Below are 288358 nucleotides of genomic sequence, written 5' to 3' on the forward strand. Positions count from 1 at the left end.
GTAATATTGGGCCGTAGCCAATATTTGAGCAGTGGTAGAAACAGCCCACGAACTCTCAGAATTCTTCAACTTGTTGCTAAGGTCGGGCAACAAGTTCGATACAAACTTATCGACGAACAGCCGCTGACCACCCTCGGAACCCATGTCCTGACCACTATGATCAACAAACGCTTCCTCAAATCTCGTAAAGAAATCAGAAACGCTTTCATCCCTCTTTTGCTTGCACGCTGATAATTTGTCCCAATTGACGCGCATTGCTGGCATAAGCGTTTTCATGAGAGTAATTATCCTCTGAGGCAAAGCCACAATAAGCTGTTCAGGCTTAGCCCCACCGACCTGCTGGGCGTCCGCCGCCGTAAGGGCAGCCCAGTCACCGCCTAACTCGGCTACGTGATTCTCGTGACGAATTTTCGCCCAAATCGGCTGAGGCACCACATTGCCAAACAACATGTCGATATCAGCAAGGTTCATAACGGTAGCATCCACCAATTGGGACAGCTCCTTATAATAACCTGCAGGATTTTTACGAGGATCAGGCAAGGATTGCTTCACTTGTAAAACTTCCGATCGTTTCCAAGGGAGGTGTATCCACACTCTCTGGAAACGGCCTGGGACAGCAGGGTTAGCATTAGGATCACCTGGCATCCACACTGGGGGAACTTCCCGCATAGGATATTGACCAGGTTGTGCCATCCATTCTGCAGTCTCTTCCTTAAACAACGCACGAGGTTGCACTGTACATCGAAAAGATAACAAGCGTTCTAGAGCTTCTCTAACTTTGTCACCTACAATTACACCCGTGGTGAACCGATGCTGGAGCTCAGAAACCTCAGACGGTACATTATCAGCCACATCATCATCCCACTCCTCCTTCAACGATTTACACAATTCCTCAAACACGAATCGTTGCGTAGGCACATTAAACTGAGAAAACGTTTCAAACACTATACGTGAGGTGTACTTAACAGGATTACGAATCCATCTACGTGCCATTTTCACCAACGATTCACGTTTCCTACCATCAGGAAGCTGGCTGCGCCTTTGAGCAACATCTGAAAGAGTCGAGCCGAGTATTGGCCCAAAAAGTGGAGAATAAAGAGTCGCAACAGCAGTCAGGAGACGACTACGAACAGAAGGAGAAGAGGAAGAAGATGCAGGCGCAGCAACAGTAGGGGTGGAAACAGTAGAAGTAGACGTGGCAGCAGGAGTAGCGGGAACGACAGGCTGAGGAGGGACTTGGAAAGGCGCAGTAGGGAGAGGAACCGGGACAAGAGGATGTACGATCTGTGGCACAAGGGGATTTGGGAGAGCGGGAGGAATGGCGGGCTGCCCAGCAGCCGCCAAAACAGCAGGTTGAGGAAGGGGTGGATGCACGGGACCCATAACATCGGGAGCATAGGGAGGTGGTGATTTCAACAGATAAGACAAGAGCGAATCCTCCATCGCTTCTTCTCCCGTCTTATCGATATTAGAAGGTAGCACCGGATAACATTTATCCACCGCCATATGACGAAGCCGAGCACTAACTTCCTGCTCCTTCTCATCTTTGTCTAACTGATACTGTTCTGCATTTCGCATCACCGTAATAACACCTTCTCTTTTATTTTTCTTACTCTGTTTGATTTCTCTCTGCTTGGCCTCTTTCCGCCATAACCGGAAGGAATCAAACATGGCCGGCCTAGCTTTCCTTTTAAACAATTTAGCTTCCAAATTATCTAAAACGGCAGTTTCGGAACTACCATGAGATGGCCAACTAAGGACGCCATCATTTTTAGTGTAGCGGACCCAATATTCATTATATACGATAGGACCCACGCCATGCCGACTATAGAGCTCGTAAATTGGAGTTCCAACCGGAGGTATCGGACATGGATCCTCCAGCCGGGAATCCATGCTGCAACATTTGAAAAACCCAAACAAAGTACTACGGCCAGGCATCGTGCACACTAGCCGAGTATACAAACTTCAAGGGCTATCGGATTACGATGTCCTCGCAAAAATGCAAGACCCTCGGTTTTTGGCAATTGCAATCGTCAAATAAAACCCAACAACTAAGAACCACGAATGCTATGGAACCATGCAAACAACAAAGCAACACTGGGAGCGACCCACAAATACTTAACTGAGAGAACAATGGCGTCACCAGGAAGGCCCGTTGATCGTCTCGCCGTAAAAAGGACTACGCCAGGCGCCAAAACAGGTCGACAGTCAGGGCATCGGTCCGTCGCAGCCGTCAGGAGGCGGGGATCTTCGCGGGAAAAGACGTCGGGCCACTTATTTCGACAACTGGATCGATGAAGCGGGGTGCTGAAGGACTGGGTTTTATTAAGGCCCAGCGGTGCCAGGGGACAACACCTGAAACCTTCGTGGGTTACCTGTTCTGGCGCACAAAACACAGAGACACGGGACACTTCCAGCGACGTCAGAGATCAGCGTTTATTTACTGCAGGGATACAGAGGTCACAAGAAGTACACAGCGTGTAGGTTCTCGGAGACTGCTTCAAATTCGTAGAAGTGGGTCGCTCCTTTTATACACATTTTTGCCATAGCACAGTATGGCGAACAAAGGTTCAACTCAGTTCCCACAATAAACTTCAAAAGGGTCGCGTTCATGTTACAGGAGGCCGGAACATAATTACAATCAGCCTTGCCGGTTCCCAACTGTAAAAACATATTCCCTCCGCAATAAACACATTTCCTCTCAACCATAAACACATTAAGGAAGGACGGAAAACAGAATGCGAGGAAAGGATGAGGATGCACAACAGGTTAGAAAAGAGTGTTAGGGCAATAAAGGAAACTCGATAGAGGGATCAAAGACCTCGCGTCTAATGTATGCGTGACTGAAACAATAGACCGGAGCGGCAAGATGAGCCTCGAGCGGGGCCATCTGCCTTACTCGTGTCAGTCCCCTCGTCATAAAGTCACCTCAAAGAAACACGTGTTCTTCGTACTATCTTGGAAGTCCCAGGGTCACGAAGCGAACAAAAGCCCGTTCGCTGGCTACTTGAGGGCAAGAAACAAAATGGACGCCGTATCTAAAATGGAACCCGAGGGTTCGAATGAACGAACACAAAAATGAGACGAACCATACATGGCTGCATAGCGAAACTCCGCACACCCACTGTACTCGTCATTTGCGGTTCATAGATACCACACTCGTCCATATTCGTCACCACTCATAAAGTGCCGTCCCGTCTCACACGGAACCTCAGACGCTCCTTTTGCCCTCATGTAGGCAAGCACTAGTCTAGATCGGAATCTATATCGATATTCATCAGATCGTTCAGATGCTGCTGGAACATCATTCTATCCATCAATGTCTCCTTGGTAACAGATGGCCGCCTTATACACGTTGCAGCACATAGGCCACATAAGGCAGGACCACACTGTACACAAAGACAACACGTGAACAGAAACGCTACAACAGCCCCTACAATCATCAGAATACTCCAACCCCAAGTTGACATTAGGCCCCAAAACCATCCTAGAAGCGTCCAATTACCTTCGTCCACGTGTATGGACTCGGAAATCTTATGCAACTTCGAGATGGCTTGATATACAGTTGGAGCATTATCAGGGATGAAAATGCAACAACTCGAATGGATAATTTTACACACACCCCCTCGATCTGCAAGAACAACGTCTAGAACCATACGGTTCTGTAACGTCATGAGTCTATCCGCCTGTAGTTCCGCCGTTAGATTACCAAGGGCAGTTGCAGTAATATTAGCAGTCGACTCTACCACACGGGTCAACTGTCTTAGGTTCCTACTATTAACCATAGGTCCCCAAAACGGCAGGAAACCCTTAAAGAAGTCTCCTGCTTCTTGACCAGCAGTATCCTCTTTGCTAATTACACCTCTCACAACTCTAGTTTTGTGGTAATCCGAAGCAACTGTAAAAGTCGGAGGTAAGAGATTCGCAATATAACAGGTACCCGAGAAATCACGGGGTAACCATGTATATGCGCGCTCATAACACACAAAATAGGTGCCCTTGGCAGTTAGAAAAACAGGGGAGGAGAGCATCGGTAGGACGTACGTTTCAGTGCAAGCACTGTTCCCAAGTTGTGCTCTCGGATTTCGACCCAAACCTTGCAAGCAGAAATTACCAAGGTGCGGTACTATCCATATCGGGGACGAGCTCTTCAACTGTCTATCTCCCACTGACGTACCATACTCAGCCTCACTCAGATCCTTATAAGCCTGCACTTCTTCGTCTGGAATGAGTGATGCATCGAAAACATCTCTGTCCAGATCTGCTATGGCTATCGCCAGAGGCTTGTGGTACGGACCAGGACCGGATTTGACAGATCTTGGCTCTCGACTGGGGTAGGAGTCTAGTGCGCTGCGAAACATTGTTTGAAATGCTCGAGCTGAACCCTGGGAGCTGTATGGAAGGACCAAGTACGGAATACCCCTATCCATGGTGTGTGGCATTAACCCACATACCCAACAATTTGTAGTATTCACCACTAACTGATGCTGATGTAGGAGTTGAACAAAGGAATTATTCCTGAATTCCGCACGTCTAACCTGTTCGTGTTGAGGCAAAGGATGAAAAGAATGTGGGGAGACAGTAGTGAGGGAACTTAGGTTAGGAGAAAAGGTAGGTGTAACAGAGGGCATGAATTTCGATACCCCAAAATACACTCCACCCACCAATAACATCGATACAGTTAGGAATAACAGAAACACCTGAAACAGAAAACATTTCGTTCGCACGACCCTCCATAACTCTGATCTCTGTGCCAATACCCTTTCTTCTTCCATCAGCTTCGAGAATGCCATCCTCTACAAACCGTCCGTGACGTACTTGACGCACTTCGTTCCGAGTAGCGATTATCAATCCCCAGGAGTTCCCAGGAATCGACAAAAGTAACCAACCTAGCGTCGGAAACCTGCTAAACAGAAAGAAGTACCCGCACGGCCCTACGGTAACCCGGATGGAGAGGTTCAAATTTGTTACAAGTCTCTTAGCAGTGGAAAACACAGAAAACTCAAAAAGAAAGGATGTAATTGTTCATAACATTCGTAACGTCGAAAACCACTATACTATCAATTTTTATTAGTCCTTGAAGTCCTTGAACGAAGAAAGTATCGACTTCTTCCAGGTTGAGTTTGCTCTACGAACAATTGTTCAGATGGCGCAGCAGTGTTCAATGAGGCAGATGACGACTCGGACCTTGGGTTCTCTGCTACTGATGACTCCACTTGTGGATCTGGCAATGACGAATCCTCCACAAGTTGAGTGTCGCTGAATGGCACAAAACGCAAAGGAGTCTCAGTCTCTTCTGCCGGAATCCCAGTTCTCACCCAACCATCGGTTGGTAAGGGGATCGGTACCTTCTTTGTGTGACTGGCATGGACCCAATGCTTCCGGCCCTCCAGTCGAACCGCTGTCCTCGTCGTCAATAAGACTAGATGGGGTCCAACAAATCTTGGCTCCAAATTACGCTTCCGACCGAAGTTGCATGTGACCACCCAGTCACCTGGCCGGAGCTGATGTCCAGGACCCTCTGTCTGCGCCGGTAGAGCTTCAAAGACCTGTTGATGAATTAATCGTAGTTTAGTGGTCAAATCGTACAAATAATCGATCAACATTGGATATTCAAGACTATCAAAAGCCCTAGGTCTCGGGACTCCCCAAATATTCGCAGGGCGACCGAACACAATCTCATATGGGCTGAGCCCTACTCGAGAGTGTACCGTCGCTCTGGTCGATAGGAGAGCCAGAGGCAAGGCATCCGGCCATGACAGACCAGTCGAAGCCTGAATCTTAGCGAGTTTCAGCTTCAGGGTACCATTGTACCCTTCGACCAAACCCGCTGCCTGAGGATGGTTGGCGCTGTGGAATTTCTGCTTTATTCCAAGGCCTTTACACACACTCTGCATTACACTTCCCACAAACTCACTTCCATTATCCGACCACACAATCCGCGGCATTCCATACCTAGGAAAGTATTCCTTCAGTAGGATTTTCGCTGTGGACAGGGCAGTATTATCCTTAAGAGGATAGGCCTCGATCCATCTGGAGAACGCGCAAACCACAACCAAAACATACTTCAGGTTATTGCATCTCTCCATATGGATGAAGTCTAGCTGGATAACCTCAAAGGGACAGGCAGGAGGAGCGAAATGACCAGGTGGAGTGGGGGTGCCTTTTCCGGGATTGTGCATCAAACACACCATACAATTCTTAACCACTCTTTCAGCACATTTAGCAATACCATCATTCCTCCACACAGGAGACAAGAACTTGCATATTCCTTTCGCACTGATATGTGACAACCCATGAGCCATCGTCACAACAGCTAACACGTATGCATCTGGAAGCATCCATCTCTGACATTCCGTCAGGTCAACCCAACATCCATGCATATCCAATTTCCCTGTACTTTCTTTCCACTTGGTCTTTTCAGCTTCAGTAGCTCCATTCTGAATTTCTTTCACACTCTCGACAGTATTTTCACACATACCAGTCTCTTCCGGCCATCTCACTGAACTCGTAACATACATTCGAGTCGCAAGATTCTTAGCCGTTTCTTTAGCAATCTCATCCGCAAATGCATTACCACGGCCAACATCATCCGTCACTTTCCGGTGCGCACTACATTTCACAATCGCCACTTGTTTAGGCAATGTAAGTGCATCCAAAAGATCATTCACTAGTTGTCCATGTTGGATCTTCGTACCATGCGATGTCATAAATCCTCTTTCTCTCCACAATCTTCCGAAGTTGTGCGCAACACCAAATGCATACTGGCTATCGGTAAATACATTCACACGCTTTCCTTTCGACAAAACACACGCTCTCGTTAATGCAATTAATTCTGCCGCTTGTGCTGAATTCTGGTTCAATCTCGCAGTTTCCACAACCGTGCTCAATGTCACCACAGCATACGCGGTCGTCACATCGCCATTCGGCAATTTGAAGCACGAGCCATCCACATACAAGGTACCATCGGGATCTGACAAGGGAGTGTTTTTCAGGTCCACACGACCTTTTGTTTCTTCCTCAGTTCGTAAATAACAATCATGGGGCAACACATTATCTGATTCCATATTGATCGGCAACAATGTCGCCGGATTCAGTACATTACAGCGCTTAATCTGTATATGACTTGCCAAAAGGGTAAGCTCATACCCAGACAACCGTGCACTCATTAGATGTTGAGTCTTTGTCCGATTCAAGAGTGTATCAACTGCATGCGGAACCATTACTATGAGCATATTGTCCATGACCAAACCTGCGGACTGCCTAATAGACGCCGCAGCTGCCGCCGTCGCCCTCAGGCAACTCGGCAATGCTCTAGCTACCGGATCTAAGGTCGAGGAAAAATATGCACACGGACGCTGCTTATCACCAAATTGTTGCGTTAGAACACTCAACGCACAACCGTCCCTCTCATGGACGTATAATGTGAAAGGCTTACTGTAATCAGGGGTGCCTAACACAGGAGCCGAACACAGAGCGTCACGTAGTTCAGAAAAACTTTTCTGACATTCCTCCGTCCAAGGCAAAGGAGTCGAAACGTCCTTGCACGTGAGAGCTACCAATGGTTTCGCTAACAGTGAAAAGTTCGGGATCCACTGTCTGCAGTACGATGTGATACCTAAAAAGGCACGCACATCTCTCTGAGTTGTCGGCACAGTCATTCGAGCAATTGCTGCAATTCTTTCAGGGGTCAACCTTCTTCCCGCCTTTGACAATAAGTGACCGAGGTAGGTTACTTCTTGACAACAATATTGTAGTTTGGAAGGTGACACTTTATGATGTAAGTCGCAAAGGTGCTGTAACAAAGACACTGTAGTAGATTGACAAAGCTGTTCAGTATCAGCAGCAATTAACAGATCATCAACGTACTGAATCAAGGCTGCACCAGCCGGTAACACGAATGCATCAAGCTGACTTTTAAGAGCTTGGCTATAGATTGATGGACTCTCACAGTAGCCCTGTGGAGCGCGCTTGAATCTGAAGCTACGCCCACCTAATGAGAAACCGAACAAGTCTCTGCTTTCCACAGCGATCGGAATACTGAAGAACGCATTCTTCAGATCAATGACCGAGAACCATGACGCGGTAGCTGGAATTAGAGTCAGTAAAGCCGTAATGTCTGGCACCACAGGAAACTGTGGAACAACAACTTTGTTTACCTCTCGCAAATCGATAACTAAACGATACACGGGAGGCTTGGAGGGATCCGTTCGTTTCAGAATAGGCAACACGGGACTATTGCACACATTACCTCGTGTCTCCTCAATAACATCTTTGCCGATCAAGTCGTAAATGATCGCTAACAGTGCCCTTTCACCATCAAGGGAGATACGGTACTGAGGTATACGTGGCAAACGCGCACCCACTTTTAGTTGGACAACATAAGGTGGTATATCCAACAGGCCCACATCGTTGGGACCTGTTGCCCACAAGGAATCTGGAAGAGATCTCAATTCCGGGGGAAGTTTGTCGATCGATAAATACATAGGGGAAATCACGCTCTTACCCAACGTAAGCTCCACACCCGTAGGGGAACAGTACAAAGTCGCATGTAACCTTTTCAACAGATCTAAGCCCAAAAGATTCTCACCACAACCAGTAGTCAAAATCAAAGGAGCTTCCAGCTCATGAGACCCAATTGTAAGGGGCAAAGGGCTAGAGACCGGATTGCTAACGGGGGCGCCAGAAAATCCAACGGAAACAAGCCAGACAAAGGCGCGCCAGGGAGTTTCGAATGCATGATGGAACTTTTCGCTGCACCAGTGTCCAACAGAAAAGGCTCAACAACGCCCAAAGTGGCTACTGCAACATAAGGCCCTCTCTGATCAACCGGAACTGATACTTCTCCCTTCCTTTGTCTACGGCTGTCCTAGTAGACACCATCCGCATCAACATCACACTCAACATAATGATCATCCACATGATACTGTGCAGACCGACCAGACGATGGTTCGCGTCGATCAAAACAATTTTGCGAATCCGAAGACGTCGCAAAGCGTTCGGTCTGATTCTGGGTAACTCCGCGACCTCTACCACGAGAAGTCTGTTGAGGACCATTACGTCCTCCCCGAGCCGACACACCATTGGCCCTCTCACGGAGAACCGGACAGTCGAACTTCAAATGGCCTTCCCCACGACAATATGCGCACTGATTATATCCAAGCACGAAGCGAGGCGCAGGCGAAGCATTGCGCGACTGTGGTCTAGAAAATTGTGGTTGCGATCTATTTGGCTGCTGCGTATCACTAAAATTTGAACGTGGAGGATAAGCTTGCTGCAACAAGACCTTGGTTTTGAGATCCTTCGTTTTCTTTTCTGCACGCTCACTTTCCTCTTTTTCTCTATTCTCATAATATTGGGCCGTAGCCAATATTTGGGCAGTGGTAGAAACAGCCCACGCACTCTCAGAATTTTTCAGTTTGTTGCTCAAGTCGGGCAACAAATTCGATACAAATTTATCAACGAACAACCGCTGACCACCCTCAGAACCCATGTCCTGACCACTATGATCAAGGAATGCTTCTTCAAACCTAGTAAAGAAGTCAGACACACTTTCATCCTTCTTTTGCCTACATGCTGATAGTTTGTCCCAATTGACGCGCATCGCTGGCATGAGCGTTTTCATGAGGGTAATTATCCTCTGGGGCAAGGCCGCAATGATCTGTTCAGGTTTAGCCCCACCGACCTGCCGGGCATCTGCCGCTGTAAGGGCAGCCCAGTCGCCGCCTAACTCGGCTGCATGATTCTCATGACGGATTTTCGTCCAAACCGGCTGAGGCACCACATTACCGAACAGCATGTCAATATCGGCTAGGTTCATAACTGTAGCATCCACCAATTGGGACAGCTCCTTATAATAACCCGCAGGGTTCTTACGAGGATCGGGTAGAGATTGCTTCACTTGCAAAACTTCCGATCGCTTCCAAGGGAGGTGTATCCACACTCTCTGGAAATGCGGTGGGACAGGAGGGTTAGCACCAGCATTACCTGGCATCCACACTGGGGGAACTTCTCGCATTGGATATTGACCAGGTTGTGCCATCCATTCCGTGGTCGCGTCCTTAAACAGTGCACGTGGTTGCACTGTACATCGAAAGGATAGCAAGCGCTCCAAAGCCTCTCGAACTTTATCACCCACAATGACACCCGCGGAAAACCGAAGCTGTAGCTCGGAAACCTCAGGTGGTATATCGTCAGTCATATCATCATCCCACTCCTCTTTCAATGACTTACACAATTCTTCGAACACAAATCGTTGCGTGGGCACATTAAACTGAGAAAATGTTTCGAACACTACACGTGGGGTGTATCTAACAGGGTTGCGAATCCATCTGCGCGCCGTCTTTACCAACGACTCACGTTCCCTATCATCAGGAAGCTGACTGCGTCTTTGAGCAACATCCGAAAGAGTCGAGCCAAGTATCGGCCCAAAGAACGGAGAATAAAGAGAAGCAACAGCAGTCAGGAGACGACTACGAACAGAAGGAGAAGAGGAAGAAGACGAAGGTGTAGCAGCCATAGGGGCAGAAACAGTAGAGGTAGATGCAGCAGCAGGAGTAGCGGGAGCAACAGACTGAGGAGGGACTTGGAAAGGCGCAACAGGGAGAGCAGCCGGAACAAAGGGATGTACGATCTGTGGCCCAAGGGGATTCGGGAGTACAGGAGGAACGGCGGGCTGACCAGCAGCCGCCAAAACAGCAGGTTGAGGAAGAGGGGGATTAACAAGACCCATAACATCAGGAGCATAAGGAGGTGGCGATTTCATCAGATAAGACAAAAGCGAATCTTCCACCGATTCTTCTCCTGTCTTAACGATCGCAGAAGGTAGCGTCGGATAACATTTGTCCACCGCCAAATGGTGAAGCCGAGCACTAACCTCTTGCTCCTTCTCATTTTTATCTAACTGATACTGTTCTGCATTACGCATCACCGTAATGACGCCTTCTCGTTTATTTTTCTTGTTCTGTTTGATTTCTTTCTGCTTGGCCTCTTTCCGCCATAACCGGAAGGAATCAAACATGGCCGGCCTAGCTTTCTTCTTAAATAATTTCGCTTCCAAGTTATCTAAAGTGGCAGTCTCAAAACTACCATGAGGTGGCCAACTAAGGACACCATCCTTTTTAGTATAACGAACCCAATATTCATTATATATAATAGGACCCACGCCATGGCGACTATAGAGCTCATAAAGCGGAGTTCCAACCGGAGGTATCGGGCAAGAATCCTCCAGCCGGGAATCCATGCTGCAACATTTGAGAAACCCAAACAAAGTACTACGGCCAGGCATCGTGCACACTAGCCAAGTATACAAACTTCAAGGGCTATCGAATTACGATGTCCTCGCAAAAATGCAAGACCCTCGGTTTTTGGCAATTGCAATCGTCAAATAAAACCCAACAACTAAGAACCAACAACTAAGAACCACAAATGCAATGGAACCATGCAAACAACGAAGCAACACTGGGAGCAACCCACAAATACTTAACTGAGAGAACAATGGCGTCACCAGGAAGGCCCGTCAATCGTCTCGCCGTACAAAGGACTACGCCAGGCGCCAAACAGGTCGACAGTCAGGGCATCGGTCCGTCGCAGCCGTCAGGAGGCGGGGGTCTTCGCGGAAAGGACGTCGGGCCACTTATTTCGACAACTGGATCGATGAAGCGGGGTGCACCTTCCCTCGGAGATTTCACACGAAGTTCCTCACGATCGTCGGGCTTTGGACCGGTACCGTTGATGTCGCCCAACGTTGGGCGCCAACTGAAGGACTGGGTTTTATTAAGGCCCAGCGGTGCCAGGGGACAACACCTGAAACCTTCGTGGGTTACCTGTTCTGGCGCACAAAACACAGAGACACGGGACACTTCCAGCGACGTCAGAGATCAGCGTTTATTTACTGCAGGGATACAGAGGTCACAAGAAGTACACAGCGTGTAGGTTCTCGGAGACTGCTTCAAATTCGTAGAAGTGGGTCGCTCCTTTTATACACATTTTTGCCATAGCACAGTATGGCGAACAAAGGTTCAACTCAGTTCCCACAATAAACTTCAAAAGGGTCGCGTTCATGTTTCAGGAGGCCGGAACATAATTACAATCAGCCTTGCCGGTTCCCAACTGTAAAAACATATTCCCTCCGCAATAAACACATTTCCTCTCAACCATAAACACATTAAGGAAGGACGGAAAACAGAATGCGAGGAAAGGATGAGGATGCACAACAGGTTAGAAAAGAGTGTTAGGGCAATAAAGGAAACTCGATAGAGGGATCAAAGACCTCGCGTCTAATGTATGCGTGACTGAAACAATAGACCGGAGCGGCAAGATGAGCCTCGAGCGGGGCCATCTGCCTTACTCGTGTCAGTCCCCTCGTCATAAAGTCACCTCAAAGAAACACGTGTCCTTCGTACTATCTTGGAAGTCCCAGGGTCACGAAGCGAACAAAAGCCCGTTCGCTGGCTACTTGAGGGCAAGAAACAAAATGGACGCCGTATCTAAAATGGAACCCGAGGGTTCGAATGAACGAACACAAAAATGAGACGAACCATACATGGCTGCATAGCGAAACTCCGCACACCCACTGTACTCGTCATTTGCGGTTCATAGATACCACACTCGTCCATATTCGTCACCACTCATAAAGTGCCGTCCCGTCTCACACGGAACCTCAGTGCACCTTCCCTCGGAGATTTCACACGAAGTTCCTCACGATCGTCGGGCTTTGGACCGGTACCGTTGATGTCGCCCCACGTTGGGCGCCAACTGAAGGACTGGGTTATTCCTAAGACCCAGCGGTGCCAGGGAACAACACCTGAAACCTTCGTGGGTTACCTGTTCTGGCGTACTAAACACAGAGACACGGGACACTTCCAGCGACGTCAGAGATCAGCGTTTATTTACTGCAGGGATACAGAGGTCACAAGAAGTACACAACGTGTAGGTTCTCGGAGACTGCTTCAAATTTGTAGAAGTGGATCGGTCCTTTTATACAAGTTTTTGCCATAGCACAGTATGGTGAACAAAGGTTACAACTCAGTTCCCACAATAAACTTCAAAAGGGTCGCGTTCATGTTTCAGGAGGCCGGAACACAATTACAACAGTCTTGCCGGTTCCCAACTGTAAAAACATATCTCCTCTGCAATAAACACATTTCATCCTAACCGTAAACACATTAAGAGGAAGGACGAAAAACAGATGCAAGGAAAGAACAAGGACGCACAACAGGTTTAGGAAAGAACATTAGGAGCAATAAAGGAAACTTGATAGAGGGGTCAAAGACCTCGTGTCTAATGTATGCATGGCTGAAACAATAGACCGGCGCGGCAAGATGAGCCTCGAGCGGGGCCATCTGCCTTAGTCGTGTCATTTCCCTCATCGTAAAAGTCACCTCAAAGAAACACGTGTCCCTCGTGTAAGCTTGGGAGTCCCTGGGTCATGAGGCGGACAAAGTCCGTTTGCTGGCTACCTGAGGGCAAGAAACAAAATGGATGCTGTATCTAAAATGGAACCCGAGGGTTCGGATGAACAAACCCAAAAATAAGACGAACCATACGTGGTTGCATAGCGAAACTGCGTACACCCACTATACTCGTCATTTGCGGTTTGTAGATACCAAACTCATCCATATTCGTCACCACTCGAAAGTGCCGTCCCGTCTCACACGGAACCTCAACCCTCCCCTTTCTTAGTAACCTCGCACATCACCAACATGCGCTGGTAGTCAATGTAGCTCAGGATGTTACAACCACACACTTTACACCCTGTCCACCGTTACAAAGTTGAATTACTGACACCTTGGTGTCTTGGCTGATACTGTTAACATTTTTCTCCTATGTGCATGCATGATTGGAGTTGTGTCTGACTGAATAGTGTTATACTGGTCTGACACGTGTAAACATCCTTCTTTCAGAGCGGTGCCTCTCTCCTGAGCTGTTGCCAGGCTGAGGTGAGGCCTCTTATCCGTAACCAACGGGTAAGACAAATTTTGAACCTTTTTTCATCTGCCCCTTGATGGCAGGCCATTGATGAGGACATATGACTCACACTTCTTTGTTCCCTCACTACTCTGTTGACTGATATGTATTGAGACACATGCATTTGATTTCTCTTGTCGTTTTTTTTTTTTTACAGGTAAAACCAGTAAATCGTGTTCACCAAAAGTGGGACTACTGGTTTTGTATCTATTCTTATTACCTTTCACTTGTATTACCTTCCACTTCTCAACTTTTCACATAGTCTAAAGCAGTAGCACATCGTTTGAAGGTCCTAAAGAAGGCCGTGACACCTCTATGGGTCGATTGGGCCGAAACATGTAGACCTGGTTCATCTGTCACATGCAGTAACTATCATTTCCATACTGCAGGTGCACTGTTTTTAATCCTGACACTATGAATGAGCCAATAAAGTTTTTTTCGCTCCTAGTAGGTAGTTTTAGCATCACTTATCTCACATTTTGAGCTTCTTTTTTCTGCACTGTGCCCGCTACCCAACCAGATTAAAGCTACACATCTCTAGGATTAAGTATATCCTTCGTAGAGTAGGAATCCAAAAACATCCCTGAGCTCCACCCTCACAGTGAGGGGGTTGTAGCCCTTGGCGGAGTTAGGAGTCTCTGCCAAGAGGAGAATCCCAGATGATGAAGCATGCCACCTTGGTGGGTGATGGGATTTCGTCCCAATTAAAGGACTCCCCCCACTAGCGACAAGATATCTCTGCTGTTGTCTCTTCTGGTGCTATTCTAGCACCCTAGACGTGAGGATTCTTTGTGTTTTGCATTAAAGGTTGGGGAATCTATCCTCGCTGGTCTTTAAACTTCCCTTGGACCCCCTCTCCCCTTCTTTGTTTCTGAATTACTATTTAGCCTGCTTTAGGATGAACTATCAAACAGGCTAGTGTAGTGTCTTGTGATGTGTCTTTCTTGATCAGTCTAAGTACCACTGACGATACTGTAGCTCAATTCTGCATAACCTCCTAGCATATATGATAGATAATAGGAAATGATCTGATCAATTTCTTTGGGGTCTCTTTAAAGTTATACAGAAAAGTACACATAAATGAGTAAATGAATGGGGCATTTATAAAGTGCTACTGCTACCCAAAACATTTGTTCAATGTTCTAGACCAAGGCTTGTGAACAGCGATACAGAAGCTAATACAACTTAAAATGTTTTTTTCAGAAGTTTAAGAAGGGATGCTTCTGTACCGGCTCGGTGGAGGTCCAGAGGCAGAGATCCATTGTTTAGTGGCCAGGTACGCAAAAAAGCACCCAGTCTAACTTGTTTGAAGCATGGAGTCAACAGTAGCCTGGCACTAGAGTAACTTGGGTGGCTCGTAGGGAGATATGCGTGGATCAGATTTTAGCGATATTTAGGGACCTGCTTTGAGAAGGTATGGAAAGTCAGAACTAAGGCCTTAAACGTGATCTCTTTGTGTGTGGGGAGCAAGTGCCAATCTCTCAGATGTGAGGAGACGGATTGATGTCCAAACATATCCAAAACAAGTCTTTCTGCAACGCTGTGAACTATCTGCAGCCTTTGGATTAGATATTTAAGGAGCCATTAATAAATGGAATGCCCGTAGTCAAGTCTTGCTATGATTGGGGCATGGATCACTGTTCTGCAACTGCAAGGTGGAAGAATATCCAGTATTAATCTTAAAGTTTTCAATTGAGTCAAGTGGCAGATACAGAAACAATCAGAGGTTTAAAAGAGAGATCCTGATTAAATTTGATTCCAAGGTCTCTAAGCATCTTAGGTGAGATAGTTGTTTTACCCAAATCTGTTGAACACAAGGATAACCAGATTGAATTGGGTTTGCCGACTATCAAGGTCTTTGTTTTCTCAGAGTTTTGCTTGAAATAGGAGTTAGACAGGCCTTAAATTGCTAGAGAGAAACTAATGTTCCTGTCAGTGGAAAGGATCAGATAAGTATCATCAGCACTGATATGATTTTGAGGCCATAGGACTTACTGGTAGTAGTAAATCAAACTATATAGAAGCCTTTTTAATCATCATGTGAAATCCTGCTATGTCATCAGGAGGTGAATCTAGAGACATTGGTGCTGGACATTCAGGTGATGGAGCCACATATTCCATCCCTTAAGGGTTTCCAGGCAAAGAGTGTCTTGTGTAATGCTTGTCGCTGTGTCACGCTCATCATCATCGGAGGTAAAACGTACATGGGTTGGTGTAAGAGACAAAGCAGACCGACGTGGCATTTTATTTGTAGATACAACCTATGCAACTGGTTCTGCAAGTTGAGGACCAACAAATGCCCCCTGTTGAGTTTGACTTGGTGTACCTTGTGCTTGGTCTTTATCTGGAAAGCATTTACAGTAGTCCGCCATGGTTAAACTTAAATCACGTAGCATGGCTATTGGGATTTGAATTGGTTCTGAATTAGTGTACGGACAGTCTTCATAGTACGTTTCATACTCCAGATGCAACTGCAACTGGCACGAAGATGGCTGTGATTCTTCACCAAAGGATTCATTAAGACATTGGTTGATATAGTTCATTATGTGTCCCTTCATGAGGTTCTGTGAAAGGCCTCTCCTGTTTGTTGTAATATTCTTGACATTTAATTCTCCATTGACCAGCGCTTTGTGCATAGGCAAATGGCCTTTATCTCTAAACCACCAGTGTCCAGCAACATGGAAGATAAAGGTGGATGTTCTGATATTTTGATTGTGGTATGTCTTCTAATAGAACTCCCGTATCTGAGATAAAAGACTGGCGCTGAAAAAAGCTCCTCAACCAGACTGATTCAGTCATCTACGGATGTTTCACCAACAGAGGTGCCAGACGAGTGTCTTGACAGCGGTGATGTCAATGGAGCTCTCGACTAAGGTGTCAACTACGAATATCCCATCTACTATGGTGTGGTTGGTGGCTTCTTTCCGGCAACTGCCATCAATGAGGACTTCTTAGTTTCCTCCTTTACAGGTGTTGTCAACACCAGTGCTGTGGACAAAGACACTGATGACGGTCAATGATGGTAGAAGTTTCTTGCTCAAACTAACTTTCCCCTGGGCTGTATTCTTCAATGAAGGTAAGATGATGGTGGAAATAGTATGCTTTGATCCTCCGTAGATGGAGCTTTTCAGGAACCATGGCTTCCTCTAAGGGAGGTCTCTAGTTGAAGTTTAGGCTTTTTATGAATCTGAGGAACCTCAGGAGATTAGCTGCACTGCTTGGATCACTTCCCAACTTGTTATAATGTAGAAAGAACCTCTACTTTTAAGACCGTGTCAGAGACAGTTTTTTCTTTAGAGTGAAACCGCTTATGGGCATTTATTGTGCCTTTGAGAAGAACTTGATTCTTTATCTAAGGCAATTTCCTCTCTTGATTTTTGAAGCCACAATAAAATACATTATAGTTTTTGTAGAAAACTCTTCATGTTTTTCTGCCTTTTAGTTTGTGAGATGGATGGCGGCATACATGCCTTATGAGGATAATCTGTATTTAGCTTCTTTATGCCACATGATCCACAGAGTCTAAAAAGTTTATTTTTGACATCTATCATGCTGAAGTATTTAAATGATTGTAAACCTTCTTCAATAATTATATAAGACAACTAACCAGTATCACAAAACAGAAGAAAAAAAGACTCCTTTCACACACGAGTAGGAGAAATCTGAAGGATGATGGTCTCTGAGGGTGTGGTCTTCAGACTGATTGTCTCTGACTGGTTGAGGTTTTTAAAAAACATATCATGACGTGACTAAGCGACTAAAGAGAAGTTAGTCAAGCATTAGTGCTGTGTTTAAAATGAAACTACTATTGTAATGTTAAAATGGACCTTCCAGCTCAATGATGGGGATGATTTAAGCATGCGAATCTAAGAAAGATCCAATACTAGAGAACAAACAATGTACTAGAAAAGCAGATTAGCTCAGTGTTGAGGATCCCTGCTCCTCATAAAATTTAACGAAACCTGTCATTCTACTGCTTTATGGGATTATGCTGAAGTTAAAGTACTGCCTTAAACTAAAAGTGACAAAACGGAATTTGAGTCTGCAATCTGAATCCACCTCTTGATTACGTTCCTTTTAAAACAAGAATACTACAGTTTATAAATTGATGTACATTTAATTTGAACTAAAAAAGGCAGCAGTATCTATAGGTAGCATGGAAAATGCTACTTACCAGTATGCATCTGTTCTTGGTATGTAGAGCTGCAGACTCGTACACTGTGCATTAGATCGCCATCTGGTGTTGGGCTCGGATGCTTGCAACTTGTTGTTGTCTTGGAAGAAGTCTTTTGTAGTCACAAGATAGGTGACTCCTCCCTTGGACGATAGTGCGCATGGGCATCGACTCCATCCTTAGATTGTTTTTCGCCATGATGGGAAATGATGGAGTCAGTAAGAAATAGAAAAGATGTCCATGTGAATGTATCTAATTAAGATAATACTGGAATGGATTCAGGTCCCGGGGAGGCGAGTGGGCGTGTACGAATCTGCAGCTCTACATGCCAAGAACAGATGCATACTGGTAAGTAGCATTTTCCGGTCAAGGTATATGAGCTGCAGATCGTACACTGTGCATAGACTGTACAGCAGTGTCTATCCTAGCGGTGGTCACCTGTATCCGTTGCAGTGGTTTGAAAAAGTGTTTTAAGAACAGCTTGGCCTACAGAAGCTTGTTGTTTAGCCTGCACGTCAACACAGTAGTGTTTGGTGAAGGTGTGCGGGGTAGACCATGTTGCTGCTTTACATATGCAAAAACAACAGTTGATGGGCAGAATGCAGAACAATGTCATACATTCACCCCAGTACAGAGATCGGGGCCTAAATCTATCGTTTTTTTGCCATTCTAGTTTGAACCCAGCCATATGCAAATCAGTCTTGACCCTGTGCCTCATGGGAACAGTCCAGCCCGAACTGCCAAGCCAGGTCCTCCCTGGACTGGAAACAAGCATCCTAGGACCGGTTTCGGGGTTTCACCCCTCTTAAGCCGGGATAGCTTGATTCCAGTGGCATGGAGAGTACGGGACCCACGTCTGGGCATACCCTTCCCACTTGGGGTGACAAGAACGATGATGGATTGAACCCAGATCAGTTGACTGGGGGCGAGTGCTTGCAATGTTCAACACTCCGTCCCTCATCCCCTTTGGTTTTGCTTTGTTTGCCCTAAGTTGGCAGGGTATGCCCAGACGTGGGTCCCTTGCTCACTTTGCCACTGGATTCAAGCTAGCCTAGCTGATGACAGCTGATTAGCCAGAAACCGGTCCCACGATGCTTGTTTCCGGTCCAGGGAAGACATGGCTTGGCAGTTCGGGCTGGACTGTTCCAATGAGGCACAGGGTCAGACTGATTTGCATATGGCCATGTCTGAACTGGGGTGGCGGAGTGAGCTAAAGAATGATGATGGATTAAACCCAGATCAGTTGACTGGGGGTGAGGTGAGTGCTTGCAATGTTCAACACTCCGTCCATCATCCCCCTTTGGTTTTGCTGCTTTACATATGTCATCCAAGGGGATGCTCCCTAAGAATGCCATGGAAGCCCCTAGTTTGAGTGTTGAATGCGCTCTAGGGGGAATTGTTAATGTGCGTTTAGCTTTTGGTAGCCTATTTGAATAAATTTTACTATCCACCTGGCGATCCCAGCTTTGGAGATGGGGTTACCCTTATGAGGTGGAGAGAAGGCTACAAACAGTTGTTTTGTTTTTCGAAAGGGCTTAGTCCTGTCGATATAATATAGTAGTGCTCTTTTAACGTCTAATGTGTGAAGGGCTCTCTCTGCTACTGAGTCTGGGTTTGGGGAAAACACAGGTAACTCAACTGATTGGTTTAGATGAAAAGCAGAGATGACTTTGGGAAGGAATGTTGGATTTTGTTCTGAGAACCACCTTGTTACGATGTATTTGTAAGAATGGTTCTTGTATGGTTAAAGCCTGGATCTCACTCTCCTGAGAGAGGTAATTGCGACAAGGAAAGCTACTTTCCATGTGAGGAATTGAAGTTCACATTTATGTAGACGTTCAAATGGGGGACCCATGAGCCTGGTAATAACAATGTTTAAATTCCACACCGGAGAGGGCCCTCCATAAACGCTTTAATTGTAGGCACTCGAAATAGTGACAAGTGTTGTCTATTTTGTAAATAAGCTGCAAGTGCTGCGAGATGTAACCTTATGGATGAATATGCTAATTACATCTTTGCAAGTGGAACAAGTAACAAATGATGTCCTGGATGGAAGCATCCAGCAGATAAATATGATTGTTGTTGCAGTAGATGACAAATATTTTCCATTCTGCTGCATAGCAAGCTCTAGTAGTTGGACGTCTGGCTTATTTAATAATACTCATACAGTCCGGTGGAAGGTTAAGATAACCGAACTGTAGGACTTCAGGAGCCAGATTGCTAGATTCAGCTGACCTGGGTCGGGGTGTCTTATCTCTCCATGGATCTGCGTTAGCAATGTTGGGGAGAGGTGTAGTTTTTGGTGTGGAACTACTGAGAGTTCCAACAGGGTCGTGAACCAAGGTTGACGTGCTCATGTGGGAGCCACCAGGATCATTTTGAGAGGCTGTTGTTTGAGCTTGTGTACTACTAGGGGAATCAGTGAGAGTGGCGGAAAAGCGTACGCAAATCTGCCTGACCAATTCATATCGCATTGCCCTTGGATAACGGGTGTGGAAACCTGGCGGCGAAGGTTGGGCATTTTGCGTTTGCATGTGTGGCGAACAGATCTATTTCTGGTTGATCCCACAACTGAAAAAATGGTTGAAGAACTTGGGGATGAAGTTCCCATTCGTGTACTTGCTGTATCTGTCGACTAAGCAGATCCGCAATCTGATTGTCAACTCCTGGAAGGTATTCTGCAAGCAGGTATATGTTTTGTGGAATGGCCCATCTCCAAATGCTTTGTGCGAGCTGGGATAGCAGCAAAGAATGTGTGCCCCCCTGTTTTTGTATGTAATACATGGCTGTCATGTTGTCCTTCCGGACTAGGACAGTCTTGTGTTGTAGTTGGAATGATTTGAGTGCTAGGAATATTGCTAGTAATTCAAGGTGATTGATATGGAGCACTTTTTGTTGAGTGGTCCATTTGCCTTGAATTGTATGTTTTAGGAGATGGGCTCCCCAACCGGTGAGTGATGTGTCTGCTGTTAGGACTATCTGTGGAACTGACTCGAGGAAAGCCCGCCCTGGCTGGAGTGGGATATGCCAGAGCTCTGGAGGTGTCTATTGTGGCCCCTAGATACTGATGTATGTGGGAGGGCTGGAGATGTGACATGGTGTAGTTTATTGTGAATCCCAAGTTGTGTAGCAGTTGGAGGGTTTGGTAAGTGTGATGAGCACACTGTTTTTGTGACTTGGCCTTTATTAGCCAGTCGTCGAGGTATGGGAAGACATGAATTTGTTGTCTTCTGAGGTGTGCTGCTACTACCGCCAGACATTTTGTGAACACTCTGGGCGCGGTGGTAACCCCGAATGGAAGGACTGTGAATTGGTAGTGTTGTCCGTCCACCATGAATCTTAGATATTTTATGTGAGCGGGGTGAATGGGAATATGAAAGTAGGCGTCCTTGAGATCTAGTGTGACAAGGAAGTCGCCTCGTTGAAGTAGTGGAAGAACCTGTTGAAGAGTGATCATGTGGAAATTATCTGAGTGTATGTAAAGATTGAGCGGTCTGAGGTCGAGTATTGGCCTGAGGGTGCCGTCCTTTTTGGGGATTAGGAAATACAGCGAGTAAACCCCTGTTCCTTGATGCTGTAAGGGAACTGGTTCTATCACTTGCTTTTGAAGCAGTGAGAGAACCTCCTGTTTTAAGAGCGTGAGATATTCTGTGGACATTGGACGCTGTTTGGGTGGTATGGTGGGTGGGGTTGCTGTAAGTTCCAGGCAATAACCATACTGGATAATTTGTCTCACCCACTTGTCTGTTGTAATGGAGATCCAGACAGGCAGGAACTGTGAAAGTCTCCCCCTGACCGGAGTGGAATGGTGTAGGGGGAGTGGAGGGAAGTCACTGTTTAGTAGCGGGGGAGGTCCGGGTGTTATTGTTACCTCTGCCTCTTCCTTTGTTATTTCCCCTGTATCCTCCTCTAAAATATCCTCTATTGGGGGATGTTTGTGTTGTATTTTTGTAAGAAGTGGAGGTAGTGCCTGTTCCCATGTTTTTGGATCCTCTATAAAAGGAGCGACGAAAGGAACCATGTGTGGATGGAGACTGTAACGCTCCCATGGACTTAGCAGTCTCCGTGTCCTTTTTCATTTTTTCCAGGGTGGTGTCTACAGCCGGTCCAAAGAGTTGTTCTTGATTGAACGGCTGGTTGAAGATGGTGGTTTGTACCTCTTGTTTAAAGCCAGAAATCCGTAGCCAGGCATGTCGTCTGAGCAGCACACTAGTGTTAATGGACCTAGAGGCTGTGTCGGCTGCACCAAGGAAACACTTGGTTGAGGCATTGGTTATTAATTTGCCTTCCTGAATCAAGTCATTTGCCTGAGTCTTGTACTGATCAGGCAAGTGTTGTAACAGGGTTTCTAGTCTGTCATAGTGAGCCCTATCATACCTCGCAAGTAATGCTTGGGTATTAGCTATGCGCCAGTGATTGGCTGAGTGGGCGGCAACTCTCTTGCCAGAGGCATCTAGCAGCTTAGATTCCTTGTCCGGAGGTGGTGCGTCACCGGAGGAGTTTTCTAGCGTTAGACACTACTAGTGAGTCTAGGGGTAGCTACTCTCTGATGTAGGCGGGATCGTCAGGGGCAGGTTTGTATTTCTGATCAATCCTGGGATTGAGAATTCTAGTTCTTACTGGGTCCTTGAATATGTCTGGGGCGTGTTAATGACCCCTTTGAGCATTGGCAGTATTTGTACAGATTTTTGCAACTGTTCAAAAGTGTCTAGGAGGAAATCCTCCTCTGCAGGGTCGGAATACATGTGAACGCCATGGTAAATAGCAGCTCTGTTAACAAGCTGCCAAAATCCAATATTGTCATCTGGGGGAGATGGTTTTGTTGGATATGGCTCCCCCCTCCCGCTACTTCATCATCATCATCCTGTGGTGGTGGTGTATTTGGAAGTGGTGTAGGCTGTGGAGGTGAGAGAGGTATAGGAGGAAGAACAGGAGTAGGAAGAACAGGAGAAGAGGGTCTTATAGGTGAAGGGGCACAGTCTTTTTTCTTCAGAGGCAGTGCAGGAGTGTCTGTTGTGTCCAGCTTCCTCTTCTTTTGTGGCACCGTGGCCACATGTTCTGTTTTGGGGTTGATATGCATTTTTTCTGTTTTGGATCGACGGGATCCGGTCGAAAAAGTTCTTCCTCTTCGACAACCGCTTTCGGTGCCGACTTTTTCAGGTCCGAGCGGGGTTGAGTTTTGTGCTCCGAGGCCTTAGGAGTTGTTTTAGAGTCCTTTGGTTTGGCTATGGAGAATGAAATCTTCTTCGGTTCCGAAGGCTTTGGTTTTGGATCCGAAGGTTTTCTTTCGGCGTCGAGGTGGTCGGAGCAGATTTCTTTTCGGGAGTGGGGTGGTCACTTGGTTTCGGTGCCGAAGGCGCTTTCGGGACGGGGATATGCGTTTTTTATCGGTCCCGAGCTACCGGAAGGCTTTTCCTTTATCTTCGGAGCCAAGCCCGAAGGTGGGGCTTTTGAAGTCTGTTTTTGGTCACGACTGGGGCCAGCAGGCAAAGTCTTGACCAGGGCCCTCTTTTTCTGGGGTGGAGTGGGGGGTAGGGGCAGTTGTACTCACTCGTTGACCAGGAGTGATGTGGTCGTCTGAGTCTTCTGCTTCAGACACGATTTCGAGGTCTTCGGAATCTTCTTCTGGGACATCTGGGCCTTCATCGAAGATGTACGCTGCTGCCAGAGCTGCTTTCTGCGCCATGATGTGTCGTCGGGCCCGACAATCACGGATGGTCTTTTTCAATCGAAAAGAGGCGCAGGCCTGGCAATTGTTCTCGTCGTGTTCTGGCGAGAAGCACAGGTTACAGACCTTGTGATGGTCACTGTGTGGGAATTTTGCTCCACACTGGGGGCATTTTTTAAATAAAGCCCTTTCCATGAGCTGTAGGCCCGACGGCGTGGATGTGCCCAATGGCCCGCGTCGAAGATCACGCGACCGATAACAATACCGGAGAGATTGCACGTTGAAATTTTTAAAAACAAAGTTTCGAACCGGAGTGTAAAAGTTACATCCGAACCCAATGGCGGAAAAAAACAATCTGAGGATGGAGTCGATGCCCATGCGCACTATCGTCCAAGGGAGGAGTCCTGTATATCGTGACTACAAAAGACTTCTTCTAAGACAGCAACAAGGTGCAAGCATCCGAGCCCAACACCAGATGGCGATCTAATGCACAGTGTACGATCTGCGGCTCATATGCCTCGAACATTTATTTCTGAAAGACTGATTTCCTCTTTGGGATATTTTTTTCACACAACCCTGTGCACTGACAGAGGAGTTCCTAATTTATGAACATTAAAGATGCCATAATCTAGAATGAGACATTCACCCACTACGTACCCAATGCCCCACATATACCTGCATGTATCATGCATTTTATCAGCACCAAATTAAATCTGTAGGGACAGATTTCACAGGAAGTGCACATTTTGTTTCAAATCAAAAGAAACACAAAGAATGTTTTTGCTCTCCTTATATTTATATCAGTCTTAATATAGATTATTTTACAGGTTCATGTTTTCTTCCATGTTGTGTTCAATTCAACTTTGTACATCCGCACACAAGAAAAAGTTCTACAACAATCTTCTGTAGTGTTCCTACGAGTTTATATATATATATATATATATGTATTTATTTATAGGAGCTTCTTAGAGTGTAAAAAAGTCAGTGAAGAAATACCTACATAACAAAAGAAAACATTTTCTTCCCCGATATCGACTTTTTACCTTGCTTTTTCTATTTGGGACACAGCTGCCTTGAAGCTATGGTTCCACTCTCCTGAGTACACTGCTTGTGCTTTCACTTATCAGATATCCTCTCGGATACTACCAAAGAGAACAAGATTTAGAACTACTAAAACTGTGGATTAATTCACTCTTCTTAAAAATTAAGAAAATAATCATGCGCAGACCTAAACTGTCGTTATGTAGAAATGACTTAAATAGTGAATCCGACTTCATTAACCATGCCAAGTGTTGAGTTAAAGTGAAATGTTACAGGACCAGCTCATTTTTTCCACCTAAAGATACAGCACACCCTGGGAAATAGCTATCTATACTAGCAACTTAGAACTGGTTTCTGAGGTACCAACAAATGACCTCAGGAGAGTTACTGATACACAAAAAAAGAGTAAATGTTATCTCATTTACCTGTGTAGCTGCGCACCGCATAGACAAGTAGAGCAGGACTGTTAATGAAAACATATCCTGTTAATTATTTGGGAAGATATATCATAACAAAGATTACTGCAAAGGCAGGAAAACTGAACTATGTGGAAGAAATTATTCTTCTGTAAAAAAAAAATCAAGTGCATCCTGCACATGTAAACAATTAAAGGCATTTGCCTTAGGGCTAACAAACTTTTTCAAAAAATTTAAACATTTATGGAAATAAATCACCTGTATGGCAATGGCTAAAGGTTAATCTCAAAAGAAAACAGCAAGGTACTGTTACCTATGAACAAGTTTTTTGAAAAATAACTTGAACAGGCTCTACACCCATTTCTTTACACTGAAGATGCTCCACTGGAGACATCACCCAAACATACTTCAAAAGATGTTTTTTCCAGGTGGCTGTAAAAGTAATTTCTCCAAATATTCTAGAATCGTTCTGTAGCCAAGAAAGAACTGCAACCATGCATTATTTCTTCAAAGTCCAAAAACATGTCAGCACCAATAAGACATTTTATGTACATCTATAGGACCCAATTATTATAAAGCGACACCATGAATACATAAGACTTTCCAGCAATCAATGCAGGTGCACAGTAGCCTATGCACATTTTACGTGAATCCAGTGTTTGGGAAATTTTTAAGATTAATTACATTGAAAAGGACCTCTAACTAATCATAGAGCAAGGGCAGCATGGGTGTTGGAAGCACACGCTTTTCTACAGTTGCTCACTAAATTTACCCAACTATCCACAGTTTCATCATCTGTGGTAAATGTAAAGTTTGGGAGAAATTCCCAAACCTATGACTAATACTGCCAGTTGTGATGCAGTTTTTAAGACAGTGTCCATATGGCCAGTTGACCATGACCACCACACCAATTTCACAAAAAACCCATCAACAATAGTCTGAATAAAATCAATTTTAGTGCACATGGACAGAAAGTTTTAAGTCGTAATCGCTTAGTAAAATACTGTCAACTTGCACATTCCTAAAATTGCTGGGATCAACAAAAAATGCCAATTTTATTGCAGAGGAGGAACAGAAAGTGGGATTCTGCACATAGAAACAAAAAAAAAACGAATTCTGTATATTTGTAGATTATTCTCTTTGCTTCACAGTTTCCAGAAAAAAAACAAGGTTGGTTTCCTTGCAAAAGATACTGGAGAGCATGCCCTCACCTAATAAAGATTAACCTATATGGCCTTGTTGTCAGAACTGAAATGACAAACGGTAAATTCATTCCATTCAAAGGACAGTGAGTGTTCACATTTAACTGAAAAAAGCAGAACATACTCAATTTGATTTCAGAAGACCAAGTAACATGCTGCAGATTTCATTTTGAATATTACATATGTAGAAATTTGCTACTGCAACTACAACTTGGCAGTGAGAGCATTTGCTAAGTATGGGGAAGAAACAGTGATGAGACAGAAATAAATGCTACAAGTGAAGAAACAAGAGCTATGAAAAAGAAAGCTCAAAGTTCTGTCCGGGAGTCTAAGGAAATGGGTGTAAACAAGAAACACTAGGACTGTCTTTGGTAGCAAGACCCAAAAACACAGATAAAGTAGATTGTGCACGTTTGCTGCATTGTGAAAGGCCTCATTCTGACTAAGTGGTTCCAGAAGTCTTGTTATTTGTATTGCTATAAATATTTGAAAAGTCACAATGACAGGAAAGAGACAGCCATTATAAGTTGTATGTGCGAAATACTTTAGCTCTCTCTAAAAAAAAAACTATGACCACCAGTGATCACAAGACCGAGACTAGAGTAAAAATGTCAACAAGAATATTCTTCTCCGTTACGGAAGTAGTTTTATTAATGGCATGTAATTTGTCAGCCATATATGGGAGACGAACAAATGAGTGCCTGCTCTTGCATCATCCAAGTGGGGAAGGAAATAACTTAGGTCATAAGACCTTTATTAAAGAAAATGTCAAGGGAAAAACTTTCCCTTAAAAATAAACCAGTAGTTTACTTGTTTTCATAGTTAACAATTCCTTTGGCTAACAGCTCAACCAAAAACCAACTTCATATCTAAACTCTAATGTACTGGGCCTAAGAACGAGTATGTCCATTACATTCAGAACTCCTTTTTGGCTATACTTTCGTGCCAGGCAAACCTTTTCACAAACCAAAATCTCTCCAGTTCTTTTATGCAGAAAACTATAAAGGGACCAACCAGGATTTGGTAACCACTGGTCATTCACAAAGCATGGCTTCATGCCAGAACCCTTTCATAACCAGTATGTTCTGTTTGCTCTTGCTGTATCAGACTTTTCTCTCATCTACCAGCGAGCACAGAACAACTAAATATTGGGGCATAGACTGAGCAGCTCACACCAAGTACCATCTTTCTCAGAAGACATGGCTCACAATCATCCTTTCGAGAAGGTATGAAGGTTATCTCACCAGCAAAAGCAGTACAAATCAACTTCAGGAAAGCAACTACATTTGAGAGTTTCACCTGCCGTTTCTGCAAAGGAGGACAATCTAGGAGGAAACAATTTTATTTTTACTATATTCTTCAGGCATCCCCACTCTATTCCAATTGCACATTAGCCTGATGGCACAGAAAGACTGTGTTGTTTGGACTTTGGATTGTTAGACATATTACATACATGCAGGTTTAACACACACCCTCTGCTTTTGCAGACAGAAAGAAAGACTACATTTTCTTCAACCATGTAACCCACTGGGTTTACAGTACAAATTCAGAGCATCATACAGTCTAAAGGTGGCCACAGTCATTCTTCTGAAATGTTTCTATTGCATTCAGAGTCTACAGCATCATTTCACAGTTTTACTTCCAAACTTTCTTTGTCTCAGCTTTTGAACAGGGTCTTTAGAATGGACACGCTGGTGGTTTACAAGATGCTGCTTCTGGCTGAAACCTTTCCCACATTCACTGCAGCTGAAAGGTTTCTCACCAGTGTGCCTTCTCTGATGCCTTGTCAGATTCGTCTTCTGATTGAAGGTTTTACCACAATCATTGCACTTATATGGTCTCTCTCCTGTGTGTTTTCTCTGGTGGATAAGGAGAGAGGAACGCCAATTGAACTTCTTCCCACATTCATTGCAAATCAGCTCCCTTTCTTCACGAGGGACTTTCTGACGAGGGTTACGCTTTCTTTCTAGCCCAAAGACTGCCTCACTTTCAGGACAGTCACTCTCTCCAAAGTGAGTTCTTCTATGAGCAAGGAAGGGCTGCTTGTGACTAAAATATTCACCACATTCAGAGCAGTAATATCTCCGCTTTCCTATAAAACAGTTTGGGGTGGTGTGGATGTTTGACCTCTCCTTTAACCTCTCCACCCATTCTGTCCAAGAAATTGGTTTTCCACCTTCCTGATTTTTAGGAGGTATTTTATCATAAACATTTGCCCCATTTTCATTTAGTCGATGTATAGAGTGTAGTCTCTGGTGCTTCAAGAGATTGGGCTTCTGGCTGAAGCTTCGCCCACATAAACTACAGGAATATGGCCTCTCTCCAGTGTGTGTCCTGTGGTGTATAATTAGGTTTTGTTTGCAAGTAAAACTTTTCCCACAGAGTGTGCAGGGGAATGGTTTTTCACCAGTATGAATTCTTTGGTGAGTAATGAGTGTTTGCTTCTGAGAAAAGCTTTTCCCACACTGCTCACATGGGAAGGACCGATCCTGTGAGTGAGTTTCCTGATGTGTTAAAAGATTAGTCTTCCGACGAAAGCACTTCCCACACTCGTCACATTTGTACGGTTTCTCTTCAACATGAATTTTTTGGTGGGAAACCAAGTGTTGTTTTTGGATGAAACTTTTATCACATTCCGTACAGTTGAATGGCCTCTCCCCCGTATGATACCGACGATGTCTCAAAAGATTGGGCTTTTGGTTAAATGTTTTTCCACAATCAGGGCATGAAAATGGCCTCTCACCGGTATGGGTTCTCCGATGGCCTATCAAAGCTTGCTTTTGAGAAAAGTGTTTTCCACATTCATGGCACTGATAGGGTTTTTCACCAGTGTGGACCCTCTGGTGGTTGGTTAACGTTGACCACCAATGAAAGCTTTTGCCACAAATGTTACAGATGAACTCTCGCTGACCTGGAAATGCTTTCATTTTTCTCCGGAAGAAACCTTTCTTCTCACTTTTTATGTGTTTTCCAAGCAACATACTAAGGGTTTGCTCTGAGCCCACATCTTCCCCGCCTTCAATTTTCAAATACAATGCTTCTGCAGCATGATTTCTTTGGTGTTTTACGAGACTTGCCTTTTGCTTGAAGCTTTTTCCACACTCAGTACAAGGGAAAGGTCTTTCTCCTGTGTGAGTTCTTAGATGTGTCCTCAAATGTGGCTGCTGGATAAAGCTCTTCCCACATACTGTGCAAGTGAAAGGCCTCTCACCTGTATGGATCCTCTGATGAGTTATAAGAGTTTGTTTGTGGTGGAAAACTTTGTGGCATTCAGAACATGGGTAGTCCTGTTTAACCAGAGGGGCTCTTGGTCTCCTGCTAACTCGTTTCTGCTGGCATTTAATCCAGGCAAATGGTTTTACATCTTCCCCTTCAGCCACCTCTTCCTTCACACATGTACCACATACACACACTTTTTCCCCCGTATGGATCCTTTGATGCTTTTTCAGGCTTGCGTTTTGACTGAAACTTTTCCCACATTCGTTACAAGTATAAGGCTTCTCTCCAGTGTGCCTTTTTCGATGTGTGATGAGATTTGGCCTCCATCTGAAACATTTCCCGCACTCGAGGCAGGCATAGGGCTTCTCTCCTGTGTGAATTCTCTGGTGAGAAATTAGAGTTTGCTTCTGGGTAAAGTTCTTTCCACAATCAGTACACCCAAACCGTCTTCCCCCAGTAATAGGCTCCTTAAACACAATGAAGTTACCTACAATCTCACTGCGCCTGCAGGGCTTTTCACCAGTATGAATTTTTTGATGGGACACAAGATGCTGCTTCTGAATGAAGGATTTCCTGCATTCAGTACAGTGATAAGGTCTCTCTCCGGTGTGGTTTTTCCTATGCCTCAAAAGGTTAGGCTTCTGATTAAAGCTTTTTCCACAATCAGGACACCTATAAGGTCTCTCCCCAGTGTGAATTCTCTGATGACTTGTTAAAGCAGACCACCAACGAAAACTTTTCCCACAGACATTGCATATGAACTGCCTCTCACCTGAGCGGGACCGTGGATTTCTTCGGACAGAAGAAAAGAGATAGGATCGCTCCCTAGTATGATTTATCTGGTGCTTTACAAGGTTGGACTTCTGTGTGAAACTTTTACCACATTCAGTACATGAAAAAGGCCTCTCGCCAGTGTGAACTCTTCTGTGTGTCTGCAGATGCTGCTTCTGAATAAACTTTTTCCCACACTCCATGCACTGAAACGGCCTCTCACCTGTGTGAATCCGCAGATGGTTTATAAGAATCTGTTTGTTGCTGAACACCTTCACACACTCAGTACAATTGTAAGTTTTCTTCTCCTTTGGAGCACAGAGTCCATGCTCACCCCGAATTCGCTTGACTTTTTCTTTACCTTCTGCGGTGTGTGTCCTTTGGTGGGTTCTAAGATTTGCCTTCTGGCTGAATCTTTTACCACACTCTGTGCATCCATAAGGTTTCTCACCAGTGTGAGTTCGGGTGTGCGTGATGAGGTTCTGCTTACAACTAAAGCGTTTCTCACACACTGTACATACGTACGGTTTCTCTCCTGTGTGAAGCCTCTGGTGGGTGATGAGATTGGGCTGCTGCCGAAAACATTTTCCACATTCCTTACATTTATATGGTTTCTCTCCTGTGTGGATTCTCTGATGTGTTTGGAGAGAGTGCTTCTGGCGGAAGTGTTTCCCACAGACAGTGCAAACAAACTGACCGGGCAAGTCCCGCTGATGTTGTTGCAGGATTGCATTTGTGATTTCACGAAAACTGCTATCCAATTCAGTCAATTCTTCAAACTGGAATCTCAAGTTTCCTTCTAGGGGATCAGTGGCAGTCTTATGGTTATTTCCATGTATGTTCTGGTTTGCTGCTGGATAACAATTTTGTGGAAGTTCCTGTAATGATTTTAGCAGGTCTTCCTGCTGAAGACCGGAATCTTCATCTTGTTCCGCCCTCACATAATTTTGTGACACTTGACCTGCGAAATTTAAAAAAAAGAAATACAACCATTATTTTTACTTGAGTAATGTACAAAGAAAACTTCACATTGTGTACACTACTTTAAACTATAATGCAGATTAAAACAAATGAACAAGTGGGTATGTGAGTGGGCAAACAAAAGCATAATATCCAAGTGTGTGTAGTATGTTTCAGACATTTGAAGGTAATCAAGGAGTCAGGCAGCAATTATCAGAGTCCTTCCCAACATACAGTTAAATGCATCCATCAATAAATCATTTCTCCCACCAGATTGCTGAAGGATTAATGAAGGTGTATATCCTAGGAGGGCATATTGGCTCTGAAAGAACTTTATTCTGGACTAAGCCGCGGCCTGTTCTGGTTGAAAGGCCATATATTGCAGAATTCAAGAACTGAGAAAGTGACTCTAACCTGCAGGGGCAGGTCGTTTCAGGCTTTAGGAGCGAGGTAGAAGTTATGACCGCTTGTTCTGCATATTCTGGGAGGATGTGTGTAATAGGAGTCTGGATGAGCAGAGGTATGCAGGGCCCATGTTATGTAAGGCTTTGAATGTGTGCATGAGGTGTTTGAATATTGCTTGGCTGTGGATGGGAAGCCAGCAGAGCTCCCTGAGGTGAGGGGTAATGTGTGTACTGGAAGGGTGAGTTATGTATGGTCTGATCAGTTGAATGTTTATTCTAGCTTATTGAGCAATTCCATAGTCCAGTTTGCTAGTCACGAGAGCCTGAATAACGGATCGGCAGGAGCTGGTAGTCTTCAGCATCTTTAGTGTGATGAAGCAGGTGGCAGCAACTTCATTGACTTGGCCAGTCGTGGTGAGTTGGTTGTTGATGACTATCCCAAGGTGCATAGGTGCTGAAAAAAACAACTTTTGTTTTGTCCATGTTTAACCTGTGCCAGTTGCTTTTCATTCATTCAGCAAGTTCGATCATGAAGGCAAAGAAATTGGTCTGGGTGTTCAGCATCTTTTCTGAGACGAAGAGTATAAACTGGACGTTGTCAGTGCATAAGACGTTAATTTTGTGGTGCGGATAATGTTAGTGATCTGGGTTATGTAGATGTTAAAAAGAGTAGGGGGTGATTGATGACCCTTGACAAACTAAGTGCAGCCTGCCGGGAAGGAGCATATCCATGGAAGTGCGGGTCCTTGAATGCCGGCTTTGTATAGTTGTCATATTAGAAAGGGGTGGGGGATGGTGTTGAATGTGGGGTCCAGAAGGATGAGGGCTGCCGTCTCTTCTGTGCCCACTTTCATAAGGATGTTGGCTGCTGTGGCGATGAGGACTGATTGCGTGCGGTGACTGTGCCTGAATATGGACTTAGTACTGTCGAGGAGATGGTTTTTGTCGATATTGGTGGCTAGACATTAGATGCTCATCTTCTCCAGGACTTTCGCCTGGTACGGTAGCAAGGAGATTGGTCGGTGTAGTTAGCTAAAATTGTTTGGTCTGCTGAGGGTTTCTTGAGGAAGGGTGGAGGAAGACTGATGTGCTTCCAAGCATCACGGTATACGTTTTTGGTGCTAGAGGTGTTTGGATCTGGGCGAGTGGTGTGATGATGAGGTCCAGTCATTTGATGAAGATATAGTGAGGACTGGGATCCGTGGGAGCTCTGGAATGGATGGACGGCATGGTAGTTGTTGTTTCTTCTGGGGTAATGATGAGTCAGGTGGTCAGAGTGGTCCTTTGGGAGTTTGGTGAGATGAGCAGTAAAGATTAGGGATGGGGGGAGGACTGAAGGCTGGGCCACTTGGGGGTGGAGTGGGTTGAAGTGGTCATATATGCTGGCGATTTTGGTGCTAAAGAAAAAGCACAGCTTGGTGCAGATGTCCTTGGTGGGGGTAATGCTGGTGGCACTAGCTGCTAAGGAGTTGAAATCAGTCACAAAGGCAAAAATGTATTTTGCACTATGAATGCTGCCTTCCATGCAGTCTGTAGGTATGGAGCGTTTGGTGGCCCAGATCTGCTGGTGGTGGCACCCGTGGGCGGAATTGTCGATGCTCTTGTTCGTGTCACTCTGACTTACTAGGCTTGAGTTGCCTGCAGTGGAGTTTGTCCGTCTTCAGCTCTTCCGTATATATATGGGTAACAGTACACAAGCGGATGTAAATTGTGTGGTTGATGCAGGAAAACCTCTAAAAAGTGCTAATGCCACTACTAAAGTTACCATTCATAGGATGCATAATGACCGGAACTTGGAGGACTGTAGCACTGACAATGAGAAGTATGTGAGAGTGGGAGGCATAGCATTTGGAACTGTGTCTGCTTCTACCACTGTGACAGGAAAAGTTATGAATTCTTGCATCCCTTCCTGGGGAGAAAATGCCACATGAAATAACATGCCAGGAACCCACCTTTTTCATGAAGAGAAGAGAAATGGAGAGAGCAAGGAGGACCTAATCTTGGAAGAAGGAATCACGTCTGCATACGACTTGGATATCACATTTACATCCCAAGGCAGAAATGCAACAAACAATAAGGACCGATATGGTTCCAAGGCCTTCTAAAACCCCTGACAAGGGAAAAACTTAAGACTAAAACGGGGTAAAGCAACATGCTGGTAACTGGGATCTTCAAGAGCACTCCAGATAGACGATGGACCCGAGAAAATTAGTCCTATTATGTCCCAGACTAGAAACACACTCCAAAAATCTTGAGAGGCGGGCAGAACAGCTATAGAGATAGATAAATTTAGACTTTGCTGGTTGTGTTCACTCACTGTACAAGGTAGAACCTGTAATAAAGACTGCTGGACACATTGGCCTGAAAAAAAGAGAACTGGATGAAGATAGATAGCAAGTGGCTTGAGAAATGAAAAGGTTTAAGTATAGATCAGCCATCTTCGCTGATGATGAATGAGTGACTAATTCAAGCATGACTGATTCCTTATGGAAGTGGGAGCTAGAGGCCATGAGGCCTCTACACAAATCTTTAATGAACCAGAAAAACAGGTAAATAATTGGGTACAGTTTAACACTAATGTCCCAGGGCTTTCAATACTGCAGGTATTTAAAAAGGATAACTATGTACTTTCTTTATTCTTCAGACTCTCCATCAGCAGTCAGGCTTACTCTAGGACATGGCAGTAGGTTTGGAGTTCCAATACAGAGCAATCATGCATAATAAAATTAACATATTAGTGCATTTAATTTTTACACAGAAGCATTCTTCGGTTACATATAGGAAAGGAGTGGCAGCTAAGATTAGATAACACAGAAAAACATATGGTTCTAAAATGTTCTGGTGCTGCAATAAGAAAAGCTCAACTTTTTAACCACAAGTGCGATTGAAAAAGTTACTTACATCGGTAACGGTATTTATGGTGGGTAAATAATCCTCCTGCAGATTCATCACATTATAAATGCACCTTCAAGGGTTCAGACTAGCCCGAAAAACTTTTCCCCAGCAATTACTCTTTGGCGCAGCTAGTTAGTAACACGCGTCTCCAGCGCGACTTCACCTTTGGCTGCGACATCACTAGCGTATATTAGATGCAAACTAGAGCATTTGCGTCAGTTCCTGATATTGTTTTCCCTGCGCTTGAAAGAGGCGTGCGGAAAGGATATGGTGACCAGATGTCCTAGATTTTCCTTGAAGGTACAGCTTTGGAGTTGTATCCCAGCTTATGAACTCTTACTCCTAATACAATACATGTCCTGGATTTTGGTTAGCAGCTCAGGTGAGCATGTTCAGCAATGTAAAGAGGATATGCGCACTGGTCCTTTTCACTGCTGGAGAAGCTGCAATGCCACAATAGGGTTTGTGGCAGGAAGGGAAATCCTTTAAAATGTGATATCTTGTGTCAGGATTTCTATTCTCTTTTTACAATGCACCAGCAACATCATCATGGATTCACTTCTACAGAGCCTGCCACCAACTTAACCCTGCGGGCTTGAAGATGCAGCATGACCGACCTAGCTATAAGTGAAGGGGTTCTCACGCCCACCAACTTGCTAAGGAACGTTAAGTGGAATTTGAATTTGTATGCTCAGTTGTGACACACCCCATCTGCCGTCCAGTTGTCAGGAGCCTTCATTTGTGCCCCAGATAGTGGGGGTATTACTGTATTTTAAGAAGTGTGCATCCCTTCCCCATATGACCTAAACAAGGTTCACCCAAATATTCTTTCATTGTGGAGTGTGGCTCCCAGCCCTATTGGTATCAGCAGGCCAGGGCCCAGTCACTGTTCTGGAGCTGCTTCTGCCAGCCAGGATTCACCGTTAGTCATCAGAGACTAGCTCTCCTAGCCTGCAAGGATCAGCACTTTAATGGCAGCATTTGCTTTTCAAGTCTGGAGACGCCTCACATTTCAGCAATTTGGGCAAATACTTAAAGAGCTACCACGTGTTCTCTTTGCTGTTTGTTTGATTGCAACCTTTCTCATAAAAATCTACGGACCGTTTGTTTACACTTTGATATACTCGAGGGCTAAGATCTAGCTTGTGAAAAGAAATTTGGATAACTGACGCAGAGGATGAATCATACTCTGAAATAAAGTATCCAGACACACTAATTCACTGAAATATCATAGCAAACCATCTTAACAACAAGTGTGTGTACTTCTTTCATGTATTGCAATTAATGAAGAAATAATGTTGGATACAAATGCCTGGCAAATGTTTTTCCACTTAGGCCCCTGAGCTGTTGTGTAAAAAGGTTCTTTATTTTCAACAAGACCCACTAGAAAAACATCAATTGATGACCCGAGTTCATTTGTGCATCAGTAGGGCAAACAGCGGACATAGCTAAGTAGCAATGAAATATCATTTGACAATATTGAATCAAAACATCTCTAAATAACCTGGGACATGATACAATTCCTTCAAAAATGATCGTTCTGCTTGGAGAATGGTTATGCTGTAGGAGCTCATTTAGCATGCTCACTTTCTACATACTTCGTACCGGGGGCTGTCCATGTTTCAACTTTCTGATGTATTACGAGATTGCATAATTTGAGAAAGGGCTCCTAGTACTATGAGGGTAACGGTTCCATTGTTTCTTGTAACTTGTTACAAAGTGAAAAGCAGTTAACCTCCCTACAATTACAGGGAATTTTTCATCTTCAAATGCACAAAGATTCAGTGTTGTGTAAACCATAGAATTTACCTAAGACCGCCCCATAACATTGCTCTTCTTTAAGACCAATCAAAACCCAATTAGTTTGGTGGTCCAGGAAGCCAGTCCAAATTCAGGCCATGTGGTTTTCTAGAGGAAGAAATTGTTCAGTATAGTATTTTCGAAATAATCTGAATTTCATGATGTGGAGTCCCACAAATATCAGAAAGCAGACTAAATGCCTAGAAATCCTGGTCAGCCATGGAACATGAATACATGATAACATACTTTTGCCTCTGTGATGCAGGTATAGCTTGTTGTGCCTTCTCCGATTTGATCTGCTATCTTTTTGTTCTTTGACTCTTTGTTTCATGTCTCATGTCTATTAGCCATGGCCTGCAGTTCAACCGCATGCCAATATAGTAACAGTGCTAAACGTGTTCTAGAATAGACCACTCTTAAGTGCATTCTTTGCATTTTCTTTACAGCATGCACTGTAGAAGCTTTACTTCTGCACAGGTTATTCTCCTCCAGTGTAGCACTTTACTTAAAATATGGAAAGACTAATGCAACCCACACACATGCATCCATTAGGTAAATAGTTCTTGTTGTTGCTCCAGCTTTAGTCCCACATTAAACTGTCCTATATTCGATCAACCAAGCAGGTTGTCTCACCCGTGAGGCACCTATGAAATTGAAGAAAGGAGCCTCAGAAATTCCTCTAGTCCTAACTGCATTTTTAGGCTACTTCTCTGCAGAACTGCTCGTCTCCTATCCGTTTTATCTACACTGGGTTGACACTTTTCTCAGAACGAACTGCCAGCCATTTGTTTACATTTTGTTATGCTGGAATGGTCAAGATGTAGCTGGTGAAAAAGAATTTATGTAAAAACATTAGTATTTGTAAGAAATTGGTTTATTAGTTGTGTTTGGGGGGAGAACCTATCTCAAGTAATAACCACAATCCTAGTCAGGGCGAACCACTAAAATCCCTAAATTAACCCCCTGGTAGCTATGGGATATCACAGGCAGGCTTAAAGTCTTTATATGCAGTATCTAAACAGCAAAAAGTCAAAACACAATACAAGAAAATGCCCAAACCAATTTAGAACAAGCATTTGCAATGCAATAGGTCTCGCATTTGAGAGTTTGAGCTATTGGTATTGTAAATGACAATGCCTTTTATTTATGTGTTGTTTTTAAAACAGATAAATTAAAGGCATTGTCATTTACAATAAAACACACAAGATGATGGACGGAATGTTGCACATTGGCAAAACATTCACACCCAGTCACAGATCTGGGTTTAATCCATCGTTATTTTGCTCACCACGCCACCCCAGTTCAGACATGGCCATATGCAAATCAGTCTTGACCCTGTGCCTCATGGGAACAGTCCAGCCCGAACTACCAAGCCATGTCTTCCCTGGACCGGAATCAGGCATCCTAGGACCGGTTTGGCAGAGTGGGCTAAAGAACGGTGATGGATCAAACCCAGATCTGTTGACTGGGTGTGAGTGTTTGAATGGTTCTGATGCTCCGTCCATCACCACCCCCTTTTGTACCGCTTTGTTCGCCATAAGTTGGCAGGGTATGCTCAGACGTGAGTCCCTTGCTCACTTTGCCACTGGATTCAAGCAAGCCTGGCTGAAGACGGCTAAAATGCAAGAAACCAGTCCTAGGAAGCTTGTTTCCGGTCCAGGGAAGGCATGGCTTGGCAGTTCGGGCTGGACTGTTCCCATGAGGCACAGGGTCAGACTGATTTGCATATGGCCATGTCTGAACTGGGGTGGCAGAGTGGGCTAAAGAACGGTGATGGATCAAACCCAGATCTGTTGACTGGGTGTGAGTGTTTGAATGGTTCTGATGCTCCGTCCATCACCACCCCCTTTTTGTACCGCTTTGCTCGCCATAAGTTGGCAGGGTATGCTCAGACGTGAGTCCCTTGCTCACTTTGCCACTGGATTCAAGAAAGTCTGGCTGAAGACAGCTGAAATACCAGAAACCGGTCCTAGGAAGCTTGTTTCTGGTCCAGGGAAGGCATGGCTTGGCAGTTCGGGCTGGACTGTTCCCATGAGGCACGGGGTCAGACTGATTTGCATATGGCCATGTCTGAACTGGGGTGGCAGAGAGGGCTAAAGAACGGTGATGGATCAAACCCAGATCTGTTGACTGGGTGTGAGTGTTTGAATGGTTCTGATGCTCCTTCCATCACCACCCCCTTTTGTACCGCTTTCATCGCCATAAGTTGGCAGGGTATGCTCAGACGTGAGTCCCTTGCTCACTTTGCCACTGGATTCAAGCAAGCCTGGCTGAAGACGGCTGAAATGCCAGAAACCGGTCCTAGGAAGCTTGTTTACGGTCCAGGGAAGGCATGGCTTGGCAGTTCGGGCTGGACTGTTCCCATGAGGCACAGGGTCAGACTGATTTGCATATGGCCATGTCTGAACTGGGGTGGCAGAGTGGGCTAAAGAACGGTGATGGATCAAACCCAGATCTGTTGACTGGATGTGAGTGTTTCAATGGTTCTGATGCTCCGTCCATCACCACCCCCTTTTGTACCGCTTGGTTCGCCATAAGTTGGCAGGGTATGCTCAGACGTGAGTCCCTTGCTCACTTTGCCACTGGATTCAAGCAAGCCTGGCTGAAGACGGCTGAAATGCAAGAAACCGGTCCTAGGAAGCTTGTTTCCGGTCCAGGGAAGGCATGGCTTGGCAGTTCGGGCTGGACTGTTCCCATGAGGCACGGGGTCAGACTGATTTGCATATGGCCATGTCTGAACTGGGGTGGCAGAGAGGGCTAAAGAACGGTGATGGATCAAACCCAGATCTGTTGACTGGGTGGGAGTGTTTGAATGGTTCTGATGCTCCGTCCATCACCACCCCCCTTTGTACCGCTTTGTGCGCCATAAGTTGGCAGGGTATGCTCAGACGTGAGTCCCTTGCTCACTTTGCCACTGGATTCAAGCAAGCCTGGCTGAAGACGGCTGAAATGCCAGAAACCGATCCTAGGAAGCTTGTTTCCGGTCCAGGAAAGGCATGGCTTGGCAGTTCGGGCTGGACTGTTCCCATGAGGCACAGGGTCAGACTGATTTGCATATGGCCATGTCTGAACTGAGGTGGCAGAGTGGGCTAAAGAACGGTGTTGGATCAAACCCAGATCTGTTGACTGGGTGTGAGTGTTTGAATGGTTCTGATGCTCCGTCCATCACCACCCCCCTTTTGTACTGCTTTGTTCGCCATAAGTTGGCAGGGTATGCTCAGACGTGAGTCCCTTGCTCACTTTGCCACTGGATTCAAGCAAGCCTGGCTGAAGACCGCTGAAATGCCAGAAACCGGTCCTAGGAAGCTTGTTTCCGGTCCAGGGAAGGCATGGTTTGACAGTACGGGCAGGACTGTTCCCATGAGGACAGTCAGACTGATTTGCATATGGCCATGTCTGAACTGGGGAGGCAGAGTGGGTTAAAGAACGGTGATGGATCAAACCCAGATCTGTTGACTGGGTGTGAGTGTTTGAATGGTTCTGATGCTCCGTCCATCACCACCCCCTTTTGTAACACTTTGTGTGCCATAAGTTGGCAGGGTATGCTCAGACGTGAGTCCCTTGCTCACTTTGCCACTGGATTCAAGCAAGCCTGGCTGAAGACGGTTGAAAGGCCAGAAACCGGTCCTAGGAAGCTTGTTTCCGGTCCAGGGAAGGCATGGCTTGGCAGTTCGGGCAGGACTGTTCCCATGAGGCACAGGGTCAGATTGATTTGCATATGGCCATGTCTGAACTGGGGTGGCAGAGTGGGCTAAAGAACGGTGATGGATCAAACCCAGATCTGTTGACTGGGTGTGAGTGTTTGAATGGTTCTGATGCTCCGTCCATCACCACCCCATTTTGAACCGCATTCTCATTTACAATGCCAACAGTTTAAACTCTCTGAAATGTGAGACCTATTACATTGCAAATGTGTGCTGTAAGTTTTTTTAAAAAGCGTTAGGAGAGAGCGTGTCCTGCCTGCAACAGCAGGCAGGACAAAGCTATTTGAGAAAATAGTGCTCAGAGGCTATAATTAAAGCCTACGAGCAACAACACACCTAACAGGGGGTGTCGCCACAGGAGGCTACAAAATGAGATAAAGCGATACTAAGGAGGGACTACTAAGCCTTTTGACCAATGAACAGCCACAGTTTACAGAGGACAATGACACAGGCCAATGAAAAATGTGGGCAGAGTGTGGGCAGAGCGTCAAGTCCCTACCTCAATAAAGCATGCCTCGCAGAGCAGCGCAATGGCTGCCCAGGCTTGACCTAAAAATAGACTAAAATGTAATAAATAAAATGGCACCAAAAGAAAAGAAATCCATCAAGGGAAAGGATTATGTTACTCACCCTGTAAGCATCTATTCTTGGCATGTAGTGCTGTAGATTCACATGCTTTGCATACTTTTGCCATTTGAATGTGTGCTTGATTCTAAGTATGTTACCCAGATGGATAGCTGGCTAAAAGAATATCTAAAAGGTAAATAGAGGATCTGCTTCCCCCAGAATAGTTTGGGATGCTATGAAGGCTGGCATAAGGGGGGAGACCATCAACTTTTCATTAAAACGAAATAAACTAGAGAAAGAAGAAATGGAGGGCAAGCAGAGATCAGTTGCTGCTATTGAAGAGGAATTAATCAAAGCAATTGAGGCCAAACAAGAGGTCGCTGGAATATTACAAAGGGTGGCAATAGCAAAGGCAGCTGTGGGTGAGCTGCTCGCAGTCAAAGCGGCCGGAAAATATTTGGCGTGGAAACAGGACCAATACGAGTTTAGCGAACAGATAGGGCGTATTTTAGCTATTAGGACACGACAGGCGGCCACTAAAGGAGAAATTTTACAGGTTAACTCTGTGGCAGGGATAACAGCGACAACACCAAGGGGGATATGCTCTATTTTCCAAGAGTTTTATCAGAATCTATATAATCCTGAAAGTGGCGCTGCAGGTGGTGAAATAGAGAATTACTTAGAAAGTGCGCAAGTAGAGAAATTGACAATGGAGGATAGAGCGGAGTTGGAAGTCAATTTTTCGCTAGAAGAGGTACGGGCAGCAATCAAAGATCTACCTGCTGGGAAAGCTGTGGGTCCTGATCTTATACCGCTTGAATTTTATAAAAAATTCCTCCCTAGTATAGAAGAGGATCTCTATCAATTAATGGTAGCTACGCAAAGAGGGGAGACACCTCCCGAGTCTTGGGGGGAAGCAACTATGGTGGTATTCCTAAAAAAGAATAAAATTTCAACCGATCCCGGGTCATACAGACCTAAAGGTTTGATGAACAGTGACACTAAGGTTTACTCTAAGATATTAGCTAATCGCCTTAGTGCAGTTATAGGCAAGATCATCTCTCCCCGACAGCATAGGTTTATCCCAGGCAGAGGTACAGCGGACCATATTAGAAGAGTGTGTGCATTGTTTGACGGGACGGCAACCTCACGAGACCCTATGGCTTTAATTTTGTTAGATGCTGAAAAAGCGTTTGATAGGGTCTCGTGGGGCTTCCTCTGGGCGGCTTTAGGGAAGGCAAACATAGGAGATGTCTGCATTGGGGCTCTGAGAGCTCTATATAAGAACCCCATGATAAGATTAAGGATTATGAGAGAGCAGAGCGGGATAATAAAGATTGGACGGGGTACCAGGCAAGGGGGCCCCTGCTCCCCGCTACTCTTTGCCTTTTATATAGACGCTTTCATAAGAAAGATAGAGCTAAATGAAAACATTCTGCCCGTCGTTTTGAATGGATTTGAAACAAAAATTTTAGGGTATGCCGACGACCTAGCCATAACATCTACGGATCCAGCAGTAGCGCTGTTAGAAATAGAAAGGGAAGCAATGGCCTACGGGGCGCTCTCGGGGTATAAATTAAACCAGAGCAAAACTCAAATAGTAATCAATAAAAAGGTAACGATGGTGGATCAAAGAATTACAGACTCAGCTACCTACCTAGGGATAATAATAACTTCAGATCCCTCAAAGGTAGTGGAAATGAATTTGGGTCCGGTAATAAAAAAGGCTAAAGGGGACTTAGATAGATTAAATAATCTACACTTAACAACAATAGGCAGATGTAACTTAATAAAAATGTTATTTTTGCCTAAAGTACTATATCTGTTTCGCACTATTCCATTAAAATTTAATAATAACTGGTTTAGTGAAATAGAAGGACTCACAAATCGCTTCATATGGGCTAAAGACAAAACGCGTCGAGCATTGAAATTTCTGTCGTTACCGAGAGAGCGAGGGGGCCTTGCGGCACCTGATTATAGGGTTTATTATTGGGCGATTGTCCTGCAATATATCAGAGGGTTAGTGGGTGGAAGTATGGAGGATCGGTGGAGAGTAGGAGAGAGCGTTCCTGATATATATGAGCTATTGATCAAGGACTCTAATAAGTGGCTTCTTTCGTTTAATGAAGGTAGCTATTATAAAAAAGTCAAGTTCAAGACTCTAGGTGCGGCAATGGCAGTATGGTCAACTGTCAAGAAGAAAATGAAAATGGGGAGGATGAATTATTACACCCCGTTATTTAATAACCAGCTGTTGCCAGAGGTATTTCATGATCAAGTTATGAAGAGGTGGGATATGATGGGGGTAAAAATGATAGGTGACCTTATGGGTATAACAGGTCTCATAACATTTGATCAAGCACAGCAGTTATATAGCTTAGATCGCAGGGATTTTTTTAAATACCTTCAAATAAGATCAGTTTTGTTAAAAAAACAGGGAGGGGATACTAACTATAAGAGAGTAGAAATCATGGAAATCCTAAGAGATAAGAAGGGCTGTTCAATATCCCAGGTATACGGGGAATTGACCAGGCATAAGGAGGACGATTGTGCAAAGGCTATAGAAAAATGGAACATTAAATTGAATTTATCTGGGAATGAGGTTGAAAAAGCGCTCAAGCTATTAAATTCAGTGCTAAGAGTAGCCACTCTACAAGTCCAGCAATATAAGACCATATTCGAGCTCTATTACACGCCACATAGAATTGCTCAATGGGGTGGAACAACGGGAGTGGTTTGCCCCAGATGCCAGGCAACACAGGCGGATACTATACATATGTTTGCTGCATGCCCCGCCTTGGATTTATTTAAGAATTCAATAGAGCAATTTTTGGATAGAGCACTAGGGATTAAAATTACTATAACTAATGAAGTTATGGTTCTGGGGGTAACTAGGGATGGTGTGGAAATACCCCAATATGAGTTTATATATATAGCGATGACTATAAGTCGCCTTTGTGTCGCAACAATGTGGAAAGACCCTAATCCGCCAACATTTCAACAATGGTTATCACGATTATTAGCTGTATATGTATTAGAAAAAGCCTTGTACGATAAAAAAGGATGGAAGACAAAGCAAATGGTGAAACGGATATGGGCCCCTATTGCTTATTGGAAAGATAGACTTGAAAATGATTAAAATAATGACATTTTCTTTTTTGATTGGGGGCAATTGGCTAGCTTCTCACCAATTCATGGTCTAATTGTGTCTTTTTTTTGGTAATTTTTTTTTCTTTTTTGATGAAACTGTATAATGAAATGTATTATTAAATGTAACTCTTGATGATGATGAATAAAAAAATTAAAAAAAAAAATTTAAAAAAAAAAAATTATGTGTGCAAGTTGTTTTTCTTCAAAGAAGTATTTTGAGTCACAAGGTAGAGTGACTCCTTCTCTTGGTGATATGCGCATGGGTATTGACTCCATTGTTAGATTGTTTTCCCACAGGGGGGAGAATGGAGTGTAAAGTAATTGTAAGTAAAGAGATGTCCATGAATATGAAAAGGTAATGGAACTGCAACGGCCACAAATGTCCAAGAAAGAGGGTAAGTGCATGTGAATCTATGGCACTACATGCAAGAACAGATGCTTAGAGGCTAAGTAACATAATCCGTTCAAGGCATGTGTGGCTGGAGATGCACATGCTTTGCACAGACTAAATAGCAATGCCCTCCAAAGTGGTGGCAAACCTGTGGGTGTTGCAGTTGTTTGAAAGAGTGTGCATAGCACTGCCTGACCTACATTAGCTTGTTGGTGTAGCTGCTTTGCATATTTCAGCTATTGGGATATTGCCCAGGAAAGCCAAAGAAGCCCTATCTTGCGAGTAGTGTGCTTTAAGGGGTTATGTAAAGTCCTTTTGGCTTTAACATTACATGTCTCAATGCATTCGACTTTCTACCTGGCAATGCCTGATTTGTATATGGGCTTTCCTTTATGAAGGGGTGAAAAGCAACAAAGAGTTGTTTGGTTTTTAAAAGTCTTTTAGTTCTGACAATGTAATACATAAGGGCTTTAACAAGAATTATATGGAGAGGCCTTTCCGCAACTGTGTCCGGTTGAGGAATGAACACAGGTAACTCAACTGATTGATTAAGATGGAAATGAGAGACCACCTTTGGAAGGAAATTTGGGTGGGTGCGAAGTACCACCCTATCTCTGTGGAGGTGAAAGAATGGCTCTTCTAATGTTAGTGCCTCAAGCTCACTTACACGTCTGAGTGAAGTAATGGCAAAAAAAGCAACTTTCCAAGATAGAAATTGAAGGGAGCATTTATGTAGTGGTTCAAATGGTGGACCCATACGTCTTGTGAGAACAATGTCAGGGTTCCAGGTAGGTGTGGGTGGAATCACTCTTTTAAAACCTTTCATAAAAGCCGTGATGGATGGTACTTTGAAAAAAGACAGATGCTATCTATTTTGGAGATAGGCGGCCACTGCAGCCAAATGTAAGCATATGGATGTGAATGCAAGGCCAAAGTGCTGTAGATGCAGCAGGTAACAAACAATATTTTGTATCGTAGCATTAAGTGGATTGATATTCTTATTATGAAAGTAACAGCCAAATATTTTCCATTTAGCTGCATAATATGCTTTAGTAGTAGGAACGCGAGCTTCTTTGAGAATGGTCATACATTCAGGTCAGAGATTGAGATAACCTAATTCCATGACCTCAGGAGCCAAATTGCTAGAATGAGTTCCTTGGGATTTAGATGGGTGCCTGATTTATCCATGGTTCTGATTGAAAAGATCCGGGTTGAAAATAAACTTCTCGTGGGGGACTACTGATAGTTCGAGTGGTGTTGTAGATCAGGGCTGTTGTCCCATTTAGGAGCCACTAGTATGAATGCGAGATGTTTTTCTGAGCGTCCAAACCAGAAACGGAAGAATAGGGAGAGGCAGAAAAGCATAGGCACATTTCCGCGACTAGTTCATCCATAGAACATTGCTCTTGGAGAGTGGGTGTGGAAACCTGGAGGCGAAGTTTAGCATTCTGCGTTGTCCGCAGTTGCGAACACATTTATTTTTGGAAACCCCCACTTGTGGAAGTAAGGGAGGAGGACTCGTGGATGGCGTTCCCACTTGTGGACTTGTTGCTGCATTTACTGGTGAGGTAGGCAAAGTCGTTGGGTGTTCCTCTAAGTGGTGAGGTCGGCAAAGTAATTTGTTGTTCCATTAATAGATTGATATTGTGATCTACAGTACAACGCAAAATGGTCTGACATAGACATGATAACTGTAGTGAATGGGCCCCCCAGTTCTGTAAATAGTACATTGTTGTCATACTGTCCGTCCAAACTAAGACAACCTTGTCAATCCGGTGAGGTGTGAATGCTTTCAACAGCAGGTGAACAATTTGAAGCTGAGTTGGAGACCCTGGACTGGGAGATTCTGCAAGTGAGCACCCCAGCCTGTAAGTGATGCGTTAGTTGACAGGATGATGGGGAACAAGGTCCAAGAAAGGCCGCCCTTTAACCAGTTGTTTGTGTTCCACCACTGCAGGGAGCAATGAGTGCGGCTGTCTATCAACACTAGATATTCTAACTGACCCTGTGACTGAGACCACTGTTGTGCTAGACATTCCTGTAGCGGACACATGTGCAGTCATGCATGTGGCACTATGGCAATGCATGAGGCCATCATACCCAGTAGGTGCATGACTGTTCTGTCAACTGTTGATTGGTTTGGAAATGAGGTAGTAGCGTTTGGAAATTTTTGATTCTTGCTGTATTGGATGGGCTAATTCAATTTGTGTTTTTAGTATAGCCCCCCAAATACAGTTGAACCTATAAAGGTTGAAGATTAGATTTCTGGATATTGATGGTGAAGCCTAGTTGACGGAGCAGGTCTATGGTTTTGTAGGTTGAGTCTGGGCAGCGCATGCGCTGCTCTGTGAGGCATGCTGTATTCAGGTTGGAACTTGAAGCCCGGCCCACTCTCTGCCCATATTTTGGCTTGTGCAATTGTCCTTTGTAAACTGTAGCTTTTCATTTGTCAATAGGATTAGTAGTCCCTCCTTAGTACCGCCTTGTCTGATCTTGTAACCTCCCATAAGGACTGGCCCTCTTACATGTGTTCTTACTCGGTAGGCTTTAATTACAGCCTCCGAGCACTATTTCCTTAAGATGTTTTTTCACCTGCCTGCTGTTACAGGCAAGACATGCTCTCTCCTAACCCTTTATTTTTACTTTTTTCATAATACGGCACGCCACAGTGACGGACATGCCTTTTGTTTATTTGTGGCACCAAACGCAGCTGCATGTTTTTTTGTTTTTACTATTTATTCACTTTTGTTGTTGTTTGCAAGCACCCCATGCTGCACCTTCACATTAATAGATGCCGTGCCTCTTTCTTTAGACAAGCAGTGTCTAAAGAAAGGGGCGCGGCCGCCATTAAATTGAAGCCGCGGCATGGGACGCTTTTACACAAAAAAATGAATTTTTTTGTCAACTTGACAAACAAATGCATTTTTGTAAAAGCGCCCCACACCGTACTTTCACTTCAATGGCGGCCATGCCCCTTTGGTTAGATGTGTCTCGTCTAAACAAGGGGGCGCAGCCTCTATTAACGTGAAGGCGCAGCATGAGGCAGTTGCAAACAACAACAAATATTTGCAATGTAATAGGTCTCGCATTTGCAAGTATTTGAGCTATTTTCATTTACAATGCCAATATCTCAAACTCTTGTAAATGCGAGACCTATTACATTGCAAATGCTCGCTGAGTATGTTGCTGGCACAGAGGAAGAGTGCTGACTTTGATAAGCCAGTCGTCGAGATACGGGAAACATTAATATTTTTTCTGCGTAAATGTGCTACCACCACTGATAGGTATTTGGTGAATACTCGAAGTGCAGTAGTCACCCCGAACGGGAGGGCTTTGAATTGGTAATGTTTGCCTGCTATTACAAATCTGAGGTATTTGCGATGTGCTGGATGCATGGGAATGTGAAAGTAGGCGTCCTTTAAGTCTAGGGCTGACAGAAAGTCGCCTTGCGGGAGATGTGGGTTCACATCTTGGAGAGTGACCATATGGAAATGAGGATGTTATGATTTAAGGGCCGTAGATCTAAGATTAGCTGTAAAGATCTGTCCTTTTTGGGGAGTAGGAAGTACAGGGCGTATACGCCTGATCACTCACGCTGTAGAGGGACGGGTTCTATAGCTCCTTTGAGCAAGAGCTTGAACTTCCTGTTTGAGTAGTTTTTGGTTTTCCAGAGAGAGTCTGAGTGCGAGGTGGTATGTTTGAAGGTGTGGTAATGAGCTCCAGACAATAAATGGAGGAAAGTGCCCCTATTTGCATGGTTACCCTCTAACTTTTTGCCAGATACCTGATGCCATCTTGACTGAGTGTGTGCTGGGATCCTGCTACCCAGGCTCCAGCACCTGTGTTCTCTCCCAAAACTGTACCTTTGTTACCCACAATTGGCACACCTCTGGGCTACCTGTAAGTTCCTTGTAAAAGGTACTGCTGGTGCTAAGGGCCTTGTGACCTGTGACCAGAGAGGGTCTCTGAGGGCTGCAGCATATATTGTGCCACCCTCAGAGACTCCTCATCTTAAAACCCCCACCCTGCCAATGCAGACTGGGTGTTTTGGTCCAGACCAAATTGAAGAGTCGACATGGCACACATCCCTGTGTGCCATGCCTCCCTACACTGCCTGCGCATTGGTAAGTCACCCCTTTAGCAGGCTTTACAGCCCTAAAGGCAGGGTGCACCATACCCCAGGTGAGGGCATTGCTGAATGAGCACTATGCCCCTACAGTGTCTGTACCATTCACAACATTGTAAGTGCAGTAAAGCCATTTGAGTACATGGGCTGGGAGTTTATCAACACGAACTCCACAGCTCCATGATGGCTTTACTGTAGTCTGGTAAGTTTGGTATCAAACTTCCCAGCACATTAAACCCACACTGATGCGAGTGTTGCATTTGATGAGAATTGCACACATAGGGTAGAGATGCCCCCTGAAAGACGGCCAACTCTGGTCTCCCAGCCATCTGCCACCACCAGACAGGTTTCTGGACCAGTGGGTAGGGAGCCCTCCGCTCTCTGGGTCCAGGAACAAAGCACATCCTGGGCAGAGGTGTCAGGCCTCCTCCCCCAGGATGGGCAGGGTCCTCAAAGAGGGAGAGTCAAAGGCCTGTCACCATTGTTTGTTACCACCGGGCTTTTGCTGCTATCAGCAACTGGCTCCTACTGGTTCTGACCCCCATTTTGGGGCTGAGAACAAGCAGAAAAAACCTAGGAAGGGAGGTGTGTCCACCTTTGCCAACCCCACCCGTCAGGTGGGGAGGCAAGGTGAAGCACAAATCTCAGTCTCCGCCATCTTGAAGATGGGGGGACCCCTCCAATCAAGAAGAGGCCTGTGCACTTCTCTCACTGGAGGGTGGCATACTAGGGGGTGTAGACACCCAAAGGAAGGGACCCATTGGTCCCAACCTGCAGACCACTGTGACGCCCCTATATTTAGTATTTAGGGGCACCCCTGAACCTTGCCACTTCAGATTTGACGTGACAAGAAGAAAAACTGAAGGTCCGTGCTGCAGAAGAGGAGGACGATGAGAACTGCTTTGGCCCCAGCCCTACCACCCCGTCTCCTGCTCTGAACCCCTGCGAGCTGAACCTGGTGTGGCCTGCAGCCAGTAGTCTCCAAGAATCCAGTAGGCCTCCCCTGCCTTCCCAAAGAACCACTATCTCCCGTGGACACCGGATTGTCCAATACCACCCCAAAACAGGACTCCAGATCCGGCTGGATCCGTGAGTCCTCACCACTCTGCACCCGATGTCCACTGCTCGAGTCCAAGTGACCCAACACGCCAGGGATCCTGACCTGTATAACAGCGTTGGACGACCTCCATCAATCTTCCAAACACTTGAAGCCTCATTCAGGAGGTTCCCACCAACCGCGACCGGAATCGGTGAGAAGAACCCAACAAGAAAGAACAACCCTACACTTGCAGCTCCTGGGTACTGAGGTGCCTGACCGACTGTGCCCTGGTCTCTGGTGTCCGGCAACTCTTCATTTTCATCCTCCAGTCATTGGTTCCCTTCGTCCAGTCTTCTGGTTGCAGCCTGCAGTCTTTTTTCTCAACCAACATCCTCCATTTAAACGCAATAGGCCCCCAACACCTAACCCTCAAAACTTTATTTTCAAAACCGTTTTACTCACCTGTAACTTAACACTTGGCTTTTCCCATAGGACTGAATGGTGGGTTTTCGCTGACAATTCATTCACATGTTGAACTGTCTTGTACTGCACAAAAAGTAAACTATTGCTTGCACAAGAGTTAACCTGCTTACAAATGTCCTGTGTTGTGTAAACCGTGTTAGGAGTGTGCTTCATATCAAACTAGACAGGTAATCTGGAAATAATCGATAAGTAATAACAAGCATTTTTTAACAGTTTACAAATCGTTTTCTCCATTGAAAAAGTAATCTGAATGTTCCCTACGAATCCAGTATTCACCGTATTGCTAACTTTAGCATTGTATGAGAAGTATATAGTGTGTACAACAAATGCTTAACACTACCCTCCTGATGAGCCCGACTGCTCAACCACACTACCACAAAAGAGAGTAAGGTATTATCAACTTTAGCCTCTGCTATACCTCTGGGCATCCACTAGACTCTGTGCACACTATCCCTTACTTTGGTATAGTATACACAGAGCCAGCTTCCTACATTAACCATGTTGGATAATGTTCAACACCCATTGGTCTGATGTTAGTGACTGCCATGGGGGCAGAACATTCTGTATTCGTCCCCCAACAGGTGTTGTGTGTGGGATGCAGCACCATGTGGGAAAGCCCCTTTTCCTATAGCTTTGGCATTGTTGCCCCTATAGGAGCCTCTATAGTAACCTCTTGACAAGAGTGGTGACCCTGGCCATGTTGACTTGAGGTAGATGCATTTGAGAAGGTGGTTTTCGAACCCGGTAGGTGGAGCAGCGAAAGGAGCCAACCTGGGGACCGAAACAATGTTCTTTATCAAAAGGGACATTTGATCGACTTTGTTGGACTTCTGGCTTAAAGCTAGATATGCGGAGTCAGGCATGGCACCGCAGCAAAATGCTGGTATTGATCCACCTAGCAGCGGAATGTGCTGAATCCAAGGCACAATAAATAGAAGTGTTAGAGATGAGCTTCCCTTCGGAGACAAGCATCTGACCCCTTTTCTCGTGCTCCTCTGAGAGATACTGGAGGAATTCCTCCATTCCGTCCCAGTGGGCGTGGTCATAAATTTCAAGCAAACCCATTGAGTTGGCAATACACCAACGGTTGGCGGTTTGAGTTGGCACCCTTTTACCAGAGGAGAAAATGAGTTTGCTTTGCTTGTCAGGAGGTGGTGCATCACTGGCAACTTGGGAAGTAGCTCGCTTGCGGGTGTTGGTAACTACTAGCGAGTTAGGAGGAATCTGTCCCCTGATGTAGATGGGGTTAGATGGAGAGGTTTTATACTTTTTATCCACCCTGGGAGCGATGATTCTGGCTCTAGCAGGGTCTTTAAAGAGGTCATCTGTATGACATAGTGTACTCTTAAGCACATAAATGTTTTAAGTGCCCTATGTGTGGATGAGAGTGTTTGGAAAAGGAAGTCCTCTTCCAGAGGTTCCTTACGTAGCTCAACCTCACAAAAAGTAGCGGCTCTACCAATGAGCTCCTGGTATGTGGAAACATCAGGAGGAAATGGACGCGCGGGGTATAGGTGAGGATCGTTGTCCCCTAGAGGGTCTACATCATATGCGGCCCAGGGGTTGGTTGGGGGTGGTGGTGTACCAAAAGTGTCATTCCCTGCCCCATGTCCACCTGTGTAAAAATGTGGAGACCCTTGAGGTGTTATATCTAATGGATCTCCATGAGAGTGTGTTGGAGAAGATGATTGTGGTGGAGGAGGTGGAGATGGTGGTGGTGGAGGTGGTGATGATGGACTGGTGCCTTTGTCCGCCTTCTTCTGTTTGGCCGCGACCAGGATATCAATAGCTTCTTTGAAGAAGAGTTGTCTCTTTGATGGCACTGGAGCTAAAACCGAAGGTTTGGCAAGAATGAGACCTGTGCAGGTCTGGATGTGTATTTGCTTTTGGTGAGTATCCAGTTTTTCTTGTAAGTGGTGGAGCATACGTTCCATAGGCTTGCTACGATCGGATTTCGGAGCTTGTTTTGCAGGTTTTGGAGCCAAGGTGTGTTTCTGTATCAGCGAAGAAGGGTCCGGTCAGAGCCAAAGCTGGGTTTGTTTGGGTCGGCATTGAAGGTTGGCTCGGCAACAAAGTGGACGATGTTGAAAGCTTCAGCTGGTATTTCGACGCGGAGCCCGAGGGCAGGGCATCCAAATCAATCTTTCTGTGCAGACCATGGCCTGAAGGGAGTGGTGGTCTGAGAGCCTAATGCCTCTTAGATTGTTCGAGACAGGGCTGAGGGGGCAGGGACTACCGTACTCCTGGATAGTTGAGCCGGCAAAATGTACCGCATCTCCATTTCGAGCTCCAAGTCGGAGCTGGAACTGTCCTCCAGGGAGAACGCCTCTTCATCCGCCACAAATAGTCAGGGGAGTTCTTCCTCCTCCTTCACGACATCTTGATGTACGAACATGTCGAGGGTGTCTTCAATACTGCTCTGCTGCATTTCGCGTTGAAGTGTCCGATGATTTCAAGAGTAATTTTTTAACTAAAAGATTGACAGGCCTCACAACTCTCCTCCCTGTGTTGACATACACAGGTTAAAAACTGGATGGAGGTCGGTCCGGGGTATTTTGCGTGGCAGTTCGGGCAGACGCAGAAAGGTGTCCATTCCATCATCAGTAGGGCATCCTCGGGTGAACCTGATGTAGACTGAAATATAGGCCCCAAAGGGCGAGGCTGTTAAGGGGCGCGGTTGAGGTTTGTCAGTCCGACGAGCGAGAACGTTTCCTGTATCTTGATATGCAAGATTGAATACCTGATCGGAAACAATAACGGTGAGGGTGAGCACGAACCGGACACAGCACTGCAACCGTCTCGACCCGAACGTAGGCACACATGTCCAAACCAGACAGGGGAAAGAAAACCATCTAATCGATGCCCGTGCACATTATCACCAAGAGGAGGAGTCACTCTACCTCGTATCTGGAAAGACTTCTTCAATGAAAAACAACTTGCACACATCCGGAATCAATGCTAGTTCGCAGGAGTAAGTAAAGCATGTGTACCTACAGCCACATGCCTGGAACCCAGAGTAATGAGTCTGTACAGTTTAAATGTGAAAATAGTGCCAAAAAGCATTAAGCGCCATCCGTGGTACTGTTTTCGCTTGCTCGGTACCCAGGCTCAAGTTAAGGCCGACCACGATGGAGCACAGGTCGGATATAGAAACAAGGTTCAACCCGGTTGTAACTTTTACCTTCGGACTTAGTCTGTGAAATGGAAGTCAAAAATTATCCAGCAGGGCAAGGGAGCAGACGGTCGTTGAAGAGGGCTCAACAATGTCAGATAACAGCTGGACGAGGTTTCAGTGAAGCTCTTGACTTTTAGTAGGAAAGCTCAGAGGGGGAGAAATTAGAATTTCACCTCAGAGAAGGTCACTACTGGGCCGGATACTTCTGTTGCCTTCTGCCAGGGAGGCAAGGCTGTAGCGAAAGAGCTCTGCAGGGCCTGATAACGGCTCCACGAGATCCTGCTGAATTGTATTTGCTGCAGCAGAAATGTTCTAAGCAGGAGAAACCTGAATATTTGGTCTAGCGGCAAAGCATCTTTGTCACATCGACTTCGCAGTTTGCTCCTGGTCCTCTGGAGGTCTTTGGAACCGGAAAGTCTCCAAGTCCCAAGTTTCAGATAAAGTTAGGAGGTGTATACTTTGAAACCAGCAAAGGGTCCAGAATCTGTAGGGACAGCCCTTAGGGATCAAGACTCACTCCAACAGCAGGGTCCAAGACAGGTCCAGTTGGAACTGGGCAGCTGGGCAAAGCAGAAAAAGGCCTCTTGTAGCTGGTTGCGTCCCTGTAGCTGAAACAGGAGGTCAGACCTATGGGCCTTGGAGTCCACTTGTTGGTCCTTGGTGCAAGAGGGAGAAGAACTCAATTCTTCTAAGCTTTTCTCAGCTCACAGACAGCAGGTCTAATCCTCATCTGTTCTTCCACAGTTACAGAACATGTTCTGAAGAGGGTAATTTGGCTGACACATTTTTGCCTGGCACCAGACTTCTGACCCACCCTCCCCTCCCCTCCCCCCCAACTAATAGGGTAAATGTTCTCATGGGCAACCCTACTAACTTTGCAGCACTTCCTGAGTGCCGTACAGAAAACAATCCCCACAGTGCCCATGTCTGTCTAAATCAAATATGGTGAGGCCTTTCTCCCCCTTGTACACAGCCTGTGTGCCCACCAACTGCGGGCCAGGGAGATGAGCAATTCTTACTCTGAGACCTCTCTAACCCAGTTCTGGAGGCAGCTCCTTTGCCATGGCTATTGATGCTTGTGTATCTGGGGGAACAAAGAAGGGCCCTGCTTAGGTGTCAGCTAACAACTGCCTGTGACAGGGTAGGCCTCTTTGACGTTAAGTTCCTAAGCTTAGTCCAGATGGTCATCGTGCCAGAGCAACAGACACACCTCCACACACACAAGGCCTCTGTCCTGGTCTGGGAGCTGTTTTCACAACTCATCATGGGAGATATTCAGGGAGGGCTGGGGAGCCAAGATGGCAGATGCACTTTAACACAGCTCAGCATCTTACCCTGTTATCCTGTTAAATCCTCCGTAAGAACAAGTGATCCAACCACCGACAGGAGCGAGATCGCTCCTGATTGGCCGCACTCTGAAATGTGGGGTGGGGCACAGCTGTTAATAGAACGCCTGCGGTAAGACCGGGAGAAAGGTCGTGGCCGGCGTGGGAGAGCCAAGAACCTGCGGCAGGCGAATGGCGATTTAACTGAACCCTTCGGAAAATTACGAAGCGGCTGATGATGAGAGGTGACAGATGCTGCCTGTATAGCAAAGAGGTGGGAGGAGAAGGATCTGCGTCCGGAGCCGGCCACGGAGGCTAGTGTGGAGGACTGTGACTGGTGTGGTGTGGACGGGCCGGGGCTGGGACGCGGACTGTGTGATACAGTGAGCGGCTGGCCTGTCACACCGGCTCGGATGCGGAGGGAGACCCGAGTGAGCCTGGAGCGGGCCTGGGTTTGTCTGTAGACTGAGCAGAGGTACAGAGAAGAAGGCGTAACTGGACCTGCATTGGCAACGGAGCACTCCGATGAGGCTGTGGAGCACTGGTCCTGTTGACTTTGTAACCCGGAGCACTGCAGTGCGGGGCACGACGCATGAGGTCCTTGACTGCGGCCTGCCTGTAGCCAGGAGTGGCTGGGAGGAGATTGGTGGCCACTGACTAGATATCAAGGAGCAGATCGGAGGTGAGACCAAAGGAGAGAGGTGAGCCCCGGCCTGGATACTAGGTCGCTTGGGCCTGGCGGCGCTGGGTGGGGTCCGGAGGTCAGTTGGGGCCTACGCTAGGTGCAGCAGCATACCTGTGACGGGACAGCCTCGTGTGCACACAAGGGCTGAGAACAGGGTAGCGGCGGGGAGCAGATCCGATGACCTTCCCTATACTGAGGCAATAAGTGTATGGAACTACAGAGTGAGAACAAATGAACTGAGTCCGGGCCTAGCCGCTGTGAAACACACGGACCGCCGGCACACTGAAACATGCGCCGTTAAGCAGGAGTGGAGTTCAAACCAAACAAGTGTAACAGCTGCTGCATTGGGGGAGGAGCAGCGCGACCCAAATCGAACTACATGAACGCTACAGGAGGTGGACTGGACGGTGGGCCACGGAGCAACCAGAGCTCAAAGTGAAGCCTTCCTGCGCAGGGGCGAATATTTGATCAATTGCTGGTGGTTCCAGTGTTGGACTGACCATTATTTGGTATCCATGTCTCTTTACGGGGTTGTGCCTTCTCAGAGGCTGCCTCAGAAGTCTGTGTTCAAGCTTCCCTGGCACAAACTCGATCTTGACCAACTTCATGACCATTTCTCTACGAATACTTTTATTCTGCCAGAAGATCCTGACACCACTGATAAGCTCTCTCAGACTCGATCTGCAGGCCTTTGGACACACTTATTCCTGCAAAATGGTCAGAAAGCCGTAAGTCTAAATCCAGCACATGGGACAACGACAAGCTCGCAATTTTACGTAAAGCCTGCAAAAGGCTGGAACGATCCTGGAGACAGGACTATGACCCGAGCCAGAAGCATTGCTATCAGGTGGCTATCAAAAACTATCGCAGGGCCATCCACACAGAGCGGGCAGCTTACTTTGCTGGTGAGATCAGGAGTAGCTGTAACCCCTCTAAAACCATCTTTTCTATATTGAAAGACCTGAAACAGCCAGGGGTCCCTGTAATACCTCTTATATCATCGGATGAGCAGTGCAAGACCTTTCCTCATGTTGTCATGCGTTCTTACCCTTTGCCTCGATCACTCCCTACACACACACACACTGGTTTCATTTCCTGCGGTTATCCTGGATGAGTTACATCTGTTATGTAACAAGGTCAAATCTGGCTCCCCTGCTGACCCACCTCAAGCCTGACCAACTCATGAAACGATTACCTATGCTCCTTACGCCTTTGAATCAGGTGATTAATCAATCCCTGTCCAGGGCAGTTGTTCCCAGTACTTGGAAGAAAGCAAGGGAAGTACCCCTGCTTAAAAAACCTTCCCTTGACACAGCTAAACTGCAAAACGTTCGCCCTATCTCACTCCTGCCGTGGGTCTCCAAGATCACCGAGACCTACATCAATTCTATCCTCACAGGATTCCTAGAGGATAATAATCTTCTTGACATCATTCAGAATGACTTCCGCCCAAGCACCGAGTCGGCCCTCCTAGCTGTCACCGAGCATCTTAGGCTAGGTCCAGATGAGGGTCGTATGTCAGCTCTGATTCTTCTAGACCTCAGTGCGGCTTTCGATACGGTCTCTCATCAGATCCTGCTGCATAGGTTGGAGGAGGCGGGTATTGTGGGCCATGTGCTGGGGTGGTTTGCCTCCTTTCTTTCTAATAGGACCTTCCAGGTAGTGGCCCCTCCATTTGCCTCCACGATTCATTCTAACAACCAAGGGGTGCCTCAGGGCTCAGCCTTGAGCCCTACGCTCTTTAACCTATATGTCCAACCGTTAGCAGCCTTTGCCAAGAGTAGAGGGCTTACGATTGTCTTATACGCAGATGACACACAGTTGATAGTCGCACTCTCGCACGAGGCCGAGCGGGCAGCCGCCAAGTTTCGAGACGATTTTGCGGCCATCGCTGAGTGGATGACTAGCAACTGCCTTCAACTCAACTCCAGCAAGTCGGAGGTTCTGCTGGTAGGGAGAGACTCAGAGATGTGGTGCAAACGCTGTTGGCTGGCCATATTGGGCTGTGCACCCGCCCCCGAGCAGGTGGTGAAAAATGTAGGCGTTTGGGTCGACTCGGCCCTTAGCTTCCGGTATAAAACTAAGAAAGTGTCAGCGACTTGCTTTGGCATCCTAAGGGGGCTCAAACCGCTGCTGGGGTTTTTTGATCCACCCATCAGGCAGATGATTGTCCAGGTCTCCATCCTGTCTAGACTAGACTATGCCAATGTGCTCTATTTTGGGGCCAGTAAGAGAGTTCAAAACGCTGCTGCCAGAACTCTTCTTGGCCTCTCTAGATCCTGCCCCACCTCCAGCGCCATTTGTTGGCTACATTGGTTGCCTGTGGCCAACCGCATGGAATTCAAGGCACTCTGTATCTCGTTTAAAATCTTAAACATTTCCTCTCCTGGCATTCTGGCTGATTTGCGGTCTCCCTACTCTCCCTCTTGTCAATTTAGCTTGATGGGACAACATCTGGCTGCTGTTCCCCGGGTGAGAAAGGTTCGGGCTGGTGGGTGCTCTTTCCGTCTACTGGCTGCCAAACTTTGGAACGCTTTGCCCATTTCCATCCGCTGTATGAACGACTACCTGGCGTTCCGTAAGGCTATTTAAACATACCTCTTCCCCCCACTTTAGTTTTCTCTTCTGACAGCAGCCTAGGTTTCTGCTTTCAGCACTGGGACGCCTCTTTGCTAGGGCAGCTGTGCGCTTTATAAAATAGGATAACATAACACAGGAACACTAAAACACCTGGCAGTAGGCACCACGATAAAGAGGCTGGACACTGTGACTGGTGTTGCCCATTATCGAAGGAAGATGGCCCAGAGCAGGCGCCTCAAAGCACTGGATTAGAGAGATTGGAGCGGCACCACCCATGGCGGTGACCTGTAGCTGGGCTGGGGAGGGTTGTGGGGGGGGCAGCTAGCGACCCCAAACGTTTTGGGCCTTCGACCAACAACAGTGGCACTGACCTGGGACAGTGTGGGAGCTGGGGACCCTCTTCCTCCTGGCCGGACACACAATTCGTCGGCAGAGCAAAGGGCGGGGAGGAGCCTACTCCTGACTGCTAGACCACACACTGCACTAGAGGGTGAGCCCATGTGACTGGGCGAACTAGGCAACAGGAAAAGGCAACAACTGAACACCCCCAGGGCAAAGTGAATTGAGGCCCAAACCAAGATGAAGTGGATGGACGGAAGCTGGCCTGACGGTGTGACCTGGGGTGCCACTGTGTGAAGTTGGAGACGGAGCTGATTGGGTTGTGGGAACAGCTAGACAACCTTCGACCCACATGAGCAATCCTGTCAGACGCCTCTACATGCCTACAGCTCAAATGCTGGTAATGGGCTACTTGCGATCGAACACTCCGTAACCAGCAGCATGCCCCAGAATTGCATGTGGAAGAAAGCAGAGACCAAGAAGCACTGCACCTAGCGCTGGCCAATAAGCTGGACACAGTTATGAAAGCCGCTGAGAAGATAGGATCTGCCTTTGACCAAACACGCACAGATCTAAACTCCAAAATCGATATGGTCACATCTGACTTTACACTTCTGTGAGCCGATCACAGTAAGCTGGCTGATAAAGTCCACGCCAATGAGCTTACTCTGGCAGTCCTACAACCAACGATTCACGCAAATGCAATATTGATACAGGACCTACTGGACTTGGTGAACACCTCGGAAAACAGACTAGAAGATGCAGAAGGCTGATCACACCTGAACAATGGGAGAATGGTGGGCCTCCCGGAAGGGGAGGAGGGCAAAGATCCAGTGACCTACGTTGTAAACTCACTGAAAGAACTGATACCTGAGAATGCGCTGTCGCCCCAATTCGTGGTGTAGCGTTCACGCAGAGTGCCAGCTCGCAGGCCGCTGCCGGGAGCTAACCCCAGGCAGCTGTTTAGATTGCTAAACTACAGGGATAGGGACACCATCCTGAGAGAAGCACGCAAGTTATACGACACCAAGATCAAAAATGCTCAGATGATGGTATTTCCTGATTATTATATGGCGCAGGTACAGAAAAGGTGGCATTCCTTCCACGCCGTGAAACGTCATCTCCGTGATCTGGACATACGCTACTCTCTGCTGTTCCTGGCCCGGCTGCAGGTAGTGGCGAAGGGCACCGTCGGTTTCTATTATTCACCATCGGATGCCTGGGACTGCCTGGAAGGCGCTGGCCTCGTGGCTGGGTGCGGGTCGCTCAACGGCAGCACGCTGAGATAGGAGAAGTAGCTGCAGAGGCAGGGGCAAAGGAGCGGCCGCTCTGCTCCACCACCAGCTGTCCCCAACCTAGAGTAGATCATAACGGAAAGGCAAGAGACTCTTCAGGCAGCAGCGGCAATCTGAGACCTGACACAGGGTTCAGACCAAAACGCAGTCATCCAAAACCCAGAATGAAGAGGACTCCACTCCTACATGGTCTGGGGGTCAGAACTTGCCGGTCCTGCCTGTTACACCACAGACCTCGAATGACATAATATCAATGGACACAAGATGATAGACAGTTGAACTGTTACCCTGCAGACTTCATTGAACGTAATGGGGTGACCCCATTATCAGCTACACCTGGTGCTCATAATGTACGGATGATAGTTTGATTCCCATGTGGGTTATGGCGAGGAGTCCTAAGGGAATAGTACTGTCACGCCACAACAGACCACATGATACTACTAGACATTACGGGAAATAACTAGCACTCAACATATGGCATAATAGGGGTAACCCAGAGCTGGCATCACATCCCACACTACCCCCACTTCACAACACTGACACATTCAGTAGTTGCCATGGTTGAGCACTACAGTGTGGGTAGACCCATGTTAGTGGTTTGCCCTCATGAAGCTGAACATGTTACGGTTAAGACCCCTGTCTTTCTTTTGAGTCTATGGAGAAACGAGCTGACTGGGCTACTGAAGTAATCCCAGGAAGCATGCATCATACAAATGATGTGGGTAATAATGAACTCTCACCATGGCACAGGTAAATATCATCACTTGGAATGTGAAAGGTATACATACACCTGCACGCCACTACTCCATATACTTATACTTGCAGCGTAGATCTGCCAACATAGCGCTCTTACAAGAAACCTACTTAACAAAGACCGAGGAAGACTGCCTTCGCTGGCGAGGGAAAGTGTTCAGCACTAACTACTCCTCCCAGGCCAGGGGGGTACTGATGTGGTTAAAAGCGGGGACTCCTTGTGTCATATAAGAGGTGGAAACGGACAAGTGGGCCGATACGTGAGCAAAAAGGGCAGAATAATGGGCAAAGCATTCTTGTGGGTTCCATATACGACCTCAACAATGAGTAAGCCTCATTCCTATACAAGCTGACTGATGTTCTGGCCTGAGTTGCCTGGTTGGTAGGAGGTGACTTCAACTCTGTACTTAATGTTACACTGGACCGATCATTCCCGCCCTTAACGCGCACCACAGGCGTTGGTTACCTGGCTTGCCCACAGGCCCCTGATAGACATATGATGTACTCCTGATGTACGAATATACTCCTTCTACTACCCTGTGCACTACCTACACGTCAGATTGGATCGTATTGTGGGGTCGTCTTCATTACTTCTCCTTATTGGACAGGTAAACTACCTAGGGTGCACTCATTCTAATCACAACCCCCAGTGCATGCAGCTCAAATGAGACCCAGGCCCACCCGCCCGTCCCTACTTGGCGCCTCCAACGGGCAGCGTTGGAGGACCCAGCATTCCGTGCATCTCTAGGGGCCGTGACTGCAGAGTATTTTTAAGTTAACGATGGCTACACAAGGAACACAGTCCTGGAATGGGATGCTTTTAAATTAGCCAGTTGGGGGCATGGTCTAGGGCTTACATGCCTATATATGCCCTACGTACCAACGTGGGATACAGAATATACACACACAACACGAAATGCATGCACAGATGACATGACATTACGCAGCGCTATACGAATCCACCGTTCAGCATGACTGGACACACTTGGATACCTTCCTAGACTCGGTGCGACTACCTGAGATCACTTCTGAGCAGCACGTGGCACTTAACGTACCAATTGACCTTGATGAGGTCTGTGAGGCCATCGCGGCACTGGCGATAGGAAAAAACCCTGGACTTGACAGGCTAACTGCTGAATATTACAAGGCTTATGCTGTGACTCTGGATCCATGACTGCACACCCTATACGCTACAGCCTTGGAAGAGTCTGATTTCCCCTTGTCACTTCGTGAAGCATCCCTGGTCTCGCTGCCAAAACCTGTCAGAGACCCAACTGCCCCAGGTTCATATCGGCCACTGGCTCTATTAAACACTGACTATAAGATTCTGGCGAAAGTACTAGCCGATCAGTTGGCGCCCATGACCCCAACCCTGGTCCATGCTGATAAATTGTACCTGCCCGCAATACCTCCTTAAACCTGAGACGATATTTCAGAGTATCCAGGTACTCGGTAAGTCGATGGCCCTACTCGGAATTCTTAATATTAGATGTTGAGAAAACATTCAACTTCCTGGAATGGGAATTTGTATTTTCTGCGCTATTGAGTTATGGGCTTGGTGGGGCTTTCATTTGCATGATTAGTCTACTATATAGGAAAGCGACGAGACGAGTTTGGATCGGCCCTTACATCTCTGCTCCGATTAAGGTGGAATGGGGAACCCTACAGGGATGTCTATTATCCCCACTGTCTTTTTGTTTATTAGCTATAGAGCAGCTAGCGAAGGCTATTTGGGCAAGAGGCGTGGACTAGGGCATCACACTGGGGGATGGTGGGCATTTATTTTCATTGTATATGGAAGACCTCCTTATATATGTCAAAGACATCCGATATGTCTCCCCCCTTGCTGGTGCACACCTTAGAAGACATTGTGAACACAGAAAAATCATGCCTATATCCTTTTGTTTGTATGTGTCCGGAATAGATGTATGGGCTCAACAGAGCCCGCACAGAAAGGTGAGTTGACACCTTCAGTTACCTAGAAATAAGGATCTATCACCAACATGCGGACCTCCTGGAGGGCAACCTGGGTGGGGCATTGACATCTATCCGTTCCCCGATGTCTTTCTGGGGTACACTCCTGCTATTGGTCACGGGCCGTGTGGCTCTCATCAAAATGGTGGTCCTACCGCGGCTCCTTTATTACTTTACCAATTTACCTCTATATATACTACCACCCTTCTTTCGTGCCCTTGAAAGCACCATCAGGGACTTCCCCTGGTGGAGCTCCCACACCCTGTTTACAATAAAAAAAACTCCACCTGCCAACAAAAATGAGAGGCCTGGCAGTGCCAAACATGGAATAATACTATCTTGCTGCACAGCTGCAGTGGATGGCCCGGTGGCTGGCTGGCCGCCACCTACATGACATGGCAACCATTGCCTTGTCCTGGTCCCTTAATGCCATGATCAATCTATTCCATCCCAGTGCAACGACAAAACCAACAACAACTCTGCTGCTTATTACAGCATAACAATGTTATCGCAGGTGCTTACATATCACCCGGAAAGAGAAACCATATACGCCTGCTTTGCCATTGCAGGGCACACTAGGGGTCACGTGGTCACTACGACAATCAAACTATGCCAATGGGGGGGGGGGGGGAGGGGGGGTGACTGGGACGCATGACATGCGAGACTTGTATCGGGAGGCCATCTTAACATCACTTGCCACACTGATTAAAGAAAAGGGGTTACAGCAAGGCCAATTTCTGCTGCACCACTCGCTTCTAACAACCCTGACTAGCCAATGGAGTGACATGGTCAGTGAACCCCTGACACATATAACAATCCAATATATGCAAGTAATGGGACGGGCGAGCACCTCACAAAGTGGTCACAGCCTCCCTCAGACAGCATTGAACAAGAACATTATTGCCCATTGAGGCGGCACTGGGAAGGAGACCTGTGCCGTCCTTTCTCAGACACTGAGTGGCCCTCTGTGCTGGAAAGCCCTGTATACGTTCCCAGGAACGTGTGCTTTTGTTTGATACAATATTACCTCACACAGAGAGTGCATCTCAACCAGTCAAAATCAATAAATATTTTGATCGCATGGATGCAGCCTGCCCGCGTAGCCGCCTTGTAGACGGGGACCTGCTACATTTGTTGTGGAGCTGGCCGTGCCTCCAGGGATATTGAGTGCAGCAGCAGACACTCTGTCTCGTTGCATAGAACGCACCATCCCTTCTTGAATGGGAGACCTGAATCCTGCATCTCTAGCACAGAAGAAAAATTCAAAATGGTGACTTCATGCTTTATTAATCTGGGAATCGCAGTAGCCAAACGGCTGATCACTAAAAGATGGAAAACTCCCAAACCCCCTCAGACGCTGGCCTGGTGGCGCTCCCTGCAAATATGGGCTAAAGCAGAAAGCGTTGCACTGTACCAGGAAGATACACTAGGCCTCGGTATGGTCCCAATTGCAGCAAACTGGGATGCAATCATGAGCGATTTGCAGAGTGAACACAGTAACAGGGCTGACATGCTAATCCCCAATAACACCGCTGAGCGTGAGCTAGAGGAGGCGCACCGACCCTGAAACAGACCTGGTTGAGGGACCCTTGCCAGGGAGCACGACTGTGCAACACTTGCTATAGTTTCAGCAGCGCACACTCACGCGATCCAGTTAGTTGAGAAGCATGTAAATCTGTAAAGGGAGGGATCAGGGACTGTTCCAGTTAGATATATCACCACCTGTTTCTTCTTTTACTTTCCCCCACTTCATTATTACCCACCACCCATGTTAGTAGGCTAACTCACATGGGATGCAGCTGTAAGTCAAATCACCGCAACTAGTGGCGGAGGTCAACATGAGATATAAACAGAGCCTTTGTATACATCAGTAACAACCATATCCAATATTATTGATATGCTTAGTCCATCTCTATACTAATGTGAATTATGTAATGTATACCCTGGAGAGGCAGCAGAAATACTATGTCAATTACAATGTGAATGTCTGCTTTGTTAATGAAAAATTAACTAAAACAGATTTAAATTTAAATAAATCATGGGAGCTATTCAGCTGCCAGGAAACAGCTGAACCCCATGCAAATAGGCCTCCAGAGGCTTTAGGCAGGGAAACATACCTTTACAAAATATTATTTACAATTACGACTTTACCAGTGAATTGAGCTTTTAATAAATATTTCAATATGTCCAAGAATGAAATTTGTAGTTGTTTCTTAGCCGTAGATAACATAATTACATGCAATTCCGTTTTCCTATGGAACAGCCAACCCTGATACAGTGAAAATCGCTTTTAGGGCTTTTTCACTGTTTAACATTAAACCTTTACATGTTCTCCTTTTAAATAGCATGCACCCTGCCCTACGGGTAGTAAGGCCTACTTAGGGCTGTATTATTAAAATCCAAAAGGAAGATTTAGGCCTATCTAAAGGCGTTATTTTGAAAGGTTGAATTTGCAGTTTTAACACAGCACAGCCGGGCTACAAATTCGGCTTCGTGAAATCTAATCACCCCACTTGCTACGGTGAGTCAGATTTTATGAGGGTGAGTGATTTTTAGGGCCCTTTGGTCCTTTCTGGCATGCTGACAAATAACAGGTAAATGAGCAATAAAGATGTCTTTACATCTTGTTTTTATCTTTTCACATCTGCTCTGCACAGACAGAGGTCAAATGTCAGCTTATGCGCATTCTTACAGTAGCTGCTTATTTTATCCTGGAGGTTGGTGTTTACTTTTTAGAAAATTTTGTCAGGTGAACTGTCAATTGTGCTGTACAAAGAGTGTGAAATGAAGGGCTGTAGGATGTCACTTTTTTTTTTTTAAACACTCAACATATAAATACGTTGTGTAAACGTTTCGAAATATAATTTCAGTGGTTATGAAAGCACATATTTGTAACTCTGTGATGAGAAAAAGATTTTAATAGGATGAAAACAAATCAGAACACTTTATTTGGTGATGTGCAAATGATATTTTTACTGAAACCCAATTTCCACAGATTGTCTATACGCTATATAGTTTTATCAGTAAATAGTGGGAAAGTTTGTGACTATTTCAATGGAAAATGGGTTTGTAAATTACAGTGCACTATCACATCAAGCTTTAGTAATACACTTAATACAGGTGAGTTTTTAAACATGAAATGAGAAACATTCCTGCCCCGCCCTAATGCCAATGGATTAGTGACCTAAGAGGCAAGTCAGAGGTCATGTGTACCCTACATGTAGACTAGATTATCATTATACATGGAGCAAAAGTTTAGTCTATTAAATCAAACCCAGGAGTTTATTTGTGCAGCAAAAATGCTGAACTCACACAGTTGAAGGTGATGTGATAACGAATAAAAAATGCTTCTCAGTAAAATAAAATATTTGCCTAGGATCATACAATTTGAAACCAATTTATGGGTCAAGTACATTACAGTTAGGTCAAGTAGATTATTCAAGTCACTAGACCTGCATGTCTGGTAACATTATGATTTGTGGAGGCCTGTAAATGGTAGGTCTGTAGTCATCTATGCACTGTCATTGCAGTGGGTGGCACAATCAGAGCTGAAGCCCACTGGTGACATTTAACTTTCAGGCCCTGGGAATACTTTGTACCATATACTAGGGACTTAAAGCAAAGATAAATATGTGAGTTAGGAGTATTCCAAATGTATCCTGATGAAAAAAAGCAGCATAGGCACTTTACCCCTGGTTAGCAGGGTTTCAGTATACAGAGTGCTAGAGACAGCAGAACAAGTTAAGGTAAACATATGGGGGTACATCATAGAAAAGAGGGGTCATTTCCAACAGTATTCATGGCAATTATCCCATATTTGCCCAACTAATAATGTCGAAATAATTGGGACAGCTCTTAAATACTGCTTACATGGTTCCTTCATGCATTTGCAGTTCTGTGTACATTTTAAAAGGGGAAAGATACTGGATTTCAATGTTTATCCTACCTTTTTTACTGGCATGAACATACAAATGCAGACTAGGCTGGTAAAATAGTGTCTAGGTGGCGACCCTCTCTATTCAGACTGTTTTTGTATGACATGCTTGTTTTTAGCGCTAGGTGACAAAGCACTATACAAATGCTACTGAAGTACAGTATTACACGTTCTCACAAAACCATTATGCTATTATCTGCCATGCCAATGTTTTTAGACTGGCATTTCGATGCCATGCCAAACGTTTTGGAGTGCCATTTGTGTCCCACATTTGCTTTCACAGTGCTATTTGCTTGAGGCTTCAATTTACATTGGGATATGAAGCACTACACAAGTGCAATTACCAAACAACACATGCATATGAGTTAGTTCTGAGTCACAAGTCTGGTTTCAGTATATTTAAGTTTGAATTTTAAATTAAATGTTTGGAAATGGTGGGGGGCATCTGAACACAGCCAAAAGCTAAAATATTCTTATGCTAGTTAGTGAAAAAACTACTAAAAGAAAACTTGAACAAGCACTGATTAAGCTTTTTTCTTTTCTTTAAAGGATCTCAATATTTGTTTAATCTTGGGAGACCAATACTTAAAGTTAAATTCTATCTCAGGTAAGCCATTTTTCCTTTAACTATCAATTTGCTTGCTCGTACCTCTTCTAGGTAAATAAACAAAATGATTGTCTACAGAGTTTAAATAACTGCACGTTAGCAACACTGGTTAAGTGCTTGAGCAGGATCACTAACTTATTTCCTAAGGTGGTAACATTTTGCTGCTCTGTGGTAAATGGCATCACAAGCTCCAAAATGGCAAGAATGATTACAGAACTGCAGATTAGAAAAAAGAACACTAGGACATTTTTTTTTTGTTGTAAATCTCTTTTATTGAGTTTATTCACCAACCAAAGAAGTAACATTCACAAACACCAGGCCATGAGTAATAAAGGCAGAGCTTGGCAAGCAAAATACAAAGTATAGTGTATTAGTCCACTACATTGAGGCTATGAGGACAGGTGCATATATCAAAGCCTTGAGTTGCAACGGACAGGAGCAGGTGAATTAAACATATCGCCTCGTTAAATTCTGTTCAAATTGGCCCTCACGCTGCCTTGGGCAGTTTACCGGGGGCCTGCAGCTAGTAGGAGTGTCAAGTACGGCCAACACATAATGGTCAGGTGTGTGTCCCCTCTAGGTGGTTGGCCTGTAGAGAAGTAACAATAGGGGTGGGGAGAGTCCCAACATTCAAAGACTTAAAGAGCGAGAAGTAAGAAAAGGAGAGAATAGGAAAGAGAAGAAGGGAGGGTAGGGTTATTCCTTGGCTCTGTAGTACGGGGCGCCCTAGGTAAAGCTAATTCAAGTTCTCCTGGGGTGGGATCTTATTCAGAGTCTGCAGGGGGAAGTGAGGGTTCCCCCCTCCCCCTATCACGCCTTATCATCGCATTTTTCTCCCCTTGGAAGCATGGGGTCGGCAAAGAGTTGGAGGGCCCGCAAGCGGGGTGTAACTGATTGGGCATGTTCCAGTTTAGAAAGGTGTGAGACCAAGGGTTGCCATGTACGCTCAAATTTAGCATCAGTATGGGCTAGTCTATGAGAAAGAAGTTCCATCGCCATGACATGCCACAGATGAGTAACCCATACCGTGTAGGGTAGGGTAAAGGCCTTCTTCCAATGGAGCGTAATAACCTGTTTCGCTGCAGTGAGCATGTGGAAGATCAGGCGCCAGTCCGAATGTGTCATAGGTTTAAAGTACCTCGACGGAGCGCTAGGATCGTTATCCCCGGGTCATCCGGAATAGGAAAGCCCACCACCTCCCTAATGTGGCTCAGGAACTCTTTCCAGTAGATAGTGATAAGGGGACAAGACTACCATATGTGCAAAAAGGACTAGGACAATTTTTTTTATTTTATTCCTTATTGCTGCAATTATTATTCCGCAATGCTCCCTTTTTTCTGAAATGGTTCTAGCAGGTAAGCACTGTTGTTCTATAGAGTTTTACTGCAGCTATTTTGAAAAGACAAATGTGTTTTTGAGTACCTTGAATAGGAGCTTTAGCCAACCATCATGCCTCTATAATACTGCTGTATACTAAAGAAGTGATGAACAATCTTGCTGCTTTTAGGCCTAGACTTGTACTTCCATTTTTATCATGAAAGATGGGTATATACAGCCTGAAGTGTTACATGAGTGAGGCGATGCAGTGGACCTTTTCACTTTTGAGTAAGGTCGGGATGAGTGACAGCAGCTTTTTCTTTGCAAAATCTGCAAATCTATATTGTCCATTAGCCACAGTGGAAAATATGATATAAGAAAGCACATATAGACAAAAAAACACAAGTTCTGGGTCCAATCTTCAAACAGCAGTAGCTTTAGGCCCAATCTTTCGAGGAAGGCAGCTAATGGACAGGCTGAATTCAGTAGCACTGCTTTTGACGGGATCTTAAAATTTCATCTCTCAAAACAAAATCACAGTTTTAGGTCAGTAAACTGTATGATGAAAACATTTTCTGTGATCATATCAAGATGGAAGCCTTGATCACAAATGCACTGGCTCCTCTTGCAGTGAGAGCTCAACAGTGAAACAGTAACACGAATAGCACTGCTTGTATATGAGACTCTATTGATACTTCAAGAAGGAAAGAAGTTGCGTTAATACCAATTGAATTTGATATTTAAAATACTTTGAGGGTGTTAAAGTGAATTAAAACCCTCCTCCATTACAGATGACATCTGCAATACATACACACTGAGCAACTGTAGGATGCACTGGAGAAGTATAATCTCCTTGAAAAACTGTTGTTTTGTATGGATAATACCAACACAAAAACAGAAGGGACTGTTACGGTCCAGCCAAGCATATTACGAGTTTAATCTCTGACAGGGTTTTCATGGCGGTTCTACTGCAATGATAACCATGGCGGAGAGGAGCCAAAAGGGACCTACAGGCCCCCGTGCCTCAACCCTATGTACAAACACAGAGGGGGGCATAACATGTGCCTCCCTGTGTGCATGCACATAGGTTACTGCACAGGCATGAACTTTCGAGTCCATGCCGTGCAGGAACCTTGTAATGCGATCCCATTGCGTTGCAGTTTTTAATGACACCGCTGCCTTTAAAAGAGTCACCGTCATGCCGCCCGCCTGCTAGACTACTGAAAAGTCGTAATCTGGCATGCAGAGCGACCTTTGGCGGAGCGGTGGCGAGTGATTTGCACCGCCTCATCTAAAAATTGTAATCGGCCCCTAAGTGTTGATGTTCATTTACTGAAAACACCCAACCCTCTTTATTTTCTATAATGCTCTCAAATCTTTCATAATTTCTTAGATATTTCTATCTCTCTCTCTCTAATCCCACTTCTTTTTATTTCTGGTAACCCTGAATGTCCATGGCCTTCCTTTCTATCTCTTTCAAATAGGTTTCTTCCTTTCCCGGGGTGAGAGCAGAGCCCTCTTTCTATTTCTGGTGATTATAATACTCTATAGTCCTCTATTTGTTTCTGTTTCTACAAAAAAAAGTTGCTCTCTTTCCGTAACATTAGAATAGCCTTGCGATGGGATGAGTGGGTTTTGTTCACAGGATCAGTTCACCTACCAGCAGAAGGATAAATACTTAGGCCGCCAGCGAGATCCCATCTCTTCTCTGTATGCCCATCTCCTCCAGCAGCACCCGACCCAAGCGGATGCAGCACTGTGGGGGAACTGGCCAGACCTCTCTAGCAGGGGCAGCGGCTTCATGTGTGTGGAGGAGCGCCGCCCCACTGCTTTCTCACTGTGTGAGAAGCAGAAACATAAAATGGTATAAATACCATTTTATGTTTCTGCCTCTCACACTGCGAGAAAGCAGAAGAAGGGTTTGGTTGGGGGAGGGCGTGTCGGGGGGGAGGGCGTGTCGGGGGGGAGGGCGTGTCGGGGAGGAGTGGCAAGCCCAATGTTGTGGGCGCTGACTGTTCGGTCGGCCCCAGGTCCGACCAAATCAGTCATGCACACTCACCCGTTTTCTCCATGTAGGATGCATGCAGCCTGCATGGAGAAAACAGCCTCCCGATAGACGCCTGTGCGTTCAGCATCCCAGTCAATCACAATGCTGCCATTGCAGCGGTGTGATTGGCTTAGGGGAGGAGAGGGAGGCTGCCTGCTTCTGCTTCCTGTGAGCAGAGAGATGAGACGTGAAGCGGGACGGGAGGCGAAGGTAAGCTTAAAAAGAAATACAAAATTAAATTAATCCCCTGCCTCAGCTGGTTTCCCCAGTGTTACGGCTATTAAGTTGCCCTTTCGAGTTCCACTACGGCTGGTTACCTACCCATGTACCCTCCGAGTGTGTAATTCGTATGGAACACCTTCCAAATACGACGTCAGACTGCTTCCTCCGGAAGCGCCCACCTTTGGTCACCATCTTCGGATTTTTTAATTTTTATTTTTTATGTTGCTTCTTCCATCCATCTTTTTGGTGGAGGCAGGTGGAGCACTTGTGAAACCAGAAATATCTTCAAGCTGCAAAACTACACTGACAGGTAAGAAACTATACATTTAGCAGCATGAATCTTTTCTGGATTCATATGTTGGGCATTGATTTTGTAGCGGTTTCTAACTTTGTGGTGGCTGGGTTGAAGATGGGCATTAATTTGTAAACAGATGTTGTAAGACCCTTTGTTCTACTTGTGCCTCCTTGTTCATTTGTATATCAATACAGTAATGTCTAGTGAACGTGTGTACAGATGACCACTTTGCTGCCATATAGATATCCTGCAAGGAAAATGCTTCTTATCGGTATGCATCTGTTCTTGGCATGTAGAGGTGTAGATTCGTACACTGTGCATTAGATCGCCATCTGGTGTTGGGCTCGGATGCTTGCATCTTGTTGTTGTCTTGGAAGAAGTCATTTGTAGTCACGAGATAGGTGACTCCTCCCTTGGACGATAGTGCGCATGGGCATCTACTCCATCCTCAGATTGTTTTTCGCCATGATGGGAAATGATGGAGTCAGTAAGAAATAGAAAAGATGTCCATGTGAATGTATCTAATTAAGATAATACTGGAACGGATACAGGTCCCGGGGAGGCGGGTGGGCGTATACGAATCTGCAGCTCTACATGCCAAGAACAGATGCATACTGGTAAGTAGCAATTTCTGTTCGAGGCATATGAGCTGCAGATCGTACACTGTGCATAGACTGTACAGCAGTTTCTCCCCTAGCGGTGGTCACCTGTATCCGTTGCAGTGGTTTGAAAAAGTGTTTTAAGAACAGCTTGGCCTACAGAAGCTTGTTGTTTAGCCTGCACGTCAACACAGTAGTGTTTGGTGAAGTTGTTCAGGGTAGAACATGTTGCTGCTTTACATATGTCATCTAAGGGGATGTTCCCTAAGAATGCCATGGAAGCCCCTAGTTTGCATGTTGAAGGCGCTCTAGGGGGAATTGTTAATGTGCGTTTAGCCTTTTGGTAGCATATTTGAATACATTTTACTATCCACCTGGCGATCCCAGCTTTGGAGATGGGGTTACCCTTATGCGGTGGAGAGAAGGCTACAAACAGTTGTTTTGTTTTTCGAAAGGGCTTAGTTCTGTTGATGTAATATAGTAGTGCTCTTTTAACGTCTAGCTTGTGAAGGGCTCTCTCTGCTACTGAGTCTGGGTTTTGGAAATACACCGGTAACTCAACTGATTGGTTTAGATGAAAAGCAGAGATGAATTTGAGAAGGAATGTTGGATTTGTTCTGAGAACCACCTTGTTACGATGTATTTGTAAGAATGGTTCTTGTATGGTTAAAGCCTGGATCTCACTCGCCTGAGAGAGGTTATTGCAACAAGGAAAGCTACATTCCATGTGAGGAATTGAAGTTCACATTTATGTAGAGGTTCAAATGGAGGACCCATGAGCCTGGTAAGAACAATGTTTAAATTCCACACCGGAGAGGGTGGTATTCTGGGAGGAATTATTATTTTAAGGCCCTCCATAAACGCTTTAATTGCAGGCACTCGAAATAGTGACAAGTGTTGTCTATTTTGTAAATAAGCTGCAAGTGCTGCGAGATGTAACCTTATGGATGAATATGCCAGATTACATCTTTGCAAGTGTAACAAGTAACAAATGATGTCCTGGATGAAGGCATCCAGCAGATCAATATGATTGTTGTTGCAGTAGATGACAAATCTTTTCCATTTTGCTGCATAGCAAGCTCTAGTAGTTGGACGTCTGGCTTGTTTAATAATATTCATGCAGTCCGGTGGAAGGTTAAGATAACCGAACTCTAGGACTTCAGGAGCCAGATTGCTAGATTCAGCTGACCTGGGTCGGGGTGTCTTATCTCTCCATGGATCTGCGTTAGCAATGTTGGGGAGAGGCGTAGTTTTTAGTGTGGAACTACTGAGAGTTCCAACAGGGTCATGAACCAAGGTCGACGTGCCCATGTGGGAGCCACCAGGATCATTTTGAGAGGCTGTTTGAGCTTGCGTACTACTAGGGGAATCAGTGGGAGTGGTGGAAAAGTGTACGCAAATCTGCCTGACCAATTCATCCATATCGCATTGCCCTTGGATAACGGGCGTGGAAACCTGGCGGCAAAGGTTGGGCATTTTACGTTTGCATGTGAGGCTAACAGATCTAGTTCTGGTTGACCCCACAATTGAAACAAGCATTGGCATAGCCAATAGGTTTTGCCTGTGGAACCTTATAAGTGTTTAGCCATGCAACAGTTGATGTTGTTGCACCAAGGATATTGTGCTGGATAACTAAACATTTATAAGGTCCCAAAGGCGATACCTATTGGCTATGCCAGTGCTTGTCTTCGGTTTCCATTGCTGCTCAAGTCTATTTGGGTTGCCACTTGCTGATTTGATGCATGAATCCCCAAACTTCCCGGCCCCCACTACCCCGGCCCCTAGTCCTCAAAAAACAGTAGTTTTAGTTGCAAATGCACATGCCACAATCCCTTCCGAATGAGGCACAGCGTCTCATTTTCGCTGCCCTTTAAGGTTGTGCGAGTAACTTAGATTTCTCGTATTTTTACTACTTCAGAGCTTCGCTTTTGCTCATGGTGGCAAGTTCCCATTGTTCCTAAATTAAGCAGGAGTCACAGATGTGTGAAAAGTAGGCTGCGTGTTGAAGGGTGCGTGCCCCCTACTCGTGCAAATTGAAATTGACGGACACCTTGCTCTGCCACTAATTTGCTTCCACGTTAAAAAGGCCTCTGGAGGGCCCAATTGGTTTGAAAAAGTTTCTGCCTGGCTCCGTCTCCTGGGACTGTTGGAGTTATTTGTGGGGGGAAATGGTTAATTGCAGCCCATCCTTGAAGGAAAGCATGGAGAGGCCCCCTCCCCCCGTTCGAGAAAAGCGCCAGGCTGACAGAGGTCACGGGGGTCAACTCCACTGAAATGAGGCGAAATCGGCACCCCATTCTTCTGAGCACAACTCTCCTTTGTCTGCGCCCACTATAGAGGTGTTCTGCGCGCCTTTGAGGTCTAATCAGACCCGCTGCAGTAATCACTCAAAAAACCCAATTAGGGAAGAATATCGCCACTGAGTCATCACTTTAATTTCAGATGAAATAGCCCTACCCCTAAAAACTGCACGCCCGGACATGTTCATCTACTGTTTATTTTCTTAATATAAAGCAGAAAGTGGCTTCTTATATATATATTTTTTTTTACTGATGAGCTGTAGGTTCCCTAACTATATAACGACTGGTCTGGTCAGTGCTATATAAAGGCAATTTCAGTTTGTGCCGGTTGTTGCTTTTTTTTCGCGCGCGCCCGCACCTCAGTTTCAAATTCGCCACATTACTGTCCAACAGAAGTAGTAGGTTTGTTCGCTAATTCGTACACACAACTGCTACATCAGCAGCAGAGCTGGCCGATATTTTTTGGTGCTCTAGGCGAAGTGCGCACTATAACACATCCCTCTCCCCGCCCACCCCAAGCAAATCAGCAGATTTTATACCTAGCCGACATACGTGGCAGCCTAGACTTAGGACCATTATAAACAATAGATTTTTCGAGCTATATGCAAACTTCAGATTTTCCTTTTATTTCTGTTTACAAGTACCTATTTCACTGCAGCCTCCCATTACGGGATGTACCTGACGAGACTACTTTAACGAGCTAGCAATGTATTCTCAATGTTTATCAATTTTTATTGAAATTCAAACTGTTTGATGTCGGCTACTCAAAAAAACAAGCGCGTGAGCGACTCACGCGGCAGCAGGGGGAGGGGAGAGAGGAGGGGGCCTGCGCGATTCCCTTGTGGGAGCGAGCAGCAAGGCGCGATAATTGATAACATATGGCGCCAGCTGTTCTCTCCGGCAAGTGAATTGCCAGACGTGCACGCGTTGCCATTGAAAGCAATGCAACGCGTGCACGTTTTTGCCGGGAAAGCTGTGCCGATTGCTAAAGGTCTCTTTCCTATGCAGCGCATGCGCGCTGCATAGGTGAGACCTAAAAATGGTTGAAGATCATGGGGATGAAGTTCCCATTCGTGTATTTGCTGTATCTGTCGACTGAGCAGATACGCAATCTGATTGTGAACTCCTGGAAGGTGTACTGCAAGCAGGTATATGTTTTGTGGAATGGCCCATCTCCAAATCCTTTGTGCGAGCTGGGATAGCTGCAAAGAATGTGTGCCCCCCTGTTTTTGTATGTAATACATGGCTGTCATGTTGTCCGTCCGGACTAGGACAGTCTTGTGTTGTAGATATAGTTGGAATGATTTGAGTGCTAGGAATATTGCTAGTAATTCCAGGTGATTGATATGGAGCACTTTTTGTTGAGTGGTCCATTTGCCTTGAATTGTATGTTTTAGGAGATGGGCTCCCCAACCGGTGAGTGATGCATCTGCTGTTAGCACTATCTGTGGAGCTGGCTAAAGGAATGGCCGCCCTTTGGACAGGTTTTGTATGTTCCACCACTGCAGAGTGTGATGTGTGCGGCAGTCCACCAACACCAGATCTGTTAGTTGTCCTAGGGCCTGCTTCCACTGACGTGCTAGGCATTCCTGTAAGGGGCGCATTTGAAGTCTTGCATGAGGTACAATAAAGAGGCAAGAGGCCATCATTCCTATGAGTTGCATGAATACCCTTGCTGGGAGGGAGTGCTGTTGTTGAAATTTGGCAACTAGGGCTTGCATACTGGCTATCCTGGCTGGAGTGGGATATGCCAGAGCTCTGGAGGTGTCTATTGTGGCCCCTAGATACTGATGTATGTGGGAGGGCTGGAGATGTGACATGGTGTAGTTTATTGTGAATCCCAAGTTGTGTAGCAGCTGGAGGGTTTGGTAAGTGTGATGAACACACTGTTTTTGTGACTTGGCTTTTATTAGCCAGTCGTCGAGGTATGGGAAGACATGGATTTGTTGTCTTCTGAGGTGTGCTGCTACTACCGCCAGACATTTTGAGAACACTCTGGGCGCGGTGGTAACCCCGAATGGAAGGACTGTGAATTGGTAGTGTTGTCCGTCCACCATGAATCTTAGATATTTCCTGTGAGCAGGGTGAATGGGAATATGAAAGTAGGCGTCCTTGAGATCTAGTGTGGCAAGGAAGTTGCCTCGTTGAAGTAGTGGAAGAACCTGTTGAAGAGTGATCATGTGAAAATGATCTGAGTGTATGTAAAGATTGAGCGGTCTGAGGTCGAGTATTGGCCTGAGGGTGCCATCCTTTTTGGGGATTAGGAAATACAGCGAGTAAACCCCTGTTCCTTGATGCTGTAAGGGAACTGGTTCTATCGCTTGCTTTTGAAGCAGTGAGAGAACCTCCTGTTTTAAGAGCGTGAGATGTTCTGTGGACATTGGACGCTGTTTGGGTGGTATGGTGGGTGGAGTTGCTGTAAGTTCCAAGCAGTAACCATACAGGATAATTTGTCTTACCCACTAGTCTGTTGTAATGGAGATCCAGTCAGGCAGGAACTGTGAAAGTCTTCCCCCGACCGGAGTGGAATGGTCTGGGGGAGTGGAGGGAAGTCACCGTTTAGTAGCGGGGGAGGTCCGGGTGTTGTTACCTCGGCCTCTTCCTTTGTTATTTCCCCTGTATCCTCCTCTAAAATATCCTCTATTGGGGGATGTTTGTGTTGTATTTTTGTAAGAAGTGGAGGTAGTGTCCGTTCCCATGTTTTTGGATCCCCCTCTATAAAAGGAGCGACGAAAGGAACCACGTGTGGATGGAGACTGTAACGCTCCCATGGACTTAGCAGTCTCCGTGTCCTTTTTCATTTTTTCCAGGGTGGTGTCTACAGCCGGTCCAAAGAGTTGGACGGCTGGTTGAGGATGGTGGTTTGTACCTCTTGTTTAAAGCCTGAAATGCGTAGCCAGGCATGTCATCTGAGCAGCACACTAGTGGACCTAGAGGCTGTGTCGGGTGCATCAAGGGCACACTTGATTGAGGCATTGGCTATTATTTGCCTTCCTGAATCAAGTCATTTGCCTGAGTCTTGTACTGATCAGGCACGTTTTGTAATAGGGTTTCTCTTCTGTCATAGCGAGCCCTATCATACCTCGCAAGTAATGCTTGGGTATTAGCTATGCGCCAGTGATTGGCTGGTTGGGCAGCAACTCTCTTGCCAGGGGCATCTAGCAGCTTAGATTCCTTGTCTGGAGGTGGTACGTCACCGGAGGTTTGTGAGTTGGTGCATTTTCTAGCGTTAGACACTACTAGTGAGTCTAGGGGTAGCTGCCCTCTGATGTAGGCGGGATCGTCGGGGGCAGGTTTGTATTTTTTTATCTATCCTGGGATTGAGAATTCTAGTTCTCACTGGGCCCTTGAATATGTCTGGGCGTGTTTAATGACCCCTTTGAGCATTGGGAGTATTTCTACAGATTTTTGCGACTGTTCAAAAGTGTCTAGGAGGAAATCCTCCTGTGCAGGGTCTGAATACATGTGAACGTCATGGTAAATTGCAGCTCTGTTAACAAACTGCCCAAATCCAATATTGTCATCTGGGGAAGATGGTTTTGTTGGATATGGCTGGGGATCTGAGAGGTCTGGGGGATCTATTGTGTCGTCATAATCGTCCCAGTCATCCTGTGGCGTGTCCGGGTCAGTGAAAGGGTCATTGTTGCCCCCCCCCCCCTGCCTCTACGTCATCATCATCATCCTGTGGTGGTGGTGTATTTGGAAGTGGTGTAGGATGTGGAGGTGAGAGAGGTATAGGTGGAAGAACAGGAGTAGGAAGAACAGGAGAAGAGGGTCTTATAGGTGAAGTGGCACAGTCTTTTTTCTTCAGAGGCACTGCAGGAGTGTCTGTTGTGTCCAGCTTCCTCTTCTTTTGTGGCACAGCGGCCACATGTCCTGGTCTGGGGTCGATATGCAATTTTTTCTGTTTTGGATCGACGGGATCCGGTCGAAAAATTTCTTCCTCCCCTACAACCGCTTTCGGCGCCGACTTTTTCGGGTACCAGCGGGGTTGAGTTTTGTGCTTCAAGGCCTTAGGAGTTATTTTAGAGTCCTTTGGCTTGGCTATGGAGACTGGAATCTTCTTCGGTTCCGAAGGCTTTGGTTTAGGAACCGAAGGATTTTCTTTCAGCGTCGAGGTGGTCGGAGCCGATTTCTTTTTGGGAGTGGGGTGGAGCTACCGGAAGGCTTTCCTTTCATCTTCGGAGCCGAGCCCGTAGGCAGGGCTTCTGAAGTCTGTTTTTGGTCAGGACTGGGGCCAGCAAGCAGAGTCTTGACCAGGGCCTTCTTTTTTACGGAGGGACAAAATGCCGTCCGCCTTCGACAATCACCGAGCTCCCGACCCAGCAGGTCCCCGATCGGATCCTATGGAGATCGGGACGGTTAGGGCCTCGCTGACCTTGAGCGAACGCGACCAACGCTGCAAACAGGGCCTCTGTTTATACTGTGGCAAAAAAGGCCACTTCCTGAGGGAATGCCCAGTCAGACCCAAGACGAACAAATCACGCCCCAGTCAAGCCGCTCTCACTACCGAAGAAGAAGGGGCCAAGGGAAACTACAAAGCTTGAAGGTCCAGGGAGGGAAGCCTTCAAGCCCACACTTCATCCCTTCGATGGAATCCGCCCAAGCGCAAGAACCAGACCATTTCTTTATCTCGCTGAAGGCGGTAAATAACCAACGAACACGAACCATCAGAGCCATGATAGACTCCGGAGCCACCGGATGCTTTCTGGATAAACTCGAAGCAGACCGACTAGGGATTCATTTAACGCCCAAGGAACCGCCCGAACTTGTTTTTGCGGTCGACGGGAAGGAACTGGAGTCTGGGCCCATACGATACGTTACCCCGTTTCTCTGGATAACCATCGGAACAGACCACGGCGAGTGGCTGCAGTTTAACATCATTCAAGCCCCGCGATGCAAGCTCATACTTGGATTACCCTGGTTGAGAAAACATGAACCTACGATCGAATGGTCCACCAACACCGTCTCGTTCCGGTCCACGTTCTGTCGCCTTCATTGCATTCGCGCGGCCGACAACCCAGTCACCGGTCTGCCAACCGCTCAACATGTGTCTACAGCCGTCGAGAAGGAGGTCCAGCTCCCGTCTTGGTATTCGTCCTATCAAGAAGTGTTCAACGTGCAAAAGGCCGAAGAACTTCCCCCGCACCGAGAATTCGACTGTCGCATCGATTTAGTACCGGGTGCCATAGTCCCGTGTGGCAGAATCTACGCTCTCACCGGGCCTGAGACAAGCCACCTCAGAGAGTATCTGGACACCTACTTGAAGCTGGGGTTCATACGTCCCTCGCAGTCGCCGGCCGCCTCGCCACTTTTCTTTATCCCGAAGGCCAATGGCGAGCTGCGCTGTTGTATTGACTACCGCGCTCTCAACGCCTTAACGATCAAGAACAGATACCCCTTACCACTGATCCCAGTTCTGTTGGAGCAGGTGCGCGAGGCGCACATTTACACCAAGTTGGACCTCAGAGGGGCTTATCATTTGGTGAGAATGAGAGAAGGCGACGAATGGAAGACCGCCTTCAAAACACGATTTGGACTCTTCGAGTACTTAGTGATGCCCTTTGGGCTTTGCAACGCCCCGGCAGCCTTCCAGTTCTTCCTCAATGAGGTGCTGCGGGACTTCCTGGATAGGTTTGTCGTGGTATACATTGACGACATCCTGATCTTTTCCACCTCTCAGGAAGAGCACGTCGTCCATTTGGGCTCGTGTTGCAAGCCTTGAGAGACCACCACCTGTTTTGTAAGCTCACAAAGTGCGAATTCCATGTTACCACCGTGGAATTCCTCGGAGTCCACCTAACCCCCACCGGACAGGTGATGTCCACCCGAAAGGTGCAGGCAGTGAGGCAATGGCCCCAACCAAGGTCGGTCAAAGACATCCAGAGCTTCCTGGGCTTTTCGAACTTTTACCGCCGGTTCATTCATCACTTCTCTCATCTGGTTTCCCCTCTCACCAAACTGACGCGGAAGAACGTACCATTCCACTGGTCTTCCGATGCCCAAAACTCCTTTGATCAACTTAAGGAAGCCTTCACGTCCGCACCTATCCTACGACACGCCAAACCCGACCTCCCCTTCATAGTGGAGACGGATGCGTCAGACATAGCTTTGGGAGCGATTCTCTCCAAACGACATCCGGATACCGGGCACCTTCACCCGGTTGCATACATGTCTCGAAAGCTGAACACCGCCGAACAAAACTACTCTGTTTCCGAAAAGGAACTCCTCGCCATTCGGGAGGCCTTCCGGGAGTGGCGACACTGGCTAATGGGGGCCCAACATCAAGTCACTGTCTTCACAGACCACAGAAACCTCCAGTTCCTGCGGGCGGCTCGCCCCCTCTCTCCCCGGCAGAAAAGATGGATGCTTTTCTTCGCCGAATACCACTTCGTCGTCACCTACCTACCTGGCACCCTGAACAAGAAGGCCGATGCCTTGTCCCGACAAGACACGAACCGCACTCCCGCGGTGGAGCCAAAGCAGGCTATCCTGTCCCCTGGACAAGTGATCGGAAGAACGGAATCAGAAACCTTCCTCATCGAGGTAAAGCGAGGGGTCGCCTCGTTTTCATGGATCTCGTGGCTGACAAGACACAAGGACTGGCGCCTTCGGAACGGCATCCCCATGCGAGGCTCGCAAGTGCTGGTCCCCACGCTCAAGCTAAGGAAGCTCGTCTTCCATTGGTGTCATGAACTGCCCTGTGCCGGGCATCTGGGAGGGACAAAAACCCTCGAAAAAATCCTTCGACACTTCTGGTGGCCCTCGGTCAGACCGGACGTTCTGCTATGGGTCGCTCACTGTACCATCTGCTCCCAAATGAAAGCCGACCATTGCAAACCGCAAGGCCTCTTGCGTCCACTGCCAACCCCCCGTACTCCCTGGGAGAGAATCTCGGTGGACTTCATCGTTGGATTGCCTAAAGACCAGAACTGTACAGCCATCGTAGTGGTGGTCGACTATCTTACGAAAATGGGACACTTCCTGGCATGTAAACAACTACCTACGGCCAGTGCCCTCGCAAGACTTTTGTTGGTCAACGTCGTCCGTCTCCACGGCCTTCCTCTTGGCATCGTCTCGGACCGGGGTTCTCAATTCATGACAAGGTTCTGGAAGGTATGGTGTGCCGAACTAGGGATTCAATCCTCCTTATCCACCAGCTTCCACCCGCAGACCGATGGACAGACCGAGAGACTCAATCAAACCCTGAAGCAGTATCTCCGGTGCTACGTGGACCAGGCCTCCAACGCTTGGGTAGACTGGTTGTGGGTCGCGGAAGTGGCCTATAACGATTCCATACACGCTTCCACACAACACACCCAGTTTTTTTTTTCATCAGGGTTCCATCAACGGTTCACACCATTTCTGCTCCCTCACACTGATCTCACCGTACCTGACGTCCAAGACAGGCTAACCTCCATACGTTCGACCCTCACGAAGGCGCGCGCGAACCTTAGGTCCGCAAAGGCCCGATACAAACACCAGGCCGACAAGCGGCGCAGGCCCGATCCAGTGTACCATAAGGGGGATAAGGTATGGCTGTCCACAAAGCACATCAAGTTTAAACATCCCAGCCTATTCAACCCTAAGTACATAGGCCCCTATCTAGTCGTGAAACACGTAAATCCTGTGGCTGTGCAATTGAAACTTCCAGCTCGGTTACGTATCCACCCTGTGTTCCACGTTTCCTTGCTTAAACCCTCGCTCGGCCCAGTCCGGAGGCTCCCTGCTCCCGTATGGGTCCGCCATGAACGCAAATACGTGGTACAACGGGTGTTGGACTCCAAAAAGGTGCGTGGAAGGATCTGGTATCTCCTGGCATGGAAAGGGTATGGACCAGAGGAGAACTCGTGGGAACCGGCGTCGTCGCTCCATGCTGACCGTCTGGTGGCTGCTTTCCATCGCCGATGTCCGGACAAACCCGGTCCGGAGCCTCGCACCCGCTGAGGGGTGAGAGGGGATATACTGTCATGATCGCACTCAGTAAAGGCGCTGAGTGCCTCGCGCTCCTCACCCTGGGACGAAACGTTACGAAACGACCCGAGCGTCCACGGACTACATATCCCAGAAACCCTCCAGACCTTCCCGAGTTTATGTAAACTGGTCACATGGCCGAAACGCATAAAAGCTCGACCCGCTGACAAGCTGGCGCCGAATATTCCCGGATGTATCCAGTGACCTTCGGTACGCGTAGACGTACACTCGGCGAAGACACCTCTACGACCCTTGACGACCTGAAACTCTCCGCCTCGGCTCTCCCGGAAACCTCACCCGCCCGGGGAACCGCGGACACCAAAGGCTGTTCCTGTTTTGCAGGTGTGCTCCTCCCATCCCGACTCCTCCGTGAGTGAAGAGGGGGCACTGCAAGATCCTACTCCTCCCCGGCGGCTAGCCGTTGGGCTCCTCCTGAGACCGCGCTCCCCGGCTCCTCCAAGAGTTGCGAGTAGTAGCGCCTTGTCTCCACCCCAGCCCACGGATCACCGGGCTGAGCCTAGGCGGGTTACGCTCCTCTGCTTCGGGCTTCATCGGGAAGCATCGAGTGGTAGCGTTCCCGCTCTGCCCACGGATTTCCGGGCCACCGCGAACACAGGGTGTCGCGCTCCTCGGCTCGCAAAACTTAAAGGAGCCTTGCAGTAGCAGCGCCGTCAAAGACACCCTCACCGGACCGCCTCAGTATAGAGGCGCGAACACCCAGCTGGGGGTCGGAACCTGAGGCCATGCATACCGCACTGCCTGATTCCCACCTCATTCCTTTGCCACAGAGAGGGAGCTACTTCCCTTCGCCTACCCCAACAACAAGGCGGGAGGAGACGTCAGGTAAGCGAGTCCCCCACAAAAGAAGATCAGGGGAGACGGTAGCGTAGGCATTTACTTATTGTACGCTTATCTCATTTCAGATCTCCCTCCCAGCTGTCCCTATCCTTCCTTCCCTCGCTCACCTGCCACCTCCGTCCGAGTGTGTTATACATCCTCCGGACTAGGGGCAGATGGGAGGTGGACCCCTATTAGCATCAGCGTCATCATGAGGAGAAGAAACCAGCGGGTACACGACAAAAAGAAAGGCAACTATGAGAAATTGAGAAGGGATCCCACCCAAGAAATTACCAACATGATAAGAGTAGTTACGCGTGATGCTTTTGAATCAGGCATTCTTAGCAAACTTGAAAATGAGTACCTCAACAACAAACATCCTAGGATACCCACAATTTACACCCTCCCGAAAATACACAAACATATGGAATGTCCACCTGGTAGGCCTATAATTTCAGGTTGTGGATCCATTTTGGAGCCACTCTGTAAATATATCGATGTGTTTTTAAAACCCATTGCTGAAAGTACCTCTACCTATCTAAAGGATACTATGCAGACGATTCAACTAGTTGATGACCGTCCACATGACCCCACGACTGACATTCTGGTCACCATGGATATAGCGTCACTGTATACAAACATCCCACAGTGTTCTGTCCTAACATGTATTGAGTCGGTATTACACAAACGGCTAACACCACATAGGGTGCCAACTCAATTTATCATTGAGCTCTTACGCATTGCCATGACCCGTAATTATTTTACATTCTTGGGGGAGTACTATGTACAAACCAAGGGCGTGGCGATGGGGGCGAGCTTCGCGCCCAATCTGGCAATCATATTCATGAATGAATATGAACAACGGTTTGTTCTAAATGAATACAATCCACATAGAAACTGTATTATGCTTTGTCGATGTTACATTGACGACGTTTTAATGATCTGGAAGGGGAATGAGGAACACTTGACAGCTTTCCATCAGTGGCTCAACACCTGCTCTCCTGATATTCAGTTTACCCTTGACTCCAGTAGAGAGACAATTAACTTCCTGGACATCACAATAAATGCTCAGTCAGGGAAACTATATACGAGTTTATACAGGAAAAGTAGTGAGCGCAATACATTGCTGAGATATACTAGTCATCACCCTGGCAACTTAAGGGACAATTTGCCCTTTGGGCAATTTCTGAGGTTAAGGAGGAATTGTTCCAGAAAGGAAGATTATTTTGAGGAGTCAGCTGGTCTCCTAGCCAGACTGAGTGAACGTGGTTACCCCATTAGACTACTAAAGAGAGCACGCAAACGTGCATGGCATAACCATAGGGACACCCTACTAACTCCAAATGCTAGAATTGATGACAAGGATGAACGTCTGGTGTGTGTAACGACTTTCAATACGAAAATTAGTAAAGTCTTTATTAGACACACCAAGGACCCCGGGACAGACCACCCTATGGGGGATCCCGCCAGTTAGGGGCCATAATAAATGTGGCTCATGCAAAGCCTGCCCCATGACCAAGGAAATGCCAGAATTTGTACACAATGATCAAACATACACATTGAATGAACACAGTAACTGCAATACTAGTGGTGTCATTTATGCTATCATTTGCCCCTGTGGTTTCATGTACGTCGGGCAAACTGTCCAGCGAGTGAATTGCCGTATCCTGCAGCACTGCAGTCGTATACGTTGTAGGGTACAAGGTTCCCCTTTAGTTGAACACTTCACCTTGTTTGGTCATACAGCTGAAAGCCTCCGTTGGTGGGTCATAGAAAAGGTTAAACCGAACCCTAGGGGAGGTGATTTTAGCACTGTGCTTAGCAAACGTGAGTGCAAATGGATACATCGCTTGAACACTGTCAACCGGGGGTTAAATGAATTTGAGGAGATCAGTAGACAAGTGTCGGTACTCACTAATGTATGAAGTTGATGTTGAAAGAGCGAGCTATTCATTCCAGGGACCTGGATGTTACGCTTATATTTACATGTTTCTACTATGTAGCTCACTAGGGATCTAGTGGGCATTAGTAATGGGTTTATTAATTATTTCTTGCAACGTTTTTCTAGCAACGTTCATTATGATTGTCAAATCTGTCGAATGGTTTTAGATTCCACTATGTAAATTGTTAATGTATATATAAAGTATTTTGAATGTGAATTATTCATAATTGTTTATTATCCGTTTCTCTGTTGGTAAATACTGGCATGTGTGCCTCCCTTCCTTTCTTCTTTCTTTTTGAAATATCCCTCGTTTCCCGACACCGGGTAGAGTCTTTCCTCCCTTTCCCTCACCGGTTACGTTACCGGCAATTGATTTAACACGCCCGCGCGTCGACCGCCTCCATTAGGCATTTTTCCTACCTGGAGACGGCCGCGAAGTGAAGACGCGCTGGAAAAAAACCCCTGGAGTAATTGGATTACACGACCTCCTAGAGTAAGTGAGCCATACCCTTCGTGCGGCCGCTGTACTACGAAGTACATGTAGTCAGGAAACACAATTAGTTTTTAAGCAGTTTCTCGAGCGTTTGTATGATCCCTTTTGTAAAATATTATCCTTCCCTAAAACGCTCACGTATACCTTACTATCTTAGAGGGAGCCGCTCTGCAAGCACACTTGATAAACTATTTCTTGGAGCATGCCCTTTAGTACAACTATCGTTAGAGGGAATAACAGATAATTTAGCTTAACCCTTTACGCGTAGACATTATTTCACAATTGTCACGTTCATTTTAAACGTGGTTTCCCTCACTTAAACAAGCATTACTCAATTGGAATTAGCCGCGCAATCTATTGATGTCTCCAAGCCTTTACAAAGGTTAACCTGGCATTAAATATGCGGAATAGGCTCCATCGGAGAAGTTACATTTATTAAAAAGAGTGGACAATGTAATTTCTCATGACGGTCATGAACATGAATTGCGCGTTCTATTTTGCGCTACTATGCGGAGAGATAATTGGTAATTGTGACCTTAAAATCCCCTTGTCTCCCTGTAGGTGACTGGGAATCGCAATCATCCCCCTTGGTTCACCGGGGTGCATTTATTGAAACCAAGTGTGAAGGTATTTACCTCACCATTTTTGGGGTTTATTAAATATCTCATGTGTTTTAGTCAGCACATTTTTTAAGCATGTTTTTGTTCCTTTAAGATTACGGTTGAAGACGAATATCCCCATATTGGATTGATAAAGAAACCATGGACTCATGTTCACACCCGTGTTTGACGGGTGAGACTACTTTGTCATATACACTAATTGTGTGATGAGTTCAGCTTTTTAGTGCAACGACCTGACCTTTGGCCCCCCTTTTTCAGGTTGCCCAGTGTAGTCATGATGATGATCCGCCCGGCCGAGGAACTAATTACCTTGTTGGCCATAAGTCGGATCGAAACGTCGACACCCAACTAATTTAACCTGGACCCTCTGGCCTTTTTCACGTGCTACCCTAGAATTGACTTCTAGTATGAACTGATATAATATTGTGTGAATAAAATTGGGCCCGGTTACCCAAGGACGGTGACTTACAACCGGTTCCGCTGTTTTTTTGACATACTGAAACTTTTCATATATTCTTGCTGAAATATCTCTCTTTACCACGTCACTCTTGAGCACTCTGTTTCACTGCACGTCTCCCTCTGGAGCAACCTTTTTCAATTACTATTTTGTATTATCTATTGTCTGGTTTTCACCTAATTTTTCTAAATAAATATATGGTGATCCAGGTCATGGTCTTTTTTGTTGCACTTTGTATGTTGACAATTTCTGATATTGATTTTCTATGTTTATTGCTTTACTCAATAATATGTTAAATGAGAATCTTTGATCTATTCAATTGAAATATAGGTCTAGGACCATTGTTTTTTGTACCATGTTGTTCTGGATGGACATTGGAATCTACTCCGAAGATGTCCGGAACCGAGCTGCTTCCGCGGGACATTTTGTGGCATCGAGCCCAACGGTCACGGATGGTTTTCTTCGACCTGAAAAATGCACAGGCCTTGCAGTTCTTGTCTTCGTGCTCCGGGGAGAGGCAGAGATTACAAACCTTGTGTAAGTCCGTGTGTGGAATCTTAGCACCACAACTGGGGCATTTTTTAAAAGGAGTCCTTTCTATTGATTGCTGGCGTGTTCGGCGCGGATAGACCCAACGGCCCGCGTCGAAGATCTAGGTCGAAGATTTTATATTTTTCGAAGATGCACATCGAAAGGGAAACGCGAGGAAACAATACTGTCGAGTGGTGAGGAATTGCGCATTGAAGGGGGGTTCGAGAACGACACCGACCCAGCGCGCAGCAAATCACATCCAAACCCGATGGCGGAAAAAAACAATCTGGAGATGGAGTCGATTCCCATGCGCACTATCACCCTAAGGATGAGTCACCTATCTCATGACTACAAAGACTCCTTTGAAGACAAAAACAAAGTGCAAACATTCGAGCCCGACACCAGATGGCTATCTATACAAGTATATAATCTACAACTCATATGCCTCGAACATGAGGGATAACCAGAAAAGTCAAAGAGTTGTTTATCTAAACATCTGTCGCACAGAAAAAATAGAAACAGAATCACAGGAACAAGCGGTGCCTTTTTGAAGCCTTTCTGTTATCCTTAGCAAATGGAATCCTCTTTGCCACGGTTTAGGATTTATTTGGAAATACTGAAGAATTTTAGGATCCAGTGTGGGATATTTCCAGGGGAATATCTGTTTTCCTGGTCAGGGACTAGCACCTAGACATAACAAGAGAATGCAGCTGCTGTTTCCGAGCAAACATGTCTTGTCATATAACTGAGGACGGGAGTTCAAAACACACAGAGAGCAAAGGTTCTGAGGCAGGATCGATGCGTCAGCTGAGATATAGAACTTTCATCGACGTATGCCAAGGTACGGGGTCCGCCACTAATCCCAGAGTCCTATGATATATAAATGTTTAGCTTCAGTAGAAAGGAGGGGGGGGGGGGGTTAAGCTAATTTGTCTTATAACATAACAACAGGGATTTTGTATAGTATAGGGTTTATTAACAATGTTAACAGTATTTTTTTTCCAATTGCGGCGCAAATACCGTATCTTAGAGCACGACAGTTTGAATAAGTATTCTAAACTCCCTTTGTGTTTCTTGTTTATCTTATTGTGGCCAAGTTCGAGTGGGAGAGCGAAAGGGTGTGCCCTGTTGCTGCAATCCCCAAGAGGGTTGTGTTCAGGGGCTCTGATTCACTTGCTTCTCTTGGAAGGTTAGGAGAGCAAGTGAGGCACTATAGCTAGTCGGACTTGGGCTTAAAGATATTGAGGTAGTTTGGCGACTCATTCCATACATGCTGAGGTTCTATGGTCCGAAGCATAGTTCTGTTCTGTTCCACAGCAGTATCCCTGCAAGAGCTTCACGCCCATTGGGCACTGCTCCAATATCAGTGACTACAAGGTATCATCGATGGGTCTTGTCCATCCCCATTTCATCCCCCACCCCCAAGAGCAAAGAACACTGTTGCAGTTCTAGTGACACAGGAATTACAAGTAGAGTAATTGACAAGCGTTAACCATCTAATCGATGAAGTGAACTAGTACACAATTATTTACAGACAAAAACAAGTAATGCAAAAATTGGCTACTGAGCGCCACACACTGTGACTAGATGACAGAAAGAACAAATTAAGTTATTGTTATATTACTGTGATTGGCATAAATATTTTGTTTTAATCTTTTTATTGAGTTTATCACATAAAAAGGAAAAAATTACTTCACAATACTGTGGCAATAAGGTCTTGAAACCTAAAAATAAAGACCAACAACATAAATAATGCATCCCACAATGCATTAAAATGCTCTACTGTCTCAAGTATTATTTCACAAACATCAGTGTTGTTACTGGAGGAAGCTGGCTTTGTATATACTATACCAAAATGAGGTATAGTGTGCAGAGTCCAGTGGAACCCCAAAGGTAGGCAGAGGTAAAAGTAGATAGCACCTTACTCTCTATTTGTGGTAGTGTGGGTGAGCAGTAAGGATGTATCAGAGGGTAGTGTTAAGCATGTGTTGTACACACTCAATCAGCAATTGATGTCACACACTCAAAGACTGAAGTCAGACCAATTTTGATTGTATAAAAAATAGTTTCGTTATTTTATTTCTAGAACCAAGCCAAGTCTGGCACAGGTAAGTTAAATAAATGCTTTGCAATATATTATGCAGTGCTTACAAGTGAATGAAAGTTCAAACGCAGTTGGCTGAAATACAGGTAAGTCAAGGTATTGAAATTACTGTACAGATTACTTTGTTACTTTTAAAGTTACTTTTTCTACTCAGTGTGACATGCCTATATATCACACTGGGACATTTCATAGAGAAAAGGCGAGTTATAGCAGTTCTGTATAATTGTAATTTTCCAGGTTTCCTTACAAATCAACTCCACACTAAACATTTTTCAGAGAAAAACAGTCAATAGGTTCCTATGGAGAGAAATTAAGTTATCGGTTACCAGGTAAGTAATCGGTCTTTGGGGTTGAGGTTCTGGAGTTAGAACATGGTTCCCCCAGGGTCAAGGATGCAGTCTGGTTACACCCTCAGTGGCACTAGGGCGGCCAGGTGCAGAGTGTTGAGGCCCAATGTTATCCAATGGGGGAAAGGGGGCCTCCGGTTGGTGGCTGCTTACGAGCAGGCCACTGGGTTGTGGGAGCAAAGCTCCTGGTGTAAAACTCAGGGCAAAGGGGGATCCGAGTTAGCACGCAAAGTACACCCGCAGCGGCATAGGGGCGGCTGGGGGCAGGGTGCTGTTTTAGTGTCGGGTGCCCTGTTGATTTCAATGGGGATTCTCCGGTTTCAACAAAAACTGCAGGCTCGGGGACGGACATCTTCTGGAGCTGACCAACGTTAGAGAGGTAAGTTGGGATGCTGGGGCACCGTCGGTTGGGCCAACCAAAGGTCGTGAGGCTTCGTGTGCAGGAGTGTCTTTAGGCGTCTGGTTTCTCTTACCAGCTCTGGTCGGGGAATACTCCAGAAAGAGGCTGCAGACTTCGCTGGGATATTCGAGGCAGGTCAGTGATCACCAGATCTCGGGTCAGAATCGCCGGGGAGACATCCTTGTGGTGTTGGGTCACTCGAACTCAGGCCATGGGCGACGGATGCACAGTGGTGCAGACTCGAGGATTTTGCTGGAGTCTGTTGGTGAACTAATCCAGTGTTCACAGGAGATAAAGTCTTTTCTTTGGAAGGCAGGGAAGGTCCTCAAAGTTCTTGAGGTTGCTGGCTGCAGGACACTCCAGAGCTTTGCTTATGCAGGTTTGAGGTGGGGACGTGCAGTTAGGGCTTGGGCCAAGTCAGTGAGAGTCCTCCTCTTCTTAGCTTCGGCATGGCTGTTCAGTCCTTCTTCTTTTCTTCTTTGTCGTTGCTTGTCTGAGGAGGCAAGGTTCAGGGATGCCCCTAAATACTAGATTTAGGGGCGTGACAGGTAAGTAAAAGGTTGGGACCAATGGGTCCCTTCCATGGGGTGGGTACACCCTGTATTATGCCACCCTCCAGTGGGAGGAGGGCATATGCCTCGCTCTGGTTGGCTTGGTCCCCCTATCTGCAAGATGGCGGGGACTGAGAGTTGTGCTTCACCTTGCCTCCCTCACCTGAGGGGTGGGGTTGGCAGATCTCCCTTCCTCACTTGGTTTTCCTGCTGGTTATCCCACCCAAAGTGGGTGTCAGAACCTGTGGGGACCAGTTGCTGGAAGCAGCAAAAGGCCTGGGGAAGCTCACAAAGGCGGCAAGCCTTTGAAGCTTTGCCTTCATGGACCCTACCCATCCTGGGGGAGGAGGCTTGGCACCTCATCCCAGGATGTGCATTGTTTCAGGCCCCTGAGAGCAGCAGGCTCTTGACCCAGGGGTCCAGAAACATGTCTGGAGGTGGCAGCTGGGGAGCAGCAACTCAGCCTGGACACTAGTGTTACGTCATTTTTAGGGGGCATCTCTAAGAGGCCCTCTGTGTGCATTTTTCATTAAATCCCACACTAGCATCAGTGTGGGTTTAATGTGCTGAGAAGTTTGATACCAAACTTCTCAGTTTTCAGTAAAGCCATTATGGTACTGTGGAGTTCGTAATGACAAACGTCCAGCACCATATACTCTTAATGGCATTACTGCACTTACAATGTCTAAGAATTGGCTTAGACACTGTAGGGGTACAGGGTTCATGCAACTGTACCCTCACCACTGCTATAGTGCACCCAGCTAGAGGGGTGGCTGATTTATGCCAGGGCAGTGGGTCGTAGGCATGGCACACAGGGATGTGTGCCATGTCGACTCTTCACTTTGTTCTGCAACAAAACACACAGCCTGCAAAGGTAGTGTGCGAGTGTAAAGGTACAAGGCCTCTAAGGGTGGCACAATAAGTGCTGCAGCCGTTAGAGGCCTTTACTGGTCACAGTGCCCTGGGTACCTGTGGTACCATTTACCAGGGGCTGACCTGTGGCCAGAGAGTGCCAATTGGGTTTGGTCTTCAATGCAGTTTTAGGGAAAGAACATAGGCCCAGGGCACCTGATTGGCAAGAGCCCAGGGCACACATCAGCAGTTCAGCAAAAGGTGGGGGGCAACCATGCACTTTCTCACAGTTACCCCCAAACTCCACCATAAAAAATATATTTTGAGGAATGATGTCCTACCTGTGAAGTGTAAATGTTAAAATAATGGGGCTGAAAAAGGAATATGCTATTTACCAGTATGCATCTGTTCTTGGCATGTAGAGCTGCAGAGCCACACCCTTAGGATAGTAGATCCCCATCTGGTGTTTGTTGTTGTCTTCGGAAGAAGTCTTTGGTCACGAGATAGGTGACTCCTCCCTTGGACTACAGTGCGCATGGGCATGCAATCCATCCTCAGATTGTTTTTCGCCATGATGGGAAATGATGGAGTTTGTAAAAAGAGAGAGATGTCCATGTGTAATGTCTAAGTAAGACGATGCTGGAACAGATACAGGTCCCGGGGAGGTGGGTGGGCGTGTGTGGCTCTGCAGCTCTACATGCCAAGAACAGATGCATACTGGTAAGTAGCATATTCCGTTCGAGGCATATGAGCTGCAGATCACACACTTAGGATAGACTATATAGCAGTGTCTCCCCTAGCGGTGGTCACCTGTATCGGTTGCAGCAGTTTGGAATAAGGTTTTAAGGACAGCCTGACCTACAGAAGCTTGTTGTTTTGCTTGCATGTCAACACAGTAGTGTTTAGTGAAGGTATGTGTTGTAGACCATGTGGCTGCCTTACAAATGTCTTCTAAGGGACTGTTTCCTAAGAATGCCATGGAAGCCCCTATTTTGCGTGTGGAATGCGCTCTAGGGGGAACTGATAGTGTGCGTTTAGCCTTGTGGTAGCATATTTGGATACATTTAACTATCCACCTGGCTATCCCGGATTTGGAAATGGGGTTGCCTTTATGTGGTGGAGAGAAAGTAACAAACAATTGTTTGGTTTTGCGGAATGATTTGGTTCTGTCAATGTAGTAAAGCAGGGCTCTTATAACGTCTAAGGTATGAAGAGCTCTTTCAGCTACCGAGTCAGGATTTGGGAAGAACACTGGTAGCTCAACTGATTGGTTAAGATGGAACGGAGATATTACTTTTGGCAGGAATTTTGGATTTGTTCTAAGAACCACTTTGCTGCGGTGTAATTGTAGGAATGGTTCTTGTATGGTTAAAGCCTGAATTTCACTTACCCTTCTAAGGGATGTGATAGCAATAAGGAAAGCCACTTTCCATGTGAGGAACTGCAGTTCGCATTTAAGCATAGGTTCAAATGGGGGACCCATGAGCCTTGTAAGAACAATGTTTAGATTCCACACTGGACAGGGTGGTAATCTGGGCAGAATAATCCTCTTAAGGCCTTCCATGAAGGCTTTAATCGCAGGTACTCTAAATAGTGACAAGTGTTGTCGATTTTGTAAGTAGGCTGCTAATGCTGCTAGGTGGAGACATATGGATGAGTACGCTAAATTACATCTTTGCAAGTGTAGTAAGTAGCAAATGATGTTCTGGATGGATGCATCCAGTGGGCGTACATCATTGTTAGTGCAGTAAATGGCAAATCTTTTTCATTTTGCAGCGTAGCAGGCTCTAGTGGTAGGTCGTCTGGCCTCTTTTATAATATTCATGCAGTCTGGTGGTAGGTTGAGGTAACCGAACTCTAGGACTTCAGGAGCCAGATCGCTAGATTCAGTTGACCTGGATCTGGGTATCTGAATTCTCCATGGTTCTGGGTTAATAAGGACGGGGAGAGGCGCAGTTTTTGGTGTGGAACTAGAGAGAGTTCCAGCAGTGTTGAGAACCAGGGCTGGCGTGCCCATGTGGGAGCTACTAGGATCAGTTTGAGAGACTGTTGCCGGAGCTTGCGTACCACGAATGGAATGAGTGGTAGAGGCGGAAAAGCGTACGCAAATCTGCCTGACCAGTTCATCCATATCGCATTGCCCTTCGACTGTGGGTGGGGAAACCTGGCGGCGAAGGTTGGGCATTTTGCTTTTTCGTGTGTGAGGATTAGATCTATATCTGGTTGGCCCCATTGTTGGAAAAAGGGGAGTAGGACTTGTGGATGTAATTCCCATTCGTGGATCTGTTGAGTCTGTTGACTTAACAGGTCGGCAATCTGATTGTTAACTCCTGGAAGGTGTTCTGCAAGTAGGTATATGTTCTGGGGAACGGCCCATCTCCAAATGTTCTGTGCGAGCTGGGACAGCTGGAGAGAATGTGTGCCTCCTTGTTTTTGTATATAATACATGGCTGTCATGTTGTCCAAACGGATGAGGACAGTTTTGTTCTGGAGATGTATTTGGAATGATTTTAGTACTAGGAATATTGGCAGTAGTTCCAGGTAATTGATATGGATCACTTTCTGTTGAATGGTCCATTTGCCCTGAGTGGTGTGTCCTAGGAGATGTGCTCCCCATCCCGTGAGTGATGCGTATGTTGTTAGCACTATTTATGGAAGAGGCTCGAGGAACGGCCGCCCTTTGGACAGGTTTATTGTGTTCCACCATTTTAGAGAGCAATGTGAGCGGCTGTACACCAACACCAGGTCTGTTAGTTGTCTGTGAGCATGATTCAACTGACGTGCTAGACACTCTTGCAAGGGATGCATTTGTAGTCTTGCATAAGGCACAATGAAGATGCATGACGCCATCATGCCTATGAGTTGCATGAACACTCTTGCTGGAAGAGAGTGTTGGGTTTGAAATTTTGCAATGAGAGCTTGTATGTTGGCTATCCTGAATGGGCTGGGATATGCTAGGGCGTTTTGGAGGTATTTATGGTGGCTCCCAGATATTGATGTATGTGGGAGGGTTGGAGATGAGATTTGGGATAGTTTATTGTGAATCCCAAGCTGTGTAAGAGTTGAATAGTTTGGTGAGTGTGTAGAACGCATTTGTTGAATGAGTTGGCTTTTATTAGCCAGTCGTCTAGATACGGGAAGACATTAATTTGTTGTCTTCTGAGATGCGCTGCTACAACTGCTAGACATTTGGTGAATACTCTGGGCGCAGTTGTCACCCCGAATGGGAGGACTGTAAACTGATAGTGTTGTCCGTCCACCACAAACCTTAGGTACTTCCTGTGAGCAGGATGTATGGGAATGTGAAAATAAGCATCCTTGAGATCTAGTGTGGCAAGGAAATCGCCTTGTTGTAGTAGTGGGAGCACTTGTTGAAGAGTGATCATATGGAAATGATCTGAGTTTATATACAGATTTAGGGGTCTGAGGTCGAGTATTGGTCTTAGAGTCCCGTCCTTTTTGGGGATTAGGAAGTACAGTGGGTATACCCCTGTACCCTGATGTTGTAAGGGAACTGGTTCTATTGCTATTGTTTTTGAAGCAATGAGAGAACCTCTTGTTTGAGGAGCGTAAGATGGTCTGGTGACATGGAACGCTGCGTAGTTGGTATGTGTGGGGGGTAGTGGTGAGTTCCAGGCTGTAACCATACTGGATAATTTGTCTTACCCACTTGTCTGTTGTGATGGAGTTCCAGACAGGTAGGAACTGTTGGAGTCTTCCCCCGACTGGAGTGGAATGGTCTGGGGGAGTGGAGGAAAGTCACTGTTTTGTGGCGGGGGAGGTACGAGTGTTGGTATTGCCTCGACCTCGTCCCTTAGTGTTGTTTCCTCTATATCCTCCTCTAAAATATCCTGTACTGGGGGATGTTTGTTGAGAGGTTTTGAAGGTAGAGGAGGTGTCTGCTCCCATATTCTTGGAGGCTCCTCTGTAGAAGGAGCGCCGAAAGGAGCCGTGTGGTTGTGGAGACTGCAATGCTCCCATGGACTTAGCAGTCTCGGTGTCTTTTTTCATTTTTCGAGTGCAGTGTCTACTTCTGGCCCAAATAGCTGTTCTTGGTTAAATGGTTGGCTGAGTATGGTACTTTGTACTTCTGGCTTAAAGCCTGAAATGCGTAGCCAGGCATGGCGTCTGAGGAGTACACTTGTGTTTATTGCTCTAGAGGCGGTGTCTGCGGCGTCAAGTGCGCATTTAATTGACGCATTTGAGATGAGTTTTCCCTCTTGTATAAGGTCATTTGCCTGGGTCTTGTATTGGTCTGGCAGGTGTTGTAGCAGATTCTCCAACTGATCGTAGTGAGCCCTATCATAGCGTGCTAGTAGGGCCTGGGTGTTGGCAATACGCCAATGATTAGCAGCTTGTGCTGCTACTCGTTTGCCTGAGGCTTCTAATAGTTTAGATTCTTTGTCAGGGGTTGGTGTATCTCCCGTGGTTTGGGAGTTGGCGCGTTTCCTTGTGTTGGAAACGACCAAAGAATCCAGAGGGAGCTGTCCTTTGATGTATCAAGGATCTTCTGGGGCAGGTCTATATTTTTTCTCAATTCTTGGGTTAAGCACCCTGGCACGGACGGGGTCTTTAAATACTTCTGTGGCGTGTTTTGTGACACCTTTAATCATAGGTAGAATTTGTACCGTTTTCTGAGACTGTTAAAACGTGTCTAAGAGGAAATCTTCCTCGGGTGCATCGGAGTGCATGGTGACTCAATGGTAAAGTGCTGCCCTGTTTACTAGTTGTCCAAACCCCAGGTGGTCATCTGGAGGTGATGGTTTGGAGGGATATGGTGTAGGGTCAGGTATATGCCCAATCATCCAATGGTGCGGTATCTGGATCCGTGAACGGATCATTAGGGTCACCAGGATCCCCCCCTCTCCCTAGGTCATCATCATCATCCTGTGGAGGTGGTGTATGTGATGGATATGGTAGAGGTAAGGGTGGTGTAGGCAGAGGGGGTGGGGTAGAAGGTCGTATGGGAGAGGAAGGAGGAATAGGTGATGTTGCCGAGTCCTTCTTTCTTATAGGAACTGGGGCAGGAACAGATTTTGGCGGCAATTTTTTCGGCTCCGATCGAGGTTTTGGTTGATCGGTCGAGTCTTTGGCTTTAGGAGGTGTATTATAGTCCTTAGCCGGTGGTTTCGGTGCCGATGAAGGTTTCGGTGTCAAAGTTAAGTCTTTCGGCTTGGGAAGTTTCAGTGCCGGTTTATCTATGGGCCTCGATGTTTTCGGTGCCGAGGGGTCTTTTGTCTTCGGTGCCGAAGGTGCCGGGGGTACAATTACATGCGGCCTGCTCGGGCCCGAGCCACCGGAAGGCTTATGTTTCTTCGGAGCCGAGCCCGGAGGCGGGGCTTCTGAAGGGTGTTTTCGGTCTAGACTGAGGCCAGCTGGCGAAGTCTTGACCAATGCCTTTGGTTTTGGAGGGGTTGGGGCAGGGGTACTCACGCGTTGCCCAGGAGTAATGGGGTCGTCTGAGTCGTCTGCTTCTGAGATGATTTGAAGTTCCTCGGAATCTTCTTCCGGGACATCGGGACCCTCATCAAAGATGTTTTCTGGTTCCGGGGCTGGTTTGTGTGCCATGATATGGCGTCGAGCTCTTCGATCCCGAATGGTCTTTTTGGATCGAAATGCTGCGCAGGCTGGACAGCTGGCTTCGTCGTGTTCCGGTGATAGGCACAGGTTGCAGACTTTGTGATGTCACTGTGCGGAAATTTTGCTCCACACTGGGGGCATTTTTTAAACGGCGTCCTTTCCATGAGCCGTAGGCCTCACGGCGTGGATAGGCCCAACCGCCCGCGTCGACGTCCGGAATCGAGCCGATGAATTTGATGTCGAGTGAAGGTGCTTCGATGTAGTTGTTAGAAGTTTTTTCGCTTCGAAAAACTTGTATTTGAGATTTTCAACCGGAGTGGAAAAGTTACATCCGAACCCAATGGCGGAAAAAAACTATCTGAGGATGGAGTGCATGCCCATGCGCACTGTAGTCCAAGGGAGGAGTCACCTATCTCGTGACCAAAGACTTCTTCCGAAGACAACAACAAACACCAGATGGCGATCTACTATCCTAAGTGTGTGATCTGCAGCTCATATGCCTCGAACATATATTTTTTTAAAGCAGTGAAAGCAAACTGTGATATTTGTTGTGCATCTGCTACAAATCTATAAATGAAATTCTTGTTGTGATTTTGAAGAACCATAATAAACACAAGAGTTATTAATACGGATTATATTTCAGCACCTGTATAGTGCTTTATACCAGAGTGCGACTCCCTAGCACTTTTTATCCTCTACATACATTTAGTCCACTGAAATAATCAAGCAACCATTTATTCAAGAATATTGTTATTCGTTACATTTTAGATGACTGCCAAAAACATGTTGCAGCAGCATATCTTATAGTGGGATTCACACTAGTAGGTAGCAAGCAAGATCTCGGATTGAACATTTAGCGTTATTATGAGCAACATAACTAGTATTAAGCAAATTAAGGGGGGCGTGTCGATTTTTCTTGAAAAAGACCAGTAAAAATATGACTGAAAATGGCTACAGATCTTGCATGAAGCTCACCATTGACTGTGGAGGAGCTGTGAGGGACTTCCATTTCTGGTGCATTATGGTGATCATGGAGGCTGAACTCATCTACCTCCATTCTTGATATTAGGTCAGACTTACACACTGGGTAACCTGCAGGATAGACAGATGAAGCACAACATGATTATGGGGGGGGACATCAGTAAAAGCCAACAACAGAGGAACTCAATTACAAGCATTTTAGGCCTGGAGGGAGACAATAAACTGTTGTTCAAAACAGGGGCATCTAACACTGGACAGAACTGCAAGGCTCTTGAGTTTACAGTAAGCACGTGATCCAAAGTGCTAATAAATGCCTGACAAATTACACAAGTGCTTCAGCACACCAAATGAACAAGCGACTTACCTTCTGTAACGTTCTTTCTGGTGGATACTCTAGCCAACTAAACTGATTTGTCACTTTTTGAGTCCTCCCAAGCACACGACTGGATCTAGAAAACCTTCTGCAATAGCTCCAATCGGTGGGTAGGTGATCGATTCATACCCCATAGCAGCTCTATCCCAACACTGAAATTGATAGCATAGAACTGCATACAGGCACCACCCTATGCGCTAATGTCTTTTTATCGGTAGACAATTCGAGCCCTCAGATGCAGAGCAATAAAAAAGAGAAATTACACTGACTGTGCAAAGACTAACTTGCGACCTTATAAACTACGAGAGGTCCAACTCCACAAAATGGGGAATTGGGTGGGAGCAGTGAGAAATCTGTAGTAAGATTCAGTTTCCACTAGAAAGAGTGCTACCAATGGTAATTAACTTCTGACCATTTATTCCTCACCTTCCTTCTGAATCAATAGCAAATCAGTACCCCTAACAAAGGTTGTGGCTCCGAGGAGTGGACTTTACACCATGAGAGTCCTAAAGGGCCAAGCGGGCACAATAACCCTCCCTGCAGACCTAAAAATTGAAACAATAGGGCCTGGAGAAGGTAAGGAAATATGACCTTGTAGCAAATTGCCAGATATCCAATACTGGATTACCTTTAGCTAGGTCTGTAGTTGTAGCCTTTGTTCTGGTGGAATAAGTTCAAAGGTCCTCCGAAGGCTCCATTTGGACTACATATATCACATCTCAAGACAAAATAAAATCCAACTTCATAAGATCAGTTAGTGGACTACCTTTCTTTTCTTTGAAACGGTGAATCTAACGAAGAGTTGATCATCCACCCAGGTGCTCCTTAGTCCTATCAGTATAGAAACTATGGATCTGCTTCGGATCAAACAGGTGTAGAATTCCCTGCTACTTAGAGGGATATGTCAGAGAGAAGAAGGTGGGAACCGTGATGGACTACCTCACATTAAATGGCAACACCTCAACTAAACACAAACTTTTCATGGTAAAAGATTGATATGCAGCTGCTCAACAGAAAATACATTGAATTCAGTGCAGAGTGCGACTTCAGATAGGAGGACGATGAGAAAAACCCTCCCATGGGTCGAAATTCTCATTTTGCAACTGTGCATAGGCTCCAAAGGTACTCACATTAAAAAGGTAGGGATCAAATTAAAATCCCACTGTGGCAGAATACTAGTAGTGGGGAAAATATATATGAAAGCCATTTAAGAAACACATCATAACAGATGACTTGAATAAAGAAGGACAACGAGACAAATGAAAGACGGCTGAAAAGGCAGATAAATAATCTTTTAATGTGCCAATGCCAGGCCAGACACAACAGAAACAAAAAATGTCAAACAGCTTGGCTTGAAAAGGATCCTCACAGCAGGTAAAGAACTCATGCTTGGGCACAGAGTAGTCAAACTTTGTGAATGTATGGCGAGTAGCCAAAAATCACACCCACCAGCTTGAGTTGGAGATGAAAGCTACTTCATAGATTAAGCTAAATCTCCCAGTGAGGAAGTATAGATAGCCATGGGTCAGGTGCAGAACTGTGCCCTACTGTTGGGACGGCATGTCCTCTCGAAGAGGAACTAAGTGGAGGGCGGATTATCAAAGCCAGCATGTCCTGGTTTCAGATCCTCCAAGTCCAACCCGAGGCTATCAAGATGAGCTGTGACAGATTCCTCCTGATCTTTACAGAAGGCAAAACGATTCTTCTTGAGAGCCTGAAAGATGAAACTCCACAGTACAGAAGGACAGACACTGAGCATCCCTGCAGTAGAAAAAAGATCGATAAAGGGCATGCTCCACTGAGCGAAGACGACCTGAGCTAGTTCTGCTGCTCCACAAAAGAACAGAGGCTTCTCCACCTTGCCCTGATGACGGGCCCAGCCTAGAGATGAAACACCTGACATTATCAGGAGCTTAGGATGGGCACGCAGAACAGTCTAGCACCCTACAGGTTAGTATTCGCCATCCACCACTCAGGGTTCCTGGCTGCCTCTTCCGATATGTGGATGTTGTGAGAGAGTTACCATTGAAGGTAAGCAGTCCACTGCAGAGTTTGTATGTGCCAAAAGGCATGAGGCACCAACAGTATGCCTGAGGGCAGGAGCCTAAAATCATCAGAACCATCCTGGCTGGAACCAAGGCCTAACAAGTTTGAAACATTGGGATCATAGACTGAATGTTACAGACTTGCTGCAGAAGTGGAAAGATCTTCAAAGCAATAATGTCTGGAATAGCCCCTGCAAGGGGATCATCTGAAAGGGCTAAAGCTGGGATTTAAGCTTACTCCTGCAGAACTCCTGGATAGACAGTAATGTAAAATGCATTTTCAAGAGACCTGAGACTTTCGGGGTATACAAGCATTCAGCAGCAAGTTGTCGAGGTACAGGAATAAATGTACTCTCAATCTGAAAAGAGGAATCACAACCTTGGACATTGCTTTCGTGATCACTTACAGGGTTGAGGTAAGGCCGAAGGGCAGGAAGGTGAGATGGAAGTGGTACATCCCCATGTAAACCAGAGAAAAACTCTCTGCATTGCAGGATCGGCACATTAAAATATGCGTCCGGCAAGCCAAAAAACACCATCCAGTTACCAGGATCCCAGCCCGATAGGAGTCAAAGTCAGCATCTTAAGCTTGTCCTTCAAGAGGAAAGTGTTCAAAAGCCTGCAGTCCAATATCAGCCTGAAACCCCTTTCCTTGGGAGAAACATCCAGTGTCTCCTGTGCTTCAGGCTCCACTTAGATCACACCTTTGGCAAGGAAGTGTCAGGGCCACGCTGGCTAGAATACCAACACGTTCTGCTGGTATCTGGCCACAAAATGGTAGATCATGTGGAGAAGTAGTCAAAAAAGTGAGGGCATAATCAAATTGAACAACCGGAAGGACTCACTGGCATGTCAGGCAAAATCAGATTATGTGCATACAATCCTTAGAGGGAAAGCTACAGTCGCTTGGAGGAGTCTGCAGATGAGGAGGAGGAGGAGGAAAAAGAAACTGTCAGCTGCTATATCTGTTGATGGACAGGGCTTTTGTCACAACTTCTCCCTTCGAAACCACGAAGAAGCTAGACAGGCTGTGAGGGCTGCCTGTCAACAGAAAAGCCTCTGGAGTCGCCCCAGAACTTCTAGTAGAGTTGGTGAAACTGGCAAATGAGGGAAATTAATCCCAGCGGCTGTAGGCCCGGCTAGCCTTAAAGCATTTTAGCACAGTGTCAGACCTTGTTCCAAAGAGTCTAGCTACATCAAATGGCATATGCATCAATGAAGACTGGGTACCTCTGGAGAAACTGGAAGCACACATCCAAGAGTGTCACCTGAAAACTATGCTCGTGCCCAAGGCACGGTTGACAAAGTCTGTACTGCTTAAACAGCCCTAAGGATATTTTTGGCCAAAACATGGACGTCATGTATGGTTTGAGAAAGGAAGCCAGAAAGTTCTCAAGGAGTGTGGGCCAGATCTCACTTGCCATGTCACGAAGTATGTGTGTATACAGCCCAAAAGGCATCCAACATTAAATGAACGGAGGTCCAAACGGGCTAAGAAAAAAAGAAACTTGTGTAAAACAATTTTCTGGATTCCCAATTTGGAGGAGCAGTAGAGAACGCATGAATGGCAAGAGTCAGGTGCTTCATATTTGTAAGGATGGGCCCCAAGGAATAGGCCTGTGGCGCAGAGCAATTGGGCCGCTCACAGCTGTTGCAAAAAAAGGTCTGGGTCTTGCTAAAGGTTTTGTTAAATGGCAGTAAAGGCTCTGTAACTGATGGCACAGGCCACAAAATTCAGGTCACCAAGGTTGCCTTGGTCTACAGAAAGGAAACTGCAAATCCAAAACCTCTGCGGCCCAGAGTACAACCATAGCAAAGGACACACATTCTTGAGTAGGGAACCAAAGGTAAACCCACTTCAGTTTCAGGCAAAGTGTCCTAACCACTGGTGTGTGAAGCTGGCTCTTTATAAGATATACCGAAATAAATTATATCGGGCAAACAGTCCAGGGGTTCTTTTATGAGTGGGGAGGAACTTGTTGTAGAAATCCCAAGGTGCTCTTCTAGGGGTAGTGTGGTCGAGCAGCCTTTAGCGAATCAGAGAGGAGTATTAGACATCTGTAAATACACACAATAGTTAATAAATGATGCACATGACTCAATAAGGAGATCCACACCAATTTATGAATATAACCAGTATCTTCATATATATGTTTAGGCACCAGACTCTATAGAATCAGGTAAGTATATTTTGCAAGAGGAAACTTTACATTTTGAAAAAGTCGACACTGTGCCTTTTTCAGAAGCTGCAATGGTTTTCTATGGGAGGAAAACAAGTACACATACTGGTAGTGTATAGCGACTTACGGGACCAGTTTGCTGGACTTAGGGTGAGTACTGGGCAAGGTCCAAGGCAGCACCAAGGTCACCTACAGCGCTGTTAGGGTGGCCTGGCGCAAAGGTGCAATCCAGCGTCGGGTGCCCAATGTTAGTCTATGGGGATCAGTCTTCGTGAAAGAGTGTGCAGGTTTTGACTGGGAGGCCATTCGGGGTGAACCACGCAAAGGGATCAAATCTTGCGATGCTACTGGACGTGGGGACACCGGTGGTCCTCCTCTCTGCGGGTCGGAGTAGCCGGGTGCAGAGGGTCCTTAAGGTGTCTGATTTCTTTGTACAGGAGCACTCGTGGTTAAGGGGGCCTGCAAACTGAGGCTGCAGGCGGCATCAGAGTTCATGAGGAGCAAAACCAAGGTGGGCTCTGTCTCTTGAAAACGACAGTGGCATCGTTGGCCCACTTCGACATGGGCTGTGGGGGATTGTGTGCAGTGGTGCTTGGTGGCATCTGGTTTTGGCAGCTCCTGAGTCCTCACGGCTATTCTTGGGGTGCCTGCCTGATGCAGGAGGGCAGTTCCAATGCTCTGAAAAGTCACCCCCACTTAAGCTAGCCCACCTTTGGGGTGGTACTGGCCTCAGGGAGGACACACTTGACTAGCTAATTTTCTGGCCTGTCCAGATGCCAAAGGACTCTGGACAAAGGGGGCCTTTAAATCTCCCCTGCTTTTGAATGATAATCTGTAGATCATACTGTGGAAGGGGCTTTAAGCACCCTCTGCCCGAGCAGACCTGGTTTCTGGCCTCCAAACAGCAAAGGCCTCACCCTTGGGGGTCAGAAGCATGTATCTGGTGGCAGGCTGGCAAAAACCAGTCAATTAGCGCACCAAGTAGCTGGTAGGTTTTCAGGGGGCACCTCTAAGGTGCACTCTATGTGCATGTATTAATGAATCCAACACCGGCGTCAGTATGGGTATATTGATACAAGATGTGTGATATCAAACATCCCAATTTTCAGTAAAGTCCGCAAGTAGCTGGGAAGGATAACGTTACTTACCCAGTAAACGTCTGTTCTTGGCATGTACAGCTGTAGATTCACATGCTTTGCATACTCTTTCCATCAAAGTGTTGGGCCCGGATGTTTGCAGTTTGTTTTTCATCAAAGTCTTTTCCAGTCACAAGGTAGGTGGTGACTCCTTTTGGTGATAGTGAGCATGGGCATCGACTCCATTGATAGATTGTTTTCCCGCAGAGGGTGAGAATGGAGTTAGAAAGAGTAGAATAGAGATGTCCATAAGTATGTATGTATGTATGTATATTAAAGAGAGAACTGCAGCAGCTACAGGTACCCGGGGAAGCGGGTGGGCGCATGTGAATCTACAGCTGTACATGCCAAGAACAGACGTTTACTGGGTAAGTAACGTTATCTGTTCTAGGCATGTGAGCTGTAGATCACATGCTTTGCAAAGACTATATAGCAGTAATCCGGCGGTTTGCAAAGCGGTGGCTAACCTGTAGCTGTTTGAGTTGTCTAAAATAGTGTCTTAAGTACTGCTTGGCCCACATTAGCTTGTTGTCTCGCCAACACATCTACACAATAGTGTTTTGTGAATGTGTGCGGTGTAGATCATGTTGCAGCTTTGCAAATGTCCACTATGGGAATGTTTCCTAAGAAGGCCATAGTAGCCCCTATCGTGCGAGTGGAATGCGCTCTAGGGGGTACAGTTAAAGTTGTCTTTGCTTTTGCGCACCAAAATGTTGTTTGGTCTTTTGAAATTAGTGTGTTCTTTCGATGTAGTATAATAGTGCTCTCTGACATCTAAGGTGTGTAGAGCTCTCTCTGTAACAGAATCAGGTTGAGGGAAGAATATGGGTAATTCTATTAATATACTGATACTATACTGATTTATGTGAAATGCAGAGATTACCTTGGGTAGAAATTTAGGGTATGTACGCAGAACCACTTTATCTCTGTGCAGTTGGAAAAATGGTTCTTCTATGGTTAGTGCCTGTAGTTCATCCACTCTCCTTAGTGAAGTGACTGCAATGAGGAAAGTGGTTTTCCAAGAGAGAAACTGTGGCTCACACCCATGCATGGGTTCAAAGTGTGGTCCCATTAATCTTGGGAGGGCTAGAGTCCACACTCGGGGAGGTGGGAGTCTTGGAGGTGTAACTCTTAAGTCCATCCATGAAAGCTTTAATTACGGGCACTCTGAAAAGCAATAGATGTTGCTTATTTTGTATGTACGCAGCTATTGCAGAAAGATAGAGCAGGATGGAGGTGTAAGCCAATCCGACTGCTGCAAGTGTAACAGATAGCAGATTAGGTTTTGTATGGAAGCATCAAGAGGGTTGATATGATTGTTATTGCAATAAATAACAAAACACTTCTATTTTGCTGCATAACAGGCTCTTGTGGTAGGCCTTCTGGTCTCCCTGATGATGTTCGTACAGTCTGGTGGAAAGTTTAGATAACCAAACTCTATGACTTCAGGAGCCAGATCACGAGGTTCAGCTGTTTGGGATCTAGGAGTCTGATTTCCACATGGCTCTGTGTAAGGAGACTGGGTGTCAAGTGCAGCTTTTGATGTGGGATCAGAGACAGCTCCAACAGGGTAGTGAACCGTGGTTGAGGGGCCCATGTGGGAGCTACTAGGATCAATGTGAGGGATGTTTGCCTGAGCTTCCAAACCACTGCTGGAATGAGCAGAAAAGCGTAGGCAACTATCCCTGACCAGTTCATCCATAGTGCATTGCCCTTGGACAGCTGGTGTGGGAACCTGGAGGCGAAGCGCTGGCATTTTGGTGTGTGGCGAACAGATCTATCTGAGGGAGTCCCCAACTTTGAAAGTATGGGAGAACCCGAGCGTGTATTTCCTACCTCGGTCTGCAATCTGGTTGTTCACTCCTGAGAGGTGTTCCGCTAGGAGACAAGATTTTGTGGTGAATGGCCCACTTCCAAATGGCTTCGTATAAATGGGACAGTTGGAGAGAGTGTGTCCCCCCCCTGTTTTTGTATGTAGTACATGGCTGTCATGTTGTCAGTACGGACTAAGACAGCTCTGCCACCCAAATGTGTTTGAAATGCCTTGTGACCTAGGAAGACCGCAAGCAGCTCTAAATGACTGACGAGGAGCAACTTTTGCCATTGGCTCCATAGGTCTTCCACTGAGTGGTGCTGAACATGAGCTCCCCAGCCAGTGAGGGAAGCGTCAGCTGTTAGTACAATCTGTGGAACTGGGTCTATAAAGGGCCGTCCTTTTGTGTGTGTTCTACCACTGCACAGAGCGGTGAGTACAGCCGCTTACCAACATTAGATCAGTTAACAGACCCTGTGATTGGTTCCACTGACTCGCTAAACATTATTGAAGGGGACGCATGTGCAGCGTGGCATGGGGTACCATCATGATGCCATCATTCCTAGTAGTTGCATATACACCCGAGCTGGAAGCGAGTGATTGGCTCGAGACTAGAGAACTAGAGCCTAAATGTTGTGAATTCTGGCTGTGTTGGCAAAGGTCAGAGCCTTTTGTCTATTTTAAGGTGGCTCCTAGATAGTTTTGAGTATTTGCAGGATGGAAATGTGATTTTAGCACATTGACCCTGAACCCCAGTCGATGTAATAACTGAATTGTTCTGTGGGTGTGCTGGAGACATTTTGGATATGTGCTGGCTTTGATGAACCAGTCGTCCAAGTAGGGGGAAGACATGGATGTGTTGTCTCCTCAGGTGAGCACCGACTACAACCAGACACTTTGTGAAGACTCTGGGGGTAGCAGTGACTCCGAACGGGCATACCTTGTACTGGTAATGTTGACCCGCTACCACAAATGTGAGGAAACTTGCGATGAGTGAGATGGATTGGAATATGTAAGTAGGCGTCTTTCAAGTTGAGTATAGAGAGAAAGTCGCCCTGTGGCATAAGTGGTAGTACTTGCTGAAGTGTTACCATGTGAAAATGGTCTGACTGTATGTAACGGTTTAGTTCTTGGGGGTCCAATATTGGTCTGAGAGAACCGTCATTTTTTGGTATTAGGAAGTAAAAGGAGTACACGCCCGACCCATGGTGTTGTGATGGTATTGGCTCTATAGCCCCTTTTAGAAGGAGAGACTGAACCTCCTATTTTAGGAGGTGTAAGTGATCCAGTGAGAGCTTGTGTGACCTTGGGGGAATGTTTGGAGGGTTGTTGGTGAACTCTAGGCAGTAACCAGAACTGATTATTTCCAGTACCCACTTGTCTGTTGTTATAGAATGCCAGACGGGTAGGAAATCCAAAAGACGTCCTCTGACAGGTGTTAAATGGTCAGGGGGAAGTGTAGTGAAGTCACTATTTTGTGTTGGAGGGAGAGGCGAGTGTGTTTGAGCCTCTACATCTGCCGTTGTTGCCTCTGTATCCCCCTCTGAAGTAACCCTTAGAGGGAGAGGGTTGGTTATTACCCTTGTACGTGGTGGTGGTAGTCTCTGAGGAGGTATTTTTGGACCCTCCGCGGTAGAAAGAGCGCCGAAAGGAACCACGTGCTTGTGTCAATTGAAGGGCTCCCATGGATTTGGCCACTTCAGTATCTTTTTTTATTTTTTCCAGTGAGGAATCTACGACCGGGCCAAAGAGGTGTTCTTTGTCGAACGGTGTGTTTAGGATGGTAGTCTGAACCTCAGGTTTAAAACCGGATATGCATAGCCAAGCGTGCCTTCTTGAAAGGACGCTGGTGTTTACTGCTCTAGCAGCAGTGTCTGCAGCATCTAGGGAGCACCCAATAGCATTATTTGAAATAAGCTGTCCCTCCCGCACTAAATCTTGCGCTTTAGCTTTGTGTTCATCAGGCAGATATTGGAGCAACTGCTCCATCTCGTCCCAATGCGCCCGGTCGTAACTTGCGAGCAGCGCTTGCGTGTTAGAGATGAAACAGAAGTTTGCTGCATGAGAGGCTACCCTTTTCCTCGATCCATCAAGAAGCTTGGATTCCTTATCTGGGGACAGAGCATCTCCTGTAGTTTGGGAGTTGGGCCTTTTACGCGCGTTGGATACCACTAGGGAGTCCAGTGGTAATTGTCCCTTAAGGGAGGCTGGGTCAGATGGTGCTGGCTTGTATTTATTATCTACCCTCAGGGTAAGAATACGGGCTCGGACTGGGTTATTAAATATGTCATCAACGTGCCTGATCATACCCTTTAACATGGGGAGTGTGTGATGACTTTTGGGCGCTGCTAAGTGTTTCAAACAGGAAATCCCCCTCAAGGAATTCTTTATGCAGCTGCACACCATGGTAGTTTGCAGCTCTACTTAACAGCTCTATGTAGCCTACGCTGTTGTCAGATGGAGAGGGTTTTGTAGGGTAACGGTCAGGATTGTTTCCCGTGGGAGAGTTGGTATTGTAATCTGCTCACGGGTCTGGAACTAATGGTGCATTGTCCCCATGGTGAGTGGTCAGGTGAAATCATTAAGTGTTGAGGTGAAGGAGGAGATGGAAGAGAAGGATTAGTCCAGACATTCTTCCTCTTCAAAGGAATATGGTAGGCCTCCTCTGATTCAGGTTTTCTTTTCAGTGTCACTTTTGTAGAGATATGTCCAGTAGTTGGATGGATGTACAACTCTCATTGTTCCGGAACTGGCCTGCTAGGTGGAGCATCAAAAAGTTGTTTCCGAGATGGAACGGGCACATCCAGTTGTATCCATGCCGATGGTCTCGGAGCCAGGGTCTTGGATCCTGAGGATTTTAGATCCGAAAGCATTTTCAGCGTCGAAGGGGATTGGTCTTCGATTTCAATCCGGAAGGTTTCGATCGGAGACCGTTTTCTGTCAGCTCAGGTCAGAGCCGGAAGACTTTTGGGCGTGTTTCGGTGCCGAGCCAGAGGGCGGGGCATCAGAAACGTGTTCTCGGTGTGGACCGTGGTCCGGAGGCGGGGTTGGACCAGAGCCGCCGCCTAGGGCTGAGGTGGAGTTTGGGGCATGGGAGTATCTATACTCACAGTACGCTGCCCTTGCAGGATCTCGTCATCCCCCTCGGAGCCGTAGTCAGAAATGGCGATGGGACCTTGTTCTTCCTCGGTTCCCATGGCGTCTCCGGCCTCTTGTTCCAAATCTTCTCCGAAGAGGTCCGGAATGGAGCTTGCTTGTTAGCTCTGCATATTGAGTCGTCGAGCCAGACGATCGCGAAGCGTCTTCTTGGAGCGGAAAGCCTTGCACGTGTCGCAGTCCTGTTCTCTGTGCTCCGGAGACAAGCACAGGTTGCACGCTTTGTTTGAGTTGGTGCGCGGAAACTTTGCGTGGCACTAAGGGCAGAATTTGAATGGAGTTTGTTCCATCGACTGCAAGGCAAACTGGCGCGGGTAGGCCCCACGAGCTTCCCGATCGAAAGAGGGGTTTTTAGCAGTAAATACGATACGCGGAGAAAGGGATACGCGATCGAAAACAATACCGTCGAGAGGGAGTGTATTGCGCACCGAGGGACACCAAAGGAACGGTGTCGAACCAGAGAGCAGCAATTCACGTCCGAACCAGATAGCGGAAAAAAGCAAAATGGAGTCGATGCCCATGCGCACTATCTCCGAAAGGAGGAGTCACCTACCTTGTGAGTAAAAAAGACTTCTACGAAGAAAAATAAACTGCAAACATCCGGACCCAACACTAGATGGCAGGAGTATGCTAAGCATGTGATCTACAGCTCACATGCCTTGAACACTCGTTTTCACCAGTGTCCGGCACATGTACTTAAAATGGTTCCCCTTTTCACCTGCACTGGCAATAGAGCTGCCCAGCACAGGGGCATACCGGCTCATACAGATATATCCTCACATGTAGTAAAGTGCAACCTGTCTTATGGTCATAAGGCCTGCTGTAGAGGTGACTTACCTATACTGCATGCAGAGTTTGTGGACATATCTCACTGGGCTGTGGGCCATGTCGTGTGTGTCTGCACCAAGTCACGCAGCCTGCAAAGGCAGTCTGTATTTGTTTGCTGAGTTCTCCTTTAAGGTGGCACAATTCGTACTGCCACCCTTAGGGACCCTCTTAAGCCTCCTTGCCCTAAGTACCAGGTGTACCACTTCCTAGGGCGTGTCAGGAAGTGCCAAAGGTATTGCCAATTGGAGAAACAATTGTATAGTTTTGGGAAATAGATCTGACACTGGGGACCTGGTTAGCAGGAACCCAGTGCATTTTCAGTCGAAACCACATCAAATACTAGGCAAAAGGTGGGGGTGACCATGTAAAAAGGGCACTTTCCTACATAACACCCTCCCAAACAAAAGGGAATGAGACTAACCTTTCCCAAGAGAGTCTTCATCTTCTAATTGGAAAAACCTGGAAAGGCCATCTCCATTGGCATGGTCAGTCCCAGGTCTGTGCTCCACTACAAAGTCCATCCCCTGTAGGGAAATAGACCACCTCAACAGTTTGGGGTTTTCACCTTTCATTTGCATCAGCCACCTGAGAGGCCTGTGGTCAGTTTGAATAAGGAAGTGAAAGTCAAACAAGTATGGTCCCTCCCAGCTTCTTCAGGGACAAAACCACAGCAAAGGCTTCACTCTAAATGGCACTTCAACGCTGATCTCTGGGGAGTAACCTCCTGCTAATGAAAGCAACAGGTTGGTCATGGTCATTATCATTGGTCTGGGATAGGATTGCTCGTATCCCATGTTCAGAGGCATCTGCCTGCACTATGAACTGCTTTCAATAATCTGGAGCTTTTAGTATGTGTGCCCAGCACATTGCTTTTTTAAGGGTGTCAAAAGCATTTTAGAAACTCACTGACCAGTTTACTTTCTTTGCCATTTTCTTGAAGGTCAATTCTTTGAGGGGCATAATGGACCCATATCCCTTCACCAACCTCCTGTAATACCCAGTCAAGGAATGCCCTGACGAGTCTGGTTTGTTGGAGCTACCAAGTCCACAATTGTCTGGATCTTGGGTTTTAACGGTTAAACTTGGCCTCCACCTACAAGGTGGCCCAAGTATACAACAAAGCCACCCCAGTGTGGCACTTGCTTGCCTTGATAGTTAGACCTGCACACTGCAGAGCCTCAAGGACTTTCCAAGGTGGATCAGGTGATCCTGCCAAGTGGAGCTAAGATAGCAATATGGTCTAGATCTGCAGCACTTAAGGTCTCCAGCCCAAAAGGGTTTTGTTCACCAACCTTTGGAAGGTGGCAGGGGCTTTCTTTAGTCCAAAGGGCATAAAAGTGAACTGATAATGCCCATCTGGGGGTGAGAATGCAGATTTTTTCTTTTGCTCCTGGAGTTAGACCAATCTGCCAATACCCTGATGTCAAATCAAAAATACTGAAGAATTTGGCTGCCCCTAATCAGTCGATCAATTTGTTGGACGTGCATTTGTCTTGGTTACTGTGTTGAGGCCCCTATCGTCCACACAACACTTCAGCCCTGTTTTTCGACCCTTGGTGTGAGGTTGTGGAACTGGGCTAGCCCAGGGGCTCTCGGAAATTTCAATGACTCCAAATTCCAGCTTCTTGCTTACTTCAGCTTTGATGCTCTCTTTGACTTCATCAGATTGCCTGTAGGTTTTATTTTTGACAGGTTGGCTGTCCCCAGTGTCCACATCATGTATGCACCAGTTAATCTGACCAGGGGTCAAAAAGAAGAGCTCAGCATACTGTTGCAGAATTTGACTGCAGTCAACCTGCTGTTGGGCAGAAAAGGTGTCTAAAAAGACAATAGCTTCCACTGACCCAGATTTAGGGCTGTGAGAGAGGAGGTCAGAAAGAGGTTCACTCTCCTTCTCCTGATCCTCATCAGTGACCATCAGCATGGCCACCTCTGCCCTGTCATAAGAGGGTGAAAGGCGGCTGATGTGGATGACCCTCTTAGGTTTCCTGCAAGAGCCAAAGTCCACCAGATAGGTGATCTTCCCTTTTCCTTCTTGGGTAGGGTAGGGTCCCCTCCAGTTGTCCTAGAGGGCCCTAGGAGCCACAGGCTCCAAAACCCACACCTTCTGCCCTGGTTGGCACCCCACCTGAGTAGCCTTTTAGTCATACCGGAGATTCTGGAGCTCTTGGCTGTTTTTTGGATGCTTTCTCCATGCATTCAGCCATACTTGAACGAAGACCAATTACATAGCTCACTAGGTCTTGCTAAGGCTCTTTGAGAGTTCTCTCCCAGCCTTCCTTCAGTAGACACAATTGTCCCCTTACAGGATGAACAAACAGAAATTCAAAGGGGAAAAAACCCTACTCCCTTCTGTGGAACTTCCCTGAAGGTGAAAAGCAAGCGTGGTAGTAAATATCTCCTCCTGAGTTTTTCAGGGAGTCCACCAATCATACCTTTCATGGTTTTGTTGAATCTCTCAACTAAATCATTTATTTTAGGGTGATAGGGAGTGGTAACTTGTATGCCACCCCACATGGCTTTCAAGTAGCCAGACACAAAGTTTACACCTATGTCTGACCTTAGGAAAGCCCACTCTGGTAAAGATAACAATGAGGGCCCTAGCCACTGCAGGAGCAGTAGTAGTCCAGAAGGGAATTTCTTCAGGGTACCTGGTAGCATGATCTACCACCACCAGTATAAGTCTGTTCCCTGATGCTGTTGGAGGGCCTAGGGGGGCAACAATGTCAACCCCTACTCTTTCAAAGGAATCCACAACCACTGGAAGTGGAACTAAGTGGCCTTTGGGTGGCCTCCTCCTTTGCTACTGGCTTGGCAGGTGGCACAGGAGTTACACTACTCCTTTAACTTCTGGGACATACCTGGCCAGTAGAAGTGGGTAACTAACCTCCTCCAAATTTTGGCCTGGTCATGATGGCCAGCTAAGGGGATGTCAAGAGCCAAAGTGAGCAGAAACCTTCTCTACATCCGAGGCACTACCACTCTTCTAGTAGCACCAGGTTTAGGGTCTCTGGTCTAAGTGTAAAGGAGTCCCTCCTCCCAATAGGTGCTGTGGGCGCCACTGACATCTCCCTATTCCTGACAAACAACTTGCCATCTCAGGCTTTCAAGAGTGGGACAGGTCCTCTGTCCCTGGCACAGCTCTTCCCTCAAGGGTCCCCCTGAAACCAGGAGCCTGCCGTGTAAGGCCCAAGTTCCACGGGGTTCAGATCCCTCTGGGGCTGACAGGTTATCTACGTGAGGAGACTTGAACTTGTGCTGATTTGAAGCTGGATTTCCAGTATTCCTGCCTTTTCTCTTGAAGGGTATGCTCAGACGTGGGTCCCTTGCTCACTTTGCCACTGGATTCAAGATAGCCTGGCTGATGAGGGTTATGAATCCGAAACCGGTCCCAGGATGCTTGTTTCCGGTCCAGGGAGGACATGACATGGCTTGGCAGTTCGGGCTGGACTGTTCCCATGAGGCACGGGGTCAGACTGATTTACATTTGGCCATGTCTGAACTGGGGTGGTGGAGTGAGCTAAAGAATGATGATGGATTAAACCCAGATCAGTTGACTGGGGGTGAGTGTTTGATTTGCTCAAACGCTCCGTCCCTCATCCCCTTTCGTATCGCTTTTCTCTTGAAGAGCTGGGCCATCATTTCAGGCCCAACCTCATCATTTTTACCCTGGGCTTTGCATTGTGCTCAGGTTTTCACACACACCTATTCAGGTATACAAAGCACAGCAGCATGGGTCTTCCTTTCAACTTCAGCTCAAGCTGAGGACTCCAGATCATTTTCCAGCAGACAGGATACCGGAATTGCAGAGTATACCACCTTCTTTTGTCCAGTAACCCCTCCCCATAATAAGGACACCATTGCCATGAGATGGACCTTAGGTTGGTTGTCAGCAGTGATGATGGTGAAAGTCTCAACACTTAGAAACTCTTCTGAGGATATAATTTTTTCAGTCACCATAGTGAAACTTGCATCTGCATCTCTCAGTGCTTCAACTCTGATCCCATTTATATGAGGCTGTTGTCTGTATTTTTCTATGTTGATGAGCCAGAAAGCCAGGGCAGCTACATACACCCCCACCCTCACCCTCTGAGACTAAAGTTGCTTCGGTGAGATCTCTGACACAGTCAGGGCTTCCCTGGGATCCCATCTGTAGACTTACCACTGTAGTTACTGCAGAAGCACTGGGGGATTCCTTTTGTTGAGACAGTAAGGTCTCCAGTTCAGTGCCCATTTGCTTTGCAATCATGACACCAAGTCTTCTTGGGATCCCAATTCTTACCCTGGTACCCACCCTTAGACTGTGCATTGGCTCAGGCCAAACCCGCCTAAACATTTTTTGGGGGGCTTTGAGAAGACTCTTCGTTTTTATTTTTAGACTGGTCATCATCTTTCCCTTGGGGGGTGAGGGGGTAGCGACCCCTTTCTTTTGGTCACCCCCACCATAAGTTGTCTTGGCTACCCTTGTATTGACCCAGTGATCTGCCTTCTTCCCCAACTCTTGAGGAGAAAATGGACCTAAGTCTAATGTAATTTCTCAGGAACACAATTACTCAACAGATGGTCTTTCATAATAAGATTATAAAGCCCATCATAGTCATGTACACTCTTACCTTTTAATCAGCCACCTGATGTTTTCACTGAAAAATCTACAAAATCTAAACAGGTCTGATTCTAGGTTTTTCAAGTCTCCCGGAATCTGATCCTGCATTCCTCAGGGTTGAGTCAAAAACCCTCAATCAGGGTATCCTTCATGAGGTCATAAGACTCAGTATCTGAACTCATTTCATGTCAGGGGCCTATCTCTACACTTTACGAAGAACAGTTCTCAGAGAAGAGAGCCCCAATACTTTTGGTTGAGTTGCCTCATTTTACCAGCCCTCTCAAAGGCAGAAAACCATTTGGTGATATCATCACCCTCTGTATTTAGGGATAATCCCTTTGGGGATCTTAGGGTCAAAAGCTTCTTCTTTCTGCCTAGTTACTATTTTGTACCACCAGAGATAGGTCCTAAGCCTATCCCAGCTCTTTCTTTCTCTATAGCCAGGATCTTTGCTTCTAAAGATGCCCTCTTGACTAGTCTCTCAAGAGCTACATCCTTTTCTAGGAGGTCTTCTCTCATTCAGAGAGAAAGCACTAAGCTCGCCTCCTGTCCACTGTTTCCATCCTGACCCTCGGGTGGGGGTAGGGGTTTGTGGGGTCTTTTTCTGGATGGTCGGTTTCATACTCTGCCAAGAGCTCCTGGAGCTTTGCCTTGGTATGAGTTGGGCCTGTTTCAATTTTAAAAGTTTTACAGAGGGTCCTTAACTGCCGCTTTGAAAGCTGCAGATAAGGGATCAGGTCAAGCTCCTGAAACAGATCCCCATGAAGAAGACATTGTAATTAAAGCTGGGACCTTTTAAAAAAACAAAAAATCCTAAAATGAACTTTTGGGCCTAGCTACTAGTATACTTTTTAAATTCTAAACAGTTTCACTGTGGGAATTAACGCAAGGCACCAACAGCTAGCTTTTAAACAACTTAGAAAAACTCGAAATCTGAAAAAATGCTTTTAACTAATGACAATTTTGGATTCCTTTGAGGAATCACTTATTAACCAAGAGGTACAGCAGATGCCAAGCCTTGGATCTCACTGCTGCACCACCAATGTAGGAAACAGACTCTTTATAAGAAAAAGATTAGGTTTATTGTGGCAGGAGTCCAGGGATTCCCTTATGAGTGGACAGGTGCTTGCTCTAGCAATCCCAAGGTGTTCTTCAAGAGGGTAATGTGGACAAGTAGCGTTAGGCTTATTAGAGTAGAGTGTTCGACATCTGCAAATAAACACAATTGACAATAAATGATGCACGCGGCTCAATAAGGAGATCCACACAAATTTTTATATATATTTAGGCACCAAAATCAATACAATCAGGTAAGTACGTTTTGCAAGAGAAATACTTCACATTTAAAAAATAAATAAACAGTGCATTTTTTAGAAGCTGCAATGTTATCCTATAGGAGGAAAAAAAAGTACGGCTTACAGGTAGAGTACAGCAACTTACGAGGTCAATCTCCTGGACTTAGGGTGAGTACTGGGCAAGGTCCAAGGCAGCACCAAGAGGTCACCTCCAGCAGCACTAGGGCGGACAGGTGCAGAGGAGCAATAAAGGGACGGGTGCCCAATGTTAGTCTATGGGAATCGGCTGTCGTGTAACGAGGCAGCAGGTTTTGACTGGGAGGCCAGTCAGGTTGAACCACGCAAAGGGCTCAAATTTTGCGATGCTATGGGATGTGGGGACACAGGTGGACACTGGTGGTCCTCTTCTCTGCGGGCTGGGGCGGCCGGGTGCGGAGGGTCTTTGAGGTTTCTTTGTCTGGTGGGGGGTCACGGTTAAGGGGGCCAGAAAACTAAGGCTGCAGGCAGAGTCGGAGAGTTCACGATATACTCTTTCTCTTGAAGGCTTGAGGAACATGCTGGCACCATTCGCCCACTTTGACACTTGCTGGTGTACTCGTGTGCAGTGGTGCTTGGTGCCGGCGGGTTTGGCAGTACCTGAGTCCTCACGGTTCTTCTTGGGGTGCCTGATGGATTCAGGGGAGCAGTTCCACAGGAGTTCTTGAGCCTTTATTGAAGGCAGGCCGTCCATCCAAGCTTTGGAGGCACAACAGCTGCAGGACGAGATGTCTTTGATGCAGGTTCAATGGGGAACAGCAGGTAGGCCAGCCAGGCTGTTGTTAAGTCAGTTGCTCTTCTTCAGTCTTCTGCTTTTGCTGCTCTTCAGTGTCCTTCTGCTTCATAGGTTGTCAGTATCTGATTTCCTGGTGCCAGGGGCTTACCTAAATACTGAATTTAGGGGAATTAAGAGGGTGCAGGGAAGATGGGCTACTTACCCCGGGGGTCACTATGTCCCCCTTTATGACCACTTCCTGGGGGAAGTGGGCATCCCCTGTCCCAGAGTTCCTAAATGTACCGTCACCAAGATGGCAAACTCTGAAAAGTCGCCTCCACTTCAGTTAGCCCACTTTAGGGGTGGTACTGGCCTGAGTTTGGACACCAATGCTTAATTTGCGCCAGTGGTTTCCGGTGCTTAGCACCAGCACTTATGTTACAGGGCCTGGTCTTTTGAATTTTTCTCCCCTGGGTGGTGAGCCCTGTAATGAATTAAAATATATGTACATCTGTCCCGTTCTCAGATATTTGCCTTGCATGTCTACAGACGATGGCCTACACAGATCCAGGCATGATGACTACACCACGTTAGTGATGTCAGCAGTGCACACCTGCCTTCCACTAAGAGCCTCATTAGTCCAATTGGATTATTTATGCGGTTGAGGATGGGCAGATGGGTGAGTAGGAGGCTCGGAATGTCTGTTCAGGTCGGAAAAACTAAAAGTGCATAGTCTACTTTTACAGCTCGCATGCACGGACCTGAAAGTGAAATCAGCTGAAGCAAGCCACACATCATTTATTCTGCCTTTTACATGTCATGGCCTGGGCCCACCACCAACTGCAGGCCCTGTGTGACATCGATGTGCAGTGCACATGCTGTTCTGCACTGGCAGCACAGTATAAAAACAGCCAGCTCCTGCACAATGCCTCCGGGCAGTGCATGGTAAGGGAGGGTTAGTAAATGCCTTAAACAGGTGTAATATAAGAAGATGCAGGGATGTAATTGGAGAGAGTTGTTACACTTTCACACTAAAGACTCGTAGATACAGTGGTGCAAGGCAGAGTATGTTTCACTGAAAGCAGATCAGAGTAATGGGAGGTCAAATGCCGTGGAAATTATGGTAGGTATCTCAATAATGCAGTCAAACAAGCAAGGTGCCCTCTTGTCCTGCCGGCCTGCAGAGTGTTACACAGTGTGTCTGCAGAGATGCTCAAGGGCCCATGTCATGTGTAGCACCTTGAGATAGGCCAGGCTTTGTAGCCCACAGCAGTTTACATCCTGAGACTTGAAGGCCCGGGTCTGTAATGGAAAGTCACTACAAGTTCCAGAATGCAACATGCTGCTCAAGCTATATGTGTGCTCCGACTCGGTCTACTGGGTTCAGGTGCAGTCCTGGTTTTCCAGCCTGAAGGCAGTCTGAAAAAGAAGACATGGTCATGTTATGTGAGAGCACCAAGTGTTCTACAGCAGACGTGCACCTGTCTGCGCAGGACAAATCAAGCCGCAACGTCAATTGCAAGAGCCTTTTGCGAGACGTCTGTACCACAAGGAAAAACTTTTTTCAGTCATAGCATCAAGTCAATATTCCATTATTATTGTATTTTTTTATTGCACCATAAAGCACAGATTTGTTTCTGTTACTTTTATTGCACCATTACCGCTGTACCAAGGGCAAAATAAGTGTAGGCCTTAGAAGGGAAGTCTCGGCAAGCGGTGCAGGGTTCTTGTCAGTAGTCTCTGGTCTTCTGATCTCCCTCTCTTGTTTCCTCACTTTGACCCCCATTCTTTCTGTCGTATTTAGTGGCACTCGAAGAAAGAAGAACTCAAACTCAGGAGTCTTGGCCCTCAGATTTTATTTATAAGTATAGCTTAGAGGGTTAATGTGCCAGCACTTAATTTGTGCCTTTGGTTGCAGTTGGAGCCCACCGGCACTCATTTTTTGGGACCAGCTTGTTTTAACTCCTCACACTTTGACGCAAAGAAAAAGGGAGAAAAACAGAAAAGGAGGAAGAGAAGGATGGAAAAAACAGTGACAAAGATAGCAAAGATGAAAGAGAAGCTGCAAGGGTGAGCTCAAGTGGAAGGGGGGTGTCTTGTGGTGGATTAAAGAGGCATGAGGTAGCATTGTGGCTATACAGCCTTGGTATTCGGCTCCTCGGACATTTTGTAGCTTCGAAATGCACTTTGGGCACTGGCACTTTTTCTTTTACAAATTAAGTACTGGTGGACAGACCTATCTGACTGGCTAATTTTACTGGCTGTCCAGGTACCAAAGGGCTTTGGACAAAGAGGGGGTCGGCTTCCTCTCCAGATTTGCATATCAAAGGCGGTGGGCCCTTTGAAGCCCCCCTGTCTTTGAATGCTAATCAGCAGACCATACTGTGGGAGGGGGTTTAAGCACCCTCTGCCCGAGCAGACCTGGTTTCTGGTCTTCCAAGAGCACAGGCCCTCGCTCTTGGGGGTCAAACATTTGTCTCTGGTGGCACGCTGGCAAAAACAAGTCAGTTAGCACACAAGTAGCTGGTAGGTTTTCAGGGGGCACCTCCAAGGTGCTCTCTATGTGCATGTATTAATACATTTAACACCAACATCAGTGTGGGTTTATTAATACGAGATGTTTGATACCAAACATCCCTTTTTTTAGTGAAGCCATCATGTAGTTGTGTAGCGTACACAAGGCGGAGTAGGTTTTCTGCATCACAGGCGGCATCCATAGGTCACAACAGGGGGGGAGTTTAACAGTGTTGACATGATACTGATGCAGTGATGGTTTCTAAAACAATGATTTGTATGAGTATGAGTATAGTAATGTTCATGCCCATGTACTAATCTTGAACACATCATCCACAGCTCGCAATAGGGGTGAAGTTGGAAAGCATTGACATGATACTGATGAAGAGATGGTTTTTAAAACATGCATTTGTATGAGTATGATTATAGTAATGTTAATGCATATGTAATATTCTTGAACTTATAAGCACAAAAATACAGCGATATACCATAGATTGCCATGTTTATTAGTATCAGAGCAGTATCGTTTTTTCACAGCTATTTGTACAAATACAATTATAATACTGTTTATGCACATGTGAACTTGCAAGTACATGGATGGGGTCATAGGCTATAAATTGTTATGTCTACACGTGTTCTCTCTTGTATAAATGTGGTAACAGGAAGTTAGTTCTAATTTGTCATTTGGACATCGACACCAAGTCGAAGTATACATTAATTTATCGATAATATAGCCAACATAAGACTTTGTTGGAATTAGTATGTATGTATTGCATCATATTGTTTAATTTCCATGTCATAATTCAAATCCATTTTTCTACTTTTTCAATTGTATCATATGTTTTACATCACTGTCCAAATTCGCTTGGTAATTTTCCAATGTCCATGACTAAGTTTCACTATATGGACTGTTGAAATATCATCCTGGTTAAATGCTGTGCGTGACACAATGAGGTCCTATCATGACCACTGGTATTAGCAGTATCAAAGCAACAGTATGTGAAACCACACGGCCGGGTCTTTTTTCTATGTTCGCTATCACAGGTTTCGTCATGACGGCACACACGTTGGTACCTTTAAACTAACACCCAGAATCAATTGAGTTTTGATTTGTTAAATGGTGACTGTGTTAAGAGGAACCACCACTGTGCAGGTAACGGCATACTAGATTCAAAGTAGAACGTGATACACATTTTTACAATTTGAGAGATTCGTTTGCTTATTAATGTCCGCTCATTAACACAACATCACGCGGAAGTTCATGGGCTGCTGGAGGATGGGGCCTTGGATATGCTGTTTCTCACCGAGACCTGGCTTGATTCTTCCGCCGCCCCCATAGTCGCGTTGGCGACCCCAATGGGCTATAAGATTCTGAGAGTGGATCGCAAAGGGTCAAGAGGGGGAGGTGTTGCGGTCATCTATAAAGATTGCTGGGATCTTTTTGTGGGCGACTCCTAGGACTGGGCCGGCTGCGAGGCACTGGACTTTAGTGTCCGACTATCAGCTCATTTCACTCTTGGGGCCTCCCTGATTTATCGGCCACCGGGCCCTTCTGGTTCCTTTCTCCAAACTTGGGGAGATGCCCTTACTGCTAGGGCGGTCAGGTTCTCTCATTACTTGGTGCTGGGAGATCTGAACTTTCATTTGGATATGCCTCATGAGAGGGAGGTGACGGACATGTTGGATAATCTTGTTACAGCTCAACTTGTCTAGCATGTCCGCCTGCCAACTCATCAGGCTGGTCATCTATTGGACCCTATTTGCTCCAACTTCCCCATCTTGGTAGATGATCCTCTCCCTCTGACGTGGTCGGATCACTATAACTCGTACTTCTCCTGGACAGGCTCCAGGACAGAGGGGTGGGTGCCTGGCTTCTCGAAGCCTGTTCTGGGGAAAATTGACCCCCAGGATCTTGTTCAGGCCTTAGATTCTACCAGGCCGGTAATGTCCGGGGGTTTGGAGGAGTGTATGTCTGGATTTACGGATTGGATGTCCAAAGCAGTGAACTCAATCACCTCCCGTCGACCCATCAGACCGGCCAAAGCATCCCTTCTAAACCTTGGTTTACTCCGGCTCTTAAAGCTTTTAAACATGAATGCAAAATTTGGGAGCGGGCGTGGCGGAAGAGCAATTACTGCACTGTGGCAAAAACAAGACTTCGAGCTTTGCAAAGATCTTATTATGACGCCATTTTTGCAGCTAAAAGCCAGTTCTATGTGGCCCGCATTGATGCGGCTAGGAATAATTCCAAAGAAATCTTTGCCATAGTCCAGAGCTTTACCTCTCCACTGGCCAGAAAAGTGCTACACCCTCTTCCTTTGATTGGTGCAACACCCTGTCTGGGTTTTTTAGAGAAAAATCTTGGCCATTCAGGCATCCTTTTCCCCTGACAGTAGTGCGCGGGCTGGCGCACGGAATGACCTGATTACTCCTTCCACCTCATTGTCTACTTTCACCCCTGTCCCCCCTTTGGAAACTCTGAAAATTCTTAAAGGGCTTAAATCGGGATCCCCAGCTGATGCATGCCCGGCCAGACTCTTAGCAGAGGCAGCTGATAGTATCTACCTGGAGGTTAACCTGATTATTAACCTCTCCCTACAGTCTATGGCGGTTCCTCAGGTCTGGAAGCAGGCTAAGATTCTTCCTTTGCTGAAGAAACCTTCCTTGTACCCGCTCAATCCGGCCAATTATCGCCCCATCTCCCTCCTGCCAGCTATTGCTAAGGTTTGTGAGAACGTGGTGCATAAACAGCTGTCGGATTTCGTGGAGACGGAGGGTATTTTACATCAAGCGCAATCGGGGTTCCGGCCAGGCCACTGCACCGAGACGGTTTTAGTTGAGGTGGTTGAGGCTGTTCGAACATGTTTGGATGCTGGGGGCAGAGCAGCCTTGATCCTACTGGACCTCTCGGCGGTCTTCGATACGGTCCCACACGACCTTTTGATGACCCGTCTCACTGAGATTGGTGTTTCTGGGGCCGTGTGGGGCTGGCTTAGGTCATTTCTTGAGGAAAGGGCTGAACAGATCTGGCTCCCTCCGTTTCATTCCTCCCCTCATTTGGTCACTACGGGAGTCCCGCAGGGCTCTGCCCTTAGCCCTTTGCTTTTTAATATTTATGTCACGCTATTGATTCATCTAGCAGAAGATCTTGGTGCCAAGGTTCTGGCTTATGCTGACGACACCCAGCTACTCTTTACGTGGGATAAGGCCTCTAGTTCTGTCCTGGCCGCCCAACAGTGCCTACGCTCCATCTTCGCTTGGCTGGCTGATGCTCAGCTCAAGTGTAATGAGCAGAAATCTGAGATCTTGCTCTTTGGCGCTTTTCCAACTGACTTTCGTCAACAGCTGTGGCCTCAGGAGCTTCCTCCTCCCTTCTCGGAAGGACAGCCCACCAAGAACTTGGGTGTATGGTTTGAGGAGAATCTCTTGTTTTCTACTCATATCAAGAAAACGGCCGGCTGTTGCTTTGGTCTTATTAAAACCCTTAGGAACTTTTTCCCGCTTATCCCGCATGCAGCCAGAGTAACAGTGACCTGTGCGCTGATTCTTTCTCGGCTAGACTATGCCAATTCCTTGTTTGCTGGGTCACCTGGTTATATGATTAAGAAACTGCAGGTGGTCCAGAACACGGCGGCCAGGCTAGTCTTAGGTATTTCATCTAGGTCGAGCGTCACTGCTCACTTGTACTCTCTACACTGGTTACCTATTGCGGCCAGGATCAAATTTAAATCTCTGGTCCTGGCCCATCGTGCTCTTCATGGTCAGGGCCCGCTCTACCTTCAAAGGCGTTTTGCCTTTTATGCCCCTGCAAGGGTATTGCGCTCGTCGGCTTTCCGTCTGGCTTTGGCCCCTCGCTATAAACTTCAGAGGATTGGAGGTGGCTCTTTGGTGGTCAGAGCCAGTAGGGCCTGGAATGCCCTCCCTCTTGATCTTCGCCTTACCCAGGAGCTCGCAGCTTTTAAGAAAAAGCTTAAAACATTCCTTTTTGCCTGATTGTCTCTCTCCCCACTTCCGGTTCGCGCCGGGACACTCTTGAGTAGCCGAGCGCGGTACAAGTGGAATAAATGAAATGAAATGAAATATTGCAGCACTTCGTTATGGAAGCATTTGCAGTATGAGGATAATCTCGGATTCTGGCAGAAGCTCGTTGGATCGGTCTTTGAAGGTATTTTATGACGCACTACAATATGGTAGGGGACCCATTGTTTGCACCATTGTTTTCTAACCGGGAAATCATTTGCTTTACAGAGAGGCACAAGGATTTCTACTTGTAATCAACAACGTTATTTGCATAATCTTTACATTGCCTTGAGGGAGGTACGAATTTGGGGGAGAAAACATTCTACATTTTCTTCACTTTTTTGTTTAATCAGTCACATTTTTCAGCAGTTGGTAAGAATTGGTTGGTTTGCATTCCACGAATGGTGCATGCTAGGTCACAGTTTGCTGCTGCAAGTATGGGTGCCGTTGTGGATGTTTTTAAGAGCGGGAGGTTGCCTCTATGAGAAGTTGGCCTGGCATATGCTGTTCACTAGTTATACTGCACCAGTCCAAACAGCCCCTTAGAGGTGATAGATTAAAGACAACCTTATTTGAAAGCTATCCTAGTGGTAGCTATGGAGAGCAGCCTTCAGGCTAAGTCTTGAAGGAATGTAAAGCAGCTTGTTTTACCAGCCTATAATCTCTTGAATTACCAAATGAAAGGAGAGCCACACCAGGTATATATATATAAAATATATGTATTTATTACTAAACACACCTGACTAGTCTCTTTATGAGGCTAGAGGTCAAAGCACATATGTTACACTTCAAATATCACAGTAAATTAGCACAATATACGATAGGCCCTGGGGCGAACCAAACCATATACTAAGAAAGTGGTATAAGAATCACAACTTGACTAGACACAAGGCCTAGAGCCTGTAGAATTGCTGGTACCCCAAGGAACCGCTCAAGTTAGTGACACAGGGGACCCACGGGAACGTGTGCAGTGTGAGAACACAGCCGCGAGTTCCGTTAGCTTCTATGGGTAAAGTCGCGGTTGAAATTTTAAAGTTTAAGGACACTTAGAGGTGGACTAGGAAGAAACCTTTTTGGACTTAGATGGTTCTAGGGCCAACACCCACTGGAGCACCGGAGTACTCGTGTAACCTCACCCAGGGAAGCCGGGTGCATAGGTGTCAAATGGTGTTGGGTCGTGTCGTTGTTTTCAATGGCAGGATACTGAAAAGTGCTGCTGCCGGGAAGGAGAGAAGTGTCCGAAGAGATCCAAGCTTGGATCTAAGATGTGAAGAACCTGAAAGCAGAGGGGACAGAGTCTGGGTCACTTGCCAGTGTCCAGGGGCACGATAGACGAATGCCCACCGATGTCGGGTGCTTCAGGTGGGAAGAGGGGAAGCTTGACTCTTCAGCCACGAGGACCAGGAGGCGTCGAGGACGACCAGGTGCTGGATTTGAGCTGTCCCACGAAGGAGGTCGAGTATTGCAGCGTCGGTGCCCGGATTGGACACAACAAGCCTTGGCAACAGCAACCCACGCAGAAAGAGGAAAGATGCTTCGGTGCGGACCAGCAAGGTCCTGGGGACTCCCCAAGCGAATGAGAGTCAGGGTACGTCTGGAGCAACCAGGGAAGCCCAATTAAAGTTAAAGTTGGCTTCACATGGACCCACCAGTCAACGGACCAGGGACCGCGAAGGTACCTCGAGCGAAAACACGGTTCACGGAACACTCGTGGAGTGTAGGTCAGCAATCTTCGGTGGGAAAGGTGCTCGGGGTCTGGGCTACAAGTAACCCAATGCACAGCCTCAAGGAACGTCGAGAAGCTAATGCACTTGCAAATGTGCATGGTGTCCAGGGGTTCCGGTTCCACGGCACCCACAAGGGCTACGGGTCTCAGCTTTGCTGGGGACTCGGGTCAGCCACTGGTTTGAAACACATGGCCCCGTAAAGACAAGAAATCCCCATGCTCGGGACCGCGCTTGTTTTTTTAATTCTCTGAGTATACCATAGATTGAATACAGTCAAGTGACCCTCTGGTCCTGGACTGCGCAAAGCTTAGACACCATATGCACTCGGGTAACTTCAGATGTTATATTTCAATTGTTTTGGGGGCCTTTGGGAAGGTTGTCAATAGTTTGCGCGTTTTTTTTTACAAGGGTCAGCATTACTGGTCTAAACCATCGTGCCCTTTGTTTGAGCTGTATGCTCGCACGTTTGCTTCTGGCGGTCCAGATGTTGACTTGTTACACGTGTAAGCAAATACCCGGCCACTAGAGTCCCGCTTAATTTTGACGATTGAAGCCGCCTCACACTCAGTAAATAAATCTCTTGTTGGAAAATCTGTTTTAAAATATGGGATGCTGCAGGACCGAGTAACCGGAAACTCCCTCTCTTCCTGTTTGGTACTGAGATTTCACCAGCTCTCTAACGTGAAGATCAAATGCTGAAAGTATTGAGGCAAGCTCTTCAAGGGGGGGTGATATGCGTGGGTATTTTCCAAGGCCGTTTTAAGGCTGCAGGCGTAGTAGATGAGTTTTTTTCTGTAGTGGGAACCGAGACCAGTTTATAGACGGGTGCGTTGCAATGTTGGAGCCTCACCAGTCGGTACTTTAACTAGCGTTGGACATGTACACCGGAGTAACGATACAGCTTCCAAAGGATTACGTGAGCTGCCTATGTACTGCTGGGTGTGTACACAGCGGTCACCGTGCTCCTGGTGTATGTAGGACAGTTCAACAGCTTTTTTTGCCTAGATGCACTGACCAGTCTGCTGCAGGTATAGGTAGCGAAAGCCCAGCCGTACTCCTGGAGCAAAGAAAAAGGGGAGTGTAGCCGCCTAGTTTTCCCTGCACTAAAGCCTGGTAGCACATTGCAGGTCTTGGTGCAGGGTCCAGAGGCAGTTGCCCCTACACCTGGCGTAGAGTCGCGAGAGCCCTGCCGCATCTCAACAGTGTTCACAGTTCATGTTTGAATACTACTAGAAAGCCAGCCCGAGCAACATGCTTTGAAGGCAGGGGTTCAGTGCGAGAGAGCAGCATTTGGGTACTTGCGGATTGAACAGGGCCTCGGGGACCGCTCGTGGTACTTGGGTAGTGAGACAGGCGATAGGGCAGCGCTGGGTACTACTTGGTTCCACGCTGCGGGTTACAGAGGCAGCTGCTCTTCTCTTCCAGGCCGGCAAGGTACCTGTGCTTCTACGGCGACTGTGTACCAGGTGCAGCACGCTGCTTGCCGCCACAGCGCACAGCCTATATTACAGCCCTTGGTGTGCAGAGCGAACCACTTGGGAGGTCATAGCCCCTAAGACTGACTGGAAAGGTCCCGTGAGCGCCTTTTGTCCCTATTGGCACTACGGTCGCTGATGTTGCGTCACTGACAGCGCCCGCGCTCTTTTGTTTTGTTTAGGAGGGAGGGTGATGGCGGACTCCACGTGCATAGATACTGTTGGGGTTAGCAACACTTTTCCGTGTATTGCTCACAGTGGTTTGTCATCTTTTCGGGTAGGATCACTAGTTACGAAGATGCCGCTATATGGGAAAATTGTTGTTATTAAAAGAAATGGTTCAAACGGAACTTACTTTCCATTCACTGCATCGAGCTGTTTATTTCGGAGGTAAATTATTTATGCTTATACGTAGTTTGTTATGATTGTTCAGCTGTTGTCAACAGAACTCAATTTACAGTTCGTGCTCGATGAATGCTTTGCTTTATTAGAAATGGTCATATCTTGAAATAACTACTCAAGCACCTTGCGAAGAGAAGCACTCAATTTTTCTATTTCCTTAACATATAGTAGACGAGAGCCGAATTTCACTTCCAGTCATCTGGATTTTTGTATGTATTTGCTTTACCCTTTGAACATTAACTCCTTCTGTTTTTAATAATTAACAGATACAGATACTCCAACCTATTACTCGCGGCGCCATCTCGTTTTGCTCCACGTTGGCACACTTCATATGTGATGTGGCATCTACTGCTTGCTGGTACTTGAACCGGGGACTGTTACTCGCCGCTTGGCTCTTTAATTTGACCCCTTGGATTGTCAACAAGGTTGGTAATATTACAGTTTTCAAGGTCTTGGGTCCGATCTACCCTGGTTTATCGACTAAATTCACATAAAGAATTTTCACTTCTTTTTAAGTGTTTAGTTCGGCTTCTTGGCTCTGATGAAGGTTCCATATTGGGTCCTATGACGAGAGTCTATCCGCCTGACTGACTGCTCCCTGTTCTGTCCGCCTAATTGACCTCTCTCTCTCTCTCTCCCTGCAGCGCCTCTTCTGCCCGCCTCAGTGACCACTCCTTGCGGCCCTCTCTTCTGCCTACCTCATTGACCACTCCCTGCGGCCCCTGTTAATTGTTTAATGATTAACTCTGCTCCGTCGCAGCCCTTTAGGACCAGACAGGGCACACTGCGCCTGCTTTGGAACTCTAGCGGGCGGTGGGGTATGTGTCCCGGCTGTACACGTCTCAGGGAAGCCGAGCCAGAGGTTAAGTGGGATGCTACCTGTGTACACCCCCACCACTACCACGTGTATTGAATGAGTTGAATTATCCTCCCCCAATGCTGTTTCAGGGGGGGCTATCTAAGCTTCCCGCCAAGATGCGGATCCTAGCTAAGGCGGGTGGGGTTGGGGCCAGGCTGGCAATGGGCAGACCTCCTTGGCTGGGCGATCTCCGCTTCTCTCTATATGCATACTTGCGACTCCGCAGTGTACGCTTGCCCATCTGTAATTGCTTACCCCCCTGTAAACATGTGTGCATGGGTCAAATGCCCCCCCCCAACCTGGCACACCTGGTTTCAGCGTTCTATTGTCAAGTGCCTGGCATGCATCTCATCCCCCCCCCCCCATCAGCACCCATCGTCCGTCTTCCATACAAACAGGGGGGTTACTGCCACACTGTACATTGACTTTTCATTGGCAATTCACCTGGATCGCGAGTGAGGCGACACTGCAAGCTTCGAGGCGCTACATGGAGGCCCAGGTACTCCCCAAGTCTAGTGGCGCGCGGTGTTCTTGAGTCCGGCAGTCAAGGCACCAAACCAACTCAGGCAGATGCCATCCTTGCTCACGACCTCCCGGGCGCTTCTGCCTGGGCGAAACTTTGATTATGGCAGCAATATTTCTAAAAATGTCACTTTAGTTTCATGTAGCTTATTTTTAGCGAGCGCACTGCTCTCCCTAAAAAAATAAAACTCACACGGTACCACTAGGAATCCGTGGCGCACAGGAACATTATGTGCTGGCCTGGCCCCCTCTCTAGAGTTATGAATATCAATGAAATTGGAAACAGTGGATTTTGCTATGTGGTCCAGAATGTTTGGTCTTGGATCAATATTGGATTCAGTTAGGTCATCATGAAGTGTGTGTGTTTTTGCTTTCTCCACACAAGAGCGACAAGCACCACTGCGATAAATGTTCCAGGGGCTGCTTGTGACATTTTTGACTTTTCTGTCTGAGAAACCGAGCCGTGGTCTCAATGCCTATGTCTTGTGCTTTTCAACTTCCTGTTCTCATTGTTATCGCACAATGAGGCACCCTGAGCCGTGCGCACCGCTTCTACATCAAAGGCCTTACAAGCTGCTCCAAGCCTCTCTCTCTTGCACATAACCCACACCTCCGAATGTTACTAAGGGATGTATGAGTGTGGGACACTTCAGGAATAAAACACGGATAAACGACACAGAACAAACACATAAAAATAGGGTAGACCATCTGTGCCACCTTACCTGTGAGCTTGCTTCCCTCTCCTGGTTACAGACATTGCTTTTATCCTCTCTCTACTCTGCCTATTTGTGAGTTCGTTTCCATGTGTGACAAGTGAAAGTGCTCCAAAGCTGCCATCTGAGACCAGCATAAAAAAGTGCAATAGGTCTCGCCTTTCATTAAGTTAAAGCCATTTGCTTTTCTATAGAATACCATTAGCAAAGCAAATGGCTTTAACTTAATCAAAGGCGAGACCTATTGCATTTTTAATGCTTGTTTTTGAAAGGAAGGAAGTTTGAAGGCAGTCCCTAGACGGCGGTGACCTCTTTCATTATTTAAGTTTATTATTTTAAGCTTCCAGGACAACTGCGATTACTTTCATTATTTTGTTTAATTATTTTACACCTGTGCAGACAACATTGACTACTTTTATTATTTTATATACACTTGTACTCATAGTGTCATAATAGCGCAGCAAACCACTATCTCCACCTCCAAAATCCAGGTTTCCCTGGCATGGTGTGGGAGGAGTAAAGGGTATCCTTCAAAAAGTATGTGGAGGCCATTGAGGGTGATGTTTTTGTGGCTAAGAGGAAATTAGCTATTCTTAGACACAATCTAGGTTTAGAGGGATGCAGGATTTTGAAAGCCTTGCCTGTATCAGAAGAAGGGCAAGATGAGAACGTGAAGGACGAGGAAGTGGATGAGGATGAGAATGCAAGGGCAATGACGGCTCTATAAAAGAATTTTGGAAAAAATACAAACATAGTTGTAGAGAGCCTCATGAAAATTCAAAAAACTTGCACAAGGATATACTATGGGATCAAATGATAAACAGGACAAACTACACCAAACTTCAAGAAAAACTACTAGGGCTCAGAAAAATCAATAACTATAGCTCAGAGTACTGAAAACACTTTTCGGTACATCAAAGAGTTAAACCAAGTTCACCACAAGAATTAATCTGAGAGTGCAGCTGGTGAATCAGTGAATGCATTATGCACTACAAGGAGGTGCTACAGAAACACTACCTCCAAAGAGGTTGAAACAAGTGATGGGCATAAAGAGTCCAATGCTAAACAATGTTTCAGATGTGGTAGCACTAGACATTTAGCAGAATTCAATGCTTGCCCTGCAATCAAAGCCAAATGTTTTTGGTGTAAAACGAATCGGGCATTTTTCAAGGGTGTGCAAGGATGGGAAAATAATGACAACGGATTTCAGTGTGCGCTTGGTGAAGGAACGAACATAAAGAGAGCAGTGCTCAAATATTGACACAAATGAGGAAGAAGTGGAGGTGTTGGTAGTGTGCGATGTAGACAAAGATGGCAGGGATTCTATTTTGAGACCGTATCAGCCACCTAAATGCAAGAGTGAAATGAATGGCACGAAAGTACACATGTGGGCTGATTCGTTTTCACCATACACGTTGGTTGACAAAACAGTGTGGAAAAGTATCAAGGGTTCTGCATTGATTCTCTCGGACATACAACCGGAGGGCTATTGTGGCGTTAAATTACCGATTATGGAATATTTCTGTACTGAATTGAAGTACAAAGGAAGGAGTACAAGTTGTAGAGTGTATGTAGTGGAGAAAGGCAAGAATATTGAGAAGGGGAAAACAAAAGTCTCACTGTATTATATAGATCCAAACTACACTGACCAGGTGTTGCTGATCGTACAGAATGGTGGGGAAAAGTGGAGTTCTGTTTCCCAATCTGTGCGAGAACTAGGATTTCAAAGAAAGATTGAACACATCATTCTAAAGCAGAATGCGGTACAGAAAGTTCACAAGGTTCGTAATGTTCTTCTGGCCAGCTAAACAAGCATTGAAAATGCAACAGGCCTCGCCTTTTACTAAGTTAAAGCCATTTGCTTTGCTAATGGTATTATATAGCAAAGCAAATGGCTTTAACTTAATAAAAGGCGAGGCCTATTGCATTTTCAATGCTTGTTTAGGGATTTTGGTGTCCCAGGAAAGACATGTATTTGTTTTTCTGTTGAAGTTAAAGATTAAACCAATATTGTTTGGCATCAGGTAAACTTGAAGTAGTCGAAAATAGGTAATAAAAATCCATTTTTTTCCCGAACCGGGCCCCAAAATTGTTCCTTGCCCAGGGCCCTTGAAATCCCTAGGATGACACTGGGGTGAATGACGGAAGAGGCATGACCGAGAAAAGTAGGATGGTTGCTAGTAGAGTGTGAGAGAGATGAGAGAAAGAAAGAGGTAGAGAGAGAGAGAGAGAGAGAGAGAATCAGTACATGGTTACAGAGACGGACTAAAGAGAAATGAGACCTCAAGGTGAGAGCGAAGACAAAGCTGTAGGGGGGGTGAGTTAAACGTAGAGACAGGTTGGAATCAAGAAGCAGGGAACGGAGAGAGAGGGAAAGAAGTGAAATAGAGTCAGAGGGCGTGACAGAAAGGTGGGGAAGAACGGTATTGTTCATTCATTCATTCATTCAAATGATATATGAGGCAGAGAATAGCTAGTGTAAAAGAAAGGAAGTCGATAAAATGTGACAGAAGCAAAGCACAAATATCAAAGCAGGAACTCGAAATGAATGAGAGAGGCGAGCGCGCTATGGAGACGTGAGATGGGGCCCTGTGAGCGAAGAGGCGAAATTGCAAACACTGCGTCAAACCTCCTGCCGGTCTCATGATCCTATGCAGGGTCAGGAGGCCTGCCCTCTGCCTCTCGGTTTACAAGATTTGACACTCGAAGCACAGGAGGGGAAGGAATAGCAGTGAAGGAGGGTGGAGGGGGGAGAGGGTGCGAAAAGCACAGGGCAGAGAGAGGACAGGAAAAGGCTGGTGGCGAGCGAGAGAAAGGTATCATTGGGATGCCCACGGGAAATGCGGTTCAATGAAAGGAGAAACGGAAAGAAAGTGTTGATGTCACATTACGGTCAAGGGAGTTCGCGCCATTTTGCCGGGGTTTAAATGTGAGATGGAGGGAGGTGTACGGAGCTTCTTTCCTGCCGATCTGCAGATCCCCGCCGTCCTTCCAGGAGGAGGGAACGCTCGGCGCCCTTAAGCATGCCACAGTGGCGCATGTCACTTCTGTTGTTGGCATGCCAACAGTAAGCACTTGCGCATGTTGATGAAAAGTCCAGATATCTTTAGGTCCATTATCATTTTCATTCATGTTAATTTGAGATGGCACTTTGCGCACGGCGCCTATATACGCCTAGTGTGCGTTGAAGCAGACTCCGATGTTTCTGTTATTTGTGCCTGAGTGATGCTATCTATAAAGGCGTGGCTAAACCTGCATATGCTTTTCATTGAACGCCTGCCCTCCGTATCACTTAAGTGTCTCTCTCACATTGATCGAAGTCTGTAAAAAACAAGCCAGCGGAGCAGTCGCCGGACCGGGAGGAGTGAGCCCGGGTCCCCGACACTGCAGGCGCGCGCTGCATCGCCAACAACAACTCTCTTTTAGAGCGTCTCATTTAGACTGTCTCGCATGACTGGTTTCTTATCTTTATGGGGCCATGTGTTTGGCCCCATAAAGATAAAAAAAACTTTTACGCCAGCAGTAAGTCGGGGCAGCCAGTCCAACTGGGACGGCTCTAAAAGAGAAAAGTGTACGTCACTAGACGCTCTTTTCCAATGGCTGGCCACCGTTTAGCATAAACGGTGACACCAGCCAATGGAAAAGAGGGGCGGGGCTTAAAGCCCACTAGAGAAATCTACTAAAGTAATTTAATCTCGCCAGCGAGACTGCGCATGTCTGCGCAGTCTTACACCAGGCGAGACCTAAAAAGGGAGTTGGATCTTCTGTGCAATGCTGGAGTCATTGAGCCCATTAAAGCCTCAAAATGGCTTATCCCTATTGTACTTACCAGAAGGCTAATAGCAAGATATGAATGTGTTGATTTGAGAAATCTGAACAATTGCATATGGGTGGATCATCCACTTCCTCACATCACTAAGATGTTGAGTGTAAAAAGGGCAAAATGTTACACCAATCTAGATATGTCCAGCGCATACCACAAGATACGTCTGCATGCCAAGTCCAAGCGCCTAACAGAATTTATTACACCAGAAGGGGCATATCAATTTATATGCATGCCTTTCGGATTGGCATCAGAGGTGTTTTAGAGGGTCATGCAGAGTGCGCGGAGGAGCTTGTCGACCGTTTTCTTCTTTCAAGACAACATTGGTGTGGGGCACTAATAAGAGAGAACATGATGGCAAGTTAAAAGAGGTATTAAAAAGGTTGGAGCAAGTATGACTAACGATTGCTCTAGAAAAAGCTAATTTGAGGCAAATAAAGTGACGTACCTAGGACATACACTATTTTGTGATGGTATTAAACGAAAGGGGACATTGGTTGAGGCAATAGAAGAGGTGCCTGCCCCCACAAGACAGGGAGCAACTGAGGTCCTTTTTAGGATTGTAGGAATACTATTACAAATTTGTAAAAATCTTTGCTGAAAAAGAACATGCTCTATTCATTGTAGAAGAACGTTGTGCAATATCTATGGACCAATGAATGCCAGGAAGCCTTTGAGGTTGTTAAGAAATTGATTGGTGAGGCACTGATGCTAAAACCTTTCGACCCTAAACCATAGGGGTCACTGATGTTAGCATGTACCGTTTGGTGCTGAATTAATGCAGGAGTGTGAAGGGCGTGAAAGAGCCATGGCATTTGCATCCAGTACATTAAAAGGGAATGAATCCACTTACTCCACAATTGAGAAAGAAGCCCTAGCGTTTGTTGGGGGTACAATATTTCGTACTTATGTTTGGAGGAACTATTTGAATTACGGACTGAACACAAACCGTTAATCGACTTGTTTTCCACCATGGTTCTGGGAGGGCTACACCTCGTATAGCCAAATGGTTGTACAGACTGCAAGAATTCACATTTACAATGTGCTATGTACGAGATAGCAAAAACTTAAGTGCAGATTGCTTGTCAAGGCTACCACTGGACGAGGGCCAGAATGCTGAAGATGAGGAATGAGGTGTGGCAGAAGTAAATCAGACGTGCAAGGGAGCTATTTGGGAGGATAAATGGAAAATAAAAGTTGGGTGACGTCCAAAGCATGAAATTGACTGGAGAAATTACAGAGCAATCTAGAAGTAGGTGAAGACAAAAGAGGACATCTGAGTGGTACTTACCTGCAAGGGACGAAATCTCAGTATTGAATGGAACTGTTAGGAGGAGAGACACATTAGTGATTCCAGGGGGTTTGCGTGGCAGAGTGTTGGAACTACTGCATGAAGGTCATGGGGTATTTGCCATGAAACGTAAAGCATGTATTGACTTTTGGTGGCTGTGAATGGATAGAGATGTTGATAGATTGTGAGAGATTGTGTGCCTTGTACTTGCAGTGACAAGTCTCATACTGTCACTGAGACTCCTATTGTCTCTACCGCTTTTCCCAGGCTCGCCTGGGAAAAGTTAGCTATTGATATCGGAGGGCCATTTGATTGTTTAGGACAGGTAATAAAATATACTTCAAGTATTATTAGATTAATTTCTAAGTGGCTGGAGATAGCATTTATGAGGGAGATCAGAGTCAATCAGGTAATCTCTTTCTTTCACTAAATCACTCACCCCCAGGACACCAAACGTCTATTTGGAAAAAGATCTCCGCCAAAGTGCCCCTCATCGGGAGCCCATCAGGCATTGCAGCGCCGGCCAGATGAGAAACAGCCCGATGATGAAGCATGACACCCAACTGGGTGTGTGAGGGCATTACATTCCAAAGAAATGGATTCCCATCGCATTGACGCTGTAGCCTGCTGTCCTTTGTATATTGCTGAATTTTAGATCATTCAGGAACAGCACAACTTTAATTTTCATATTGAAGTTGGTAAAGTGCCATGCTGTTGAACCGGAGATGCGGAATGGAGACAGTTCAAATTAAGAGTGGGATGTGTAGTGGAGACAGTCAAACTAAGAGTGGAAGTCCAATGGTTCCCTATCAGGGTGTTACCAGAAGTGTTTTACTGTGGCTCAGGAAACCTCCTAAACATCTGGAAGATTATGTATGCACTTAATAATACAAATATGACACATTGTGTTTTTTGCATGTATTGTTATCAAACTTAAAGAATATTATTATTTTTGGTTTTAGTGTTTTGTTTCCTTCCTGCTCATATGTTGATGATAAAATGTTTTCCTAGTTTAGCTATGTAAGGTTAATCCATCTTAAGTTATTTATATCAAATTTTCTTGAAATGGGGAGATATGTTGCAATATGTATGTGTTTAATGAGGTCACTTGGAGACCATTGCCATGTGACACATAATAGAACCATGGACATTCTGGAATGTGGGGAACTAAGCATTTCTGCCAGGGGTGGATCTGTCGTACTGTGTTTAATAAAGTCCTTTACCTCAACTTTTTGGAGTGTCTAAGTGAGAACAGGGGTTCTGTTGCAATACCTCCACACACACACTTTTTGCCTGGCTTTGATGTAACTTTGACTGTAGAGTACTGGGTCCATGCTGTCCAGGTTCCCAGTATCAGTGCTCTTTGCCTAAAACTGATCCACAATTGGCCTTTCAGACCCCGTGTAAGTCCCTAGTAAAAGGTCCAAGGGCAACTAGGACATTGGGGCTGAAGAGGGTCACTAGGGACCCCTCACCTAGACAATGCAGACTGCCACTGCAGCATGCATGGCCTGGTGCAGACAAAACAAACAAATCAGCATAACACACTGCCTGTGTGCCAAGCCAAGTAGCACTGCCTAAGATATAGGTAAGTTACCCCTCTAGCAGGCCTTACCAGCCCTAAGGCAGGGTGCACTATATACCAGGTGTAGGCATATCAGCATGAGCAGATATGTCACCCAATATTAGGGTCTATTCCTTAGCATTGCACGTGCCAGGAAAGCCATAGAGAGTACATGGGCTGGGAACTTGACAACTCTAGTTCCACAGGACCATGATGACTTCTCTGAACCCAGGAGTGCTTGGCACCAAACAACTCCTTGTAAAAAATCCACACTGATGCCAGATTTATTAAAACATGTACTCTGAGGGCAACTCAGACATGCCCCCTAAAATCCTACTGACCCTGGAGTGGGCACTGACTGGCTTTAGTCAGCCTACCACACATAGACATGTTTATGGATCCCTGGGTGGATAGTCTTTGCTCTCTGAGACCAGAACCAAAGCATATCCTGGGCAGAGGTGTCACACCTCCTCCCCCAGGATGGGCCAGTGCTCGAGAGGGTAAGCTTCAAAGGCGTGACGCCGCTGTAATGTGACCCCCAGCCACTGCTGCTAGCAGCAGTTGGCAGCCCCCGGTTTACACCCCACTTTGGGTGGGAAAACCTAGAAAAATAGGAGGTGTGTCCACATCTACCAACTCCACTCCTAAGGTGGGGGAGGAGAGGTGAGGCACAACTTTCAGTCCCCACCATCTTGAAGATGTGTGGACTCCTCCAATCAGGGCTAGGTCTATGCCCCCTCCCATAGGATGGTGGCATAATAGTGGTTGTAGTCACCCCAGGTAAGGTGCCCATTGGCCCTACCTACTACTCCCCAAAAAACGCCTCCTAAATTAAGTATTTAGGTGGCTCCCCCAGACTTAGAAACTAGATCTGCGATGACCTAAGAAGAAAGAAGGCATCCCTGCAGAGAACACTAAAGACGATGACTGCCTTGGCCCCCGGCCCTACTGGCCTGTCTCCAGCTTCAACGACCCTACGACACGTCTTGCAGCCAGCAATCTCATGGGAGGACTGCTGCGTTAAAAAAGACTCCAATCTCCAGTGGACAACTGACCTGTCCAGAGGAGACCTACTACAAGAGCTCTGGATCCAGCTGCCCACTCTGCACCCAACAACCATGGCCAGAGTCCGAGTGGCTCACCTGCCCAGCGAAGTCTCACCAGCATTCCTGACCTTGAGTCCAGTTTTGGCTGACCTCTCCTGGACTCAACAATGATGCCTGCAGCCTGAATACAGGGGCTCTCCTGGACCGTGACTGCCTCTGATAAGAAGATTCTGATGCCTAAATGCACCCCTGTATCCAAAGCCCTTGCACCTTGGTGAGCTGAATCAACGGTGCCCCTGCAACCCCCTACATCTCTACTTACCTCTGCTGTTTTTGGTCTCCAACCTGCAACCTCCAGTGCGATGCCTGCAGCCTGTTTGTCAAAAACAGAATATCCACTGAAAAACATTGGGCTCCCAATACTGAAATGGCACCCAGTACCCGGCCGCCCCTGTGCTCCTGGTGGTGTATGTTTCGTGCTGCTTTGTTCCCCCTGTGCTTGCTCTAAACCCCAAAGCTAGGCCCCTGCAACCGATTTACTAACCTTCAAGTAGTGTGGCTTTGAGCACATCCAGTCTCCATTGAAACGAACTGGGCTGAACTAAGATTTTGACCTCTGCACCAGGCAAACCCTGTACCGCTGGTGGTGCAGTTTTGGTACTCATCTGACCCTTGCTTCTTGCTAACCTTTGGTCCCGAAGACTGGAACTGTAAGTTGGGCACTTACCTGCATAACCGCATTATTGTTTTCCTCCATGAGATAACATTGAACTGCTCAGAAATTGCACTTTCAACTTTAGAAAGAGAAAGGTATTTTTAATTAAAAACGTACTTACCTTATTGCGAAGATCTTGTTCTTAAAATAAAGTACAACCAAAGCTTATTTTTCTAAAATTGATGTGGATCTCTTTATTGAGTCGTGCGTCAGTTATTGGTTATTTATGTACAATAAGTGTCTTACACTTTTCTGTGTTAGGCCTAAGGCAGCTCGCCCACACGCCCACAAATAGAGGAACTTGGAGATACATTGAGGCCTGTACACTTTTGGGGAACCCCTGGACTCTGTGCACGGTATAGCCATCTAGTGGCATACCGTATACAGAGCCAGCTTCCTACAGTCTATCTTTAGAAAAATTATAAATCATTATCTTTCTTAGGCAGTGCTCAATTTGTGAATGCTCTCAGCTCATCCCTTTATACTGTAATACTTTTATAACTCATTAATCTGAAGTCCAATTTGTTTCAAATTTCAATTCGTTAGTTTAATCTATTGATAAAAGTATACATAACATGGATATATTTTATAAAAATTTAAATTTGTTACAGTATTATGAATTGTTTAAGGTTTTTAGAAATCATTCTGAAAATAAAATTACACATTTAAATGGTATGCTAATGTACAGATATCACTCTGGGGGGCTCTGTCTGCGATAACGTATTTTACAAAAGTGTGAGCTTTTAGAAATCAGCTAAACAATCTCCATTACTGTGAGCTTTATGAATATGACAATAGCATATTTAGCATCGCATAAAAGGTTCGCAATAAAGCACAGATACAGTAGAGCATGTCATTACGAAAACACTTCTTAACTCTAAAGATCCCTTTGATCAAGAGCCAAGTGCGGACTAGTGCAGGAAGTCTAAAGACAGAACAGAAAAGGAACACAAAGAGAAGGATAACCTGAGCCCGCTGGGAGCGCAGCCATGTATGAAGCTGCCTGTGTTATTAAAAATGTATCTCGTCCCTAGGGGACGGGGTGGGTCACGAAATTAGGTTCAAATCTGCATTTGCCGTACAGCGGTTACAAACATTTAAATTATTTGCAATCGAGAGTTAAATATAGCCATCAACGAACTACAAAAAAAACCTTCCATCCGTCGATAAAATAAACAACACCAGGTGATGAAAGGAGAGCGAATGGGTCGTTACCTAGTGACAGAAGCGTCTGGTAATTGTCAGTCATGACGTCCTTGTAGAGGTCCCGCTGCCAGCCGGCCAGGTTCCGCCACTCCTCCTCCGAAAAGTAGACCGCGATGTCACTGAACGTCACCTGGTCCTGGAAGCACAAACGCCACACACTGTTACCGAACGACACTGCACCAAGTCTAGTTTCAGTAGTCGCTCTCGAAGTCATGCATGGTCATCTGTGAGAAGAGAGGTGCATTTGTACAGTAGGCGTGGGGGGCAGAGCTGAGAAGATGTCAAGAGACAGTTCCATCTACAGGGATAAAAGGGGCGGGGCATAAACATGAGGCAGGGGACATACTTCTGTGGAACAGAGGCGTGGACCGCAGAGGCAAATGGGCGGAGCACAAAGACGCGAGGAAAGAGCAGACAGTGAGGCCTGTAGGCAGCAGATAAGTGGAGCGAGCCAGGTAGGTGCGTGGGGTGATAGGGAAGGCTGTAAAGCCAAGGAATAAAACAGTGGCAGAACCGGTACGCAGTGGCAGGAGGCTGGGTTGTCGAGCGGGGAGGGACAAACCGTGAGAGGGACATAGCACGAAGTGATGCGAAATAGCAGGAGCACGTGCCACTACTGTTAACTGTTTAACAATTCCATAACTTTCTACAACCGTTTCCTCACTTTTTTTTATTTTTCTCGGTTTACCGTAAAAGCATATGTCGATTGCACTGTAAGGGCTAAGCTAGCATTTAAAACCGACATTGCCTTAATTTTGACAACGCTAGTAAACAAGCATTTGCAATGCATTTGGTCCTGTAAGTATTTAGCAATGCAGCACATTATTACACATTCCTGCTTATTAAAAGGGATATTTTAGGAGTTGGAACATGAACGGCATCCTCATACCATATAGAACAGGGCGAAAATACATATTTTATTGTATCACCGATGGGGTGGGGCTGTAGAAGAAGAACTAGCACTTAAACTTAGAAGTTGGAGCCTAATATTGGTCAAGAAGATGGATTATTATAGGAACTTTCTATGAGATTTACCAAGGGCTGACAATATCCTAACCTCTGTAATTTTTGAAAGGTGGATAGCTGTATAACAACTGTGTTCGTTTTTAGCAGATGAGTGGAGGCCTAGAAGCAGTCCTATACAGCAATTGAACACCACTGCTTTAAAAAGTGAAACTTGTGTTTTTTTTCTCTCCAGATTCTGCAATAAATGTGAATGCGTATTCGCTTATAAACATCAAAAGCAATCGAGCAACAAAATAAACATTATCTGGATTTGTCGCTAAAGGGTCCTTAACTACCTTCCACTGCCTATAGCAATCAGATTGCTACTGGGCAGCCAAGTGTACCTCCACCAATCCCAGCCTGGTGCCTATTTCGCACAAAAAAGGCGGCTGCCCAGAAAATAACAATAAGGACAGCATTTGTCAGCAATTTTCGTATAATAATTACATCATGCTTATAAGCAGTAAAATTAAGGTGCCTTACAACAAATGCATAGTATTTTTTCAACGTGTTATATATATATATATATTTTCACTGAAAAAAACATAGGTTTCATGCACGTTATAGTTAAAAATTAGCATTTAAAAAACCTTAGAAATTCACTGAAAAAACCATAGGTTTCAGGGGCGTTATAGTTAGCTGGACATTTCCCTCGTACAAAACCCTAGAAATTCCCCCGTTATAGTTAGTTCAGCTAACTATAACTCGCGCCCTCGCAATGCACTGCTGATGATGTCACATATTACATCACTCATGACATGGTCAGTGACATCACTGATGACATCACTAATGACATCACTGATGACATCATCCAGTGACTGTGAGTTTCTAAAGTTTAAATACGCTTTAATATATATAGGGAAAGGCGTGTTGAAGAATGAGTGGGTGTATACGTGTCTGACTGGATGATTTACTAGGTGTGTGACTGACTATAAGTGAGTGATTAAACAACTTACTGAATGCATGGGTTAGTGACTAAACTGTGAATGTCTGTATTCATCTGTCTGTTGGTGTGTAAGCGGCTGCATGGGTTTGCGAATTGCTGCATGAGTGTCGATATGGGTTACTGATTGGTTGTCTGAGTATCTGTATGGGTGCCTGAGTGTTTGTGTGGGTGGGTTGTGTATGACTGTGCAAAGATGTGTGAGCGGGTGATTCACTGAGTGCATGGTTTTAAGAGTGCATCTGTGATGGACTGTATGGTTGGGTAAGTGTATGTATGGGTGTGTTAGTGGTTGAATGTATATCTCAGTGGTACATGTGTGAGTAACTACATATGTGAAAGGCAGTATATATGTGTGTAAGAGTATATAACTGGCTATATGTGAGAGTGTGTGATTGTGAGAGTGGCTGTATGGATGAGTGTGTGCTTGAATCAGTGATTGTATTAGAGCGTAAGAATGTGGTAGTATTTTTATGAGTAAGTGAACTTGTGTGTGTATAACTGTATAGGTGAGTAAATGGGAGAGTGATTAATTATTTGCATGACTGACTAGGTGTGTGAGTACCTCTATGGATGAGTGGCGGTTTGTGAGTGTCTATATAGGTGTATAAATGCATATGATAGTCCTGTACTGAGTGACTGCAAGTATGAGTGACTGTACAGGTGGGTGAGTGGATGTGTGTGTACACCTAAGAGTCAATGAGTGGATATGTAGTTATTGGTATTGGAGTATCTATGGTTTTGAGAATGGCCGTCTGAAATTTTGAGTGGGTGTATCAAAGGTTATATTAGGGTGTGAGAAAAGGCACCAATTTATCACATGGATGATGTCATCAGTGATGTCATTTGAGATGTCATTTGAGATGTCATCAGTGATGTCACTGACCATGTCATGAGTGATGTAATATGTGACGTCATCAGCAGTGCATTGCGGGGGCACGAGTTATAGTTAGCTGAACTAACTATAACAGGGGAATTTCTAGGGTTTTGTACGAGGGAAATGTCCAGCTAACTATAACGCCCCTGAAACCTATGGTTTTTTCAGTGAATTTCTAAGGTTTTTTAAATCCTAATTTCTAACTATAACGTGCATGAAACCTATGGTTTTTTCAGTGAATATCAAAGGTTTTTTAATTGCTAATTCCCAACTATAACATACCTGAAACCTATGGCTTTTTAAGTGAATTTCAAAGGTTTTTTAAATGCTAATTCCTATCTATAACTTCTCTCTTAAGCTATGATGTTTAATGATTTTCATAGGATTTCTAAATCTTTATATTTCAGTGTGTCAATTCTTTTAATTATGTTTTTTTATATTGTTTTTTCACCATTTTTAAACTTTTTTCTTCCAATTAATTCTCTTAAAAATTAAAAAATATTTGTTTTTAAGGATTTAAAAAAATTTTGTAAATTTCTTAAAACTATTTTTTATATTTTGTAAACTATATTTTTAATACTTGTTATTTTTTTTTTACAATTTTTTTGGGATACACGCACCCAACGTGTTAGGAACCACGCACCCTACGCAAGAGAAATCGTGCACCCAACGCGATAGGATGCGCGACTCCTAATTTCACCGTAAAAAAAACCCAGCCGCTATCACTAATTTTTATTATCCCCGGAGACCACATCCCCCGGGGCTCATAAAAACACGTTGGGGACCGTGGGGGGAGCCCCAACGCCCCCAGCCGGCTCCCCGCGTCCTTCGGGAGCCGGCATTGCTTTTCCACATGGGGAGCTGCTGACATGCAGCTCCCCGTGTGGAAAAGCAATATGTTTGGATTTTGAAAGAAAGAGCAGGTTTCCCTGCTCTCTTTCAAAATTTAAACGAAGTTTGCTATGGGAGGGCGGGAGACCCCTTTTAAATTGTTATGCATTTTGCCCCCGGGATTTGGCACTCCAGGGGCTAATTATTAAGGAAGCGCGTTTTTTAAAAATTTTTTACGGCCCTTAAAAAAAGGGGGCCCGGGGGGTTTCTACCCTGCCCCCTTTACATCTTTCACACACTTATTTCCCTTACTTCCTCAGCCTCGCTTCTACTGAGGCACAAAATGGCTGCCAACAGTTCCTGGTTTCGAATATTGACAGACACTTGACAGCCAATTAGCATTCAGCGCGTGATTGGGAGGGTGCCCGCACGGTTCGAAGAGGGTGCGCGGATTCTCCGAGGCCATAGATATATATGTACTTTTAACTGTAATTTTCTCAGAAACTACTGAACGGATTTACACCATTTATGCAAAAGGCACGAGTCTAAACTAAGGACTATCTCTTTGGCAAATTTGGTGTAATTCCGTTCAGCAGTTCGGGCTGTAGCTGCGTCAAAAGGTCCTATGGGAAATTACATGGGGAAAACGCATTTTGGGACTCCCCTTTTTTCTCGGCCCCCGCTTGACGAATCACCACGAAACTTTCAGGATAGGAGCGGACCTGAGCTGGCCAAAAGTTTGGAAAATTTCGAGAAGATTCGTCAACCGGCACCAGACTTATTGAGAATAGAATGATGCGGATTTCCTATGGAAAATAGGTCCTAACTCGCCAGTAGGTAATATATGGAATATGCTACTTACCAGTATGCATCTGTTCTTGGCATGTAGAGCTGCAGATCTACACACTTGTGCATAGATCGCCATCTGGTGTTGGGCCCGGATGTTTGCAGTTGTTTTTCCTCTTGGAAAGTCTTTGGAAGTCACAAGGTCGGTGACTCCTCTTTTGGATCGTATTGCGCATGGGCTTCGGCTCCATCCTCAGATTGTTTTTCGCCAACAGGGAAAGATGGAGCGTAGTAATAACAGGAAAGATGCCCATGTGTGTTGTATCTAAATAAGATGAACTGGAACAGATAAAGGTAGCCGGGGAGGCGGGTGGGCGTGTGTAGATCTGCAGCTCTACATGCCAAGAACAGATGCATACTGGTAAGTAGCATATTCCGTTCGAGGCATATGAGCTGCAGATTACACACTTGTGCATAGATTATATAGCAGTACCCACCCTTAGCGGCGACCACCCGTATCTGTGGCAGTGGTTTGAAATAATGTTTTGAGTACAGCCTGGCCCACACTAGCTTGTTGCTTAGTTTGCACATCTACACAATAGTGTTTAGTGAAAGTGTGCGGTGTTGACCATGTAGCTGCTCTGCAGATATCATCTAATGGGATGTTCCCTAAAAATGCCATTGAAGCCCCTATTTTGCGTGTAGAGGGGGCTTTAGGGGGAACGGAAAGCGTTTGTTTTGCATTGTGGTAGCAAATCTGAATGCATTTGACAATCCACCTAGCTATCCCCGACTTGGAGATGGGGTTGCCCTTGTGTGGTGAAGAGAAAGAGACAAACAGCTGTTTGGTCTTGCGGAAAGGTTGTGTTCTCTGTATGTAGTAGAGTAAGGCTATTTTGACATCTAGTGTGTGAAGAGCTCTTTCTGCAACGGTTTGTGGTTGCGAGAAGAAAACTGGTAGTTCTACCGCTTGGTTTATGTGAAAGGGAGAAATGACTTTAGGGAGGAATTTTGGGTTGGTACAGAGAACAACCTTGTTATGGTGCATTTGCAGAAAAGGTTCTTGAATGGTAAGTGCTTGTATCTCACTGACCCTTCTGAGGGAAGTGATGGCTACAAGAAAGGCGGTTTTCCATTATAGGAATTGGAGTTCACATTTGTGCAGAGGTTCGAAGGGAGGCCCCATTAGTCTGGTGAGAACGATGTTTAGGTTTCACACAGGTGAGGGTGGCAGTCTGGGTGGAATTATCCTTTTAAAGCCTTCCATGAAGGCTTTAATGGCAGGTACTCTAAAGAGTGACAGATGTTGCCTGTTTTGCAGATAAGCTGCTATGGCTGTGAGGTGCAGTCTAATAGACGTATAGGCTAGATTGCATCTTTGCAGGTGTAGTAAATAGCCTATGATGTGTTGAATGGACACATCTAGGGGATTGATGGTATTGTTGTGACAGTAGACAACAAAACGTTTCCACTTGGCGGCGTAGCACGCTCTAGTGGTGAGTCGCCTAGCTTCTTTGATGACGTTCATACAGTCAGGGGGAAGATCGAGGTAACCGAATTCTAGGATTTCAGGAGCCAGATCGCTAGGTTGAGCTGAGCTGGGTCCGGGTGTCTGATCTCTCCATGGTTCTGGGTTAGGAGGTGTGGAGAGAGGTGTAACTTTTGGTGCGGTACTACAGATAATTCCAGCAGTGTGGTGTACCACGGTTGTCTGGCCCAAGTTGGAGCTACTAGTTTGAGAGTGAGGGAGTGTTGTTGTAGTTTGCGCACCACTAATGGATTGAGTGGGAGAGGCGGAAAAGCGTACACAAATTTGCCTGACCAGTTCATCCATATTGCATTGCCTTTGGACAATGGGTGTGGATATCTGGCGGCGAAGCTTGGGCATTTGGCATTTTCGTGGGTGGCGAAGAGGTCTATCTGTGGATGTCCCCACAGTTGAAAGTATGGGTGAAGAACTTGTGGATGTAGTTCCCACTCGTGGATCTGTTGTGTCTGTCTGCTGAGTAGATAGGCCATAGTGTTTTGGACTCCTGGGACATGTTGGGCTAGGAAAAAGATTTTCTGGGGTATGGCCCATTTCCATATACTCTGTGCTAGCTGAGAGAGCGGTGGAGAGTGTGTACCGCCTTGTTTTTGTATGTAGTACATGGCTGTCATGTTGTCTGTGCGGACTAGGACTGCCTTGCCTGAAATCTGTGTTTGGAAGGATTTCAGGGCTAAGAATAATGCTAGTAACTCCAGATGGTTGATGTGGATCAACTTTTGTTGAGGTGTCCATCTGCCCTGCATGGTGTGATGTAATAGGTGTGCTCCCCAGCCGGAGAGCGATGCGTCCGTTGTAAGTATTATCTGAGGAACCGGGTCCAGGAACGGTCGTCCTTTGGAAAGGTTTTTGGTGGTCCACCACTGCAAAGAGCGATGTGCACGACAGTCTACCAACACCAGATCTGTCAATTGACCCTGGGCCTGGTTACCTTGGCGCGCTAAGCACTCTTGGAGAGGACGCATCTGGAGTCTTGCGTGAGGTACTATGAATATGCAAGAGGCCATCATCCCGATTAGTTGCATAAACACTCGAGCTGGAAGGGAGTGTTGCGCTATAAATTTTGCGCGTAGAGCCTGAATGCTTGTGATCCTGGCCGGACTGGGGTAGGCTAGCGCTTTTGAGGTGTCTATGGTGGCACCGAGGTATTGTTTTACGTGGGACGGTTGCAGATGGGACTTTGCGTGGTTTACCGTGAAGCCTAGTTGGTGAAGTAGCTGGATAGTGGCATGCGTGTGTTGTACACACTGGTTGTGTGAGATGGCTTTTATTAGCCAGTCGCCTAGGTATGGGAAGACATGGATGCAGTGCTTAATTTGTAAAATATGAAGTCCAGGTGCTCAAATGTTTGTCAGAGGCCACACCTACTTTTCGCCGGCTTCACCCACTTCCTCCACTGGCTCCGCCCACTTATTACATTAGCTTCACCCACATCCTCAACTGGCACTGGTAAAAGTCAGATGTAATACCCAATCTGAATTGCAGCAAGGGAGCCTTCCTCATAGTAAGGTTTTGATTGGAGGTTCCAAACTTACACATTTGAAAAAGAAACTTCAATTTAATGACTTTAGGGAGTAAGAAATGGAGGCCTAAAGAATTATTGAAAGGTTTTGTTGCAGGCCACACTAGAGAAATATTTTTGCTCCAGAGCAAAATAGAGTACATTTTCAGCAAGACCTTGACCTAAAAGTTACAAATATCGCTCAAAGGTGTTGAACAATCATGGACGTGTAATGCCCTGTTTGGGAGCTTAATATAGCGGGTGATTTAATAAAGGGTGTTGATTCAGCTCAAAACATATGATTCAGACAATCTTGATACACAAATGGGTGCAAGGCCTGATATTTGTGTGTATATCTCGTCTCCATTGCTTGATTTTTCTCGCCAGAAGTTGTAATTCCTAGTCACTGGAATGACAATCATTATTGCACTGAATTGAATGAAATTATGAAATAGACACTCATTGGAATCTGAAACCTTGGTAGCTATGGAGCAGGTGTCAGTGTCACTGGGCGAAGGGTGCACTGCAATGAGAGCAGAAGGACTTCACTACCTGCAAATAAAACTCTCCACTGTGAGCCCTGCAGCAAGAGAAGAGCACTTCCATCTAGGCCTAGCTGTTCCCTATTTACTCATCCCCAGCCTCTGCTGCGAGGTAACCAAACTGCTTCCTACCCCTTTCATTTGATCTCACGCTGGCCAGTAGTGTGTGGAAAAAGTAAGGAATCCAGAAAGAATTTTTTTTAATTTTTTTATTTTATTTAGAAATGTATAAAGCGCTCAGCTACCCCCGACGGGGGTGTCCCGGCGCTGACAACGTGAGAATAAGAAGGTCAGGGAGGTTGAACTGAAGAGGAACGAAGAGGCTAGGGGCGAGAGAAGAACCATGTCTTCAGTTTCCTTCGAAACAGAGGCTCAGATGTCAGAAATCTGAGTTCCAACGGTAGTAGATTCCACAGTCTGGAGGTGGCCACGGCAAAGGCCCTGCCGCCCATACGAGCCAGGCGGAAGCGTGGGCAGAACATAAGGCGAAGATGGTTAGATCTCAGATCCCGCGTCGCCTGAGTCAACCTGAGTCTATGCATTAGATATGCAGGCCCTCGGCCATTGAGAGCTCTGAAGGCAAGGACTAGAGCTTTAAATTGAATACGATGTCTCACTGGAAGCCAGTGTAGTTTGGCCAAACAAGGTGAAATCGAATGGCGATAAGGAATGTTACAGATCAGCCTGGCAGCCGAATTCTGTACTGTCTGTAAACGATTGATGAGGTACACTGGGGCCCCAACGTACAATCTGTTAGCGTAGTCCAAGTGGGATGTTATTAAAGCATGGACTACAGTTCTGCGGGACTCAAGAGGTAAAAAAGGGATGATTTTTTTAATCATTCGGAGTTTTCCAAAACAGGATGATGAAACTTTATTAATTTGGGTTTTACAAGAAAGCGCTGTATCAAATTGAAAGCCTAAATTGCGGGCAGCTTGAACAGGCACCGGGGGAGGATTAAGTTCAGATGGCCACCAAATGTTGGGAGGGATGGCAGATTTCTGATTGAAAAAAAGGACCTCCGTTTTATCAGCATTCAATTTTAAGTTGTTAATAGACATCCAGGAGGCGATGTTAACCAGGCATTGGCGGAAATTAGCTAAGGAGCTTTCGGAGTGATCCTTGAATGAGAACACAAGCTGAGTATCATCAGCATAAAAGTGAAAAATGAAATCCATATTGTTTAATATGCTTTTATAAATTAGATATTGATTGGCTGAGGGGAGCAGCACTGTATATGAACAATATGAGATTTTTTTTCTCTCAAGTCACTTGTTATGCAGCATTAACTCACTGGGGTAGTTGGGTTGGAACTTGGAAGTCTGTTACAGACTCATGGCTGTGACTGATTTCATATAGTATGGGTCCCCTCTCAAGCATTATTTTTCTGAAAGCATCACTACATCACACTGGCGTGTGCCACGCAGTGTGATACACTTCTGTGCTTTTCATGTCCTTTTAGAGATGTCTGTCTGTGATTGTCCAAGTGAAGTTAAGTGGGCCAACATTTAGCTTATGTGATTAGTCTAAGCTTTTCCTCCGATTTAATTAAGCAAAAATCGCTCTTGATTCGTATTCACACAGACCATGCTTGCTCCTTGAATCAGGAGTTGGAAGGGCCATTATTGTCTATTAATTTTTGAGACTGTGTTTTTGCATATTTTAATTTTTATTTATAATTTATGAATTTTGTTTTCTCTATCATAGAGATTGCTAGGTATTAAGGGATAAGTTACACGTGACTCTTTCTAACTCCTGCCTGGCCTGGTTCGGTATGTGGATTTTTACTTCATAAAAAAGTAATGATAGAAACTGTTTAATTTCAGGTGGAATGTCTTGTCCTTAATTGCACATTCTACATTTATATCAATTATTTAAATCATTAATATTCCCGGATAGAGACAAAACCCTTCTATGAGAACAGAGGTTTAAACAAAATGCAACATTCAGTTTGTTTTTTAAACAAAGACTAATTAATATGCTGAATAATTCAAATTTTGTTTTATGCTCAAGTTTCATTGGACTGATAAGATTTCCTGACCCTTGATTAGCATTGGAAGGGCATGCAGAGCAGAGGATGACAGTACCGAGTGTGCTCCGAATCCAAACTCAAAGTCTGAGCTCTGATTGACTGGCAAAAGAGATGAAAATGCTTAACATCAACAGCTATTGCGCGCCCCCAGGTCCCACAGCACTGCAGATTTAAAGTATCTGGTCACCACAGTACTGCCACACTCTGCTAAACTCTGCACAGAACGGGTTTCCAGGGCCTCGGGCCATCCAGCAAATAAAACACAGGCCAAACCTGGCCAGCAGCGGGAAAACATCACTTAAGCTAAACACACAATGAATGAAGTCAAGATAAACATCACCCGCAAACTAAGTGAGAGAGGGCATGCAGAACCAGATGGAATAGCCCGCCGCTCGACAGGTCCGTACCCCATGTGACATCAGGAGCCAGTGACCACAACTGCACCGCTGCATGCACAAACAACCACGAGGCTTGACGACGACGGTAGGATAGAAATATATGTTCAACTGGCGCCTGCTGCCATATTGCAATGCACAGTAGGATAGAAATATATGTTCAACTGGCGCCTGCTGCCATATTGCAATGCACACCGGGGAGAGATGAAAAACGCAATGAAAAACAGTACATTTTTATGAATAAACGTTAGGGGTTAAGTTAAAGGCCCTGTTCTTCCAGCTTCCTCCTTCCAGCATTCTAATTGCACACAGTGCCGGCGCCGGAGATATGATTTCTCAGAGCAGGCCTCGGTTTCGGTTCACTTCCCTTCATACCAAGTAAGTATGTTTATTAGTAAGCAGCATTGGTTTGTCTACTTACGGTAACTGGTGCTGCTTTTCTTAATAAGCCTGCTGCCTGCCCTCAACGTCGACTGAACTTCTGGTGATTTCTGGTGTGCGTGTGTGCCAGGGCGTGGTGTTTTCAAAAAGGTCTACGCACGCTGCGCACAGCCCCTACCCGCGCCCCTACCCCAGGCAGAACCAAATCTAGCCCAATCAGTGTACCGCCCACCGGCAACACTGAACTAAGAGCGTTTTTTTATTTTATTTTTTTGTTGCATATTTATATAGAGCGAACTCGACCCGAAGGTATTGGAGCGCTTTACATAGCACCGTATTTACATTACATATTCAGGCACGGGGAGATTAAATGATTTGCCCAGACTCACAGGATGTGGACGCGAACTCGAGGCTCGAACCCTGGTTTCCTGCACCAGAGGCACTGGCGCAACACACTTCACTGGGGACTCGGGAGACAACAAAGTCGTTAACAGTGAGTTTGAGCTAATTATATTTACTTTGGCACAATACCATTTGACGTGCAGAGGCGAGGTATAGACCCGGCCCTGATAAATAAGTGTCGGTGCTAAGCACCGGAAAGCACCGGCACTAATTAAGCACTGCATGGATGTGTTGTCTCCTGAGGTGTGCTGCCACGACTGCTAGGCACTTGGTGAATACCCGTGGTGCTGTTGTGACTCCGAATGGGAGTACCTTGAATTGGTAGTGTTGGTTGTCGACTACAAATCTGAGGAACTTCCTGTGAGCGTGGTGCACAGGAATGTGGAAATACGCGTCTTTTAGGTCTAGAGTGGCCAGGAAGTCGTTTTGGGAGAGCAGGGGAAGTACCTGCTGAAGTGTCACCATGTGAAAATGGTCTGAGTGTATGTATGTGTTTAGGAGCCTGAGGTCTAGGATGGGCCGTAGAGTCTCGTCCCTTTTTGGTATGAGAAAATATAGGGAGTAAACCCCCAGATTTCGTTGTTTGGCAGGAACGTGTTCTATCGCCCCTTTTTGTAGGAGGGAGATTACCTCCTGCTTTAGTAATGCTAGATGGTCCTGTGACATTGGGCGTTGTCTGGGTGGAATGTTTGGGGGGGTAGACATTCGCTCTAGGCAGTAGCCTGACCGAATTATTTGTGTCACCCATTTGTCTGAGGTGATGGTAGCCCAGACATGAAGGAAATTTTGGAGTCTGCCATCGACCGGAGTGGGATGGTCTGGGGGCAACGGAGGGAAGTCATTGGGTAGGTGTGGAGGCAGAGCGGGCGATGTATGTTTTGCCTCTGCCTTTATTATTGTTGCCCCTGTAGCCGCCTCTTTGGTAAACCCTTGTGAAGGTGGATTGGGTAGGAGTTTTGTATGACGTGAAAGCGGTATCAGAGGAATAGCCTCTGGATGTGCTCCGAAAGGAGGAACGGCGAAAGGAACGCCTGGGAGGGTGTGATTGTAAGGCTCCCATAGATTTCGCCGTGTCGGTGTCTTTTTAAATTTTTTCTAGGGCCTCATCCACTTTTGGGCCGAACAGATGTTCCTGGTCAAAGGGATGGTTCAGGATGGAAGCTTGCACTTCTGGTTTGAATCCTGAGATCCTGAGCCAGGCATGGCGACGGAGGAGGACGCTAGTATTGATGGCCCTGGAGGCGGTGTCTGCTGCATCTAGGGCACAACGGATGGAGGTATTAGTGATGATTTTACCCTCCTGAATTAACTTGTTTGCCCCGTTTTTGTATTTGTCAGGGAGGTGTTGCATTATGGCTTCTAACTCGTCATAATGGGCCCTTTCATATCTAGCCAGTAACGTTTGTGTATTGGCGATACGCCATATGCTGGCAGCTTGGGATGCAGTGCGCTTGCCGGATGCGTCCAAGAGTTATGACTCTTTCTCAGGTGGTGGTGCATCGCCTGACGCCTGGGAGTTGGCCCTCTTCCGTGCCGTGGACACTACCAGGGAATCTAGTGGGGTTGGCCCTCTGATGTAGGAGGGATCTGTAGGGGCGGCTTTGTATTTTTTGTCAATGCGCGGGTTAATAACCCTGGCTCTGACTGGGTCTTTAAAGACCTCTGGCGCATGTTTTACCACTCCTTTGAGCATGGGCAGTATGGAGGTGGCTCTATGCGTGGTGTCGAAAGTATCGAGGAGGAAATCCTCCTCCACGGGGACGTTTTGGAGATCTACCCCGTAATAGTGTGCAGCCCTCTGGAGTAGATGGTTGAACCCCAATGAGTCTTCTGGTGGGGATGGTCTCGAAGGATAGAGATCATCTTGTGGGACGTTAGGGATGTCGGGTATGTTATAGTCGTCCCATGGGTCTTGGGAGCCTGTGGGAGTGGGGTCTCCTGTAGGTAAATCATGGGGCCCGTCCCCCATGTCATCATATGTGTCATGATCATCATCATCCGGAGGGTGTGTTGGGGAATGATGAGGAGGGGGTGGAGGGGTGGAAGAGGTGGGGAAGGCATTCTGAAAGGTGATGTAGCAGAGTCCTTCCTCTTTGGAGGTGGAGCTGGGGTAGGTTTTTCCAGCGGTCTCTTTTTGATGCTGAGCATCAAATGTCCGGTTTTGGGATCCTTGGTCAATGTCTTGTGTAAAGAGTTCTTCTGAAGGTGGTTTATCCGTCGGAGCCGAAGGCGTCGGGGACGTTGGTTTTCTGGCTTTAGTGTCCTGTTTGGAAGTATGCGGCTTGGAAAGGGCTTTTTGTTTGGTCGGTGCCGAGATGGGTTTCGGCTTCGAGATCTCGGTGCCGGTGGCCTTGTGTGCTTTTGTCGGTTCCGGGGATGGAGTCGGTACTGAGGAGGTGGAACTGGGTTTCGGCACCGAGTGTTTCGGTATGGGGCTCGGTGCCGAAGAGGAGGCCATTTTCTTTTTCGGTGTCGGTGCGGAGGAGTGTTTGTCGGCACCGACGGTGGGCTGGCTCGAGCCAGAGCCGACGGAAGGCTTAATCGGCTTCTTTACCGGTCCCGAAGGTGCGGTGTGAGAAGCAGTGTCTTTGGTCTTACTTAACACGGAAGCGAAGGCGTGACCGAAGCCTTTTTCGGTGCCGGAAAGGGTGTGGGGGGGGGGCAAATTGGTACTCACGACCCTCTGTGCCGAAGTGATGTCCTCCACATCTGAATCGCGGCTTCGGAGGCGCTGACAAGGCCCTCGTCGGTGTGGTGTTCTTCTGGAGCATCTACGCCCTCTCCGAAGATGTCATCTGGAATCGCCGTCGACAAGTGCGTCATGGTCCTTCTTGCTCTTCGGGCTCGAATCGTTTTCTTGGACCGGAAGGACTTGCACGCTGGGCAGTCTCGAGCCTCGTGTTCAGGGGAGAGGCAGAGATTACATACTTTGTGAAGATCGGTGTGGGGGAATTTGGACCCACATCGAGGGCACTTCTTGAAGGGAGTACTTTCCATGAGCCAGGACCGGAGCTTGGGTAGGCCCGAAGGCCGGCGTCAACGACTGGAATCGAAGGTGTTGATCGATGAGAGCCGCGTCGAGTGTGGAGATCGCGACCGAAACAATACCGCGAATTGGGGTGAGGATTGCGCGTCGATTGAACTGGAAACCTGTTCAGAACCGGAGCGCGAAGATCACATCCGAGCCCGATGGCGGAAAAAACTGAGGATGGAGCCGAAGCCCATGCGCATTACGATCCAAAGGAGGAGTCACCGACCTCGTGACTTCCAAAGACTTTCCAAGAGGAAAAACAACTGCAAACATCCGGGCCCAACACCAGATGGCGATCTATGCACAAGTGTGTAATCTGCAGCTCATATGCCTCGAACATATATATAATCTCCTAATACAGTAGGGAAATGTTTTAATATGCAGTTGCGAGTGTTTAACTAATCTGATTTCCCTTACTCGACCACAATGGTCCACCACGTCCTTGTTAAAAAGAAATGAAGTTCTACTTCTGGGAGAATTGTTTACGATATATATGATAAAAAAAAGATAAAGGATCAAGATAGGCAGAAGGGATAGTGGAAGTTAATAGGAAGGAAGGGTTTGAGGGAAGGAGGAATTGAGGAATCGGGAAGAGATGGTTGAAGTAATGAAGAGTGGGAAAAGGAGGGAGGGTTAGGAACAAAGGAAGGTAAGAAAAGTAGAAAGGAAGGAAGAAAGGAAAAGTAAGAGGGAATAAGGAGGCCAAAAAGGAAGGGAGTAATGAGGGAATAAGAAGGAGAGAAAGAGAAAGGAAGGAATGGTGTGTCGGAAGGAATTATATAGGGAGGATGGGTGGATTCATTATATTTCTAGAGCTCCCTTCTGGCTTTCTTTGAAACTGTTGTACAAGTAGAGGCTGAGAAACATGGCAGGCGCCTTCCAGTAATGAAAACATATTCCAAAATACAGGCCACGTTTGTTTTTTTAAAAGGGCTATGTTTGACTTAATCAAGTGCTTTTAGTGTTATGAATTTCCTGGACAAAAGGCAGCCATGATAACAATGAAACTTTTTGGTTTCCATTCAAGTTTTTTTTACTTAACACCTTTTGTGATCATGGCACGAGGTTGGGATGGAAGCATGCATGGCTGTTTAATACACCAGCTGCCCCCCCTCCCCAGCAAAAAGACAGAGATACTGTAGTCAACAGCAGCCCGGTGTAAAAAGCCAAAGTGCTCACTCCATTCAGACTCACGAAGCATGAAATAAGTTTCCAAAAGAAATCAATGCTGTACTCGGAATTCAGACATATTAATCCCAGCAGGGGAGTTCCAACAAAATATGGCTGGCAAAGTAAATAAAGTCACTGCATTATTCTAGACAAAGCCAGCACTTTGCTAACGGAATTGCAGGAAGGTAGGCAGTACACAAACACATCCGGCACAAAGTGGCAGAAAGATATAAGTGTTTCCCTTACCCCTTGCTCGGCTAGACCTGAAACTCTAAGAGCGAGAAAAGAATTGTGGAAAGAAACCGAGAGTGGCATACCACAAGAGAGTGTCGGAATGAAAGATTTTGGGCGAGTGCGCCTGCAAAAGGTTGCGCTTGAAGGAGACTAGAAGGCATTACACAACCCGGACAGGTAGAAAGCTGTATAAGACTCCACAATTAAATATATGCATAAATAAAAAGAAAAGGGAGCGCCGTGTTTGTCAGGGGAAAGAGGAAGAATGAAACCAGAAAGCCACAGAATGGAAAGAATATTGGCAGGGCTCGGATCAGTATTCATGCCAGCAACCTCCCAGCGCACTCGAGTGAAATGCACCCTACGTGAAGTCAGCTCCAACTTGGCTCCTGCACGCAGCTCTCGAGCTTCCAGCTAGTAACATGCACCACAGAACTCACTGCGCCGTCCTAGTCATGAAGTGCGTTGTACAAAGGTCCATCGACAAATTCTTTTACCCCGGTTAAACGCCTCGGAAATGCTGTATGAACCCACACATGAACCTGCTTGGCATCCAGGGGTGGAATGTAATAAATCTAGAGGGGTTTAAGCTGCACACGGCTTCTCCGAACTTCGCTAAGTGTAAACTATTTTTACGATTTGCAACAAGTAAATATGCTCCGGAGCATGGCATGGCTTTGGTTATGAACATAAATTAACAAGCATTTGCAATGCAATAGGACTCGCATTTACGCAAGACCTATTGCATTGCATCACGGACAATGGTGGGGGGGGAGCACGGACAACGGGAGTGCAGTCGGGGGAGGGGGGAAAAGGGGGCGAGAAGGCATGGACAAAGTAATACTCACAGTCTAAATAACATGTACCGTACTCACTTGAAGTGAAGGGGCCAGTAGCCATGGGAGGGTACAAATGACGACATGGCCATAATAAGGAGGGACTAACAAGCCTCATAATCAATCAGACGGTGGCATTTACGAAATACAATGACACAAGCCAATTAAAACAAGCATTGGCATAGCCAATAGGTCTCGCGTTTGGGACCTTATAAGTGTTTAGCCATGCAACAGTAGTATAACTAAATACTTATAAGGTCCCAAAAGCGAGACCTATTGGCTATGCCAAGGGTCCGCGAAAGTGAAAGTATTCACGTTCAAGTGAGGCGCGCGCGCCCGTGCACATGCACTGTAGCTCTAGACTGGCCTGGTAGCACTTTTTGGAGCCCTCTCAATAAGTCTCGCCAGACCAGCGCATGCGCTGGGTCAGGCGAGACCTAAACATGAGCGTAGAGTGGGCAGAGCTTCCACGGAACTTCCACTCCATACTCCATTACTGTATGCCTCGCAGAGCGAGCAGAGAATGCGCGATGCCGCTATAGGCTCGACCTAAAAATGGGAATAGTCAGCAACAAGATTGGATATTTTCTCCTATGTGATATAAAGGTAAAAGAGCAAGTACAAGTATACATCACTTCAAAAGTATTTCAGCCCGGCTTACACAATTTCTAATTGTTTATTAAAGCAAACAAAATAGGCAAGTAAAAAAAAAAAAAAATACAAAAAGGTATGTAAAAACTTCGTTCAAGTAGAAGCTCAAAACGAACAATTGCACAGAATCTCTGCGTGAACAAATGCCCATGTTTTTTCCCTGCAGAAAAGCGACTGACCTAAGCAGGAGACAGAAAAGGGAGACAGGAAAACACCACAGGTAGAGTGGCGTTACTGGAAGGACGAGGAGGAGGAACGGGCGGGGGCAGATGGTCCTGGCATTCCATGAGCAAATGTCTTGCCCCACCTCTTGTGTCTACTACCAGTACAGCCAGCAAAACAAACACTGACCTCCCTCTCAACCTATGAATAGTATTTGTTCTAATTTATATTTCGTGATTTACTTACTCTTGCTTTCCCTAAGAGCATTTACTTTTTCCACGTTGGTGTGTTTCTGCAATTTTTTCATGCAACATATTACTTGCATAGTGTGTAGTGTGGGCCAAACAGAGCTTTGGAGTTTAGGCTGAATGCAGTGCAAATTTCTCAGTGCCTGTAGTTGGTCATAAAGTGGCTTGTAATATATGCTCACCCAATTCTTAGTCTCTTTGCAGAGGCCACAGAATAATGGTCCAGTGTGACAACTGTAATTTTATGATTATATGCGAAAGTGTCTGAAGGAGGTACACAGCTGTCAAAATAATGACGAGGAAGAAAATACAGTGCTTACAGGTGAGTGGGTGCGTTGCAAGGCCGCAACTAGACCTGAACTTCAGGGGGGACCTACATGCCAACCAATAGAGGCGGGCTAACACTTCAAACAATGGGGCAGAGCTATCCTTAGAGTCAATTTTGCAAACTAGAGTGATAAATAGTGCATTTTAAACATGCTTGTCAAACCGAATACAATTACAACAAATGTTATAATACATTCGACAATGTTTATAGGCCACTGACAGCGACTTTGATTACTGATTTGCGGAGAGGGGACTCCATCGCAGTGGCAATTGAGTTCCCTTGCTGCCAACAAAGAGATCCACCCTGCCCGATTTAAATGCGGGCAGGCAATAGGATTGGCTACAGTGGTGTCTACGCCATCATCGCCTTAGGCAAACTTCTTAGATGGCCTGATGGAATGAGACCGTCTAACTAGATATATATTTGCGAAAACAGAATGGGCAGACACATACCATTTTTTTTCTGTCAGTCACCACTAGGCAAACCCTGGCGGTAAAGGATAGAAAAAACAAATAATGCCCTCCTTGCCACGAGAGATGACTCCCATGGCAAGGGGGCATTTTCTTTTTTATTTAAAAAAAAGAAAGTCCTGCTTTGGGATTTTCGTGTAGAAAATAAAAAAAAGTTAGGTACAAGGCTCCATCATGTTGACAGAGCCCTGTACCAAACTGCAAAAAGCACTGACAGGACCCGCTACGACAGCAGTTCCTGGAAATGCTATAGAAATGACTGCCAGCTTGGCGGTCATTTCTAAAGCTCCGTTAGGGTGATGGAGTAATTTAGTGACAGGCCATCCGTCAGAATATAAATAAGACCTAGAGCGCTTTAAAAAGGAGAATGAGCAATTTGACAACGAAAAAACAGATTCACAGAATTTAATATAAAGAACTTTAAAACTAGTTTTTGCAAAGCTATTTCAAGACTACTTTTATGAATTCCCTCTGAAATGACAGTGAGCTTGCAGAAAATGTTTTTTTCAATCTTTAGAAATAAGCTCCTGCCTGGCTGTTGTCCAAAGGTCCATGTTCATTCTGCTCATCGGTATGTTGCAACGTATGCTTGTTTGAGGCCGCTCACAGGTAGAGGTGTCAGAATGTTGAGCTTAGTGGGTTAACACCCCTGATTACGGGATGTGCGATGGCAGTCACAGGTTTGATTCCTAATGTACCTTTTGTTCCTTCTGACACTGAATAAGTGAGTGAAAAATCAGTTGGCAATATTACCACCTGTACATTTCTCTGCCAGGAATCTGCACCATCCAATATCAAAATAAAATGGTTGGTGTTAGCACACCATATTGAGCTTTTTAGTTTTTTTTTTAGTTTACTTTATTTTTGCATAGTTACCGAAAACCATTGCAATACAAGCCTTAAAAAAAGTTGAAATAAAAAAAGAAAAAGAAAAATTTAAAAAATGAATATCCAGTGTTGCTTCATCAGCCATTACCACCTTTTTTGAGCACCAGGTTATAGGAAGTGAGATATCTTCAAGTAAAATCAATTAAAACCCAAGTTATAAAGGTGCTGGACAATTTAAAATCAGAGTTAACAATACTGGCAATGATGAAAGTCATCAGTTCGCAAGGTAAAGTGCAGTGTAGTCATCGCTTATTTGCTCCTACCAGACTTGCCCAAAGACCAGTGTCATATTGAGCCTGCTCTTCAATTGTTTGAGCCTGTTCCGAGTTTATTTAATAAAGTGCTAGTGGTCCGTCCTTGATGTGGTCAGGAAAAGAAACTTCTTCCCATCTGCAGACCGCCGAGCAATGCCAGACCTTCGTCCTTATGTTAAATATATTAAAGTTTCGGCATTTTTTGTTCGGCCAGCATGAGGTATTTTACCAGTCTACAGTTCAGTTGTGTGTTCTCCGGGTTTAGGTAGGCCAGCACCGCTTGCCTCCTGGTGCGGATGCCTTTCTGCTTAAGGGATGCTTTTAGGAGCTTTACTGTTCTTGATGCAATTCCTTGCAAGAACAAATTAGATGTAAAATATCTCCTTGCTTCGTGTTACACAGCCTGCGCGTGTCTTGTGCTGTTGCCCTCAGCCATGGTGGAAGATGCTGAACACACGGAAGGATGCCCAATCTATGCCTTAGAAAATTCATTTTTATAGCTTTGGGATAGCCTTGATTAAAGAATGTTTTTGGTGCAAGTGATTTGTAGGAGTTCAAGGTCATCCAGGCATGAGATCTATTTGCGAAGTTTGCCTTGTCCTCCATCAGGGAAATTTGTTTTATGCATTTCCAGACCAGTTTTTTAAAGGTTAGATGGCCGAGTTGTGTGTCCCAAAGTTCCTTGAGCCGGGTAATTTCCAGGGCTGTCTGAAGATAGCTTCTCGCTTGGGAGGATTCCCTATTCTGGATGTCATGCCACAGCTGATGATTTAGCATGTTTGTAGTGGCGCTTCTGATCTTATGCCAGCAGATGATGTAAGATCCTTGCCTGGCCAAGACTTGTTGTGAAAGACCGAACTCCAGCCTTATTTGAGCCTGTGAAGTGTAGTGCGGGAGGCAGAACATGGTCCTATATGCTTTGACCAATATGCTGTCCAGGACCTTGGCATCTTTCCCCCGCATTGTCTCACTGCCATAAGTAATCAAGGGGAGTAATTTAGCCTGGACTACCTTCAGAAGCGGGCTCAGTGTCGGCCCCATCAATTTATTTGCAAGGTTTTTCCATCGATAGAGATATCAACATCCCTTTCCTTCTTATTTTCTCTTTCTGGTGCATAAATGACCCTTCCTTGTCGATTAGAACTCCTAAGTACTTGTAGTTGTGAGCTGATTCAAGTTTTGTGCCGCCCAAAAACCAATTCCTCTGCAGGTTCTTTTTGTTGTTTATTGTCAGTAACCGAGTCTTACTCAGATTTATTTTTAAGTTGTTTTCTGTGGCGTAGTTCTGCATTTCCGTTAGTAGATGTTGAAGACCAACGTAAGTATGACTAAGCAGAACTATGTCGTCTGCGTACATAAGATTGGTCAATGTTTTGCCACCTAGCTTGGGTGAGTGGGAGTTACAGGCCTCGAGTGCCTTTGGGAGGTCGGTCATGAATAGATTAATCAGGGTGGGTGGGAGCACACAATCCTGTTTCAGTAGTTGTGGGGACTTTTGAGGAGATGTCATGCCACAGCTGATGATTTAGCATGTTTGTAGTGGCGCTTCTGATCTTATGCCAGCAGATGATGTAAGATCCTTGCCTGGCCAAGACTTGTTGTGAAAGACCGAACTCCAGCCTTATTTGAGCCTGTGAAGTGTAGTGCGGGAGGCAGAACATGGTCCTATATGCTTTGACCAATATGCTGTCCAGGACCTTGGCATCTTTCCCCCGCATTGTCTCACTGCCATAAGTAATCAAGGGGAGTAATTTAGCCTGGACTACCTTCAGAAGCGGGCTCAGTGTCGGCCCCATCAATTTATTTGCAAGGTTTTTCCATCGATAGAGATATCAACATCCCTTTCCTTCTTATTTTCTCTTTCTGGTGCATAAATGACCCTTCCTTGTCGATTAGAACTCCTAAGTACTTGTAGTTGTGAGCTGATTCAAGTTTTGTGCCGCCCAAAAACCAATTCCTCTGCAGGTTCTTTTTGTTGTTTATTGTCAGTAACCGAGTCTTACTCAGATTTATTTTTAAGTTGTTTTCTGTGGCGTAGTTCTGCATTTCCGTTAGTAGATGTTGAAGACCAACGTAAGTATGACTAAGCAGAACTATGTCGTCTGCGTACATAAGATTGGTCAATGTTTTGCCACCTAGCTTGGGTGAGTGGGAGTTACAGGCCTCGAGTGCCTTTGGGAGGTCGGTCATGAATAGATTAATCAGGGTGGGTGCGAGCACACAATCCTGTTTCAGTAGTTGTGGGGACTTTTGAGGAGAGGTGGGTGCCCCCTAGTTTCACCTGCACCCAGGTATCTGTGTGGAGAACTGAAAGAATGTTTAAGATAGGCTGTGGGATGCCCCAGAGCGCCAATTTCCCCCACAGTCTGCCCCTCTCCACGTTGTCGAAAACAGCACTGAAGTCGATATAATATAGATGTAAGGGTAGGTTAGAGGTTTTTGCTGCGTCGATCAGTAGAGAAATTGTGAGAATATTTGTTGATGTACCAGCCATTTTGCGGAAGCCGGTCAGGTTCAGCGGTATTATCTGATTTGCCTCTGCCCAGGATGTGAGCTCCTTTAACATGATGCCTGCAAAGTATTTTGCTTCATTATCTATCAGGGCAACTAAACGGTAGTTACTAGGCTCGGCCTGGTCTCCTTTTTTATGAATTGGCACGATTGTAGAGCCCTTCCAGGATTTGGGTATTCTGTTTAACAACCTGACTTCCAGAAAAAGAGGTTGCAGAGTGTCAGCCCAGTCCTCCATCTTTGCTTTAAACAGTGCAGGCGGGATACCGTTCAGTCCCGGAGCCCCTTCTTCCCTCCCTTTGGCGATCTGCTTTTTTATTCGGAGTGTCAGTGGGCTGCTTGCTTCACGTGTAGTGATCACGTGCCGTATACACAAGGTGCTTAGCACGCTTTCCCCTTCTTCTTCCACCAAAAGAATGGGTGAGTGTGAGAGTGCTGTGAATGAGGGACCACTAGGGGGCGAGCGTAACATCAGGCACTACAGGTCCCAGAAGCCTAATGTTCATTATACCGAAAGTAGAATCCGGCGCTTCGGCCCACACAGAAGCTACAAAGCCCCTCCTCTTCAGAGGATTGGGGCTTGACAAACTTCCCTATTGCGTCCTGAGTTCCGGTCAGAGGAATTTTTCCCCGCCGGAGTGCCGTGGCTATTGGTTCCCGTTTTCAGGCTGATGCTCCTAAGTCCCCGTGTTCCCGTTTCCAGACTGCAGCCGCTGTGTGGCTTTCCGTCCCAGATCTCTGGCCAGTGGAAGGTGTTCCCCACCGGAGAGCCGAGTCTCAGAGTTTCCTGTTTCCAGGCTGCTGTCGCTGAGTAGACAGAGACCTTTACTTTTCCTGCCCTCGCGTTGCGAGTGTTCCGGATGCCTATCCAGTGAGTGAACTGGAGAGGCGTGTGGTCTTCGTTGCAGGACAAAGTTGCAATTTAGCGCACGCTGATTTCAGGTATTTAGGTTTGGTTCCAAGGTGTACCGGTACTGCGCAGGGGTGCTTTCTCTGGATCCCGTCCCTTTGGAGATGAGGGATTCATCCTTTGCTGATTTAATTTTTTTGTTCGAAGCATGTGGTGAAGAAACTGCTTGTTTGCTTTCTGTTTGTGCTGGATTCCTTTTTGCACTATCAAATCAGTGCTGCTTATTGTCAACCTTGAAGAGAAAGGACTGAGTCTTCTGGATGTATCCTTTCTACTGATTACCTCTTTAACATTATATTAGAGTACTGCAGTGTGAAGCGTGTGAGTAGTGATAGTTACCTTACTAATGTTTGGTATGATTGGTTCCTTGTGTGTTCTTGCCTAAACCCTGGCTTCTTGTCTCATTTCCATATATAGTTGCCTCCACGGGACCCCCACGCTTCTGTGCTGAAAGTCGCATTAATGACAACAGAAGCAGGACTAGGAAGAACCGTTTGGTCCGCAGTGTTTATTATTTTATCCACTTCCCTTTTCCCCGGGGTGCATTTGTGCATAGTAGTGTCTGCTTCACTCTGTGTGTGGTTGCGCCCAGGGGAGTAGGGGGGGCCTTTCTGCTTACCATCGTTCCTGCTGGCGATCTTCCGAGGTTAGTGGCTACATCTTATTAGGTGCTACTGACATCGTGACAACATGATGGTATGTCTTCTGTGGCTAGCAACTTCAACTCCCTCGTCTCAATGTTGCGTGCTACAGCTCGTTCTTCTGGTGACCAGCTATTAGGGATTTGTGCACCAACGCCTCCCGTTTGGTTGTTAAAAGTGAGTGGTAAGAAATTTCACCCAGATTGCTTCCGAGATGGATGACGCGATGCCCTCGTGATATGGGTGGGTAATCCCGTTTACAGTCATTGCGATTTATGTCGTGTAGCAGTTTTACCCAGGTTGCGTTCTCTTGATCTCTACTGATGTTCCATTTCAGTTTTTTGAGTGCTGACCTTTGGTCCATCAAGAGTGAGCATGCGCTAGCAATACCCGGAAGTCTTCTCCGCCTGCGCATTTTTTTGAGGGACTTAAGGCGATCTCTTTGGCCTTTTGGAATTATGTTTTTTTCGGCAAGATTTCTGGTAGTGATCTTTTTTGGAGAGCATGGCGGCATGGTGATCTAAAAGTGTTGCAGTGAACAGTCCCCAATGAACGGTTTGGTCTTTAGAGCTGAATGCTTGAGATTTAAAGAGTTTGATTGCAGCTTCTGCCTGAAGATTTGTGTTATCTACTGAACATTTGATCCTTCTTAAGTTGGAAGTGAAGATGGGCCCCAGGGTTAGGTCTTGCTTAATTGATCTCCGTGCAGTGGCTGTTAGCTGCAGTTCTTGTGGGCGGTGGTCACTATCCCCCTTGTCCCCCATTCTGAACCCAAGGATATGTGGGAACAGAGAGAGGCTTGCAAAAGCATAACCTAGTATGAAACTTGTTGTAGCAGAGTAGAAAGATTCGACTGGAGGTGAGCCGTTAGGGAATCTGCTGTTAGGCGCTCTGAGGTTTAGGTGTTCTAGGTCCTCCAGAAGGCAGCTTTTAATTTGTTTCTTCCTTCCATGCAGTTGGGCGCATTGGATAGGGATGTTGTGGATTCCAGTTTGAATGGTTGCCTCCTTGCCTTCTGCTGAGCCAAAGAGATATTGATTTAGGTCTCCTTCCAGGATAAACGTTGGTGTTTTCATCTCTGTTGCATACTTTGCCACTTGGTCAGTGAGTTTTTTGAGTCTTTCGCTTTGCGTTTCGGATGAATGTATGCGTTGATTAGGCCCACCTCCGTTTCTTCACCCTGGAGGAAAATGGTAATTGTAACTGCTATTATTGCTGTTGGGGTTAAAGCCCACGAGAGTTGCTGAGGGTATGCTCGTCATAGACACATAGGTGGCAAGCCCCCCAGAACGATGACTGAATCTGCCGCCCCTTGTAGCTGGTGTGGTGAAGCACATAAAACCCTGAATGTGCTGAGGGTCCGTGAGCCAGGTTTCTTGCAGCAAGATAGTATCGAAGGTTCTGACGTAACTGAGGAAATCCGGGTCCTCTATTTTTGCTGCTAAACCATTGACGTTCCACGAGCATATTCTAAAGGGTTCCACTTTGCACTACTGTTGCCTTGGTCCTGTGAGTGGCATCAGTCCCCCACTGTGCGTGTGATTTTAGTACGGGATATTACTTCCCTGTCGGCTACTTGGCTTCTGGAGGCTGGTGCAGTCCGGAATACTTCTTGTGGGTCCGGCTGACTGCTAGCACTCTGTTGTCTCGATCTACCCCGAGCCTCTCCAAGTACGGAGTGTGTATGTGCATGTTGTGTTGTTGGTCCAGGGCTTGCATTGGATGGTAATATTGGAGATGGGTAGGCAAGTTTTTGGAAAGGGGAGATGTAAATTCCCCAGTCTTGGAAAGTGCCCAGTTCTGATAGCATTATCTCTGCAATTTTGCTTGATTTCCACGTTGCCTTTGTGGCCTCTGGTCTTTGAGGATTAGCATTGCGTATAAACTCTATGGAGAGTAGGTATTGAGCAGTCCTCATATGAAATGGCTGAGCCACTTCATGCACAACCACCAGGCCTAAAGAATGGACAATAAATGTAGTTGTCTTGAAATAACTTTGCAATAAATTGTGTTCAATCATATAAAGGGTGAAGTATTCCTTCAACCTTCAGAGCATTTGAATGTGTGACTAATGAGCAATGTCCAGCAAAAAAATTGAACCAAAAGAAACAGAAAGTTAGGCTCTTAATAGCAGTTGTAATAATAATAACAGAGAATGACCTTCACAGGAACCAATTCTATCGAGATTTGAAACTCTGGCATGTGCTCCTGCCCTCTGTTTCTGGATTGAAGAAGCTTTTGGAGTGCAGTTTACTAGAGGTACAGGCATTACGTGATGCACAAACTTTCATACCTGTATAAATCTCTTGTCACACAAACCTCCAATTCCTTTCTTAGACTGCGCACAGCTTGGGCCCTCAACCTTGCCAACCAAGACAACGATTGTCAGGAAGCCTTGGGATCCCCACAGGAAGCTGTTATTAAGGTCCAGATTTGCATTATAGTGTTGAAATACCTCTATTGATTCTATCTTATGAGGTCCAGGTTGTGGAAAATGGATGTGACCACTTCACAGCTTTGTCTGCGCTAACCATCGGTGAGACTTTCGCCATACAGTTTGAGGCTGCAGAGTTCTTCCTACATTTTGGGAGAGGGTTTTGACATGCCTCAGGGGATTGCTAGGTTGGTCCCTCCCCAGTGATCCCCAAATTAGCACTTTAACATGTTACTAACCATGCAGAAGGCAACAGGGACAAGAGCCCTACTGCAGAATGAATTGGTGGTGGACAAAGATTATATCGCCAGAGAATGGAAAAAAAGTAGAATCTCCATTGGTGGCGGAATGAAAAAAGGGCCTGGATAGGTGTATGATTCTGCAAAAAACAATACACATAGCTAGGGTTTCCCCACATATGCAGGGCAACTTCTGGAGTGATTGGGATCAGCACAGAGGGATTCACCTGGAGCTACACATGATCCTGGTCTTTGGAAAGGGTGCGCACCTTCGGGACTTGATGGGCTGGAGGAGGCAAGATGGGGCTGTGGGGGGCATGGAGGAGGATGAGTGCTAAACAGTTCTTATGGCCTTTGAGTTAGCAATGTGTGCTATACAATATGTTGTCTTTAGTTTGGATCTGCTACTTGGGAATGATACCCTGTCATTTTGTTCTAGCTCTACCGTATTAATGTTGATTGGCAAAAAAATGTGATATAAAAAAATAACAGTAACAGCAATACTTTCTATTCTATTCTGAAACCCCCTACAGATAACGTGTCACATCCATTAAAATGTTCTTTTTGTTAGCCCTATCAGTCTTAGGGCAGTCTTCCCTGAAACATTTTACCTTTAAACCTTCCATTTTTTTAAATTTGTTATTGTTGCCCTTAGGATTATGTGCACTATACCACCGCTAACCAGAGCTAAAGTGCTTGTGCCCCCTCCCTAAAACATGGGGAAATTGGCTTACACCTGACTGGCATATTTAATTTACTTAAATTTCCCCTAGTAAAGTGGTATACCCTATATCCATGGCTAGTACATTAAATGCTACTAGTGGGTCTGCAGTACTTATTGTGCCAGCCACTTAAGTAGCCCCTTACAACATGTCCCAGGTCTACCACTGCAGACTGTATGCAGTTGCAAACTGCCAATTAGACTTGGCAAAATAAACCCCTTGTTAAGTCTAAAACTTCCTTTTTATTACATGCATGTCACCCCTAAGGTAAGCTCTAGACAGCCCACAGGACAGGATGCATTGCAATTAAAAAATGGGTATGTACTTTCAAGTTTTACATGTCCTTGTGGTGAAAAACTCACATTTCTTTTTGACTATCCGAGGCCTACACCTCCCATTGGATAACAGTGGGTTACATTATTACATTTAATATGTGTTACCATTTGAGTGGGAGCAGGCAGAAAAGTCATGGTTGGTATCTGAGGAATTGTAATTTAAAATCCTATTTAATAATGATGTTGGATTTTAAGTTACAATTCTGAAAATGCCACTTTTAGAAAGTTCTCATTTTCTTGTCCTTACCGTTTGATGCCTGCAGCCTGTTCCTGGATCACCTGACTAAGTGTGAGGGCTACTGGCCTCAGGATATTCCTTCCAGGCAGCTACACAATGGATGATCTGGGTGTTAGCAGGATGGGCCAATTCTGACTTGATGGGGGGCAGAGCTGTCACCCGCCACACTTGCACTTGAACGGTACAGGCTCAGCGCACACAAAAAGGACTTCACAGTACCCTATTGTGCCCCCAGACAGAGTGGGAGCAAGACAGAGAGCCAAGAAATTCCAGACATTTCTGTGAGGATGAGCCTCTAGAAGCTTCTCCAACATCAAAGGAGAAACCAGGTACACAAATTGGACCCCCCAGACCCACTCTTTAGTACACTCCTAGACCTGTGGATACTACAGAAGGACACCCTGCTGCTTGAGGCCTGCCCTTCTGAGCGGGCATGAGCAATATTCAGATCTGTTTCTCTGCCTGCATCAAAGCAGGCAGGAAAACAGATCTGAAGGGCACTCCCAGCTGGCGGGAGCAGTTGTATGGTTCAAATCATTTTACTGCTATTTCAATAAAGAAATGGAAACAATTAGAGCAGTGCAGCGCTCTGCACGAGTAAAATATTGTATTGCTATCAACAGCAGAGGAAAAGAATTGTTCCCAACTCAACAGGAACACATACCCCTCCCTCCTTTCACAGTACTTATGTGTTGAAATGCAATAAGTATAGTACCGCAATCTCTGCTAAGTTCTTATTTAGCCAGAGTCTCCTTATGTCTCAGGGGTAATGGTGGCCAGACGGAGAACATGTAAATACTTGGGACCGAGAGGAGTGTTATGAACGCGTGCCAATATTTCGGATATGAGGAACTCTGTGCTGAAAGAGAGAGGGTTATCTTTTCCATCGACAGTATGTGCCAGAGGTGGTGAAGCCACCCTTGATCTGCTGGAGTACGATCTGTACCCCAGTGTTTTAATATGTTCTGGAGTGAGGCTCCCACTGCTAGCCCTATCTGTCTTCCTCTGGAGAGATTTTAATGGATATGTAAGGGGATTAGATAGACCCCAAATCATGTATGAAGGGAAACTGGGAAGTTGTGTATCTAGATGTGAATCAATGTCAGCTATAATCCTAGTCCAGTACTCCGCAGATTTGGGACATTTCCACAGCAAGTGCAGCAATGTGCCAGGGGAGCCACAGCCCTTCGGCAGTATGGGTTTTGTTCTGGGTTTCCTCTATGGAGACAAATCAGTGTAAGGTAACAATAGGTGGCCATCTTTACGGCGCTTTCTATACTAGCTTGTTTGCAAGCTGCACGTCTTGCTCTATATTACACCTACTCCCATTCCTTAAGTGTCAATGACCTTCCCAGCTCTGTCTCCCATCTCTTCTGGCCTGCAGTTGAATGTGTGGGGGCATGTTGCTGTAATATGCTGTATAGCTCAGAGACGAGTTGTTTATTGGAGGTTTTGGTCACTAGCCACTTCTCGAAAGGTGTTCGGCTTCTTTGGGCTCCTGATGGATAAGGCAGGTGCAGCAGCGAGTGTCGCACCTTTAGGTAATGCAATCTACCAGATTCCGGAAACGCGTAGTCTCTGGGGAGTTGAGCAAAGTTCCCCCTCGTCGAAAAAAGTGGCCTATCGAGTGACAATGGACGCAATACCATGTGGCGCATGTCACCTGATCATTGCCTGGGAGGAAGTCAGCATTATCCAAAATCGGTGTCAGTGGAGAAGGGAGTGACAAAAGGCCTTTACGCTATCGTTCTTGATCCCAGATTTCCATAATGGCTCTAGTGATAGGAGATGAATATAGTCTTCAAGGGTGATTCGACCTCCTTAGGACGGGAATCTTCCACAGGTGCTGACCTGCAATCGCCCTATCCTGAAATAGCCATCACTTTACAGATTCCGCCCAATTCCACTCCACTAAATACCTCAACTGTGCCACCCAGTAATAGTTTAGAAGGTTAGGAAGTCCCAAGTCCACGTTAGATATAGGCTGGTAGCTCTGCGTCTTCCGCATTTGAGGGCAGTTGTCCACCCAGATGAATCGGTTAATTTCTCCTTGCAAGGCCTGAATCATCCCCGGGTGGGGTGTCGCCAGGAGGGTTTGAAATTGGATTTGAATCCTGGGACGGGCAATCATTTTAAGGGCAGCAACCCGTTCGAACCAGGCGAGCCGTTGAGGTCTCCATCGGGACAAGTCTTCCTTTAGATGTCACACAGGGACCTGTAGTTTAAGGTGGATGTCACCTAGACGGAAAAAGCTAATTGGATTCCCAAATAAGAAATTGATAGGGATGCCCACTGAATCGGGTATTGTGCCGCAAGTTGAGCTGGGGACATTGAGCAATTAGGAGCCTGAGATTTACTCACACTGACGCAAAATCCTGCTGCCTGGCCAAAAGTCTTCAGTTTGGTCAAAAATGCCGGGAGAACGACAATAGGAGAGGGGGGGGGTCTAAATCTACCAAAACATCATCTGCATATAAGTCACTAGTATGGTGTTCCACGCCAAAGGTAACCCCAGTAGTTCCCGGATTGTCTCGAACCGTTGAGCCATGGGCTCCATATAGAGAGCAAACAAAGGGGACGACAGTGGGCAGCCCTGCGCGTGCCTCTGCCAATGGAGAATGGTCCTGAAGCCTGTTCGTTTACTCTGACTGTTGTATTGGTGTGACTGTAGTTGCTGAGTGTCCATGCCTTAAACCGTACCCAAAACCAAAGTGGAATAGCGTTGCCTCAAAATATGGCCAGAGCACCCGATCAAAGGCCTTTTCAGCGTTGATCGTCAAAAATATTATCACCCTATATGAGCGTTTAGCCTTATCTATGAGATGGAGAACACGTTTGGTATTATCGCTGCACTGTGTATTGCAGATGAATCCTGCTTGGTCCAGGTCAATCAAGATTGGAATAAATGGACCCAAGCGAGCTGCGAGGATACTGATAAAGAGTTTAATGTCCACATTAAGAAGGGATATTGGACGGTATGAACTATATTGTTGTCTGTCTTTCCCAGGTTTAGGTATGACCACTATAGCTGCCTCTAGCATGGAAGAAGGAATCGACCCAGGGCCCGTGATCGAATTAAAGAAACAGTAGCAGCTGCTCCTCTGCTAATCTGCCGCCCCTTGTAGCTGGTGTGGTGAAGCACATAAAACCCTGAATGTGCTGAGGGTCCGTGAGCCAGGTTTCTTGCAGCAAGATAGTATCGAAGGTTCTGACGTAACTGAGGAAATCCGGGTCCTCTATTTTTGCTGCTAAACCATTGACGTTCCACGAGCATATTCTAAAGGGTTCCACTTTGCACTACTGTTGCCTTGGTCCTGTGAGTGGCATCAGTCCCCCACTGTGCGTGTGATTTTAGTACGGGATATTACTTCCCTGTCGGCTACTTGGCTTCTGGAGGCTGGTGCAGTCCGGAATACTTCTTGTGGGTCCGGCTGACTGCTAGCACTCTGTTGTCGCGATCTACCCCGAGCCTCTCCAAGTACGGAGTGTGTATGTGCATGTTGTGTTGTTGGTCCAGGGCTTGCATTGGATGGTAATATTGGAGATGGGTAGGCAAGTTTTTGGAAAGGGGAGATGTAAATTCCCCAGTCTTGGAAAGTGCCCAGTTCTGCTAGCATTATCTCTGCAATTTTGCTTGATTTCCACGTTGCCTTTGTGGCCTCTGGTCTTTGAGGATTAGCATTGCGTATAAACTCTATGGAGAGTAGGTATTGAGCAGTCCTCATATGAAATGGCTGAGCCACTTCATGCACAACCACCAGGCCTAAAGAATGGACAATAAATGTAGTTGTCTTGAAATAACTTTGCAATAAATTGTGTTCAATCATATAAAGGGTGAAGTATTCCTTCAACCTTCAGAGCATTTGAATGTGTGACTAATGAGCAATGTCCAGCAAAAAAATTGAACCAAAAGAAACAGAAAGTTAGGCTCTTAATAGCAGTTGTAATAATAATAACAGAGAATGACCTTCACAGGAACCAATTCTATCGAGATTTGAAACTCTGGCATGTGCTCCTGCCCTCTGTTTCTGGATTGAAGAAGCTTTTGGAGTGCAGTTTACTAGAGGTACAGGCATTACGTGATGCACAAACTTTCATACCTGTATAAATCTCTTGTCACACAAACCTCCAATTCCTTTCTTAGACTGCGCACAGCTTGGGCCCTCAACCTTGCCAACCAAGACAACGATTGTCAGGAAGCCTTGGGATCCCCACAGGAAGCTGTTATTAAGGTCCAGATTTGCATTATAGTGTTGAAATACCTCTATTGATTCTATCTTATGAGGTCCAGGTTGTGGAAAATGGATGTGACCACTTCACAGCTTTGTCTGCGCTAACCATCGGTGAGACTTTCGCCATACAGTTTGAGGCTGCAGAGTTCTTCCTACATTTTGGGAGAGGGTTTTGACATGCCTCAGGGGATTGCTAGGTTGGTCCCTCCCCAGTGATCCCCAAATTAGCACTTTAACATGTTACTAACCATGCAGAAGGCAACAGGGACAAGAGCCCTACTGCAGAATGAATTGGTGGTGGACAAAGATTATATCGCCAGAGAATGGAAAAAAAGTAGAATCTCCATTGGTGGCGGAATGAAAAAAGGGCCTGGATAGGTGTATGATTCTGCAAAAAACAATACACATAGCTAGGGTTTCCCCACATATGCAGGGCAACTTCTGGAGTGATTGGGATCAGCACAGAGGGATTCACCTGGAGCTACACATGATCCTGGTCTTTGGAAAGGGTGCGCACCTTCGGGACTTGATGGGCTGGAGGAGGCAAGATGGGGCTGTGGGGGGCATGGAGGAGGATGAGTGCTAAACAGTTCTTATGGCCTTTGAGTTAGCAATGTGTGCTATACAATATGTTGTCTTTAGTTTGGATCTGCTACTTGGGAATGATACCCTGTCATTTTGTTCTAGCTCTACCGTATTAATGTTGATTGGCAAAAAAATGTGATATAAAAAAATAACAGTAACAGCAATACTTTCTATTCTATTCTGAAACCCCCTACAGATAAAGTGTCACATCCATTAAAATGTTCTTTTTGTTAGCCCTATCAGTCTTAGGGCAGTCTTCCCTGAAACATTTTACCTTTAAACCTTCCATTTTTTTAAATTTGTTATTGTTGCCCTTAGGATTATGTGCACTATACCACCGCTAACCAGAGCTAAAGTGCTTGTGCCCCCTCCCTAAAACATGGGGAAATTGGCTTACACCTGACTGGCATATTTAATTTACTTAAATTTCCCCTAGTAAAGTGGTATACCCTATATCCATGGCTAGTACATTAAATGCTACTAGTGGGTCTGCAGTACTTATTGTGCCAGCCACTTAAGTAGCCCCTTACAACATGTCCCAGGTCTACCACTGCAGACTGTATGCAGTTGTAAACTGCCAATTAGACTTGGCAAAATAAACCCCTTGTTAAGTCTAAAACTTCCTTTTTATTACATGCATGTCACCCCTAAGGTAAGCTCTAGACAGCCCACAGGACAGGATGCATTGCAATTAAAAAATGGGTATGTACTTTCAAGTTTTACATGTCCTTGTGGTGAAAAACTCACATTTCTTTTTGACTATCCGAGGCCTACACCTCCCATTGGATAACAGTGGGTTACATTATTACATTTAATATGTGTTACCATTTGAGTGGGAGCAGGCAGAAAAGTCATGGTTGGTATCTGAGGAATTGTAATTTAAAATCCTATTTAATAATGATGATGGAATTTAAGTTACAATTCTGAAAATGCCACTTTTAGAAAGTTCTCATTTTCTTGTCCTTACCATTTGATGCCTGCAGCCTGTTCCTGGATCACCTGACTAAGTGTGAGGGCTACTGGCCTCAGGATATTCCTTCCAGACAGCTACACAATGGATGATCTGGGTGTTAGCAGGATGGGCCAATTCTGACTTGATGTGGGGCAGAGCTGTCACCCGCCACACTTGCACTTGAACGGTACAGGCTCAGCGCACACAAAAAGGACTTCACAGTACCCTATTGTGCCCCCAGATAGAGTGGGAGCAAGACAGAGAGCCAAGAAATTCCAGACATTTCTGTGAGGATGAGCCTCTAGAAGCTTCTCCAACATCAAAGGAGAAACCAGGTACACAAATTGGACCCCCCAGACCCACTCTTTAGTACACTCCTAGACCTGTGGATACTACAGAAGGACACCCTGCTGCTTGATGCCTGCCCTTCTGAGCGGGCATGAGCAATATTCAGATCTGTTTCTCTGCCTGCATCAAAGCAGGCAGGAAAACAGATCTGAAGGACACTCCCAGCTGGCGGGAGCAGTTGTATGGTTCAAATCATTTTACTGCTATTTCAATAAAGAAATGGAAACAATTAGAGCAGTGCAGCGCTCTGCACGAGTAAAATATTGTATTGTTATCAACAGCAGAGGAAAAGAATTGTTCCCAACTCAACATGAACACATACCCCTCCCTCCTTTCACAGTACTTATGTGTTGAAATGCAATAAGTATAGTACCGCAATCTCTGCTAAGTTCTTATTTAGCCAGAGTCTCCTTATGTCTCAGGGGTAATGGTGGCCAGACGGAGAACATGTAAATACTTGGGACCGAGAGGAGTGTTATGAACGCGTGCCAATATTTCGGATATGAGGAACTCTGTGCTGAAAGAGAGAGGGTTATCTTTTCCATCGACAGTATGTGCCAGAGGTGGTGAAGCCACCCTTGATCTGCTGGAGTACGATCTGTACCCCAGTGTTTTAATATGTTCTGGAGTGAGGCTCCCACTGCTAGCCCTATCTGTCTTCCTCTGGAGAGATTTTAATGGATATGTAAGGGGATTAGATAGACCCCAAATCATGTATGAAGGGAAACTGGGAAGTTGTGTATCTAGATGTGAATCAATGTCAGCTATAATCCTAGTCCAGTACTCTGCAGATTTGGGACATTTCCACAGCAAGTGCAGCAATGTGCCAGGGGAGCCACAGCCCTTCGGCAGTATGGGTTTTGTTCTGGGATTCCTCTATGGAGACAAATCAGTGTAAGGTAACAATAGGTGGCCATCTTTACGGCGCTTTCTATACTAGCTTGTTTGCAAGCTGCACGTCTTGCTCTATATTACACCTACTCCCATTCCTTAAGTGTCAATGACCTTCCCAGCTCTGTCTCCCATCTCTTCTGGCCTGCAGTTGAATGTGTGGGGGCATGTTGCTGTAATATGCTGTATAGCTCAGAGACGAGTCGTTTATTGGAGGTTTTGGTCACTAGCCACTTCTCGAAAGGTGTTCGGCTTCTTTGGGCTCCTGATGGATAAGGCAGGTGCAGCAGCGAGTGTCGCACCTTTAGGTAATGCAATCTACCAGATTCCGGAAACGCGTAGTCTCTGGGGAGTTGAGCAAAGTTCCCCCTCGTCGAAAAAAGTGGCCTATCGAGTGACAATGGACGCAATACCATGTGGCGCATGTCACCTGATCATTGCCTGGGAGGAAGTCAGCATTATCCAGAATCGGTGTCAGTGGAGAAGGGAGTGACAAAAGGCCTTTACGCTATCGTTCTTGATCCCAGATTTCCATAATGGCTCTAGTGATAGGAGATGAATATAGTCTTCAAGGGTGATTCGACCTCCTTAGGACGGGAATCTTCCACAGGTGCTGCCCTGCAATAGCCCTATCCTGAAATAGCCATCACTTTACAGATTCCGCCCAATTCCACTCCACTAAATACCTCAACTGTGCCACCCAGTAATAGATTAGAAGGTTAGGAAGTCCCAAGTCCACGTTAGATATAGGCTGGTAGCTCTGCTTCTTCCGCATTTGAGGGCAGTTGTCCACCCAGATGAATCGGTTAATTTCTCCTTGCAAGGCCTGAATCATCCCCGGGTGGGGTGTCGCCAGGAGGGTATGAAATTGGATTTGAATCCTGGGACGGGCAATCATTTTAAGGGCAGCAACCCGTTCGAACCAGGCGAGCCGTTGAGGTCTCCATCGGGACAAGTCTTCCTTTAGATGTCACACAGGGACCTGTAGTTTAAGGTGGATGTCACCTAGACGGAAAAAGCTAATTGGATTCCCAAATAAGAAATTGATAGGGATGCCCACTGAATCGGGTATTGTGCCGCAAGTTGAGCTGGGGACATTGAGCAATTAGGAGCCTGAGATTTACTCACACTGACGCAAAATCCTGCTGCCTGGCCAAAAGTCTCCAGTTTGGTCAAAAATGCCGGGAGAACGACAATAGGAGAGGGGGGGGTCTAAATCTACCAAAACATCATCTGCATATAAGTCACTAGTATGGTGTTCCACGCCAAAGGTAACCCCAGTAGTTCCCGGATTGTCTCGAACCGTTGAGCCATGGGCTCCATATAGAGAGCAAACAAAGGGGACGACAGTGGGCAGCCCTGCGCGTGCCTCTGCCAATGGAGAATGGTCCTGAAGCCTGTTCGTTTACTCTGACTGTTGTATTGGTGTGACTGTAGTTGCTGAGTGTCCATGCCTTAAACCGTACCCAAAACCAAAGTGGAATAGCGTTGCCTCAAAATATGGCCAGAGCACCCGATCAAAGGCCTTTTCAGCGTTGATCGTCAAAAATATTATCACCCTATATGAGCGTTTAGCCTTATCTATGAGATGGAGAACACGTTTGGTATTATCGCTGCACTGTGTATTGCAGATGAATCCTGCTTGGTCCAGGTCAATCAAGATTGGAATAAATGGACCCAAGCGAGCTGCGAGGATACTGATAAAGAGTTTAATGTCCACATTAAGAAGGGATATTGGACGGTATGAACTATATTGTTGTCTGTCTTTCCCAGGTTTAGGTATGACCACTATAGCTGCCTCTAGCATGGAAGAAGGAATCGACCCAGGGCCCGTGATCGAATTAAAGAAACAGTAGCAGCTGCTCCTCTGCTAAGGTGGAGGAGTGTCACCCCACTGCTTTTCTGCTGTGAAAAATAATATGATAACAGTTATTATCATTTTATTCTTCCTAGTCCACTTCCTGCAGCCGAGGGTGGGGCGGGGCCATTTATTCTGACACGACATCGCAGCTGGAAGGAGGAGGAGTGGTGGCACTGCTTCAAATGCGCATGACAGTTTAACCGGCCGTCTAAGGCCAGCAAAACCATAATGCACACTTAAATCTATCCACCGAGCTGTGCTGTAGTGCCGGTTGGAGGGTCGTAGTCCCTTAGTGGGCACCTTACTAGGGTGTTCACACCAATCACTGCACTGTTCTCATGCTGGGTTATACCAGCATGAGACTGGCATCTGGATTGGCGTAGTGGAGCCTGTGGCATGCTGGGAGTCAAGGAGCAGAGGCCAGAAGAGCACCGATGCTGCAGATGGCAGGAAAGCATTTTTTTATTCTTTTCCCCGAGCTGCCCCCCCCCCCCCCATGCTGCCTCACCACTTTAATGCCCCAGCAGCCGCCACTGACAGCCGGGTTAGGACTAGAGCTAGGACATGGCAAAATGTTTTGTAGAAAAGCACAGGGAAGCCATCTGAAAAGGAAGCCAGAATACGGCATGCGCAATCTATTGTGGCGATTGGAAACATATGACCCGCTTCCTGCCTGGCCTGATGAACTGGGAACACAGCCTCAAGTATCGAAGGAAGTAAGAAACCTTGGAATGACCATGGACTCCAAGCTATCGATGAATGATCAAGTGGACAAACTGGCAAGATCAAGCTTTGTTACTATAAAAACTCTGCGACTAATCTTACCCCATTAGGGATTTCCACACAAGGTCCAAGCTACCATCTCCCTAGTTCTGTCCAAACCCGATTACGCCAATAGCCTCTACCACAGATCACCTTTAACAACTATGAAAAGACTACAACAGATTCAGAACTCGGCTGCAAGACTACTCTTGCATATCAAACAGCGAGACCACATCGCTCCTGCCTTGAAAGCCCTGCATTGGTTACTGGTTGCCAGAAGATCCACGTTCAAGCTGCTTTGCATCACCCACAAAGCAATATGGGACCGCTCTTCATCAGGAATAAAATCACCCAACACATTCATCATAGGAACCTCCACTCTAGAGTGGCACCTCGCCTCAAAATCCCAAGATACAAGAAAAAAAAACATGGGTGGCACATCCTTCTCTGTTCAAGTAGCCAAAATATGGAACTCTTTACCCCCAACATAAGATTCACCGACAACCACCTTATCTTCAGCAAACTACTCAAGAATTGGCTCTTCCCCACATAAACACCATACTCAAACAGAAATATACAGCATATCCCTCTGTATATAAGCATTTATTTGTACTATAGATATGTACCTATATATGTCTATTGCTTTGTATAAACATGTAGAATAACTATGATTAAAAAAAACATTTTCAAGTACTAAACTTGAAAACCAGAGTTTATCGAATGCATCTTTAATCTACTTATACTTACTTCCTTTATGCATCTATAAACTTTCCATGCACTTATGGATCTATATATTTATTACTTTCTTCTAATTCAGCATATCCAATCCAATCTATTTCTCACCCTATACCTCTCTCAGTATATCTTCTACCTCAACTTTCTGACTCATCTCAAACCTCGTTCTACTACTCTTTCCAATGCACTAGCCTATTTCTCATCCTATACCTCTATCAATATAGCCATTACCTCCACTCTCTCATTCATCCCGAACCTCATACCACTACTATGATCCCCAAAATAGCCCTTTCAAGACTCTCCCCACCTGACACCTCTTTTTACTATGCTGATCCCCCAAAACAAGCCTTTCTAAACTCTTCCCTCCGACTCTTCCCCCTCCACATCCCGTTTTACTCACCCCAAGCCTCCCACTACTGCTTGACCTCCAAAAATAAAAGAAAAGAATAAAGTCTAAATCATTCACTTTTCTATCCGTCCACTATCCTTTTCAATCCAAATAACAGACTAACATGTCCATTTCTAAATTTTCATATTTCACTATACCAATTCACCAATAATCCTTTATGGATTCCAGAGTAGCGTGCTACTCACCGAAAAAAAGCACTTCAACACCTCATTAGGGGTAGCAAGCACTATATAAATGCAAACCTTTTTTTCCTCTTCCATACCTCTGCTATCCTTCTCAATACAAATAACTGACGAATATCCACCACTCAAATTACTTTCATATTTCACTACACTAATTCACCACTAATCCTTTATGGGTTCCGAAGTAACGTGCTTCTCGCCGAAAAAGAGCTTCAACACCCCATTAGGGGTAACAAGTGTATTATATATATGCAAACCTTTTTTCTCTCTTCTATCCCTCCGCTATCCTTCCCTCCGCTATCCTTCTCAATCCAAATGACTGACTAATATCCACCACTCAAATTACTTTCATATTTCACTATACTAATTCACCACTAATCCTTAAGCGTTCTGGAGCAGCGTGCTACTCACCAAGAAAGTGCTTCAACACCTCGTCAGGGGTAGTAAGCGCTATATAAATGCAATTACAACTTTATTCTCTAAAAAATAATCCAGGTAGGCGTATGTTTTATGAGCTTGGGAACAAAAGATTTAGTCCTGCATGTGGGAGTGGTGTTCCGCCAAAGGTCCCTCAAACCCATCTCTTGAAGCAACTGCTTACTCCCTTTGGAGAGGGCCCCAGGGTTATTGTAAAGTTGTGCCGATCTGTCTAGCTCGTTGTTAAAGACTAGATTCAGGTCTCCTCCCAGGAATGCCAACCTGTCCGACGTGGACAGTACATCTGCGATCGCCTTGTGAAGAAAATAAATCTTCCTGCCCTTCACTCTGAGAATATATGGAGCCTAATGTGATGGTGTAGTCCTCAGTAATGACTGCATATGCAAGAAGTCTGTTGTTTATTTCGGCAATTTTGGCCCCCACCCTGCCACGGAAGGACCAGGATATCAGTGTAGCCAATCCACCCCACCCCACCGTTTTGGAAGGGGTAGATGAGAAGAACTAATGGTGGAAGGCTCAAGACGACTGTATCCAGTGCCAGTCCCTAGTCACCAGGTGCATCTCCAGTATGAGGCAGATATATGCACCCAATTGGTCAAGGTAAGAGGATGGCCCAGTGTTTAACAGGGCTGTTGAGGCCCTTCACGTTCAAGGTAGAGACCTTTAAGGTAGCATGGGCCATGTCAAATTGATATGGGTAGCAGCTGCACCTACACCAGGGTACCAGTCTGGTCCCCCCGGTGTCCTCCAAAATTAACGTAAAGCCTGTATGGAAACATGGCAGGGTAAGTGTGGGGTATCTCTTTAAGTGAGTACATTTACTCATAAACATTAACATAAAAATCAAGGATGGAAAACATTATAATTGAAGTTTGCTGCAAGGGAGAATCTACAGTCTCCAAAAGGAAGAAAGAAGGGGTCAAATTGTGGGTCAAGGACCGCCCGATTCTCCACCTTGCCACACCAGCAATAGAGTAGGCATTGAAACCCCAGCAACATCATGCAAGTTATGCTTTGTCCGAGTACCCAGACAATGAATACAATACTGCCTTTCTCTCCATTGTAATTGTTTCAGGATCTGGTTTCAGCCTGCTAGCTGGGGTTTTCAGTTGCTATCATAGTGAGTTTCTGCGTGCAGTTCAATCACTAGGACTGGTCCCCACCGCAGAGTTATCCATACCAAGTATTCAACATGAGTCCGATAGTGAACGTAGTTGATGCAGCTTGTTGTCTAGGTGAAAGATAAGCCTGAATGGGTTGCCACAAGAATAAGAGATGCGTATGGACAGCAGATGAGAGATCATTGGGCGAAAATCACACCACTTCTGCGGGGTTATGGCCGCCAAGTCTTAGTACAACATGGCGTGGGCCCCCTTGAAGGGAACCAGTTGGCGATCATGAGCCTTCTGTAAAATGGTCTCCTTTAGTTGGAAGACATGAATGCAAACTAGAATATTTGCTGGAGGAGCAGACTCTGTTGTCGGCAGGCCCCCTCCATGCACTCGTGCAAGTTTAATTTCCTTGTCCGGTGGAGCCTCTAGTATATGAAGGCATAGCTGCCTAACATATAGCCTAACATATAGGTTTAGATCCGTTCCTTCTGCATTCGTCAGTACTCCTCTGATACGAATATTGTTTCGCCTCGACCGGTTTTGCAAGTCCTGGGTGTGTGCTTGCAGGTCTGTATGTTGCTCCATGAAGCAGATGAATTCCTGTTTTAACTGTTCAATTTCCTCATGATTAGTTTTGTGATCTTCGATGGCTGAGACCCGCTCTCCAATGGCATGAAGATTGCGACGTGCCTATTTAAGATCATTGGATGGATCCTGTTTGACTGTTTATAGGTCTTCCTACAGGCAGTGTATAAAGAAAGGAACAGGCCAGTAGACCCTCCGGGTCATCGCCCTCACGTGAATGGCCTGGGCCCAGTGTCGACGGGACTGGCGTTTTAGTAGAGCATGTATTTCAAGGTGCTTACTTTCTTTGCTCGGGCTGAGGCCACGTCCATCAAGATTTGGAGGTGTCTCTGATCTGACCAGCCCCCCTGTGGGTGCCAAGAAGATGGCGTCAAAGGTCTTTCACTATGTATTCAGCTGTGGGATCTTACAAATTGTGGAAAAGAGCCACTTTCAATATGAGTGATCGCCGATTACATGGCCTTCACTCCCTATGAAGGCTGCAGCTAGTCACAAGGGCTGAAATTAGTGTCTAGAGAACATGTAGCAAAGAGACAGTTTTGGCGACATCCAGGGACCTCCTGGTCAGTCTCATGCACACGGATGAGGTTGGGGGGATCCCTATATGTCTCAGGACCTTTCAATGTCTGTGCTAATTGGGGCCTGCCGAAATATACACGTGATAGGGCTACTACAATCTCCAGCATCGAAAGGAAAACAGGTTTGGCCGCATTAAGTGGGCCTGTCCATGAGAGAGGGTCTAGTGAGTTGGTTTAGGGTGTCCTGTAAGGGAGCGCAAGTATGCTGTGCCTTGGTTTGCGCTCAGCGAACACTCAGCTGCAGTACCAGAGAAATCAAGGAGGATTCCAGTACATGCAATGGAAAATGGAGGGCTAGGGGAGTGCGGCGCACCTTCAGAATAGACTTACGTGGGTGCTGTGTCGCACTCATCCAGATCACCGCAGATGGTTTCGGCTAACTAGGCTCTCAAACTTCGCTGCAAGGGCCTAGGCCTAGGGAAGAGGTAGCCAGGACTAGATAGTTCTTGGCGTCACCAGTCCATTGCCCAGGAAAAGTAGCTGCCCTGTGCAGTTCAGTTTCCTGCAACGCAACCTCAGCTGAGGGAATAAGCGTTCCAAGCCGGCCGCCGATCCGTCTATGCAGTTTGAAAGAGAGGGTGGTCTGCTGGTCCTGCAGACGCCCTCATCTCTCCCGATTGGTGGGGAAGCAGCTCTGGCAGCCGCAGGCCCTCTGGCCAGGGAGAGATCTCATGCTCCCTAAGAACTGCGAAAGAGCCACACCAAATACACGGCCAGACATAGGCACTTGAAGCCTCAAAAATCGGCCCCACTATGTGGCCTACCTCATTCAGCAGTCTAACAGTGGGGGGTGGGGGGGGGATGGGGGTGGAAGGGATGCAATGGAGTTGCAGCAGAGTCATCTGGGTTGAGCCGCTCACCACTGGTCTGTGTCAGCAGCTGCCATGTTAGTGCTCCCGGCTCTCTCCGGCTGCTGTCGTACGGCGGTGCTCCTGCCTTATGCGCTCATACCAGGGACAAAGCCCCGGGTGACTATGCTTTGGCGGGGACCACCTCGGTACATCTCCGATGAGCAAAAAGGGTAGTTAGGTGGCCTGGGACGGAGAGGCACGTCTCACCGCTCTGCCATCTTGGGCACGCCCCCGCATGAGCAATTTTAAATCTCCCGCCAGCTGGGAGTGGACTTAGTGTTTGCTCTCGATTGGCGGGAACTATGAAATTGCACGCGGCAAGTGAGAGCAAGCACAGGCTTCCCTGCCCACGCCAGTGCAGACAGTGAAACTGCTATGTTCTAGGGGTGAGCACCCCAGGACATAGCTGGAACCAGCCCTGGGGGATGGGGTTGCCAGGACCATTAATGGCCCAGGGCTGAAATAAGATCCCCCCCCCCCAAGCCCACGCCCCCCCTCCCCTGGCCCACCTGGGAAGCTTAAAGAAAAACAAGTGTGGGAACCACACTTTTTAATTTTTTTTGTTGAAATTTTGCCATGGATCCTCAGTGAATTTGCTGCAAAACAAAATCAAACTTTATGGCCCCAGGCGAGGTCCCCATTTGGTCACCGCCACCAGGTCTAGGTGGCCAGAGCATTCCTAACCTGTCCCCTTATAGGGTTTTTTTTCTCTTTTTTTTTTCTTGGAATTCGGCAGAGTCCCAAGATGGCTACCACCACTTCCTGTCTGAAGTGGTGGCAGTCAATCAGATCCCATCATGAGATCTGTTGGATCTGAGGAGCAGCCGCGTCCCTAGCTATACATAAAGCTTGTTTCTGTAATAAAGCTTTCTTCTTTATTAACTCCTAAACTACTGAACAGATTTACACCAGATTACAAATAGGGCTGTTTCTGGACCAAGATCTAGTGTTCTGCCAAATTTGGTGTAATTCCATCCAGCGCTCGGGCTGTAGTGGGGTCTAAAATCCCTATGAGAAATAGCATTGGAAAAATGCGTTTTGGGACTGCCCTTTTTTCTCAGCCCCTGCTTGACAAATCACCTCAAAACTTTCCAAATAGCAGCTGAAGTAAGTAGCAAACTAGGTTTGAACATTCTGTGAAGCTTCGTCCAACAGCACTAAAGGTATTGGCAAAACAAAAAACGCTTTTCTTATGGAAACTAGGTCTTAACTATAACTACTTACTGACAACTGCCAGTAGTTAACTAATATAAATATACGTATGCACACAATCTTCATGATCTGCTATTTTAGGTGGCCCTGCCAGTTTTATCTGTGGTTCCTTGTGTGTTTGGCCCTTTAAAAATCTTAGCTAGCGAGGACACTGACCACAGGGCATGATTATGAGGGTCCATAGAGACAGGAGAAGGGCAGGGACTGCAGAGGAAACAGAGAGGGGCAGGTCACATGGGAAAAGAAAGTGTAAGATGGGGAAGCAATAGACGGATGGAGTGCAGAGACGTGACAGTAGGAGCACTGAGGGAGGAGGCGTGCAAGATAGAAAAGAGAAATGGGGCATACCTTAGAGGCCGGCGAAGTAGAGGGGGCGACTAGAAACAGAACAGAGGAGCAGGCTGCAAAGCAGACAGAAGACTGGGGAGAGAATGGGGCCTAACGGCTAGGGCAGTCAACTTCGGAGCTGGGGAACCAGGTTCAAGTGTCAGCAGGGACGCTCAACATTCTGGGCAAATGACTTAATCTCCCTGTGCCTAACAAAAATTAACGTGTCCGTCTGTAATGTAACTGGTACTCATGTAAAAGCGCTCTGATACCCTCGGGTCTAGTTCGCGCTATATAAAGCTCCACAAAAATAAAAAAGACCCATACCTCAGTAGCAGGAAAAAGCGCAAACCATGATGGAGAGAAGGGTGGGTTGCAAAGGTAAGAGAAGAATGGACTTCGGATGAATGCTAGAGCAGTGGGCTTCAAAGTGAGGACAGAGGAAAGAAACTACAGGAAGACTGCAGAGACACAAATGCTGCCAAATGCTGGAGGGAAAGCAAAGAGATGAAGGTTGGACAGCTAAAGTTGCTACTTTACCCATGTATATGTTGGGGTAAGCCTTTGTTTATAATTAACACAACATCCAACACTCCTAGCGGACAGCTATGCTTTCTTTAAGCCCAAGTACAAGTAAGGCTACACAAGCGTTGATACTATCCTTTATCAGGAGGTTTACATAGATTTAAGGATGAACACATCTACATCTGCAAAGTGAAACCATAAATCTTTAAGCTGTAAAAATATAGCATGTTCTTTAAAGATGCTCAATAATACTAAAGCCTTTATAGATGTTTCAATGTCTCAGCCAAGACGCAATAGCATTTTAGAGAAAATATCTGTCAAATACAACTAGCCTGAGGATTGGTGCATCCAGTATAAGGGTTACCACAGACATTATCAGAAATACTGTAACAGAACTGAAAATACAGGCTTAATTATAAGATTCCCAAAATCCTAGCTGCTACCAGCCGGCATCTCTCGGTCTAATCATAAAAGAATCTTTTCCATCTTAAGTGATTTCTGATTTGCAAAAGAACACATGCTTATGTCTGTAGTATTGGTACTAATGCATGTACCCCCAATACGTGATGCTGACACTTTCAAAACGTGCATCTTATGGAAATGGGTACAGGAAGCGGCAGGGAGTAGGGAAGAGCAGACAAGCACATTTAGGAGTAGCCAGGACCTGCTTAGCAGGATGTTGCAGTTCACCCTCGCAACACGACTTAGGTCACTGATGATAAAAGTACGAGTTACTTCCCTTCGGTAACGATGTATCTGGTAGAGACGTTGTCTAGCCGCAGATTCCTTAATTTAGAATTATTCCCAGGCCTCGGACTGGATCCGGATTTTTTTTGCAGCAGCACCTCTGCGCGCCGGGGGACGGCGCCACATGACCACGCCCGATGTCATCCACGGAGAAACTTTTCCGCAGCACAACGTGGAGCCACAAACAAAACTGTGAAAGTATGGGAACAGTGTGCGAGAAGGAAAAATCCGTAAAACAAAAAGAGATCGGATGATGCATAGCATCATCATAAAAGACAGTGTCAGACACTGTATACCAATAGACGCGTTTCGAACCACTATATTTTTGGGTTCTCCTCAGGACCAACCAATTTCTTAGAAAGGAACTTTACCGATGGATTGACACGGATATCGAGCTACGAGAGGTGAATTCCCGAATCCGGCGCGGGCACCCTCCGTGAGACGACCAAACGAACTCACCGAGCAAAGCAACAATTAAACAAGCATTGTCAGCCGGAAAAGAGGGCACCATCCCCTAATCCGGTTCCTCATCATTTGGGACGAGTCGGATATATTTCAGGCAGATAGATCTCCATTTCTAAGAAATTGGTTGGCCCTGAGGAGAACCCAAAAATATAGTGGTTCGAAACGCGTCAACCAGTTCGGACCTTGTGTTGCACCGTCCATAAAAAAAAAATTTCTTGTGTGTTTCGAAAATAATACTGGAACTTTATTGTTTCAACAGAAAAGACAGAACGTTTTTTGTTGTTCAAATTGAGTTGTAAACAATCTACCAGAGAAGAAAGGTTGCTACAAGGACCAAGCCTTTTAGTGTGTGTGTAGTTTGGTGTATGCATGAATATATTGGCCATGATTGTTTGAGGAGTGCATGTATGTTTGTTTTATTCACTTAGGGGATCATGAGTATTTTGTTGATGTATTATATGTAATGTCAGATTTGGATTTGTACATAAGATAAATGCGCAATGAAGCAATGTTACAGCGCAAAATTATTTTGAAATGTGAAATTAATTAAAAACATTTCCATCGACTAAAAAGGAAATTTATAAAACCCTCCTCTCTTGTTTCATTTCATTTTAGGAGTTATAAAAGCATAAGGTTTAGTTAGTCTTAGCTTGAACTATTTGTTCTGTTTTGCTACTAAAATACATTGAGAGCAGTTGTCTCATTGGGACCGATTTATTAGAATAGGCATCAAAGTTAAAAGAAACGCGCGACCGCAAAAGTGAACGCAACCGCCATCTGTTTCCAATTAACGCGACCGCGAGACAGGCAAATGTAAACAAGCGCGGGCACGATAATTGGAAACAGATGGCGCAGTTGCTCGCTCCTGCAAGGTAGATGCCGTACATACACGAGTTTTCGAAAAAAGTACACCCGATTCCAAGAGGTCTTCTCCTAAGCAGCGCTTGCACGCTGTGCTAGGCTCGACCTAAAAATGGAGTGAAGAAGGAAATGGAATATGAATAAAAAGATGAGTGTTGTGAAGATAATGTTATAGAAAGAGATGGCGATAGGAGAGAAACATAAAATAATTTTACAGAAAGGTAGAAAAGGACAATCCCAAGCAACAAAAAAAATGCAAATTAAGAGTAATGCCTTCAAGCTTTCACTTAAAAAGAAAATCACAATGAGCGCCTCTGGTTGCCACCTCAGATAAGTTAGTCAAAGAGTGTAAATCCCACTTTCTGCCTTCAGAACGATACCGATACATAGGTTTTGGCAGCGTCAGAGTAGCCGGCAAAGGTGGTCAGTGTGAGGGAGCTGTCCTGGTAAATACATAGCACTCGTTGAGATGAGAAAACACTGGTGGGCAGTGATTGAAGAGGACACTTGTAGGCAATACTGAATCAAGCACTGGTGGACAGTGTAACTATAAGGAAGCAGTGGGCAGGGTGACGACCTCACATTTGTGAGTGGTGTGTGGGAACCTAGCAGTGGTAAACAGTGCGAAGTTACCCCTGTAGGACACAGTGAGGAGCACAGGTTGACAGACCATAGTGAGCAGTGGTTAGCAGTGTGAGTATCGGGTGATGGTATATATCCTAAGGAGGGTATACTCTCGGGAACAATACGGAATGTGCACTAGTTGGTAATGTGAAGAACCTACACTGTGGGCAGTTTCAATCTAAAACAAGCAGCATTTGTAATCAGGCTGCCACTTTGTGTCTTTTGGTTGTTAACCAAAGTCGAGTGAATGATACAGCAATGGAGAAGAAATCCCAACAAGACTATGGCAATGCTGATGCACAATATTGCTAGCTGGGGATCCCCATCACGGAGGTAAGGAGCAGGCCTGTCCCAGACTGCGGTACAGACAAGCTACAGCAGCAGGAGGCAGCAGCATTTGTGGTAGCAAGACCCACTAAGGGAGCACTGCAGCCATCCTGCACAGTATTGCTTGTGGAACACTTCCAGCAGCACCCAACAGCAGTTCCCAAACAACCAGGTCAATTAGAACTTCTCCATCTTTGCAATTAGGCAGCGGACTGGCCACTGTTACAAGATCGATATGCCACCATGACTCCCTATGAACATTTTTACAAGGCATATCCAGCTGTGGATCACTCCTTTGGCAAACAAGGATAAGTCCAACTACTGCCTTCCCTTAAGCCCATTTCTTCAGATACCAACCAAATTACTCTCTTTAGCACAACTATGCCAACAAGTCATAAAAAGGTACCCGTTTTCTATAAAAATGCTCCCTGTACCACGCATAGGGTAGTACCCTTGATCCTTTTTTAGACACACAGCCTTCAAAGCTAAACCCAAATACCAGAGAAAAGCCCAAATTGCTAGTTTAATGGCTAAAACTTATGAAGAAAATCTTTCTAGCAAAACATGGCATTGGAAGGAGATATCACTTTTACAAGATTCATCAATAAAAGGAGCAAAGAGTTCCAGCATTGTATGCTTGTATTGGAACCAAAATCATGCCCCAGAACAGCCATCGCTGCCGATGTTCTGGCAAACTAATTTCACTGCACAATACTTCCCAGGATGGTCTGCTACAATTCTGTAGCTCAACTGATGGAGAAATGTGTTTACAGAGACTAGAGAATTGGCATGTGAGCCACTAACAGCAACCACTTTGAAAACACAGAAATGCTAAAGCGGACTGTAAGAACACAGCGCAGTCCCAAGTCTCAATGGAGTGCCTCCTACTATAAAACATTATATACTGAGCGAACAACCTCTTTGAAAGAGCAGAATGCACCTCTTATCTCTGACCTTCCGATCAGATAAGAGACTTCCACTGAACATGGTTCTATAGACATACCCATGCACGAGTGGAGACTTAGCATGGACTATTGTTGCAATCTTGAACGGGCAGTACACAAGGCTAGGGGCTGCCCCCAGAAACATGTTATAATCTGGGGTACTTGCATAGGCTATAATGTATAGTGCCTGAGCTATTCCAAATTGGCCCTGATGTGTGTGTGGGGGGTGTGTGCTGCAAAGAAATCCTTGGACCCAAACTACACTTACAGCAACCCACACAAGGGGGAGGGTATTGTGGTGTTTTACATTATAAACGTGTTAACAACTGGTTTAAAGATTTGGGTGAGGTTGATGTACTCCACATCATCCGTATTTTTATGATCCTCTTCATCTGAAGTGTTTTTGTACCTGCCATGTTTCCTACTATTTCTTTGTCACAATGCAATAAAAATATGTGGAAAAAAGAGAGAAAGTTGGTTTGTAAACTTTCCCATTGTGGAGGTTGACCGCGTAGCAGTTCACGACTACAGATGAGCACGATTCAATACGGCTCCTCTGCTATTAAAACAAAAAACCCAACTGAAAAGAAAAAGGGACACTACGGCACTGAAGCAAAGACTACAATGGTGAAATTTACTAGTGTGGCTCCTGCGGCTTTCTGATGGCCATGCACGGGCACAAGGTAAAGGATAGTTGCAGCAGCAATACAGTGGACTGTGTTACTTGTGAAGTGCAACATGGCATTTCATTGAAGGAAGAGGGAAAAGTGCAGAAGGTGGAAAGGGCCGCTGACCACAACGGTGTATGTTGTATCATTCATGTGGCTCCCACATATAAATGGAAGACTAAGGTTTGGTGTAAAAAATTGGCCATATTGATGTGTGAGCATACCAAACCAAAACAGGAACTCAATACGACTTCATTTTACAAAAATATGTGCCATTTTCTCGGTTTCAAATCTCAGGTCTTGTTCAAGGATTATAAATCTCCCATGACACCTATCAAATAGCGTCAACCATGGGCATCTATTAGAGGTATCAGCTACCACCACTAGCTTGCCTTGTAGTCATCTTGGTCTTAGAAGTGAAATGACAGAACCAGCAGGAACATAAAGAGAGCTTCAACAGACCTGTTTACTTTTCAGCTTTCCACGTTCTGCACTTCCCTTGAATGATCAATAGCAAAGCAGAAGGAATAGAGAGGCCAAGGCTGGGACAAAGTTCTCATCCTGTGATGTCATTGTCACTTTTGCAACCTCTGGCAATTTGGGGAGTCGCTCCAATGTTGAGACCATGGAAGTAAGACCATCCACTGTTTCTGGTATAGAGCATGCCGAGGGATAGTTAACCATTCTTCTTCCTGCTTGGTTAGACAACAACTGATTCAACAAAAGCACTTACATCCTTCTGGACAAACTTGGTCAACTCTTCTCTAGTACAATGCCAACTCCCAGAAAACCTCACAGTATAATTCTTCACTGGAAAAAAAAACCTCTGTGGCCCAGAGTACCTTCAACATCATCAACCTGCCAGCCATTCATATTGAAGGTCCTTGGGAATTGTGTGGCTTTATAATTCAACTCATTTTGAAAGAGCGACAAAGTGCACACCTCTTTTTAAATTTCCATTTCTTTAATTTGCGTTGTTCTCTTATCCACGGCGTGCTACCCAGAGACGTGGTCAGCCCACCCACGTTAATATGAATACTACAAGAACCTGGAGCGGAATACCACCCCAATCTGGATGCACAGTTTCCTTTCCATTGTATGTAACAGATGTCACAGAATTCACCTTTTTTCTTTCGATTTTATTAAATCCGTTTTTCAATGTAATCCAATTTTTATCATTCTTCATATTTTTCCTCATGTCACAAGAGAGGTGCTTACATCTTCACTATATTCTTAATGATGCAAAAATGCCAATCCAGGCCTTATCCTGCACCAGGACTGTGTACATAAGTATATCCACAAGCGATGATCTAGTTTACCCAATGCATTTCGGGCCTATTATCCGGCCCTTCGTTAGGGGTTTTCTACAAATACAAAACACATCAATTAGACTGTATGTTTACCCCAATGCCGCTTGTTTATACATTAATTCCCTCTAATGACGTTTCCCAGAATCAAGGTTTTCCCGCTAAAAAATGGTAGTATAACACTACCCTATAATGGATACCCATGTTGTCTATTACCATTTAACTACCCTTTACCCCTGATTTTGCCCATCAAACCCAACCTCTATTTCATTTCTCTACCACCTCCCCGATAATGTACACTCAAGGAAGTAGGTTGAAGGCTGGGACGGAGTTTAATTGGCAACAGATTAAATGTAGGGGTGGAGATTAGTGAGTGTAATAAGGTGAGAAGAAAGAGAGTTGAACAGTTGGCTCATTCTGGTTTGGTGGTGAAGTCGGGAGGACGCTTACACGCACAATTTCAAAAGGTACGGATTAGTATAAACGGTGATGTACTGAGGGGTACCTGTTAGAACGTAAGCACAAATTGAGTGTACATTATCGGGGAGGTGGTAGAGAAATGAAATAGAGGTTGGGTTTGATGGGTAGAATCAGGGGTTAAGGGTAGTTAAGTGGTAATAGGCAGCCTGGGTATCCATTATAGGGTAGTGTTATACTATGATTTTTTAGCGGGAAAACGTTGATTCTGGGAAACGTCATTAGAGTGAATTAATGTGTAAACAAGCGGCATTGGGGTAAACATACAGTCTAATTGATGTGTTTTGTATTTGTAGAAAACCCCTGATGAAGGGCCGGATAATAGGCCCGAAATGCATTGGGTAAACTAGATCATCGATTGTGAATATACTTATGTATACTGTCATGGTGCAGGATAAGGCCTGGATTGGCATTTTTGCATCATTAAGAATATAGTGAAGACGTAAGCACCTCTCTTGTGATATGAGGAAAAATATGAAGAATGATAAAAATTGGATTACATTGAAAAATGGATTTAATAAAATCGAAAGAAAAAAGGTGAATTCTGTGACATCTGTTACATACAATGGAAAGGAAACTGTGCATCCAGATTGTGGTGGTATTCCGCTCCAGGTTCTTGTAGTATTTATAATTCAACTGGCACATTCAAGATAATAAATATCTTATGGGCCTACAATCACTTTTTGAGCAGGCTACAGAATTGTGATAGCTCGGATAGTAGTTCATGCATTCTATATCCTTAACAACGGACAAAATCAGTATCTTCATGTTCCTTTATCAAAGTGAAGCTTTTTCACACTGCAACCAAGAAATCCTGCACCACATTCTTAAACATAAGTGGACAGAGGAGACAACTTAATTGGTTCTAATTCTTGCTAATATCGCCACTCAATGCAAACCCGCATGTCAAATTCTGACATGAACTCTTTTCTATCTTGGATAGTAAACTTATCATTAACCAGACAGTATTTCTAGATTTGAATCTAGACAATTAAACTTGCATTCCCATAGTATTACGGCCAAAATTTCTCAACTTTAGTTGAGAATACTGTAAGAGGTAAAAGCATAAATACCATAGAGATCTCAAACTTGTAGTGCAGTCATTTGTTTTGTCCAGTCTCCATTACTCGCCACAGCACTTCCAAAACATCACCCCGTTCCCCAATTGCTCAACATGCTGAAGTTCACATTATAGCTGGCTGCAATCGCATCACACCTATACTCCCCTCAATGGCAGCCCAGAGGTGCTAGAAGCATTTACAAAACAGCATGCCTTGTACACAAAATAATTCATAATTAATTTCATGCTACGGGCCGAAAATCTGAAACTGCATTCCTCTTCCTTTCACACACTGGTTATAATAAAGACCTAAAACAGATATCTTTTATTTTTGATCTACTTCTCAAAAACAAAAAAACAAAAATCACCTGTCTGACGGCACAACATAAAACATATTTTCTCTAGTTAAAGGTTAGCCCACATCTACAATTTGCATATTCTAGAAAACCGCGTCCCTCGTTTCAGGTACCTAGCTCCAAGTTTCTAACCTTATTCCCTCAATTTCCATCCTTCTATCCTCTAAGAACTATGATTTGATGCTCCTTCCGCTACTGTGCAAGTTTGCTCCCTCGTGGAATCCCAATACACATATGCTAATTGTTCCTGCTTTAGAATGTAAGCGAAAATATTACTTGCAACCCTACAATGTCTATTATGTTAGGTTTCTTTCTGATGTTCACCACCAGAAAACAAGATCTCTCCTCTGTTAATCCCTCTTCAACGTCTCTCAAATTTGAACCCAGTACTCGTAATAGATCTATTAAATAGACAAATTCTGTACTAGTTTCATTTAATATACTTCTAAACTTTACTAATCTCTTACTGCATTTTAATTTACAATGTCCAATACACACTACTACACAATCAGTCCATTCACACTATAAAGGCCTTGGATAGCATCTGTATAAAATATTAACATTCTCCAGCGACATTTTGCAAAGTTTCATTGTCAAGGGGTTTCTTTTTTCTGTGCAAAATTGCACGTTTTAATTACTGTACCATCTTTCATGTAAAAGCACGCTGGTGTCCTGATCTGGTTTGCACATGGGATAATCATGAATAAATAAATAAATAAGGAAAGTAGCTCTAAAATCTGAAAGCTTATGTTGTGCAAACCTGGTGACATTTTTAAGATCATTAAACCAGTAATCCCACCCCTGAACTTGCTGGTTTATTCAGCAGACTTACACTGTGTGATTCCCGTCTCAAGGCACTTCAAACCTAAATGTAAAAATTAACACGACAACACCTCGGAGCTGGCACGAGCAGGAAAGGGTATCTGGTGGCGATCGCCTCGGGAAAACTGAAAACAAAGAAAATACCGGAGAGAGAGATGAAGTGCGAGACAAAAGGAAACTGAACAGGAGATGTGAAGTCAACAAACAAAATAAGGACGGAACTAAAACAGCGGAAGCAGATACGTCACAAGTGAACTTGGTGTTATTTATAGAAATAAAGTACATTATGCAAATGAAAATAAGCGGCCATCTCCCAACGTCCCCAATGTACAGTGATGAACAGAATAAAAGAGCCATATGATACAGAAAATTAGACAAATATTTTAAATTGAGTTATCAGGAATGAAGAATAAAAATAATAAGAAACACACTTGTATTAAAAACAATTAAGCCATGAAGGAAGTGCAAGCTCTGTTAAAGCAAACCTGCTCATGCAAAAAGAAACTAACCTTAAAAGAAAACAAACTGAACAAAAACTCTGGAGTAAATGATAGCAGGGCCCTGTTGTGTTAATTCCAACACAAGGTGTGGTTCACTTCACTTTGTTATAGGAAGAATCTATCTTTTTGTCCCGAATTCTACCACATAGCTGCTAGAAATAAAGCTGTTGCATACACTGAAGTTTGGGGATGAAACTCTTCAGGTTAGGAAAGGATTTAGGATAAATCCTTAGACAATGTTGTCTTCCCTTTGCATTTAACCACTAAACTCCTGGGTGTTTTCAATTCCCAGAAATGAGCCCTTTTTGAAGTTTAACCATTTGTAACTTTCTCCACAAAATGTATCCAGGCTACATTTGCATCCTTATTTCCCCCACATGATGTGGATTTTAAAAGCACTCAAGAGTTTGTGGTTTCCCCCCCTGGAGGGAACCGAGAACACGGTCAAAAGATACAATTTTAAAACAACGGAAAGAAAGAAAAGTGCAAGAAAGCTAATTGTTTCTTAAAAAACACACCAACAACAAAAGGTTTGCAGTGGCAATATCACACTTTCCCAGCTTTCAGAAACAACCAGAGTTATAAAAAAACAAAAAGTTTATTTTCTGTGATAATCCAGTTTTCATATTTTTTAAAGTTTCAATCTACTTGCAAGTTAAAGATGGAAACAGTATACATATCTGAAAACGAGGCAAAATTCCAAATTCAGCAAGAGGTAGTTTGTGAACATCGTCCAAAGAAATTAATTGTTGAGATCAAAATAATGTAAAAACAAAAGTAGGAAAAAAATACGAATGGCTGATGTTTTCATCTCATTTTCTGCCCCGGTAGCCAGTTTATAAAAGTTATATATAGATGCGTCCATCAGACCCTTCTGGACACAGGCATATATTGTGTTTGTTGTTTTCATTGTGTAAGACTGTGATTCAATTCATACTTTAAAATCTAGTGAATGCAAAATGGGTAATTTTGCAGTGTACCCTAGATGCAAAGTTTAGGAATAGTGGTTATGTGTACACCACTGAATTTGGGGTTACCAACACTATTGTGTGATTCAGAAGATATTTTGCAAAATGTGTTCTCCTCACACTGGCTTATATACATGGAGAGAAATGAAATTCATAATAACAAATGTTCTACTATTCTAGGTTCCCACAGTTCTCCAGGTAACAAGAGTACCTCACTTGTGTTGCTGATCCTAGCATTCGCTGCATGAAAGGCCCAAAAACGCAACATGGAGACATAACGTGTTCACCATCAAAAATCACCCAATTTAGGTAGCTGCAGTATTTGGGCAGGGGCTTGGCCACCACTCAGGGAAACCTACTAAACACAAACATTTCTGAAAAGTACACAACCTGGGGAGTCCAAGAAGGCATGCTTTCATGGGTCCCACTATGTTGCCTTACCCAGGCAGCCCTACAATCCTCAAACATCAGCTTCAATCATGCATTTCCTTCACACTTCTGTGAGTGAACGAACGTGTTGGAATCTGCGAGGATCCACAAAATTCCTACAATCCAGCAGCCCACACTTTGTTCGATAAAAACTGTACCCAACTTAGGTGGCTGGGCCCATCACTCTTGACAGTACTAGTGAAACCAGGGACCATGTGAAGAACATAATTACTTTGTATGGTTACCGCTTCTAACCGTTTCTGCCTGGAGCACCAGCCCAGTCACACATGCTTAAGGGGGCATAGCTAGATACCAGTGTGGGCCATCCCCAGCACATTCATTTAATTTTATAACTGCTACTTGGTTTGCAGTGGGCTTTCTCCCCCCACCCAACCTCTCCAAGAGGAGCAGGGTGGGTCACCATCGCCTTTTTAAAAAAAAACGAATTCATAAATAAGTTATCCCTGGTGTTTACTGGGATTTCTTCCCCCCACCCCTATCACCCACCCTTCACAGGGGAGCTGAAAGACAGTTTGTGTTTTAAAACTTGCCAAGGAGGAAGGTAAGAGCACTTGTCCATGCACGTGGGTGGCTGCTACCTCTTCCTGGTATCTAGTGGGTGCATTGTGTTAAGAAGTACTCTGGACACAGTCACCAGTTCAAGCCTTCTTTAAATCCACCAGCATATACAGCAAAGTCTTGTTAGGTCCTCTCACTCCAACAGCCAGGCTCCAACTCCCAACCATTCTATTTCTTGTAACCATGGCAGCTCAAGACATCACACAGAACACCCGAGTGCCACAGTTCCACACAGCAGTGATCAAGGAATAACACATCTCCCTTTTTATCAATAAAAAGAATAGGCAGTTCATACAACCTAGAACAAGAATAATACCAAACGTACACTACAAGCACACAAGGTAATAACTGCATAAGTAACATAAGACGAAATAACTGTCCCCACGAATACAAGGAAAGAGTTGAAGTATGAGAGAAATTTGAGAATATAAAAACAAGAGTAGGAGTATAAGAATTAGAAAGATTAAATCGAAATAAGTACACTGCATCTACAAAACATAATAGCCCAGTGCAAATATTGACACAAATGAGTTACATCAGGCACAAACCATGGAAAAATGCGGATAGTGACATAAAAATTCAATATAGTAAAGCAGATGCTTTGGTCGCTTGTTCTGACGGTGAATACCATCTTGAAAGGCGCCAACGTCCACTCTCCCCTCTCCATTGTCACTACTGTAACCCTTATCAGATGTACACCTGGCTCCACTCCTCGCTAAGAGAGACACTTCACACACTTCCATCATCGACCACCATCATATTTTTCTTCACTTGGATTATGCATCTCGGACCCAGCAATTTCGATTTTCCTTTGGGGGGACCAAACTGGGCTTTTCATGAAAACCTCATCCCCCACACTCCACTCCACTCAGGGGCACGCACCTTAAGTCTGTCATCAAATTGTCTCTTGTATTTCTGCTGGTGCAGTCTGATAGACCGTGGGTCAACCTTCTGAGCCGGTTTCCTGCAATCCAAACATGAAGGGTCTAATTTACTACCCGCTAACCTACCCTTCAAGCACAAAAAAAAGAGACACAGTAATCAAATTGGGAGTTTTTCGGTGTGCCCAGAGTTTTTCCTCGAAGCACTACTTTTAAAAGGAACACTATCTTCCACCACGGTGTGAGCACAAGCCTCAACAAACCAGTTTGTGCACTCCATTAAGTAATCTGCTTGGGGAGAATATGAAGCGATTTGGTAATGCTTAATGGCAAGATCCTCTAAGAACTCCCTCATTTCAAGAGATAACAAGCATTGGCATAGCCAATAGGTCTCGCCTTTGGGACCTTATAAGTGTTTAGCCATGCAACAGTTGCATAACTAAATACTTATAAGGTCCCAAAAGCGAAACCTATTGGCTATGCCAGGCGGCCGTGCGGCCGCGAAAGTGATCGCGATCAAACATCAAAGCGGCCGTGCAGCCGCGAAAGTGAAAGCAACCTCGGTCAAGCGTGGCGCGCGTGCCCGCGCACATGCACTGTAGCTCTAGGCTGGCGTGGTAGCACTTTTTGGAGCCCTCACAAAATGTCTCGCCAGACCAGCGCATGCGCTGGGTCAGGCGAGACCTAAAAATTGCACTCCGTTGTCTGTAATGCTGGTCTTGGGCACATCTTCACACGTAAGCATTTATTGCAAAAACTCAATTATAGTGTCTAGTAGTGACAGAATTTACACAATTTGCTTTAACCCACTTCGAGGTGTAATCCACCAGGACCAACACACATCTCTCAAAAGTAGGTAACAACTCAAGCGGGCCACTATGTCCAACCCTAATTTGTTCAGGGTTCCGACGGGACTTCTACAGGAGAAAGAGGAACATACCTTATAGATCAAGCTTTATCACTCCTTGCACACTGTATACAGTCTTGACCACATCCTCCACTTGCCTGTCCACACCAGGCCACCAATAACATTTTGTCACCCTGGACTTAGTCCGGTTCCTCTCAAGATGGTCCTCATTAGCCAAGTTGACTATTTTCCCCCAAAAGCCTGGGGGTGGAACTATGCGCTAACAATGGTACAGTTCCCCATTAAGGATGGCCAATTCCTCTTTGACCACCCCCTCACCCCCCCCCCACCCACCCAGAAAGGTTTGACCTCCTCAGAGTTGCTCTTCAGATCAGGCAAACCCATCAATACATACTGCAAAACCTGCTTCCTGACTCAGTCACTTTCGGCTTCCTTGTCCCACTTAACTTTATGAATGGCCATCTTGTTGCCCACCTGATCTGGTGATCAACCCCATCCATTCCACAATACTCTTTCCACTGGTAATCAGGACAGACAATCCGCGAGGATGTTCCTAGCTCCCAGCAGGTATTCTACATGGTTATTGAACTCAATGAAACTTTCCACTTATCTTTTGATGCAGGGTGTAGTAGTGTTGATGTTCCTACCCTCCAATAACTGCACCAAAGGCTTCCAATCAGTCCTTACTACAAAGGGTAAACCTACCAAGAAAAACTTGAAATGGTGTACCACCCATACACTGGTCAGGGCTTCCCGCTTCACAACAAAGTACCTCTTTGGGAACTAGAAGCAAAAGCGACCACTCTCTCTCCGCTCTATCCACCACATGAGTTAAAATGGCACCAATACTTTTTATACTCACATCAGTTGTAAGGTCATTCTCTTTAGGTGTCAAAATGCCTCAATGTTGGCAATTTTGGCTACGCTACTCTTAACTACCTCAAACGCTTTTGCACAATCCTCAGACCAGTCAAAATGAGCCCCTTGTAAAAGAGCAGCCTAATCTGTTGAATCATACTAGCAAAGTTGGGAATAAGCTTGGTGTAATATTCTGCAAGCCCAGTGAATGATCTGAACTAGCCTTATTTTACCGATGCATCCAAATAGACTATCAATTCCAACTTCGGGCTTATCCCAAACCCTGAAATGGCGTCTCTAAGATAAGAGACAGGACTGACCCCAAATTTAAACTTCTTTCTTGAGAGTGAGACCACTACCTCCAACTCTCGTCAACACCTGCCGCAGTGCCTAGTCATGACTCTGTCCCTCCCATAAACCAAGTTGTCATCCTGGAAGACCACCATACAATCTCTTAAGCACTCTTTTCATAAGTCTTTGAAAACACGTCGCAGCTGAGTCAAATCCAAAAGGCACTATCACAAATCTGAAAGCCCGTCACGGTGTCACGAAAGAGGTTAATGCCTTTGAGTCCTCATGTAACTGCACCGGATAGTATGTGGCAGACATCCCTCACACTGAGCACACAAGCATCTTTGAGAAGGGACAAGCCTTCCGCTATATTGGACAGAGGCTGGCAATCCACCCAAAAATTTTGATTCAGGTCTCTCAAGTCCACACACATTCTGATCTTATTTCCATTACCCTTGGGGGCCAAAACACATGGAACTAGACACTCCGAGGACTCAATTTATTTTCTCTATCACCCACATAACAATTTGTCAATTTCCCCTTGGACCAGTTTTAGACACCCTCATCTTGTGTACCACAGGCCTTGTGTTTTTTTTAAGGATAATCTTGTGTTAAAAATCATCTGAGGAGACCCAACTCATCCCTAAGCACATCCTGAAACTCTTGAATGACAAGTGAATTCCCCTCCTTCATGGCAAGCAATAGGATTTGGATTTAGAATGATTCCCAAATCCATTTGGTGCACCAGCCCAGAAGATTGTCTCCATGCTTGGCCACATAAACCTTGCCAAGCATCTCTCTTCTCTTAAAGTTGATTCTCATGACAGTGTATCCGATCAAATCTATCATTGCTCCCCCATAACCTTCTGGTTTAATTTCAGGAGGCAACAACTTCACACCTTTTGGTCAAGGCAACTAACATTACGCTTAGCGCTTAGGCATCGTGCGCTTTAATTCCTGCAGAATCTCGTGTCACACTTGGATATTTTAATACCCCGTTTTGCTGTATATGTTTAATTTTTTATTTCAGATTATCCCCTGTTTTTAACCAACCTCATCTCCGCATACCTGCATTGTAAATTGTCAGACACACCGCGGCTTCAGAGGGTCCCCAGCGCGGTGTAACGGATACTTTGCTCCATCTTGATGGTAGGAAGGGACGTCTGGCGGGCACCATTTTGGTTAGCGGTCTAGTAGTCAGGCTGACACGCTAGACCTCTATATAAACCAATCATGCAAGCGCGCAGCGTGTGCGCGCAGCGGGCGCGCCGTACTCGTGCCGGAGTCACGCCAGAGTCCAGCCCGTCTGCGCTAAGGATGGGCTAGGGGACGGGCCGGGCGTAAAGGCATATGGACATAGTGGTGTCAGTCATGTAAGTTTTACGTATTCATATCAGGACTTAACTGCCCATAGACCCCCACGGTTACCGTGTCACTATTCTTGCCTTCCGGAGGCTCTTTTGGATTCCTCTTGCTGTTGCTGTTTTTCTAGAAATTACACGTCGTCAACAGAGTGTGCCTCCAATCTATGCCCTCCTACTAAATCTCTCTCTATTTCTATTACCGCTAATGAAAGCGGCTTTCTCATCAATGCAAGATCGCTGGTGAAGAACAATATTGCTTTTAGCGAGTTTGTGTCTGTAAGAAAGCCTACCTGGGTTTTTATTACAGAAACTTGGGCCTCTGATTCCTTTGGGCCTGATCTGGTGGACGCCATTCCTGATGGTTATGCGCTAGCCATGATGGACCGAGTGGGACGCAGAGGAGGAGGGCTGGGGATTCTTTATAAGATATCCCACATCTGTCGCATTACTACCCTAACTGCCCCCTCAGATACTCTTCAGGCCCTACATTTCTCAATAATTTCTCCCCGTGCTGCTCCTTTTGTGGGCATACTGATTTATAGACCGCCAGGGCCCAGAGCAAATTTCAGCCAGACCCTGTTTAATATCCTAGAACCCTATTTTGGCTGTGCTCATCTGACGGTTCTGGGCGATTTAAATTTTTATCTTGAAAACCTAGATTCTAGGGAAACTCTCTCCCTTTTCGATTCGCTGTCCGCTTGTGGCCTTCAGCAGTTGGTTAAAAGCCCTACCCATCAGGCGGGTCACATTCTGGATGGGGTGTTTTCAGATGATCTTAGGTTAACGGCAGACTTGCCTATTCCGTTGGTTTGGTCTGATCATTTAGCTGTCCCCCTGGAACTTCAGGCCTCTCCTGCAGATACTAAGCTGAGCAGTCCTAGTAAGAAAGAACCTAAGCGAAATTATAGGAGGATTTCCAACGACACCCTTGCTCCTCTAATTTCTAATATTGCAATTGCCACAGCGAAGGATGTTAGTACGGCGGCGCTTGAACTGACTAGTTCTATCACCGCGGCAGTGGATTTGATGGCATGGAAGAGACCTTCGGCCCCCTGGTTCTCAGAGTCTCTGAGACTCTTAAGGCAGGGCTGCAGGAAGCAGGAAAGGCTGTGGCGGGCGAGTTGGGACTATCAAGAGAGGGAAAAGCACAAACTTCTTCTCAAAGGGTATAAAGCGGAGGTAATCAAAGTAAAGCAGGAGTATTTTTCTAATTTAACTATCGCCCTTACCTCTCCCAGAGAACTCTTTAGAATTGTAGACTCTTTGTGCACCCTACAAATGCCCGACCCTATTGTTAGCTCCCAAGATCTTTGTGACAAGATCGCCCAATTCTTCCATTCTAAAATAGCCGACATTTATTCGGCCCTTGAATTGCAAAGGGCATCAATGCCTTCCCCCCCACTTTGGTCACATCCCCCAGAGGATGTGGAACCTTGGCCTCCTCTGCGAGCCTGTCTAATTTTCCGCCGCTCTCCCTACAACAACTGGACCTGCTCCTAAGTAAGACTAGATCGGTGTCCCCACTGGACCCATGCCCTCTTAAAGTTCTTAAAGATTGTAGGGAAACCCTATTGCCCCCTCTCCTGGACATTATGAACCGGGCGATGCAGGAGGGTATTTTTCCTTCCCCGTGGAAGAGTGCTGTGGTTAAGCCCCTCTTAAAGAAGCCAACATTAGACCCTGAAATCCTTAAGAATTTTCGCCCCATTTCATTGCTTCCGGCACCAGCAAAGATGCTGGAGACTCATCTAAATCAGCATCTGGCGGCTTTCTTGGATACTTGGGGTCTTTTGGATCAGTCTCAGCATGGCTTCCGGAGGTGCCACAGTACAGAGTTGGCTCTCACGGTAGTGCTAAACAACATCCGCACTGAGGTCGACCTGGGCCACACCACCCTTCTGGTTCTGCTAGACCTGACAGCCGCCTTTGATACCCTATCTCCCTCGGTTCTAACATCTCGTCTTAGTGAGATAGGGGTGGAAGGTTCGGCACTGAGCCTTCTGGCCTCCTTCCTCGATCAGAGGGAAGAGAGGGTCAAATTGGGAGAGTATCTATCTCCATCCACACTGGTGCAATGTGGGGTTCCACAGGGGTCGGCTTTAAGTCCGACCCTCTTCAATATCTATGTGGCCCCACTTGCCGGGTTAATAAGATCTTACGGGATGGAGGTGGTATCATATGCTGATGACACCCAGATTATGGTGTCCCTATCCCACTCGGTCAGTACCTCCGCTCTCAGCTTCAGGAACTGCATGGAGGCAGTTTCTCAGTGGATGATTCACAATTCACTGAAGCTGAACGGGGAGAAAACCGAGGTCCTTGTTTTTGGTGGAAATATGGACATCTGGTCTTCTGAATGGTGGCCTCTTTCTTTGGGAGCGTGTCCCACACCTACGGACTCGGCTCGTAACCTGGGAGTTATGATCGACCCCGCTCTTTCCATGGCTCAGCAGGTAAATAGGACGGTTGCTACTTGCTGGGGCATCATTAAGATCCTCAGGAAAATTAAACATTACCTATCTCTGCAGGCTCGTAAACAGATTGTTGTTGCACTGGTCGCCTCACGGCTTGATTATTGCAACGCTCTCTATGCCGGCATAAATAAGGGCCTCGTGCAACGCCTGCAAACTGCCCAGAATGCGGCGGCTAAATTTGTGCTCGATTCCCCTAGGCTTTCTTCCACTACAGCTGCTAGGAAGAGTCTACACTGGCTTCCGATCCAAGCCAGGATTGCTTTTAAGACCCTTTGCCTGACTTATGGGGCGCTATCCGGCGATGGGGCTGGGGGGGTGAAGGATCTGCTGGTACCTTATGCCCCTTGCAGAAACCTCCGCTCTTCGAGAAAGAGCCTGTTGTCAGTGCCCCGTTTTCGAAGAGTTAAATGGGGAGGAAGGGCTTTTTCGTCTTTAGCCCCTAAACTGTGGAACACTCTTCCCCCTGAAATCAAAACTCAACATTCTGTACGGACGTTCAGGAAGGTATTAAAGACATGGCTCTTTGCCAAGGCATACCCGTAATTTGGTCCCTGGTCCGTATTATTTTTCTTGGTTAGGCGACTTGATGCCTTTGGGCTTAGTAGCGCATTATAAGATTTCTTTCATTTCATTTCACACCTTCTTTACCATAGATTTTCACCCAATTCTTGTCTCCAATAAGGGTAAATGGAGATCCAGAATCAGCAAGTAATACCAATTCCTTCCCACCAATTATGACAGATTCCGGCATTCTGACTGGCCCACCATCAACTTCACCTTTCACATTATTTACACATTCGGACTGAATAGACACCTGTAGGATGACACCTTGTTCCTCTTCCTCCCCTTCATACTCCTCCTGTACGCTGTTTTTACACACACGGGCATAATGTCCCCTCTTAACACAACTCCGGCACACCATATTGCGTGCATAACAACTGGGACCGTTAAACAAATAGCTAGAACGACCACACTTGAAGCACTTAAATTTAGAATTGCTTCCTTGGACCAACCCTTTGATGCCAGAGGTTTTGTGAGCAGGTTTTTTGTAGTCGTCTTTGTTTCTTATGCTCCAAGTTTTTTTTTTTGTTTTTTTTTTAAAATCAATCAATCTGACTTTATTTGGCTTTTGTAAAAAAAACATAAAAGTCAAGTTAAATAAAAAAATAAATATACATTGTTTAAAATCTACTAACAATACATCTACCACATTTCCTTCAAGTACAATAAAATTGATACCGGATTAACAATTTTTTTTTTAAAGGTCTAAAATGTTCATAAATACAGAATAAAAAGTATCACAAAGACACATTCAACCAAGATTAGCCATGATCTGCTAGTCACAACTAGATCTAAGCCTCACAGCAAACCTTAAAAAGCCAAGAACATAAAGTACAGTATTATCTGAAAGCATTTGTAAAAAAATTAAAAGCGGGTCTGACCTTCCTAAAGATTGCCTTTTTTTAAAATGGGGATGATATATGACTTCCTGGGTACCTCATAAAAACTACAAAACATTAAAAAGCCAAACATGTCCTGTGGACACTTTCCATCACAGCCACAGGGCAAAAGACTCTGACCCTTATTCGCCCCACGCGGGTAGGCAAGGAGAAAATGTGCAAACGGAACCTGGTCAATAAAAAACGGTCATAGCTGCTTTTAATCCATAGAAGATACGGCTCAGTTGATTGCACAGTTTTCACTATAATGTGCCTACTGACGCTGGGCTTCCTCAGCGCCACTTATTCTCTGTCCAGCTTCCGCTTTCTTGAACAAGCATTTGCAATGCAAATAGGTCTCGCATTTGTGAGTTAGAGCTATTGACATTGTAAATGGTAATGTTTTTTACCTACACGTTTTATTTTTGGAGTGAATGTATGTAGTGTGCAAAATCCCTTGGAAAGGTCCTGCACTTCGTAATAAATATATTTCAAAAGACGCAAAGTGTGAATTGTGTCAACAATTGCTTGGCACGTACCTCATGGGTGAAGTGTCGCCACACATGCGCACTGTGGTGCTTTACGAATGCGAAACTCATTAATAAAAGTAGTGCTTACAGACTAACCAACGCGATCGGAGCATGTGAATCCGAATCCCGGCTTCGCTTTCATTTTCTAGACTATTTGACTCACTCTCCTGCATCTTGGTTATTCCCCAAACACTGTGAGGCAATGAAGTTTGGCAAGGGAGCGGGGGGAAGGGGGGCTTCGGGGGTACATGAAAATGTATTCATTGCCTAGTTGTCAAAGGTCGCCCGGTGCTATTAGTTAAAAGTGTGCAGATTTCATTAAGATATTTAGAGTACTTTACTCACATCTATGAGAAAATCGACATTAACTAAAAAAAAATGCCAGAATGCGTGTCAGTTTTCACAGTGTTTTAGACAGTACTGGTTGCTTAGTTTCATTGCATACATTTTTATATTTACTCTTTTACACAGCATCCAAAGTAGGTTGCCTAACCCCAAAGCTCAGAGTTGTTAAATGACCCATAGAATGGAGTGTTGTACAGTAGAGCAAATGTGTCCAAATGTAATTTTGGTAGTGCCATGGAATGATCATCCAATGAATTACTCGATGAGCAGGTATTTAACTACACGTTCAAAACGTACAGTATTGTGGCAGTTGTTGGTTTGTACACAACCACCTCTCTGAATGTGTTTATTAACACAGAGCTTCATTCACCAGACATGCTCACAGAGGGGCGACTAAAGCACAGAACAAAATGTATTCATTTATCCTGAGTGTGAAGACACCGTGAAGGCTTAGGTGCCCGCCCGGAGAGGCTAGGGATCCCAGCGCTTCTACAGACTCTGCCGTGCTCCTCTGCACCAGCAGGGCACAGCTCAGAATCTGCCGCTTCTGCTAAGAATAGGTGAGGGGGATGAGGTTGGGGCATGCGGAGTTGCCGGCAGATTTCCAAGTTATTGAAAGAGATGATTCTGACGTGAGGCAATGGAGACTGACTTTGTCTGTTTGTCTGCACCAGTCTATTTCTCTACCATCTACCGGGCTCACTGTCATGTATCCATTCATCTCTCTTTGTTACAGGTGCGCAAGCCAAAATATAAACAGGTAGAGCCAGCTGGAGACGAGCCAAGCATATACGAGCCAGTGGGCGAGCCATGAAAATGATCGGAATGTTAATCATACAGTAAACATGATGTAAATGTGCGATAATGCCTCTTCAGAATTCAAAAAAGGTCATTTCTTTAGCGCGTCTCCTCAGTACTCAAGATTATAGCACTGAATTGAGAGGAAGTTATTAAAAGTGCTCGTTTTAAGCTTGAGTTAAAACATTGCTGCTCCTCCCGCCCTACAACAATGCCATTTGTGAACTAAGAGGCGTCAGTTGCCATACATACCCCAAATGTTGCCTAGAGTCTTATTATATTTAGAGTAACATTAAAATCAAGTCCATTAAACACGAGACGTTTTTGTACAGCACGCATCTTGAACTTGCATATTTCAAGGTGGCAATAATAAAAGATGAAAACGGAAGTGCCGGCAGGAAAGAAAACACGAACGGGAGTGGGAGGGGGGGGGTGCGGGGGAGGGTGAGAAGTCATAGACTGAGGGAGGGGGCGGTGGGGTGGGGACAGGGAAGAAAATAGTGTTAGGAGTAAAGGGGCCAATAGCCGTGGAAGGATACAAATGATGTATGAGGAGGGACTAACAAGCCTCAAACCAAACCGAAGGCAGCATTTAAGACAAAAGCCAATGGGCAGAGAGAGGCGGAGCTTCCACAAAGCTTCCACACTACAGTATATACTGCATGTCTCGCAAAGCGATGGCAGTGCATTCACGCTGCAACGCTAGGTGAGACCTAAAAGAAAATAGTGTCAGGAGTAAAGGGGCCAATAGCTGTGGAAGGATACAAATGAAGAATGAGGCGGGACTAACAAGCCTCAAACCAATCGGAAGGCAGCATTTAGACAAAAGCCAAAGGGCAGAGTGGGAGGAGCTTCCACGAAGCTTCCACACTACAGTATATACTGCATGCCTCCCAAAGCGATGACGGCGCATTCACGCTGCAACGCTAGGCGAGACCTAAAAGAGACTCCTTCACCCAACATAAATCCTTCCAACAAATGTTCTCTGGATTAATAAATAGGTTTGTCCTTCCCAGACTCATAAAACACTCCATGATATACTTAAACCAAGGGATATGATAAAAATGGACAAGGGTCAGACAATCATTTAAAATCTCGTTGCTTAACCTCTTGAATGCCCATGACGAGGTGGTCTCGTCATGGGCCGCGGTTGCGCTGTGCCCATGATGAGACTATCTCGTCATGAGTCCCGCCTGCTAATGAAACGCCCGGCACAGGGCGTGGAAAGGGCGGAGCACTCAAGGGGTTAAAGCAATCCCTTTCCTGAGTCAAATTTTCATCCATAACAAAAGGGGACGATAAGCCAGAATATCAGAGAGATAGACCATACCCAATTCTTTATGAGCTACATAGGTGGAGGTGCTCTGTAGTACACATAAAAGCCTCACTACCATAGGTTACCTTGGAAATACACTTGGCCCTGTAGATCTACAAAAGGGCCCCCAATGGGTCTATTGCCCAGTCTTGAAGCAAAATTAAAAACAGCAGCATTGGCATTTACGAACTTCTGTTTCTTTCTACATATAAGAGGCCAACAGTTCAAAGCAAAGTTGAACAATACACCAAAGGATGAAAAAACATTTATCTTGGGGACTGGAGTGGACCCGACAGTAATAAGGTTTTCTTAAGCAGGGTCCCACATGCATCACATAAGATTTGTTGTTATTTACCAACAGATCCAGGTCATCCATAAAGTGGACTAAAGTCCAATTTGCAGCCCCCTAGCTGTACTGCCCATAAGGACGGCGTTGTACGCATACAGCAGTACAGGCAGACTTTGCCGTCGCACCTGGGGACAGTCCACTTTTAACTTCAAGAGGACCTGCTCCAGATTGTTAACATATAAATTAAAAAGAAAAGGAGCCAGGATACACCCCTTCCGGACCACTCTCTCTATTAAAAACTGTTGGGTAACCTTAAGATCTTTTGTATAACGAACCACCGCATTAGTAACTCTATGGAGATCCCTTGAAAAAAGACTATCTCTGTTTAATCCAATGTATAACAATCTGCCAGAGCTTGGTTCTGTTAACGCGATTGAACGCGGAAGACAGATCCATGAAGGCTAGGTGGATGGTGCCAGAGCGGGCAACAGTGTACTTGTTAAGGATCATATAAAGATTCAGACATTGGTCCACCGTTGACCGTCCATGGTGAAAGCCATATTGGACTTCTGATATAGTATTGTTTCCATCTGCCCACCCAGAAAACCTGTCTAATAGAATGCACCCAACTACCTTTACCACTGAGTCAAGCGGGGAGATTAGCCTAGAACACCAGGTGCTGTCTCTAGCTCCCTTTTTGAAGACAGGGACTATAGTAGATATTTCCCAGGTACCCAGAGGCCCAGTTACGACTGCAGCATTGATAATGGAAGTAAGGGCCGGTACCCAGATATCTGCGTTAGAGATGTAAAGATCAGGTGGAATCCCATCTGGGCCTGGGGCCTTGTTTTTAGACAACCCCGCTATGCCCTTTCTTACTTCCTTCATTGTGAACACCACAGTAGATTTCCCTTCACCCAAGCCGCGGCCTTCACTCAAGACAGAAGAGGACTGAAACATTTCCTCTAAGTGCCTTATAGAGTCGTCTTCTGTAACATGGGCGTCCAATAAGTTAGCACTATCGCTGCCAAAAAAGGACTATTTATGATGCTCCAAAACTTTGAACTGCTTTTCAAAGTGCTAGCCTCAATGACGTCTGACCAGGCCTCGACCTTCAGGACAGCCTTGCGTCTTGCCAATTCAGCCTTATACTGGCTGCAGCATTCCTTAACTAGGCAGGGGTCCCTTGGTTTGGTACCAGGTGGTTCCTTCAAATTCCTAGAGGTACGAGAACAGTCAGAATCAAATCATCTTTGCACAAAATCATGATACCGCACCGCCAGGGACTTTAGTAAATTTGCTAGTGCCCGAAATAATGGCAAAAGGCCTCTATTATGCCTATTGGATCAGCCTGATGGGCTAAGCAAGTAGCTAACTTTTAATGGCACTGAGCAAACATGGACTCATAAAAAGAATCTGGAGTTATCTGTGTCCACTTGAGTCTCCTGCCACCATCCACAGCTTTCATGGACCCTCTGTCTACTGCCCCCTTGAACTGTGCTAACAAGGACCAGCGAGTCGTAACACACAAAGTGTTGTGGTCTCTATAAATACTCAACTGAATAGTAAAGTCCAAGATATAATAAAAGAATGACTTGCTCTCCCTCCCTATAAAGGTGGGGTTAATATCCTTTTTATTGGGGGGGAACTTGCTCATGGCTTAAATTAAAACAAACGTGTTCACGATGGCATAGAGAATACTACCCTGGTGGATATGTTCCAGGTTCATACCAGTCAAGCGCACACAACTCATATCGTTCAGGCCCTCAGAACTCGGGTCCTCACAGGAATGGACATTAAAATCTCCAGCAATCATGAAGTTAATACAATGTCGATTAGGAGAACAAGTTTCTTAAAAAGGATCTCAGCAGAGAGATATTACAAACATCTGGGAGAGAGGATATAGCATTATGAAAAAAACAAAAGCAACAATTTACATGACCCACTGGAAAATAACAAGGCCTGCAGGGTAGAAGGTTCTGTGGGCAACACAGGAAAGCTACCTTGAACTGCTAAGGAGATATAGATAAACAGGCCCCCCCTTTAGATCTGCACGCCCTCGAAGGGATGGCTGGCTCAAAAAAGGTTTTATATCCCTCCAGGAACAAACAATTATTGGTATCCCACGTTTCCTGCATGCATATCACATCAATCCTTCTTATAAAAAGCATCCATCCAGGGTTAGTAAACTTTCTCTCCAGCCCAGCAATGTCCCAGGAAATAAAATTGTAATCCTTACGGTCAGATAGACTGGGACAAGAAAGTCCGGAAAAGGTCTGCGTTATAGGGATTGACTGCTCTGATAAGGCTACAACCGGCAGTCAGCCGCAACTCTCCAGCGATCCTAGTGGTGCAAAACTGTTAGAAAGAGGTATAACAGGAGCAGCCTCCTTCCCGCCCACCTGGACGGGATCAGAAAACCTCATAAGGTTCCTATCGCCGAACTGTAGTGGGTGAAACAGAGGTTTATAAAAATAAACCAGGGGGAGAGCCACAATGGTACAGATAGGACCACTAGGGGTAGACTGGGTGGCAGCTGCTAAAATCCTTTCCACCATGTGAGGTCTATTAAAATAGATTAAAATACAGTCGCCCTCACAGTTCTTCTTTGCCCTCCCTACCCAGTTGACTCTAGGCACCTTGGTTTTAATTTAAAAAAAAATAAAAAAATTTTAGAGTTTTATTTTGCGCGAACTAGAACCGAGACATCGGGTATCAGAGCGCTTTACATGAGCACCAATTTTGTTACAGATGAACACATTCATTTTTGTTAGGCACGGGGAGATTAAGTGATTTGCCCAAAATCACAGGATGTTGAGCGTCGCTGCTGAGACTCGAACCTGGTTCCCCAGGTCCGAGGTTGACCGCTCTAGCCGCAAGGCTACATCCTCCCCTCCATGTTAATGTATCTTTCCACTCGAATACCTATAATGGTGTTTGAGTTCAGTCAGTGCAAAACATTGTTCTTGAGTTGGCCAAAATCTTCTGTCACACCCGGTGAGAACACAGGTACATTTCCCAAAACCACTACATATGGTGTAGATTCCAGTGCAGGTGTAATATAATAGGTCTATGGCTGGAGTTGCAGGATACCCCACACCGTGAACTATTTTCCCCTCCTCTTGTTATCACGACCGGTTTGTTCTTAACACCTCCAAGGCTATTGTTGGACTTAAGTTTTCCCTATTAAAGGTGCCCCCCACGTTCAAAGTCAAAGAAAAAACAGGTTCTGGTTCAGGCTGGACTGTTCCCATTGGGCGCAGGGTCAAGATTGATTTGCATATGGCTGGGTCCAAACTGGAATGGCATGGTGAGCAAAAAAACAATGGATGTAGGCTCAGATCTCTGTACTGGGGTGACTGCATGACATTGTTCTGCATTCTGTTCATCAAATGTTCTTTTTGCATTTGTCAACCCGAGTGGGACGGGTATGCCCAGACGTGGGTCCTGTGCTCTCCATGCCACTGGAGTCAAGCTATCCTGGCTGATGAGGGCTGAAAGCGTGAAACCGGTCCTAGGATGCTTGCTGGTGAGCAAAAAAACAATGGATGTAGGCACAGATCTCTGTACTGGGGTGAATGTATGACTCTGTTCTGCATTCTGTCCATCAATTGTTCTTTTTGCGCTCGTTGTAAAAAGGCATCCATAGTGGTTACTGAGCTCACAAGAACCTTGGGGGCAGCCCTTGCTGTCTTGCGTTTCCCCATGAGATACCACAAAAAGTCCCGAAGTATAATCAAAAATAGTAGCAGGAAAAAGGAAACTACCCCGACCTGCTCTTCCCAAGTAATCCAAGCAATCCGTTTCCTCCAGGCAGAAGTCCTTTATTCCTCGGGCTACTTGAGTTTCATGGTACATCTTACAGCCGCCCAGCAAAGCAAATGAGATTAGCTCCTCTGGTCAGAGAACCAAGAGGGATGGCCCAGCCTCCTTCGGTCTCTGACAGGCGTGGATGAGCCTGCCCTTGGCCCGGGCGGTTCCTACGCCGCGGAAGGTGATGGTCGCTTTTTAGCGCGCTGCACAGGGATGCTGATTACATGCTCTTCCTCCTGGGCGAACAGGATACTGGGACACCGCGTCCCCATTGTCACTTCGCCAATACCAGGTCTGCAAACACCACAGCAAAGTTAGTTTCCATCCCTGTTCCATAACTAGTTATTCACTCAATAAGAGTGGAAAGTGTGCCTTTTATTTCCTTTATCCAGCTAGAGGTGTGTTCCTTTCCTTCTAAAAGGTCTATCATCTCCTTTAAAGTGGGATTTTCAGTCAACAGTTTCACTTGAGCTCTGGTATCATTGGTGCAACGTGCAAGTTCAGAGAATCAGCCAAGTCATCAAATTCGCATGTGCGCACCAAACTCTTCAGGGAAGCCACATAGTTGTCCACTTTCTCTGTCTTGGCTTGGACCCTAGAAAAGAACTTATACCTCGCCATGGCAACGTTAATGCACGGACCAAAATGCTGTTCTAACATCATGAGTGACATTTCAAAGACATCCCTACACAGGCCCGCAGTCACGATCTCATCACGACTTTCATATATATTTCGTCCCTCAATCTCCAAGTTGTACAACAAAACTCCTTGTTCCCTTGCTGCAGAAATTTTTTCACCTCCTATGGCGATCCAACATGAGTCCAAGCGGTTTTACATTGTGACCTGTAAAGCAATTAAACACAACAACCTAAAACAATAAGACCAAATAATAAAACAAATTATAAACTTTGCAATAAATAAATTAAAATAACTCTATAGGCAAAAAGCTAAACTAACAATATAACATAACAAGAGCTATGAGCACACCAACTGTACTCCAAATGTTTGCTGGAAGATTAAAGAATATAAAAACCTCAAGAAGAAACAGCTACCGGTCTCATAAGCCACCTACTTCAGTAATTGTCAGTACAGACACTGAGAATACTTCCTTTAATCTCAACTGAGGTCATTTAAACAGCCTAGTTGTTGCTGATAAAACCAACTAGCATCAGCCTAGATGGAGTACCACGGAACTAAATGGCTGGTGGCACAGAACACGCCCCCGACAGCATTGGCTGATGTGAATTGCTGACTTCTTAACCCAACTTCCTCTGCTTCCCAATAAACTGCATGCTTGAGACAACTGTGGGCTAATTGGCAGCCCTACAGAGTTCAAACTTCTTGACTGCCAGGTAGTCTGTTTTGTACAAGAGATAATCAGTAGCTATCAGACTACAGAAAAGAACTGCTGCTGCTACGAAACCACCAAGACAATACCTATAAAGTAACTAGTCTTTCACGCAATGCTGTACAGGACCATGGCCCATCTTATTTATTTCACATGGCCAAACAAGATTCCTCATCTTTGTTGAATGCAGCCTCAAAAAAATAAAACCCAACGGGGTGGCATATGAAACCTATGTCCCTTTCCTCCTCTTAGAAATGTACCTAAGGACTGGTCTGGAGAACCTTTCCCCTGTGGTGTCATGCAACATCAACGGTCTGTTGAATGTGATCACATTGGAGTATATTAGGTACCAACCAACATGCTGGCATCAGTTTCTGTTTTTCAGCACACCTCACTGATGTGGATCCAGAGCTTCCTGGCTGTTTAACAGATTAAATTCCTTTGCATTTCTGTGTTTAGACCTTGTTGCAGAAGCGACAAGAAAATGGGTCCTACTGTTTTGACAGATAACCACACCTTCCATTTTCACAAAAGTGCTGGCACTTGTGGCAACTTCACTATAAAAGTAAGGAGTTCATTTATTTTTATACCAGGAAGACTGTCTGGTGAAAGCGGAGTGTCTACAGTGCTGATCAAAGAACATCTTCAGCACACAACGACCTTTCTCCACAACTTAGGTTCTACCATCAAGCCAGAACTCACCTCACCCACAAGCAAGGACTGGCCTTCATTGGGGGCTGAATACAACGTGCCTGAAGGACATCTTTAGCGCACAAGAACCTTTCTCCACAACTTGGGTTTTACCATTAATTGTTCTCCGTCTTGCAACAAGCACTTCTGTCTGAATGGTTACCTTGGGGGTGCCTTCAGTTTCATCTGGTCTCTAGGTCTGTTGTACACATTTTCAGAAATTCTGCATCTGCTGAAGGTCGTGTGAAAGGTGCTGGAGGATCGAGTACAGCATACCCGGCAGCCAAAGATTATGTAAGAAGGATCTGGTATGCCTAGCTGTTGGCACTATGTATTCAGTCACCTCTTTCTCTCCCACACAGGACTTTTTAGTGGCAGGATGATCATTTCCCCACTACAAAACCAGCAGCTGCATGTATGGAGAGTGAACAGTGGCAGCTATAGTCTTTTGCCTTCCAGATGACGTTAAATATATCTTCTTGGCTGGCAGGAAAGCCTTTACTAAATCCCTTTATGCGGGTTTCTAAAACAAATGTGCTCACTGTTGAAGACTGAAAGGCCTAGATCCTTTTAAATCCTACCTTTCTAACATCCTCGGACTCGTACCGTCTCTTGCACAGCAGGGTCTTGCAGTTGCTGAAGTTAAGCACTATTATTCTGCTCTGCGTGCTTTTATCCCTAGCTAACCAGCCATCCTTATTTATATCGCCATGAGTGGCACGTTTTCTAAAAGGTTTCATTTAGATTTTTCAAGCGACTCCATTCATTGTTGCTCAGTGGGATTTGGATCTTATGTTAGTTATCTTAATGACTACCGCAGGTGAGCTGATGCACATTTATCAAGTTCAACTGCTTACTCTGAAGACTGCACCGCTGGTGGCAATACATTAGCCTGCACTGCTATCTATCCAATAATTGACCAAATTAGAAAATATACTCTTTCTATAGAACTGCTGTTTCAGTTCTATGGAATCACAAACTGAACCAGCTATATGAATGCCCTGCATCGTGGTGCCTTCTGGAAAACTTAAAACTAAATCAAAATTACAAAGTTTACTTTTTTTTCGCACCATGCATGACACAGAAATCAGCCCCCTTCTAAGTACTGTAGTACAGAGCTGATATATTACCTAATTATTCTCAGCATTTTAACCTCGAGACGTTAAAAGAATGAGTTTGCCTTTTCCATCATTGCAATCCACGGCTTATAAGAAATATGAACTGTTCTGATCCTCGAGCATAACAAGAAATGTTTTCTTTGCAACAAAACTAGAATACAGAACATTCGGAGGAGAAAAGCAATTATAACCAATTTGTATTTTAAATAACAATGAATAAAACCTATCAAACATTGGAAACACATTTTTGATTGATGATTTCATAAGGTTAGGCACACAATTGGGTGCTTTAACTTTTAAAGGAATGCGATCAGATTATGGCTTTCACCAAGTTAATGGCTAGGGTTAAATTTAGAAATGTAATTCGGGTGGATTGGGTTAGGAAGGTGCCTCATTCAGGTATTCATTATACTGGTTTCTTTGCAACTGTCAATGGAATAAATAATAATTACGAGGAACTTGCAAAAAAGAAAATGTCATTTGTTTGTACTGACATTTCCTTACATTTGTATCCTTTCTTATCACAGATTCTGCCAAATGCCCTGTTCATTAGAAGGTTGATGTGTACAGCATGTATAATCATGCTCTAACAAGGATTCATATCGCTTAATGATGCATAGTTTCGTAGTCTCTGAGGTATAAAAGTATTTGGCAAATAACATAATGCGATAATTTACCATACCATAGAATAAGCTGTTCAATATGAATAGTTCGTAGTAAACAAGAGATAGATCTCAAACAGAACCCGCCTTCGTCACACCAAAAATAGAATGCCCCGACACAGCACTTCCAGGCACACTCAAAATATATTACACCAAGACAGGATAATTGAAATACACACAAACATACTCTTCAGTTCAAACACACTCAGACACCCAACAGACTGTGTCCCACTCAGCAAACTGAAAATTCGGCACAACACCCAGTGCATTCAAACACACTATACCCCACTCAACAAACTCCTCACATCGAGCATAAATCTCTTCATTTTGACAGTATGACCTACTCACTCATTCCTCTCCTCTCATATTCCAGCCTCATCAACTGCTGTCTCCATCTTTCATTTCCTTTCATCCCCATTTCTCCTGCATTCTTCTCAATCATACCTGCTCTTGGACACTATCAAATCGCAATACATGAAGCATAAGAAACACAACTAAGGCGGTCTTTAGGCCAGATACAAAAAGACATATGAAAGGAGTTTCACTTTAAGGTAAAAACTCTATGCATGCAGGTAGGAAAAGCATTAACAAGTGTGTATATATTATATTATATATTTTGAAAAGTTGAGTGTAGTCGAAAACCATGTTAAAAGAGGCCAATAATTCAATTTTTTGTTTTTTATATTCTTAATTAATATGGCATTTAGGGAATGCATAAGCTATTTCTGAGTGATGGACTGCGACAATGGAGAGGCAGCTGTCCCAAAAAATAAAATCTACACTGTATCATACTAGGCAAGAGTCCTTCATATACTGCTCGCACCGCAATATTATGTACTGTTATTTCAGGCTACCTAATTATTACCAGACTGGCTGTAATCATTGTATGTACCTCAGAGTAATGGAAGGGATAAATGAGTTAGCAAGCCCGAAACTGATTTAAAGACTTGTGAATTATAAACAAATATCTAGAGTTAGCATTAAAATGACTTATCTTACTTGACTTAAAGTATCAAAACAAACCCATTTAGCACCACCTTTCTTTTACTTTCTGAAATACCCTTTCATTTCACCCCAAAAAGTTATTGAAGATTTCCCAAAACGTGTGTGAGCAGTTGGCCTGGTATATGCTGTCCACTAATTAAGTGGGCGCCTTGTACCAGTCCAAACAACCCTTATTGTGATTTAAGAGGTCAAAGATAACCTTAGAAAACTATCCAAGTGGTAGCTGTGGAGGGCAGCCTTCAGGCTTAGTCTTGAAGGAATGTTAAGCAGCTTGTTTCACTAGAATGCAACCTTACTGTATTGGTTAAATGAAAGGCGAACCACATAGTAGTTATAAAAATATGTATTTATTATAAACACACTCAATACTTCACAGTATCTACACGCAGATAAACACAAAGCACACAATACTGTAGCACAGAAACAATCGTAAGTAGCACTAATGCACAGTGGGCTCCAGGGGGAGACCAAACCATATACTACAATACTGGTATAAGAACCACGACTCGAGTCAAGACATTGACTAGAGGATATAGAAATCGCTGGAACCCCAAGGAACCACCCAAGATGAGTAAGCAGGGACCCCACGAAGGACAAGTGCAGTGTGGGAAAACAACTGCGTGTTCCGTACAATTCTATGGGAGAGTCGCGGTTGCAGTTTTAAAGTTTAAGGACTCTTCCTAGTGGATTACAAGGAAGCCCTGTGGATCATGGGAGGTTGAAGAGCCACAAAACACACAAGATGGTGGACGGAATGTTGCATATTGGCAAAACATTACCCCCCAGTCACAGATCTGGGTTTAATCCATCGTTATTTTGCTCACCACGCTACCCCAGTTCAGACATGGCCATATGCAAAACAGTCTTGACCCTGTGCCTCATGGGAACAGTCCAGCCTGAACTGCCAAGCCATGTCTTCCCTGGACCAGAATCAAGCATCCTAGGACCGGGTTCGGGGTTTCACCCCTCTTCAGCCAGGATAGCTTGACTCCAGTGGCGTAGTGAGCACGGGACCCACGTCTGGGTATACCCTTCCCACATAGGGCGAACAGCAAAACGCACAAGATGATGGACAGAATGTTGCACATTGGCAAAACATTCACCCCCAGTCACAGATCTGGGTTTAATCCATCGTTACTTTGCTCACCACGCCACCCCAGTTCAGACATGGCCATATGCAAATCAGTCTTGACCCTGTGCCTCATGGGAACAGTCCAGCCCGAACTGCCAAGCCATGTCTTCCCTGGACCAGAACCAAGCATCCTAGGACCGGTTTCGGGGTTTCACCCCTCTTCAGCCAGGATAGCTTGACTCCAGTGGCGTAGTGAGCACGGGACCCACGTCTGGGCATACCCTTACCACATAGGGCGAACAGCAAAACACACAAGATGATGGACGGAATGTTGCACATTGGCAAAACATTCACCCCCAGTCACAGATCTGGGTTTAATCCATCGTTATTTTGCTCACCACGCCACCCCAGTTCAGACATGAACATATGCAAATCAGTCTTGACCCTGTGTTGAAGAGCTACCCCACCTGCGGATACCGTAGTACCAGAGTTACCAATTCCAGGGAAGCCAGGTGCATAGGGCTGAAGTGGTGTCAGAAACCGCTGTCAATCTCAATGGAGGACTTCAAGGAAGAGCCACTGCTGGGAAGAAGAAAAGTGTCAGTTGGAATCCAAAGGTGGATTCTTGATGAAGAGTACCTGAGAGCAGAGGGGACAGAGTATGGGTCACTCAGGAGTGACCAGGGGCTCGGTAGACGAATGCCCACCGATGTCAGGTGCTTCAGGTGCATTGAGGGGGTTCTTGACTCTGCAGCCACCGGGACCAGGAGACGTCGAGGACGACCAGGAGCGGATCCAAGCTGTCCCCCGAAGGATGTCGAGTGCTGAGGGGTCGGTGTCCGGCTGGAGCACCAACAAGCCTTGGAAGCGACAACCCACGAAGAAGATCAAGAAAGGTTACGGTTCGGACCAGCAAGGTCCAGGAGACTCACTAAACACAGGGGGGTCAGGGCAAGCCTGGAGCAACCAGACAAGCCCAATAAAAGCAGTGTTGGGCCTCAAGAGGACCCACAGGCGTCACGAGGGGACCTCAAGCAGATATACAAAGCAACAGCCCACGGAGCACTCGGTGCGATGAGACCAGTGTTATTTGGGGGAATTGGTGTCAGAGATCGTGGCTACATGGAGCCCAGTGCACTTGTTTTGGGAATGCCAACAAGCATATGCACTTGCAAAAGTACACGGTGTACAGGGGTACGGGTATTACTGCCCCCACAAGGGATTGTGACCTCAAACTTGGTGAGAGGGCAGCTCGGACCTTGAGGGACTTGGAAACCCACCTCCTGTGTTGCTGGAGCCTTCGGAGTCCGTAGGAGCTCAGGAGCAGCAAACCAGCCAATTGCGATGTGGTGCCTGCGGTTGCAGGGGAGTGACTCCTGCACTCCAAGGGAGATATCTTCAGTTGTCCTTGATGCTCCACAGGTCCTGCAAGGAGCCTGTACGGGCACAGACGATGCTTCAGACTGACAGGGTGAAGAAGTCGGGCCTAAACTAAGTCCAGCGAAGTCCAGAGTGTCCAGACGGTCGAAGTTCAGTGGTTTCTGGTTCAGAATCTTGTCCATGTCGAATCTAGGGCCCTACAGCCGGGTAAGCCCTTTTGTACCCACGGGAGAGGGTTGGACAGATTCAGGGGACACTCCCAGGGAAGGTCTGGACAGTGGGGAGGTTACTCCCATGTCCTTTGTCCAGTTTTGCCCCAGAGCAGGAGCCAACGTCTCCCAGGACTGGTTTGAACTGGACTATGCACAGGGACACCAAATGTGCCCCTCATGCAGACTTTCTGTTGCTGGCAAGCGCACCCACCCAGGCCTAATACACTAAATCCTGTCTGGGAGGTGGTCACACCTCCCTGTGACAGAATGCCTGTTCTCCTGCCTTCCCCTGCTCGAGCTTGGCTCAGCAGCAGGAGGGTAGAAATGTGTCTCTGGTCGGCAGCAACCCTTTTGGACTGCCCAGGACTAGAAGGCTGGTACCGGGAACACCAGGGATCTCACAAAGCTTGTTTCTGAGGGGGGGAAATCATACCTCCCACACTGGTTACCGGTGTGGGGGTAAGGTTCCACAATGTTTGATACCAAACACGATAGGGTTAATTTCAGCCGTTTTAGAGTTGGTCATCACGCGGTGGCATGATGCCATTCTATATGTCGTAAATGGCTGATACACTGACAACCCGGGATGATGGACTCCGCAGGCTGCAGGGGTGTCCTGCTCATGCAGGGGCACTCTCTCACTTAGATACAAGCACCCTGCCTTCAGGATTGTTTAGGCCTGCTATAAGGGTGACTTATAGGTTTTAAGTGCAGTGACTATTAGATATGGGAAACCTATATCTAGAGTAAGAGGTGCATGCACCATCTTACACAGGCTGCAATGGCAGGCCTGTAGTTCCATTTTGCATTACCTCTCATGAGTGGCATAATACATGCGTCAGCCCCTGGGAGGCCTCTGGCGTACCTATGCCCTGGGCACAAGGGTACCATATACTAGGGACTGACAAGTGTACCCCAGTATCCAATCTGGAGTGTACCTAAGTACATGACATAACATTTTAGGGAGAAAGCAGATAGACTGGGGTCCTGATTAGCAGGATCCCCGTCAGACTAGTAAAAAACAGTGTAACATGAAGCAAAAAGTGGGGTTAACCATAAGAAGCAGATCGTTCTTTCCTACAACGTGCACATCAGAACTACATCACTGAGGTTAAACATGGCTTCCTGTTAAGAAGTACATTTAAAAATCACGAAAATCAGTTTTTCCCCGGGAGTTATCAAGGACAGTGCAATCTCCAAGCAGCCCAAGAAGATTAATAATATCATCAACTATTTCCTCTCACTGCAACAGGCTGGTATTTCTCATCATTTGTCTGACAGATGTATACAGCTATCATCGTCTCCTCCCCCTTGACTGATTGTGTTATGCTGTAGTCGAACAAGAAGAGAAACATGGCGGCAGGGCACAAGTCCAAAAAAAACTAATTCGGGGGGGGGGGGGGGGGGGGGAGTAATCACTAAGTTAGGCAGAATGGGTGTGCCATCACTGCACGTGACATCACTTCATGTCACACTGGAAGTGGCATCACGGTGTGGTATTGCATGTGGCATCACAACCCATAACCTCACAGGAAGTGACATCAGATATTAAGACCTCGAATGTCTATCATGAATACATTTGAGCGCATTACAATATTTAACAAATTAGAATTTTTGCATTGGGGTTGTCCCATAATATTGACGCAACCCCAACACAAAATCTGGTACTAAACGTATACTTTTTTTTTTTGCACACCAACACAAAGAAATTGTCTGCTTAATTGGTTGCAATGTATTGCAAAATATCTTATGGGGTTAAGGCACCTGCTGCAGATATCTTTGTGTGCCAGCTAAATTTCAGGGAATAATAATAATGGTAAGATAACTCTGGAGGATAACGTATTTGCTGGTGGGATCTGTGTTTTGCGCAGTCCTTGTGTTAAACAAAAGTAGCATAGAGGGTTAATATGTCTCCTTTAAAGTACATCATGTAACACGCAAATGAAGGATGTTTATTTTATCTAAATGGGTTACTGCTTTCAAGACAAGATCCTTTGCTAGCTGCAGTCCATAAATTGTAATCCTAATTTAGCACAGTGAGGTATGAAGGACATGTGGCTCCTACACTTTGTAACTAACTGTCTTCTGTAACATCCTTTATATTGATGTACACACATATGATTTATTGTCAATGTATACCCAGTACGTGTGATGTAAAGACCTCTGACACCCTGCATTGAGATGAGTAGTACTAACGCGCTATAAAGAAAATAAAAACAAAATATTGGCTTTTAAATAGTTATTTGTGTAAACACTGGGGTGTCCAACACATCTGACATTCTTACAGTATATTCATATTTCGTATATACAGGGGGTGAACAAAGTCAAAAGCATTTCTCTCTTAAGTATCTGTGAACTGAAGTGAAAAGATGTGAGCCTTTGCCCCCCCCCCCCCCCCCCAATAGCATCTAGGTGTGAGGCTTCCAGTAGCTCCCAGCCAGGATACTCCAATATAGAAAGAGTCCTAATGGCCCCTTAACCCCAGCTTTTGCTATAAGTGAAGCTCTAATCCGATAAACCCCATCCCCGCCTGCACGTTGCTGCTCGGAACAAAAGCAGGCATCATGCAGACGCTGCTGAAAGGGTCCCGATGTCAGAAAATTACACCGGACAACTTAAGCATATTTCTGCGAATTCCAGGGGAAGTAGGAAAGGAACGTGAAACTCTGCTGAAATTGGCAGCTTTGCAACAGAGTAGATAGCATCTACCCTCAGAAAAATAGTGGGTAGACTATGTCTACCTTCGTCGCCCTGAGCCCTGACCATAACGCTGAATACATACTCTGTAAATTAAGTATTATGGTTTTTTGGTTTAACATTCTGCCATTAAAGAAGTGAACAGCTAAACAGGAGTTTGAGCCGAGATACAAGTCTGGTGCTATAAGAAAGGACAAGGACCTTACCCACAGTAGACAGCGTCCATATAGCAGGAGGGTCATACTAAGGGATGATTACATTCCCTTGGGTTCCCAGGTTGCACCCCCAGCAAGATCACCTTGTCTCTGGTAAGAGGAGACCACTAAACAGAAGAATCAAGACATCATATTCTGCACAATTAATTGCCAAGAACGTACATATACACTTTAGTCTGCAGAAAAGTTGGTAGAATTATTCTTCAAGTGGAGTTGGAGCAACAACAATCAAGGCTTCTGCATACATACAAGTGTGTTGTATCTATTATTAATTACAGTTATACGGATAGTTGTACATATTAATGTGACATAACGTTGAAACGCTGTAGATTTAGATTGCCATTCCATTACCAAGCTTTATTTTGATCTTTTAGACCATAAAAGTAAAAAGATAAAATCTATACAACACTAAATTTAGACAATAAAAACATCCATGGTCATTACAAGATATACAAAACAAGTGAGAGAGGGAAGGGAATTGTCATAAAAATGAAGGGAAATACTCCTAGTCCCCTTATGATACTTTAAACAAACAAAAGAAGGAGTATAACCAGGAGACCGATCAGAGTCTCCAAAATGCTGGGAAAAGAGCGCAAGGCACGAAGAATTCTCTCTTCTGTAGAAGACCCCTCACTCACCAACCTGGTTGGTGACATGCTTCATCATCGGGGTCCCACCCGGATAGCCGAGTGCCATCCGGGTGTGCTTCGACACCTGATTACAGTGGAGCGGGTAGTTTTTTTGTGTGCAAGTGAATGAACTGTGGATTAAAAATGGGCCAGATATACTCACTAGGAAGTTTTATTCTGGAGCAACTGGCCGATCTTAAAAACGTTGGTAAGATACCTTACTTGGTTAAATTGACCAATGGTATCTGAGAGTGAAGTATAGTGCTGATCAGTGCAGAAAATAGGTCTACATGTTTCGACCTATGTGATGATATTGCTAGGTTTTCGTCAGGACCAAATACCGTGACCCGGGTGGTGTACACACGCTAAGGTGTACCCTGCCTTTGATCACTGTGACCTAACCATCTACTCACAGTCAGGTGTCCTGTCATCCCACTTGAAGACAGGTGAAATCTCTAAAAGGCAAACACAAAATTATAAGCAGACGCAATAATACGTATGTAATACAGTGTTTTGGTGTTGAAAATGCTCCTAGTGCTCCCAGCAGGGTGCGTAGAGAACACACACAACAAGAGGATTACCCCTAAATTTGCAACGATCACGGAGCATGGGTAATCCAGTAACCGTTTCAGTTTACTGAAATCTTGATTATGACCCATTCATAATCGTAAGTTACAATGAGCATTAAATACGCCATTGAATGCCAATGCATAAAGTTAATCCACAGGGTATCAATTGTGCCTGTGAAAAACTCATACAGACCCACTCTCTTCAATCATTCATAGTGGGTGTTACTGCTGTCAAACATAATCGTGAGGGCGTGCGTTACTAGCTTACATGCTAATTATCTCAGCGTAAGGAAGTGGTACGAAAAAACACATGGAAGGAGTAAAAGGTGCTTACTAAGAGACGCATAAAGCGTGCCTCATGGGAGTCGGGGTCGTGGTGCTTGCTCAGAAACACGATCTGAAGAAAATCAGCACAGTGACACGAGCGGTAAAATAGGTGAAAAGAACGCTTTTGTAAAACAGAAGAATTTGATCGAATCCATGTTACAGCATGGCACAGTACATACATAGTGGAGCTAGTCACCGGCTGATACGCCTACCCTAAGCGACCCATATCTGCTCCCCGAGGGCTGCTAAAACCGAGCGTTTCTGCAAGTTAAATGCAAAGCATTTCCTGGAAACGAGGCGGTGGGGGCATGGTCACGTGTGTCATGTGACGAGCATGCGTGGGCTGGACTACGCAGTAGGCATGGTGATGCGTAAGAGAGATTCCATCGTGCTTTATTAAACAGACAGGCAACTTGTAATTTTGTGTTTGTCTTTTACAGATTTCACCTGTCTTCAAATGGGATGACAGGACACCTGACTGTGAGTAGATGGTTAGGTCACAGTGATCAAGGGCAGGGTACACCTTAGCGTGTGTACACCGCCCGGGTCACGGTATTTGGTCCTGACGAAAACCTAGCAATATCATCACATAGGTCGAAACATGTAGACCTTTTTTCTGCACTGATCAGCACTATACTTCACTCTCGGATACCATTGGTCAATTTAACCAAGTAAGGTATCTTACCAACATTTTTAAGATCGGCCAGTTGCTCCAGAATAACACTTCCTGGTGAGTATATCTGGCCCATTTTTAATCCACAGTTAATTCACTTGCACACAAAAAAACTACCCGCTCCACTGTAATCAGGTGTCGAAGCACACCCGGATGGCACTCGGCTATCCGGGTGGGACCCCGATGATGAAGCATGTCACCAACCAGGTTGGTGAGTGAGGGGTCTTCTACAGAAGAGAGAATTCTTCGTGCCTTGCGCTCTTTTCCCAGCATTTTGGAGACTCTTATCGGTCTCCTGGTTATACTCCTCGTTACAAGATATAGCAATATACAAGGAATTGGACACAGTTCATAACAGTTAAAAAGTATATTACATTTTTTTTTTTAAAGAATTAAACATGATTACATATCTTGGTAAGATCAAGACAATCGGGAATGGTAAAGAAGCGATTATCATATACAGGGGAGATTAAAAACTTGTGACGCCTGTGCCACATGGAGTTAAGGAACCGAGACACAGCAAAGACAATCGCAGGGTGAGTTTCAGTTCTCAAGACTCTAAAAGCCTACCGTGACTGTCTGAACCCCAGATTCCTGCAGATTGGTAGAAGCCAGTATCTCCTGGGTGCATCATATTGTAGACAAAAGAAGAAAACGTGAATGGGAGTCTCTTTTTGGCTAATGCAGGTGGGACAACTAACAGGGGAAGCTTTAGACCATTTCTTAGTTAATGCGTGAACCGGCAAGCAACCCAGTCTAAATTGAACATATAGTTTCCTTGCCATAAACGGTTGTACGTCGTCAAGGAAGAGCTCAAATAAATACTGGTCTTTAAAATTAAGGAAGTCAGAGGTTAAGCGGCCATGTTTCGTGCTCCCTTGGGTTTCGGCCAATCTGAGGTGTCTATAGGTTTTAACTAGTTCGAGCCGTGATATTGTTGGGGACACTTCCTCAAGGTGGGCCCATAGGTTTGCTCGACCCAGTCTACAGCACAGATCTTTTATGTGTATGAACCAGGGTAGCTCACCCGCCCCTGGGAGTCCCATGATAGCTTTAAGTTCCGACTGGTAGGCTATTAGCTCGGGGGTCGCCCACAGCCTACGCCAGAAGGTCAGGGGTTGCAATCCAATCTCCTCATCTATTGGTCTTATCCCAAGGTCCATACGTCGGGGGATGAGGAAAGTGCTTTGCGGTAGGCCCAAGAGCTGCCTCATAAACTTATTCTCAGTTTTGACCAATCTACCTACAGGGAGGTGTCCCCAAAGTTCTGCCCCGTACATTACAGCACTCCTACTTTGGACTTTGTATATCTCGGTCAGTGGGCCAGGTAGTCTAGATGTGGAGTTCCTGTAAAGTTTTGCTAGTCCCCCTGCCATCTGTACTAACCTTAGGCCTGCCTTTTCTTGCTGTGGGCCCCACCCAAAGGTTTCCGTTAATGTCACACCCAGGTAATCGAAGCCAGCTACCCTCTCTAGCTGGATACCATTTAGAGTAGGATTAGGGCGAGATGTTTTACTAGGATTAAATACCATATACTTGGTTTTTAGTGTGTTAATCTCTAGGCCCCTATTCTTACAAAATAGAGAGAAGCTGTCATGGGTCCTTTGAATACTCATAGGCGATTTAGATAGTAACAAGGTGTCGTCCGCAAACATCATTGCTGGCACCTTACCATAGGCGAGCTTTGGGGCATCGATGTTATCTGCCTCATTTAGTTGGTCCACCAGGGCATTAATAAAAAGACAAAACAGGGTGGGGGTCAAAACACACCCCTGCCTTACACCCCTGTTCACTGGGAAACGTGGAGTCAGTTCTCCATTTTTCCCAAATCTCACCTGGGCAACATTTCCAGTGTGCAGTCTTTTGATCAAAGAGAGCAAGTAGGGCGGAATGCCCAGTTGCTCTAGAACTGTCCAAAGTTTGTCACGGGGCACCAAATCGAATGCTGATTTGAGATCAACAAAAATCAAGTAGAGGCTCCCACCCTCTATTGTCACCGTCTTCCAATAAAGTAATTGGAGCCTGAAAATGTGATCGATGGTAGACATGCTTTTGCGAAAGCCGGCCTGGTACGGACTCAGGATCTCACGCTCATCCATCCAGGACTGGAGGCGCTCCAGGACAATTCTGGCAACCAGCTTCTGGGTTATTTATGTCAATCAAGCTCATTGGCCTATAGTTGGTGGGCAAGAGAGATCCCTTCTTGTATATTGGAAAGATTTCTGCCCCTAACCAGGTGTCCAGGATTTCCATGCCATTTAAAATGGCATTAAATATTACACAAAAATATGGGCCCCAGATATTGGGCTGCGCCCGAAATAGGTCCCCGGAAATCTTGTCTAATCCAGGGGCCTTTCCAAGGGGAAGCTTCCCAATTGCACTAAGCACTTCAGTCAGGGTGAATCCTCCATCGTCTTCAGGGGGATTCCCCACAATGGTTTGCGAGGTTCCCCCTGTAGGCTCTACAATGTCCTGGGTGGAATACAACGATTGGAAATGGAGTTTCCAAGCGTCTGCTGCAATGTTCGGCTCAATAGGTGAGCTCTCTGAGGTGCTGGCTGTACGAACCAGGGTCCAGAACGCCCTCATATCTCTATTGGTGAGGGCCTGTTTTATTGCATCCCATCTTTCAGACTCCCACTTTAGGGTATCGCTATATAGGGCCCTCCTGATTTTTATCAGAGATCTGTCTTTTAGTTTTATAGCATCAATGAGGGCACCCTTTGCCGTTCGGGAGGATTTGTTAAACCAAGTGATTTTAGGGGTCCTCTTGGCTTGGGAGTTTATCAGGGGGTTAAAGATGTTAGTCAAACTGGTGGTCAAATCTGTATGGATAGCCGTAAATTGAGCGGTAGTGCCCTTGGGGCTAGGGGTCTGTGCGGCATTCTCCATTACCAGTAAAGGGGGAATAATTAGGGAATACAGGGTGGCAATCTTGTCTGGTGACTGTTTCAAGGTTTCCCACCTTATTCGCCTTCTGTTGACTAACGATAGATTGGTACCAGTGGAGTTGCCAGTGATTGGGGGGGGTTATGAGGTTCTGGAAGCTTAAGATCGAGTACTAGAGTTTTGTGGTCGCGGTCGTGTCTTGGCCAGACAGCAATGTCGACAACCCATTGCCATATACTTGTTTCCACCAAAATGTAGTCCATTAAAGATGTTTGCCCCGGTCTATTAAACGTGGGTTTTCCAGGTTGGTCTGACTTGGTACGACCATTACATGCTCTTAATGCATGAGTTAATGTGACTGCGTTGATCTGTAAAACCAGGGGGGGTCCAGGCTCTCACCAGAGGGATCAGCGGTTCAGGTATCAACCAAAGAGAATCCTCAGCGGTGAGCAGAGGGTCAGTATGGAGGGCTAGGGGCTCAAACTGACAATTGAAATCACCACCTATCACCAACCTGGTGTTCAGGGGGACTGGCTGGAGGAATGTAGTGAGCATATCTATGGTCTGGGATTCCTGGGCAAAGGACACCAGACGGGAATATATGTTGATAAATGCAATACACCTAGTTTCATGAATTTTTTTTCTCATCTCAAAGAATTCCTTCTTTGAAGATATAAATGTTTAAAAAATTTACTTTCAACTTTAAGCATGTCTATTGGGCTATTTCGTTTTTAAAAATATTGAAGATTTGCCCAAAACGTAGCCACTGCCATTTTCTTAAAACAATACTAAGCTAAAAATACAACTACGTACAATAAACTACATTTAAATAAGCTACATCTTTTAGCACCCACACCCTCATGTCCTTAGGTGCTTAAAAAGCACATGTTTAGAACCTGTGAGTAAGGGATTTCTAGATCATTTTATTTATTAATTTTCAGCTATAAATGTATTCTGGGATTTCAGTGTGTCCTATCAGCTAAATGCTGATAGCACCGTGAACCTAAAAGATCCCCATTAAGGATCTGAAGACGTTGAACAACTGCGACAGATTGCTAAGGAGCGGTAGGGTACTGAATCAAAGATAAATGGCTTTGCCTTAATGCTGTCAAAACAAAAGTGCTGCTTCTAAGATGTCCTAGGGTCTCACTCCTGCATCCACTGAGTGAGTTATGAATCCGGGAATGATATTGGATAGAGCTCTCTTCTTTGCACCACAAGCCAAGATTGCGCCAAAGGCCCAACATTTTAGTTTTCATCTTTACTCTTTCAAAAATCTATCCCGTTGAAACAAGAACATACGAATCTGCTTGCACAGACTGTAGTAGTCTCTTAAGTGGTCTATTTTGCATGGCAGTTTACTTAAACATCTCCAGGAATTTGCTTCGTAAATTATCACAGGCTGTCCAAAACACAGCTAAGATGGCGATGTAGATTGCTGAAAGTGGATGCTGCAAAGCTCCCCCCCCCCCCCCCCAAAAACAAAATCTTTGAGATTTACAGATTTGCATATCATTAAAAGGTAATAGAACCCTTATTTTTCTAGGGGCTACTTGCACTAGGTTTTATTTATATTTAGACAGTTGATGTCAGTGTTGTAAGGGAACCTCATGTATCAAAAGTTTGTCATTTTCTATTTTAAATGTAAGTTTCGTTTTCTAACTCGAATTTTGAAGGAAGCCTTTTCAATCCATTCATTACACTATGCATGTATGTTTTATAGCAAACTTTGGATCTTGCATGTAACAAAAACAGAGGGACTGGAAGATGGGATTGACGAAGGTAGGGTACACGCTTTCTTTCTTGTCTGGCTATCAACAAAACTTAACAAGTTGAGTAGTATTTTTTTTTTTAATGTATAAGGCAAGGTTCTAAGCCATCGCCCTCTCATGTAACTAAAAAACAGGGCAAGACACTGAGGTGTCTTTCAAGTTCACAGTTTAACACAGGCATTGGCTTTTGCAAGTGTGAACATTTTTCACTGGTCTAAATTTATGGTGTATGTTTGATGGACTACATTCACAGATCTCAGACAGTGGGTTTGAACATGAAGCACCGACTAATATGGCAAAAACGCTTTTACAAAAAATATTTTCCACAATGGATCCGAACAGGCTATGCAACTTACAGGGCTTGCAGTTTTTAGGGTCTTACAAGTCTGAAACACGATTTTCCAATTTAGCTGTGGTCGATTTTTTACCAGATGAAATTTGTATGCAAAATCTAAATAGAAAAAACAAATTAGCCTTTTGTTAATTGTATTGCCAATAGAGGACCATCAAGGTGAGTTGACACGGGACATACAAAATCCGAGTCAGATGCAGCAGTGGCCCCCTGAGCACCGTAGAACCTGCAGGTTTCACAGGCCCTCCGGCTAAAATGCTAAAAGTGATAGCTATCATTTAATTGTGCACTATGGTATATAAGTGACAGACTTTGTTGGCAGTGGGACAAACTCAGTGTACTGACGCAAAGAGACCTGTATAGTGCTGTGTCATAAATCACCCTTGGCTGCTTTCTATTTCAGGGTGGTGGTGCTACAACTGCAAGAAGTTGTATGTATGTATACGGTATTTCTTAGCGTGAAACTAGCCAAAAGGCAGAAGAGTGATGTACGTGACCAAAGAACATGATGTGATTTCAGTTTATTTGTAAAGGACACATTTATGACCTCTGGTTAGATCAGAAGTGTATAATAAGCAATCACCCAGTATGACTGACATAAGAGCAAGAGCTTAAAACAGATTGGATACACTAGAAATTACCCCAACCATGCCATGAACTGTATTTATTGTCAAAACATAGGTAATAAAGTTACAGGTCATTCAAAAGTTAAGCTTATGTATTTTCTTGTCCAAATGACAATCCATGAACGCAAATAAATGAGGTAAATTTTGAACTGGTTAAAAAACAGTAAGCAATATTTTTCATCCTGAAAACGTTTGAATAACAGTTACATGCCTGGGTTGTATACTGCGGAGGAAAACTTTCCATAAACCACTATACACCAAAATCTTAGAAGTACCTAAAAACCTACTTGGGTCTCTCGGAGCTAAACGCCCCATTCTGCCAGGCTCCTAGGCAACTTCCCAAAAACGTTGTTTAAGTTTGTTCCTTCTAACTATAAAATTGTTTTCCGTTAAGGGTTTACCACTGTGGCTAAAAATGCATCGATGGGGGACCTTGTAAAATACAATTCAAAATACTGCCCACATAGTAGAGACGAAAAACTATATGAATTCTCTTCAAGTACAACAAATCTGGCTTTAAATAGTTTTTTGCTAATCACGTCTCTGGAAGAATCTTTGCTACCATGTTAAAAGAAAACAACACAAATGAAGTTTCACAAACATGTAAATGGCAATGAAACAACTGATTAACAAGTAATTAATGGGAAACTTTTGACTTTTAGGAGAGGCGCCTTTTGCACCAACTGTACCACATTATTGCTGTTAATGACATATTTGAAAAAATGTAAGGACATTCATTACAGAATAAATACCACCTCTTCTGTAGTCTGATCGTGGCCTTCCCCTCCATTAATAACTATTAGCTGCTATATGTAAGGAATCAATTAATCCGTATTGATTGTTACACAATGGATTTTGTAACATACATTGTGCACACAACATACCATAAAAACATGCATCTTATCAACTAAAAATGTAAAATTACTGTTGCATTGAGTTGTTATACTATATACATTAATAATGTGGCAGTATAGAACTAAGATGCCATTAAGTTGAACGATATCATCATAAAAAGTTATTTTATTCCACTAGAAAAGCGTTCGCAAGGATACAAGCAGAATTATGTTGCATCAAGCAACTAGCACGGCTGAAATAGGGAGACTGTGTGGGGTGGAATAAACCCACTTAGTTCGAGTCAAAGCTGTGAAGAAATATCTTATAAAGGACTAAAAATAGGTTTGTGTTGTCGCCATGTTAATCAAAGGGTCAGAAAAGTATGTGGTTCTTGCCACATATAAAAACATCTGGCTAAATCCTTCCCTGTTTCTGTAAAGTAGCTTCAAGGGCCTTTGCTCCATAAGCTTAAATACATATCTATTCATAATAAATGTATTGATGCTCCATGGGTGTTTTAATAATTGTACCCTGGTAAACAGAAATATTGTTTAGTTACTGTTGATATGGTACAGCAGAACAAAAATATTAAAGGTAATACGTTCCATTAACATAGCAAATGTAAAAAGTATGTACAGTCACCCCACGCCCCTCGACCAACCAGAAGGGGGAAGAATACATACCTGTTGGGAGCCCATAGTTGGGGCTTCCGATGACTCAAGTTTAACATAGAGGGTTGCAGCTTCTTGCAAGGAAGGGCCGTGTGAACCTAGATGCTTCGGCAGTCATGGGTAAAGGATGGCTTTGTGTCGTAGCCTGCAGTCACTGGATCAAGGAGACCTATGGCACTACTGCAGGTGTCAGCCCAGCAAAGTTCAAGAGGGAAGGGGGATTTCTACAAGCAGCGGATCAAGGGAGCGCAGACGTTGTTGTGTAGCCAGTCAGCGAGGGATGGGTAAAAGGCACATGGCCAGCGTTTTCAGGGCGATGACAAAACTGGGGTCCCTCAAAGGGACGTGGCCGATGTAATTAGGGTGTGGCTTAAAAAGTAAGCTAAAAATCTGTGTTTAGCATAGTGTGTCACCCGACTGGCAATTTGCTGCTTCTGTCAATGCAACCCGGTATACAATACAACGAGTAACATTACACCAACAAGCCAGGACTATTAGCTTTGCCAATGGTTTTTAGTTGCAAAAGATAAATAAGCAACAACTATGGGTTGGTTGTATAGAATATTGAAAATGCTTCGGTTCTGAAATGATGAGACTATGAAATAACTATAACCAGTCTCTGAGGTTAAATCCAAGGCAGTGAACGGTGGTACTGTTGCAGAGTTAAAAATCGTTCACTCTGACGATGAGGGCAAAAACGGAGGGCCCGATAGGGACCCGTCACAGCACCTGCTTTTTAGAACTGTCGGTGCTGAGCACCGGCAGGACCCGGCCCACTTAAAGTCCTACATATGGTATTACATGAGTGAATACTTTCTCAGAGGGCACAAGGGCTGGATGTTACTGCAGGTCCATGTAGTGGGCGGTGCTCTGCAGAGATGGATGCTATGCGAGCGTCTGCACGCATCAGCTGCGAGGTTGACAGCTTCTGCAGCTTCCCGCAAAGATGGGCTCACCGATGCTGGCTCCGTCGCTTTCTTTGGCAGATGTGGTCTTGGGGGTTCGAGAAGACATGCTCTAACCTGAAATCTGCTAGGGGCTCCAACAGATGGAGTTAAGTGGTTTGATGTAGCCAGTGGCTCTTGCCGATTAGTTTAGGAGCTGGACAATACTACTGCACGGATGGCATAAGGTGGACGGATGCTGCTGCAGGTCCCTACACACAGGAGCTTGGTCAGGGAAACTGGTCGGTTTCTGTTACAGGAATTATTTCTTGGTGCTCTTCCGGGGCGGTGTTGAGGAGAGGGGGTGCTGGGCTTAATGCAGTTTCATGACCCTGGAGCGATGGGACGAATGCTGCTGTCCCATGAAGTATATAGCTCGAAAGGCACTAGATAGCGCTGCAGAGAGTCTCGGGGGCGGGGTAGTTACGTGCTTCTGCATCAGTAGGCCCCAGCAGGGATGCTTCTTCTCTTCCTATGTTGATAGCAGGACCCTATCGCTACAGTTTTAGTGCTCCCCAAGCCTATAAGGTACTGCTGCAGGGAGGAGGGCAAGGATTTCCCAGCAGGAGACAATGGAGGAGAGTTGGATGGGTGCAGCAGGGGGATCAGCAGGCCTCCTGTGCTTCTATCCCAAGAGAAAAAGAGGGGGGGGGGGCACAGCCGATAGACACCAACAAAGGACTAGACTGACCAGACGCAGTGTTCCGTCGTTTTGAGCTCCCAGTTTGTTTGTGCTCCATCCTTTGATGCGCATGCGTATCATCTTGCGCGTGTAATCGTAGGCATGCGTACTATGCAATTTGTCACAGAACCGGTAATTTTAGGCTTCCCAGTGCGCTGCCGTTTTAGTGCGCATGCGTGTCATTGGGTGCATGCGCTCCCCGCTGTCGCATTTTCTTGTGTGCGCAGGAGCACCCAGATGTGCTGTAGTTTTAGTGCCCATGCGTGTCATTGTACGAATACGTTTTGGTACGCATGCGTTTCCGCGGCTGCATTTCCTTGCGTACGCATGCGTGTCATCGTGCATGCCGCGTACTATGACATTTGTCGTTCTGTTGTTGTAGATGTACTTTTAGCTCCCTGTGGCAGCAGTAGCCGCCACACCTGACCTGATGCTTCCCTGAACACTTTACCTCGAGTGGTTGGGGAAAGCGTTAGTCTGGCATGGAACACTAGTGAAGTAACGAGAGTGAGCAAGTTGCTTCAGGAGTTATTAGGTATAAGAAGGACAGCTTATACATCCACCAACCAGCAGGAGCCACCAAGAACAGCAACCTTCTTCCCCGTGTCAACTTTCCCACGTTCTCCCCATGACGGCCTTAACATTCCAACATGACATGCTTAAGAAACACTACACACCTTCCTCATAAAAAACAAACAAAAAAAAAATAATAATAATAACAAATCATTATTAATACATAGCAGCAGTGCATTTGAAGAAAAATATTAATACTGAACAAAATCCTTATATTTCGTAGGTAAGTTTTTAACACGTGAGCTCCTTAAAACGTCAAAATTTTGTTCACCCAAAAGTTGAGTTATACAAAGTGATACTTGATTGTTAAGAACATTAGTGGTAACATTCTGTTCACAAAGATTCTTACTCACATCTGTATTGGATTCATTCACAGACTGAGACTGCAGATTGTCAAAAGCCTCATCAGAACCAACAATCCATTCACTCTCCTCTGACTCGAGAGGAAAATTCTTACTTGGAATTAACTTGTCATTCTGATTACTCGTAATCACATGTGGTCTCTCCCCATCATGTAACTTGCACACAGATATACGTCTGAAATTCCATATTTCCCCACCTTCTACTCTTGTAGCCTTACTGAAAACTTCAGTAACTTTCACGGGATCAGACCATTTAGACAATCTCTTGTTACATAGTCCACCAAAACTGACACGAACCCAATCACCAACTCGATACATTTAATCTTTTTTTAGTATTGCTATTAACCATCTTGTCTTGGTACTTCTTTACACGTTCCCTGACATTCGCAAAATCCAACACAGTATCATAAGAATGTTTTTCTTTTAGCCACCAGGGCATAAGTTCAGAGCCAGGTTTCCTGCCTCGCAGCATTTCAAAAGGAGATAACCCAGTAACAGAATTAGGTGAGGTGCGATAAGTTAATAAAGTAGCTCATAAAGCTTTTCTCCATGGCAACCCACTCAGTAGCTAGCTGACATGACTCTTTGACAACTCTGTTGAAACGTTCTACTTGACCATTTGCCTGGGGAAAATAATTGGAAACTCTTTTATGTAGAACGCCACATCTTTTAAGAAACAACTCACATTCCTTACTGGTAAATTGTGGACCATTGTCGGAAATAAGTTCTTCAGGTAAACCTTCCCGACAAAAAACATCATCCAAAAATTCAATTACCTGCTCAGACGCAACTCTCTCAACAATTTTCAACCCCGGCCATTTCGAAAAATAGTCAACAAGAACTAAAGCATACATATCCTTGCCAGATTGATAACTAAAAGGATCTAAAATATCAACACCCAATTTCCTCCCAGGTCCCTGGGCATATTCAATAGGTGTAATGTCAACAGATAATGGCTTCACAGACTTATCACTCTGGGAACAGGGAGAACATTCCCTAACCCACCTGTGAACCATACCATCAATTCCAGGCCACCAGTAAAATTCTCTAATTCTCCTCTTGGTTGTGGACATTCCCAGATGGCCTTCATGAGCCAACCTACAAATCGACTCTGAGATTCTGAGGCGGTACTATTTTGTCACCACGAAGAACCATACCTTGTAAAAACATAAGTTCCTCCTTCACTTTAATATATGAAGCTAGCTCACCACTAACTTCCTTTCTTCAGGCCAACCTTTGTGCAAACATACCAAAACGTCCTTTAAAACACAATCCTCTTCCATAGCTACTTTCCACTTTTCTTCAGAAATCACGTTGTCTAATTTCTCTTCACTTAAAGTCTTATTAACATTATTCTTAGTTTAAGCTACATCGCAATCATCCTTGTTCATACATTCAGTAATCTCTTTCAAAGGCAAACGTGACATACAGTCAGCATGAACATTCATTTGACCAGGAACATATTCAACTACACACTGGTATTCTTGCAATTTAGCAGCAAGTCTTGCTAAACGAGCAGTTAGTGTTCTACCACCACCAGGCGTCAACATATTGATTAAGGGCTTATGGTCAATTCTTAAACAGAATTTGATACCCCACAAAAACTGACGAAAATGCTTTGTGGCCCAAGTACATGCCAGTAGTTCCTTCTCAATAGTAGAATAATTACATTCAGAATCACGAAGCATTCCGGAAGCATATGATACCACATATTCCCCTTCTTTGTCTTTCTGCATTAGTACTGCTCCCAGACCCACACTACTAGCATCTACACAAACAATGCATTCCTTACCAACTACATAAGATTTTAAGAATGGAGCACCAATAATCTTCTTTTTGAGAGTATCAAATGACAACTGTTGATCGTTCCCCAACATGGTTGAGTTTGGGTTTGATACCCTCGCTAGAAATTGCATGACCCAAGTACTCAACTTTGCTTTGCCTAAATTTACATTTGGAAAACTTCAAAGTTGACCCATTCTCTTGTACTTTTATTAACACTTCATCCAACTTCTCATCATGTTCATCACATGTGCCTCCAAAAATTAAAATATCGTCTTGGAAGACAATAGCTCCCTTGCAATCTTCTAAAAGCTCTTTCATTAACCATTGAAAAACAGAAGCAGCACTAGCCAAACCAAATGGCATACGTAAAAACTGTAACATGCCTTCTGGTGTAACAAAGGCGATTAAACGCTTAGACTCATCGTACATTTCCACCTGATGATAAGCACTTGCTAAATCAATGGTGAAAAAAACAGAAGCACCAGATAATGTAGAAATTAATTCATCCATATTGGGGAGGGGATTTTTGTCTACCCAAATTTCTTTATTCAAACTGCAAAGATCTACACACAAACGAAGATCTCCTGTGCCTTTAAGTGATGAAACAATGGGAGAAACCCAAGGTGATGAATCTATGGACTCAAATATGCGGTTATGAACCAAATAATTCAACATCTCTTTAAGTTTATTCCTATAAGCTAAAGGTACATTTCTTACGTTTGTGCCTGACAGGAATAGCTTCATCATTTAAAATTGTTCTATGTTTGAAATTAGAGTATTTACCTAATGAGTTGACAAATACTTTAGGAAAAGTTTCTTTGATTCTGTTAACACACTTCCCATTGTCAACAGAGACCACACTAACAGAGGGAGAAGCATTAGGATCTAATTAAATGCCAAGTTCTTGTTGATGCAGCCAACCTAAAATGGCTGCCCCTTTTGTGGCAACATATACATTCCCTCTAGTTCTTCTTCCTTCAAATTCTGTATCTGCCCACATGAAACCTTCAAGATCAATTTTGTGACCAGAATACCCACCAGGTTGAATATCAGGTGGAAACAATTTCCTCGTACCCCAAAGCTCATTGAACAATTTCTTCCCGATAATACTATACCAAGCACAAGAATCAACCATCATGTGAACAGGTTTGTCATCAATCCTTGCAGTACAAGGGGGGAAACTTTTGTGATTGGAATCTCTAACCCCAAGCACAGAATTTAACTAATAAGGAACTTCATCTTCTTCATAAGTGATGTAATTAACCTTTAGAGAAGACCGACATACTTTACTGAAGTGACACTTCTTTTTACATCTCACACATACTTTGTCACAAGCAGGACAACCTTTATAATTACCAACATGGTTGGTACTACCACACCTATAGCAATATATAGTGTTTCTTTTGACATAAACTTTGTTCTCTTAAGTTTTCTTTTCAATATCTTTTTTGGTGCATGTATTCAGACTGTTTTTAGGTCCTATCTGATTTTTTTACTAGAGAAACTTCTGCATCAATATTTTGCACTTTGGTATTTTGACTTCTAATTTCTGTGACAAATTTCTCAGACTGTTCGATACCTTTAGCAATATTAATGACTGCACTAAGAGAGGATTCTGTACCTAACCATAGTCTTTTTTGTATTTTTTTGCTTTTGGTCTTCATCATTATTTGATCTCTAAGTACTTGTTCAAAAGTAATGGTTTCAAATGCACAAGAACTGGCTAAAGTACGTAAAGCAGATACATAATCCTCTATAGATCCTTCTTCCTTTTGCGCACGTGAATAGAATTTGAATCTTTCCATTACCACGTTGATCTTTTTCCCAAAACGAACCTTCATTTGTTTAGTGGCTTTTTCAAAAACATCCATGTCACCAGCATCTTTAATAGGAGGAAGATTATTGAATTCTTTCAAAGCTGCAACTCCCAAACAATGCTTAAGTAAAGCTAGTTTCCTTTTTGCTGAGCAGTCTTCTTTTTCAAAACATCAACGTATGCTAAAAACATAGAAAACCAAAGATACCATTCAATACTAGGCTCACCTGCGACTTGTAGAAAATGTGGAGGTGCAGCAATATTAGCCATGTTGAAATTTTCACAAATAATATCACCAAACTGAATAAATAAGCCACATAGAAAAATGTCACTTAAAAAAAAAATTGTAGGTAAACGTGACTGTAAATAATCGTAGTAGGACAACAAGCAAGAAAGGTGTGTGCATCACCGTGATGCACAAACAGCCACTGAATAGACAATGACTGGTGTGCAAATCACTGCTATGCACAAATATCAGCTGCAGATATTCCCAGCGTACGTCATCTTCGTGTGAATTGTTTTCAGCCCTGTTTTGGTTGACAGCATTAAAATCTCACGGTGCCCAGTGAGGATTTACATAGGCATTGCAAGGGTGTCCGCCGTAAGCAAATGTCTGGGCTGTATTCCTTTCTGGCATTTGACTTCTATTGGGTAGGTGGGGACGCAAATGACAGCTCAAAGTCAGCCTGTATATGACAAAAAATGACTTAACTGCCAAACGAAAGGAACAGTTTGGTGGAACTCTGAACTGGTCAGTTAAGTCAGCTGAGAAGATCCGTGTTCGAGGCCCCCAGTAGCGCTGGCAACACTGGCACCGATCGGGTAATAAGCATGTCCAAGACCCAAATTTGGGGTAAAAGGCTGCTTTATTGGACTGGTAGGCAATACAATATATATTTGCATACAGATCATAATATAAACATATTCCAAACTAACACACCCCGCCCCTAAGCAATATCCCCGTACAACTACCTCTTGCCTCCAACTTCTCTCCCTTGCTTCCCTCTGTCCGAAGCTATTCCTAATGCCCCCAACCCTTCCTGCCTTTCTTGATCTCCTCCAACTCTGCCACCTGTCCAAGCGACAATCTCCCAAAGAACGGTTATTGAGCAACAACTCGCATGAGTAAACAAGCATTTGCAATGCAATAGGTCTCGCATTTGCAAAAGTTTGAGTTATTGGCATTGTAAATGACAAAACTTTTATCTATGTGTTGGTTTTGAATACAGATAAATAAACGGCATTGTCATTTACAATGCCAATAGCTTAAACTCTCGCATTGTAAATGACAATGCCTTTTTTTTGTTTTTAATAAATAAACATAAATAAAACGCAGTCATTTATAATAGCAATAGCTGAAACTTGTGTCAATGTGAGACCTATTGCATTGCAAATGCTTTTTTTTTACTTTGCTCATGTGATGGCAATAAATATCCAGCATAGTGAAATACTAACTTAAACGCTGACCCTTCTTCCAAAGACCAGTTCCTGCCGAGTCTCCCAAATAATTAGTGGCTCTTATTTGCATTGGATAATTCTCGTTCACTTTACACCCTTTTGTGGGACACTCGGAGTCAGAGGCGCAAATAGAGACAAATTTTGGGGTGGTGGGGCACCAAATTTTAATACATCTTTATTTTTTGCTGGACTTTTGTTAACCAACAAAAACCAGCTTGCAAGCCACCAGTGGGCCGCGACTCACAGTTTGGGAAACAGTGGCATAAATGGTACACAACTGCACAAATACAGCACCTGCACTTGTGTGTACAAGTCATGAAGGTGTTAGGGTTGATACTATTACTTTTAAGTTGAGGCTGGCACAACTGTTCTTTTAGGCAGCAAACACCACCAACCATGCGGGCAACTAGAGCCACATTTCGGGGGGGGGGGGCTGAACAAGATTTCGGGGGGGGGGGGCTAAGTCTTCCAGCCATAGGCAGAGTGGCTGTAAGAAGGGGTGAAAACACAACAAAAGCCTCATTAACGAGTAAATGGTCTTTTAAAGACCTGTGAAGTACTCGGATCCGGCTGCAATTAGACGGACGCCAGCCCGCGAGGCTATCTCAGCTGGGCTGACACACATGACGGGGGAGTGGGGGCTGAAGCCCGGTAAGCCCAATGGGTGTTGCGCGCCTGCCACCAACAGAACACATTAAACAGAACACTGAATACATATCAAACTCAGATGCAATATACCACAAAGCTAGGTATCACTGGACAGGGCGCCTCCTTCTCTCCCTCTCAGCTGCTTAACTTCATTTAACTTTGGCCTGGGTAAAATGGGCCCTGGTACGTGCAATCTGGTCCGCTTGCCGCAAGTATTTCCAGAACTACCGGCAAAATGTTTAGTTTGCCACTTGGGCGCTCACTCTTCCAAAGACGTAGGGCAATTTTTAAAATTCTTCATTGCAGTCTGGCGCTCTGCATTTGCCCTTTGAGGTGGTACCCTGAGGCAGCTGCCTACAGAGTTTTTTATGGAGCACTGGCACCGAGTCTATTGGGCTAAATGACCTTTTTTAGAAGTTGAAAACTTTAAGTAAAACATGCACAAAGTGCAAAATACTCATGTATTACTGTTGTTGGGTGTGGGGGTCCTTGAACTGTGAGAAACAAGCCTCCAGAGGGGCAGCTGGACACTGATGGGGGAAGCAGCGCTGCTGAAACATGATCTGATATTACAGCCTCCCTCAGATAAGAAGAAGAAAAACACACAGACACCCAAGATCAAGGAGCAAGCAGGATGTCCCTCACGTACATATGAACCACCTTCTTTGATAGACACAGGCAAATCCCTCTCACATTACCAAGAGCAAGCAGAGCATCCCGACAGTATTACATACAGCAAATAAGCCCATGTTCTCACACATACAGCAGCACTTTTCCACAATTGAGAGCAGTTATAACTCAGCAGACACCATTAAGTAATGACACGCCTCCGCTAACCCCACAAAAGTTAGAAAAGACAAAAAAACAGTTCGCTGCGACACCCAATCAGCTTGACCCTCCACCACAACACACGCAGGCCCGAGGGTATTTGTGAGTCCGGCTCCACAGCCCCTGGCAAGAGTGGTTTGGAGGCAGCGATAAGTTTGGAAAAATTTATATTTTTGGACACACTGTCCGATATGGGAAAGCTGGAAACGGGGGGGGGGAGGGAGAAGAGAGAGGAGAGAGCAAGGACCTGGGCAGGACAGGGGAACTGGGCACTGGGAGTAGGGAATGGACAGTTGGCACAAGAGGGCATAGAAAGGAAGGTGGGGGGCAGGAACGGCAGGAAGCTGGTTTTGGCTTTTGCTGTTGGTGTTAGGGCAAACACAAATCAGTAAAACTGAAAGCTACTGTTAATTTGAAAGCCTAAAGGTATGGGCTAGAATGGAATAAATCCCTCAATGAAACAGGCAGGCAGGTTTAAAGACAACGTCCTTTCCAGACCCGCCCAGAAAACAAATTAACATTATGATTGACTTCGATTTTTTTAGACTTTGGGTATTCTGTAAAATTATTTAGATCCTTCAAAAACGCCCTTTTCGTAACCCAGCGTACTATGGCACGTAATGCAACATAACTCGGCATATGAAATATTATAACACCATACAAACTAACATAACATCACGCATTGACCCTGGAACCATGACAGCTGTGGTGGATTACCTAAACTATATACAATTGTCTGTTTTGCAGTTTTGTATAGCGCTAACTTGACCCAAAGGGTTTGGAGCGCTTTACATAAGCACCAGTTACAGTACAGAAGGACTCGTTCATAAACATTCTTAAAATCATCACGTTCACTTGGAAATGTTAAATATTATTTCGTCCCCAATCTTTTCTAAGCAGTCATACACTTGTGCAGCTGAACGGAAGTTACTTACCGGGCCCAGGACATGGTTGTCACTCCTTAAGTCTCGGAGGCCGCATCTGTGGTTCTTGCCCTTTAACCGAGGGACTGACCTGCTTTAAGCCGCAGCTGGTATATTCCTCTACCGTTTCCATGGTTGGCGCAGCACCTAAAAGCCCGCAAAGCGAGGCGGCGCCGCGAACACCAACTGGGATATCGCCTTCCCTGCTGGGGCCTGTCGAGGGGTCTCTTTATTGGGCCAGCTCTCTCCCTCCCACGGGTGCTGTTCAATCGTGCGCGCTGCATGAGCTGGTCTGCCCGGCTTGCTGCACAGGTCCGCAGCTTCTTAGGAGTTCGGATGATCGCTTCTTGGCTGCCAGCGGCATGAGGACTAACACACGTCTAGGAGACCTCTGGGGAGGGCGTGCCTTACTGCAAGCTCTGTTTTGCAGTTTTGTATAGCGCTAACTAGACCCGAAGGGTTGGGGCTCTTTACATAAGCACCAGTTGCATTATACAGGGACTCATTCCTACACATTCTGAAAATCATCACGTTCACATGGAAATGTTAAATATTTTGCAAATGCTTGTTTTAGGAAGTCAGTGGGCGTCTTGCCCTTGGGCCTTATTGCATTTTTGTCCTTTTAACTTTGGGGTGCGCAGACCCTGCTTGCTTCTGTTAGCCCCTATCGACACCATTAGGACTCTTTCGAGCATACAAGGGGCAGTCTGTGGTGCTGTGTGCAGAAACTATTAGCTAACAAGGTACACAGCCCAGTGGCGTAATGAAAGTTTAAGGGGCCCCCTTGCAATGTACACAGAGGGACAGAGAGCTGTGAAACAAACATGGACAGGACTGCAGACATTACAGTGAGTGTAAAATCAGACTACTGCAGGGTCATTCGGGGAAGTACGTTCTCAAACCGAGAAGAATGAGTTCACTGAGGGCAGAATTAGCTCTGAAAGTAGACAGTGGCACTATGGGAACAGTGAACTTACTCTTCTTGTCTGCCCTCCCTTAATCACTGGTAACTGCAGAGTGTATTAGCAGGCACTATGAATGAAATAAAATGAGTGTCCCCAATATGGCGCTAAATCTGGAACACTGGTGCAGGTCTGGTATAGTCAGTCAGTCATGTGTCAGTCATGTATAATGGAATCTACCCTGCTCAGAATGAGGAAGCTTAGGGTCAATGTATTTAGCTCCACTAAGCTCGGGTCAGCGCAAACTCGACCCGAGTGCATTGGAGCGCTTTTTACATGAGCACCAATTACGTTACATTCATTTTTTGTAGGCAGGGGGAAATTAAGTGATCTGCCCAGAATCACAGGATGAGGAGCCAATGCCAATGCCGAGACTCACACCCGGTTCACCAGTTCCAATGTACTGTAAACTTGCAAACTTTCCAAAATGTCGAAGAAACTATCTGTGTCGCCCATATGGGCTGTCACTCCTTATGGCATTGTTAATGTTGACTAGCTTGTATCAAATTGTTTTCAGTGACAGCAGCGATGGGTCCCGAGGGACAGAAACCTGAGACGTCCAAGGGCACGCAATTTAGTCATGTCAGCAAGCCGGGATTACAGGAACTTGTATCATGGTTTTAAATGCAACTATTTTAGTGCATGTTTATCTCTGCATCACAATTAGAAGAAAACTGATGTTTACTATCATTATTGTAGCATCCCGAACTGCCTCGTGGTGGTGTCAGCTTGGCTAAAAGACGGACGCAAATCTGGCCCTGTGCTCAGTCATTCTATTTATGTTAGAGTTCATAACAAATGGCTGCTTGCAATACCACAAAGCATCCTTTGTGCGTACAGACATACAATAAAGCGTAGAAACGCAGCAAGGGTTACCAGATTACTTACTCATGTTTCCGGCCCTGAGTTTTAATCCTTAAATCAACGGATTCTTTAAACCAAGTCATGTGATTCTTTAAACCAAGTCATGTGATACAACATGTTTTAAAAGCATAGCCCACTACTGGAGTGCTCGTGCACAGCCAACATGGAGCGACCTGATATGATATCGGAGGTACTCACAATTGACACTGAAAGATGTACACCACTACACAAATGGCAAAACGACAAACTTACCGACCACGTGCCAGGATTTTCGGCGGCAGTACCGGCTGCACCCGGGGGAACTCTCTGCCTCGTATCCCACGAGAGGGGTGCAGATGCTGGCGGCCACCTGGCCCAGGAAGAGGAGGACCCACGCGTAGGTGGTGTTGAAGCCCAGCACCGAGTGGTAGTAGAGCAGAAAGTAGGTGAACCACATGGAAGGGCACAGGTTATTCAGGAAGTGGCCGGTGGAGTAACTCAGCCTCTGCCGGAGCGGCATGGAGTCCCTAACCTAAAACAGCCGCAATACGCTGAGGCCATAAAAAAACAAGCGCGCGCCTCCATGACTGCCACAAGCTGCCAAACAACGGACAGCGGGAGGGGGGCGGGAACAAAGGGAACGGGGAAACAGACAGCGGGAGGGGGCGGGAACAAAGGGAACGGGGGCACTGACAATGGGAAAGGGGCGGGAGGATGGAGAACACACTCAACGGGAGGGGGGGCGGAACAAAGTGAACGGGGAAACGGACAGCGGGAGGGGAGCGGGAACAAAGGGAACGGGGAAACAGACAGCTGGAGGGGGCGGGAACAAAGGGAACGGGGGCACTGACAATGGGAAAGGGGCGGGAGGATGGAGAACACACTCAACGGGAGGGGGCCGGAACAAAGTGAATGGAGAAACGGACAGCGGGAGGGGGGCGGGAACAAAGGGAACGGGGAAACAGACAGCAGGAGGGGGCGGGAACAAAGGGAACGGGGGCACTGACAATGGGAAAGGGGCGGGAGGATGGAGAACACACTCAACGGGAGGGGGGCGGAACAAAGTGAACGGGGAAACGGACAGCGGGAGGGGGGCGGGAACAAAGGGAACGGTGACACTGACAACGGGAAAGAGGGCGGGAGGATGGATAACACGACAAACGGGAGGGGGGCGGAACAGGAAAAGAAAATGCCAACACTTCCAAACTCAGCAGCTAGTGGTGAATGGCGGTGGAAAATAAACAGGGAAGTAGTCCCAAATTGAGTAGATAATGCGGAGCAGCGGAACTAAACTGTAGTTGGTCAGTGCTGCTTCCTGCACAAGGGAAGCAAAACGGAAGTGACGTTTCGGACCACCAGCCAATGAATGAGCTACATAAAAAGAGCAATGCCAGATGTAACCAATGGCAAGTGACAAAACAAAGTGAGATGCAATGGGTGGAGTTTCAGTAGTAATACTTATTACTTGATGCCTCGCAGAGGCAGCGCATGCGCTGCTTTATGCGAGACCTAAAAACCATAAATTGTTATTATTACTTATTTATTTATTTTTTTATATAAAAAATCCAGTGTGGGAGGGCGGGCCAAAATTCGTTACCCTACCTCACCAGACTCAAGAGAAGTGCGCCACATAGAACGTTCATACCAGAGGCTCGCGCTAAAAGAAACCCACCAATCGGATTGCCTAGCTGTCCACGGGCCATACTATGTGCCCGAAGCTACCCGGGGGTGCACACTCTGCGAGTGCCACCCCAGGAGCCCCCATCGGGCAATAAGCATGTCCAAGACCCAAATTTGGGGTAAAAGGCCGCTTTATTGGACAGGTAGGCAATACAATATATATTTGCATACAGATCAAAATATAAACATATTCCAAACTAACACCCCTCGCCCCTAAGCAATATCCCCGTACAACTATTACCCCACCTTGTTCGGCCTAATCCTCCTCCCCAAACCCCTAACTCCATCTCCTGCCTACCTCTTGCCTCCAACTTCTCTCCCTTGCTTCCCTCTGTCCGAACCTATTCATAATGCCCCCAACCCTTCCTGCCTGTCTTGATCTCCTCCAACTCTGCCACCAGGAAAAACCCTCACTCAGGTGTTTTTCCTGCCCCCCCCCCCTTTCTTTTCCCTAAAATTAAAAAGGGGGCAATAACGTTTATTGTCAATTCATAAAGATTCTTGAGCACCACAGATGCCAAACTGGTGAAAAGATTTTATTTAAAGATAAAAAACAGTGCTACCTGAAAGCACAAAAATCATACTGTTGCCAAACAGTTAATAACAAGCAATATACATATATCCAGAGAGACTACCACCATAAACTAATGTAGTACACCATGAGTGGAGATAAAAGGTGATATAAGGTGAGAAAACAGGAAAAAAGGCAGGATGGGAGGGGGACGGGGGGGATGGTGCAGAAAAGGGGGGGGCAAGAAGGAAAATATGTGTCTTAATAAAAACATTGAAAAACAGCTATGCACTCATAAATATGCAAATTGACGCTGTCGCTTCAACAGCATAATTTCAACACCATGTGTGTAAATTCAAAATCTTCAAAATCATTTCTTTTATATTTAAAATATAAATTTCATTTCCGATAAAAGACAGATGTACACCATCATGTCTAAAAAACTGATAATCTTCCTTGGGTATCTCAATATGAACCAACCAATGTATACCATTAATGAAACAAAAACGTTGCATTTCTCGATTGACTTTCCTTCTTGCTCGTTCAACGGCAGTAAATCTGTCCGCCCCTCTCCATATTCTGCGAGGCATTAAAGCAGTCAAGACAAGTTGTGCATTGGGCCAAGTCTTTGAAAATAGCTCCAAATCTGTTTTCATCTCAATTAAAAGCCCCAACCCAGACAACTGCACAAAGTCATTTTCCCCCAGATGTAACATGACCACTTCTGGCTTATTGTTAGCAGATAACTCACTTATTAAAGGCATGAACTGCCCCCATTTCATGCCACTATTTCCCCACCAAGATAACACCACTTCTTCAGAAGAAAAACCCCAATTTTTCCCAAAATGCAGTTTTTCCGCTTGCTTGGCTGCCCACTTGATGAACGAGTGACCAACAATCCAGACTTGGTGCTGATGCATTGCCAAATTTGCTACCAATCCTAAAAAGAGAAAAACTATTAATATTTCCCACATTAACTGTCCTGGTCCAACTTTCTAATATAGCGTAAACAACAATCTGAGGACCAACAGCCCAATTTTTTAACATCACTAACAGAAAATCCCCATCTTGCTGCTTCTGATGATGCCCCAATACGAAAGGAATGTGTATCAAACTTAGTTGGATCCTTACCCATTCTCAATAATGACTTCCGTAAAATTGATAACAATTGTGAGGCAGTTAGTTGAGATCCATTCTGATGCCTAAAAATAAAGATTGAAGTTGCACCTCCAACCTTTAAAAAATCTAACCATGCTTGAACAGGGCATAAAAAACCGCCTATAGCCTGCAATACCACCTTTGAACCTTTGCCCGTTTGGTCAGTTTTTGAGTGTTCCAGAAAAATTTCTATATTTGAATGCATCAAAGATATGTTTTGTTTTTTCATGTCATCGTTAATTGCAGTTCCCAACAATTCAGATACCCTAAAGGCACCAAAAAAGAGCCAAATCATGCACAATTTAAACAAATGAAATTCAAATTCAGAAAAACAAACCTCATGAAGGTTACTAATTATCTTATATAATAGTTTTAGTGATATTTGCTCTCTTTTGTATAAGCCTCTCTTTTTAGTCTTAGCCCAGCCCTGCAAAATTCTCCTACCCATTTCACCTGCCGATGGCTCATAGCCCCAAAAAAACTTCCCATGAAATGATATACCAGCTAGTTTACCGGCTATCGTAGTGGAAGAAATGTTCTTATTGACGTTAAGCATAATGAACTTAACTACATCCTCTCTGTGCTGTTCTAAACCAACTCTATCAACATTTCTATATGTAACACCTGAGTCTAAAAACTCCAGCCAAGCTCTTCTGTAAGCCAGTTTTGTACTTATTGCTAATGAATGTTCGATGAGTCGGTAAATATTCATATCACCAGATTCCGTATCTCGCTGGGTATCTGAGTCTTCCGTATATCAGCTCCGGGAGCCAAACCACGGAATCTCTCCCACTGAAAACGAGATAGGGCATCCGCGATGTTATTTGTTATTCCAGAAATATGCCTTACCTTGAATATAATGTTAAACTTTAAACAGCCTAACATAAAAAATTGCAGTAACTTCAACAATTGCTTGTCTTTAGCTTTCTGACCGTTGATTAAATCAACTACTGTCTTGTTGTCTACATTGAATAGGACTGTTCTGTTAGCCAATTTAGTTCCCCAAACAGCTAGAGCCACTATTAAAGGAAAAAATTCTCGGAAAGCTATACTTTTCTTATCTGCAGCCCAACTAGCCGGCCATTTTTCTGTGCACCACTTCCCCTCCCAAAAAAGGCCAAAACCGGTGGCACCAGAAGCATCAGAAAAAAGTTGCATTTGCCAAATGAAGTCTTCGTCCAGTGACCAAAGTGTTACGCCATTAAAATCCAGACAAAAATGTGGACCAAACCTCAAAATCTGCTCGCATTTGGGCCGTTATCCTAATGCTATGATGGGGAAGCTTCATACCTGACATAGAGAAACCCAGGCGCTGGCAAAAAGACCTGCCTGCTCGAATGACTTTACAGGCAAAATTAAGATGGCCTAGTAAGCATTGGGCTTCCAATAAAGTTAGTTTCTCAACCGTGCGGGCATCTTCCAGAAGCTTAGTTATTTCTATTATTTTCTTGTGCGGTAACCTGGCCTGCATTTTATTAGTATCTACTTCAATGCCCAGATATGTGAGGCGGCAACAACAGGGGCCTTCCGTCTTATCCTCTGCTAAAGGCACACCCAAGTCCTGTGCAAATTTTTTGAAATCCTGTAGAGCCCTACTACATTGCTGTGAGTTGGCTTTACCCATAAACAGAAAATCGTCCAGGTAGTGTGTTACCCCAGTATGTCCTGTACGAAAAGAAAAACACCACAGAAGAAAGGAGCTGAGAGATTTGAATAATCTGCATGATATAGTAAAGCCCATGGGAAGAGACTTGTCTACAAAAATGTTTCCATCAAAAAAGATTCCCAGCAAAGAAAAATCAGAGGGGTGTACTGGCAATAATCTGAAAGCTGACTTAATATCGCATTTTGCCAACTCGGAATTCTCCCCTGAGTTCCTTATCATTGTTAAAGCTGAATCTATTGATGCAAATTGCACCATGGAATCTTCCCGAGATATAAAATCATTGATTGAATGACCTTGGGGCCATGAAAGATGCTGAATCATTCTAAATTCTCCTTCAGCCTTCTTAGGCACTACGCCTAGAGGTGAAACAATAAGATTATCCAGTGGCCAAGAATCAAAAGGCCCTGCCATCCTCCCCTCCTGAACTTCAGTCAGTAGTTTTTTCTTAACTATCTGTGGAAATGCATTTTCAGATTTTAGATTTAGTGCAAATCTGCGACAACGCGGCCCCTGATGGCCCAATTTGAATCCTTCTTTAAAACCCCATTCTAACAAAGCTGCTTCTTGTGAGTTGGGGTAAAATTGTAACCATTTACATAAATTGCCCACCTTGATTGGAGTAAAATTCCTTGTTTCCAGACTGAAACGCGAAGCCTCTGCCCCTGTTTGGAAAACTGTTTCCCCAATTTGTGTGTTCCCCGAAACATTGCATGACTGCATGTTTTCCCCCACACTTTGAACATTCGTGTTTATATTTGCAGGTTTTTTTTGTACAATACCCTTTATTAAAATTCCAGCATGCTCCGGATACGATTGTTTGCTGTCTGTTCCAATTACCCACCCCCCCAGGGTGGGTCTGCTCTGAAAGGGCCGATAAGGAACAGCTAAGTCACTAGCTGTGTGCATGGATGGTGGAGGCCGCTGAGGGTACATCCATTGTACCCAAAGCTCATTGTCAACCTCCCCCCACGGTTTCTCGGGCATTAAAACTAGTCTGGCCCTAAACTCTTCATCGTAGTGCAGCCAAGCATATCCCACGAATTCTGTAGCTGCCTTCCGATTCGTGTCTAAATATTTGAACAATGACACTGACCTATCAGGAAATTTTTCGCAGTATACACTGGCGAAAATGAGAAAAGTAGAAGTCCATGTGTCTATGTTTGTAGGTACCCTTGGTCTCCTTGACAGTTCCCATGCCTCTTCCTTTGAGCCCTCTTTCGCTTGAATTTCCCTATGAAGAAGCTTGAATACATCAATAAAATCCCCTTTCCATATCTTATCCTTTGTAGCTTTATTTAAATGTGCACCCAAAGGCATAGAAAAGCCCATATAAGGTAAGCGTCTAAAATTTTATGTGGATTTGTCTTCGGACTCTGTTTGTTGTGTGGCATCTGAACTTAACGAACTCTTAGCTTTGTCATTTGTGTAAACCACTTCGTCAATACCCTGAAGATGCTTATCTAGTATAAATGACTCATTGTGTTCAATATCAGTACCCATGCCCTTATCAACCCGCAAACGCTTTTGCAACGAATGCTTATGCGCCTCACCTGATTGAGTATAAGAATGATCTTCGGCCAACAGTCTGTTCTTTGTCCCCTTGTTGTGATGCCTTGAACCAAATCCGCACTGAGTACCCTTGCTTACTTTATTCTGTGAAAAAATCTCGAAAAGTCTTTAGTACAACCCCCCTTTCTCCCCGCAAGTTTGTGACAACCTTCCGATACATTTTCATAATCCAGTATTTCCCCTTCTTCCAAAGACTCATTGCCATCCAACAACTGTTCACAACCTACCACCCCTTTCCTACTTACAGTACCACCACTCCCACTACAGCTTGGCTGTACCCCGTCACCTATACCCCCATAAAATTCCCTCCAATTAACAGCTTTTTAAAAATATGAAGCTCTTGTATCGTCCAACGGCGTGGGAAATTTCGCTGAAAAATCCCCCTCCTTGCCATTTCTGATGCTGCAGGACGTTGGAAGCATGATTGGAAGTTCCATACTGCCCTTTCTTGTGCCTGGCAGAATTTTTCCCATGTTGGACTGCAAGACGCTTGAACTTGCAGCTGATAAAGACCTCTTCTCTTTAAGCTTCAACAACCTGTGTTTGTCATTTATTTCTTGTGGAATCCATACCCATTGCCCAACTTGGCCAGCTTCTGGAGAAATAACAAACTGACTGAGATCATTTTTACTGTGAATATCTGACGAAAAAGGGGCAAGGAAGGCGAAACATCCTTTTCTTGGAAATAATTATTTGCTAGTAAAATGGTGTCACCTTGCTCACTGGCCACAATCGGGGATAAGTCTCTGTCACGTAAACTAAATTTTGATATTTCATTATTTTTTAACATACCTTTGTTGAAAATAAAAATATCATTATTCCCTCTAGAAACTTGGTTCACAAAACTGGGCCTATTCACATTTTGGCCACTTGGTGGTGCATTGGTATCACGTAAAACTGCTACCGAGTCCTTTCCTTTAACTAAGAATCGTTTTTTAGGTCTCGCTGAGACAGCGAAATCTGTCTCTTTGAGACATTTTGTAAGTGGGCTTTCAAAAGTGCTACCCACATGGTTTGCTGGCCTAAAGCTTGAGTGCACGATGGCGTGCACGTGCACAGCTGCTCCTCTGCTCCTCTGCTCCTTCCATTCCCCCCTCCCTTCTCACCCTCCCTCGACTTGAAACCAATTCCCTACAGCAGTAAACAGTTCCCCGCTTTCTCCCCTACCGAGTTCAAAGGAAACCTTCGCTCAGTTGTAACAAGCCCTGCTAAAAGATGCCAAGTGCCCCGCACTCCGGTGGAAACACAGCCTCCGATTGCACAAACATTCCCAGCAGCTCTGAAAGCCAAATCGCATTCACTTCGCATCTAGGCGGTCTCTCTTGACACACACGCGTTTCACATTCTTTTATCCGGGGCCTTAAAAAAAGCATTTTCCGTCCTCCAGGGCTCTGGCGGGAGCGAGTCTAGAAACCTCTAAGTCGCCGAACAAGGAAACCTCCTCAATTCTTGGGCCCCCGCCACATATTAATAGTTTCCCGTCCCACACTGCCTAGCACGAGATGTTTATATGAGGATGTGCCCTGCTTAGTTAATAACATGGCACCCTTCCCTGTGTTAGTCATGGTCCGTGTACTAACCTTGATGGCATGCCAGGAACTAAAATGGAACAAATGCGGGCTTTACTTCTGCGGAGTTCCGCTTTTAACCTGCACCCACCAACTGGCAGGGGCCTTTCAGATTCCATGGGGGAGGGGCGGGGGGTGTGTTGGTGGTGAATTTTCTCAGACTTTTCAGCGTAATGGAAAAAAATAAAAATACTAAATTGGTCTCCCCTGTTTGTAGCGTCTGCTTATGAAGAGTTAGTGCAAACAAATGCTCTCAGCACATTCATGCACTGTGAATGAAAGGAGTGCCTCGGTATCTGTCTGTGTCTTGAATGACACTAGAGCCGAAATAACTATCTGTAATTTTATAGAAACGCCTGTAGGAATCGTGTTATTCTTATTTTACCGTGTTTAAAGTACCGACAAACTTCCACGCATGTTTTTCCACCCTCCCTCGACTTGAAACCAATTCCCTACAGCAGTAAACAGTTCCCCGCTTTCTCCCCTACCGAGTTCAAAGGAAACCTTCGCTCAGTTGTAACAAGCCCTGCTAAAAGATACCGAAAAAACTATCTGTAATTTTATAGAAACGCCTGTAGGAATCGTGTTATTTTACCGTGTTTAAAGTACCGACTAACTTCCACGTATGTTTTTCCAGCCGTCTGTGTATCTGTCTACCTGCCTATATTTATTTCCGTCACATGCATAACCTTCCATACATACATCCATACATCCGTTTGTCTATCTAATCTGCTAGTGAATCGTTCTCTTTGCAGATGCTATGATCACGTTATCACCTGCCTGCTGTGTTTATCGATCATGTCATTAGTACAGTGCACATCATCTTATACATATATAATTGTATTACATCTAAATTAGTTTTTATCTATCTGTCTAGCTAGCTACAGTAGCAGTCGTTAAATTATTTGTCCTTTTTGGAGAAAAAAGACTTTGCGTACAACAGTTTATATGGTATTTTACCCAATTGAAATTTGTCTATCTGTCTGCCCCTTTCCCATCTTTCCGTCTATACTGACGTTATGCATAGAGGCAGCTATGATTCATAGTGCTTAGAATCTGCAAACTTGCAATCTTTAGTGCTGCACGATTTCATTACTGCTATAGATGACCTGGTTGTGACTATTATCCATCCACCCATCTGTGTGCCTCTCAGCCCTCGTTTATTGATGGATGCGAACACGTAGTGGACCCAGCATAGGAGAATATTGGAGTTAGTTCAGTGTCATACCCACAACTGATACCTCGTCCGCTGTAAGTAGTTGTAACATTAGAGACGGGGCTCCATGTCTTGGAATTCAACGTAGTGTACTCTGCCATCACTGTCATGTCCTATAAGATGCAGAATAGGTTGGACGATTAAACGACCAACAAGGTCTAATGCGGTTCATCGCTCGCAGTGTAACAACAGCATTTGACTTTCCAATGTTCCTGCTCAGGAGCAGACGAGGAACACACGCAGCAAATTATCCAGTGTACGAAGTGATGCTTGTAAACTTACTCCATTAGGTGCTTGGTGCAGTATGGCAAGGCGACCTACTTTATTTCTGGGCACTGAGTACTAAAATCTAATGAAACAAAGAGTCAAATACCGGAGATCACACAGAATGACAGTGTAAGCTTGAGCTATTAAAGCGTTCGCATCAGCCCGTAACACAGTAGTAATTCAGCGCTGGCTGAGTTAAATTACAGGAAGACAGATGCCTGCCTTTGACCTCCTGACCTCGACACACAAGTGCGTGTTAGTGCCCTTCCATTACTGGTGCTTTACAGCAGTTAAAATCTTCTTTGGGTTTATCATTGCTCAAATGCGTGTACTTTCTGATATTTCTATGTTTCCCTCGTCTTCATTACTTGATTTGCTCGTGAGAATGTGTCACTCATAGTTGTTGAAATGTCACTCATAATTAGGCCAAAAGTTTGAAGATGTCCCACATGGCAATCTGAAACCTTGGCAGCTATGAGGAACTAGGAGATACAGGATATAACACAAGTCAACGGGAAAATTGCATTCTCCCGATTTCTGTTTAAAAATCTCGCACTTCCCTGTCCTAATATGTTGGAAGGTATGGAGGAGTGTGCCACCGGACTTCTCAAAAGGGCGAACCCTAGTGTCTGCATGAGGGTAAGTAAATGCAACATGCTGCATGGACCAGGCACCAGCGTTTAATCCCTGAGGAGCCCAGTCAGAGGACAGGAGAGGCTAGTACAGGTACTGCCAGCGTGCATGTGGATTTAAGATACCAGGTAGAGCAGAGCCAAGCCGACGGTCTGACTGAGCTCTAAGCTTGTGCATAAGCTGCGCCCTGAACACGTGTGGCATGTCAAATGTGCAACAACTCCCATATAAAAATATGATAAACTGTTTTAAAATTCATGAGTGTACTTCTTTAACATGCAGAAGTGATTCAGCAAGATAATGAAAAATTTCCTAGTTAACATGAAGGAAAGTTTCAATCCTATTAAGAACGCGGGGGCGAGGATATGCCTAGGTTTCTTCACTTTTATTAAACAGCACGTTCAAAGATAAAAAGTAAAAACACCACTAAACAAGCAAAATAATTACAAGAAGGTGGGACTGACAGCAACCTTTTGATAAATTTGTCCTCAATGACTTGAAGTGAAGTCACGTCAGTTATTCCCCAGATTGCTGCCCCATATATAGCAATTGAATGTGTTTTTTGCCTGATAGATTTTTAGCATTTCTACAACTGGCTTGCTGTCCAGTTTTTTGGAGAATCTGAAAATTGCTGTGATGCTTTGGGCCATTAGGTTTACACAACTATCCAGCATCACCTTCCAATTTTGTTTTACATCAAAACTATTCCCAAATAATTGAAATGTTCCACCTGTTCAATCTTTGCACCCTCTGAATAATACCTCATTGTCTTCTTTCTGGCCCCACCCATTGCCACAATAAAAGTTTTGGCTTTATTTACATGTAGGTCCAAATTAGGCACAAAGACTGTATATTGTCAGATCATATTTTGAAGGGCCATGGGAGTCATAGCCAATAAAACCGCATCGTCTGTGTAAAGGAGGAATGGGAGGGGAGAAAACTGGACCTGTGGAGTGTTTTTCGAGCTTTTAATAAAGGCATCATTTAGGTTGTTGGTATATAGAGCAAACAGGAAGGGGGCCAGAACACATCCTTGTCTGACACCCCTTTCAATTTTAAAGGGTTTAGTGCATTCACCATGCAAACCAAAGCTCATGTTATAATGTTATAATATCCGTTACATACTAAATAGGTTGTTAGAGTTGGCTAACTGAATCATTATTCATATAGATTTCGGGGTGGAATTTACTTTGAAGATACACCCTTATCTGCGGATGGCCATCCTGGTGATGACCCTACTGTTCTCTTGAATTTCTGTGTGAATACGCTATTTGATTTTTGAAGGTGAGGCTCATTCTACAATTGGACACGATAACAGGTGATGGCGCATGGTTTTGGTGCACTCAGAACTACTTATATATCATTAGATTTTAAAGTAATTATCCCACCTTTACATTAAATTTAACTTTCCTTTCCTTTTAAGTTTCTTTTCCCTTTTTCTTATCTTTTCTTGTTTTTCTTTGCTGTTTTTCTATTTCTTGTCTTTAAACTAGTAAGTGTCATATCCAATATAAGGTACTACGGCTATATAGAATGCTGTATTATATTGCTGTGTACTTTTTTATGCCTTTGAACGTACTGTTTCTTGAATCCTTTCTGGAATTTGTTTAGAATTTTTTTCTTGATATTCTATGATTTACTATTTGATATATGTATGTCTTGTGGGCTGTCTAGTTACAAACTATGTTTATTCGGTTATGTCTAAATGTAGTGTGTCATATGCGTTAGTCTTTGTCCATTTGATCCCCAATGTACAGACGTAAACTAGTCAGTTGTATGTATGTATATATATTAATATGTGATGTCCTTATATATGTTTTTATGTGTTATGACTTATACTGTGTTTTATGTGATTGTTCCAGCCCTGATTAAGTTCCTCTGTGACAGCAACGAAACACGTTTTTGGGCTGATGGCTGATTTTAACACTTATGGTACATATTTTGATTAATAAAAAGAAGATGATGGACCTAATCTTGTGATTTTGACTTCAATTCTGGTGCACCTTTCATTTAAAAGTTTATTGATCTTTCTGGTTTGCAGTGGCAACAAATGGCGGCAATTGCAGGAAGAGGATTACACAGGACAATATAACTCAAGTGACGGGGATTGAGGTGCAGAACCTATGGTCCGCCGCTGGTAGTTTTGTGAATAGGACATTTTTCATTCTATGTCTGGACCTAAGGCTAGAATTATGCATGTTTAAAGCTTACTTACCCCAATGCGGCTGTGTCATAGATTGTTAGATTAGTTTAAAATAGAACCTTTTAAAAGTGGAGTTCAAGGACCAATCTACCGCATTCATGATATCCTCAAGCCTGCCACCTACCTGGACTGCTTTAGAGCCATAGCCCCCCTAGACGAATGTGCCCCGAAATCAGTGGTATCAATGCTGGCCTCTGCCATGACCCATCTCACCCACCTGGCAATGGTCAGAGAGGACACTGCTTTTAAATGCTTTTTGATGGCTATCAACAGTTGCCGTTCTCTTTGAGGTCGAACCTCCCTTGTCATGTCCTCGTATACCTTCAGGCACCTGACCACACATAACTTGGAGGCCTTTGAAAAGGCTGTATAAGATACCGACCTGGTACTCGTCTTTGTTCTCCTGGAAATAGTGAAGGTAACCTCCTCCGGAGTAAAGATTCTAGCTGACAGGCCTAAAGCTTGCACACCCGAAGCTCTCTTGCAAGAAATAAGACAGACTAACATCACCAGTTTTGCAAAAATCTCCTTCCTAGAAAGGTATTTGTTATCTTGCCAGGAGGATAACAAGTGCAAGACCAAATTGACGACCCATAGGCCTGCGTACTGGGGCTCGGGCGGACCGGATATCCTGATGCCTTTGAGAAGTTTGCTTACACAAGGATGTTCACCCACCCTAACCTTGTTCACTGGCACATGGCTCGCTGAGACAGCTGACCTTAAGAAGTTGATAGTGCAATATGCCAGTCCCTCCTGTAAAAACTCGGCCAAAAAATTCACCATGTCAGTAACACTGGTGCCCACAGGATCCAGGTGTTTCTCTATACACCAACGAACCCATCTCCTCCAAGCCAATCTGTACCTCTTGGTAGTCCCTAGAGCCCACACTTGTCGGGTGAGGCATTCAGCTCCCTGCAAAAGTCAATGGCAGAAGTACCGAAGCGGCCCACGCTAGCGCTAGGGAACCATGCTTGCGACCGCCATACCGGAGTGATCAGTATTAGAGACGCACGACTTGCGCCATCACTTGCTGAATAAAGAGAAAGGGAGGGAAGGCATAAGCTTGATCTATCGACCAGTCCTGGAGAAAGCTATCCACCGCCCCTGGATCCGGTCTCCAGCTGACGTAGCAAGGAAGTTGCATGTTCCACCTGGAAGCAAACAGATCCACCTGACATGGGCCCTTACCGTCATCAGAGCCTGAAATACCCTTGGGTTGAGCCTCCAGTTACTGGCATCCTTGAGGTACCTGGAGTTCCAGTCTGCCACTGGATTCAGCGCTCCTGGAAGGTGTTCCCCTGTCACTGAAATCTGTTGTTGGAGGCAGTAGTGCTAGAAGTCCTTGGCTAGTTCCACCAGGCCTCTTGAGCGTGTCCCGTCCAGTCGGTTGATATACTTGACAGCTGTCGTATTGTCCATCCTTAGAAGTACCATCACCGAATAGCAAACAATCCCGCTGGTAACTCAAGACAGTTGATGTGAAGTGTCAATTCTTCCGCTGTCCATCTGCCTCCCATCAATATTGAGCCGCATCTGGCTCCCCAGCCGAGGTGACTGGTGTCTAATTCTATCACAAGGTCCGGATGGGACCCAAAAATCGCCCATCCGTCCCATGCTTTCATGTGGTCTATCCAACACTGCGTCTCCGGCTTGGCATCCGACGTCAGTGACACCAGCATTGAATTCGTAAGGCCCCTCTGAAGATGAGCCGCCTTCACCCTCTGCAGGGCTCTATTGTGGAGAGGTCCAGGGAAAATGGCTTGTATCAAGGAAGATAACAAACCAACAATGCTGGCCAGCTGCCACAGGGAGATTTTTTCCCTCTTGAGAACCCTCTTCACTTTTTTCTTGATTTTGGTTATCTTCTGGTCCAGCAAACTCAGGCTTGCTGCTCTGGAGTCTATGCGGAAGCCCAGAAAAGTCATCTTCTGTTGTGGAGTTAAATCCAACTTTAGTTGGTTGATGACAAACCCCGAGTCCTGAAGCAAGAATATGTTGATGTTCAGGTAAGCCAACAAATGCAAATATAGGGGTTCCCCTGTTACTTAATAGGGTTCCTAAGTCAGGGATACAAAAGCAATTGTATAAGGAAATACTCAGGCAACAACACTGAATGGGGGCATCAAAGTTTAAATACCAAAACCCAGATCACAACTGAAGATAGAATATTTTAATTGTATCAAAAGGGAAAATAATATAATCATAAATACATACATTTCAATCTATATATCATACAATTAGGCAACAATACCTTGTTATTGCTAAATGACGTAACAAACCTAACATTCAGTCATTCTTCTTCATACATTCTTCACTATTTTATAAACTATCCAAAATTGCAATATTGCATTGATATAATGATAAATTCATAAATATGTTGTATATTCACATTCATATCTCCCATGGTGACATAGTCTTCTATTGTTCATATAATAACAGTGCTATTTTTTCTGATGAAATATCAATGATTTTTTAACTTTTTAACAGTGAAAGGTCGGTTGTTTCGTCAATTGTGAACATTTTTTGGGCTGGTTTTTCATTTCCATCATGGCTTTGTTTTCCCATCACTCAGGTAAGCCACCAGAAGTTCATGTGATTGTTCCATCAGCAGTATATCGTCTAGGTAGATGATTAACCTGATGCCCAGTATCCGTAGGTGTTCCAATACCGGTTTGAGGAGCTTTGTAATGCACCATGGTGCTGATGACAGGACGAATGGGAGAGTCGGAAACTCAAAGATCTGCCCTCTCCATTCGAATTCGAGAAACCTGCAATGTGGAGGAAAGATGGGACCATCAGGTAGGCATCCTTGAGGTCTAGAAGTGCTAACCAATTGTCCTGGAGCAGCAGGTTTATGAGGAGAAGGATCCCCTCCATCTTGAAGTGGTGATAAACCCGCCACTCATTGAAGACTATTAGGTTGATCACGGTACAGAAGCCTTTGTCTTTTTTATCCACCAGAAATAAATTGCTGAGAAAGGCTTTTGGATGAAGAGCGGAAGTGCATACTGTGCCCTAGGCAAGAAGGTCCTGTATGTCTTGGTCGATAAGAAACATGTCCTGTGTGGAAAAGTGTAGTAGAAGGGGTTTTACTGACTGAATTAGAGTTCCGTAAAACTCTATGTGTTACCTTTGCACAGTCTCCAGCACCCACGGGTCTGCTGTGATGTCTGCCCATTTGTGTGTGAATAAATGCAGTCTCCCTCCCAAACGGAGAGGTAATGAAAGTATGCGGCTTACCATTGTATCCACTACTGTTGTTGGCCCCTCCCCGGGCCTGGTTGTTCCTTCGTCTTCCACTGCCGCGGTGGGGTAGATGGCCATCGTGCCATCCCTTGTTCCTCTTGGCCTGGGCTCTGTTAGGGCCTTGACAGGCGCCCGGAGGAGCGACCCCTACCTCTTCTGCCCCCTCCAAACCCCTTCCCCGGCAAGATTTTCTTCATGGATGACTAGGCTTTACCAAGGGCCAAAAAGGTTGAGATGAACTTCCCCAACTCCTTGAAGAAGGGTTTCCCAAACAGGGTGCTCTGCACTATAGGCCCCGCTGCAACGATGAGAGCTCTCCAGCTTGGGGTCTATTTTGATCAGCTGGGAGCAACGCCGTTCTGCAGAGAGGGCGCAGTTGACGTTGCCAAGGAGGCAGATGGCCCTCTGCACCCAGCCCACTACATCTGTGGGGAGGGGGTTCCCCGACTGCCTTGCTTGCTCAGCCAGCTCAGTAATCTTGGTTATGGGCCCCACTACGTCCAGAAGTTTGTTCTGGCATGCCCTCCAGGACCGGTCAATCCCCTTCTTGGCGAAAAAGGTACACAGCTTGAGATCAATATCAGGGGTAGCTGTGACATCCCCTAGGGATGGTCTGGGACACTTCGCCCGGAGGCGGGCTCTAACTTCTCTGCTAAGTGGTTGGCAGATCTTACTCGCCACATATTTTGCTACCTTTCTTTCAGGGACCAACTCTGCGGCGCGCAGTCGATATATATCCTCAGGGTCAAACATATCACTAGGGGCAGAGTCCTCATATGGCCCTGAGTTGGCCATATGTGGATGCCAGAATCTTCCAGAGTCCTGGACCTCATCTGATGAAATGTTGTCATCCTCCAGATCACCCTCCCCTGATCGAGGAACCTCTCCTCGGGGTCAAAATCCGTTGCAACATCATCGTCCATTGTCCTGGGTGTTTCTTCCTTCCGGGAGGGTGCATCCTTTAGCGTGCCCGCACTCTTATGGAAGACGTCGGCCCAACGACCGAAACCCTCAAGGTGCCACGCTTGCTGGCCCTTACATGTGGGTGCCGAGGTCACCCCAATAGACGCAGCCCCCTAACCCCCAGGATTCCTGTGCCTTTGGAAACCTGGGCTGATAACCTGGTGACACTCTCCTGCATACAGGCAAGCACCTGTAAAGTGACCTGGGTAAGGAGCTTGTCCACCTCAGCCGGAAGATGCCCCGGGGGGGGCATTCTTCCTCTGAGGTGTATGAGGGTGAATAGTCATGGTCCTGCTGGGACTGCATTATAGAAGAGTGAGAGCACCCAACAATAGTTAATATGGGCAGCCCCCTTCGCTGGTGCTGGTGCTCGGATTTAAAATGTATCACCTTAGGATACTTTGACAGCACTGGCAGGGTACAAATCCTTTACTTTTTACCAGGACTTATGTAGAGAGAAGTCAGAAGGGCTATGCACTTTTAATCCTACCGCTCACGCTGTGTCAAGCGAGGGTTGGAAGGGTAAAAAGGCACAGAGCATATAAAAACCGCTCTACTCCCCTCAGCGCGATGCGATCGCAAGAGCACTGAAAGAGCTGCTCTGTGGCGCAAAAGAATGTGATTGGGAGCGCGAAAGGGCGCCACCCAGTGCACCTGCGCGGTATAAGAAAGACGCACTCAGGTGGTTGCCTACAGCGCTTCGGTAAATGCTGTCAATCGAGTGTTGCTGCAGCGAGTCGGAGCGCTCATATACAATCAGTGAAATAAACCAAGCAACCCAACGTCAATAAGCCTAATATTCCCTGAACAACTCAATTCAGGAATAATGAACGAAAGGTGACTTAACTGACATGAAGCAGTGAAGAAAGAGGAAGGACTATGGCATGGAGTGTGTTATATGGACTCACGGACTGTTGCTGGATTGGCTGATGGTCTTCATGGTTACGTCATGGTTACTCCCTATGGTTCATGGGAGTTGTACTGTTTAGTGGTGTTTTTACTTTTTATCTTTGAACGTGCTGTTTAATAAAAGTGGAGAAAGTAATGCATAATCCTCGCTTCCGGTCCTGACATAGAGTCATATTATATCACTGTGCTGAGAAGCATTTATTAAAAGCAAAAGTTTTTAAACACCCCCCCCCCCGATAAGAACAATGCTATTAGTGAATTGAGAGGCAAATCTGTTGCTACGTTCACCCTGTATGTGGCCTAGATTCTTACAAGGAGCGACATTATAGTCATTTAAATCGGGCATTTGGGAGATACTTGAATAGCACACACCCTGAACTCATGTATTTCAGAGTGCTTAAAGAAAGAGGAAGCACAGTGATATAAAATATTTTCCTAGGATCACTCTAACTGGTCAGGCGGGGAAGCCAGGAAAAAATCCTAGGTTTTCTGATTTGCCATTGTGACATTCAGCCACTGGATGGGTATCTCGGGCCTTCTCATGGTTTACATCAAAGGTTAATGTTAATAATGTATTTTCTTTAATGCTTTAGTTTACAGCGTGGGTGATAGCCAGAAGCCACATGAAAGCTTGATTTATTTGGGCTTCAGGGCCCATGGGGACCTTGAGCTGCACCAGAGCCAGGCATCTGGGTCAAGCTTTCACTGGCATACCCACTTTTAGTTTCATGTCACACCACATGCAGTCAGTGGTGAAGTGGATACTGCCAAAGAGGTAGTTGACTTTGCTGCTGGTGCCAAAATTGGGAAAACCAGGTCAGGGAACCTGGTTTTAGAGGGAAGACACACCTGGAACAGTCTGGTGTATACTGGCTGCAGTGAAACTGAAGATACTGGGCCTGCCACTGTTGGATGGATCAAGTAGACCTCCTGCAGTTATGTGGTGTGCAGATCTGATTCTTTGCTTCACTAAATCTTGGGTCCTTGCAATGTTTGTAGATAGTCTAGTATTTTAAGCAACCTTTTGTCATTGCTCTAATCTCTCCACTTCTCCTTTTAGTTTTTTTAGGACTCCCAACCGTCACTGCCCCTGTTTATTCATTATTTCCAACTGTCTGACAAATGGTGGCATTTTGTTGTTGCTATGTCCAGTGCTTCTAGACCCAGGGAGCTGGGTCCCCGGGAAGGGGCTTGCTGGTAAACGGATGGTGCGAGCATTGTTTTAAATGGAAGACTCTGTAGAAGGGTGCCTGATGAACAGAGGCCTAGGGGAGGAGGAATGTGATGTCTCCGCCATTTGAAAGATCTCAGTTTTGTTTTAATAGGTTGGCTGTTCAATACTTTAGTGATGCAGTTGCTCACATAATGTTATAGTGCTGCTGACTTGCATCAATGCAATTGTCTTTCTGCCTGTGCATTAAAAAGCCTTGGAATATGTCCATAAATATTTCCTGAGGCAAGCATGTATTTCTGAATCAGCCTGCATGACCCAGTGTGAAGTAATTGTATAGCTCTTCAATCCCTGTGGTACAGCACCCAGCATGATGTGCTGCATGGCTAAACACATAAGGTCCCAAAAGGGAGACCTATTGGCAATGCCAATGCTTATTCACTCCATTGAACTCCACAATTAGCTGATCACCCACCTGATGGTCTTTGGTACAATCTATGTAGAAGGTCAGCACTCTATTCGGGTCCAAATACTGCACCAAGCAACAAATGTGTCGCAACAACAGACATATACAGTTTTAGTCAAGGAATGTCTGGCTACCACTACTGGTTATCAATTACTAGAGTAAGATCCAAAGTGATCAGCTGTTGCCCCTGGATATTGGACATTGCGAATGCCCGAACTTAAAACCCAGCCCTACTACTGCAAAGTAGGTCCTCCCACGGGGGCAGTCTCATCAGAGGACAGATGCTCAAGCCCAGGAATTCTGGATGCCATACTCTCCATATCCAATCTTGGTCCCCTTAGATGGCTTGGACCTAGTCAGTCATGATATTCTTGACAACTTGAGGCAGGAGTAGTATCAGCAGGAAGGCATAGAAGAGTCCCATATTCCACTTAACGTAGAATGCATGTCTGAGAGTGAGTTCTCTTGGAAACTCCAGGGCTCTGAAGAGCTGACGTTGCTCGTTCTTGGCGGTGGCAAACCGATCGAGCCAAGGTTCTTCCCATTTGGTGAAGAGACCCTGCCACACCTCCAGGTGTAATTACCACTTGTGACTGCTCAGTTCATCTGCCAAGCAGATGGCCCTCTGCTCCAGAAGGTTGATTTGGAGCTGGGACTCCACCAGAGGCCACTGATCTCCACCTCTCACAGATGGCCACTCCCAACCCAAAAGCGACGCATTGGTCACTGTCAGCTCTGAGCAGGGAACGGAAGAAGGCTTTGCCACTGACCCAATACAGTTTAATAAGAACCACTGCAGATCTTTTGTGTCTCCTTGATGTTGGGCCCACTGAGACTTCAAATCACAATCCATGACCCACATGTTAGACTTGGCATCTTTTGGCGTGTTTCCCCTGAGTTTTTTGCTTTCTGACCTCTCGGTTTTGACTCTGTTTATGCTGGATTAGTGTTTCTGCACACTTTTCTCACTGCTGATCAGTGGTAAAGTGCAAGTGCTCCTGTGGTCATATATGTTGTGGATTAGTGTTTCCATGATTGGCCTGTTTGATTTATGTGTCAGTCCCTAGTAAAGTGCAGTGCGTGTGCCAGGGACTGTAAATCAAATGCTGTTGGTGGGCTGCAGCACTGGATTGTGCCACCCACCCAAGCAGCCCGTAAATGTAACTCCAGCCTGCCATTGCAGAGCCTGTGTGCGGTCTGGTACTGCCATGTCGACTTGGCTAGTGCACCCACTTGCCAGGCCCTAACCTACCCTTTTCTTACATGTCAGTCACCCCTAAGGTAGGCCCAAGGTACCCCCGTGGGCAGGGTGCAGTGTATGTGAAAGGTAGGATATGCCCTGGTGTGTGTGGCATGTCCTGATAGTGAATTACTGCCAATTTCGTTTTTCACTATTGCAAGGCTACCTGTTCCCCAGAGGATAGAATGGGGAATTTGTTTATAACATCTTATAAACATAACTGCCCCTGGGAAAAAGGTAGAAAAATTAAGTTTAGTATGCCTGAACTCAGAATCTAAAGATGCATCTTTTAGTGAAGGTAATTTTTACATTCTGTGTTAGAGAAAGTAGGTATTTTCTTGCCTGACCATCCCGAGTGCCTCTGCTGGGTTTGTGGATTGACTGTCTGGGTTTTGGATGACAGAAGCTGGGAGCCGGAGTGGCTCTGGATAGTCTAGGCAGGTTAGGAAAGGGCTAAATCGACCTGGGCTGCATTTAGAGAAGGGGGAGGAGATTTCCTTGCACCTGAATGGGTCTGGTCTGACTCTAACAATGCCGTCTCCACTTCCTGCCAGGAAGCCACCCCAGAGAAGGCAGAACTGGTTTTGGCTGGGCACAGACACTCACTGCCTAAGAGATCAAAGAAGTTTTGGATATAAATACTGGGGCCGAGACCACAGAATTTTAGAACTCTTTTGGACCAAGAAGACTGCCAAGAAGAAGCTGGAGAAGCTGCGAGGAGGAACTACCACATTGCTGTGTTGGCCTGCAGTGGCTGCTTCTGTCTTGGGCAGTGAAAGGACTGGACTGAACTTTCTGCAATTTACTTTTGTGAGTTTCTCCAAGGGCTTGAGGTAGAGCTTGCTCCCTGTTCAAGAAGTCTCAGGAACAGCAAAGACTTCAAACTCTTCTGCCCTCAGCACTGGGAACTGTGTGTGTGCTGCAACAGAGGAAAAAGCAACCCGTCAACGACGACGCTGCCGTCTCCGTGTCCTTATGACAACCGCAGAGGGCACCGCGGCAACGCGACCCTGGTCTCACAGACGACGCCTGCTAACACCACCACCGAGCCACTGCTCGCACCACGACCTGTGGGCACCGCACTCCGCACCGCATCGCGACGATGCCTTGGCCTCCCCGACAACGCCGCTCTATGCTGAAATTGACGCCACTGCTTGCATCGTGGTTTGAGAGCACCGCTCATAAAGTTACACGACGCACCGCCCTCATCCCGCACTGCAGCCCTGGCCTACCGACGCCAGTGCTATTGACTCCAGTGCTTCAGCAAAGATGACGCCGTTGCTTGCACTGTGACCTGCCAGTACCGCGACGAGCACCGTATTCACTACGCACCGCGACACTGGTCTCACGGAAACGCCATATGACGCCGCCACTGAGCCACTGCTCGCAGCGCAACCTGAGGACACCGCACGCCGCACCACTGCACTTCGCATCCCAGCACCCGACGCCTGCCGACGCCAGCGCTCCTGACTTCAACAGAGAGGAGTTAGATCTGCAACATATGTGACTCTAAGATAAGCCTGACTGCTTGCGCCAAGCTACCAAGGGGGTGAGCAGGGTTTTTTTTTAGAGTGTAACTCCCTTATCCTGACTAGGAAGAAGGGTCCCTATTTGGACAAAGGTGCAAACCCTTGCCAACTAGAGACGCCCATTTCTAACACCACATATGCCACTTGGCATGCTGGATGGGCAGGAATGCTGGAGGCCATCAGTTTCCAGCTGCTTTAGAGTCGGCCTCACTCGAAGACGAAGGTTTTGCATTGAAGGATGCAGCTTTGTGAGGTTGAAACTAGTATTTAAACATTTATGTGTGTAAATATTCGTATTTAAATGTGCGGCTTAAACATGTGTATTATTTTCAACTTTGGACATCAGATTTTCCCTCCTCCAGTCAAACATTGAGAGCTTTTGCTTTGTGAGGTTTGAGTGTGGCAGGTAGAAGCCACATGAATCAGATGAAGTCTCTTCAAAATTCACATAACCACGTTTTTTTAATATGCAGAATGTTTTCATTTTAGTACAATTAATTTACATTGAGGGTTGCTGCTTTGTGCTGTTTGAGTGTGACTGGCAGAAGCCTCATGAAGCAGATTGAAGTGTCTCCAAAATTCACACAACTGCATTTCTTAAATATGCGCATTATTTTCTATTTTGTTAATCAGATTTTCATTTGCCTGTTTTATATTGAGGGTTGCTGCTTTTTGTCCACGGTGAGTTTGGCAAGTAACTTAGGGCCCGATGTAGGTGTCCAAATACCGGTCGGTAACGGTGAAATTTGGTAAATTTTACCGTTACCGACCGGTATATAGGCATGCGCGATGTAGGGAAGGAATCGGTAATAAGGAATCGGTAAATACCGACTCCTTATTAGCGATTCCTAATTTACCGAATCGGAATTACCGATTCCTAATTTACCGAATCGGTAAACAAGAAACAGTAAAAACGATAAAAGAGATGTAGGAAAAGTCGGTAATACCGCATTTCATGAAATTCGGTATTTAGGAGTCGGTATTTAACACTGAATGAAAGCAGGTGGTAATCAGGTGAAGTGTATATAAGCAATCCCAAAATGCAGCAGTGTGATCACTATGGCGGCCATCTATGTAATTGCAAGGCGGCTACGGCTACAGGCAGCAGGAGTGAGGATCTGGAGATGGAAGGAGCGCGTTTACAGACAGCGCATCACACTCTTCCAAATGACTGAGGCTGAGATCCATGAAAGGTACAGGCTACACCCCCAAACCATCATGGACCTGATAAGGGACTTGCACCCACTCCTGGACCATCCAACAACAAGGGCGCACGCCATACCACCACATGTGAAGGTGCTCTGTAGCCTACACCTACTTGCATCTGGCAGTTACAAGGGGGTGGTAGCTGCGGTAGGTGGGGTGTCACAGAGTTGCCTGTCAGGTTTCCGCAAGAAGTTCCTGGATGCCATGATGCAGAGAATGCATCACTACATAGGCTTCCCAAACACACAGGCGGAACTGCTGAAAACCAAGACAGACTTTTACCAAATGGCACAGTTCCCGCATGTCATAGGGTGCATTGATGGGACACACATTCCAATCTGCCCACCTGCAGCCACTGAGTATATCTACAGACACCGAAAATCCACCCACTCCATAAATGTGCAGGTAATCTGCGATGCAGCCAACATAATCACCAACATTGTGGCCAAATTTCCAGGGAGCACCCACGACTCCTACATGTTCCAGAACAGTGGGATCTACACATGCCTGGCTGCAGGAGAATTTGGAGAAGGATACCTGCTAGGTAAATCATTGTTACACACCCTGATGGATACAGCAGATTAATGTGTCGGTGTTTGTAATTAATGGCACTCTCTTTCTCACCTAGGTGATAGTGCTTATGCTGTGCGGTCATTTATCCTCACTCCCCACCTAAACCCATCAACCCCGAGTGAGAAATGATACAATGTGACACACAAGACAACACACAACGTAGTGGAGCGCACGTTTGGACTATTGAAAAACAGGTTCCGCTGCCTCCTCAAAAGCGGAGGCACCCGTCAGTACACATCGATCATCTGCTGCAAAATCATTGCAACTAGTGCTTGCTGAGCCAGAGCCCAATGCAGCAGGAGTGGCGCCAGCACCAGATGGGAGACAAAGACTGGCAGAGATCACACACAACTACTTCTGAGTAAGTAAGGAGACACAGCCAGTTGTTGCATTTGAATGACGTTGTTTTATTTTTGGGCACTACGCCACTACACAAAGGGCTCAACTTGCCAGTCCTATTTGTGACAACACTAAGAGCTTGTCATGGGTTAAGTCACCCAATAGAATACACAAAGTGTGGGCTGCATCAACGCCTGCGGCCACACACAACACTGCTGGATTCACTCAGCAGACTGTCTTCACTGGCAATGGTCCCAGTGCCAGCCCCATGTCGCCTGCTGCTCCTCCTGGTCTCAGTTGCAGGGGGCGTTATGCTGCTGTTACTGGTAGTCTCCTCGGCGTCCCCCACATAACATGCACCAGTATTGGCAGCCTGAGTTGTTAGGAGCACTTCTAGTGCAGTTGTGACCTTGACAAGCCCCCTAGAGACATCATGGCTGCACTGTTGCATCCCTTCTTGCATGGCCACGGAGCGCCTGCAGAGTAGAGATGTGGCAGTTGCGAGGCAGTTCACCGCCTTTGTATGGCTTTCCATCTTCTGCCTCTCCCTGCGCCGTGCCACCATGTCCCCCTCAAGTTTGCTGCACAGCAGCATCACAGCCTGGGACATGTCCCTCATGCCCTCAGCTATCCCTTTCATGCCCTCCGCCATCTCCTTCATGCCCTCAGACAGCATGGAGTTCATAGTGCTGATGCCCTTCTCGATGTTATGCATGCTACCATTCAGATGTCTCATTTGCAGCTGTACAGACTGTATTGCCTTCCTTTGCAGGCGCTGAACCTTGCCCATGTTTGCCTCCAGCCCTGCAAATACACGATTGTCGTCACCCTGCAAAGGTGGACTTTGTTCCCTGGCCCTGCGGCGACTAGCACCTGTGTGCGATCTCCCTGAGGTGGACTGCAACCCTGCATTACTGCCATCCACTGGCACAGTCGAGATTTTGCCATCCCTGGTGTCTTCCAAGGACGACTCCATCTCTTGTAGAGTGGCAACTGCATGCCTCCTGGGTCTTGCCACTGGCGGTGGTGTTGCTGCTGGTGATGCTAGCAGTGTTGGTGATGCTAGCAATGATGGTGATGCTAGTAGTGTTGGTGATGCTAGCAGTGTTGGTGATGCTGGCGGTGGTGGTGATGCTGGTGGTGGAGGTGATGCTGGTGGTGGTGGTGTGGTGTGCCCTGTACTTGCACTGGCCTCCTCCGCTCTCTCCTTCTGGGGTGCCTTTCTTCCCTTGTCTCGTGCAGCCCTGCGCGATGTCTCGCCTGTGGACAGAAATTGTACATTAGGTCACTAGTCTGGCAGACCTACGTAGCAATAATAAATTGTCATTCCTGGAACACTATCTTTCTGTCCTCTGCTTGCTTATCACTGATGTGTGACACATGCCTTGGTGTTCAGTGGGATGACTGTCATTATACGTGTTCCACTGACTACATCTCCCAGAATGCATTGCTGGTGATTAGTAAAACCTGTACTCGGGTGGGATTCACACAGCCTCATTGGGGAATGGGGATAGGGAATGGGGGGCGCAGATTGGTGTGCATGCTTCTTACCTTGTTTGTTGGCAGCTCTGGCTGAGCTGTCTGCATCCCCGATTCTGCATACGCTGTCCGGCTCTATGGTGGACTCCACCAGCTGTTCAGGCGCGCTGTTCCTTCCTCCTCCTGTCTGTCTGGCTTGTTTTTTATCTCTGCCATCTTCTTTTTGGTGATGCCCCTGATGTCATAGCACCTCTTTTTCAGGTCATCTATTTCCCGGGTGGTCACTCCTATGGCATTCACTTGTGCCTGTATCCCCAGCCAGATCTTCCGGTTTGCAGATTCAGCCACTTGCAGGGACTGTTTGCCTAACAGCTTCGAATGTTGTTTGGCCACCTTCTCAATTAGGACCTGGAGCTCCCTTTCACTGAACTTTAACTTTCTCTTCCTCTCAGCACCTTCTTTGTCTGTCTCCTTGTCAGACATTGTGCAGGTTTCACAGGTAAAGTTCTCCTAGTGGCTCCTCTGTCCTCCTCTGCACTCCCAGCCTCTCCAGAAGGTTCAGATTCAGTGCACCTGGGAGGTGGGGTGGATGCCCAGGATTGGCTGATTCCTCAATTGCTGGTGTTTTGAATTACCGATTCGGTATTTACCGATTCGGTATTTACCGATTCGGTAATACAGATTCGGTAATACCGATCGGTGTTAAGGAATCGGTAATGTTTTTTTGCGAATTTTACCCAATCGGTAACAAATACCGAATTTTTACCTACATCGGAAATTCTGAATTCTTAATACCGAATCTGTAAAATTCGGTATTAGGAATTCAGAATTTCAGTTTTATCTACATATGGCCCATGGTGTTCTGGTATTTCTGTCTGCATTTCTTTAGCATGTGGCAGATTTTCACCTTATTACTTCCCCTTCCCGTTATACTTTTATGGGTTGCTCCCTTTTTTATGGTTAAGCATGACCGGCAAAATCCACATGAAGCAGATGAAGCATTTTCAAAATTCACACAACCTAAGTTTTTTAAACATACTTATTATTTTCAACTTTGTACCTCAGATTTTCTCTTGATCATTATACATTAAGGGTAGATGATTTGTGTATCTTGTCTGTTTTACACTGTGTTGCTGCTTTGTGTTTCCTAGTGTATGAGGTCTGAGTGTGGTAGGCAGAAGCAGCTAATGTAGCAGCCCCATGGGCCGCTATATAAAGCTATTTCACCCGGATGTAGTCATGCTCCCACAAACACACCTTTTAGACTCCCACTGTTCCTTCCTGGGCCAATTTGGATATGGCCGAGTTTTTTATGCCTGCTTCTCCTGAGGTTTACAAGGGGTTGCTTTCCTGCTGCACAAGGCCTTCCCCGTGGTGGTGTCCTCATCACACATTGATCCGCAGGGGAAGTACGTTGAAATGGAGGGTCGTCTAGAAGCTAGACACTACAACTTCATATCATTCTACGTCACCCGACAGATATTGCACTCATTATTGCAGGCACTCCAGGATCATGTGGTGGCCCTTACCAGAGAAACTACCCTGATAAAAAGGATTTTAAGCTGTCCCAGATCCCATACTGGATATTTCTGAGCTCCCTCGGCCAGGCATGCTCCTCCAAAATTACATCGTGAGCCGTCTCAATGGGCCTATGAGATGCTTGTAGATCATGGAACCCCTCACAACTGCTATAGACTACCACACCAGCAGCGCATAAAACGGGGTCCATAGAGGCGTGGCCTGAGGCATCAAGATGGCAGACGCACTCTAAGAGTGCTCCGGACCCCCTCTGTCATCCGCCTTGCATCCGCCGCCAACAGCCGCCACTTACCTCTCTCATCTGCCCAGGAAGCCTCCCTGCATCATTGGCTCAGCTCCGATCCCTTTCCCAGGCGGATCGGTGCTTCGGTGGCCCAGGGGTGCTATCCTTCAGCCAACGGCCTCAGATCTCCAAAATGGCGGACCCGCTGGAGCCCCGATCCCGGGCCTGATGACCTCCCTGGACGGCCCGGCTCCCCCAGCTGTGGGGGGGGGTGGCGGCGGTGTCTGGGGCCCATCTGCTCGGCCCCAACGTCTGTGATCACTCGGTGGTGAGCCCTCGGCACAGGAGCCCCTCCCTGCCGCGCTGGCATCGGACACTGTGTGTGGCGATCTGTGGACCGGGGCTCAATTGGTCTCCAGGTTCGGCCTGCTGCCCCCTGGGGATTACTTCAAAGCGCCCCCCTCTGGACCCACCTCCGAACCTCGGCCACCATTGTTGGGTGGCGGCTCAGGGACCAGGGCTTTCCTCAAGCCTTCTCACGTGTCTTCCCCCTGTGACTGCTCTCCACGGGCCGACTGCAGACACCCTCTGGATTCTGAGATGGGTGCTGCCTCTGGGCCTTCTTGGGGCCGCCCGGGGAGCTGTGACCCTCGATGCTGTGACCTTTGGTGGAGCCTCTCCGGTTGTGGACGCGTGGGCCGCCCTAGGCCTGAGCGTCTTGGGCCCGGGCCCACCCACTATCTTGCGCTGACGCGGGCTCGGTGACAGATGGCCTTGGGGGCACCTGGGACTTTCCTGCGGAATACTGCAGCATTGCACCGGTGAGTGGGGTCTGGGGTTGGGGACCGGTCACCTTGTCTGGTGGCAGGGCGGAAGGGTGACCTGGCGCCCCGGCCCCCCCTTCCTCCATCGTTCTCCTGACTTCCCCTCACAGATCTGGGCCTACTCCTTTGGGTCACTATCGCTGTCGGCCACGGGCCTATAGTTATTGGGCCACCTGGTGTCATATGTGGGGCTGTGGGCCCTTCATCAATACGGCCTCTGGTGGGTCCCCCCCTGAGGCGGATGCTTGGGCTGTCCTGTACACGCACCCTCCCACCACTGTAACTCTACTAGGGTGCAGCGGCCTCACTGCTGCGGCTGGGGCAACTGGGCCCGGGGACGTATGAGACTCCTTTGTCACCCCTACCGCCACTACACCGGTGAGTGGGGTCTGGGATTGGGGATCGGCCACCAGGTTGGGTGGAGGCGCGGAGGGCTAACGTCGGTGCCTCCGCCCCCCCTTCTTCCTTCGTTGCTTCATCTTCCTCCTTCATACACCACGCTTCTCGTCAGAGGGGTGCTTCCCTGTGTTCGGCAGACGGGACAGTTGGGGCCCCAACTGCTCCGGCCGGCCGGTGTCGGCGGAGGAGCTCATCACAGAGCTTGGCTCCTCCCTGCCTCTTGTCCGATTCAAGTTACCCTCTCGAAGAGAGGCCGTCTCTGCCGAACGGGGGGGTCCAGGCTGTGTAACTGTCGCTGCCGACTGACCTGGCCTAGCTGCCTTACACTGGAATGTTCCACGCGGACCCGACACCGACCCCGGGGCACTGAATCAGTCCTGCTCCTCACGTGGGGCCAGAGGGGGTGGATCTGGGTGCCCGGACCTGAGTATCGACGGTCTGGGTGACCGGGGCCCCCCCCTCCTCAGTGGGACTGCTGTTTCCCCCCTGTCCGTGCGGGGGCCAGACCCCGTCCTTGGTGGCGATGGGCAAGACTCACACCCTACTGAGCCCTGCCCCTCCAACCCAAACAACAATGGATCAATTTACCACGTCGGACCAGGATCCTGGAGGTGGGACACGTAATGCCCCTGTCCCCACCCAGGACGATCTCTCCACCATCCTTCAGGCGATAGACGCATCGCAGGCCTCAGTCGAAAACAAGATTGGTGAGGTGAGGGTAGATGTGGCTCTTATTCGCCAAGACCTGCACAATGCCACGGCACGAATCACGGAGACGGAATCCCGTATCTCCACGACAGAAGATGACATTGTCCAGCTTAAGACACAAGTGCCCCGCCTCCAGACCCAAACCTTGGAGCTCCGCTGACGAGCGGAGTACGCCGAAAACAGGTCGAGAAGGAACAATCTACGCCTTATAGGTTTTTCCGAAGGAACTGAGCAAGGACATGCTGACACGTTCGTGGAAAACTGGGTGCGGTCCTGGATGCCCAAGGAGTCCCTTTCACCCTGGTTCATCATTGAATGGGCCCACCGCTCCTTGGCCCCCAGGCCTCCATCTGGGACCCCTGCCAGACCCATAATCCTGAGGGTCTTTAACATCTGGGACAGAGACGCCATCCTCAGGGTGGCTGGGGCTCAGGGTCCACTGCTGTTTCAAAACAACAAGATCATGGTCTTCCCGGATTACACCAGGGAGGTACAGGCTCAACGTCGAACCTATGACGAGGTTAAACAGAAGCCCCGCAGCCTGGGTCTTCGCTATGGTCTTCTCTTCCCGGCCCAGCTCAGAGTGGTCTTTCAGGACAAGACATTCTCCTTCGACAGCCCCCAGGCAGCATGGACCTGGATCACGGAAGAACGGCCCCTCCTGAATCAGCCGGTTCCTTCCCCTACCCGGCGACTCCCCCCGCAGCTCCACCCAACCTTGCCTAAACCCCAAAGACGCCGGACCAGGTCCCGTAAGAAAAACAACCGTCAGGGGGGAGGCATCCCGTTCACCAGGTGGACCGTCCCAGCATCCTCCCTCACATGCTTCAACTCAGAGGTCCGCCACGCCCAGCCCGACTAACTCTCTGATTAACTTGAGCCATATCCCACACCCCGCCGATACCTTGCGCCCGTCCATATCTGACTCAGACCTGTCTAGGAGCCCTGCACTTCGTGGATCCGGAGAAGATGAGGGAGCTTGAACTGAGGCCTAAAACAGGAACTCCCCATTTTTGTTTCCCAGATGGCTCCTACATTTACGATTGATATCTAACCCATATAGTGGGAGCGATCCATCTTCATTGTAACCACGGCTTGGCGCACTGTTTCCTATTTCCGTTTCTGGACTTACATATACTCCTTGTTGCAAATTAGTCCTAAAAGTAATTGCAGCTGTTGACGAATCTCTTATCTGGCTATATGGCTGGGGGTCCATCTTTGCCCTGTCCATGTTCAGCTAACCGTTTTAGCTTAGCATTTAGACTCATTGGTGGGTTGTTGTTCTGAGTTGTTTTCCTTTTCAGGGTGACAAATGCTTCGTCTTCAGAAGTGTAGGGTGGGGGGAGTTGGAGGGCAAGGGAGGGTTTGGTAGACCGTTGTCTCGCGATTGTTTGTTGTTTTTAGCCACCTACGGGACGCTGTTCCTTGTTTTTCTCAGGAGCTATCCACGCACGTATGCCACTGATGACGACATGAGACTTACTAGACCGCACAACTTATACCCAAAGACCCCGGCCACGGAACGCTACTTCCCTTGGGACCCGGGCCTGCTTGCTCTTGCTTCACTTCTTCCACACACTTTCCGCCCCGATGATGTCCGCCTTAAATAGACCCCCTCCATATCCTGTCGTGGAACGTCAACGGCCTCTTAGACCGCATAAAACATACTGCTGTTCTTCATAGCGCCTGATATCTTGTTCCTACAAGAAACACACCTTCTGGGTACTCAATGCAACTTCCTCGCCCGATATGGGCTCAACAGGGTCTGGCATTCAGGTTTTACGCGGGGTTCCCGGGGGGGTTGCCATACTGCTTCGGAAGGGCATTCCCTTTACACTAGCGCAGGCTGAAACGGATGCACAAGGCCGATACGTGGCCCTGACGGGTAAGATCGAGGGACGCCCCTTTAATCTCTTGTGTACTTATATCCCCCCCAGCCACCATGGCGTCTGCCCTTCGCTGTCTCACACTTGTGGTCTCCTCCTTTCCACAGGGTTTGACGGTCAATGGAGGTGATTTCAACACCGTTCTGCAACCTTCTCACGACACAACAGGTACTCCATCCGCAGCCCCCCTTGCCTCTGCTAAATGCTCATCTGACTGGTCCTCTGCCTTGGGTCTTTGCGATGCTTGGAGGGTGTGGAACCCCCGGAGAAAACAATATACCCACACATCGGCGGCCCACAATACCCAGTCCTGATTCGATCTGTTTCTGCTACCTGCCCCAGACTGTCAACTGATGTCCGGGGCCCTTGTCTTGCCCAGAGGCATCTCGGATCACTCCCCCGTCTCCCTCCATCTCGGGAACCCCCCTCACGGTACCCGTACGGCATGGTGGATGAATGCCTGGTTCCTGCACGATACGGAATTCGTTGAGTCCCTCGGGCAGGAACTGAGGCACTACTTTCCGACAAATACGGACTCGGTCTCCTCGCCGGGAACATTATGGGAGGCTGGTAAGGCCACTATGCGAGGGGTGGCTAGAGGTTTGGTCCACGCAAAGCGCACGGAACAGACCGCCCGACTCGTACAGCTGGAGGGCCAAGCGCCACAGTTAGAGGGGGCCCAGGCGTGCACTGACAGCGACGACTTCGGTCGACAGCTCACACTGATCCATGAAAAGATCTGCCAGATGTCGCTGGGGTCCGCTAAAATGCTTTGGCGCTCCTCTGTGGCACGTGTGTATGGCTGGGGCCATAAAAATGGCAAATTACTTCACAGTTTAGTGTCCTACCCCAAAGCCAACTGCATTATTCCTGAGATCCGTGATGAGACCGGGGCTCACCACGCCACCTACCAAGCTATCGCCCAAACTTTTGCGGGCTACTACGCTGCCCTTTATGCGGCCTGACCTACCAGAACCTCTCTGGCTGAGCTGCTTTCCAAGACCGGGACTCATCTGCCCTGCCTCTCCCAGATGGTCTTGAGACTTTGGATCTTGCCTTCACCCCGGAAGAGATACACTGGGCCATTACACTGTTGCACTCTGGCAAGACGCCCGGGCCCGACGGTTACCCCCAAGAATACTACGCGACTTACCGTGATACACTGGTCCCACATTTAGTGGAACTGTTCAAACATGTAGTAGACATGGGGTCCTTCCCACCTGCGACTGATGTGGCCACAATTGTGGTCCTCTCAAAGATGCAGCCGCCCTCCCTTGCCTGTGACGTCTACCACCCCATCTCCCTCATAAATACCGAGGTTAAAATTTTCGCCACTACTGTGGCCCAACAACTCCACCCCCATTTGCAAGATTTGGGTCACCCAGATCAATACGGCTTCATGCCTGCCCTGGGCACCCGGCACTGCATACGCCGCCTTCACCTTGCCCTTGCACACCATCACCTCCTCACTCCATACCTGGCCCTGCTTTTCATTGATTTCGAAAAAGCATTCGATACGGTAGATTGGAGCTACCTTGGGAAACGTGTTGGAAAGGATGGGTTTTGGCCCCCCGTTTCGACGCCTCATCCGGGTCCTTTATTCCAACCCTAGGGCAAGGGTCCTCATTAATGGCATGCTTTCGTAGATGTTTCCCATTTGGAGGGGCACTCGTCAGGGCTGTCCGCTCTCGCCGCTCTTATTTGCATTAGCAATGGAGCCCCTGGCCTCCCTTGTCCGCCAGGATCCCCTCATCCACGGTTGGGCTTGGGACTCATACCAGATCGATAAGATCACCCTGTATGCCGATGATGTCATCCTTTTTCTGTCGGACCCAGAGAGCTCAGGCACGAGATGCTTGGACGCCCTCCTTGCCTTTGAACTGGTCTCCGGCCTCCAGCTCAACCCGGCGAAATCCACACTGGTTCCCCTGCATCCATCCCGGGCGTGCTTCGACTGGCAAACGACCATTTCCCTGCGTAGGCAGTCATTTAAGTACTTGGGGGTGTGGGTCGCCCTCCTTCCAGAACTCAAATGAGCCCTGAACATCATGCCCTTGGTCACCAAGGCCAAGGCGGACCTCCAAAAATGTCATTCCCTTCCTCTCAATCCCCTTGGCAGGAGCGTCCTTTTTAAAATGATGGTCCTATCCCGTTTTCTGTACATTTTACAAAATACCACCCTTCACCTCCCAGGGAGTTGGTTTCGGGAAATAGACAGTGCCCTCACCCGGTTTCTGTGGGGAGGCGGGAGGCCCCGATTGTCCCTGGTGCACTGCTGCATACCTCCCTACGAGGGGGGCATGGGGGTAACCAATCTCCACCTCTATTACCTGGCCACAAGGCTCATTGTGATCCACGACTGGTTCACGAGCGGCTGGTCCGACCCGGCGTACCGGGTGGAGCTCCGGTCACTGGACTTCCCACAGCTCTAAGCCTACCTATATGGGGCCCCCATGCCTCAGGCCCTTCCCCCATCACCCGAACGGTACTCATGGCCTGGCGTACGGCCTTACGCCACACAAAATGGGACCGGAAACTCACCAGGCAGACGCCTCTGTGGAGTGGTGTTTGGCTGGAGGAGATCTCGTCTCTCCGAGACTTCCGTAGATGGGATCACATCGGGATCTCGCTGTTGGGAGACGTCTAGGTAGGGGACCACATCAGATCGTTTGCATATTTACAGCAACGCTACTCCCTCCACTCCTCCTAATTTTATAAATATTTACAGCTAAGGCATGACCTCCAAGTACATATCAATCTCCCACCTCCTTCCCAGAATTCAGTCCCCTGGAGGCCCAAGTAATGATTAGGCAGAGGGGGGGTGTCGCGGATCTACCGCTCCTTAGTAAACAATGGCCCGCATCCCTGGACCTGCTGCGTGCCCGCTGGGAGGGGTGGCTGAGACCCTAGAGGACGCGGACTGGAGGGACGCTCTCATGGCTCCCAAGACCCTGACGACCTCCTCCAAGTTGCGTCTAGTCCAACTCTATTACCTCCACGTGGTATACCTCACCCCAGCCCACCTATATAGCGCCTGTATGCGGCCTTCCCTGTCCTGCACGCGATGCAGCCACGCTCCTGCGGACTTCTACCACATGACATGGCAATGCCCCGTCCTTGCACCATTCTGGGCGGGGGTGGAGCTAGAACTCACACAGACCTTGGGGTGGGAGGTTCCCCATGACCCGTTACGCCTGATCCTTGGTGTGTTTGACGGCCTCGATGGTTCCTGGGCCGAAAAGCGCTTCCTTGGAACGGCGGTGGCGGTGGCGAAACGCTATATAGCGGCACTTTGGTCTCAAGCCAAGCCACCTACTATGTGGAAATGGAGACGGGGGGTGGATTGGTGTGGAACTCAGGAGGAACCCCTCTTTGAGGCCTGGGGCTACCCCAAGCTTTTTGGCAAGATATGGGGCAAATGGTTCAACTTAATGCCCTGAGTGTCGCGAGTGCGTCTTGTATAAGAATGTTTATAAACAAATGTGTTATCCATTCCAAGAGTGCCGTACAAGTCTCTGTCGTCCTTCTTCCCAATGTACTTCATCTATATAATGTGTCTGATTCTGCTGCCAATGTATCTTGTGATTTGTTCTCTAAAAAAACAATAAACTTGATTATAAAAAAAAAACGGGGTCCATAATCGATCAGGTTTGGCTCTCAGCCAGAGACCTCCAAGTATTACAATACTTACTGATCCTGCCCCTATTCATCGCCGATCACACACCCCTCATCTTAGAAATGGGACCCCCTCAGGGCTCTCTACAACCTATGAGGCGCATCAACGCCTGGCATCTGGTAGACCAAGACTGCGCTGACTTTATAGAGGAGGAACTCCAGATCATCTGTAAGCACAACTGTAGTACTGTGCCTGTGTCCTCCGTTGGATCCCTATGGGCGTTCAGTAAACCCACCCTTAGTGGTCTGATCAACGGATATGTAAGGGGAAAGAAGACATGCCACCTGGCATAGGTGATGGATCTAGAAGCCCAGATCCTCTCCCTTTAGCGCCGGACATGCCGCCAGGCTCAGCGATAATGAGCGCCTTCTAGTACTGGCGAGGTCCACCCTTTAACAGATCTCCCTAGAGGAAGCTAGGCAATGCAGGGGAGCTTAAACCTACCTAGTCTACGAACATGGATACAAATCTAGTAAGCTCTCATATTGGCGGTCAACTCATGCTGCCTTGACTAGGACAGTGCCGGCCATTTGTGATTTGTATGGAACGCTTTATGAAAGTACATCTGTGGTTGCTCATGTCTTCGTGGCTTATTATCAAGACTTATATGCTGTGAACCCCTGAGCCCCACATGAGCTTGCATCCCCACTGCAAGAGAAGTTTCCCCTGCACTCGATTCACCCCTTCTCCGGCCCGAAAACTTGACCAACCGAGGAGATAAACGTGGCTATTTCAGATCTCAGTTCAGGCAAGACCCCTGGCACAGATGGGTTCCCCATCGAATTTCGTAAAAACTACCGACCCCATTTTCTGTGTCACCTACTAGCCCTCTACAAGGAGGTGGCAGAACGTGGATCATTCCACCTCCTGACCTGGACACTGCCACTATTGTGGTGATTTCCAAGGCCACCCAGCCTTCCGAACATTGCTCCTCATAATGCCTATTTCTCTCAAAGACTCCGACACCAAAGTGTTTGTGAAGGTCCTAGTGACTAGATTAAGTCAGAGGTTGAGTTACCTAATCCACCCGGACCAAAGTTGGCCGTTGCATACGGAGGGTACAATTTGCCATGTCCCGCCACGCTGGTTGAGCGGCTCCCTGGCCTTGCTCCTAATTGACTATGAAAAGTCCTTTGACACTGTCAAATGTACCTTCTTGGAAGCCGTACTGAAGTGTGCAGATTTTGGGCCTTACTTCCACAAACTCATCGGTCTGCTATACAATGCCCCTACTGCCCAGGGATGGGTAAAGTGAATCCTATCCCCGCCCTTCCTAATTTGCTGATGCACCTTCCAGGGCTGTCCCATGTCTGTCATTATGTGCCCTAGTAATTGAAATCTTGGCGTGCCATATCAGATGCGACACCCAAAATTAGGGCTAATTTTGGGAGGGGGGGGGGTCCTGAAGAGCGCATCACTCTCTATGCAGATGACATCCTATTATTTCCGGAGTGCCTGCAGTTTTCTGGTCTCAGATGCCTCGAAATCTGTTGCCTATGTGGTGAAGCCTCTGGTCTGTGAATAAACATGAGCAAGTCACTGTTGGTACCGGTTGAGGGAAACACCAGAGGACATTCTCTGTGTCCTGCAATCCTGATGCGCTGTCTCTCCTTCAAATATTTAGATATCTGTATCTCTTCCCAGACCTAGCCTGTACTCTTAATTTTCAGCCCCCTATGAACACCTTGACTAGGGACTTGCGGGAATGGGGCCACTTGCCTCTGAGCGCTATGTGGTGGGCAGTCTTATTTAAGATGATGTGTCTCTTGTGCTTTTTGTATGTCATTGCGAACTTCTGTCACCCATTCCCCTGAGGACAGCCCTGTTATGCCTCTTGGATGAGGTTGGAGGACTTGACTGGAGCGAACCTTTATTGGCATGGCTACATTTCTGGCTGTAGGAGCCTGGCTCTGTATATAGTATACCACTAAGTGGATATACCATGCACAGAGTCCAGAGATTCCCCCCCCCCCCCGAAGCGTGCAGCGCTCATTGCAAACCCCAAATCCTCTATCTGTGGCAGTGTGTGCATGCAGCCTTAGGCCTAACACAAAGGAGTGTAAGACATTTGTTGTGCACAAAATGACCTATAAATAACACAGCACGCAAACAGGAGAGCCACACCAATTTTATAAAAATAGGCTTTGCTCAAGATTTATTTTAAAACTAAGATCTTTGCAAAAAGGTAGGTACTTTTTTTTAAATAGAAATTCTTTTCAGTTTCAAAAGTGGACACACTACAATCATCAGTCTTTGCAATGTTAACCTATAGAAGAAAACAATAATGTGGTTTTACAGGTAAGTAACCAACTTACAATTTCAATCTTAAGGTTACAGGATCAGTAGAGGGCACGGTTCAGGTAAACACAAGCACTGCACCACCAGCGGCACAGGGACGGCCCGCTGCAGAAGTCAAAGTTGAAGATCAAGCCTGATGTTACCCAATGGAGACTGGTGATGCTTGAAGGCACACTGCTTGCCGGTAAGTAAAGCGGCTGCAGGGCTCAAGCTTCGGAGGTTTAGGCAAGCACGGGTGGGGGCACAAGGCAACATAACCATCAGCAGACTAGAGCAGGGTGCAAACACTGTGTCAGGAGCCCAATGCAATTTAATGGAGAAACTCTGTTTGGAAAACAGACTGCAGGCAACGAATTGGAGGCATGCCGAAGGAAACCAGTAACAGCAGAGGTGTGTTGGGATGCTGTAGGTCATAGGGGCACAGTCGGTCGAGCTCCTCAACGCCCAGGGGCTCTGGTTGCAGGGATGTCCTTTGACATTGGGTTTCTCTTACCGGAGCTGTTCACGGTTGGGGCAAGCTTTTGGATTCACAATACAGGCATCGTCGAGAAGTCCAGGAGGGGTCAACCCACGCTGGACTAGGGACTCAGGATCACCGGGGAATCTTTTCTTCACAGGTGGGCCACCTGGACACGGACCGGAGGCGTCGGGTGCAGAGTAGTCAGGGATCGTGGATCCGTAGGGCACAAGAGCCCTTTTTAAGTCTTGCCTAGGCAGCGCTTGCACTGTCTCTTTGAGACATTTTGTTGAACTTGGCATTTTTGGTAGGTTTATCCCCTGACTTTTTTCTTTTTGGCCTCCTGTTTTTGAATTCGTTTTTGCTGGTTTGGTGTCCCTGCTCACTTTTTCACTGCGTTTCAGTGCTAAAGTGCAAGGCTCCTACTGTAAATTGTGTTCGGATTGGTTCTCCATGATTGGCATATTTGATTTACTGATTAGTCCCTAGTAAAGTGCACTGCATGTGCCCAGGGCCATCTTTAAATCAAATTCTACTAGTCGGCCTGCAGCGCTGATTGTGCCACATACACAAGTAGCCTTTTAAATGTGTCTCAGACCTGCCACTGCAGTGTCTTCGCACACAGTTTTTAACTGCCATGGAAACCTAGCAAGTACATCCACTTGCCAGGCCTAGCCCTTCCCTTTTCTTACATGTAAGGCATGCCTTAGGTAGGCCCAAGGTACCCCCACTGGCATGGTGCAGTGTATGTGAAAGGTAGGACACGTACTGGTATGTTTTGCATGTTCTGATAGTGAAATACTATGTTTTATGTTTTACGTGTTTCTCTATTGAAAGGCTGTCTTTCCCATGGGTGATCATTGGAGATGCCTTGTAACATTTTACAAAAGTAACTTCTAATTGGGAAAAGATTGAGGAATTGAGTTTAGGTTCCCTGATCTCAGAATTTAATAACATCTTTAGTGAAGGTGTTTTTTAAATTGTGTGTTTGAAAATGCCACGTTAATAAATGGGCATTTTTTTGCTTAACCTTCATGTGTGCCTCTGCCTGTTTGTGTATTTACCTTCTGGTTTTGGACTGACAGGAGCTGGAGTTGTGCATGCACAATAGACAGTCACAAGGGAGCGGAGGAGGGTGGGGGTTGAGGTGTGTCCTGCCTTTCTCCTGGGTGACTCATAGTAAGGCTGAATAGACCTTTCTGCATTTAGAAGTGGGAGAAGTTTTCACTAGCACCTGAATAGGCTGTGTCTGTTCTGCACAATGCTGTTTCCACCCCCTGTAGTGAAGCTTGACTAGAGAGGACAGAACTGGTTTCTACTGAGCAAGAGTGACTTGTTGCCTACAACTTCAAAGAGAAAAATAGTATAAATACTGGGGCCCTGACCCCAGAACTTTAGAACTTGTTTGGACTAAGGAGCCTGCCAAGAAGAAGAGCTGGAGAATCTGTGAGGAGGAACTACCACTTTGCTGTGTGCTTTGCTGTGTTGGCCTACAGTGGGTGCTTCTATCTTGGGCAGTGAAAGGACTGGACTTTCTGCAACTAATGTCCCTGAATTTCTCCAAGGGCTTGATATAGAGCTTGCCCCCGGTTCAAGAAGTTTAACGAACAGCAAATAATTCAAGATCATCTGCTACCAGCACTGGGAACTGTGTGTTTTGTGCTGCAATAGAAGAAAAAACAACTCAGCGCCGTCAACGATGCCGCTGCCTGCTCCGTGACTTATTGGCACCGCAGAGAGCACCGCCCACTTCGCACCGCAAACCTGGTCTCACTGCCACTGAGCCACTGCTTGAACTGTGACCTGAGGACTTTCCACCACCTCACTTCACACCACCGCCCTGGTATCTCTGACGACAAACACTCCTCGCCGACATAGACGCCGTTGCCTGCACCGTGGCTGAAGTGCACCGCCCTGGACGCTGCTGGTGTGCCTGCACCATGACCTGAGGGCACCGCACGCCGCAGCGCTCCTCTGTGCACTGCAGCTCCGATGCTTGGCATTGCTCCTGAATTCAACCTCATGGAGTTCGATCTGCAACGTAGATTCCAGATTGAGCCAAGAGCTGGCACCTGTTAGCGGTGTCCTGGCCCCATTGACACTAGTAATGGGTGATCTGAACTGCCACTTATGCCCCTTATTGTGTCCGATTAATGCGAGCTGGTCACAATGCCCAGTGAAAAGTGGTCCCCATTTTAGCCACTCACCGAGTGGCATAGAACTGGGAAAGCTCCTTCAATCTTACGATTTGGAACACACGATTGACATGATACCACTGGGGTTAGATGGCACTCTCCCCCCCACCTTTAAAGGGAGAGGGTGCTCTTCTTACATAGATTATATCCTCGCTTCTAGATGCTTAAAGCACCGGATCACTGAAGTAGGAATTGAGTGGAGCCCCTTTAGTGACCACAATCCCTTGGTCATGGAGTTTTTGTACCTTGCAAAACAAAGTCTAGTCCAGCCGGGGGTATCTCCGAGAGAGTGACGGACCAAGGTAGAAGACTTCGGTGGGCGAAACTAGACGGGGAAAGATTTTACCGGTCCTTAATGGAAAAAGGTAAATCACTCATTGATGAGTGTCTAGATCTCTCTGTCGAAGGGGCCCGCTTAACACACGTATTTGGCCAAATAACTAACCTGGTGGAAGGGCTACTGTGGACCAACGCCCCAAAAAAAAACAATTCGAACTCGCCGCGATGGTTTGACGGGGACTGTACACGAGCCCTGAGGGAGTTAAAAAAGCCCTTAGTAGTAAGCCCAGGGATCCAATAAAAGTCCACACGTGTAGACTAAATTATAGGAAGGAGCTAAAAAGAAGGAAAGTAGCTCTGCAGGGGGAAGCGTGGGCGGCCTTGAGGGAGGCCTCAGAAAAAAGGGATATTACGGAATTTTAGAGAATAATAAACACCCCTTGTTTTCAAGATAAAAACGCACCCGAGGTTGCCACAAACATCCTACCGGAACAGTGGACAGCCCACTTTGAGGGCCTTTATAACCACGGGGAGGTAGACAGGACAGAGGAGAGGAGGGTGGGCATGCAGGGACAGGTACTGGAGTTCACACTGGAGGAAATTGTCTTGGGCATCGATGGACTAACTAAAAATAAAGCCCCGGGCCCAGATGGGACCCCCCCGGACCTGTTCCTGAGCAAAGTGGAATTATGGGCCCCCATTCTAACCAGAGTAATAAATGCGGCCATTTTGGTAGGTCTGCCCCGGTCTTGGTCGTTGGCCATTATAGTACCTATTTTTAAAAAGGGTAACAGAGATAACCCCCAATGTTATCGCCCAATCTCCTTGATAGATGTCACTGCTAAAATTCTAGGAAGAGTCATCTTGAATCGACTGACTGAATGGTCCGAGGATAATAACATCATCTCGGACGTTCAGTACGGTTTCCGGACCGGCAGGTCCACTAGTGACCAATGCTTGAACCTCTACATGTTGGTCGCCAAGTATACCAAAACCAGTAACGAAGCCATCTATCTGGGGTTTATGGACTTGGCCGCTGCATTTGACCATGTGAACAGGAACAAGCTTTGGGCGATGATGAATCACCTGGGAATTGACCCAGGTATAATCTGTACTCTGAGGGAATTGCATAGAGAGACATCTGCCAGAGTACGTTACAATAGGGAAGGGGGGCTGACTGAGTCTTTTAGATGCACTAGCGGTGTGAGGCAAGGCTGCATACTGGCCCCTTTTTTATTTTCATTATATATTAACAACTTAGAACAGTCCCTGACTAACTTAAAAACAGACTGCCCAAGGGTCGGAACACGTAACATCCCGGTGCTGCTGTACGCAGATGACGCGGTCCTCTTGGCGCGAACCCCCAAAAGCTTGCAGACTCTAATTGATGGGTTCGTTAAATTTATGGATGCGCTAGACCTGTCTGTCAATTTAAAAAAATCTTATGTAATGACAGCAGGACACAAACCACGGACCAGCTTCCTATACAGAATCGGGAATCACACACTAGAAAGGGTGCAATCTTTTTCGTACTTAGGCGTGCTCTTTGACGAGTCTTTGAAATTTGCCCCTCTGGTACAGGAAAGGTGTGGCAAATTGGTGGCATCAACTGGAGCTATAGCAGGCTTCGGGAGGAGAGTCGGTCGATGGTGCCCGGAACAATCAATGAACCTTTATGGTTCAACGTGCTGTCCCAAAGCCATGTACGGCTCAGAAGTGTGGGGTTTTATAAATCTTGACTTATTGCAAAGGGAGGAAAATAAAATCTTTCGCTCAATATTGAAAGTCCCTAATTGCACCCCAGCCGTCATAGCCCATAGAGAACTAGGAAGACCTAGAGGATCTGATTAAATTCAGACCAATCCTGGCCTGGTTGAAAATCTGGATTAACCCTGAAGCCGCGTTGAGTAGGCAGATCCTAAAAGATTCCCTTGGGAGAGATAAAAGCTTGAATATACCTTGGCTTATGTATGTTAAAACTAGTTTGGAAAATATGGGCTGCAAGGAGTTGTACTCAAACCCTTCAGGGATTACCTCACAGGATAAGCTTAATCGCAAGAGAATTTTTTTGGACCAAAGATCTCTTGCTAGATTTACAGTGGAAGGGGTCAAACCCTCAGTGAGTGTTTACAGCAGGCTTGAAACCACTGATGGGATGGAACCGTATCTTTGTGTTGTGTATAATGCCCAAGAAAGGTTTTTAATGTCACGTTTTAGGCTCAATTTTTAACCATATCTGTTAGCTGATCCAGCTGGTTTTAGTCATTCAATTGAGCAAAAGTGTCCCTGCGGCTGCGACAACAAGTCTCCGCAGGACACCCTTCATTTTGTACTTCTATGTCCTCTATATGCAATCCCAAGACGTAGATTTTTAAAGGAAATTTCAAAAAAGGCCAGGTTCACTCGAGACAAAGAGGCACTGACCTTTCTACAAAGGGCTAGTGACCCATTAACATTGTGTTCTGTTATAAGTTTCCTGAAATTTGCACTAAGATTAAGGGTAACCAGAGGATAGAATTACTCATGAATCCTGCAGGATCCTCCACTTGTCATTTTGATTAAGCTCTCTTGGTGGCTATATTGTGAATAATGAATTATTTTATGTACATAGATTCAGTCAATGTTCTTGCATAATGATTTAATATTATTTAATTGTATATATGTGTACTCTTTTATGATGGTTTTTAACCACCGAATAAAGAATTATTGAAAACATCTTTAGTGAAGGTGTTTTTTAAATTGTGTGTTTGAAAATGCCACGTTAATAAATGGGCATTTTTTTGCTTAACCTTCATGTGTGCCTCTGCCTGTTTGTGTATTTACCATCTGGTTTTGGACTGACAGGAGCTGGAGTTGTGCATGCACAATAGACAGTCACAAGGGAGCGGAGGAGGGTGGGGGTTGAGGTGTGTCCTGCCTTTCTCCTGGGTGACTCATAGTAAGGCTGAATAGACCTTTCTGCATTTAGAAGTGGGAGAAGTTTTCACTAGCACCTGAATAGGCTGTGTCTGTTCTGCACAATGCTGTTTCCACCCCCTGTAGTGAAGCTTGACTAGAGAGGACAGAACTGGTTTCTACTGAGCAAGAGTGACTTGTTGCCTACAACTTCAAAGAGAAAAATAGTATAAATACTGGGGCCCTGACCCCAGAACTTTAGAACTTGTTTGGACTAAGGAGCCTGCCAAGAAGAAGAGCTGGAGAATCTGTGAGGAGGAACTACCACTTTGCTGTGTGCTTTGCTGTGTTGGCCTACAGTGGGTGCTTCTATCTTGGGCAGTGAAAGGACTGGACTTTTTGCAACTAATGTCCCTGAATTTCTCCAAGGGCTTGATATAGAGTTTGCCCCCGGTTCAAGAAGTTTAACGAACAGCAAATAATTCAAGATCATCTGCTACCAGCACTGGGAACTGTGTGTTTTGTGCTGCAATAGAAGAAAAAACAACTCAGCGCCGTCAACGATGCCGCTGCCTGCTCCGTGACTTATTGGCACCGCAGAGAGCACCGCCCACTTCGCACCGCAAACCTGGTCTCACTGCCACTGAGCCACTGCTTGAACTGTGACCTGAGGACTTTCCACCACCTCACTTCACACCACCGCCCTGGTATCTCTGACGACAAACACTCCACGCCGACATAGACGCCGTTGCCTGCACCGTGGCTGAAGTGCACCGCTCGTAAGTTACTTGATACACCGCCCTGGACGCTGCTGGTGTGCCTGCACCACGACCTGAGGGTACCGCACGCCGCAGCGTTCCTCTGTGCACTGCAGCTCCGATGCTTGGCATTGCTCCTGACTTCAACCTCATAGAGTTCGATCTGCAACGTGTGTGACTTCAAAGGCCTATGACTCCTGCCTCAACCTCCAGGACATTCCACCTCTCAGGAGCTCATCGCAAGGTCCTCGATGCCCTACATTTCCAAAGTACTGTTTGCTAGTCTTCCGATCACCGTAGCTGGCCTGCGACGCCGCGCTCGGCCTGAACTGTTGAATTTGCTTATTCACAACGCCCTGATAGCCCTGGACTGAGCGCTGGACTTCAAGGAACCGTAATTTGAGTCTATTTAAAAAAAATATTCACATTTTGATTACTGTATGATGGATTTTTATCATTTTAGTCTGGTTTTACATTGATAAATATTGACTATTTTTCTAAAACTGATGTGGTGTCTTTTTGTAGTGTTTTCACTTATTACTGTGTTATAGCCAAACACTTTGCACATTGCCTCTGCGATACGCCTGACTGCTCGTGCCAAGCTACCAAGGGTGTGAGCAGGGGTTATTTTAGAAGTGTAATCCCCCTTATTCTGACTAGAAGGAAGGGTTCCTACTTGGACAAGGTGCATACCTTTGCCAACTGGAGACCCCAATTTCTAACACATGCTATATTCAGGTATGGACTTTAAGCTCAGCCCATTTTCTGCCCATCTTGTCAAGTGGCTTCTGTTACTGTCTTTTATCAATGGTGGCTTTTGATTCGACAATAGGCTAAGTAGTCCCTCCTTAGTATCTTTTTTTCTCCTGTTGTAACCTCCCATGAGGACTGCCTCTATTACATTCTTTGTTACACCTAATTGAAGTCTGTGAGCACTATTTCCTTAAATGACACACTCTCCGCAACCAATTTTTTTAAAAATCAGCGCGACGCCGTGAAATTTGAGCGCAAGTGACAAAACTATTCAGTTATTACAGTAATTACTCCAATGCACCACTTAGCCTCATGATTCAATAAATTAAAATAATGGCGTTGGACTTGACTTCGATGTTTAGTAAAACCCACGTGGTGATATGACCATCCATGTCTGTACGTAGAATAGAGGGAACATTCAGGCCCTTTTCTACAGGCAAATCTTACCAAAGACATTGAATATCAATAAAAAACACACTGCTGCAATTTAACCATCTATGTGGTTATGTAGAAGAGGGGAACATTCAGGCCCTTTTCTACAGGCAAATCTCGCCACTCCAAAATGCAAAGACATGGAATAGCAGTAAAAAAACACTGCAGCAATATAAACATCCATGTGGTTATGTAGAAAAGGGGGAACATTCAGGCCCTTTTCTACAGGCAAAACTCACTACTCCAAAATGCAAAGACATGGAATATCAGTTGCTGAGTTGAAGACCTGTTTTCAATAAATTATTTGTTTGACAGTAAAATTACAGCTTTTGGTACAGGTTGAAAGATTGTTTGCATAAATGTAAACGTCTCATGTCATGCAGTATCATTTCATCTGACAACAGCATAGATTTACGTGCTCAAGTAAATAGAGTAAGTGCTTATTGGGAAATGTGGGCAGTGCGGGAATCAGGCATTTACCTCTCATTTACAGAACAGAGGTTCTTTCTGGTGCCCCCTCTTGTAGTGTAAACAATATGGTACATAACAGTTCCATTCCCTCTGGATTCCCTCTTCTCACATCACAGGACTCTGTGGCGGCCACCGCTGCCACTCATTTACAGGAAACAAACTACAAAAAACTAAATGTGAATAAGAGAAAAAAATTACAATGCCAAAAACTAAAACTTTCACATATGTGAGACCAATTACATTGCAAATGCTTGTTGTTGCTTTCTTGTGGACAGAGGCGCTGTCCTCTGGAGGCCTGGTCTTATTCAAGGCAGTAAGTCCTCCCAGGGGTTGTGGAGGTGGCTTCCTGAAGGACAGGCAGTTGTGGAGGTCGCTGACTACAGGACAGGTGTCGTTTCTTCGCAGGATCTTCGAAAGATGCAGACAGGCCGGTAGGGCAGGGGTTCAAGTCAGTGGGCATCAACAGTCTTTTCTGCACATCGTCTTCTATGTCCTCCTTCTTAGGTCAGCAGGAACTAGTTTCAGGGTCTGGGGGAGCCACCTAAATATTAGATTTAGGGGAAGTACAGGGAAGTAGCTGATTGGGACAAATGGGTTCCTTACCTGGGGTGTCTACACCCACTATTATGCAAAAAGAACAACTGATGGACAGAATGCAGAACAATGTCATACATTCACCCCAGTACAGAGATAAGGGCCTAAATCCATAGATTTTTTGCTCACCATGCCATTCCAGTTTCGACACAGCCATATGCAAATCAGTCTTGACCCTGTGCCCAATGGGAACAGTCCAGCCGGAACTGCCAGGCAAGGTCCTCCCTGGACTGGAAACAAGCATCCTAGGACCGGTTTTGGGCTTTCAGCCCTCATCAGCCAGGATAGCTTGACTCCAGTGGCATGGAGAGCATGGGACCCATGTCTTGGCATACCCGTCCCACTCGGGGTGACAAATGCAAAAAGAACAACTGATGGACAGAATGCAGAACAATGTCATACATTCACCCCAGTACAGAGATCTGGGCCTAAATCCATCGTTTTTTTGCTCACCATGCCATTCCAGTTTGGACCCAGCGATATGCAAATCAGTATTGACCCTGCATCCAATGGGAACAGTCCAGCCCGAACTTCCAGGCCAGGTCCTCCCTGGACTGGAAACAAGCATCCTAGGACCGGTTTCAGGCTTTCAGCCCTCATCAGCCAGGATAGCTTGAGCAAAAGAATGATGGATTTAACCCAGATCTCTTGACTGGGGGAGAATGTTTTGATTTGTTCTCCATTCTGTCCATCAAGTGTGTATCTTTTACACCCACTATTATGTGGGAGTGGGTATAGCCCTAGCCCTGATTGGATAAGTTCCCACCATCTCCAAAATGGTGAGCACTGAAAAATGTGCTTTACTGAAGTAGGGCACGCCTATCCTGACTACGTTTTCCTGCCGGTCCAAAATAGGATTGTCAACCGAAGGGCTGCCATCTGCTGCTAACAGCAGAGCCTGGGGGCCGCATTACAAAGGCGGCAGGCCTTTGAAGCTCCCTTTAAGCACTGTGCCCATCTTGGTGGAGGAGGTGTGACACCTCCGCCCAGGATGTGCTTTGTTTCTGGTCCCAGAGAGCAGAGGCTCTCGGCCCAGAGGTCCAGAAGCATGTCTGGTGGTGGCAGGCTGCATAAAGCCAGTTTTAGACCACAGCAGGGCTGGTAGGTTTTCAGGAGCACCTCTGAGTATAAGTTTCAATAAATCCCACAATGGCATTCATGTTGGTTTATTGAGAGGAGTAGTTTGGTACTGTGAAGCCATCCTGGTGCTGTCGAACACAAGTTGTCGAGGTCCCAGCCCATGTACTCTCTATGGCTTCCCTGGCACTTACAATATTATGGAATATGCCCAGACCTCAGATATAGATCACCCTGCCTTAGGGCTTGTAAGGCCTGCTAGAGGGGTGACTTACCTATACCTTAGGCAGTGATGGTGGCATGGCACAAAGGCAGTGTACCATGACAACCTTGTCATTTTTTGTCTTCACCAGGGTATGCATGCTGCAGTGGCAGTTTAAATAGCCTAGATGAGGGATCTCTAAGGGGCCCTCTTATGTCCCAATGCCCTAGGTACCCAGGTACCATTTACTAGGGACTTACAGGGGGCCTAAAGGGCCAATTGGGGAACATTTTTAGGGAAGAAGCACTGGCACAGGGGACCTGGTTGGCAGGCACCCTGTGCACTACACTCGGAACCACATCATTTTCCAGGCAAAAAGTGGGGGTCTAACCATGTCAAAAGAGGCCCTTTCCCACATTGGCCAAACAAGATATTGCCCGTAGCTGGAAGTCACCCGAATCCCCCTCATTGAAGGAGCGGAGGAGGGGGGGTGGATGAGAAGCTGGTCTATGAGGCACAGAGATACCAAGAAAGCATGATAAGATATGGAGCGGGTGGTGGACGCATAATGGATTGAGTGTGTAACGATATTGATTATAATGTGTTTACTATGTCTCTAATGCATATTGATGTGGTCCTGTACAATTGTTTGTGGAAAATGGTGAAAAATGAGAAAATGTATAAAAAGTGGGTATCAAAAAAAGAATATGATGCTTTAAAGTTCCACAATTACCTGGATAAGAACAATGTGTCCTGCTGCTCGCAGTGTTAAAGTTAGAGCAGCTGCCACCCATGGGCTCTGCACTAAAACGTTTGATCTTACCCACACCATGGGAGATCTAGAGGCAGCCCCAGAAACCTTCGGTAGTCTGCAGTGGCTGGTTCTGGCAAGGAATAGCAGCCTATATACAATAATCTGAGAACTTGGATCTTCATGCTTGTCCTCAAGGTTGACTTAAGTTCCCTTGGGTTCTGATGCAGATTTTGAATGTGTCAGTCTTTACAAAGTTGATGTAGCAGTTGCACATATTGTGTGAGTCTCAACCCACACTGTTCAAGGCCACCCAATGCAAATCTGAGGTCGCTTTCACACACTTAAGGAGATGTCCTGATTCTGGTCACACTACTGTGCAGGGTGACAAACCTGTCTTCTCAAGCACCACTGAACCAAGGCGATGACTCTTGAATCCCCTCCCTCTGTGTTACTCACCTAAGGAGTCAACCCACTTGGGGCCACAGCTACTGACATTTTATTTCCACATCGTTGCACCAGGGCAACAGTCCTTAATTTCCCATGCTCACTCTTGCTGTGCAGTAGTTGTCTCACACCTAAAGGCAGCCCTGTATTCTCATAAGCATTGTTTTAGTTTGAATGCCCTCAAATTCCAGTGCCTCCCCCTTCTGTAATACAGGGGTCATGTCTCTTGCAGGCGGAAGGTAGTCAGATCGGTACAGTGCTCCTGATGCACCCTAATCTCACACACTGCCTCTCCGATTCTTGCATCAGAACTTCTGAACCATGCTTCTTCCTAGCTCTCTTCTGTACTTCAGAGTCTACTGGTATTGGGTTAGGCAGAAGGTTGTGTACCAGGTGAGAATGCTTGATCCTCTTGGGTGATGTTCCCTAAGAAAGCATGGAGAAACTGGGCAACCCTTGAGTCCCATTCCTGGTTGCAACAGGCTGAACTCTTGTTGAGTTCTTCCATGCTGCTCAAATTCATTTGACAGTGTTAGTCTCAAGCCTTCTCTTTCATGATCATTTTTCATATACACTGTTTGATTAGTTGTGTCTGCTTTTGATGTTGGTGTAAGGGGGTGCCTGCTTGGAAATGACCACATCTTATGACACTTACTGTA

At 45.9% G+C, this 288358-nt stretch overlaps 1 protein-coding gene across 4 annotated transcripts; it reads right to left on the bottom strand.

Moving 5' to 3' along the window:
- Nucleotides 1-26206: 26206 nt before the first annotated feature.
- Nucleotides 26207-229025, bottom strand: LOC146796148 (uncharacterized). 4 transcript variants are annotated; one of them, XM_085628542.1, is made up of 6 exons: nt 227432-227551; nt 218069-218184; nt 189948-190062; nt 137161-137287; nt 97089-97205; nt 26207-31420 (listed from the first exon to the last, which is right to left on the bottom strand). In XM_085628542.1, exons 4-6 carry the CDS (start codon nt 137192-137194, stop codon nt 28092-28094), a joined length of 3480 nt encoding a protein of 1159 aa, XP_085484668.1. In that variant the 5' UTR covers nt 137195-137287; nt 189948-190062; nt 218069-218184; nt 227432-227551; the 3' UTR covers nt 26207-28091. The 4 variants fall into 4 exon arrangements, with proteins under 4 accessions (XP_085484668.1, XP_085484669.1, XP_085484667.1 ...); XM_085628543.1 differs by lacking the exon at nt 137161-137287 and having other exon boundaries at nt 227432-228751; XM_085628541.1 differs by lacking the exon at nt 218069-218184 and having other exon boundaries at nt 227432-227647.
- Between the last annotated feature and the right edge of the window lie 59333 nt (nt 229026-288358).

This window comes from Triturus cristatus, chromosome 10, assembly GCF_964204655.1.
Source record: "Triturus cristatus chromosome 10, aTriCri1.1, whole genome shotgun sequence".
Taxonomy (NCBI): Eukaryota; Metazoa; Chordata; class Amphibia; order Caudata; family Salamandridae; genus Triturus; species Triturus cristatus.

Coding starts and splice junctions, on each gene's coding strand:
- LOC146796148 (XM_085628539.1), bottom strand. Junction 97,206..137,160: donor CCAGACGCTTCTGTCACTAG/GTAACGACCCAT, acceptor TCTATCCTGCAG/GTTACCCAGTGTGTAAGTCT. Junction 31,421..97,088: donor CAGCTCCTCCACAGTCAATG/GTGAGCTTCATG, acceptor TAAATTTCGCAG/GTCAAGTGTCACAAAATTAT.